This window comes from Zalophus californianus, chromosome 17 (assembly GCF_009762305.2).
Source record: "Zalophus californianus isolate mZalCal1 chromosome 17, mZalCal1.pri.v2, whole genome shotgun sequence".
Classification (NCBI taxonomy): Eukaryota; Metazoa; Chordata; class Mammalia; order Carnivora; family Otariidae; genus Zalophus; species Zalophus californianus.
This window is the reverse complement of record NC_045611.1, coordinates 16,588,322-16,858,012: the sequence shown is the minus strand read 5'-3', so window position 1 is coordinate 16,858,012 and position 269,691 is coordinate 16,588,322. Positions and strand designations below refer to the sequence as shown.

Below are 269,691 nucleotides of genomic sequence, written 5' to 3'. Positions count from 1 at the left end.
GTTACTCTTACTGGAGGAATCCCAAACCACTTTTCTCTTCCCAGTCTCAGAAAACCTGCTTTTGGTGTTATGGTACTCCAGATATGTTTCTCTAACCCTTCCCTTTGTTGAGTTCTTCTATACTACCATCTTAGGGTCTTTAAAAACACTGTTGGACTCAGTTTCCTAAAGGTGGAAATAGTAAAGGAAATGCTCTGTAATTTCACTAATTTATTGTATGAGAGATAAAGACATATATGCTTCAGAAAAAGTTCAGGGTTTCCCAAAGTTATCCACAAATCACTTGCATCAGTCATCAGAAATACTTGCTAAAGGGCGCCTGGGTGGCTCAGTTGGTTAAGCAACTGCCTTCGGCTCAGGTCATGATCCCGGAGTCCCGGGATTGAGTCCCGCATCGGGCTCCCTGCTCGGCAGAGAGTCTGCTTCTCCCTTTGACCCTCCCCCTTCTCATGCTCTCTCTCTCTCATTCTCGCTGTCAAATAAATAAATAAATAAAGTCTTAAAAAAAGAAAAAAGAAAAGAAATACTTGCTAAAAATGTTCGTTTCTGGTTTTATATCCAGACCCACTGGGCCTAAATCTCTGGAGGTGGGGCTGGGAATCTGCATTTTTTTTTTTTTACTGTGTTAAAACAATGTTTTATTATTTCTCACAATTCTGTGGGTTGACTTGGCAGTTCTGCTGAGTAAGCGTGGGCTCACTCAGTGTTCACGCTCAGCTGACAAGTCGATGAAGGGGTGGGCTCAGCTGAGAGTTTAAATGGCTGGTCTTTAATCCCAGGCTTCTTCACAGCATCTTGATCTCTGTCGGGGTAGTGTTCCTACGTGGTGAAGATGGAAACTTAAAGGCCTCTTGAAGTCTGAACTTCATAACTTGCACAACATCACTTCTGCCACAATCTATTGGTCAGGGTAAGTAATAAGGCAAGCCAGGATTCAAGGTGAGGAGGAGAATCCCCTGTTTGGACAGGAAGGAATCTGTATGTTTAAAGATTTTTATTTATTTATTTGAGAGAGAGAGAGCACAAGCAGTGGGGAGGGGCAGAGGGAGAGAGAGAAGCATCCCCCCCCGCCACCCCCAGCCAGGACCCTGGGATCATGACCTGAGCCAAAGGCAGCCGCTTAACTGACTGAGTCCCCCAGACACCCCAGAATCTGTATTTTTAGAACAGCCTCCTCAGATGACACATGCACACTGGGGTTAAGCGTGAAGTATTCATTTAACAAATATGTGTTCAGAGCTGTGTCCCATTACATTTGGAACAAATCTATATTTCTAGAATTTAAATTTATATATATATGTAAATGTTTTTTAGAAGGCTTTTTTCTTTTTTAAAAAAAATTTTATTTATTTGAGAGAGAGACAGAGCACAAGCAGGGGGAGGGGCAGGAGAGGGATAAGCAGGGTCCCCACTGAGCAGGGACCCTGGGATCATGACCTGAGCTGAAGGCAGATGCCTAACCGACTGAGGTACCCTCAGAACACTTATTTCTGGGCGCCTGGGTGGCTCAGTTGGTTAAGGGACTGCCTTCGGCTCAGGTCATGATCCTGGAGTCCGGGGATCGAGTCCCGCATCGGGCTCCCTGCTCAGCAGGGAGTCTGCTTCTCCCTCTGACCCTCTTCCCTCTCGTGCTCTCTATCTCTCATTCTCTCTCTCTCAAATAAATAAATAAAATCTTTAAAAAAAAAAAAGAACACTTATTTCTTATGTTACTTTTCGATCACAGAGCCTATCACAGTACTTGTGACACAGTAAATGTTCAGTAAATGAACATAAGTATTTGAATCCAGTTTGTGGAATATCCTAAGAATCATATGGAATTTCGCCCATAATTTCAGTCTCATTTGGGAGGTAAGATATGGGAAGTTAAGATTTACAGACACAGGGGGTTTCCTGAAATAGTAATATGCTTTGGTGCTGTAGGAGATGGGACCACTGGAGGCTGGAATGTCAGGGGAGTTTGTGAAAAAGAATTTCAGGAGGAGCTTGAAAATGAGTAGGCATTGGAAGGAAGAGGGTCGGTGCACTTCCTATGATCACAGAAGTGGTTTTATTACTAGCAGGTTTAGGAGTCAGTGGCTGGTACACAAGTCTTATAAAAGGAATGGTGGAACATATTAGTAAAAGGGGTTGGGGATGGATTGTGGAGAGTCTGGGAGTGTGACAGGATGAAAAGGACATTACATGTCAATCTGTCAGTTGTAATGGCAGTTAAAACTGAGGAGCTTACAACACTGCTCATCAACCAAGCTTGGAATTCCAAAATGCTGGGCTCTCTAGCTGGGAATAGTTGAGGTGAATTTTATCTTAGAGCACATAGAAACGAAAATAGCATAGTATGTTCTGATCACCAAATAATTCGTTTAAAAATCAGATTCCCCTTTCCCAACTTCAAGATATAATTGACGTATAACAAAATCAGATTCTCAGTAGTGGCAGAAACTTGCGATAGTACCTGTCCATGGCCTTAGGCGAATTACGGCCCCGCCCCGCCCCCCTTTTTTTACCACCGCTGTCGTTCATGCCTTGATTACTATGTGCCAAGCGCTGTGCAGATACACTCTCATTTAATAGACCAAAGTTATCTCGCCCAGTAAAAACTGGTGAGGAAAATGAGACAGTCGTGATTCGTGATTCGTCCCGTCACAGCCCGATGGTTGCAAAAAAAGATGTAAATCTGGGCTGGAATACAGGCCGCACAGGAGGTGGAGGGAAAGAAGCTTCGCGTGGAGAGGTCATGGCGAAGGGAAGGGAAACGGGAAAAAAGAGACTCGGCCCCCTCTTCCAGGACTCCGCAGGTCGCTACACTAAGTGAAGGGGAAACCTCTCTTGCGTAACACCTGTCAAACCGTCTCCATTAGGCGTCTTTCCAAAATCACGGTACCTGGTTGGCGAGATTGGAGGGATAGACGATCCTGATTGGTTAGTTGGACCTCGAACCAGGCCTACGTTCCAAGGATCGGGCGAGAGGTGGGCGGGACTTGAAACTGAATCCGTTGTTTCATTGGTAAGAAGAAAAAAGGAACCAGGAACTATTCGGGAGCGTGATTGGCTGTTGCCAGGATCCCTCCGACGGCCGTAGGGGCCTGAGTTACGGAAGCCGGGGAGGGCTGAGCACAAGGTCTACTTCGAGGAAGTTAACCTCGGAAGCCGGGATAGTGGTAGAGAAGAACTATTTCAGGCCCAATGGCGACTGTGGAAGCAAGCGACAGCGATGGGAAAGGGCAAGGGGTCGAGACCTCCGTCACATATTATCGATTGGAGGAGGTGGCGAAGCGCAACTCCATGAAGGAGATATGGCTGGTGATCCACGGGCGAGTCTACGATATTACCCGTTTCCTTAACGAGGTGGGGCCCGGGAGGTGGGCGGCCCCTGCGAGCTGCACGGGTGAGGGGTGGTCCGGACCGGAAAAGTTGCAGGGTGTGTGTAGGAGGGAAATGAAGCCTGGCTGAGGGCGATAAGGCGTACGAAAGGGATCACAACTCCCCTAGACGGAAACTGAAGGGCCTGTTCTGCATGCATTTCTAACCAGCGCTAAATTCCGGAGTCTTCAATAATGTGAATTGCATATCATACATTGGGTACTTAACTGTACGCTAGGCCAAACTTTTAAGCCATCATTATCCCCATTTTACAGAAAGGGAAACTGAGCTTCAGGGACTGAGGATTCTCAAGGTCACACGCTAAACAGCCTGTAACCCTTCCAATCTAGGTTTGAAGGGCTCTCAACCTGTGCTCTTTCCACGGCGCTCTCTGAAGTAATTCATTTCCGGTTTTCTTGAGAAGAAACTGAGATTTTTTTTACCCCCTGATTATGCTTCCTTTGTTTTCTATTAATTTGAGTTAACCTTGAGGCCGGAAGGTAATGAGTTAACTTTTCTGGTCATTGACTCATCTTCTTTGTTAAATCTTCAGACCTGTTGCATTAGATCTCATTATGCAAGTTCTTGAGGCCGTGGTGCAACCGGGTGATTTTTTTTTTTTTTTTTAAGGAAACAGGACAGACTTTTGTCTAAACAAACATATTGGGGTGTACTTTACATACAGAAATTGTGCCCATTTAAAATGTACAGTTAATGAGTTTTGACAAATATGTTTATCCATGTAATCACACTCCCAATTAAGACAGCATTTCCATCACCCTAAAAAGTTCCCTTTTGCTCCTTGACAGTCCACCCACCCCAGTCCCTGAGGCTTTGAGGTATTTATATATATATACACATATTAACATATATATTTTTTAGGTGTGTGTCATTTTGAGTAATGAATCTTGTGGTGAATTCCTTGGAAATTCCTGCACAATATAACCTTGTTGTAACTGAAAAAAAAACTTAATTTCTGTTCTTCCTGTGAATCAAGTATACTAGTAAAATACTTTTTCTACATTCTGATTCATAAATCTATAAAAAGCTTTGAAATGTAAAGGTTCCCAAAAGGACTTTTTTTTTTTAAGATTTTATTTATCTGACAGAGAGAGAGACAGCGAGAGAGGGAACACAAGCAGGGGGAGTGGGAGATGGAGAAGCAGGCTTCCTGCGGAGCAGGGAGCCTGATACAGGGCTCCATCCCGAGACCCTGGGATCATGACCTGAGCTGAAGGCAGACGCTTAACGACTGAGCCACCAAGGCACCCCAAGGACATTGTTTTTATTAAATCTTCCTAATGGTCAGTAAGTTAACATCTTAGAATTTAGTAACTTGTATTTGGATGGGGTATGGCCTTTTATGCTTTTAAAAGGTACTTTAGGGTGCCTGGGTAGCTCAGTTGGTTAAGCGACTGCCTTCGGACAGATCATCGGACAGGTCGGATCCCGGAGTCCCGGGATCGAGTCCCACATCTTGCTCCCTGCTGAGCAGGGAGTCTACTTCTCCTTCTGACCCTACCCCCCTCTTGGGCTCTCTCTGTCTCTCAAATAAATAAAATCTTTTTTAAAAAGTACTTTAAAAGTACTTTCCCATTATTTCATCCTTGAATTACTAGTTGAGGGTACATCTGATTTGGATGTAGTGATCCCTATGTTAACAGGATGAGAAACAGATTCACAGAGATTTTGGTTGTACGGTTGATGAGTGGCAGAATCTGATTTAGATAGATCCCTTGATTTCTCTTGTGTACATAGCATTACTTCAGAATTCTAGCCTTAGCTTAGTCCTTTGGTGCATATGTGCGTCATTGTAAGTTAAAGTTGTGGGTTGTAGCCTGTTAAAGCTTAGTTCATAATGGTAGGTAATAATGTTTTTCGTTTGTGGTTTCATTTCCCCCGAATTTCTATTTGATTGATTTAGAATACATAATGAACTTGGAAGGAACACTCAGTGCTTGTAGTGGACCTTCGTTCAGTCTTTTTTTTTTCGTTCAATCTTGAGTAGTGGTTGCTAACCTGGTTCACACATGTTGGTAGAGCCAGAGACATCACAGGTATGCCAGAGCTGCCCATGAAGCTTGAGCCACAGCTCTTTACCTGCAGCTCTTTACCTAAGCTCTTCTTACTTAACCTGTTCTGTCATCTCAGTTCCTATTTTCTTGTTCATTCCAAGCCTGTTCATTCATTCACTTGCTCATTCAAATATTTATCAAGTGTCTATTATGTGTCACATACTGTTCTAGGTGCTTAGGATCCAGCAGTGGATATGCTGTATTTATGCCTTCATGAAGATTAATCTATGGGGAGTGGACAATAAGAGTGAATGCTGTAATATATGCTATGTTAGGTAGTGGTAGGTTCTAAGAAGAAAAATAAAGCAGAGAAGGGGACTGTAGACGTATATGGGATGAGGGTGTAAGGGTAAGGGGTTGAAATTTTAGGTATGATGGCCGGCCAGAGTTGGTTTTATTAAGAACATGACTAGAGTAAAGGCCAGAAGGAAGTTAAAGGAGCTAGCCATGTGGATATCTGCAGGAAGAGCATTCCTGTCAGAGGGAGCAAGTTTGAAGGCCTTGAGGTGGGAGTTTGTCTGATGTTGTTTGAGGCCAAGTGAGGCCATAGTGGCCAGATAGTAGTAGATGAGGTGAGCATGATTAGGTGAGGGCAGATCAAATACACTTCTGCAGGCTTTAGGAAGGGTTTTGACTTTGTGTAGGCTAGGAACCCACACTGGAGCAGGGGAGTGTCATGATGTGACTTAATGATTTAATAGTATCACTCTGACTGCATGGTTTAAAAGAGACTGGAGGAGGGCAAAGGGAGAATTGAGCCCAGTTACAGGAGGCTGTTGTAATTTGGGCAACAGGTGGTGGTGGCTTGGACCAGGCTGGTAGCAGTGAGAGGTGGTGAGAAGTATCATATTTTGGATATGTGTTTTGTTTTTTTTCCCCAAGATTTATTTATTTTGGCAGTGGGGGAGAGAAGGGATGGCAGGGGGAGAGGGCAAAAGAGTCTTAAGCAAAGCACGATGTGGGATTTGAACTTGCAACCCTGAAATCATGACCTGAGCTGAAACCAAGAGTTCATCCCTTAACCACCCAACCAGGAGGTGCCCCTGGGTGTGTTTTGATGGTAGAGCCAATAGGATTTAATCTTTTTTTTTTTTAAGATTTTATTTATTTATTTATTTGACAGAGAGATAGAGAGAGCACAAGTAGGCAGAGAGGCGGCAGAGGGAGAGGGAGAAGCAGACGCTCCACTGAGCAGGGAGCCTGACGCGGGGCTCGATCCCAGGACCCTGGGATCATGACCTGAGCCGAAGGCAGCCGCTTAACCGACTGAGCCACCCAGGCGCCCTGAGCCAATAGGATTTAATAATGCATTGGATTTGAGGAGTGAGAGAAATAAAAAATGGCACCAAGGTTTTTGTCCTATAGGTCAGGAGGAATAGAATTGCTATTAGATGAGATGGGAAGACCTACGCCGGTTCTCATTCTTCTCTTTACAATTTGAGATCACTTTGGGATTCCTCCTTAGAAAGGAGTTCCTAATCTGAAAATCCTGTGTCTGTAGGTTGCTTTTTTTTTTTAATGAATATGGTTATAATGTTATTCTAGAGTTTGAATGTGATAATTTTGAATTGGTAAGGTAATTGAATTACCTTTCCCCTAACATTAATTTTGCATTTTTGAATTAGTGGTATTGGTTTAATTTATTGAAATCATGAATGAAAAACCAAAACCTTGCAGCAGTACACATCATTCATCATTGTCTTTCCACTTTAATAGTTTAGAAAAAGCACATAAAAATGGTTATACTGTCTTACGACATGAACTAGAAAATATCAAAGTACAGCTCCCTTAGCAAGGGTAAGTATGATTTTGTGAACCTTTGTTTCAGTTACTATTGTAATTTTCTTACTGTTGAGAGAAATTTGGAAGCCATTATCTTATGTTTAATAACTATTTCTGAAAAGAATAACTTAAAATAACACATTGTGATATTTTAAAGTTTTCTAGGTACTTTTTAGTGACTATGGGCATAAGTGGGAATATTACTATAGGGCTTGCCTCACAAATGGGATAGCATTCAACAGGTATTTGCTAGGTGCTGTCTAGTGCTGTGGTACTAGACCCTGGTGGCAAATAAAAACGTGGTCCTGTCTTTTTTTTTTTTCTGTATTTTTCCTTTGTAGCATTTAATACAATTTTACTTATGTAATGATATTAGTCTTTCCCACAAGCCTGAAAGTTCCATGAGGTAGGGACTGTTTTTTCTTCCTAACCATGATATTATTAGGGCCCAGCAGGTACTCACTCAGTACTCTCTTAACAGGTAGATACTTTTCCCACAAATCTATCTTAGTAGATACTCTCCAAGGGTATGTGGAGAGGTACATGAAGTTTGTGAGCTTGTTGGTGGAGACAGTGGTTGAACAGCCAGAGGGATGGAAGAGTTCAGGGCTGGTGTAGTGGGGAAGCAAGAAGGGATCCTGGGGAGACTAAAGGATGCTCATTTAAGTTCCCCATGTCCCCAACATCCCATTCCCATATCAAGTGAGTCATTCTTCAATCACCTATGCATTCATTTCTTTAGAGAAAGAGGTAAACATCAGAGTATGAAACCAAGGCCAAAATAACTTTGCAGAATTAGACTGTGTCCAGGAAACCAGTCACAATTCAACTGGATTGGACTTCAACACAGAAATGATTGTGTTTCTCCAAATAATCTTCAATTTCGGAAGCTTACATTCCTTGAATATGTGGAAAGATAAATACACCTTCTTCTGCTGTCAGTTGCTGAGAAAGAGCTTTGTTCTCCTGATGGACCAGCACTCTTTCTTTCTTGCTGCTCTTTTCCCTTCTCCTTTCTTTGGTTTCCCCTTGCCACGAAGCTTCTTTAGACGCAACTGCTCATCCCTGAAGTCCTGGTGCTCGTCTCTATAGAGGCCAAGAAAACGTAGAGTCCCCATGAGCGCAAAATAAGTGTTGTGATTTGGATACCAGTCATAAGTCTCCTTCCTCTTGGCCAGAGGCTGCTCACTGAACAGTTTCACCACTTTCATGGATTTGGAATCAGTAGGCCTTGCCACTTCACCGAACAGCCGGGCACTCAGACGAGTCATGTGCAAGGCATATTCTGAAAGTGAAGACATTTCTTGAGCAGCAAGGACCAAGAGTCCATGTCAATTCGATTTTTATTGTACAAAATAGTCACCTAAAAACTTCATTTTTCCTTAAAGGTGATATACTCGCGACCTTCCTCTCCCCAGCGCTAGTCTCCTGGAAGCGGTCCTGTCTTTTTGAACCTACTCTTTGAGGGAAGACAATAGAAAACAAAAGTAGAAAAATGTTCAGTGATGGTGCTGTCTGCGAAGGAAACAAAAGTAGAGAAAGAAAAATGAGGGTTTTGATTTTTTTTATTTATCTTTTTAGGATTTTATTTATTTCACAGAGAGAGACAGGGAGAGAGGGAACACAAGCAGGGGGAGTGAGAGAGGGAGAAGCAGGCTTCCCGTGGAGCAGGGAGCCCGATGTGGGGCTCGATCCCAGGACCCTGGGATCATGACCTGAGCCGAAGGCAGATGCTTAACGACTGAGCCACCCAGGCACCCCAATTTTTTTTTAAAGATTTTTTATATTTATTCATTCGAGGCAGAGAGAGAGAGAACATGAGCAGGGGGAGAAGCAGAGGGAGGGGGAGAAGCAGGCCCCCCGCTGAGCAGGGAGCCTAATGCGGGCTCGATCCCAGGGTCCTGGGATCGTGACCTGAGCCGAAGGCAGACGCTTAACCATCTGAGCCACCCAGGCGCCCCCCATTTTTTTTTAAATAAAAATTTGGGGCTTGATCTCACAACCCTGAGTTCGAGTCGCATGCTCTGCCGACTAAGCCAAGATCTACTTTAATAAAGAGTGATCTGGAAAGCTTCTGTGAGATGAGTTTTATTTGAGCTGAGAAGGAACTAGCTTCAGGAAGACTAGAGAAAAGCGCATACCGACGGCATTTGCAGAGTCAAGCAAGAGTTTGGCCCATCAGTGGGACTGAAAGCAGCTGTGGCTGTGGTATAGTCAGTGAAGGTCAAGAATGGCCAGAGAGCTTGGTGGAAGCCAGGCCTGGGAAGGCAGGGTAGGTAGTATGTATTTGATCCTAAATGTATTAGAGAACCACTGAAGCCTTTTAAGGTGGGAGTGATGTTAAAGCACTTTGCTTTTCTAGTAGATTACTTTGGCCTAGAAGTCGGCAATTAGGTCAGAGGGAAAAGCAATACAGAGTGGAAGAAAGTAAAACTCTATCCCAAGGATTTGTTTGAATCTTTCTACATCTTTCATGTATATACCAATATATACAAATGTGTACAAATAAATATGGAAATAGAATTGTAGTATTCCTTTTTTTTTTCAGTAATCACACAATATGGGGCTTGAGCTCCCAACTCTTGAGATCACAAGTTGTAGGCTCCTCTGACTGAGCCAGCCAGGCACCCCGATCATAGTATTCCTTAATTGAATTCTAGTATCTGTTCATTGATTTGTTTTAGTAGTACAAATAGTATTTACTGGGTGCTTATTATTCTGAGTGCTTTACCTGTAATTTTCTTTTAACTTCTAACAACCCATCCCTTTTCTTTTTAAGATTTATTTATTTATTTCATGGGGTAGGGGGGGTAGAGGGAGAGGGAGAGAATCTCAAGCAGACTCTTCGATGAGCAGGGAGCCCGTCTCAGGGATTGATCCTGCGACCCTGAGATCATGACCTGAGCAGAAATCAAGAGTCACATGCTCAACAGACTGAGCTACCCAAGCACCCTTATTTCTGACACTGTAGAACAATGGTATCACTTTTTTGTGTCTAATGTCTTTGGCTTCACATGTCTGAGACTTATCTTTGTTTTTTTCCTATGTATCAGCAGTTTGTTCCTGTTGCTTTTTATTTATTTTCTTTTACTTATTTTAATTTTATGTATTTATTTCATTGTATGATTGAATTGAAATTTATCTGTTCACCTATTGATCGACATTTACATTGTTTTCCATTTTTTGGCTATTATGAATAAAACTGCTGTGAATGTTCGTGTACAAATCTGTGTGTGGACATATGTTTTCATTCCTCTTGGTTAAATACCTAGGAGTGAGATTTCTGGGTCATACTTTTTTTTTTTTCCTTAACTTTTTAAGCACTCTCAGGCCTTTTCTCAAAGTGTATCATTTTATATTCCCACCAGCAATATATGGTTTTCCGGTTTCTCCACACCCTCCTTGACACACAGTATCTGTCATTGTATTTTTAACCATTCTAATGTGTGTGCTGGTATATAAATTATGGTTTTAACTTATTTTCCTTGATGACTAATGATACTGAGTATCATCATGGTATGCCTGGCCATTTGTATGGATTTTTGTAAAGTGTCTGTTTTATCTTGGCCATTTATAATTGAATTGTTTTCTTATTGACTTGAAAACATTTCTTCATGTATTCTAGATGCAAGTCCTTTCAGATATAGTTGACCCTTGAATAGCAGGTTTGAACTGCACAGGTCCATTTACACGTGGATTTTTTTTTCAATATAGTATTTTTTCTTCCTTATGATCTTCTTACTTTTTTTTCTTTAAGTAGGCTCCACGCCCAACGTAGGGCTTGAATTCATGACCGTGAGATCAAGAGTCACATGCTCTACCAACTGAGCCAGCCAGGCACCCCATGATCTTCTTAATGACATTTTCTGTTTTCTAGCTTACTTTATTCTAAGAACAAAGTATAATACATATAACCTACAAAATATGTGTTAATTGACTATTTTATTGGTAAGGCTTCCGGTGAAGAGGAGGCTAATAGTAGTTAGATATTTGGGGAGTCTAAAATTATATACACATTTTCAGCTGTGTGTAGAGGATGGGGTTCAATGGCACCCCAATCCCCACATTGTTTAAGGGTCAATCTTATATGTATTGTGACTTTATTCTCCCAGTCTGTATTTTGCCTTTTCATTTTCTTAATAGTGGGATTTTGTTTGTTTGTTTGTTGTTAAAATTTTGTATACTGGGTGCCTGGGTGGTTCTTTCGGTTAAGTGTCTGCCTTCCGCTCAGGTAATGATCCCAGAGTCCTGGGATAGAGTCCCGAGATGGGCTCCCTGCTCCGCAGGGAGTCTTCTTCTCTCTTTGCCCTTCCTCCTACTTGTTCTCTCAGTCTCTCTCTCTCTCTCAAATAAATAAATGAAAATCTTTATTTCGGGGAAGAGAGAGCGTGCTCATGAATGGGGGGAGGGGCAGAGGGAGAGATAATCCCAAGCAGACTGCAGGGAGCCTGAGGCGGGGCACAATCCCATGACCTGAGATCAGGACCTGAGCCAAAATCCATGAGTTGGCTGCTTAACTGACAGTCACACAGGAGCCCCAGTTAGTAGTGTTTTTTAAAGAAAATTTGGTCCCTTGTATAGATGAAATACAATTCTAATGTCTGGGTGCTGGCTTTGGGGTCCAAATGTCTGGTTCAGGTTACCACTTTACCACCTAATAGTTGTATAACCTTGGGCAAATAGCTCTGTAAAGGCCCTTTCCCATCTATAAAATAGAGATAATTGTACCTACTCCACAGAGTTGTTATGACAATTAATATAGGTAATGCATATAAAGTCTTATGGTACCTGCAATAAAGAGCTCGGTGTTAGGGGCCATTGAATGATTGATTGAAGTTATTTTTATTAATAATAAAATTTACTTGTTCCCTGCAGCATATTTTGAGTGCTTAAGTGACAGATGCTCTGAACATGTAAAGGTGAGTTAGATGTCTTGGACTTGTGAGTGAGATTGAGATCTGTGCACAAGTAATTGTCATGCAAGAAAGACAACACAGGCTCTGTTTGATATCAGGGTACTGACGGTACCCCTAAAAGCTTCAGAGCCTGACTAATAACAATTCTTACTGGATTTCTCTAAGGCTGGTGAAAATAAAGTGTAATTTGATTGTCATCTAGCTTGTGAAATTAACAAATCTATAGGAAGAATATTTTTTTTTTAAGATTTTATTTATTAGAGAGAGCATACCAGCGTGAGCAAGGAGAGGCAGAGGGAGAAACAGACTCCCTGCTGAGCAGGGAACGTGACAGCGTGGGGCTCCAGGGCTCTGAGATCATGAGCTGAGCCGAAGGCAGATGCTTAACCAACTGAGCCACCCACGTGCCCCAAGAATACTTTCTTTCCTTGAGTAGTTACAAGTGGTTAGTCCTAGGGAAAGCTAGAAATAAAATGAGGCAAAATTTAACCTTCAGTACTGTCCAGGTGAGATGCTCTGATGAACAAACTGACTTTCATTTATTTGTTTTGCATGTGGGCATGAGAGGTAGGCAGCAAACAGGAGGGAAGGAGGGCAGAGTGAGCTCTCTTAGATCTCACTATGTTCCAGGCATGCTATGTTCTGGAATACAGCCATGAAAAAGACAACCACGGTCGCTGTTCTTACGGAGTTCATAGTCTAGCAGGTGAACAAAGACGTCAAATAAATAATGGTAGTTGTCATAAGTGAATACTATGAAGGTACCTAAGGAATTGTGAAAATCTGTGGTAGTGGGATTTAATCTGGTGGGGATAAGTTATGTTTGGAACTGAAGACCTGAGATTTGACCCCTGGGCAGTGGTGACTGCCAAGGTTACAGCCTTTCTGGCAGCGATCAAGTTAGCCTCTCCTAAATGACCCTTTCTTTATTTCGCTTTTTCTAATCTAAATGCGAACGAATACCTGTGGACCTACACCATTTCCTCCTGTTCACCCCTCAGGTCTGTCATCTTTTTCTGCCTTGTCAGACTGTTTTTTAAAAAGTGGGTTTTGTCCTGTCCAGAATTTCAATCTCCATATCTCATTTTGATGAGGTATTCTGCCCATCTGTTTGGCTAGAGTTTCTTCTTTTCATCACCCAGCTTAATTTTGCAGCTTCCAAAATCTTAATGTTCTAGATTTTATTTTCTAAGTCTAGTGGTCTCTAGCATATCCCTATTGTTACATTTTTATTACATCATTATGGGATTTCCACTCACAGAGAATTTGTGTAATGTTTTCCCCTGCTCAATCGCTGGGCGTCTACCTTCGGCTCGGGTCGTGATTCCAGGGTCTTGGGATTGAGCCCTGCAACAGGCTCCCTGCTCAGCGGGAGGCCTGCTTCTCCCTCTCCCCTTGCTTGTATTCCCTCTCTCTCTGTCTCTCTCTGTCAAATAAATACTGTTAAATAAATAAAATCTTAAAAAAAAAAGATTTTTATTCCCTGTCATTCTTCGCATTCTCTTCTTTTCTGCCATCTGACCCCTGTCCTTTGCATGGTATTAGTAATCTGGAAGTTTATTTTCTGTTACTAATTTGTCTGCTCTCTTTTCTGTATTAAAACATAAATTTTCTGTCTTCTTTGCAGTAATACTTAGTAAATGAACTTAAGGAAGAACCAAAAGGCTTCCTCCCTACCACATATGCTTTGGACAGATGAACTACTGAAATCTTTCACCAGGGGACATTACAAAATTTCCTTTGTATCTTTGAAGTATTTCACTTGATTACTACCGGACTGAGAGAGAAATGAATGGATCACAGTCATTGTTTCATCCCTTTTGAAAGTTTATGATCTTGGTTACAGTGTCGTTTATTTAAGACATTTTCTTTGTAACATTGTGTAACTGCTTACATAATAAAAGCCGGGACAAGGTCCATTAGTCTTAAAACACAAAGGCTATCCAAGTCAAAATAAATTTTTGGTAAATTTATACGAGATTTAAAAGCACAGCAAGTCCTAGGAAAAGTGGGAAATATGCATTGCCTTATATTAGATTTACTGAATAAAAATCGGGAGAGGGGCGCCTGGGTGGCTCAATCGGTTAAGTGGCTGCCTTCGGCTCAGGTCATAATCCCAGGGTCCTGGGATCGAGGCCCGCATTGGGCTCCCTGCTCGGTGGGGAGCCTGCTTCTCCCTCTCCCTCTCCCTCTCCCTCTCCCTCTGCCTCCCTCTCTAACTACTTGCTCTCTCTGTATCTCTCTGCCAAATAAATAAATAAAAATCTTTAAAAAAAAATCGGGAGAAATTTACAGTTTTCCAATAGATTTGAATAGTGTAGGCCCCCAACTTAGATTATTCAGGTTAACCCCTGAAACTCTTATGGTCTCATTTGTTTTATTTTGCTCTAATTCAGACAAAAGTAAGTTTTTGGCTAATATTAATTACAGGTATATATACCTAGCTTTATTTTTTATTGTGGTGATATAGATATATAACAGAATTTGCCATTTAATCAGTTGTACAATTTAGTGGCATTAATTTCATTCACACCGTTGTACAACAAACCAACAATGATAACTGTTTCTAAAACTTTTTCATCACCTCAAGCAGAACTCTTGTAGCCACTAGGCAATAACTACCCCTTCATCACTCTTCCTCTAATAACTTCTAATCTACTTTGTCTCTCTAGAATTGCTTAATTCTAGGTACCTCAAGTAGATGGAAACATACAATATTTGTCCTTTGGTGTCTGATTACTTTCACTTAACATAATGTTTTGGTTTTTAAAATTTTTATTGTAAAATATGCATAACATAAATTTGATTAACCATATTTAATTGTACAGTTCAGTGGCATTAAGTACATTCACATCATTGTATAACTCTCACCACCATTTATCTCCAGAACTTTTTCGTCATCCCAAAGTGAAACTCTATCCATTAAATAATAACTCCATTGCCCTTCCTCCCAGCCCCTAGTAATCACTGTTGGATTTTTGTGTCTCTATGAATTTGACTATTCTAGGTACCACATATAAATTGAATAATTTGATATTTGCCCTTTTGTACTTGTTTCACTTAGTATAATGTGTTCAAGGTTCATTCATGTTGTAGCATGTGTCAGAATTTCCTTCCTTTTAAGGCTGAATAATATTCCATTATATGTATATATACCGCATTTTGTTTGTCCATTCAACCATTCATCAATGGACACTTGGATTGTTTCCATCTTTTGGCTATTTGTGAACAATACTGCAGTGATCATTGGTATACAAGTATTTATCAGAGTGCTTGTTTTCGGTTCATTTGGATATGTACTGTGGAGTGGAATTGCTAAGTCATATGGCTCTTCTGTCCTTTTTGTGGAACTCTAGACTGTTTTCCACAGCAGCATTTTACATTTCCACCAGCAGTGAATGAGGGTTCCAGTTTTCCCACAGTGTCTTCAACACTTTATTTTTTTCACTTCTAGTCATCCTAGCCAGGTGTAAAGTGGTATCTCATTGTGGTTTGATTTGCATTTCCCTGATGACTAACGGTGTTCATGTATTTACTGGTCCTCTGTGTATCTTGGAGAAATATCTAATCAAGTTCTTTGCCTATTTTTCAATTGAATTGTTTGTCTTTTTGCTGTTGGATTTCTTTATATATTCTGGATATCAATCCTTTATTAGATATTTGATTTGCAAATATTTTCTCCCCTTCTGTAGCTTGTCATTTCACTTTCTTGATAATGTCCTTTGATCTATGGCCCTACCACCTTGAATGTGCCCGATCTTGTCTGATAATGTCCTTTGATATACAAAAGTTTTTAATTTTGGGGTGCCTGGGTGGCTCAGTTGGTTGAGCGACTGCCTTCGGCTCAGGTCATGATCCTGGGGTCCCGGGATCGAGTCCCGCATCGGGCTCCCTGCTCAGCAGGGAGTCTGCTTCTCCCTCTGACCTTCCTCCATCTCATGCTCTCTCTCTACCATTCTCTCTCTCTCTCTCAATAAATAAATAAAAATCTTTAAAAAAAAAAAGAAAAAAAAAAAGTTTTTAATTTTGAGAGAGTTAAGTCCCTCCTCATCAGTAATTACTTTATTTTATTTTATTTTTTTTAAGATTTTATTTATTATTTGAGAGAGAGAGAGAATGAGAGATAGAGAGCACGAGAGGGAAGAGGGTCAGAGGGAGAAGCAGACTCCCCGCTGAGCAGGGAGCCCGATGCGGGACTCGATCCTGGGACTCCAGGATCATGACCTGAGCCGAAGGCAGTTGCCCAACCAACTGAGCCACCCAGGCGCCCTCATCAGTAATTACTTTAAATGTAAATGGATTAAATTCCTTTTAAAAAAATGGTTGTTTATTAGAGCAGGCATGCTCATGCATGTGTGCCAGTGGGGGGAGGGGCACAGGGTAAGGGAGGGAGAAAATCTGAAGCAAACTCCCAACTGAGCACAGAGCCCAATGTGGGGCTCCATCTCAGGACTCTGAGATCACAACCTGATCCAAAACCAGGAGCCACACTTTGAGCCAACTGAGCCATCCAGGAGCCCCTAAATGGATTAAATTCCTAAATCTAAAGACAGAGGTTGACAGAATGGATAAAAATAGAGGATCCAACAAGATACTGTCTATAGGAGACTCACTTTAGGTTTGGTTTTTTTTTTAAGATTTTATTTATTTGACAGAGAGAGTACGAGCAGGGGGAGTGGCAGGCAGAGGGAGAGGGAGAAGCAGACTCTCCTCCCCCCCCCCCAACTGAGCATTTTTTCATGTGCCTGTTGGCCATTTGTACATCTTTGGGGAAATGTCTGTTCATGTTTTCTGCCCATTTTTTACTGGATTATTTGTTTTTGGGGTGTTGAGTTTGATAAGTTCTTTATAGATCTTGGATACTTGCCCTTTATCTGATATGTCATTTGCAAATATCTTCTCCCATTCTGTACGTTGTCTTTTAGTTTTGTTGACTGCTTTGTTTGCTGTGCAGAGGCTTTTTATCTTGATGAAGTCCCAATAGTTCATTTTTGCTTTTGTTTCCCTTGCGTTTGGAGACATGTCTAGCAGGAAGTTGCTGCAGCTGAGGTCAAAGAGGGTGCTGCCTGTGTTCTCCTCTAGGATTTTGATGGATTCCTGTCTCACATTTAGGTCTTTCATCCATTTTGAGTTTATTTTTGTGTATGGTGTAAGGAAATGGTCCAGTTTCATTCTTCTGCATGTGGCCTCATTTTGGTTTTGACTTGCATTTCCCCAGTGACTACCGATGTTGAGCATCTTTTCATGTACTTGCTGGCCATCTGTAGATCATCTTCAGTGAAATGTCTCCTTAAGTCCTTTGCCTATTTTCTAATCACATTATTTGATGTTTTTGTTGTTGAATTTTAGGTGTTCTTTATATATTCTGGATAGCAACCCCTTATGATTTACATATCTTTTCTCTCATTCTGTAGGTTGTTTTTTCAATTTGGTGATTGTGTCCTTTGGTACATAAAAAATTTTAAGTTTGATGTACTCCCATTTGTCAGTCTTTACTTTTGTTGCTTTACTTTTGTTGCCTATGCTTTTGGTGTCATATTCAAGAAAGCATTATCAAATCCAATGTCCTAAAGCTTTTCTTCTATATTTTCTTCTACGAGTTTTATAGTTCTGGGTCTTATGTTTAGATTTTTAATCCATTTTCAGCTAATTTTTGTCTTATGATACAAGATAAGGGTCCATCTTCATTCTTCTGTATGTGGATATCCAGTTTTGCCAACATTATTTGTTGAAGAGACTGCCTTTTCCCTATTGTGAGTGGTCCTGGCATCCCTTGTCGAAGATCATTTGACTATATATACAAGGATAGTTATGTATGTGTTATTTTGGAAATTATTTTCCCGTTAATTATAAATCCCTGAAATTTAGTCATATGGCATCACTCACATTTGGATAACCACTGTCTAGAACTTTACAGCATGCAGGGCGCCTGGGTGGCTCAGTCAGTTAAGTATCTGTCTTTAGCTCAGGTCATGATCCCTTGAGCCCTGTGCTGGGCTCTCTGCTCAGTGGGGAGTCTGCTTCTCCCTCTGCCCGCCCCTCCCCCCATGTGCTCTCCTTCTCTCTCTCAAATAAATAAATAAAATCTTTAAAAAAAAAAAACTTTATAGCATGCTGGAACCTTTCCTTGTGCCTCCTCCTAATCACTGCTTTCTTCTTCATCCCTGGAGGTACCCAGTCTATTTATTGACTAATCCTGTAGATTTGTTTTGTTTTTAAACTTTTTACAAATGAGAGAGTCACAGTTTTTTTGTTTGTTTTGTTTTTTAAGATTTTATTTTTTTATTAGAGAGCAAGCCAGAGTGAGAGCATGAGCAGCAGGGAGGGGCAGAGGGAGAGGGAGAGGCAGACTCCACCTGAGCAGGGAGCTGGACTTGGGGCTCGATCCCAGGACCCTGAGATCATGACCTGAGCGAAAGGCAGATGCTTAACTGACTGTGCCACCAGGTGCCCCGAGAGTGTCACAGTTTATATTGTTTTATGTCTGGTGTCTGTTTTTTTTTTTTAAAGATTTTATTTATTTGTTTGAGAGAGAGAGAATGAGAGATAGCACGAGAGGGAAGAGGGTCAGAGGGAGAAGCAGACTCCCTGCTGAGCAGGGAGCCCGATGCGGGACTCGATCCCCGGACTCCAGGATCATGACCTGAGCCGAAGGCAGTCGCTTAACCAACTGAGCCACCCAGGCGCCCTGTCTGGTGTCTTTTGTTCACCATTTATATTCTTTCGTGTTGTGGATATTGCAGTGGTTCTTTTCATTATTGATTAGGATTCTACTGTAGGATTATATCATAATTTATTCATACTCTGCTTATGGTCATTGGGTTTTCTTTTTTTTTCCTTTTTTTTTTTTAAGATTTTATTTATTTATTTGACAGAGAGAGACACAGCGAGAGCAGGAACACAAGCAGGGGGAGTGGTAGAGGGAGAAGCAGGCCTCCCGCGGAGCGGAGAGCCCGATGCGGGGCTCGATCCCAGGACCCTTGGATCATGACCTGAGCCGAAGGCAGATGCTTAACCGACTGAGCCACCCAGGCGCCCCTTTCCTTTTTTTTTTTTATAAGATTTTATTTATTTTAGAGAGAGCACTCAGGGGAGTGGAGCAGAGGGAGAGGGACAGAGAGAATCTCAAGCGGACTCCCACTGAGTGCAGAGCCCCATGTGGGGCTCCATCTCACGACCTTGAGATCATGACCTGAGCTGAAATCAAGAGTCCAACACTTAATGGACTGTGCCACCCAGGCGGCCCAGGCACTGGGTTTTCAAGTGTAGGGTCATAACAAATAACGCTGCTCTGATTATTTGTGTGTATATAAGTTCATGTATCTATACACATTTCTTTGGGTCTATACTAGGGAATTGAGTTTGATTTTTTAATTGAAAAATTTATTGAAATGATTGTAGATTCATATGTACTTGTAAAAAAGTAATAGATCCCTTGTATCTTTTACCCATTTCCCCCAATGGTAACATTTTGTAAAATGTTACCTGACTTCCTGACTCATGGGCATGCATGCTCTCTCTCTTTCTCTCAAATAAGTAAATAAGGTCTTTAAAAAAACAACTGTAGTACAATACCACAACCCGGATATTGACATTAATTGCATCCACAGATCTTATTCTGACCTTCCCAGTTTTACCTCTATAAAACTGATTTCCCTTTTAAAGAGAAAACAAGGTGGTTTAATTTGTAGAGTCAAGAGTCATTCACTTTTGATTACAGTACTCAACATGCAAATTACATTTGCCTCTTGATAAAGAAATGGCACCTTGCCACTTCCCTAGGACATTTAATCCAGACAGTTAATCCTCGGCAACTTTTCTCTGTGTATCTTCCGGCACTTGCCATCTCTACCTTCTTATAATGATAAGTAAACTCTTAGCCAGACTAACTGGGTCTTTAGTTCAGTCGAGTCACTGTAGTACAGTACAGAGCCATTGATTTTTTCAGCTGATTTGATGTATTGACTGCACATGAAAAATATCCTATTTGACCTATAGGTAATCATTCCTTAAGGTGCTTGAGATTTCCGCAGTGTCTTAGGGTCACCAGTTTTCTCTGGACAGTTTTAAGAGACATAGAAGGTTTGTTAAGTCTTCGCCCTGAGTATTCACTCTGAAAAATAATTTATTTGAATAAAGTTTTGATACATTTGTTCTTTATGTCATTCTGTAGGCTCAAAATGAATAATACAGTGATATTTGTTTTGCTTATACATAGTGAATTTTCATTAATAAAAGTTATTACTTTTGTAAAAGAAGTTACTAAAATACGAGCACGTAAATTAGATGTAAAAATTCAGGGTATTTGAATCCCAAGAAAACAGGAGTTTACTGTGGTTTAGATGTCAGGCTAATTGTACATGATAATTATAATTGGCATTGTTTCTTCCAAAGATTGAATTTTTGCTAAATTTTCATATATATATTATCACTAGCTTGAGTTTCCCCTTTCTCTGCCTTTCATTTCTGTTGTCACCAGAAGGGAATTTTTAAACATTTTAAAAATAGTTCTTTCCCTGTAAGTCACCCCGAACACAATCATTTCCTCCAGTTTCAAACATAAGGGATCCTCCCTCTCAGACAAGAATGATCCTTGTACGTCCACGGGCTCATGTGTTCTTTTTATTCTGAGAGGCCCCAGCTCAAACAGCTTACAAGGTTAAGGGTTACTCTGTTTGTTCCCAACAGAGCTAATCCCTGCTTTAATAAATAGAGGTCTACAATTCTTCTTTTTTTTTTTAAGATTTTATTTATTTATTCATGAGAGACAGAGAGAGAGAGAAAGAGAGAGAAGCAGAGGGAGAAGCAGGCTCCCCGCCAAGCAGGGAGCCCGATGCAGGACTCGATCCCAGGACCCTGGGATCATGACCTGAGCCGAAGGCAGACGCTTAACCATCTGAGCCACCCAGGCGCCCCTCTACAATTCTTTTTTGAACATGCCTTCAAAGTGGAGATCTTTGGCCATGAGCTCTTCTTTGACATCATCAAGTGTGCACTGGCAATCTGTTAGCTCTAGAACTTTCCACTTTGCCTTGAAAGCTTTGTTGCTGTCTGTGGGCATGGCCATGGCTGCTCCAGTCATCTTTGCCTGGATTGTTTTTTTTGTTTGTTTGTTTTTTAGATTTCATTTATTTACTTGACAGAGAGCACAAGCAGGGGGAGCAGCAGAGGGAGAGAGAGGAGGGAGATTGAGAGCCTGATTCGGGGCTCAGCCCCAGGACTCTGGGATCATGAGCTGAGCCAAAGGCAGACGCTCAACTGACTGAGCCACTTAGGCGCCCCTGCTTGGATAATTCTTGACTGGTTATTGGCTTTATTTTGGCTCAGAATGAGAGAATAAATGCTCTGAATCCCAAATACATAGAAGTACCAGGATGTAGCATTTACCCAGATGCAGCTAATGTGAATAGTTGAATTCCTTGCGATAGCATAGCCTTAAAACAGGGTCATTGGAAATAGGACTTTGGTTGTAACAAAGCCCGAGCATGTCATGTTATCCAATCACTAGTAAGAATAATTGGAGGACATGTGTTAAATTCCCTTTCACCATGTTGGTGAGCATAATGATATCAGTCATAAGAGAAGGTAGTACTGTTTTCCCTTTAGTTTTTTGAAAAATCCATCGTTTGAGGTGTTGGAAGTAATATTTTCACGTCAAGAAGGACTGTTTGGGAATATTATTTCCATTTTCCCTGAGGACTCTGCTTTGTACTAGGACTTCAACTGTCAAATACTTGCTCCTGGGTGAGTTTCTTGTTACTCTGCAGCAGGATGGTGGATCATGCCCACAGAGAGGGTGATGATAAACATGGGCAGGAACACCCAGAAGCTCACATTGGAGTCAAGCAGCAGCTCCTGCCATCTTTTTTTTTTTTTTTTAAGATTTTATTTTATTATATTTTTTTTAGAGAGGTGTGGAGGGACAGAGGGAGAGGGAGGGAGAATATTAAGCAAACTCCATGCTCAGTGTGGAGCCAGACTTGGGGCTTGATCTCACAGCCCTGAGATCATGACCTGAGCTGAAATTAAGAGTCAGACACTTAACTGAGTCATCCATGCACTGCTAAAGATTTTATTTTTATGTAATCTCCACACCCAGCGTGCCACCCTATTGCAGAGTTACATGCTCTACTGACTGAGCCAGCCAGGCGCCCTTCCCGCCATCTTAATTTATAGGGGCGCCTGGGTGGCTCAGATGGTTGGGCGTCTGCTTTCGGCTCAGGTCATGATCCCAGGGTCCTGGGATCAAGTCCCGCGTCAGGCTCCCTGCTCCTTGGGAGCCTGTTTCTCTCTCTCTCTCTGTCTCTCTCTGTCTTTCATGAATAAATAGATAAAATCTTTAAAAAAAAAATTTATTGAGAGCCAGCCTAGTCAGGATTGCAGGTCAGGCCCTCAGCCTGGGCATTACCCTGTTCCAGAACTGACCCTGGCTGTGCTGTAGCCTCAGGCCTAGTGTGCTGCCTTCAGCTGGGCTGCCATTTTATTTTATTTTATTTTATTATTTTTAAAATATTTATTTGAGAGAGAGAACGAGTGTGGGGGAGGGCAGAGGGAGAGAATCTCAAGCAGACTCCTTGCTCACACAGGGCTCGAACTCATGACCCCGAGACCATGACCTGAGCCAAAAGAGTTGGATGCTCAACGAACTGAGCCGCCAAGGTGCCCCTGCCATTTGATTTTAAATAGTTTCTGAAGTTTATAGAGTTCTAAAACAGTCATCAAGGTTCCCTGAACTCTTGCTTGTTCTAAACCATCTGTATTAAAACCACATATTGAGGTGAGAGGTACTAAACCTAGGTTTTTTTTGACCACTCCAACCTTCCTTGCCTCAGTGAAAAAAAAAATCAGGCTATAAGATAGTGTATACCATATGAATTCATTTTTATAAAAACACGAAAACTTATTTATCACTGCCTACCATATCAAATAAGTACTCAATAAAAATTATAGCATAATGATTGAAATGATTGAATATGCACTAAAAACAATGGATATATATTATATAATTGTTTAAGAGTAGCACTTTTTTTTTTTTTTTTTTTTAGAGAGCACGTGGGTGTGCACACATGCATGTGGTGGTGGGGGAAAGGGGCAGAAGGAGAGGGAGAGAGAATCTAAAGCAGGCTCCATGGCCAGCATGGGGCGACAGGGAGCTTGATCTCACCACCCTGAGATCACCACCAGAGCCCCCACAAACCCCAAGTGTTGCATTTTATTTATTTATATGTGGTGAGAGAGTGGTGAAAATGAAAATACTTTGTAGCTATAGATAGAGCCATGCAGGAAGTCATAAATTAAGCCATTTCCTGAAATAATCTCATGCTGCTAAGAGATTTTATTATCCTTTTGCTCTGAAAGGCAACATAATAGTTGGGATGTATCATAAGGAAAAACTGTCTTCCGTAGTTGAGGTACATAGAGCACAATGGGGGGGTGCGCCTGGGTGGCTCAGTTGGTTGGGTGCCTGCCTTCAGCTCAGGTCGTGATCTCAGGGTCCTGGGATCAAGCCCCACATGGGGCTCCTTGCTCAGCGGGAAGCCTGCTTCTCCCTCTCTCTCTGCCCCTCCCCACCACTTGTGTTCTCTCTCTCCCCTTTTCTATCTCAAATAAATAAATAAAATCTTATAGAGCGCATTGGGACACAATTCCAAAGCAAATGGCTCACCACAGCTGATAGAGCTCAGCTGTAATGACAGATGAGTGATGGCTCTCTTACTCTTGCTTGAAAACAGCCTGCTTAAGTACTGGAATGGGAGATACACTCACTGGACAGAGACCTTTTAGGTGAGAAATAGAGAAGTTATCCTTGTCCTAGGGAGCTCATAGGCAAGTGACTTTGGGAGGTTACACTTAGAGTTCTTGTGCTTCAGTTGAATTCATCTTTAAAATAAGGATGAGGGCACCTGGGTGGCTCAGTCGGTTAAGCGTTTACCTTTCTGCTCAGGTCATGATCTCAGGGTCCTGGGATAAAGTCCCACATTGGGCTCCTTGCTCAGTGGGGAGTCTGCTTCTCCCTCTGCCTCCTCTTCCCCCTGCTTGTGCTCTCTCTCTCTCTTTCTGACAAATAAACAAAATCTTAAAAAAAAAAAAAAAGGATGGGGGTGCCTCGATGGCTCAGTCAGTTAAGCTTCTGACTCTTGGTTTCAGCTCAGGTCGTGATCTCTTAGTTGTTGAGATCGAATCCCCCCCCCCCCCAAGTTGGGCTTAGCAGGGTGTCTGCTTCAGATGCTCTCTCCCTTTCCCTCTCCTTCCCCCTCTGCCTCTTCCCCTGGTTGCCCCCCCAATAAAGAAATAAAAGCTACCTAAAATAAGGATGATAATATTATTCCTGCTTAAAAGGTTGTTATAATAAAAACTACTTAAAAGCATCACTTGATATTTTAAAAATACAGATTTAGATATGTCATATAATGTAAATTCTAAATTTGCTCATTGTAAGTAAATACTTATTGAATGTTTAAGTCAAGGACTGTGCTAAATGTAATTTTTAAATATGTATTTTCTCAACAGGTGGTACTTTATTTGGTAAAACAATTTCAAAAGGGTCTACAGTGAAAAATCTTCCTTCTGCCTTTTCTCCTGGCCCCCAGGTTCTTTTCATTGTTTTCAGAGAGATTTTATGCATGTATATATATACACACATTAGATACATTGTACTGTGATACTATGTATCTGCTTTTTAAAGTCACAGAAGGTAGCCTATTATATAAACTATACCTCTCTCTTTCTGAGTACAAAGTATTTCTTATCTTTATGTCATTTGATATAATAGTAGTTAAGATAGGTACTCCTGTTACCTCCATTTTATAAACTAGAAAGCAAAGACCTCTCCGTTTCTTAGTACCTTGTCCAGGGACACATAGCTTGTCAGTCATAGACAGGATCTACTTCCTAGGTATAGAGGGAGTTATTTTGGTACCACTGATTTGACTTTTTATCTTGAAACCATTTCAGACTTACAGAAGAGTTGCAAGAATAGAATAAAGAATTCCATATACTCCTTGACCAGATTCTCCATTCGGGTTTCTGCGGCCGTCTGGATAATGTTGGCAAAAAGAGTCAAGCTGGGAGCACATGTTGTTTCAGTTGCACTGTCTTGTTAGCCTCCTTCAGTCTGGAACTGCTCTTAGGCTTTCCGTAGCTCTTGTGACCTTGATGTTTTTGGTGATCACAGGCTGGTCGTTTTGTAGACTCTCTCTCAATTTGCTGTTGTCCTAGATTTCTTCCCAGTTAGGCCAGTATTATACACTTTTGGTGTGAGTATCACCAGTTATGTTGTGTTCTTCCCAGTGCATCCCGTCAGCTGGCATACGGTGGCGATTCATCCCACGACTCCCGTTAAGGAAGAAAAAAAAAAAAAGCAGAAGAGGGGAAAGTAACATAAATTAATTTTCATTTCCGCGGGCCCAACGTTCAAATATCTTTTCTTTGTAGCATCCTGGGGGAGAAGAGGTTCTGCTGGAACAAGCTGGTGCAGATGCAAGTGAGAGCTTTGAAGATGTCGGCCACTCCGCTGATGCCAGAGAAATGCTAAAGCAGTACTATATTGGTGATGTGCATCCGGTAAGAACGAGCTGAGCTAGGAGTGCTTACAGAGACGAAGCTGCTGAACAGCCACAGAACACAAGGAGGGGAATGAATCATTAAAACGGAAACTCATTGAACCCAGCCATCAGGCTACATATTCTCCCAAATCCTTTTGCCTGCTGTGCCGAGATACAGCTTCTTGTATGTAAAGCAACACCAGTAGTTATCTGAAAAGTTAAGGGAAGTGATTTTGGAATTTTTTTTAATTGATTTTTGTGATGCAATTACATCTCTACCTAAAAGAATGATTTGGTTGTTCTTGGAAATTCCTTGCTAAAGGTGGTAACTGTGGACGTTCTAACAAGGGACCCTGATAGGCCCAGAGTTGGGGCAGGGAGAGCATCTGCCTTTCTACAGACCTTGACGTCTTTCAGAGAATTCTCTATTACCAGAATGTATTCTCATGGTCTAAGGTTAGAAACAAGCACTTAGTGCCCAGGGTGAGAATTCATTTGGATATGACTTAAAATATTATTTGTTTTCCTTTCTTAACAGAATGACCTTAAACCTGAAAGTGGTAGCAAGGTAAGAAGTCATCTTTCTCTTATGTGTTTCAAGTGTTTATATTTCTATTTACTCAAATAGAATGTCTTTTGAAAAAATTAACAAGAGAAGTGTTTACTTTCCCCCCAAGCAAAAATCCCATTTTTTCAGGAATTTGGATTCAATGCCATCTCAGGAAAAAAGAATAACTGAGTCTTAAACAGTAGGAAACATTTTGTTCATGCTTCTGTTTGCTTTAAAAAAAAAAAAAAAAGGAAATTCTAAAGCCAGTATGGTTTTGAAAGAAATTAGTTGATAGGTTCAGTTGTAGAAAAGTATTTCTTATTCTTTCATTAAATAATACAGGTGATAACAATTCTGTGTTGGAAAAAAATCATTGGAAAATTGATTTTCGCTTAAAAGTCTGAGGAGTTACAGATTGAAGTAATTGACCGGAATGGGCCTTTCTGTCCCTGTTACCCAGATTTAATCCTTTTATCGTATAGGCTCAAATAGGCCTATACCCATTTCATTTACTCAGTGATACAGCAAAAACGAAAGAGTAAATATTTGAAAAACTTAATGTGCACTGCATAACATACCAGGCACAAAATATGAAAGCCTTTTAGCTTCCCACAACCGGGGCTCTTCATTTCCCTTACTACTTCAGGCTTTTTCTTGACTTCCTCCTTCAGACAGCTATCAGGTTACCCTTTCACTTAAAGGGACAGCAGTTTAGTTGCAACCAGAACGTCATTTCATAATGTCTGCAATCTGTTGCTGTGCAATCCAGAGTGTTTGTGGAAATCAACTCTTTCGTCTTGCTACACTCCGGTATTCTGAATTGTTGAACTGTTTATGAAGGGGGGTGAAATGATTGTTTTAAATGCTTCCGGAGCACTGTTGGTTGGTCTTTTTTCCCCTTCCTAGCACATGTGATGAAGGACAAGTTCGAGCTGTGCGTGGCCTTGCTGAATATATTGGACTTGTCTAGAAAACCACTGGTCTTGGTTAAAGTAAACATTTAATTCAAGGGATATTCCCATTTGTGCCAGAGATACACGTTGTATCTAGGAGCCATAACCCACTTTCACACATCAATCATGAGAGTGCCTTTACTAAAACAATAGAAAATATTTTGGGAATTACAATTGTCTAAAAGTCTACAAATTGCTTCTTGTTGCTATTTTTCTTCCTTGGTGATTCAGTGTGTGGTGAGGACCATTCTTGGGAATGGAGAGTGGTATTTTTCAGATTCTGTCCCTTGGACCACCTGTCTTGGAATCCCTGGGCATGTTTCTGAAGTGTCTATTTTCTGCTTCCACTACTACTGATTCGTAGTCTTTGGAGATGGGACTTGGGAATTTGCATTTGAAGTAACCCAGGTAGCCAAGCACCAGGCTTTTTGCTAAATGATGTGCCAATCTTTTCATTTGGAAACTTGGGGAACTTTAATTCTCTTCTGTAGAAAGCACTGTCCACCTGGTATAGGCCAAAGAATGAATTAGAGATGTCTCAGCTAAATTAAATCTGTTGAGCCTTGGAATTTTGTAAGAAATACAGAAAAAGAAACCCTTTCAACTCACTGAATTCTGTATTAATTTAGAAGTTTCCAAATATAGTTTGGCCCCTGCCTGGTATAACAGTGGCTAAAGGCAGTATATTCATAGCTGTTTTCCTTGGGTCTGTTGTACCCAAAGGACAGTCTCCATTAAGTAGAGAGTAGGTTATAGAGTGTTTCCAGTCACGCTGCTGTATTTTAGGCAGATCAGGCAAGGAAAACCTTTGGCAAAAATTTCAAGGCCATCTACATAGTTTTTACAGAGCTATAGTCCAACCTGATTTCAGTTCCAGGAAGAAAGTCCTGATTTCTTAACAAAGATTTTAAATAAGCACTTCTGTATCTAGGATGTAGATGTCTCCTCTCTTAATTTTTCTTCACTCACCATGGAGTAAAGGATATAAAATTCATTTCATTAATACTTTCTTTTGGTTACAGGTTCCTAAACCTCTACAAAGAAGTGATTTTTTTCTTTTTTAAGCCTAATTAAGAGGTGACTTCTGCCTCGGTACAGAGTTTTCATTTCCCTTCTCTTTCTTTTCCCTTCCTTCATTTCTCCACTTCTCTCCTCCCCCCACAGCTTCCCATCTCTTCCCTGCCAGAACTACTCCCCCCCCAGCCCCACCCCCCCAAAATTAAAAAAAAAAAAAAAAAGCCACTGAGAATGTGCTGTTCCAGAGTAGAAATCAGAAACCTTTCCCCAGTTTTTTGGCAACTACCTTTCCCACTCCTTTTGCTACAACAGAGGTAAATAATTGATGGTCACCATTGTTTTCTTGTTAGATTGATAATGTCTGAGGTCCAGCGCCTTGAAATAGTACAAAACTAAAATGTAAAAGCTTAGAAACTACAGATCTGGCAGCAGATGTTTTTCTCACCTGCTTCAGTCGTAGATAATGGACTAGAATTACAAACCTTTTTGTCTCTGTGAATCTCTTCCTCCCTGGAATAGTCCCCATGCTGAGAGCCATCAGTCTTCTATTCCTACTTGAGTGAACATTTGTTTGGTCTGCTTTGGATTATGGAAACTCACCTTAGAAACACTTGGTGTTGGGGCGCCTGGGTGGCTCAGTCATTAAGCCTCTGCCTTCAGCTCAGGTCATGATCCCAGGGTCCTGGGATCGAGCCCCGCATTGGGCTCCCTGCTTAGTGGAAAGCCTGCTTCTCCCTCTCCCACTCCCCCTGCCTGTGTTCCTGCTCTAGCTGTCTCTCTCTCTGTCAAATAAAATCTTAAAAAAAAATTTTTTTAAAAAAAAAGAAAAGAAACACTTGGTGTTTTCTGTGCCATTTTGCCTGCCTGTCTACTGTAGGGCGAGTAAGCTAGACACATTTGTGGTCCATGATGTCTCTCTTTGGATGATGCGTTCACTTGTGGGTTCGCTGTTTGAGCTGCCGGCAGTTGAGGAGATGAGGTACATACACATGCTAACCTGGCAGAAATAGTCAGTATCATTTCATTCGTTTATTCAGCAGATACTATCTAGGTGACAGTTCAGTTGCTCCAAGTATCATTACAATGAGCAGACTCAGTAACCTGACCATTTTCCCATTTAAATTTTTGGATGGGTAGTACACGATGTACATGGCAAAAAATTGAAATAGTGCAAAAAAGTGTACTTTTATATATATGTTTTATATATAAATAATACCTATCCTTTATATATAATTATGTTAATTGTATATAATACATAAATAATATATTTATATATATATTTTACACACACACACACACATATATATAAAATGACTTCCTTCCATCTCCAACTCTCAGTCTCTCGGTTCCCCTTCCTCAGAGGTAGCCAGCTACCATTTTCTTGTTTTCTCTTCCCAAGAGATTCTATGCATTCATAAATAAAAATGGGTGGACAGACAGATCGATCCATTGATCAATAAGTTGATAAGCAGACTAACATCCCTTCCTTAAAAAAAAAAAAATCACATACTGTTCTATACTTTGTTTCTTTACTTAAAATTTTTATCTTAGTGATTGTTCTTTTTTTTCCTACAAGAAACCCACTTTTTCTTTTCAGATTTTTATTTAAATTTTAGTTATTTAACATACAGTGCAGTTAGTGATTATTGTTTAACAGTATCCCATAGACAAGAATTTTGATGAAATGGCATTTGCCGTACATAACAGGATTTGATGTGTTTTTTAAAAACAAGAGGGGCGCCTGTGTGGCTCAGTTGTTAAAAAATAAGCATCTGCCTTTGGCTCAGGTCATGATCTCAGGGTCCTGGGATCGAGCCCCGCATCAGGCTCCCTGCTCAGCGGGAAGCCTGCTTCTCCCTTCCCACTCCCCCTGCTTGTGTTCCCTCTCTCGCTGTCTCTGTCTGTCAAGTAAATAAATAAAATCTTTTAAAAAACCAAAAAAACACAAAAAAACAAATAAGATTGTGGGGCGCCTGGGTGGCTCAGTTGGTTGAGCGATTGAGCGTCTGCCTTCAGCTCAAGTTGTGGTCCCAGGGTCCTGGGATTGAGGCCTGCATCGGCTCCCTTCTCAGTGGGCAGTCTGCTGCTCCTGTTCCCTCTGCCTCCCCCCTCATGCTCTTTTTCTCGTTCTCTCTCTCAAGTAAATAAATAAAAATCTTCTTAAATAAATAAATAAAAACAAATAAGATTGTCTCCATAAAGGCTTAATGTGTTATTTAAACTTCATTTTTTTAAGTTAAGAACTAACTTTTGAAATCAAGTAAATTCCATGTATGTTAGAAGCAATCTGTAAGTTCATTTAAAAGCAGATAGATATTTTTCTTCCTAATGCTACTCACTTTTGTTATACAACAGTTTTCTAGAACACATAAATAATAACCAGTTTATCTTCTCTTTTATGGGAGAGAAACTAAAAAGAATACATTGTTTGTAATTATGTAATGTAGTTACTTGGTTGCATCATACCAAAATTTTCCTTCAAAGAATTGTTTAATATTCCTGTCATACATAAAACCTAGTTCATTAATGTTTGGAATGGTTATGCAGGTGCCCTGTAGATGAGCGGTGATTGCTCTTTCCCAAATAATTTTGCATGGTTGATTCATTGTTCCTGATTTTGTCTGACATTTCTTTTTTGAAACATAATATTTTCAAATAAAGCATAGGATGTAATGGCAAAATCCCTCTTGTAAAACAAAATATCCATTGCTGAGGCATCGCAAGGATTAATGTCTTCTCATAACGCTTTATTTAGAGATAGTGTGTAGTTTTGCAAAAGAAGGTGTTAGAAGGATAAGGTAACATCTTTTTCAAATTAGTCCTCCAGGGTTAGAACAAGGTTTTCACTTCTTTGGTCCCAGTAGAAATTACTCTGTGAACGTTGGAATTTTTCCTTCAGTGATATCTTATATATGTTATCACAGTGGGTTCTTGAGAGAGTTGTACAGAAATTTGTCTTAAAGGGTGTTTTTCATCTTTGAATTTTGTCCTTACATGCAGGGAGATATTTTTTACTTGACTGGGCTGACTCTAGGGATGACACATACTTTACAAGACAGTAATTATTAATACACTGGAGCTTCTTGAGAAGGCTGTCCTCAAGATCCACACATGGCCATGCCATAGTCGGAACTATAAAATGTTGAAGTCATGTATTTTAATAGTCAAACTTTTCAGATTTTAAGAAATTAATACTGAAATTCATACTGTGACAGTTCATGCTATAAAGTCCATTGTATTATGGGGGGAAAATCCTTTCCGATGGTGTTTGAAACCAAAAGTTCCAAAGTTGTTTTTTCATAAGTTACCGGCCACATAGAAACCACAGTGTTCTAAATAAAAAGCTGCAAAAACTATCGGACCACCCAGATACTCATGAGCTGCACTGAAGGTGTCATGTGGCTAAAAATCCACTTTTTCCAATTTTAAATACTTGGAATCCTCTTGCAATAGCAAGCATCTAATTTAGGAATTGAAACATAAGCTCATTTAAAAAAAAAAAAGGTCCTTATACACTAGCAGTAGGTTTGCCTTCTATTTAAATATCTGAAAGTCTAAACTGTTTAGGCTGAAGGTTCACTTTATAAATGCCCTATCTATATACTTTAATGCATCATAATCATAATTCTGGTGCATCATTTCCTATGTTTATGTTCTGTTGACAGAGTACACTATGCCTTAAGCATGTGTTTTCCCACGTTTTTTCAAAAATGGTTTTCATAGTGAAACCATGCCCACTGACCCCCAAATCCTTTCCTGTATGTTTGCCGATTACTACATTTCTTTGTCATTCTCTTAACCATATCAAAGAGAGTCTGTACTTATGGTCCAGTGCCACTTGGAATCATAGTATCTAGAAGAGCATATCTCTGTATACCAGGTATAAGATAAAAAAATCTACATGTGGGGAGTGTTCCTTCAGTCTTTCCAGACATGGAAGAATAGTGTTTCCTTCTCTCTAACCTTTAGAAGGCTGCTATTGTAGATTTTGCTGAAATGCCCTTGGGCCAGAAAACTGTGTTGAGTTAATTAAATATGGCTTTAGAATTAGAGTTTATCTGGTCTGAGCCTTTCATTTTATAAGTGAGGAAACTGATTTAGCTTTGAACTTGAAGACTGTAGATAGTTTCAGTTATGAGCAGCTTAATAAAAAGGCTACTCAGATATTAGGAAATATTTCCTTTTACCCTACAGAGTCCGTGTTTATTTATTTGTTTTATGAGGGAATTAACGCCTTAATGAACCTCGAACTTAAGAAACCAGTTTATTCGAACAGTTCATTTCTGTTAATTTTGAACTAAAATCAGAGTAGGCTTAAAACAGTTTAGTAGTTCAGAAGTGTATTCCAGAAACATGCATATTAATTACTTGGTAAGGCTTTTGGTAGAAGAACTCTGGATTTGATCTGCTGTCTTGTAACTGAAATCATATAGTATTGCAATTACAGCCTTCCATGCCAAAGATTGCGCAGTCACTGTTCTCCTGACCAAAAATCTTGCATGTAAATTACGATGTGGGCAAGGACAAAACCAGCCAGATATGCCTGAACACACAAAGGGGTAAGTTAAAGTCAATCATAAACTAGGAATTTCACTTAGGCATCCATTAGACTGAGCACAGAGCTTTGGAGTGGAAATGGGAATTGGGGAGCTGTGCATAGAAAGAATGGCAGGGTGGGGGTGAAGGAAGGTTTTGTGTGAACAAAACCTTTTCTTTTTGATTTTGTTAAATTAAAAATAATGTACTTGGCTTCTTTCCAACCTTGGCTGAGGTACTTGGCTTCTAAGAGCAGTGCCTTAAACAACTCTTTCATTATAGTTCACTAAAAGTGGAGTCACTATAGTCTGGCATTTACTTGGCTGTCAGTGTCTTAAAGAGAGGGTCCACTTTTTTTTTTTTTTAAGATTTTATTTATTTATTTGAGAGAGAGAGAATGAGAGATAGAACGAGAGGAAAGAGGGTCAGAGGGAGAAGCAGACTCCCTGCTGAGCAGGGAGCCCGACGTGGGACTCGATCCCGGGACTCCAGGATCATGACCTGAGCCGAAAGGCAGTCGCTTAACCACCTGAGCCACCCAGGCGCCCCTCCACTTCTTTCTCTTCTCTTTCCTCCAGTGGTAGGGAAGTTGATCTTTTTGCCTCCAGGGATGGAATTATCTTAAAACAGGAATTGAGGTACTTAGTTTTGTTTTGTTTCTTAAGTGTTTTTAAAATTTTTTATTGCTTATTAGAAACTGTTACAGTTGGTGCATATTATAATCTTCTCTCTGGTCTTTCTCTTTCTTTTCTCAGTTGCTTTCTGCATTGTTTGAGGTTCACTCCAGTTAGCACACATCCCAGGCTTTTAGTTGTAAAAGAGGCTAAAAGTTTGAAATCTAGAGAATCCAGTAATATGAACTTTGGCTTTTACTATGATTACAGATTAAACATAACACACACATTGCTCTATAATGCCTTCATGTAAGCCTTTCAAATTGTCCTAGTTTTTTTAATACTGACTGTACATTTTTTGTTCCAAAATCATTGGTATATATGTGGATAAAGCATAAAAGACCATGGACATTTTCTTGATGAAATTCAATTATTTCATGGCTACTGGAGTGGAATCTTTTTTTTTTTTTTTTAAAGATTTTATTTATTATTTATTTGACAGAGACACAGCGAGAGAGGGATCACAAGCAGGGGGAGTGGGAGAGGGAGCAGCAGGCTTCCCGCAGAGCAGGGAGCCCGATGCGGGGCTCGATCCCAGGACCCTGGGACCATGACCCGAGCCGAAGGCAGACGCCTAACGACTGAGCCACCAGGCGCCCTGTAGTGGAATCTTTTAAAAGGCAACATTATAAGTTAATCTGACACACACACTACCATAACTACTACAGCCACCACCTTCCAGATGTATAAAACATTTGCTGTATTTCTCAAAGATCAACTAGTAATATGTTTTAATTAACCTGACTCTTGATAGTCTAGTAGAAATGTCCCAGATAGCAGTAATCATCAAGGTCTCAAAGAAGTATAGTAGTTTATTTATGTGCTTTATCTGAAACTTCTTATTAAAAGTTTTACTTGCCTGTAGGCTAATTTCTTTCAGGTTTGGGGCATGTATTCATTTGCATGGCAGTGTTTGGGTATATGAAATTAAAACTCATAAAATAAATAAATAAATAAATAAATAAATAAATAAAACAAACTCATTTCATGATCTGCTCTAAAGTATCTAGACCAGCATGTAGGGTTTTTGGAAATTCTTGGTGATTACTGAAAATTGTGGTTAAATAGAGTTAATATTCTGTGTTCACACCCTAGCATACTTCGACATATTAGCAAAGAGGATATTTTGGGCAGCAGTAATCTATACTAATGGGTTTGTCCTCTGACATTAAGTTAGCAGGCCTTTTGTATATACAGCTAATTAATGGACTCAAGAACTTCATTTGATATTTACTTAAATTGGATTTAAAAGTTTTAATAACAGCTTTGTAAAATATAATTCACATACCATCCAATTTACCTCTTGAAGATGTACCAGTCAGGGGATTTTTGTATATTCATAGAACTGTGCCACCATAATCACAATAATTTTGGAACATTTTCATCATTCCAGAAAGAAACCTCATACCATTAACAGTCATTCCCGTTCCCCTCCAACTCCCCTTCTCCTGCTGCCCCCCTCCCCAAGCCTTAGGGAACCACAGATCTACTTTCTGCCTCTAGATTTGCCTATGCTGAACCTCTCCTACAAATGGATTTCTGTAATATTTGTATAATATGTCGTGTTTTGTATCCAGCTCCTTTCACTTAGCATAATGTTTTCAAGGTTCATCCATGTTGAAGCATGGCTCAGTACTTTATTACTTTTTATTGCCAAAATTTTGCTTTTAAGGTTATTTTGATATTCCACCCGCTTAATTCCATTCTTCCCATTTCACTGTTAAATAAACCCTAGGGTTTCTATCATAATTATTATGATTTCAGAGAGTAACCAGTTCATTTCTGTAAGCCACAAAGCAATCATCTGCATGCTCTAGAGCATTTCACATTTGATCTATTTGACACAAGTTTTGATTTTTTAAAATACGTTTTCAGAAAATATGGTCTTTGCTACTGCCAGTGACAAGCCCAGCTGAACTAGGCATATCCTTGTGATGCAGCTAGTTCATTTCAATATAGTTTGTATCAATAGCATTTTTTTTATATATATCTAAGAAAGTTCAGGCCATTTTTCTATGCTTTCCTTACTTGTTCTTCACTAGGGAGTACCAGTATGTTATCAGAAATAGAATTCTTGGTCCTCCCAGTGCCTTAGGTTTATAAACATCAAATTGCATGAAAGATGAAGTTCTGTTATTAGCTGCAAAGTTTATACAGATATTCAGGAAGATTTACATACTTATTAATCTTCTTTGTTTCTCTTGGTAACTTTTGAATATGCATCTTCTTCAGGACCCTTCGAAAGATGCCCCGTGCAAAAGGTTAGTATACCCTTAATGGACTTCCTTATGTTCAACATAATGTCTGGCCAGAGGTTTTTCTGTAAATATACGTGTATAACATAACTTAAGAATACAGTTTGACTTGGGAAGAAAAGTGGGGAATATAGTTAAGGGTGTTGTGAAAGTATTGTATAGTGACAGATGGTAGCTACACTTGTGGTGAGCACCGCCTAAGTATCAACTTGTCAAATCACTGTGTTGTACACCTTAAACTAATGTAATATTGTATTACTATATTTCAAGTATATGTTAACTACATTTCAATTTTTTAAAATTACAGTTTAACAACTAACTCTTTTTTGGCCAAAATTACTGCAAATTCAGTAGTTCCTTACCATTAGCAAAATTAATTTTGACAGTTTTCAATCGTTTTGAGTAATCTCAAAAGTTCATGCTTTGAGTAATTTTTAAGTTATGTTGTGACATAATTTGGAATCACATTTGGTGAGAGGCCAGTGCATGGACAGCTAACTACTGTTAAGTCAAGCCAACAGTTTCTGCAGCTCAGCCCCGCTATGCAACTTCCACTTAAAACTTAATCTCATTTAATCCTCACAACCACTCTGTAAGGTGTGTGCTATTATTATTGTATTTTATAGAAGGAAAAAATATACATTGCATGTGTATTCAGGGATTTGGGTTTTTTTTCCCAAAGGTTTACTTCAAATAATCCCTTGCTGTGGTTTTAGGAATACAATAGTATGAGTTCTGGAAGGTATACATTTGCCTCTATTTAATCTGAGGTGAAGGACAGAGAATTCAAAAAATTTAAACTTAAAGGAAACTTAATAAATTCGCCTTCTTTAATATTAAGATCTTATGCTCAGCCAAGTACTCTGGAAAGAATTTGAAAACACAAGCCATAAACTTGCAGCAGACTTAGGCTACATATAACACTTGTTAAGAATTATTATGCAGGGACGCCTGGGTGGCTCAGTCGGTTAAGGGACGGACTCTTGATTTCAGCTCGGGTCATGATCTCGTGTAGTGAGATTGAGAGCCCAGTGTCGGGCTCCTCGCTTAGTGGGAAGTCTGCTTGAGATTCCTTCCCTCTCCCTCTGCCCCTCCCCCTGCTTGCTCATGTGCGCTCTTTCTCACTCTCAAATAAATAAATAAAATCTTTTAAAAATAATAAAATCATAAGATATATTTTACAACTACCAGGTTAGCAAAAATTGAAAATTCTACAGATAAGAGAAGTTGTTGAGGAAGTGGATCGCCAAGGTTTGTAGGCCCTCTTAGGGGAGCGTAAATAGGTACAGTCACTTTGGAAAAGAATTTGGCATTATCTAGTAAATTTGGCAATATGAATAACTTTTGACCCAGAAATTCCATTTCTAGGGATATATTTGAGAGAAATGCGTGCACAAGTATGCCAGGAAACACATACATAGAATGTTCATAACAGCATTATTCAAGCTAGCAAACTACTGGAAACAACCCAAATAACCATTCCTTAATAAAATGAATCCAAAAAATAATAAAATAAAATGAATGAATCCATTCTGGTATATTCATAAAGTGTAATACTACAAAGCAATAAAAATGAATGAGTCACAACTACATGCAATAACCTGAGCAAATCTCCAAAACAGAGTTCTGTCTTATGGCCGGGGAAATTACTGTTGCACCTAAAACTCTTCTGGTGCAGCATAAATCCATTTCCTCTGCTTCTATCCCCAATGACAGCTAAGTATTACAAAGGATTGCATGAGGATTGGTGGTCAACCATTCTCAGTCTTTTGCATGGAAGAATTTCTCCTCATTGTTTTCTCAAGGACCCTACTTTTGTCTCTTGTGGTTCTCCAAGATACCTGAATTGATTACCTTTCTGGGGACGTTGTACTTCAAAGTTCCCATGTGCCATAGTGATGTTGTACATGCCAGTTGGCTTGCTTGCTTTTTTTACACTAAGCTCCTTGGTTGACATTCTAAACTCTGGGGCAGCTTTCTGCCATACTTAAATGTACAAAGTACCAGGCATGTTTAGGCAAGGAGAATCATTTTTGTTATTGAAACTGGGCTGGTTTTATTGGCTTCAAAACCTTTTAATACCAAGGATGCGTATGTCTTAGTAGAGGGGCATGCAGGTCATTTGGATCATGGAAAAATTACACTTTAAAATGAGCAGTGCTAATGAGCTGAATAGAGAAGAATTATTTTAAAGAGAGTGATGACAATCCTGAAGTTCCTAAGAAAAGTCTCTTAGAGGACTTCTCAAGCCAACTGCGATTTATTTAACTTTATTCGACCTTCTTTTTCCCCCTAAAAATGTATTTATTTATTTTAGAGAGAGAGCAGGAGGGAGAGGGAGAAAGAGAATCTCAAGCAGGCTCGATCAGGGCTCGGTCCCATGACCCTGAGATCACGACCTGAGCTAAAACCAAGGGTTGGTTGCTTAACTGACTGAGCCACCCAGGCGCCCCAACTTTTTTTTAAGCCAACTGCCATTTATTTATTTAACTTTTTGATATGTTCTATGTGGGTGTGTATCCTCGTTAGTGTCCAAACTTAACTGGAGACTAAGAGGATGGGTCTGGAATCAGATGGGTTGACTCAGTTCGCTTTGTGATTTTAGGTACAAGGCTCGTGTTCTCTATGTATACGAGAGTAATAGTAGTACCTATTTCATAGGGTGGTTATGAGGATTAAATTTAGAAAATACATGTGAGACAGATAAAACATTGCCAATAGTTGTATCAGATGGTATTGCTTTTAAATTTGTAATTATATCTATAAAATGGTGGCTTTTTTCCTGTTTAAAAATGTTAATTCTAAAATATGTAAAAAACAAAGCACAAAGAAGAAAACTTTCAGCCATCCATAATCCAGAAATAACCACTACTTGTCTTTGTAAAAACATATAAAGAAGCGTGTATGTACGTATATATTTTTTCATATCATACTATGCATTCTGTTTTTAATCTTTTAAAAATTACTGTTTAATATTATCATACCAATCCAAATGTTTTTCCTGCTACTTGGGTGCTAAAAAAAGTTAAACTTCCCAAAGTAAATAAAAACTCTTTGCTCATAAAAATATTAAAATGTGGGTGTTGAAAGATAGCAAACGTTTGGTGTCAGGTGTTCACGGCTTCATTGCTTTCCCCCCACTTCTAGTTGCTGGTCGTACTGGATTTTGCCCATCCTAGGCGCTATTGTCTTAGGTTTCCTGTACCGTTACTACACGGCGGAAAGCAAATCCTCCTGAGGAGACCGTGTGGAAGTTGGAAAGCATATCCATTGGGAGTGCGAGCTAGAGACTTGTTTGGAGGCCAAGCGATGCCCTCTTCTCGAATCCTGCTGGGTGTGTGCTTCCCCCTTGGAGGCCAGATGGTTGGCCAGACGCCCACCCCAGACCTGGGGCCAGTGTCCTTCATTTCCCAGAGCCTTACTCCCAAAGCACCTGCTCATTGTTCTGTGTCCCTGCCAGTGCCCCTGTCTCCACTGGCTTCCACCAGCCCCTTTGTGTTTCTGAACTTGGTTTTATAATTACAATCCAAATGTCCCAGTGACATTGTCCTTTGGTGAAAATGCCTGCTTTCCAGTTCCTTGATGTACATCAGACGTTCTTAACAGGGCAACACACTGGTTCTGAAGCTTTCCTTTTTCCATTTTTCTTCTGGCTTCATTCTATTATTTATCATAAGGGGTTTAGTTAGTGAAGTAAAGTTGCACACCTATGACTTAAAACACAACTGCCAGATGATCTCGTTCCTTGTTTGTATTTGTTCAAACTCTGAAGGACCGTGAAATCCTGTCCTCCCTCCGGAGCTAGGGTAGCAGGTAGCTCTTGCCACCCCCCATGTCTGCCAAGTGCTGGACAGAACTGTGCTTCCATCGTATGTCTTGGGAACGGAGACGAAGAGGGAAGGGGAGAGATGAACTGGGGTGAGTGATAGGGTGAATTCCTAGTCCTCTTTGTTTCGCAAAATATTGAGACACTACTTAGGATGGGAGTTTAGGAAAAGCACCAAAGACTGCATTCTTTTCTTTTTTTTTCCCCCAAAGACTTCATGCTCTACTTTGGTGTGGCATCACTTTCTAGCCATCTTCTTTCTTTTCCCCCCAACTGTCTTATTGCTGAGATACAAATTTATAATTCTATTTGTAGAACTTTACCAAAATTTTTTTATTGATTGATTAGTGAATTTTTTCACTCCCCGTTTTACAAAAACAAGAGAGTCCAACTTGATCAAAGCTACAGTAGCTGATTTTCTGTTAGCCCCAGTAAAAGAACTTCCATAGTAAAGTGACCTTCGAAAGGGGGAGACTGTGACAAGAGAATGCTTTCCATTTCATCCGGATTTTACCTCCATGGCTCCAATTTGTGGTTTTGTTGTTTTTCCATTGATGGGGAAAAGAAAAAAACAACCAGCTAGTTTTATTCCTTTTATTCCTTTAATTGAAGAGTAGGTTATTTAGAATTATGTGAGTGTTTCTTCTTGGTTCAGGAATTTCTCTGGCTTATTTGACTTTACTTTTTTTTTCCCTGTGGAAGCACCTGAGGAGACAGTGTACGGGCTGTTTTCTGCCAACAATTGTTTGTGGTGATTTTTCTCCCCATCTTTTAAGCATTACCAGTTTGCTTCTGAGCCATTGTCCTGTGCAGCAAGGAGTGGCTTGGTTCCAGAAGGACCATGGACACTACTCAGTATCTCCCCCCGCCCTGCCTTCACTTCCAACTTGCCACAGACTTGACAAGACAGGAAAGGCCCCCGCAAAGCAGTGTCTGCTCCTGCAGACTATTTAAGAAAAGGTTCAACCCAGGTCCTGTAATGAATTCAGAATTCATCAAAATAATATTAACCTTGTATTTGCACACTTGGATATGATATTAGGAAGAAATTTTAGGGGATTTTTGGCATACTTTTATATATCAGTGGTGTGGGAATAGTCAAACTTTTATCTTTAGAAAATATTGTATAAGATGCCACTTTTAGACAATTTATTGAAAAAAAACCTTTGGTGATTATGTAACATAAGTGGTGTGACTGTTGATGCTCCTCCCATTTGAAGGCATAAGGAAGGGCTGCCTTGAATAAGAATTTGTATATAATTGCTGTAATAATTAAGCTGCATGATTACATGGGCCACATTGGGGGTAGAAATGACGAACAAAGGACTATTGAGGAACTGGAAGGGGAACATTGAGGCTGAAACTAAGCCAGCAGATAACTTGGATCAATTAAAATATATTGGCAGTCTCCAAAATTAAATGAAAAACATCTGGCTTATAAGAAATGTTAAAGAGTTATAGTCTTAAGTAAAATTGGTGGGTTTTTTTTTTTAATATATTTTTAGGGTGAATACTAACACAAAAGGTATGCTTTTCTATTTCATACTGGTTTTCTTTTCTCGTTTATATATGGACTTGTTTTTCCTCGGAGCCAGAGGAAAAGATTTTCAGACTTTGTCTCTCTACTGTCCATGAAATCCATCCAACACCCAGGGCTTCTTTTGATCTACTCCTGATGTCACTTTGTATTAGAAAAACCACGTTTGGGTCCATTCACTGTTATTCTGCTGAGCCAGGCGAAAGGTAGAGCTAGCGTGCAAATTTGCAGAGGTTTTTCTAAACAGTAGAATAATACAGTATGTTAGCCAAATCCATCAAAAAGGACTTGTTTTAAGAGGTAAACTCAAATTCTCGTAACAGTCTCAACATTGGTAGGTCGCGAAAACCCTTCTGGAGAGTAAGTGGAGCCAGTCTCTGTTGGCTGACGGGGCCCCCGAGGGCTGGTCTCTGGGGTGGTGGGTTGTTCGTTCCCGAGGAGGACCAGCTGTGGCCTCACACATGATGGCTGGAGGTCACAAAAGGAGGAGATGAGGGACAACGTGTGCCACCCACATGGGTATGTGAGTGCCAGGTCTCCAAAATTTCCTAGCCCCTGTCCCTTAGTAATTGGTTTCGGTTTCTAAACAACTCCACATTTGTAAAGACAATAAAGTGGTGGGGACAAAGTTGATGCTGTGTTTAGTTTTTTGGCGACCTCTTAAGCAGAAACAAAAATCCATTGGAACCTATAATTTGAGCCTGTTAAGTTCTTTTAGCAGTTGCCATAAATGCATATGTTGTGAGATAAGAGCATTGTTGAGTTTATACTCATTGAGTTCCGATGTGGAGCAATGAGAAATGCTTTATATTTATAGGCCAGGTATATCATTACTTATGGTATCTCATGCTTCAAATCTCAAGTGATACCTATCTGGTTAAATTCCATTTTAGGAGATTGAAATGCAGAACATTAACGTTCATTACTTCCTTTCCTGAGAGAAATGGATTCAGACATGTCTTGTCTCAACATGAGATTGTTTGTTTTTTTTTAAACCATCTTATTCTGTTGCCAGATGTCACAAAAGTAATGGGGAGTTTAGTTCACATTTGGCTGTTGTTCTCTGAAAGGGCCTGGTTTGGAATTTGTGGGGGTGATTTCAGAGGGAGGTTCCAGAAAGCAGAGAGGTATTTGTCAAGTTACCTACCCAATATCTAGCATCTTACTCATAAGTTTTAGGAGCTGCTTTTTTCCTGTACCTGTATTCTACATGTGCTCGTTGGGCAAAATATTATGATTATTTAACTTCCTTTCTTTTTACTTCACCCTCAACTGTGAACGAGTGATATTAACATTCCTTTTGTGTATTCAGTAATGGAGTTTGTTTACCTATTTTATTTCAGCATATTTTGAACAAAGATCTTTGTCTCTTTCTGCTGGAATGTGCACACAGTGAATGTTTGTTAGAACTACACACAATAAAGATACTGTTTTCCTTTTCTTGCCCTGACTACAGTTATTAATTTTTTTTTTTTTTTTAAAGCAGAAGTGTTGGCTCTGTAATCCTAAGGTGTTCTGGAAGAAAGGAATTTGAGAAGCACGAAAGTTACCTGTATCTGTGCTAATACTGTGTTTAGTGTAACTTGGTGGACAGTTCTGTGGTTCTTCAGTATTCCTTCTGCTGCTTTTTCTTTGAAGTTAGTTGCTCGGTTGATAATCACAAGAGGCAAAAATCAAGACTTTTGCTGTATTAATGGACATGAAGTGGCAACCAAGTAGACCAGTTGGGAGTTCTGTTTTTACTGAAACGATCTGGTAAAGAGAAGCCAGTACAAGGTAATAATATTTTGTTATCTGCAATTCCAGTCTTCAAATGATTGTTTTTCTTGGAAATAGCTAAACTGTTGGGGAAAATTAAACACTGAGATTGAAGCTCTAGCGACTGTGTTAATTAAACAAGGGAAATAAACAATTTTTATAATTACCTTTAAAACATACTGATAGCTTTCTAACATTACTAATGAGACATCGTTCATTAGGGCTTGGTTATTTCACTGTCACATGAATTACCAACAGGAAAGGATAGGCCCATTCTTACTACTAGTGTTTGAATCTAATGTTTAATCCCCAGTCCTAATAATTCATATGACTGCACTCTTCATGATACTGAGTATTTGGCAGGTGCTTGACAAATCCTGGTTTATTCCTGAAAGCCTGAGGTGGAAGATGGTGATTCCAGTTACGTAAATTTAAGGTAAGAAATACCCACACGGTCTACTGAACTGCTGGCAATTGTAGGTATTTTTGGTAACCTAACATTAATTAGCTTAATAGATATCTGTAGTGTATATTGAAAGGACCACTCAGCTTAATCACATTATATTCTGGCATTTAAAAAACTTAATTTTTTTAAGACTTTTTTTTTTTAAGTACTCTCCACCCAATGTGGGGCTTGAACTCATAACCCCAAGACCGAAAGTTATATGCTCCACCAACTGAGCCAGCCAGGTGCCCCTAAAAACCTTAATTCTTTTATAAAGCATCCAGGAAAGACTGGAGTTGCTGTCAAATGAAACATGAGGATACAGCTGTAGTACTCTTTATCACTTATGTGCCACCTGCTACGTGCCATGCAGTACCTCTGACAGCATTTCTGGTCCTTACCCTTACGGCATCCTTACACAGTAGGTGGGGATTTCTGAACTTCACCAACAACTTGCCTGAGGCCACACAGCTAAGATGAAAGCCAGAGTTTAGATCCAAATATAGCCCCAAACTCTCCACTTCCTGTTGATGGTTCTCATATAAGAACTGTTTAAACTTCATAAGAATTAATAGTGTGCTTGGTATATCTACTATTAATTCTCATATATAGGTGTTTCTGTGTACGGTCAATGATATGGGATCAATAATAATCATTTTCTCTGAATTAGTAGATTACTAAAAAAATAGGTGCTTAGGAGTCCCTGAAAAATCTTGGTTGTTGAAGAGATCCTGTATCACTGGAAACAACTTAGTTAAAATGTTCCTTGTAGGGGTGCCTGGGTGGCTCAGTCAGTTAAATGTCTGCCTTTGGCTCAGGTCATGATCCGAGGGTCCTGGGATCTAGCCCCGCATCAGGCTCCCTGCTCAGCGGGGAGCCTGCTTCTCCCTCTCCCACTCCCCCTGCTTGTGCTCTCTCTCACTCTGTCAAATAAATAAATAAAATCTTAAAATAAGATGATCTTTGCATCCCTTGTAAAAACAGTCTCTTAAAAACAGTTAATGAGAATTTAGATTTGAACTATGTTGTTAGAAACAACTTTTTTTTTTTTTAAAGATTCGTTTATTTGAGAGAGAGAGCGTGCGCGCGCATGTGCATACGAGCAGAGGGGTGGGGCAGAGGGAGAGAGAATCCTGAAGCTGACTCCATGCTGAGTGTGGAGCCCGATGTGGGGCTTAGTCTCACGACCCCGAGATCATGACCTGAGTTGAAACCAAGAGTCAGATGCCCAACTGACTGAGCCATCCAGATGCCCCTAAATTTATAGTTTTTAAATGGGAAGTAATTGATAATTGGTTTGCTTGAACTTAAGCCTTTTCTGAACCTTCTCTACAAATCATGTGGACTTCTGAGAAGTGGAAATCCTGTACTTCGCACCATGTACAAAAGATTTGAAAACTCATTTCCAGCTTTTGAGATTGTTACATCATGAAAAGATGTTTCTCATTGAAGTGTGATTAAAGGAAGCACCACGTAACACAAGTAACAGATGCTGTTTGTTACAAGTGTGACATGGCATTTTTTGTTTTTTGTTGCTGGTTTTTGCCAGCCTCAAAGCAGTTTCCTCTCGTTTGCTCCTGGTCCTAATCTCTGTCATTGAAACACTGATGTTAACTTTAGAACCACAGGGACCAGGAAAGAGAAAAATGAAAAAAACCCAGGTGCTTAAATTTCACTTTTCCTTACAGAAGCTTTCTTCTGAGATTTTTTTTCCCCCTAGCTTCCTCATCTGAGTTTTTCAGAAAGGGGAGGTGGTGTTACCTTACAGAACAACAGGATGGTGTCCACAGTAAAAATGAAGCTTCTCACAAATCTGCCCACTGACGCAACTACCCAAAAAGTCTGATAATCAGGAACAAATAGAGAAATGGGGGAAGCTACACCCTGAACAGCACAGGAAGATGAGCTTTCCAAGACTCCCAATCGGACCCCCTTTTTTCTCTGAATTCTTTAAAAAATCTTTTTTGAGTTTTTCCTTAGTTCTTATCCTAACCCCTGCCCTGCTCTTCATTGAACGACTTTGCCTTATGTTTTACTAATAATTACAAGATAGCACCTCAGCTATGCTTCTCTTCCATTTTAAAGTATTGTGGTACAAAAATGTACCCGTTAGTCTGTCCTAGAAAACATTTGGAAGAAATAAAGCCGATTTGTTTATGATTTGGACCATCCATGTAAACTAGTGCACTTCTGTTTGAACATCTTTGTTGACCTTCGTTTAAGGCTAAATTCTACCTCTGGACCTTTCATGTATGAGTCAGTAAATTTGTTTTTTGTCTTTTTTTTTTTTTTAAGATTTATTTATTTGAGAGAGCGAGTACATGAGAGGGGGGAGGGTGAGGGAGAAGCAGGCTCCTTGCTGAGCAGGGAGCCCGATGCGGGACTCGATCCTGGGACTCCGGGATCATGACCTGAGCCGAAGGCAGTCGCTTAACCAACTGAGCCACCCAGGCGCCCCTGTTTTTTGTCTTAAGCTCATTCACATTTGGTTTCTGAGACCCATATACTGACCACTATGGTCTCTGCAATTTATCTGACCTTAAATGCCTGCCTTGGTAATGATGTCTTTGTAAGGATTTTGCCTCTCTGAAGTATACCCTAGCTCTCATAGGGCAGAAGCTCATTTTCTGTTCTGTGCTAAGTCTTAACTATCTTTGGAAAGAAGAAATACTCTTCACTTAAAAAAGATACCCAGATTCTTTTTTCTTTTTTTTTTCCCAAGGATTCAATTTATTTATTTGCGAAAGAGAGTGAGAGAGCTGAACAGAGGGAGGAGCAGAGGGAGAGGGAGAAGCAGACTCCCTGCTGAGTGGGGAGCCACATGGGGCTCAGTCCTGGGCCCCTGAGATCACAACTTGAGCCAAAGTCAGAGGCCTCACCGACTGAGCCACCCAGGTTCTCTCTCTCTCTCTTTTTTTTTTTTAAAGGTAGGCTCCATGCCCACTGTAGAGCCCAGTGTCAGGCTTGAACTCACAACCCTGAGATCAAGACCTGAGCTGAGATCAAGAGTCGGATGCTTAATGGACTGAGCAACTGAGGTGCCCCAATTATTTTTTTTCATAGATTAAGATAAAGAAAGCTATTTAAGATACTATAGGTAGAAGGGAACCTACTTGTTATGACTCAGTTATGAATAGCTGATGGAACTCAAGGGTAGGAAGCATAGCTGGACTTCAGGACAAACTAGGACTAGAAATCAGAAGATCAATAGCAATCAAAGTGGCTACATTAATTTCCAGTCCAAATGCCTAGGAAGTTAATTCCTAGAAATGAGAATGTAGTAAGCCAGGTAGTATCCCAGTGTCTACTTCTGGTCTCATCAAGGGCATGGGGATCCAGGTTTGAATGGGAGGGGGATCATAAGGGAAGCAGTGACCTAAGGCAGATACTATAGTCACACACACACACACACACACACACACACACACACACACACTCACACTGTGTGTGTGTGTGTATTCAAGTGTCTTCAGTTATGGACTATGACCTCTGAAGGAAGGGTCTTCTGCATCTCTCAGGGTACTCTGCATGGCTAGGCCATAGGGAGGGCTAAGTAGATTCAGTATGACTTATCACACTGTGTCTGAATAAACAACCATAGCCAAATTTGCTGAAGACCTATCTAGGACTCCCAAGTAGAATTTTGAGATGAATCCCAGTGTTGCCCACATCACTAACAACCATAACCCCCTTCACTCCTGCATGCTCACAAACCATCCTGTTTTCTCTGTAAATAGATTCGGCTGTCAGTATTTATTGGTTTCATATAAATTGTTTTAAGTTTTATTTTTTAGAACGGTTTTAAGTTTACAGAAAAATTATGCAGATAGTATAGAGGGTTCTCATGAAGTGGGCACCTGTTTTCCCCTATGAACAGCTTCTATTAGTATGATACATTTTTTTTTTAAGATTTTATTTATTTATTTGAGAGAGACAGAGAGCATGAGAGGGAAGAGGGTCAAAGGGAGAAGCAGACCCCCGGCTGAGCAGGGAGCCCGATGTGGGACTCGATCCTGGGATTCCAGGATCATGACCTGAGCTGAAGGCAGTCGCTTAACCAACTGAGCCACCTAAGAGCCCAGTATGATACATTTTTATAATTAATTAACTAATATCAATTTATTAAAGTCCATACGTCATATTTCCTCATTTTTTACATAATGCCTTTAAAAAAAAAAAAACTTCAGAATAGCACATCACATTTAGTCATCATGTTTTCCTTGGCTCCTCTTGACTGTGACAGTTTCTCCGACTCTTGTTTTTGATGACTTTGACAATTTTGATGAGTTCCGGTTAGGTACATAGTAGAATGACCTCTACTGGAACTTGATATTTTTCTTTATAATAAACTGGGTTGTAGGGTTGGGGGGAGGGGGTGGGAGGTAGAAGGAAGACTACAGAGGTAAATTATCATTTTTTTTTTAAAGATTTTATTTTATTTATTTGACAGGGAGAGAGTGAGCACAAGCAAGGGGAATGGCAGGCAGAGGCAGAGGGAGAAGCAGGCTCCCTGCAGAGCAGTGGGAGCCCAATGTGGGACTCGATCACAGGACCCCGGGATCATGACCTGAGCTGAAGGCAGTTGCTTAACCAACTGAGCCACCCAAGCGCCCCGGTAAAATTGCCATTTTGATCACATCAAGGGATATACTATCAATAGGACTTCTGACTGTTGATGTTGACCTTCATCAATGGTCTGAGGTAGTGTTTCTTAGGTTTCTTTACTCTCAAGTTATTCGTTGGAAGAACTTTTCATACTGCTGCATATTGGAAGTTAGTCACTATGGGCAGCCCACACTTCAGGAACGGGGAGTTTCGTTCCACCCCTTGAGGGTGGAGTATCTACATAAATTACTTGTAGTTCGGGGCACCTGGGTGGCTCAGTCATTAAGCCTCTGCTTTGGCTCAGGTCATGATCCCAGGGTCCTGGGATCGAGCCCCGCATTGGGCTCCTTGCTCTGCAAGGACTCTGCTTCTCCCTCTCCCACTCCCCCTGCTTGTGTTCCACTGTCTCTCTCTCTGTCAAATAAATAAATAATATAAAAAAAAATTATTTATAGTTCTGCATGGAAGCTTGGTTCACAGAGTTTTATACTTGATTCATCTTTAGATTCTTTTTTTTAAAGATTTATTAGAGACAGCATGAGCCGTGAGAGGGGCAGAGGGAGAGAATCTCAAGCAGACTCCCTGCTGAGCACAGAGCCCAGCACACAGGGCTCAATCTCACAACCCTGAGATCTTGACCTCAGTCAAAATCAAGAGTCTGATGCTTAACTGCACAACCCAGATACCCCTAGATTTTTTTTTTAAGTTTATTTAAGTAATCTCTATACCTAAAGTGGGGCTCAAACTCACAACCCCAAGATCAGGAATCGCATGCTCTAATGACTGAGCCAGCCAGGCGCCCCTTTAGATTATTTTTTGATCACCCTAAAAAAAGATAACGGGGTTCTGATTGAACATAATAGTTTGAATAAATTTGTTTATCCCTGCTCCCTTCCAAAAGCCACACAAATAATGAGAATAAAGAATAAAGATAAAAATCCACAGAGACAAAGTGAATAAGAGTACACTGCAGTTGATGAAAGATCTCAAGACATTTTTCAAAGATGGAAGACCAATAAACTTAGAAGAGTATAGAAGGAGGAAGAAAAGCCAACAAGAGTGAAGTCACACCACAGATCCCTAAAACACTCATAAATGGGAAGCACTGTTGACCTGTGAGGGTAGAAGTTGTGTAGCAGCCTTGAAAACTGAGTTAAACTTGCCCTCCCCCCCTCCCCCCTACACACACCCTCTGCCAAACCTAGCCTGCACAGCTAGGCAGCTGTTCCTCTCCTGTGAGGTTTAATCCTGGGCAAAGTTGAACCTGAATGGAACCTGATGGGATATTACAAGACAAAGCCGAGGACAGTGGTGAGTATGGAGCGCAAAGTGGGGATTAAGTGGAAGTTCATCCAAATGGCTGAGACCCCCTCCACCTGCACCCCTTGGCTCCTAGAATAAAATAAGAAGATCCCTCTGTGGAGAAACTCACCAGTCCAAGAGAAGATCTACAGAGAGTGTAGACATTTGGTGGCTTCCCCATGTTCACCCTGCAGTGAAATCCTTCAATCAAAAGCATCCAAAAAGATTTATAGTGCCTTGCTTAACAGTTGAATATGAGTGGGTAGCCAAGGACCATCAGCCATTTTTGGAAAGCCTTAACAGGATAGAGACCAAAACAAATAGGAAAAAATTAAGAGGAAGAGATAAGGCAGAAGAAAAGCAACAACAACAACAACAACAAAAAACCCAAAAAACAAAACCCTGATAACTTCAGAGAGATGGTACTATATCCATGAAGATAAACATGGGATGCTATTTAAAAAGGAACATTAAGAGAATAAGAATTCTAAAAATTACAAATGTGGGGCTACCAAAGAATGCTAAAATCAGTGGGCAGTAGTTTAAGAAACGTGATATTTACATACCCTCAAAGTATCTCCCTCAAAGCATTTACTAATCAAAGAGAAAAGCAGTAATTTTACAATGAAGAAAGCTGGCAGACACCACTTTAACCAGGTGATCAAATTTAACATCACCAGCAACATGTACCCTTGAAATGATGCATTGAAAGGGGCATATCACCTCTGCTGGATTCCCCAAAATTTATAACCTCAATCTAAACATGAGAAATTATCAGACCCAAATTGGTGGACATTCTACCAAACCACTTTCTTCAAAAGTTGTCAAAGTTATAAAAGATGAGGAAAAACTGAAGAACTGTCACAGATTGGCAGGGGGTGAGTGGGGGGTGGTGTCAAAGGAGGAATGACAACTAAATGCAATGTGGGATCCTGGAACAGAAAAAAGAAATGTCCTTTTTCCTTGTCACCAGTGGAAAAACTGGTGACATTCGAATGAAGTCTGTACCAAACAGCACTTTTGCAATGTTAATTCTTTAGTTTTGATAATTGTACTTTGGTTATGCAAGATGTTAACATTAGAGGAAGCTGGGTAAAGAGTATATGGGAACTCTGTACTATCTTTGCAAGTCTCTGTAAATTATTTCAAAATAAAAGTTTTTTGGATGGGTTCTTTTTTTGTTTAGTTTTTTTAATGGGAAAAGAAATAAGGGAAGCAATTGTAGGGTTGTAAAAATAAAAATGAAGAAATCCTCCCATAAGATAGAACAATAAGGAAAAGATGGAAAGTGAGAGGTTTCTAGAAAGAGATACCCTATCTCAATAGGAGATCTGGAAGTGAAGAAAGAAGGAATTATCACAAAAATAATACAAGAAAACATTCCAGAACTCATGATTATGATTTTTGAGCTGGACGGGACCCCTGAATGCTCAGCGGAATAATGAAAACGGACTCTCCTATCATTGTGGAATTTCAGAACAGAAGGGATGAGAATAAAGCCCAGATCATGGCAACACTTTGGATCACCTTGAAGTCACTGTGAAATGTTACGAAATGCCAGTATCTGGCCCTGCCACAGCTCAATGAAAACAGAATCTCTGTTTCAGAGACAACAAACTGATTCATGATGACAGTTGAGACAGTTGAGAGTGCTCCCAAAAGCTTCCAAAGAGAAAAAATAGATCACTTACAAAGAATCAGGAAATCAGTATCAGTGAATAGCAGCACCATAGACAAGAACACAGTGCAATAATGCCTTCCAAAGGAATATGTCTTCTAACCTACAATTCAGGACACTTCTGAAATCTTTTGTTCATAAGAATTATCACCCTGAAGTCTACTCAGAAGTGTGGGCTTCTTCTCAAGACTTTTTTAAAAAGTGGGTGCAGGGGCGCCTGGGTGGCATTAGTTAAGCATGTGCCTTCGGCTCAGGTCATGATCCTAGAGCCCTGGGGTCAAGCCTCACATCCACAGGGAGCCTGCTTCTCTCTCTCTCCTCCCTGCTGGTGTTCCCTTTTGCTATCTCTCTCTCTCAAATAAATAAATAAAATAAAATCTTTTTTAAAAAAATGGGTGCAGCCATTTTCTGTATTTGCTATGCATATTCCTTCCAAGCCATCCTTTCTTAAACACATTCTTTATTCAAGAACTGCTAAGTTTTCAATATCTTCTATGATTAGACCCAAAACTACCTGTCAGATTTTATTACCTACATAGTCTGCTCTCAGTCAGCCACTCCCTTTACTGTCTCCTCCTTCCACCTGCCCTTCTTTACCTTTTGTATCCTTGAAAGTTCTTTCCCATGAGCCAGAATATCCACCTCCCACCCCATTCCTGATGCCAGATGGGTTTTGTCATGAGTTTTGATTCCTGTTCCTGGTCTGGGCTGCTGGTAGCACTGTGTTTGGTCTGTGCTCAGTGGGAAGGGGAGCCACGCTGGCGTTCATTAGCAATGCCTGCCATGGGCACAAAGAGTGGCGGTGGAGGGGTGCTATATTTACCGCATGGGCTGGGTGTATCATACCCAGACTGCAGTCAGATGCTAGGTCTCACTCTCTATGAAACCTCACATTACTCCCCACCATTGAATTCTCCCCCTTCTGAATGCCTATCACATGCATGGCCATTTTTATTCTTTAGTGCCAGACTAGTTCCTGTGTTGTCTCAGCTGGACTGGAGTGTCCTTGAGGGTGGGGATTGGGCAGTAGACTTACTTTATTACTTTCCTCCTTGGTGCAGTGTTCTACACAGAGTAGGTGCTCAGAATACATTTGCTTGGTTGGAGTAGTTAATAGCTGTCCCCACCCCCGCCCCCTTCTCTGTGGTTTCCCTTTTTGCGGTTTCAGTTACCCACGGTCAACTGCGGTCAGGAAGCAGATGATCCTGCTTCTGAGGTAGGGTCAGAAGGTCCGTTGTAACCTAACCTATGTCACCATGACTGTGTCATCCACCTCACTTCATCTCATCATGTAGGCATTTTATCATCATATCACAAGAAGAAGGGTGTGTAAAGTACAGTAAGATATTTTGAGAGAGACCCCATTCCCATAATTTTTTTACAGTTGATTGTTTAAATTGCTTTTTTTATTATTAGCTATTGTTAATTTCTTGCTGTGCCTAATTCATAAATTATAGGTACGTAGTATAGGAAGAAACACGTAGGGTTTGTTATTATCTGCAGTTTCAGGCATCCTCTGGGGATCTTGAAACTTACTTGCCAAGAAGGGGGAACTGCTGTCTGGGGAAATAGAAAATGTGCCCTCTGCTGGTGTGCAGAAAAGAGCATTCTTAAAATCTACAGCCTTGATCTGACCTTTGTGGAACAAACTAACAGTCTTCTTTATATCATTTGGGATCCTCATTAGATGACTCTTTTGGATCTTGGCATCGTGGAATACTCAACTTCTTTCCAAAAGGCCTAACCTAGGGGCGCTTGGGTGGCTAAGTCGGTTAAGCTTTGGACTCTTGGTTTTGGCTCAGGTCACGATCTAAGAGTCATCAGATCGAACCCTGCCTCCAGCTCTGTGCTTAATGGGGAGTCTGCTTGGGATTTTCTTCCTCTCCCTTTGACCCTCCCCCACTTGGGTGAGCACGCCTGTGTTCTCTCTCTCTCTCTTTCTCTAAAATAAATAAATCGTAAAAAAAAAAAAAAAGAGGCCAAAAATCAAACTGGGGTGGTTTGGAATTATAAATAAAAGACACAGGGGCGCCTGGGTGAGTCAGTCGGTTAAGTGTTTGCCTTTGGCTCAGGTCATGATCTCTAGGCCCTGGGATCAAGCCCCATGTGTCGGACTCCTTGCTCAGTGGGGAGTTTGCTTCTCCCTCTCCCCCTCCCCCCCATGCTCACGATCTCTCTCTCTTTCTCAAATAAATAAAATTTTAAAAAAGACACATTCCCAGTTGACATACAAAGGAATAGTAAAATATATATGCCTCATATGTTATTCTTGAGAAAGAACTGGAATTCTAACAAGAACGAACATTGGAACATCCAGGGGTTATTGGAAGGCTGTTGGATATAAAACACATTTAAAGTGACTGATGATCACAGGATATTCTATTTCTATTTTAGTGAGAAAGAATACATTTTCTGAAATGGGGAGGGGGAGGTTAGGCCCATTAGGGCCCAGTGTTTGATGTACTTTCCCAAATTAGAATGTACATTTAGATATTACAATATTTGTGCTGGTATGTTGCCTTATAAATACAGTAGCAGATAAAATTAGAAACATTTATGAAAAAATGTCTTCAAGTCTATTAGTTTTGTGGTATGTATTTTTCTGAAGGATATGCTGGATTTTGTACTTTTCAATTGGAATTGCCCTTGTATTCATTCTTCCTTGGTGCTGAGAATAATATCAGTTGTGTATTTATCCACTATGAATGATTATTTAGAGACCCTTTTTTCTTTACAAAATGTAAAATTATTGGTGTACATATACTTACTTATGTAAAATGTACATACATATCCAGTGTAATACCTTATCTTTGAAATCTATCTACTGTTTGTCATACCACCCACAGACATACACATTTTACCATTTAACAAAAAATATGACTATTGTACATCATTATTATGATTGTTTTTCACTGATGCATATGGCTTGCCTACCCAGATCTTTGGTGATGGATTCCGGCACAGGTATTCACCGGTGTTCTAATAATATGTGACTAGCACAGTGTTAAAGGGGATGTCAAAATGTTACATTTCCAACTACTTTATGCAAATGAATACTGAGACATATATACGTATGACTCATTTATAGTATTTATTTTAAAATTGGGATTTTAACATAGAGAATATTCAAACTTCTAGGAGGACTGAATGGCTGTTGGGTATTGTCAAGGTAACTGAAGGAGTCCTTTGAGGAGCCGTGACTCACACACCTGGTAGCATTTAAATAGCACGCCCCATGTTTGTACTGCTCGCCATCATGTGATTTATAATGAAGTGGGATTTGTCCTAAGTGTATACTGAAACATTATGTCTTATGATTAACATAACTGGTAACAGACACCATCCCAGTGACTTTTTAAATGATGTTTATGACTCAGTGCCCAAGCAGGCAATTCAGAGAGGAAGGATCACTGACGCTCAGAGGAGAGAGAGGGCAAGAGCTGCTGTGTTTATTTTGCCACGGTCAATTTATTCTTTCCTCACAGAGAGTTACTTACCTGTAACCTTGAATCTTTACCAGTACGTCCAGCCACAAACCTCCACTTTTTATAACCCTTGTTACCATTTAGCATTATAAAGCATGTTTATAGATGAGTCGGGCCCGACATTTTCCATGAGTACTACGTGGTGTTCCATGGGAGCATTGGAGTAGACTTCTCAACCTCCATCTCATGCCATATAAATCTAAGGCAACTGGGCAATCCTGTCTCCTGGTCTGATTGGTTGCACATGTGACCAAATCCTTACCAGTAGGTTGAGACTCTGGAAGAAGTTCCTCTCCAAAGAGAGAGTCACAGAAAGAAGTGCTGCGTTGTCCTGTTACCAGCCTGAGAATGAGGCAAACACCAAGACGGCTGAGAGATGGGAAGAACACGGGACTTTGTTGATTGAAAGCGCTGATTCAATTAACCCTGAAGCTCACTCTACAGCAGGACTCCCATTTATGTGGAGATCATAAATTTCCTTATTGTGTAAGCGGTTTGAGTTGAAGTTTCTATTACTTGCAGCTGGAAGCATCCTCACTGATGAACTATTCTTAAGAAGAATGACTCATGGGGAAACAATCCTCCCAGCTTCTGATTAACCTTGGCCTCCAGAGATAATTATCTGGGCCATCAGACACATAAAAAATATGGAGGTCATAAGATTAAAATTATAGTGGTTACATTTAGGGAGAGGGTTGGGATAGTGACCGGAAGAGGATTCTGAGGGGGCTTCTGGAATGCTAGTGCTTTCTTGACCTGGGTGGTGGTTATATGGGTGTGTGTGCTTTAAGATAAATTCATCAGACTATGTATTTGTGATTTGTGTGCCTTTCTGCATGTAAGTTGTACTTCAACTTAAAAAGTTTACTAAAAAATATTACATTGTAACCCGGCCTCCAAACAAGCTATATCTTGACTGGATGGATATGAATGACATATTGTGGTCATTTTAGGAGGAGCCAAATTAAGCTAGGGACATGCTTTCTTTCATAAACTTCCAGAAGCTCACCGTAAAGACCTGCTGTCGCTAGTGTGTGGCCAACCTCCTCTAATCTCAGCCAAAATGTTTTCCTTTTTGGTTCGGATGGGAGAGCCTCAAAGCCTTGCAAATGAAAGACTTCATCATTTTTAGAATTCAGTCACAAGGAATATGAGAAACCTGAATAAAAACTAACAGATTAGTCAGTCAATGAAGCGCTTTGTCAAGTCACATTCTCAGAGAGGCCTTTGAGTTACCAGGGGTCCACTCCAAGGAAACCACTGGGTTTGAAAGAATGCACTTACAGACCTCATGCACCTGAGGTTATTGAGATCTCCAGTTCATGGAGGAAGAGATGTAACATGCTTCGTCAGGGTTTTTTGTTTTTGTTTTTGGTGGAAGAAGAATATATGGGCCTTGGGGACCAATTATCTGGAGAAGGACTTGACTCTTCTAGAAAACTAGCTAAGGAAAGTTATCACAAATCATAGGTTGGATAGAGAGTGGAATTGACCATGTGACAAGCAAGACTCTGAGAATACCAGTCTACAGGAAGGAGAGGATTTGAAGAGGAATTCCATCATGAAACTAAATGGGGAGTATGGTTGGTTAATGGTCAGGCCCTTGGAATTCAAGTTCCTGAGAAATGTAGAGTCCTGTGCTGTTTGAGCAGCCACATCGATCCACAGAACTGGAAGCACAAAAAGAATGCGGAGACAATACGTTCCACCTAACTTCAGGGTGCTCTCTCATCATATCCTCATTACCACTTTGTGAGGGAGGTAAGTTAGATCTGATCCTTGGAGAGACAGTGACTAAGGGAAGGCTCTCAAGTTATTGAGACCTGGGTTTGATTCCTGCCTCTGTCTTACTAGTGAAGGGCTGCTGTGCAATCTAGTTAGCCTGTGTTGGTCGTTCTCCATTTCAGGGGACATTTTGCAATCTAGAGATTTTTTAAAAAAGATTTTATTTACTTGAAAGAGAAAGAGAGCTAGAGCGCAGAGGGAAAGGGAGAGGCAGACTCCCCGCTGAGCAGGGAGCCTGACTCGGAGCTCGATCCTGGGACCCTGAGATCATGACCTGAGCCGAAGCAAGATGCTTAACTGACTGAGCCACCCAGGTGCCCCCCATGGAGATATTTTTGCTCGTCACCACTGGAGGAGTGCCATTAGCATCAAGTGGGTGGAGGCCAGGATTACTACTAAACATCCTGCAATGCACAGGACATCCCACCACAAAGAATTGTTCAGTCCAAAATGTGAGTGGTGTCTTGAGAAACCCTGGGTCCTATCTGATTCTCAGTCTCTTTATCTTTAAAATGGGGATATCAACATTATCTCATTGGGTTGTTATAAAGAGTAGATTAAATAACAGTTGACATCGGGATTGTCTGTTCTTCCACTATCTCTTCCCTCTCTGAGAAACTGACACCCTTACAGAATTAGATTTCCATGGGCCGACTGCCAACAACCCATAGTCCCGTTTAGTTTCATGATGGTTGTCCCTAGCAGGCATTTTGCATAGTGTGACTCTGCCCCTTTGCCACAGGTGACTGGGTCAGGGGTGGGCACTGCATCCAAGCTAAAGCAGTAAGAATTCTCTCTCCAGGGAACTTGTAATTTGCACTGAGAGTCGGGTCTGGCCGGTGTCTTGAACGGAGAAGATAAAAACCTGAGAGTTGTGGGTGGTCGTTTCCTCACAGGTGGGCTGCGATGCAGTTTAAAGCAAAAGAGAAGAGGGGCGCCTGGGTGGCTCAGTCGGTTAAGCGACTGCTTTCGGCTCAGGTCATGATCCTGAGGTCCTGGGATCGAGCCCCGCATCGGGCTCCTTGCTCTGCAGGGAGCCTGCTTCTCCCTCTCCTCCCCACTTGTGCTGTCTCTCACTATCTCTGTCTCTCTCTCTCTCTCTCAAATAAATAAATAAAATCTAAAAAGAAAAAAAATTTTAAAGCAAAAGAGAAGAATGCAATAATTACGGAGAGAAAGGCAGCCATGAGAGACCGAGTTGCCAGAGTCTCCCCTGGCTGCGCCCTGCCCGCAGCTTCTGTAGGTGATTTCTGCACCCTTGTAAGACTTTCAGCTTAGCCTGGCTTCGGGCCAAGGGACACATAATAACCACTGATAACATATGTAACAGCACTTAGCATGGTGCCTAGGAATAGGAAGCCCTGAGTAAGTGGCAGTTATTATCATCCCATATTAGACAAAAGTTGAGGCAGAGAGATGAGATCATTTGTCTCGTGTCACACAGCTCTCGCACTGTCGAGCTGATCTGGAATCCGGGTCTCCTGACATCTAGACTGAGGCTCTGTTCTGTCTATGCTTTAAATGGTGAAATAAAACCTTCAGAATAGTGCATGGGTCAGTCAGTACCTACGTACAGTTAAAAATAATTCCACGTGAAAAAAAAAAAATAACTCCACGTGAACCTTGATGTATCTCACCCAGGACAGGAACCACACAACGGGCTGCCGCTCAGACCTTCCTGAGCCTCTCCCCACCGCGTCTCCCTGCCAAGGGCAACCAATATCCTGTTTGCCGTTGAAACGGTTTTTAATAGTTTTTCCACCTACATATGCATCCCTAAACTACATGATTTAGTTTTACTTGTTTTGGAACTTCTTGTAAGTGAAACTGTTCATATTCTTTTGTAACTTGTGTTTTTTTTTCCTCCACTGTGTTTGTGAGGTTCCTCTATGCTGTTACATATAGCCGTAATCCATTTATTTTCTTTCTCCCACAATGTATTGTCCATGCTACTGGTAATGAGCATTAGGTTATCCCCGATGTTCGGCCAGTGATGTTGCTTTGAGCATCCTTGTTTGAATATCCTGGTGCAGGTGTGCAAGAACGTCTCGTGGGTGCATACCTGCCATGGACCTACGGTGTTTGAGACCCCCTTTGCTCCACATCCTTGTCAGTTTGGGTTCTCCAGGCTGATGCCAATACCTGGGGCCACAGGCTGAAGAGATTGCTGTGCAGTGCTGGGGGCCGTGGGGAGATTTAAAACAAAGTGTCTTTCCTCAAAAACTTCAACATAGGGTTACCACGTGACCAAGAAATTCCACTCCGAGGTTTCTACCCAAGAGAACTGAAAACATATATTCACACAAAAACTTGTACATGAATGTTTATAGCAGCATTATTCATAATAGCCAAAAGCCAGAAACCGCCTTCAACTGATGAGTGAGTGCATAAGATGTGGTCTCTCCAGACAACAGGATAGATTATTCAGCATAAAGAGGAATGAAATATTGCTACATGTGGCAACATGATGCTAAGTGAAAGAAGCAGGCACAGAAAGCCACATAACTACATAATTCCGCTTATAGGAAGTGTCCAGAATGGACAAATGTATACAGAAAGTAGATGGTGGTTGCCAGGGGCGGGGTGGGGGGAGGGGGAAACAGGGAGAGACCCTGATGGGTGCAGGGTTTCTTTTTGAAGTGATGAGAAAATGTTTTGGAATTAGTGATGATGGTCTCACAAGCTTGTGAATAAACTAAAAACCACTGAGTTAGAGACATTAGAAGGGTGTTTTATGGTATATGAATTCTATCTTAATAAAAATGTAAATAAAAACGTAGTATCCTTATGCATTCATTTATTCAAAAGCCATGTATTAAGTATCAGGTATGCCAGACATCCCTTAGCCCACTGGTGGGAGACACTGGTCAGTGAGTTAGACATGGCCCCTGTATTGGTCAGAACCATTGTCAGGTATCAGGTGGCACATTTAAGATGGGTCACTGAGGAGAGTTTCATGAATGGGCTGTTCGCAGCATGTCAGGGTTGGCAACAGATGACAGCCATCCCCCGCCTCCGACCCGGGGCCTGGGAGGGCAAGGGGGGAAAGTCGTTGCTGGAACCCAGCAAGAGCCGTAGGAGAAGGCTGCTTCGTAGGAGCTCTGGCAGGGAGGGGCCGCCTACCCACCGTCCCTTCACCTGGCTGCTGCTGGTGACTTCTGGGAGCTTGGGCAACGCAGGGCCCACCGTCAGCCTCCTCAGGCCTAGAGGACAGGGGAGAAGGCTGGAGAGTGACTCTGGAGAAGCCAATAAAGACCCTTGGTCCTCATGGACTTGACATTTTGAGTGGAGAGACATACAGAAAAATAAAAGTTACAGAATGTAACTTTTACATGTCAGCAAACAGGCTGACATGAAAGAGAGCATCTTGGTGTGTGGGTGTGTGTGGGGGGTGGGGGGAATGACGACACTAGATTCGGCGCCTGGGAAGGTCTTTGCAAGGAGGAGGAGGAGGTGCTGTTTAGCTGGGACCCGAAGGAGGAGCTGCTGGGTGGTGAAGGGGCTATGTATTGCAATGGTGAAGCTTGGAGGAGAATCAGATTTAGGGAAGGACATCAAGAATCCCCTCTGGGATATATTAAAGATAGAACACATACAAACATCAAAAAATTACAACGCCAGTCTGAATGTGAGTCCATGGGACTCCTGGAGAGGCCAGGGCTGCGGGCTGCCACCCAGGGCCTGCCCCTCGGAAGCTGGGACGTGTGTGGACTGCGCCCTCCCTGGAGGTTACACCGAGGGCTGGCACAGCACACTGGCTCGGGGCCTGCTGCCTGCTCACAGCTCTCCTCCCAGCATTTATTGGGACTTCTGCCATGTCCCAGGTTCTCCCTTCACAAAAGCAAGAAGGGCCAGGGGAAGGGAGTGTTCTTTCTGAACACCAGATGTGACACATCGCCTCGAACAGGCAGGAGCTCCAGTCGGATAGCTGGGGTGGCCGCAGGTAGGCCTGCCAACCGTGAGGAGTCCAAAACTGACTCGGAAAAGCACCCAGGCCTGTGACTAATACGGTCGTGCCTCGGGGCACCCAGAGGGCAAAGCAAGCCCAGCATCCTCCCTGGAGCCAAATCGAGACATCAGGAGTCTGTAACTAGCACCTTCTTCCTCACTCCGTGGGCCTTGGGGCATCAGTCAGAGTCCACCTCCGGGTGCTTCTAGGCCGCACAGCTTGGCACATCTCTGTATTTTCTTCCATCGAGGTCTCTCCCCTCTGGCTTCTTGCCTAGCCAGTTGCCCACAGACTGGAAAACAAAGGCTCACTGCCTTCCCCAGAGACCTGGGCTTAAGGGATGGGCCTTGAGCAGGCTGGGCGGATGCTCTGTTGATTTTTTTTCCAAGTTCAGAGAATGTGACAGCCAATTCCTGTTGGAAATGGCTGTTGTTTTCTTTGGAGCACAAAGCACTTTTCCTTTCTCGTGATTGTTCCAGTTCAGGTCATGTTTAGGATGGAGATGATTCTTTAACCTAATTGCATGCCTTCTTGATCTGCGCCTCTTAAACTTTTGGGGCACAGATCCTACTGCAACCCTGATAAAAAGCATAGACCCTCTCCCTAAAACGCACATGTGCATGCATGCACGCACCTGTCCCCAATTTAACATTTAGTATCAATTCTAGCAGGTTAAGATCCCTTGGATTAAGGAGGGTGAGTCCTTCCTACTCCCCCCACCAGCCCCTCCACTCCCGCTTTCTTTTCAGTCTGGATCTTAAAATTCCCTTTCTTTAGCATTCTCAGGGGCCAGTATTTCTTGCCTGGGTTCTGCTTGAATTAATCCCATGTGTCCAGCCACGGAGGAGCGGGGGCCTTCTCTAGCTTCAAGCTCCCTCTGGCTTGAAGCTCCAGTCCAGTTTTTCAGGCAGCTGAATATTCCAGCGGGATTTGTCAAACTTCTGTCTCATCTGTGCCTAGTTATTACGGAGGGGCCAGACTGCAAGAGTCTCTGCAGATTCTGGACGAGGTGGCACAGCTTTGGATGAGACTAGGGAGACAGGCGTTGTCTGGTTTTGTTAAATTCCAGAAGCAAGTCACTTTGCCAAAATTGCCAAAAATAAAAGGACTGTCTAGACACTTACATATTAGGAGCTCTCCTCTGAAGAGAGACCATCCTGAAGATCATTGATTCATGCCTCGATGGTGAGACAAAAGGGTTCATTTATGTAACAAAGGCGGGTGGCGCACCTGCCGTGTGCCAGGCGGTGTTCTAGGCCGCCGGGCCCGGGCGGGGTGGGTGGGCATGGTGAACAGGACTTAGACAAGGGACCAGAGAATTCTAGGTAGTGACAAGTGCAAGGATGAAAATAAGTAGCGCGAAGTGATAGATGTGCCGGCGGCGCCTCCAGGATCAGAGATCTCTCTGAGCAGGTGGCCCTGAATCTGAAGCCTGATTATTGAAAAGGAAGCATCCATCCATCAGGACGTTCCGAGGGCCAGGTGGAGGGCAGACCTGCTGCAAGGCCTTGAGGCTGGAACAGACTGGCGCGCGGGGCGGGGGCGGGGGGGTGGTAAGAGAAGCGCTGGTGGAAGGCGCAGGCAGTCCGGCGTGGGGAGGGAGGAGGAGGGGAGAGGCCGGCGGGGGGCCGACCGCGGTGGGCTCTGTGGGGAAAGAGCACGGCGGGGCCCAGAGCTGGCGTCTGGTGTCCTCTCGTTTGCGGTTTTAGAACTGGCCTCCTGGAGAGAAGCATATTTTGAGGAGCAAGAGCGGAAGTGGAGGCCACGCCGATGAGGGGTCCAGGGGAGTGGGGCGATGGTGGCTCGCACCTCTTGGGGGCGCTGCAGACGGAGCGAGGAGGACTGTTTTCCAGGTGAGCACGCGTGGTGCGTAGTACGTTATAACGCACGGCGGTTAAGACCCCGTGGAAACGTCCCCTTAATACCCTTGAGAAGGGCCAAGCCTATGGTGTTCTTGCCAGTCCAAGTTTCCTGTTCATCCCCTTCCAGGAAAAACAATAACAAAGATACAAATCCTCCTTAAGAGAAAGTTGCTTGGCTGTTCTTGTCTCTGCAGAATGTTAATCTCCTTGGCAGGCGGACGAAAGGAACGAAAAGGAGAGCTGATACGTATTAAGTGCCAACTGCATACCTCAGTCTCAGGTAATCCCACAATAACCCAGCAAGGCTTTGGATGTTAGCCTCATTTCTTTTTCTTTCTTTTTTTTTTTTTTTTGAGATGAGGAAACCAAAGTTCAGAGAGGTTAGGTAAATTGCCGAAGGTCACACAGTTAAAAAGGGACAGAGCTGGGATCCAAACTCAGGTCTGACTCCAATTCTTTCCACATCAGCCCTGGCCAACGAGACCAGGTGAGGGCACTGAGGAAGCTTAATGACCACGAGACTCGCGGGGTTTTTAGCTACACCTGGGATGAAAACTGGTCTCTGATGGGGGTCTGCTGACTTTTCCAGACCATAGGGGTGTGTTGAGTGCAGTGATGTTTAAGAATAGTGTTTTAAGACAGTCCCTGATGGTCGGAAGATTTAATGATGCCAGAGAATCTAATAAAAAAGAAGTTTGGGTCTTGAGACAAACAGGCTCATTAGCAGTAAATCAATTTGGGTGAAATCAATTAGGGCTAACTGGGAGGTAGAACCTGTGCTATCAGTCTTGACCCTTTTGCAATGAGAGACTGATGGCGGTTACCCCTGTATCACGGAGGTACCCTCAGGAACAAAGACCCTAATGACAGAGGAATTCTGTGCTGTAAATCCTGCCCTGGCTGCTCTGTGGCCAGTTGCTTGGTAGAAGGACTCTGGAGGGTTCTGGAAGGCTCCAAGATTTCCAGCAAGGGCCTGGGCTTGGGCCTGGGCCTCCAGCAGCCTCAGGACTGTGTGTCTCACCTAAGACCCCCGCCTCAGGCCTTTCAGAGCAACCTCGAATGGATTGGGCCTGGCAGGTTCCACCTGGCCTAGCTGTCCAGGATTGTGCCAGAGAAAGGCCGGGGTGACGTTCCGAGGGCCTGCGCGTAGGAAGAGCCAGCCCATCACACCCTGGGTCACACCCAGGGTGACAAAGAGGAACACGATACTGTGGCCTTCTCTTTGGTGCTTTTAGCTGTCTGGTAGATGCTCCCTACTGGGCTGCAAGCTCCATGGAGGGAGGACTGTGTCTTTTTAACTCTCAGTACTTTGTGCTCGAGTGAATTAACTGAGGCTGACTGACGGATACTGCCTGTATCCTCCAGGCTTTGACATTTCAGCGGGCGTCATAAGCCCATCAAGAGGAAACGAGGGCATTAAGGACAGTATGTTTTGGAATCAGATAGAACCAGCTCCCAGCGCAGGTAGTGAAGCCTTGGTTTCCTCATCTGTGGAATGAGGTGATGAGACACAGGTAGATGGTGGTTGGAAGGATTAAATGAGATGATGCCTGCTAAGTGCTTGGCAGAATTCTCAGCACGTAGTGACCGTCAGAGCGAGTACTTAGCACCTTCTACCACCACCACCAAGCGTTGCATGGTACTTCATGTTTCTGTGGGAACTTTTACATTTTTTTTGACGGTGGCCCACATCACAACCTTATGCGTGTGTATGTATCTTTAAATGAGCGGAAACGTCCATTTTCTGAAATAATACCCTTACTGTGTGTGATGAATTCTGATAGTCTGTACTCTATTCATCTTTGTTGAAAAAAATCCTGAAGGGGCAAAGGGGAACGTTTTAGGGTGATGGACAGGTTCTATATTTTGATGAGAGTGATGGTGGCACAGTGTCTTTGCCAAAAATCATTGAACTCTACCGTGAAATGCTTGCGTTTTATTGCATGTCAATTGGATCTCAGTAGATTTGCAAACCCCTAAATTGATTTTTTATCGAGAACACCGAATCCTAACCACCAGACCACCAGGGATGAATCAATTTTTTATTGAGATACAATTCACATTTCATAAAATTCACGCTTTTAAAGTGTATACTTCAGTGATTTTTAGTATATTCACAGAGCAACTGCCACCACAGTCCCAATTCCAGAACATTTTCATCACTCCAAAAAGAAGCCCCATACCCATTAAGAGTCACTTCCCATCCGCCCAACCCTAGTCCCTGGCAACCACTAATCTACTTTCTGTCTCTACGGATTTGCTGGTTTCAGTCTTGTGTGGTCAGGAGAACAGCCTTTGAAGCTAGACCAGTTACTGGGCCTCTCAGGGAGGGGGCATACCACTCACCACAACTGGGATTTCTCTATTTGGTCCTGGTACCGGGCGGTGAATTCCAGGAGCATCAGAGACACTGTGGATGACTCACACCATATGTCCCCACCTCCTTCCTACACTGACTCCAGGCCCATTCAGTCCTCCGGAAATGTCCCTTACTCACTCACTCCCCAACCTAGCAAAGATAGGGACCATGATGCACCCAGGGAAGGAGTGGAGAATGGACTCTCCAGGGTCAATGTGGCAAACCCATCACAGAAATGCAAAGACATAAGAAAGGTTCAGAAATGTGTCCAGCAAGGTGGGGGTTGGGAGTGGATATGGAACTGGGGTTGGACAAGAGCAGTAGGTTAACGGACTGTTACCAGTCTCCTGGAGGACAGGGGACCTGGGGGTGACTCGTGCCCCATGTCCCTGCCTCTTTCATACACCAGGGCTCCACCCGGTACTGTGGAAACACTCTTCACTCCCTTCACCCACAGTGCCTTGGAAAGGTGTGCACAAAGAGACACCTGAGGAAGGGAGAGGGCGAGAAGCAAAGGGTCTGAGTCTGTAAGGTCAGTGGGGCAAACCCACCTGGAAACCTCCACAGCTGGCTAATGCCTGGCAGCAGCTCTGCAATCACCTGGAAACGGGTCTGACACAAGGGCTTTCAAGAGAGACATCGAGTGTTAGCAAGGGCCACCTGGAGAGGTGAGGGGGCGGTGGGAAGTCCTGGAGCTTCAGAAGCCCTTTTTCTAGCTCTTATTACCAGGAAGGGAGGTAGGACTCTGGTGGTTTCTAAGGAATGAGAACACACCAGCCATTTATACAATAAAGCTATCATATGTGATTGTCTATAACAGACCCAAGTCTGGAAGGATTCTTATTAACCTGCCAATAACCTTCAGGGAAAGGAATTTCACTGCCTACCATATTTTTTACAATTGCGTGCTATTAAAAGGATGTATCTTAAATTTATTTTTAATCTATTTTTAAATAGGTGATACATTCACACAGGAAATTTTCCCATTCTTGTCCTCATCTGCAGAGACACCCACTCCCCATGCTATAGGTAAGTAATGTTTCTAATTTTTTAGGTATCCTTCCAGAATTTCTTTATGCATATATACGTAAATTTATATATTCTTTTTTAGAAAGAGAGAGTACATGTGAGCAGGGGCGGGGAGGGGCACAGAGGGAGAGGAAGAGAGAGAGAATCTTAAACAGGCTTCAGGCTGAGCTTAACCGACTAAGCCACTCAGGCGCCCCTATATAAAGATTCTTAATACACCTTTTTTGAGCTCCATCTCCAGGAAGGAATTTTGAATTCAAACCAGTGACCCAACATAAGGGCTCTGGAGATTTCCCATAATCAAACATCCACAGGTGGCTAGTGGAAATGAGGTATAGCCCTCCAAAGGGAAGAAGCTTTTAAACATAATAAATATAGAAGAATCATTGATAAATGCTCTATATTGGGGCCAAGAAATACAATAAGAAGGAAAATTCCCCCAAATCTCTCCACCCGAAAATAATAACGGTTCAATTGAACATTGTTCTGGACCAGTGATGTCCAATAGCACTTTGTGTGATGATGGAAATGTTTTCTGAACTATTGCAGTAACCATTAGTTACATATGTCTGTTGAGTGCTTGCAATGTGGCTCGTGCAGTTGAGGACCTGAATCGTTTATATTATTTTAATTAATTTTAACTTAAATCTACATGGCCACACGTATCTAGTGCCTGCTCTAAGGGACAGCACAGTTGTAACCCTGTTCACTGTGTACGTGTGAGGGGAAGGACATAAGGAAAGCCTGGGGACACAGGCCACTTGGCATTGCCCAGACACATAAGCGTGATTACTAATTGATTTAGTAATTCCACCTCTAGGAATTGTCTTAAAAAAATGGTTATGACTTGGGGCGCCTGGGTGGCTCAGTCTTTAAAAAACGTCTGCCTTCGGCTCAGGTCATGATCCCGGGGTCCTGGGATCGAGCCCCGCATCGCGCTCCCTGCTCGGTGGGAAGCCTGCTTCTCCCTCTCCCACTCCCCCGGCTTCTGTTCCCTCTCTTGCTATGTCTCTCTCTGTCAAATAAATAAAATCTTAAAAAAAAAAATGGTTATGACTTTGTTCAAAATCTAGCTCTGAGCGTGTTTACTAATGAAAACCTGAAACGTTGTAGGAAAATATATACAGACATGGCAGTATGTTCACAACTGTCTGTTGAGGGAAAGGCAGGTTACAAAGCAGGATGATCTCATTAAAACATAAATATAAATAGCCTAGATAGGTGTATTTCAAACTGCTCAGTACATGGCAGGCACTCAACACATATTTTCATATGCATGAGTGTGTGTTAATAAGAGTAGCACTGGGTGCTGAAATTATGAGTGATCTTATATGTTCTTCTGCTCCCTTATTATATTTTCTAACTTTCTATGGTGAACACATATACCTCTGTAATAAGAAAAAAGTATTTACTTAAGAGGGGCATCTGGCTGGCTCAGTCTGAAGAGCATGCGACTCTTGATCTCAGGGTGATGAGTTTGAGCCCTACATTGGGTGTAGCGATTACTAAAAAAAAATAATAAATAAAATACTTACTGAAGAAAAAAATATAGTTGCTAAGTCGTAATATTTGAGAGCTGGAAGGAACTTTGGAGACAAGGGCACACACAGCGAGTTAAAGGCAGAAACTCAGGTTTCCCGACTGCACACACAGCGTGTTAAAGGCAGAAACTCAGGTTTCCCGACTGCAGACAAACATCTTCTAGAGCCAAGGAGAAAAGTTTGCTGGATTGTGCCCTGTTCTGGGCTATCCTAGCCAGGGCAAAGTATCTCAGTATGGCACTTCAGGAGTGGATTTAGAGCGGAAAAAGCAAAGACTATTAATGTTCCTCAGCAACATCTAAAACATCACAAGAAAATCTCTCTAACAAACTATGGGGCATCATAATCTTTGCTCTGGCTGGGCCTGCCTCCCCCGTGTTGAGCTCTCTGTTGTGACTCCAGCAAGACACCCTCCAGGACTCCCTGGCCAGTCAGCGTGGGGGAGAGAAGGCTCTGTCCCTTGCAGGAAGAAGTTTCCTGATTGTCCCCATGTTTTGGCTCTTCTTCAAAGCCAATCCTTTTTCAAAATTCTTAATAGAATCACTGAGTCTCTACCTCAGATGTCCTTTCTTTTTATTCAGCCTCTACAATTGACATTCATGCTCACCTTTGAAACTTTGTTATAGGAAATGCACTTTGTTACATGAAATGATTATTACTACCTCAGAGCTCTTAGGTCTGTGACTCAGTCCACTTTACCTCAGGCCACTTTTTTTGAGTACCAAATAGGGCCAAAGTACTGGTAGATACAGAAATGTACAAAAGTACAAAAAGTATTTATCTAAAAGAAATGAGAACATATACCCACAAAAGACTTCTACAGCAGCTTTATGTGCAATAGCCAAGACCAGTAACAACCCAAAGGCCCATCTCCAGGGGAACGGATGAATAAACTGTGACATATGCATTGATTGCTCAGCAATAAAAATAGGGACAAAGGACTTAAGTAGACATTTCTCCAAAGAAGATGTGTAAATGGCCAATAGCACACGAAAGATGCTCAACATCACAATCATCGGGGAAAAGAAAGTCAAACCACAGTAAGATACCACCTCAGCTCCATTAAGACGGCCACTGTCAAAAAGCCCTGGAGAATTACAAGTGTTGGTAGGAAGGCAAAATGGTACAGCTGCTACGGAAAACAATATGGCGGTTTCTTTTTTTTTTTTTTAAAGATTTTATTTATTTGAGAGAGAGAGAGAATGAGAGATAGAAAGCACGAGAGGGAAGAGGGTCAGAGGGAGAAGCAGACTCTGCCCGATGCGGGACTCGATCCTGGGACTCCAGGATCATGACCTGAGCCGAAGGCAGTCGCTTAACCAACTGAGCCACCCAGGCGCCCAATATGGCGGTTTCTTGATTCCTTATGTTCACAACAGACAAAAGGCGGAAACAATCCAACTGTCTGTTGGTGGATGAACATATAAATAAAATGTGGGACGTACATACATACAATGGGATATTATTCAGCCTTGGAAAGGCTGACATGTGCTACAACATGGATGAAACTTGACATTATGATGAGTGAAATAAGCCGGTCACAAAAAGGTAAATACTGTATGATTCCGGATCTAAATGAAGTATCTCAAGTAGTCAGAGGGCGCCTGGCTGGTTTAGTTGGTAGAGCGTGTGACTCTTGATCTTGGGGTTGTGAGTTCAAGCCCCATGTAGGGGGGTAGAGATTACTTAAAAAAAAAAAAAAAAACTTAAAAAAATAAAGTAGTCAAATTCATAGAAACACAAAGTAGAATGGTGGTTACCCGGGGCTGGGGATTGGAAAAAAAGTTGTTTATGAGTATAGAGTTTCAGTTTTGCAAGATGAAGACATTCTGGAGATCTATTGCACAACAGTGTGAATGTACTTAATATTACTGACTGTACACTCAAGGATGGTTAAGATGGTAAATTTTATGTGTTGCTTTTTAACCACAATTTAAAAAGCTGTTGAGGTCATCAAAAACAGGGAAAGTCTAAGAAACTGTGACAGCCAAGAGGAGCCTAAGAAGACATGATGGCTAAATGTAATATAGTGTCCTGGATGGGATCCTGGGACACAAAAAGATAGTAGGTAGGCTGAGGAAATTGGCATCAACTATGGACTTTAGTGAATAATGACATATCAACACTGGTGCATTAATTGTGACAAATATACCCCACTAATGTAAGAGGTTAACAGTAAGGGAAACTGGGCCTGGCGTGTATGGAAATTTTTCTTTTCTTTTCTTCTTTTTTTTTTTTAAACTACCTTTTGACCACCCATTTTGCCAACCCCACCTCTGGCAACCACCAATCTGTTTTCTGGATTGATGAGTTTGGTTTATTGTTGGTTTGCTTGTGTGTTTTATTTTTTATGTATTTTGAAAGTGATCTCCACACTCAACTTTTTTATGTATTTTGAAAGTAATCTCCAAACTCACAATCCCAAGATCAAGAGTTGCATGCTCTACCAACTGAGCCAGCCAGGCGCCCCTGTTTCTTTCATTTTTTAGATTCCACATATGAGTGAGATCATTATTTGTCTTTATTTCTTGAAGAAATAGAAAATCTGAAAGACCAATTATTAGTCAAGAGATTGGATCCATAATCGAAAACCTCCAACAAACAAAAGTCTAGGGCTAGAAGTCTTCACTGGTGAATACTCCCAAGCATTTAAAGAATTAATTAAAGAGTTAATACCAGTTCTTCTCAGACTCCTCCAAAAAACAGAAGAGGAGAGAGCACTTCCAAACTCATTTTATGAGGCCAACATTACCCTGATACCAAAACCAGACAAGACTGCCACAAGAAGAGAAAAATCGTCAACAAAATATTAACAAACCACATTGAACAATACATGAAAAGGATCCTACGTTGTGGGTCAAGTGGGATTTATTCCACGGATGCATATTCCGTATGTAAATCCATCGGTATGATACACCATACTAACAAGATGAAGGATGAAAGTTATAGGATCCCCTAAATAAGTGCAGAAAAAGCATTTGATAAAATTCAACATCATTTATGATAAAAACTCTCAACAAAGCAGGTATAGAGGGACCGTGCCTTAACATAATAAAGGCCATGTGTTTATGCAGCCATCAAAGAGAATGAAATCTTGCCATTTGCAACGACATGGATGGAGCTAGGGGGTATTATGCCAAGTGAAATAAGTCAGTCAGAGAAAGACAGCTACCATATGATTTCACTCACACGTGGAATGTAAGGAACAAAACAAACAAGCAAAGGAAGAAAAGAGACAAACCAAGAAAAAGACTCTTAACTCTAACTGTAGAGAATAAACTGATGGTTACCAGAGGAGAGGTGGGTGGAAGGATGGGGAAAATAGAGATGGGGAATAAGGAGTGTGCTTGTCGTGGTGAGCCCGTGATTAAAATGAAAACTTAAGGGGCGCCTAGATGGCTCAGTTGGCTAAGCATCTGCCTTTGGCTCAGGTCATGATCCCATCGAGTCATGTGTCCGGCTCCTTGCTCAGCGGGGAGCCTGCTTCTCCCTCTGCTGCTCCCCCCCACTTGTGTTCAATCCCCCCCCACAAATAAAGAAATAAAAAATCTTAAAAAAAAACTTAAAAAAAATAAATAAAGGCTATCTGTGACAAGCCGACAGCTAACATCGTACTCAACAGTGAAAGCTGAGAGCTTTTCTTCTAAGATCAGGAACAAGACAGGGATTCCCACTCTCGCCACTTTTATTCAGCATGGTATTGAAAAGTCCTAGCCAGAGTATTTAGGAAACTCTTTGAATTATCCTCATAATTTTTCTGTAAATCTAAAACCCTTCTACAAAATAAGATCTGTTAAAAAAAAAAAGATAATTTAGGCTCTGCTCTGGAGGAATGTCTTGGCTGGAGGCATGAACTTGGAGTTGGTCTCCTGGGTTCAAACCCTGGCTGCACCATGACCTGGCTGTGGGCCCTGGAGAGAGTGATGTCACCCTCTTGGTGGGACAGTGTCTTCTTGAAAGTACCGGGAAATACTAGGACCTACCTCAGGGGGGTGCTGTGAAGGCTCCGTCCAAAGTGCTCAGCACTACCCTTGACCCGTTGTAGATGCTGCTGTAACCATTGGAGTTAGAAATCACAGTGGATAAACCAGTGCTCGAGAGAGTGCATTTCGGAGCCTGGCAGTCTGGATTCAAATTCTGGTTCCTTCGGTGTCTATTTATAAATTTGTGGGCCAGGCACTTGGACTGAGCCTCACTTTCCTTAGCTATAAAAAGGGCTGAATAACGCCCACCCACAGGGTGGTTGGGAGGATCGAACGAGCTCGTGCGCAGGGCAAGCGCCGGATCCGTGGGAGCTGCTCGAGTCAAGTAGATGCGCAGTAAGAACCCAGAGGAGGAGCAAATAAAACCACTTGGGCCTCCAAGAGGCTGCAGAAATGGGCCTGCTCTGGCTTCTGGGCTGAGGCTGCTGATGGGGCTGCATTGCAGTGCTCCAAGGTCCCATGTGACCTTCTCCCCCGCCCTGCGGGGTCCTCCCAGGTCCCCAGCGTTGGAACAAAGCCTCCACCTGCCATTCTGCCTCTGTTCTCTGTCTGAACTCTGATTAGGCCCTTATCTCTGCGGCTCTGCCCTGCTTGGCTGCCTGTCACATTCAATTCCATTCCAGGCCTTTCATCCTGCTCCGCCGGAGTGTCCCTGAGTGTGAGGTTCTGGGACATGGGGTCTGGTCTCGGTTGTCCTTGATTCCCACAATCCCGAGTTCCGGACGGCTGAGGAGAGTAAAATGAGACGCAAACTCCTAGGCAGGCCTTGACGTAGTTGGATTTCAAGGCACTGAGAAACACTGGCACCCTTCCCCCCTCAAAAATACCTTCTCTCTCTCTCTGGGCTCCGTCCAGTCCCCCATTCTACTGTTAGAGCTTCATTGCTTTGGCTTAAACCAAACTGGGACCCTGTGCTTGGTAAAAAATGCACCTTTCTGTTTGGTCAGAATCCTAGCAAGAAAACAGAAGGCAGACTCAAAAGGGTTTAACTGCAAATTAAAATAAAAGAAGACGGTGACAGGACTGTTGACAGTGAAGTGGGCAGGATGGAAGGAGCCAGCAGGGATGGTGAGGCGCCCCGGGATGTTTGGCGGCAGGCAGTGGGTAGCACCCTAGGGTGGAAGGGCCAAAGGGAGCCTGGTAGAGATGAGCTGTGGAGGGCTGAGGCCGTGGGGAGACAGCCACTGGCCGGTGATGTGTACCTCCCCTGCCCTCAGCTCTCCCCGCAGTGCCCCCCACCGGCCAGCCCCTCCCCCACCCCGCCCTGGAAGCCGGAGGGTCACGGAGGCCCCGAGGGGCCAGAGTCCCAGGGACAGAGAGGGATAGGAAATGGATGTAGGCTGAGGGTAGAGGAGCAAAGCAGGAACAACAAGCTTTGAGCAGTGGTATGTCGGGGTCTTATCGATCACGTACGGTTCCGCATATATGATGGCATCAGACCCTTTAATAGACCGAGGGGTAAGAGACCAGGGTCCTGAAGATGTCGGGGGGGAGAAAAAAAGAGCATCACTGGCAAGGAAAGGGTACCTGCCCCTCCACCCAAGAAGACACACCTTGCCTTTTCCCTATGGTAGTTCTATCATTTCCCTATGTCCTTAAGCGGCTCCTGAGGATGGCAATCTGGACGGACGGGACGCCACTGTTTCCGGGTCTGAGTGGGTAGGGGTGGTGCTGAGGAGGATTGTGGGCCATTGAGTCCCTCCCCGTCTCAGCCATCCTGTTAGCTCCTGAACAAACCTTCGTCATCGCGGGACTGCGGGGAGCCTCAGAGAGGCCCAGGTGAGCAGTGATCCTGTGATCCTGTGATCACCTGGGGGGGGGTGATCTGGGAGATATCCTTGACCGTAGGAACGCCCTCACCGGGCCCACCCTGGGACCCATGGGCCACACTGTGGGAACTGCCGCTATTTGGATAGGTGGTCTTCAAATCTGGATCTGGGCCGGAAGGCAAACGGGATCAGTGGCTAAGGCTGTGTGGGGGCAGCAGAGGGGGCACGGGGGCAGAGGAAGGGGGCCCGAGCACGGAATGAGGCTCCTTTGGGGCTGAGAAGGACCAGGGATCATCAGGGGCCTCAGCATTCCAAGTAGGATCCAGGGAGCAGGAGTAGGGGCATCACCAGCGAGCTTGCTGGGAATAAAAAAGCTCAGGGCACACCCCACGCCTACTGAATCAGGATTTGCATTTTCACAGATCCCTATGTGCTTCTCATGTTTCCTCTAGTTTGAGAAACCCTGCTGCAGCCCTCCCTGCTCAGGTGAGCCTGCTGCTCATTTCCCCTTAGTGCATCTGAGCTCTTTTCCCTCAGTAAATCATTCAACAAACACTGAATGACTAGTCCGTGCCTAGCACTGGAGATACAGAAATTAGTAGTGGGCAGAGAAGCAACTAGGAAACGGCAACGCATTGTGGAAAATGCTACAATAAGGTTGCTGTGTGGCGGGTGGAGGAGTACCCCCAACGTGTGTGTGTGTGTGTGTGTGTGTGTGTGTGTGTGTGTGTGTGTGTGTGTGTGTGTGTGTGTGTGTGTGTGTGTGTGTGTGTGTGTGTGTGTGTGTGTGTGTGTGTGTGTGTGTGTGTGTGTGTGTGTGTGTGTGTGTGTGTGTGTGTGTGTGTGTGTGTGTGTGTGTGTGTGGCCAAGGAATGCTGCTGGGAGCTGTGGCCCTCCACCCTGCTCCAGACCTCAGCACGACTCACTCGGCCCCAGATCCTCCTCCTTTCTCTCTTTCACTGTTTGTGTGTTCCGTTTCAATTCATTATCTAAGTTGTGCTCCTCTTGTTTCCTCCCGTTCTAACCCTGAGAACGCCCTAAATTCGAAATGTGAGAGGATGAACGAATGGGTGGATGAGATGGTACCGATTATAAGTACCCTAGGTAACAGTGAGACCCACTCCACTTTCCTATCGTCCACATACCTCCTCTGCAGACCCCCTTATCCATCTCGTCCTGTCTGTATATGGTTTTTGAAATGTGTTCATTTCCTCAATTGCATAGACAGTGGTTAAAAGCACAGATGTAAGCCAGGGTTCAAATCCTGGCTTCATTATTTACTAGGTGAGTGACTTTGGGCATGTTTCTTTATCTCTCTTGCCTCAGTTTCCCTACCTGCCACGTGGAGATAACAGGAGCACTACCCTCATAGGGTTACCAGGGGGCGAGTGTCGCATGAGTTACCCGTAAAGCGCCTAGGACAGTGCCTGGCACTTGATAAGTGCCATGAAAGTGTTTGCTCTTCATGAGAACTGGCTGTGTGCTGGGCCTGTGACTCCTTTGCCTGGTCTCAGGTAATTAGGGAAGCCAAGAGCGTCCTCCGTGAATGGCACACAGTGGGAGGCTGGTCTTTCCCCCCCACAACACACATCAGAGAGTCAGAGCTGGAGGAGAAAGGTCTTTGTCCACAGCAGGTGGTGGCTGGGCTTTGGGCTTGCCTGGAGCCATCACAGTCTGGTCCCTGCTTTCATGGCAAGTAGCAAGACCTTCTTCTGTCGTTCTCATCAGGGCTCTGTGATTGATTCTGTTGTCAGGGATCTCCCCGACCTCCTCCTCTTTGAAGCCCCTGAGGCTGGTGGCCTTTTCACTTGCTCTCACTGCTAACTGGAAGTCAGTCAGCTGGCCCTGGCAGGCAGATGGTGATACCCAGGCTCGGCTGGCATCGAAGCTAATTCGTAGAGTTCATATGTTCATATTTAGTGAACTCTGAAGGCCAGAGGGCTCATGTTTTTAACGTGGGCATCCTCTGGGCCTTGATTGGATCTGTTTCTTCTAAGTCAGTGGCGCTCCCAGCTGCTTCCTGCTCATCCAGTGGACTAGGAATCAGAACATGCCCCTTGACATCTGAGCCTGAGCTGTGCTATGTGGAGGAGCTTCTTACTCTGGGCCAGTTCAAAGACACTGATTCTGCGGCTCTGAGATGTTCTTGGAAATGTGGGGGGCTTTTGTGCCATGGATTTCTGGCCACACTGCCCCCGATATGCAGGGAACAGGACAGGTTTCTGCCTTCCCGCCTAGAGCCCAAGTGAGCAGAAGGATACACTCCATTTCGGGGAGCAGGAGGGCAAGCGGTGCCCTTGCCCAACCCGGGAGCTCCCGGCTGAGCTGTTGAAACGGCTGCCCATCCGGAAGTCGGGGGTGGAGCAAGCTGAGACTGTCACTTTCAGGGGCTGACTGTGGGATCGCAGGACAATGTAAAGTTTTGGTAATGCTGGTGTTTTGGTGTTTTTTTTTTTAAGATTTTATTTTTGAGTAATCTCTACACCCAATGTGGGGCTTGAACTCATAACCCCGAGATCAAGAGTTGAATGCTCCACCCACTAAGCCAGCCAGGAACCCCTGGACTTTTTAGTAACTGCCAGGAGATGTTGTCTACTGAGACAGTTGTCACCTTCAGCACCCGACACGCAGCTTTGACTTAGTCATGTGGGTAATCGGCACCCGGCTGACCTTGACTCCTTTGATATACCATTCCATGAAGGAGCAGTAATACCGCAGCCTATACTGTCCTTTACAGAAGACTCTTGGGAGTTTCCTTTTCTCTTTATTTTTTTTAATTAAAGATTTTATTTATTTGACAGAGAGAGAGACAGCGAGAGAGGGAACACAAGCAGGGGGAGCGGGAGAGGGAGAAGCAGGCTCCCCGCGGAGCAGGGAGCCCGATGCGGGACTCGATCCCAGGACCCCGGGATCATGACCTGAGCCGAAGGCAGACGCTTGACGGCTGAGCCACCCAGGCACCCCTCTAGAATGGTTCCTTGATCTTTCTTTGTGTTTCACGTCCTCGGGAATTTTCTAAATGAAAACCATCCTGAAAGCATTCTTTGGGCAGTACCGTCTCTAAATGCTAGCTCAAAAAAAAAGTCCTTTTCAGTTCTTGCCTTTGAAGCCTCAAGACAGGTGGGTTTGACAACAATCTCTTTTGGTCATGCCTGGCCATTTTTGGCGTATCCATCTACACTGGTCTCAAATGATCCTAAGATTTGCTCTTGGGTACACAGTAGATGCTTAATAAGTACTTGCTGATTTGCCAGGAGAGAACGTGGATTTTACTACTGGATCAAATCACGCAAATGACATTCCAGGAAGATTTTGCTGGTGCAGATAGGGAGACAAAGCGTTGGCCCTTCCAGAGGTGAATACCAGGGGCAATAATCCAAGGACAGCAGGCAGGCTTGGAGCTCTTTATCTTTCTATTACCTAGTGCACTTAGATTCTCCTTCTCCTCAAATTCCCCAGCGCGAGAGTCAGGAAGCTCCAGTGCAGGTTGTTAAATCCACCCACTGGAGGGAGTGAGACACGGTGCTGTCACCATCCTCCAGACTATGACCCGTATTTTTTGACCTCTTGCCTGGGATCTGTCACTTTGGATCCTCTCTGCAGGAACGACAGAGGACAGAGCTTTGAAGTCAACCTGTTGCAGCAGCCAGCCTCCAAGATGTCTCCAGCCTTCCTCCCTCGGCGTCTTCCCTCTTCCCCTTTGTTGCTCCCCTTCCACAGGAATCAGGGCTGGCCTATGTGAACAGTAGAATTTGGTGAAAACGACAGTGTCTGACTTCTGAGGCTAAGTCATAAAAGACAGTGCAGCTTCCACCTTGGTCTCTCGGTTGGCTGGTGTTAGAGGAAGACTGCTACTTGGAGGACGCTCAGGTCCTGTGGGGGAGCCCACGTGGGGAGGGACTGAGGCCCCAGCCAAGAACCAGCACTACCGTGTCAGATGCGAGTGAGCCATCCTAAAAATGGGTCCCCAGCTCCAGCCAAGCCTTCAGAGGATTTCCACATTGACCAGCATCTGACTGCAGCCTCGTGAAAGACCTGGACCCAGGTCCTCCTATTCAAGTTACTCCCAAGTTCCGGACCCACAGCAACTATGAGAGGTAGTAAATGATTACTGTTGTTTGAAACCCTGAAGCTTTGGGATAATTTTGTATGCAGGAAGAGATAGGTCATTGTCACATTATTCCATTGAAAACTATAAAGGTGCATAGGACTTGGCAATTCCATTTCTAGATATATACCCAAGGGAATTGAAAACATATATCCAACAAAAACTTGTATAGCGTGTTCAGTGCAGCATGATTCACAATAGCCAAAAAGTGGAAAGAACCCAAATGGTCACCATCTGATGCATGGATAAATGAAATGTATATCCACATGACGGAGTATTATTCGACCATAAAAAGAGATGAGGTACAGATACATGCTACACCATGGATGAACCTTGAAAACGTCAGGCTAAATGAAAGAAGCCCCTCCCAAAAGACCACGTAATGATTCATTTATATGAAGTGTCCACGACAGACAAGTCGCTAGAGACGGAGAATGAATTAGTGGTTGCTGGGCTGGGGAGGGGGGTACGAGAGAACGAGAGGTAACCGTTACTGGGTACAAGGTTTCTTTTCGGGGTGATGAAAATGTCCGAAACTGATTGTGGCGATGGTCGCACAACTCTGTGAACATACTCAGAGCCATTGAATTGTACACTTCAAATGGGTGGATTGTATGGTGTGTGAATTATAAGTGGCAGTATCATAGCCAATGAGGTTTATCGCAGGTGCGATGACTGCTAATTAAAGAGACAGACTATACAGGGGACCTCATAGGAGTTTTGTTCCTGTTCTTTCTAAGATATTAGTGTCTCTTTATTGGGCTCTTGGCAAAGGTCTTAAGAGAATCACCTGGCTAGAAGATGGGAAAGAACAGCTGGAACTGAGGGACGCCTGGGTGGCTCAGTTGTTAAGTGTCTGCCTTCAGCTCAGGTCATGATCCCAGGGTCATGGGATCGAGCCCCGCATCAGGCTCCCTGCTCGGCAGGAAGCCTACTTCTCCCTCTCCCACTCCCCCTGCTTATGTTTCCTCTCTCCTGTCTCTCTCTCTCTGTCAAATAAATAAATTTAAAAAAAAAAGATTTTTTTTTTAAAGATTTTATTTATTTGACAGAGACACAGTGAGAGAGGGAACACATGCAGGGGGTTGGAGGAGGGAGAAGCAAGCAGGCTTCCCGCCGAGCAGGGAGCCCGATGTGGGGCTCCATCCCAGGACCCTGGGACCATGACCTGAGCCGAAGGCAACGCTTAACGACGGAGCCACCCAGGCGCCCATAAATAAAATCTTAAAAAAAAAAAAAAAAGAGCTGGAACTGAAAATGAGGAGCAAAGGGAATGGTCTGCTAAAATAATTAAAGAATAATTCTAAACTTCCAAATGCTCTATAGTCAGAATCACAAATTGTAATCCTGACAAGATTAGACTTTGGGGAGGAAATTAATAATAGAACCTGGATTCTTCATTAAGTCCTGGTGGGAATGTGATGTTTCCACCCCCGAAAAATGACAGTCAACCATTGTCAAGTGCAGTGTTCCTCCTCCATCTGCTGGAGCTTTAGCTGAGATGTTAAGCCCAGTTTTTTGTTTTGTTTTGTTTTGTTTTGTTTTTAATCAACCCAGCTCACTGATGTTTTAACCCAGTGAGCTAAAAAAAAAAAATTCTGAGCTTTTTTTTTTTTTAAGTAATCTCTACACCCAATGTGGGGCTCCAACTCATGACCCTGAGATCAAGTGTCACGTGCTCTACCGACTCAGCCGGCCAGGTGCCCCTCAGAATGTCTATTCTGAGCTCTGTTAAGTTACAGATTAGAAGTGGTCACTGCCTCTCCCATTTGGCATATGCCTACCAATTTGTTGGACTCCAGAAAGTTTTGTGATCATTATTCTTTTAAAACAAAATTTGGCTATACTTATTCCTGTCTCTATTTTCAAAATGTTCTTCAGAAATAATTCTTTATTTTTCAAAATTAGCTTTTATGGTTTTAGACACCAAGGATAATGAGGAGGACCTGTAATTATTTACTGTAAATAAAGAAGCACGCGGGGCGCCTGAGTGGCTCAGTCAGTTAAGCCTCTGCCTTTTTTTTTTTAAAGATTTTATTTATTTATTGAGAGAGAGAGAGAGAGAGAATGGTAGAGAGCATGAGAGAGAGGAAGGTCAGAGGGAGAAGCAGACCCCCCGCTGAGCAGGGAGCCCGACACGGGACCCGATCCCGGGACTCCAGGATCATGACCCGAGCCGAAGGCAGTCACTTAACCAACTGAGCCACCCAGGCGCCCCTAAGCCTCTGCCTTTGGCTCAGGTCATGATCTCAGGTCACTGGGAAGGAGCCCTGCATCGGGCTCCCTGTTCAGCGGGGAGTCTGTTTCTCCCTCTTCCTTTGCCCCTCCCCCCACCTGTTCTTGCTGGAGGGTGCACTCTCTCTCTCTCAAATATAAAAAAATCTTTTAAAAAAAATAAAGGAGCAAGCAATTAAGTTTTTTTTTTTAAAGACATGGTATTTAAGCTAAATTTGTAGCCCCCTTTTACAGATGAGGAAAGTGAGACCTAGAGACATTTCATGACTTGCTCAAGTTGTTATGGGTAATACATATCTTAACTGGGATTCACAATCTAGCGTTCTCACCGCTATTCCATTTTGCCTCTACTGACATGCATTGGGACTAAGTAAAAGGGAGTCAGTATTTTATGAATGGCACCCATGCTGACCACACTCCACCATGAAGTATCAGAGCTGAGATTTAATTATTCCATCCAACTGAAACCATGAATACATAATCCATTTACTGTACATTATAACCCATGTAACAAAATATACTCAAATTCTTGTCTCTTTCAGCCTCCTTAGTTCTTAGTCTCTTATGTTCAAGTGAAGAAATGTAAGATCATTTTAGTTGATGAATTTTTTTTACCCTGGGATCTAGAAGTTTGTAGAACTCCTGTTTATAAAACTGCTCAATGGGTGTGCCAGGAGTTTAGGCAAATCCCTCCTTTGGCTCTTATTACTGTTGCCAGTAAGCTTTTTACATTTATATATGAAAAAATGCCTTCTCATCATCAAAGTATGTTGGGGGATTTCTTTTGATGGGCTGGAGGGGTGGCCAGGGAGATTTTAAAGAGGTTCTTAAAGATGTTCAAGGCTGATACTAGGGTAAGGCGAGTGCAAAATTTAAGGGAGCGCCAAAAACCACAGTAATCAAGATAAATGCCATTTTAATGGAATGGTTTTTTAAAATCAAGAGTAAGGCAAAAAGATCCATGACGAATGAAACACCAACATTTTAAGTAAAGACGGGGCCCAGCGAGGGTGGGGCCAGACCGGAGATGGAAAGTGATGTGAATTACACAAGAGCAGAGTCACACAGTCTTATTTGGAATTTTAATGCTTTGTTCATCATAGAGCTTATTCACGTTAATTTTTCTTAAAAGAAAAATATTGCAGTCAAATGTTCTTTATCTTGATTTCTGAGACTTTTTGCGCCCTCTTCAATTTGGCACTTGAGGCTAGTGCCCCTCCTGCCTTGCCCCAGCCCTAGCCCTGCACGCGTGCATGACTCTTTCCCAGGGAAAGCTAGAAAGAAGTTCCCACACCATGCGCCGCAGACATGCCCGGCTTTGGTGAGCCGAGCAACACGTGTCTCAGGAAAAGTTCTTTCCCAAGGATCACTGGTGGTGAGAGGAAGCTTTGCTCTGCTCTCTCTGTTTTGACATGTTTACCTGTGTATGGGGCACATCTGGCAGCCTCTGGCTGGTGAGCAACTTCCCACGTGGAGTCATGGAGTCAGCTGACTCCACGGACCAATGGGAAGGGAACCTTTCTGCTGAGTCTGCACATTCCCTAGCTGAAAAGTAAGATTTCTGAAAAGTCTTAATGAAGGCCCAGAGGACTGAAAGTACACATTACACACTAATAATACTGGTCAAGTTGAATTAAACTTGTCTTTTGTGTAACCTGAATGCCCGCAAATGCTCCATGTTTCTGAGGTTACTTTCCCTCTAACATCCAAATGAGAGGCTTGGAGGTGTGTGCATCATTGCAGAAACTTTGGGGTGCTCCCATGTTGAAAGAGGGACAGTTTGTATCATCTCTGTTCTCAATTTCTGCTGCCATGATTCTCCATCTCTGCTGGACTTCTTGCCCCTCTTGCTGTGGTCCTCTCTGGGTGAAGCTTTTTGCCCCAACAGATGCTTTTCTCCCCATGCTCCCCAAGGCACCAGTAACCAGGCTTTCTGTGAAGCAGACTTTTCCTGAAGTCTTGTGGGAAACAGAGAAGGGCACAACAGCATAGTCCTGGACAGGAAACCATTTAAAAATAAATAAAGACATTTATGGATAAGCAAGATCTAAGAGAACTCATGGACAATGGATCTGCACTATAAGAAATGCTAAAGGAAGTTTTTGTCAGAGCAAAAAGAAATGATACCAGGTAGAAATTTGGATCTTCAGGAAGAATGAAGAACACCAGAAATAGTACATATAAGAATAAATATAAGAAACCAGTTTTCTCTCCATTTCTTCAAATACTTATGAATGTTTAAAGCAAATATTTTAACATTGTATTGTGAGGTTTATAACTTATGTAAATGTAATACTTAATACATATTTTGCATGAAGTGGCACAATATTAATTTTAAATAGACTGTGAAGTGTTAAGGAGCTATAATTTCTACGGTGACCACTTCTTAAAAATGCAAAGAAGATAACAAAAAAGCTAATTGATAGATTAGAGTAGACTTCTAAAACATATTCAGCTAACCCAAAAAGAAGGCAAGAGAGGAGGAACAGAGAAACAAAAAAACAGGAGATAAAAAGAAAAAATAGTAAAATGGTAGACCAACATTCAACCATATCAGTAATTACATTAAAGGTTACTAGTCTAAAGTACTTCAATTAAAAAGCAGAATCTGTCAGAATAGATTAAAAAAAACAAAACAAAACATGGTCCAACAGTACTGTCTTTGAGAGAGAGGTTGCAGGAAGTGGATGGGAAAAGATGTAGTATGCAGACAATAAATATAAGAAAGTTGAAGTGGCTAAATTATATCAAATGAAGTAGATTTTAAGATGGAGACTGTCGTCGGAGATAAAAATAGAAGCCTCACAATAATAAATATCACCAGGAAGGTATGATAAGCATACATAACAGTTTCAAAATACATGAAGGAAAAACTAACAGAATGACAGAATTAAAGGGAGAAATACACAAATTCACTATCATAGTTGGACATTTTAACATCACTCTCTCAGCAATTATAAGAAACAACTAGACTGGGTGCCTGGGTGGCTCAGTCGTTAAGCGTCTGCCTTCGGCTCAGGTCATGGTCCCAGGGTCCTGGGATCGAGCCCCGCATCAGGCTCCCTGCTCGATGGGAAGCCTGCTTCTCCCTCTCCCACTCCCCCGGCTTGTGTTCCCTCTCTCGCTGTGTCTCTGTCAAATAAATAAATAAAATCTTAAAACAAAATAAACAACTAGACAAAAATCAGTAAAGACAGAAAAGATTTAAACACTTTCAGCTACCTTGATCTGATTAATATTTACAGAACAAAGCACCAACCAGAATACACATTACTTTCAAGTTCAAGTGCCCTTGATATATTTACCAAGGTAGTTCGTATTCTGGGTGATAAAACAAATCCCAATAAATTGGAAAAGGCTAAAATCATATAGAGTAAATTACCTAACCACCATGGAGTTAAATTACAAATCAATAACAACATATGTAGAACACCCCAAACACTTGGAAATTAAACAACACAGTTCTACATGACAGTCCAATAAATCTCAGAGAATATTAGGAAATATTTTGAACTGAATGATTGCAAAAATAAAACATACCAAACTTTGCAAGATGAAACAAACGCAGTTTGTTCTTAGAGACATATTTATAGCTGTAAAACCTAATATTGGAAAAAAATGGCCTATGTTTCACTTTCAGAAGCTAGAAAAAGAAGAGTAAAGTAAACCTAAAGTAAATGATAGAAAGGAAATAATAAAGAGAAGAGCAGAAATTGTAAAATAGAAAACAGATAAACAATAAATAAATTTAACAAAGCCAAAAGTTGGTTATTTGAAAAGGTAACAAAATTAATTAACCCTAAGCAGACTGACCACCTTTTCCCTGCCCCCTAGTAAAGAGAAGAGACAAACCACCAATATCAGGAACAAAAGAAGGTGTATCATTACACTAATGATATGAAAAGGCTATTAAAAGAATGTTGTAAGCCACTTTATGCTAATAAATTAGACAATGTGGATGAAATGGACAAATTCCTTGAAAATTACATCTTATCCAAACTGACATAAGATAAAATAGAAAATCTGAATGTCCCTTTTATTAGTAAGTAAATTGGATGCATTATCGGGGCTCCTGGGTGGCTCAGTTATTGAGCGTCTGCCTTTGGCTCAGGTCATGATCCCAGGGTCCTGGGATCGAGCCCCACATCGGGCTCCCTGCTCCATGGGAGGCCTGCTTTTCCCTCTCCCACTCCCCCTGCTTGTGTTCCTTCTCTCGCAGTGTCTTTCTCTGTCAAATAAATAAATAAATAATCTTAAAAAAAAAAAAAAAGGGGGAGAGAGGGAGGAAGGAAGGAAGTTAAAAATCAATCTCTTATGAACATAGATGAAAAAATTCCTAACAAAATGTTAACAAAATCGGCCATATATAAAAAGGATAATACATCATAATCTGTGGGATTTATCTCAGGAATGCAAAGCTGGTTGAACATTGGAAAATCAAGGTAATGCACCATATTAACAGAAAAAAGGGAAAAAAAAAGATAATCTCAGGTGGAATAAAAGACATTTTTGACACCTGTTCATGACAAAAGCTCTCAGCAAATTAGGAATAGAAAAGAACTTCCTCAATGTGAAAAAGGGTATCTATGAAAAATCTAGAGCTGACGTCATATTTAATGGTGAAATAATGATTGTTTTCCCCCTAAGCTTATGAGCAAGGCAAATACACTCTCACCTTTTGTATTCAACATTGTATTGGAGATTTTAGTGCAATAACACAAGAGACATAAAAATTGGAAAGTAGGAAGTAGAACTTGTATTTGAGGATGACATAATTGTTTATGTAGAAATCCTAAAAGGGGCACCTGGTTGGCTCAGTCAGTAAAACTACGTGACTCTTGATCTTAGGGTTTAAGTTTGAGCCCCACTTTGGGTGTAGTGATTACTTAAATATTTTTTTTTAAGATTTTATTTATTTATTTGACAGAGACACAGCGAGAGAGGGAACACAAGCAGGGGGAGTGGGAGAGGGAGAAGCAGGCTTCCCGCGGAGCAGGGAGCCCGATGCGGGGCTCGATCCCAGGACCCTGGGATCATGGCCTGAGCTGAAGGCAGACGCTTAACGACTGAGCCACCCAGGTGCCCCTAAAAAAAAATAAAATCTTAAAAAACAATACTAAGAGATCTACAACAGAGCTAATAAATGGAGTTAGCAACTTCACAAGGTGCAGGGTTATTATTTTAAAAATCAATTGTAATTTTGTATACCAGCAGCAAACAATTGGAAAAATGAAATTAAAAAAAAAATAATTCCACTTAACAATAGTATCAAAACCCAAAATGCTCAGGGATGAGTTTAACAAAAGACAAGTTCTGTACACTGAAAACTGCCAATCGTTGCTGAGAGAAATTCAAGAAGACCTAATAAATGTAGATATATGCTGTGTCAGAGCTTGGAAGACTCAGTATTATTAGTCTGTCAATTCCACCCATATTGATGTGTAGATTCAAGAAAGTCTCCATAATCCTAGCCAACTTCTTCTTCTTCTTTTTTTTTTTTAAGATGTATTTGAGAGAGAAAGCATGGGCAGGGGGAGGGGCAGAGGGAGAGAGGAAGCAGACTCCTCGCTGAACAGGGAGCCCAACAAGACGGGGCTCGATCCCACAACCCTGAGATCGTGACCTGAGCCAAAACCAAGAGTCGGAAGCTTAACTGCCTGACCCACATAGGCACCCCTAGCTGACTTCTTTTTTAAATGACAAATTGAAAAAAAAAATGACAAATTGATTCTAAAATTTATGTGGAGGACCTAGAATATCTATCCAAAGCAATACTGAAAGAAAAACAAAACAATATTTAGGACTCATACTACTTCAAAATCTACTGTAAAGCTATAGGAATCAAGACAGTGGGATTCTATCATAAGGATTGACCAGTAGGTTAATGGAACATAGTAGAGTTCAGAAATACACTTAAATGGTCATTTAATTTTTGATAGAAGTACCGAAGCAATCTAATGGGGGAAGTCTTTGCAACAAATGATGCTGGATATCCATAAGAAGAAAAAAAACTTCAATCATTATCTTGTATTATATGCAAAAATTAATATGAGATGGATCATACAGCTAAATGTAGAAACTAAAATTATAAAACTTCTATAAGAAAACCTAGGACAACATCTTCATGACTTAATGATAAGCAAAGATTTTTTTTTTTAAGACATTCAAGAAAATGAATAGGCAGGCCATAGACTGTGAGACATTATTTTGTAAAGAAAGCAGTTATTTGACCAAGGATTGACATTTAGAACTTAGAACTCCTATAATTAAAGAGCAAAAAAGACAAACAACCCTGTAAGAAATGGCTAAAATTTGAACAGACGCTTCACAAAGGAAGATAGATGAATGGCCAAGGAGCGCTTGAAAACAGGCTCAATATCACTAATTATCAGAAAAATGCAAATTAAAATGAGGTACTGCTACATCCCCACCAGAATAGCCTCAATTAAAAAGACTGACAACAGCAAATGTGAGCAAGGGCAGTGAACAATATTAACTTTCCTATTTTGCTATTGGGAGTGTAAAATCACATAATCACTTTGAAATAAAGGTCTAGGAGTTTCGTATGAAACTAAACATACCCCTATGACCCAGCAATTTTGGTTTTAGATATTTACCCAAGAGAAATGAAAGGATGTGTCTACAAAAAGACTAGTATGAGAATGGTAGTAACATTTTTCTTTATAAAGCCCAAAACTGGAAACATCCCAGATGTCAGTCAACAGGAGGATATATAAACAAATTGTGGTATATTCACACAATGAATGGAAACAAACTACTTATTCATGCAACACCATGAATGAATTTCAGAAATATTATGCCTAGTGAAAGAAGCCTCAGACAAAAGTGTACTGTATGATACATACATACTGTATGATTACATTTACATGAAGTTCTAAAGCAAGCAGAACTCATCGATGGTGAAAAAAAATGAGAACACTGTGGTTGGGGGGATTGGCTGAAGGGGAAAAGGGAACTTTCTGGATGATAATAATACTTTATATTTTGATAGGGGTTTGGGTTATACAGATATATGCATTTCAGAAACTCATTGAATAATGCTGTTAACATGAATGCATTTCACTTTGTATAAATTTTCCTTCAAAGAATAAATAGTAAATTTTTTCAGTGATGGATATACTGAAATGTTTGGGGTGAAATGTGATGAAAGTGCACCTTACACTGAAATACATCAAAGTGGGGGGAAGATGGCTTTGTCGATGGGTGAAGGGATAGATAAGTGATAACGCAAATATAGTACAATATTACATTTTTTAGTACCATATTAATTTAGAATATAAGTGGTTCCTATATAGGATGTTCACTATACAATTATTTAAATTTTCTATGTTTGAAACATTTCCAACTAAACTTTTGGGGGATAAAAGTGAATTCTAGACAGGTCCGAATACATCTGTAGCAGCACTATTTGTAATGGCCCCCAAATGGAAACAATTTCTATGCCCATCACTAGTAGAAGGGATAAATCAATAGCATTATCATCATATAATGGAATAGTCTGTAGCCATGAGGCTGTAAGATGGACGACCCTATGCAACAGTGTGGATGACCCTCACAAAAACAATGTGAAACGAAAGAAGTCAGATGCCAAAAGGCACAACTCATTTGTATAATGTACAAAAACAGGCAAAACTAGTTCATGCTGTTCAAAGTCAGGATAGCAATTGCCCTTGGGTGGAGTCATGACCGGAAGAGAACATGACAGGGGCTCCAGGGGTGCCTGACTTGAGTGTGGGTTATATGGGTGAAAATTCATCCAGTGGTGCACATTGCCCTCCATATCTGTTATTACTTCAACAGAAGGTTCAAAGAAGTTGGTGTTAGACCTCACCGCTCTTAAAACAGGTTCAGCCAAGCCCCGCCTCTGGGAATTCTGTGCTGGCCATCTTTCTCCCATCTCTTTTCTCCCATTTCCCAGGCTCTGACATGCCTGTCTTCCTCACCTGCCAGGGAAAAACTCAGTGCAGAGGAATTTTGTTCTCAACCCCTTCCCTAGTCTAGGCTCCAGGATGGAGCCAACTGGAAAAGGCTCATTAATGACTGACTTTATCTGAATCAAGGAGCTCTGCAGCCCCAAGATAAATTCCTTTGCTTCCTGGCAACAATTGCTGGAGGCATTTTTTAAAAGCAAAATTTGTTTTCCCTCTACATTGGCATCTGCAGCTTCCCCTTCTGCCACCCTCAGTTTATCCCTTCCATCCTCTTCTCTTTATTTTTATTTTTTTGTAAAGATTTTATTTATTTGAGAGAGAGCGAGCGAGAGTGAGAGAGAGCACAAGCCAGGGTGGGGAGGGGCAAACAGAGAGGGCTAGCAGACTCCCCGCTGAGCAGGGAACCTGCTGTGGGGCTCCATCTGGGGACTCCAGGATCATGACCTGAATCGACTGAGCCACTCAGGTGCCCCCCCTTTTTATTTTCACCACCCCCCCCTTTAAAGTGGTAGTGGCAACTTACTCCCTTCGCCAAATCTGGGAAACAGTGAGTTGCCTTAAAGATTGTTCTGGTGCTTAAACTCAGGACCAATGTTCCCTTGGCTGGTGAGTCAACCCCCAGACTCCAGCAAAGTCGGGTGTAGGGGTGGGGGTGGTCGACTAGAGGAGGGGAAGGAGAGGCGTGGTGGGGGGAGGGGAGCAGGGCACAGAATAATAATGGGAACCAATCCCTGTTCTTTCCAACCTTGCCATTGATTGAGAAGTCTAGATAAATACACATCTGAACAAAACAAGAGAACTATTTTTTTTAAAGATTTTATTTGTTTATTTGAGAGAATGAGAGAGAGCACGAGAGGGAAGAGGGTCAAGGGGAGAAGCAGACTCCCCGCCGAGCAGGGAGCCCAATGCGGGACTCGATCCCGGGACTCCAGGATCATGACCTGAGCCGAAGGTAGTCGCTTAACCAACTGAGCCACCCAGGCACCCAAAACAAGAGAACTATTTAATTAAACATTTCTTCTTTTTATCTGATGGGTCAATTTTCAGTCCTCTTGTTACTTGACCAATCAGAAGCATCTGACACAGCTGATCTCTCCCTCTTCCTTGAACCACTTCTGGGTTGCTTCTTACCTCCCTGTCTGTCCCTCCTTAGTCTCCAGTTGGTTCTTCCTCATTTTTTTTTTTTTTTTTTTAGGAATTATTTACTGGGGCACCTGGGTGGCTCAGATGGTTGAGCGTCTGCCTTTGGCTCAGGTCATGATCCCGCGGTCCTGGGATCGAGCCCCACATCGGGCTCCTGGCTGGGCGGGGAGTCTGCTTCTCCCTCTCCCTCTGCCTCTCCCCCTGCTCTTGCTTTCTCTCTCTCTGTATCTCTTTGTCTCGAATGAATAAATAAAATCTTTAAAAAAATTATTTTTGAGAGAGAGCCAGAGCAAGCAGGGGGAGGGGGAGAGGGAGAGAAGCAGACTCCCCGCTGAGCAGGGAGCCCAACCAGGGGTTCCATCCCAGGACGCTGAGATCCTGACCTGAGCTAAAATCAAGAGTTGGAAGCTCAACCAACTGAGCCACCCAGGCTCCCGCCTCCTCATCTTTTTGACCTTTAAATGTTAGAGTGCCCCAGGGCATGGTCCTTAGACCTCACCTCCTTAGCTACTTTGACTCTCTGGATGATTTCATTCAATACTGTGGCTTAAAAAATACCATCCACACCCCAGTGACTTCCATATTTGTGTTTCCAGCCAGAGCTCTCCCCTGAACTCTACAAATGTTTATTGAACCACCTACTCACTCACTGAGATCTTGAATTAGGCATTTCAAACTTATCATATCCAATACTGAGCTCCTGATATCCCTCCTTCAAACCTGTCTCTCCACCCTTATCTCAATAAATCTTCCATCTTCCAGATGCTCAGGCCAAAAACTTGGGTGTCACTCCTGACTCCTCTCTTTCTCTCACTTCCCATCTTCAGCGTGTCAGGAAGTCCTACTGACGTAACTTCAAAATACATCCAGAATGTGACTGCTGACACCACTGCCCTCCGTCCAAGCCTCCATCATTTCTCACTTGGATTATTAATAGCCTCCCAACCTTGTCCCCCTTCAGCCTGCTCTCAACACAACCACCAGAGGGACACCGTTAAAATGCAAGTCTGCTCAGAACCCTCTGGTGGCTTCCCATTTCACTCCGAATGAGCGCCAACCGCTTGACCATGACCTGCAGGGCTCTGGAGTCCAGCGTCTTCTCCTTCCCTCTCTCACCTCATGTGCAGCTGCTCTTCCCTCACTTGTTCTCTAGCCACACTGGCCTCCTTGCCATTCCTTGAACATACCAAGCACACTCCTGCCTCTGTGCTTTTCCATTTCAAATGCCCTTCCCCCACATGGCTCACTCTCATCTGTAGATCTTTTTTTTTTTTTTTTAAAGATTTTATTTATTTATTTGAGAGAGAGAGAATGAGAGAGAGAGAGCACGAGAGGGAAGAGGGTCAGAGGGAGAAGCAGACCCCCTGCCGAGCAGGGAGCCCGATGTGGGACTCGATCCCGGGACTCCAGGATCACGACCTGAGCCGAAGGCAGTCGCTTCACCAACTGAGCCACCCAGGCGCCCTCTCATCTATAGATCTTAAATCTGGTACTACTTTCTCAGGGAGGCCTGCCCTTACCACCCTGCCTAAAACTGTACACTTTCTCAGATATTCTCAATCTCCTTTCTCTGCCTTATTTCTCTCTTTAGCACTTACTGTCACCTACTGTACATACACTTTCATGTATTTATATTCTTCTTTAAAGTAAGCTCCCAATGTGGGGCTCAAACACATGACCCCAAGATCAAGAGTCGCCTGCTCTAGCCACTGAGCCAGGCAGGTGACCACTATATTCTTTAGCATCTGTCCTCCCTCCCTCCGCTAGAATGTAGAGTCCACGAAGGTAGGGATTTTTTTTATCTGTTTTGTTTGCTGCTGAGTCTTCTAGAACAGGCCTGGCCTATATAGATGTTTAATATTTGCTGCATGAATGAATGATTATTTCAGAGTGGCCTGAGAGGTGCTAACAGGTAAGAGGAAGTAAGTCAGGCTAGGGAAGGCTGGAGAGGGTTGCAGGTATCTGGAAGGGGACGGAGTTTTCTTCCGTCTTTGGAGAATGGAGAGTCCTCAGAGAGGAGGAGAAAGCGAGAACTAGTGGCATAGTGCTGAAGAGCACTGGTTTTGGAGTCAGCTGGCTTGGGTCCAAGCTGGCTCGGTCACTTACTAGCTATAGACAAGCTAGTCTACTCTGGGTCCTGGTTTCTATGTCTGTAATACAGAGATTCTTCTCTGGGTCCCAGTTTCTATATTTATAAGAGATTACCATTGCACCTACCTCATAGGGTTGCTTGGGTTGTTTTAGAGTCTAAAAACATAAATAATGTTTTGCAAGGGCAGGGTACTTAGGGAGACTTTGTTCAAAAAGTGCTACTTGTCGTGTAAAGCTTAGAATACCTATGAGCTAAGACTTCATGTCAAGGCTATTGTAGAATGTCTCAAACAGACGACATAGAGATGGAACAAACTGGGCTTGAGCTTAAGGCACAAAAGGAACAGCCCCTCATGTTGTAACAGATTCTCTGTCAGAACTATCAGTCCCTGGACTCAACCAGATGGGATGAACCTAATTCCTGTCCTGCGTTAGTTAAGATGGCGCTGCTCACAAGCAGAAAGGGAATCAGAATTAGGCACAAATGCAGCATAAGGCCTCTGCTGGGGGACCAAACAGCTCCTGGCTGCCTGTCGCTGATGCAATCAGAGCAGAGAGAAGTGATTCACTCCGATCCTGTCATCGAACTCAGGATTTTGGCCAAGTGCAGGTTTTGGGGTTGGTTGGTGGATTATTTTTTCCCTTCCTGAGTTGAAAGAGTAACTTTGTGTTTCAAAAAGGCACTTTATGCAGAGAAATTCTGTGGTGAGAGCTTGCCGGGCTCGATGTGGGATGAACCACCTTTGCTTATGTCTGGGGAGAGAATGAAATCTAGTGCCCCTCTTTTTTTTCCCTCCCACCCAGTAAAGAAGCAGAGCTGAAAGGTGTCTTTCAGAAGGGCTGGAGACAAGGGAGTTGACTTGTAGGTAAGAGGACGCTGTACACAAGGCCAAAGAAGTAGCTTCTTGTTTGTTAGCATAGGTTTGTGGCACGGAGGTCTGTGAAGCCCTCCCCCAGAGTACCCGGGATTAAACAGAACAAGTAAAACCTCTATTTGTTCATCTCTACCCTGGATTTAGACGATGCTTTATGGCCAGGGATATTGGGATCAGCTGAAACCCAGGCTAATGTTTATTCCCGGGATTGCAAAGAGAGACAAATACCTCTCTGTCCTTCCTTTTTCCAGGCCAAGAGGGCAGGAGACACTTTCAATCAAGCAGGCAGGCAGTGAAGAATTATTTTTTAGGTGCCCACTGTGTCCCCAGTGCGGAGCCACCTAAATATAAATAGAAAGAGTACAAAATTCCAGCTCCAGCCCTCAAGACACATAAAATCCAGCTTGCAGCAGGAGGCCTGGTGGGCAAAACAAATTCAAGAGAAGCTGTTAACAAACGGCAGTGTGAGGTAGTAAGAATTAACGTTACAAGACGTGAGAGAGGAGGGAGATGAGTGGGAGCTGGGGGCTCTTGGATAAAGTTCATAAGACAGTAAGCAACATGGCGACAGAAAGCTTATGGGTTTTGTTGTCTGCTGTAGCCTGGCACTTAGCACGCTGCCTGACACAGAGTGGGCATTCAGTAAGTATTTGAGGAATGACTGCAGAAGGAGGGGGATGATATTAAGGATAAATAGGTGAAGAGGGAGGAGGGCATTCCAGCATAAGGAAAGGCCCAGAGAAATGGTCGGTTGTCTTGGTGAGACTGGTTTAACCACAGTGAAGGGTGTGTAGTGAGGAGTAGCGGGAAATTAGGTTAGATATGGGGCCAGATGGGGGAGGCTGGAAAACCAGGCAGAGAAATTTGGAGATGACTGTTCTTTCATTCCTTCATCAAGCTCTTACTGAGCGTGGCCCATGTGCTAGGCAAGTGAAAGTGGGGGGGGGGGGGGGTGTAAAGATGAATGAAAAGGTAGTCCATCTGTTGGGATAGGTGGAATGTCTGCACTTTATTATTTTAACTGTGATAGTCATGGAATGGATGAAATATTTGGACAGTCTAGTCACAGTTTGTTTGCAAGAAATCCAGGCCATGTCAATCTTGCTCAATTCAACTGAGACTCTGTTAAAAGGTGTATTAGACATCCAAGGCTGGAAAGTGGACTTCAAAAAGGACAGGAAGGGGCTCAAGCTGGTAGACGGTGCTGGTTCTCCTCCCTTCCTGTCTCCCTCCGCATTGCCTCATGGATGGTCTCTCACCTCTGCCCCTTTATGTATGCTCCATTCCCATGCTTCCCTCTCTTACTAGAATTTTACTTGGTACAAGCTTGACACCCTCATACCACAAGACCCTCCTGCTCCAGGGCCAGCCATCTTCATCTCCTCTTTGAGCCCATTAGGTCAAACTTTGGAGGAAACAGAAGCTGATTGGCTTAGTTCAGTCTATGGATGGGTACTCCTGGGTCACGTGATCACTCAGAGCCAATCAGCTGTGGTCAGAAGGCAAATCATGTGATTAAAACATGGCAGCCTAAGACTACCAGGAACTGCAGATAAAGGACAATGTCAAAGTAGGGGTACAGTTGGGAGGGCAGTGACAGACAAGCCTAGTTCTTGCTAGTTAGCCATGTAGGGAGTAAATCAATTAGCTGGTGGAGGTGGTAAAGGGAGAAGGCTATGAGACATAAGCAGAGCCTGATTTAAAGGTCTGACTAGTCCTTGGTGGTTGGGGGTGGGGGTGGGGGATGGAAAAGACTTCCCAGTTAGGGAGGAAAGCAGTTTTAAAGCAGTTAGACTGGGGCGCCTGCGTGGGTCAGTAGGTTAAGCGTCTGCCTTCAGCTCAGGTCATGATCCCAGGCACCTGGTGTCTGGTCTCGCATCGGCTCCCTGCTCAGTGGGGAGTCTGCTTCTCTCTTGCCCCTCCCCCCCCACTCGTGATCTCTCACTCTCTCTCAAATAGATAAATAAAATCTTAAACAGAAATTAAAAAATAAAGCAGTTAGACTGGCTGCGATCCATAGGAAGAATTGGAAAAGTCAGAAACTGAAGGGACCCAGACCATCAAGAAAACTTTTGCCTGAGGGCACCTGGTGGCTCAATCAGTTAAGCATCCAACTCTTAGTCTCTGCTCAGGCCTTGATCTCAGGGTTGTGAGTTCAAGCCCCACATTGGGCTCCATGCTCGGTGTGGAGCCTATTTTAAAGAAAAGAACAGAAAAGAAAACTTGCCTGATCTGGAATGGAGCAGTTTAGAGATAAGGATTTTTTTTTTTTTAAGTAGCCTAATTTTTTTTTTTTTTTTTAGGGCAGAGTCTCCTTCTCATTTATTGCCATAACCCTGTCCTCATAGCTAGGCTCAGAGAAGAAATGCACGACACATTTGTGAGAATGAATTGAATTCCCCTAAAATCCAGACAAACCACTGAATGTACTGCTATTTGTATTCTGTTAGAGACAGAACCAGGACCAGGAACACACAACAACAACAACAAAAATAAAAATATGACTTTTCTGATTCCTGATGCAGGGCTCGGGTCACCGAATGCAGGCTTGGGGAGAAACCAAAATGCAGCAGAAGGAGTCTGGGCCACGCTGGCTGCAGAGGGCTAGATGAACAGATAGCACTGTGCCCAGTGGCTCAGAGGCAGATCAAAGCCGGCTTCCCCATAACAGGCAGCAAGCGTGGTAGGAATCTGGGGGACCTGTCGCCCAGTCCCCCACCCATGCTCACAGGTGGAATGCCACGCCATTAGTGGTCACACCTTTGAGCACCGCCAGCGTACAGGCATTTGTGACCGATCTTTTATAGTCTAGTGTGTAGCTCTCTCCAGAGAGGCGCAGCTGTGATACCAGTGAGCCATAGGATTTCTGGCCAGACCACCAGGATGCACAGCCCAGGTCTGCCGCTTGGACAAGTTGCCTAACTACTTAACTACTTTGTGTCTCGGTTTCCTCATTTGTAAAACAGGAATAATAAACTCTCTTAGAGGGTCGATGAGAGGATTCAACGAGATAATATCTGCAAAGCAATTAAAACAGTGCCCGGTGCATTGCAAGCAATCACAATTACTGTAATTGGTACAAAAAAACAAAAACAAAAAAACAAAAAAAAAACCCACTAGACTGCAGAGAAGAGCTTTCCAGCCTGGAGGGCCCTGGAGCTCATTTCAACCCACATAACCCACCTATTAGTGCTATTAGTGGCTATGACTTGGACCTGCCTAACATCCGTCCCTCCTTTCTTCTGGGACCAGATCCCTGATTGGTCTAGGAACAGCCATGGAAACTAAGCCAGGCCAATCAGAACTCTTCCCTAGGAATTTTCTGACTGCGTCTTCCAATGGGTAGAAAAGAGATTAACCACCACTGCTCACCACCCATCCTTTCCCCCCTCTTTTGGGGTTCAGACAGTAAAACTGTGAGCCCAGAGTTGCCTTTGCTCCTTTTTTCCTCCATGTGCAGAAGCTGAGAATAAAGGTGATTTGCAAAGAGAAGCTGGAACAGAGTCCTGGCTGGGGCAGAGCCCAAGTCTCTCTGAATCCAATTGACCCTGGATCCAGGCCTCCACTCCTACTGGTCTGCGTTAGGTTCCAGAACCTTTTAAATCAGTCAGTTCTCTCTCTCCCCGCCCCCCACTCCCCCCTCCACTGTCTCCCTCTCTTGCACTCTCATTCGGTCTTCCTCCTTAAACTGCTTTAGATTATATTTCTGTTACTTGCAACTAGAATTTGTGCTTGAGGGTCAGTTCAGGAGGAAAACATTTTCTTTTACATAAAAAAAAAATGACAGCCCTTTTAAGTTTATGTCAAAATAATGTAGATTCTTACTGTCTACATTACTTTGTTTTTTAATGAAGAACATCAGTGAAGGGCTGCCTGGGTGGCTCAGCCAGTTAAGCTCCCTCTCCCTCTGCCCCTCCCCCCAACTTGTGCCTTCTCGCTCTCTCTCTCTCTCTCTCGCGCGCGCTGTTTCTTTCTCAAATAAATAAAATCTTAAAAAAAAAAGAACATTAGTGAGAAAATTGATGGTGCTTTATAGCCATTAAAATGTTCCTGTCTTGGACCATTTGAAAAAGAGCAACCTAGGGGCAAATTTATTTTTTTATTTAAAAAATATTTTATCTATTATTTGAGAGAGAGCAAGAGAGCATGTAGGAGCAGGGGTGGAGTGGGGAGAGAGGGAGAGGGAGAAACAGACTCCCCACTGAGATCAGGGCCCCATGTGGGGCTGATCCCAGGACCCTGAGATCATGACCTGAGCCAGTCAGATGCCTAACCGACTGAGCCACCCAGGCGCCCCTAGAGGCAACTTTTTGAAAGTTTCGTCATAAATTTTTATTTTTATTTTTATTTTTATTTTTATTTATTTTTTTTTTTTTTAAGATTTTATTTATTTATTTGAGAGAGAGAGAATGAGAGACAGCATGAGAGGGAGGAGAGTCAGAGGGAGAAGCAGACTCCCTGCTGAGCAGGGAGCCCGATGCGGGACTCGATCCCGGGACTCCAGGATCATGACCTGAGCCGAAGGCAGTCGCTTAACCAACTGAGCCACCCAGGCGCCCTCGTCATAAATTTTTAAACTCTTCAGATGTTCGAGTGAATTTGCACCAAGGGTGGCAAACTCCAGTGCTGTAAGCTAATATCAATGAGTGAAGTCGATGGATGTGTATAAGACAGGAGGAAGTGATGGGGACCGTGGCAAAGTGGCAAGTGCTTGGCCCCTCTAAGGGAAGCTGCTACCACTCAGCCCCAGCCCATTGTTTCCATGTGTGCATGTGGGCACAGAGTTGCCAGATGCTACGGTGTTTAAGGGATTCCAGACATTTGGAATGTTTAATGTGAAATTCTAAACTTTGAACATTGGCTATGAGTTTGATTAAGAAAAAAAAAAGGGGGTGTGTAGGTCGGGTGAATAGCTGTCCTGGTTTGCCTGGGACTAAGGAGTTTTCTGGGAGGTGGGACTTCTATTGCAAATCAGGACAAGTTGGTCACCCTCTGTGGTGGCCACAGGAAACTCGTGTGAGATTTCTGGCTCACACACTCTCACTTCACCTGCCAACAATCCAGTGAGGTAGCTAAGCAAGGAACATATGTCCTCCAGATCCCCAGCCCCACAATCCAAGGAGGAAGATGCACTGTTATTCCCACTCTAGAGAGACTCACAAGCCCCTACAACGAGTGTGATGCAGAGAGTCCATCTCTGAGGCATTCCCTCAGCTCTGTGGGTGGGCCTGGCTTTATGTGGTCAGTAAGATTCAGGCTTCTCCCTGCTACATCCAGCAGCCTCTCCACGGCTGTCAAGACCTTCTCTCTGCTTGGAGAGGGCAAGGCCTTCTAGGCAGCCAGGAGATATAGGGGTTTTTTCCCTTAATTCCTCTTCTTTAGGCTGAAAGGCTACATTTACAATTACATTCCATACAGTGAACTTGGGCCTGGTCTACTTTTCTGAATGTGGAAACTAAACGCACAGTGTAGGGAGGTGACTTGCCTAAAGCACACAGCACTCCGGCGATAGAGACTCACCTCCAGTGGCTTGCTTGCTAGCTCGGTACCTGTCTCTCTTTCTCAGGAAAAGGGAAGGGGACCAATGTTTGCCGACTGCCTCCCCGGTGCTGGGACCCAGGCTGGGCACTCAGCAGCCTTCCTAAGGCCCCCAAAAAAATCCTAAGGGAAGGACTGGAGTCCTGGGCCCGAGCCCTTTCCAGGCCACCACCCTGCCAATCCAGGCGTGCCAGGAGGGCGTTTGGAATTGCCAGCTTGTCATTGCACAAAGGGAGGGGTGTACAGCTCAGAAGAGAGTGAAATAATAAGGGTCATAAATAGGCTCCCTCCACACAGTGCTCAGCAGGTGTCGGTGGCTCTGTGGGTGGGTTACAGGGAGAGACAGGTCCACCCCCTCATGAAATCGTTCTCTGATGAGATGATGCATGTTAAGTGAACTATAAACTTTTAAGAGCACATTCCTTACCCACTCATAAACATTAGGAATCGTTCCCTTTGGGAAAGCTAATATTCTTGAGGCAACAGAGTGTACTACTAGCCTAGAGGGGGCCCCACTAGGATTTCCTTGCAACGAGAGGACTGAATTCTCATAAGAGAGCCAAAAGTAGAAAGAAAGTGAGGTTTGGATTCCATCTGTGACTTTAGCTCTTCCACCTGGATGTCACAGACCCCTTTTAACAGTGGCAAAAAGCCAGTGTTACCTCAAAGTTAGAAGCAGGAAGTTGGTGTTTTGTTAGATGTGAGTTCAAATCCCACCTCTGCTGCTTATCTGATGGATGATGTGGGAGACAGGCTACTAAAACACGCTTGCCCTCAGATTTCCCCACTGAGAGTAAGCTGGCAAGACCAGATCACGGGGCTATTGTAAGGATTAAAAAGGAGATGTTAGCCACTCTCCATATGACCCCGTAATACCACTCCTATGTATCGATCAATGAGAAATGAAAATGTAGGTTCACACAAAAACCTGTATATGAAAGTCTATGGAAATTCTACTGATAATTGCCCCTAACTGCAAACAACCCTAATGCCCTTCAGCCGATGAATGGATAGGCAAACTGTGGTACATCCATACAGTGGAACACAAGTCTGCTAAGTGAAAGGAGTTAGACACAAAAAATTACATATGGCATGATCCATTTACATGACATTCTGGAAAAAGCAAGACTATCAGGACAGAGAACATAGCAGTGGTTGCTAGGGGCTGGAGATGGGGGTGGAGGATGGCCAGAGGGGCATGAGAGAATTTGTTCCGTATCTTGATTGTGGCAGTGGCTACACGACTGCGTGCATTTGTCCTGTCTCATGAAAGCTGACTTTTTAAAAATGTGAAAACAAAGGAAAAGGGCCCACGTCATCCAGTTCCTCCCCAGAAGAAAACACCTATGGACTCCTTTTCACTGAAGCGTTGGTAACGATGTGTTCTCTCCAGCATTTTTACTTTTGTGGGAAGAGCCTGCAGATTCTGTAGAGAAGGAAGGGTGGCAGCGTGTGTGTGTCTGTGTGTGTTTGTATTTATTTGTCTATGTAGAAAGAAACTCTGAAAAGATACACAGGAAGCTAATAACAACAGTCAGTATGGGGGTGCGGGAGGAACTGGGAGATGGGGACCCCGTAGGAGGAAGACTTTTAAAAATAACTTCTCTGTGTGTTTGTGTGTGTAATACATTCACATGGCTCAGAAATTATATAATAATATTATATATAATGTTTATTATAACCCTTATATAATTTTTGAACCATGTGAATGTATTACATATACACACATTACATTATTTTTAAAAATCAAAAAGATTTACAAGGCAGAGAGATGCTTACTGCCTGGGCATGACTCTCCCCTGGTGGAATCTGTGAGGGGGTGGTATTCTGTGGCAGCCACATCACATGAGCATTGCGTACTTGGCCCTGCCCCACCTGCCCTGCTAATAACCCCAAGGCCAGACTTGGCTCCCTGAGTAGGTGGGCTCCTGTTCTCTTCGGGGAGCAGAACCGTGAACACCCTCCTCCTCCTCCAGGTATCGCCCTCACGTGCCTCCCCCTGGCTTAAATTCCTTTTAGTCTTTCACCCTTTCGACTGGGATAGGCTTTCACCTAGAGTTGCTCCCCAAAGGTGTCCCTATAGGCCTAAAGTCATACACTTTGGTGTAAATGTCTGATATCCAACTCCGACTCTGTCCCAGGCACAGATTTTGGAAGAGGGCAAGCAGACCACCTATATTTTGGGTGTGCAGCCCACATCAGGACCCGGGCACCTGAAGTAGAGGGCAGCAGAAAGGCACCACTTAGATACTTCTCAGTCTTGCCTGGTGTGGACCTAGGTGCGCGCTGTGGGAAAGACAGAGCGCTGGGGACCCGCCACGGTTCAGGGAACAAGCTCTGGAGTCCAGCTGGAACTTGAAGCTCACCTCTCCCTCTTCCTAGCGGTGAGCCCTTGGTCAAGTCGTTAGCCCCCCTGTGCCTCAGTTTCCTCATTTTTGAAATGAGAATACTGCTCCCACCTGCGTTGAATGGGTAGCTATGAAGGTGTGACCACAGGTGGCACTGGGAAAGACACACCTTAGATACTCAGCACCCAGGAGCCCTTCTCAGCCAGGGCTGCCTGGGCCAACTCAAGGCCACACATGCGGTTCAGGGGAAAGGGTGACAGACACAGGGGCAGCGACATGGAACAATACCGAGAATGAAAGCAGGGTGGTGGGGCTGACTCACCGGATGACTCATTTCCTTGCCCAGGGATGTTCTGAGCATCCACGGGGAACCGCTCCTCACCCTCTTCACACCCTCTGTTCCCTTTTTGCGGGAAAGGCCCAGAGAGATTGCCCTGCCCCTAGGGAGAGCGGGGAGCAGAATGGTCAGACCTTCCCCTTCTACCCAGGACCAAAGGAGAGGGCGGCCAGCTAGAAAATCCTTTTTCAACCTACAAAGTAACAGTCCCAACACGATGCATTTTGAGAAAGAACAGTTTTTGCCCTGGAATACAGGAGAGAATCTAAACTCATTTTGCCCTTTTCCAGATTATCACAGGGATCCGTGCTCCCCATAGAACATTAGGGAAACACAGAAAAGTGTAAGGAAGCTGAGAAAGTCACCCATAATCCTGCCATTTAGGTTCAGTCATAGCGATGAGTTTGGTATTTTTCCATTCTGTTTTTTTTTTCTCTCTGCATTTTTTTTCATCATACAGTCAAGTTTATATTGTTTACATCAGCACTACCAAAAAGGAATATGTGAACCACAAATGTGAGCCACACGTGTCATTTTAAATGTTTTGGTAGACTCGTTAAAGAAAAATGAACACAGGTAAAATTACTTTTAACAGTATATTTTATTTCACACAGTAGACCCAAGCTATAATCGTTTCCTCATGTACTCACTATTAAAATTATTTTTTTCAGTTTATTTATTTTTTTTTAGTAATTTCCACCCCATGTGGGGCTTGAAATCATGACCCTGAGATCAAGAGTTGCACACTCCTGACTGAGCCAGCCAGGTGCCCCTCACTACTAAAATTATTAATGAGATACTTTACAATTTCTTTGAGTCTTTGAAATCTTTCTTTTTCTACACTGTAGCATATCTCAATTCAGACTAGCCACATGGGGCTTGTGGCTACTGTACTGGACAGCACAGCTCTTTACAATTTCTACTTTGCTTTTGTTCTTGTTTAAATTGTATCTTAGGGGCGCCTGGGTGGCTCAGTCAGGCGTCTGCCTTCGGCTCAGGTCATGATCCTGGAGTCTTGGGATCAAGTCCCAGGTCAGGCTCTTTGCTCAGTGGGGAGCCTGCTTCTCCCTCTCCCTCTGCTTGCTGCTCTGCCCACTTGTGCACTCTCTCTCTGTCAAATAAATAAATCTTAAACTTAAAAAAAATAAATTATATCCTAGGTATTTCCTCACATCATAAAATATCTTTTTTCCCCATAAAATATCTTTTGACAAAAATAACTTTCAAGAGTTGAAATAACATGTATTTACTACCTAATTCCAAAGGTAATATATTTATTTCTGTTTTGCTTTTGTTTTGGTCTCCTCACTCAATTTGTGTTAGCCATCTGATATAATTACCTCTAGACTGTTTTCTTGGCAGATATTCAGAATTGAGCAAAGATTGGATGCATACAGTATGTTCTGTTGCACAAACCACTCTTTTCTCATGATGACACATTGTGAACATACAAACAGTGAAAAAGTATCACCTTTGAGCCTCTGCAGAGAGCCAGGCATGTTCAAACACCTGCTCTCATCTCCGTGGTGGGAGGGGGAGCATTTCCATCCCCAGTTCTCAAAAGTGGAAATGGGGGCTCAGAAAAGTAAGGTGGCTTTCACTATTACAAAGTTGGGGTTTCACCCAGATCTTCCGATTTCATCTCCAGAGCCTTTCATTTCACCATATGGACTCCTTCTGGACGGAGGCAGGCAGGGGACCCAAGACATGCCCAAGAAGCAATTTACAAATTAACTTTTGGAGTAGGAGTCTCAGTAACTTGGGACTGTCCTCTCGACATAGGTTTGTCTTATCACCTTCATAATCACCCAGGCACATCCTCTTTCCCTGAGCACACATGCCCACGGACCTGCCACTTTCTTGGGGACACCCTTCCCCCCCCCTCCAGGTTTCTCGTTCTCTGTAACTTCTAAGAGAGAATCCCGAGAGTCTCTGTGAGTCGTTTCTCATCATCAGTACTACTGACATGGGGTGGGGGGCTGTTCTGTGCCTTTTAGGTGGTTGGCAGTGTCCCTGACCTGTGCCCATAGATGCCAGTGGCACCACCCCCACCCCCACTGCAGAAGTGTCTGCAGATCTTGCCAAACGTCCCTGGGGGTGAGGGGTCGCGAAGACTGCCCCTGTTTGAGAACCATTGCTCTGAGTATTAACAGATGGAAGAGTCTTTCCTAAGCCAGTCATTTGATGTGACCCAGAGTACGGGTAAGATGCTTACTTCCCCTACGGCCCTGCCGTGCTCACCAGAGAAAGGAATCCTTTCTCTCCCCAGTGAGTCTCCAGTATCTGCATCTAATGAGCACTCAGCAGATGTGTGCACCATGAAGGATGCTGCTGTCTGTTGTGCGGTACCTTACGTTAGGCTTTTCAGGACTGAGCTCAATGCACCTAATACGTGTCCCAGATGATAGTGCCCTTTGCAAATCCTTTCCTCCTGGAGTTCTACGCCTTTCTGATCCTGATACTCAATCTCTTACTTTCCTAGGCCAGAGAGAATGATATGCAATCTTAGCCTTTACGTTCCTGACTATCATGATTACATTTGGATTGTGTGCATATGTCCCATGCTCGATTGACAAATATTTCTATTTTTTTTCTGTTTTTTAAAAATGATTTTATTTATTTATTACAGGGAGAGAGAGCATGCACAAGCAGGGGGAGGGGCAGAGGGACCAGCAGACTCCCGCTGAGCGAGGATCCCGATGTGGGGCTCAGTCCCAGGACCCTGAGATCATGACCGGAACTGAAGGCAGATGTTTAACCAACTGAGCCACCCAGGTGCCCCGGGATTGACAAGTATTTCTATTAGGCAAATAAACAAGTTTTAACATTTGCATCAGATGCCGTCTTTTGAGCATACCATAGTCAGCTGTTTTTCTAATTTGGGGCATTTAGATTGTTTCCAATTTTCTCATTTTAAATAACACTGTAGTGAACATCTTTGGGTCTCTATCTCTGCTTTACATTTTTTTTAATAAAAAAAAAAATCAATACCCCAACTATGAAATACAAAAGAACAAATCCCTTCTGTTCAGCATATAGACTCCTTTTGTTGAGTTTTACATCTGGAAACTCCTTCTCTGTTTCAGAAAACAAATTTCCAACATTAACTGAGCTAATAAAATTCCATTAAATTCAGCTCAGGTTGGCCTCCATCTTTGTGAGTATAACTAGAGTAGTTGGTTTTGTAGACAAACTTGTCTGCCACTTTAACTTTTTTTTTTTAAGATTTTATTCATTTATTTGACAGAGAGAGACACAGCGAGAGAGGGAACACAAGCAGGGGGAGTGGGAGAGGGAGAAGCAGGCTCCCTGCTGAGCAAGGAGCCCAATGTGGGGCTCGATCCCAGGAGCCTGGGATCATGACCTGGGCCCAAGGCAGATGCTTAACCAACTGAGCCACCCAGGTACCCCTCACTTCAACTTTTGAGCCTTAATTTCCTCCTCCATTAAACAGGATTAGCAATAGGAGCTTCAGAGAGTTTTTCATGGATTAAGTGAGATAATGCATGCAGAGTTCTTGGCACCTATTAAAAACAATTTAAAAATTTATAGTAAAATGTTAATGGTAGAATCTAGCTGGTGGGTATATGAGTGTTCCCTGTGAAATCCTTTCAACTCATGTATATGTTTGAAAGTTTTTATCATAAGGTGTTAGGAAAGACAACTTCATAAATAAATGTTAGTTGGTCTTACAATTATTTACTAAAGAGAAAATGGGGCAAACCTTAGCGAAAGTCAGGTCCAATGGAAACACATACTGAGCTTGAAATGTGGAATCTGCTCCTTGGGTACCACATCATATGTGTTTAGCTCTGCCTTGAGTGTAGAAGAGTATGACCAGAACTTGAGTGAGTGCTGGAAAGGACTGTTGGTTTTTATTTTACCATCTGGTCTCAGAATATAAACCACAGTGTGGGGATAGCATATGCTATAGGAGTGATTTTTTTTTCAAGTTTAAGAGATTAAAATATATATAGTTTGTTTTGCAAAGTGACTTTGAGACATTTAAAAAACATCTGTTTCAGAGTCAAACACATCTGGATTAGAATCTTCTGTCAGGTGCTTTGTAGTTGTATGACATTTAGGTAAGGTACCTCTCCTCGTTGGGCTCTGTCTCCTCACCTGTGGCCCGGGCACGTTGACAGGACATCCCTCACAGGAGTGAGGAGTGAGTGAGAGCACGTTAAAGGGCTCATGCTGGCCTTGGCCCAGAGTTAGGCGACTACCCAGTGTCATTTCCTCCTTTCTAAGGGGCAACACAGTTTGTTTTGCCGGTGAATTATTCAGAACGCGGCTTTGCTAATTTAACCCAAGGTGATTTTTCTGTTAGGAAGGTCACCCAGGGCTCAGGATCCTGAGCTGCCCACAGGCCAGTGTTTGAAAAACTCAGCATATTGTTGTTGCAGTTTCCTCCTATTCAGAGCCGCTGCACGTGGTGACTAGCTTTATGATTCACTGAGATCCCTCCCAGAAATTTCACTTTGACCTTAAATGTGTGAAAATTCCATTCCTGGCAAGTGAAGCGTGTTGCTTTGGGGAAGAGAGCTGAACATATTTTGTGTTTTGAATCCTGCTATTGGTTAACATGAGAGGACCCCAAATCTGTGCCATCATTGGCAGGCGACGGGCTTGCTATAACGAATTATGAAATGCTCTGCCCGTGTGTTTCCTGAGGTTTCAGAATACACCTGTTTTCCCATCCTTCACGGGCAACGCAAACCACATCCCAAATCACACTCACTATATTCTGCAGCGATGTGGCCATGACCAGCATCACCATCCTGTTGGCATAGGAGAGAAAGAGAGAGGAGGGTTGGTGCTGGTCCCTCTGGAGCCTCAGTGCCAAGGAAAGGAGTCCCCACCCTCCCACCAGCTGCGGCCCTTGTCAGAGCGTGTGACCTGGAAGCACAGAGGAGGCCCGGACTCTCCTCCGGAGCTGAGTGCTCTTGTGCGGGGCACAGCCTTGTGGACTCCGGGGACAACATGGAGTTCAGAGTTAGGTGGTCTCCTGTGGATCTAGTCCCAGACACCTACCAGTGACCCTGAGCCAATGTTTGCTCATTTGACTGTAATGCCAATTTCATGTGATTGTTTGAAAGGTTTAATGAGAGAGGCTATTTTAATTTTTTTTTAAGATTTTATTTATTTATTTGACACAGAGAGAGAAAGGGCACAAGCAGGGAGAGCGCCAGGCAGAGGGAGAGGCAGGCTCCCCGCGGAGCAGGGAGCCCGATGCGGGGCTCGATCCCAGGACCCCGGGACCATGACCTGAGCCGGAGGCAGATGTTTAACCGACTGAGCCACCCAGGCGCCCCAGAGATAGAATATTTTTAAAAAACTGTGTGTGTTTGAATAAACATAAAAGAAAATGCCTGGAAAGGCATTGAACTATTAAAAGTGGTTAGAATTTAGGGGCAGAATTACAAGGCCCCCTTTTTTGTATTTATTTATTTATTGTTTAATTTTTTTTTTTAAGTAAGCTCCATGCGCAGCACGGAGCTCAACACAGGGCTTAAACTCACAACCCTGAGATCAGGACCTGAGCTGAGATCAAGAGTCAGCCACGTGCCCCTGTTTATTAGTTTATTACTTTTTACGTAGCAATATTATTTGGGAATGATTTAAGATTTACAGAAGACATGCAAAATAGCACAGAGTTTTCTTATAATCCTTACCCTGTTTCCACTCTTGTTAACGTCTTGCATGACCATGGAACATGTATCAGAACTAAGAAACCTATGTTGGCACATTACTACTATTAAACTGCGGACTTTATTCAGACTTCACCGGTTTTTCCATTAATATCATTTTTCCGTTTTGGGATCTGGCACCCACTTTGCATTTACCTGTATCACTTTTGAATTTATATATAATATATTTATATACTTACATAACAAATATGTATTTCCCTATATTTGAGCATAACAAAAGACTATACATATTATTATCTATTTTATATATTAATTACATATTATAGTGTAAAATATTCTTTAGTTGTTTCTGAATGTAAGGAAAAAAGGAGATCAAGAGATTGGAGAATGGGGACGTCTGGGTGGCTCAGTCCATTAAACATCTGCCTTCGATCAGGGTCACGATCCTAGGGTCCTGGGATCGAGCCCCACATCGGGCTCCCTGCTCAGCGGGGAGCCTGCTTCTCCCTCTACTGCTCCCCCTGCGTGTGCTCTCTCTCTCTCTCTCAAATAAATAAAATCTTTAAAAACAAAAGAGAGCAATTGGAGAATGACTGCAATGAATATCTATGTAACTTTGAGCGAGGCGCTCCCCCTCTAGACCTTCAGTTTTCTCATCTATCAAATGTGAACGGGTAGGGTAAGTGATTGCCAAGCCCCCTCTCTCACAGTCCAGGCCCACTGTTTTCTCCATTTCTAAAATGAAGAAGTTAAAGTAAACACAATTCCCCAAATATTAAAATAGATGTCTTAGCTCCAAGGAGTCCCTTTTGGCCTCATTAAGGAAAGGAACAGTTAAAGACCTGACTACATCTTCCAACGGAGGACTCCCAACTACCATGGCCCCTGGGGAGGGAGGTACTTGGTGATCTAACAAGTCCCTTCCATTTCTCTTTACTAGGATTTATTTTTGTTGTAATGGAGTAGAGCAGAGGGAGATTTTGTCCAAATTCTAGGACAGAGGAGAAATGTAAATCCTGATTCTCATTTTGCTTTGTTACTTATGACCTCCAGATCTCTGATGAAGAAGACAGGACCTGTAGCTGGTCTCCATTTTTTTTTTTTTTTTTTTAACCAGCTGGTTTAGTCTTAAATTCATGGCCATCTGCCCACGCTGGGCCAGTTGAGTGAGCTTTAGATAGTAGGTACTGAAATGGATAATTATGCATCAAAACCCATCTTACCTCACCTCTCCTAGAGAAACCTGACATCTGTGGACTTGAACATCTGACTTCCTTTGCCCCAGACCATTGACATGGACTTATTTATTCAGAACTGTGTCCCCTGCAGGCAAGTTCTGTCCATGTTTGGCTAACAGAACAGACAACATTGTCACATCGCAGGGAAGCACTCCTCATCTAGCCCTTAAAGATTAGGTCAGGCTCCTAATAAAGACTTTCAAAGCACCCCCACATGTTCCCAGCACAGCAGTCAGCACACTTACTACATTTAAATACTTGTTATAATTTGATCAATGTGTCTCTTTCTCTGTTGCTCAATGGGGGCAGTTTTGTTCCCCAGGGGACATTTGGCAATGTCTGAGGACATTTCTGTTTTCACCCTGGAGGGTCAGTACTGCTAGTCTTTAGTAAGCAGAGGCCAGGGATGCTATTAGAAATCCTATAATACAGGGGACAGCTCCCACGACAAAGAATTACCCGTCAAAATGTCCATAGTGTTGAGAACTCTGCTGTGGATTATGAGTTCCATGAGGAGAACAGGTACTTTGTCTTGTTCGCCACTGACCCTAGGCTTCATGCAGGGTCTGTCACAGAAGAGGCATTCAGTGGAAAGCTGATGACTGACACTTGTCCTCCGGGGCTCAGGTGGCATCCAGTTGAACTTTGTTTCCCAATGGCTTAACCCAGGGCTTAATATGTGTAATTAAATTATTATGAATGAATGAATGAATCCATCCGTCTGTCCATCCATTCATCCATTCATGAATGATCCAAAGGAGCCCTCATGCCAAGAACCTTTCAGTAGTGGTCTTTTGACATGTTTTGGTTGTACCACTACCCAGCTATGGAACTTATGAATTTGGCATGTATTTTTTTTTATTTTTTTATTTTTTAAAAAGATTTTATTTATTTGTCAGAGAGAGAGAGCACGCACAAGCGGGGGGACCGGCAGGCAGAGGGAGAAGCAGGCTCCCCGCTGAGCAGGGAGCCCGATGCGGGACTCGATCCCAGGACCCTGGGATCATGACCTGAGCCGAAGGGAGACGCTTAACTGACTGAGCCACCCAGGCGCCCCAGCATGCATTTTTTTTAGACCAGCATTGTCCAGTAGAATTTCTGCACTTATGGAAATTGTATATATCTGTGCAGTCCAATACAGAAGGCACCAGCCAAATGCGGCTACTGAACCCTTGAAATGTGGCTAGGGCTATTTTACTTAATTTAAATTACTAGCTACTGTATTGAATGGCAGAGTTCTAAACATTCTAGAAGATTTTTAGAATCAGTATCATATCACATATCACGTATTTTGTACCCCTATAAAAATAGTATTGCTAAATGGATTTTTACATAAATACATTTTTCGGAGGTTTTTGCAACTTGGCCCTTTGAGTCACTCTGTTTTTTACCTCTATCCGGTTAGATCTAGCTCAATCCTTTTATCTACTGCATAATGCTTCATGGTATGACTATTTTAGGTTTATTAGCCATTTTCCTACTAATTCGTCCGTCCGTCCTTCCTTCCTTCCTTCCTTCCTTCCTTCCTTCCTTCCTTCCTTCCTTCCTTCCTTCCTTCCTTCCTTCCTTCCTTCCCTCCCTCCCTCCCTCCCTCCCTCCCTCCCTCCCTCCCTCCTTCCCTCCTTCCTCTGTTACAAACAATGCTGCAATGAACATCTTTGAATGTCTCCTCAGGCCTCTCCTTGGTAGCTCTCAAGAGTGGAATTGCTGGGTCGTAGTGTATTCGTAAGTGTAATTTTATTACTTCCTGCTAAAATTATGCCCCAGTTTTTTCACCTGTAAAATGAGAGGGATTCAGTGATTTCAGTGATTTCAGCTCTAGAACCCAATCATTCTGAGCCAATAGAGGTGAGAGGCAGACTTGAAACTTTTGGCAGTGATTCTAGTATATACTGTGCTCAGTCAGATGCAGCGGAAACAGATAATATTCAGGGTCATATGTTCCCAGTTGTTCGCTCTCTGGGTCCCTGGGAAGAGAAAGCTCCATAAAACACCAGATCATATTTTCTTCTAATCCTCTAAGTAATGAAGTGGATAAAAGTTTCTGACAGTGGAAAACTCCGATCATTCAATTACATTAAAATAAATCTGTCACTAGATTTGGAAACTCAAGCTTTGCTTGCTTAGATAGCTACAAAAGTAAAAAAGGTTTCCATGCTACACACAATTTTTCTAACTTCCCCCATGTGACTGTGATTTACAGTCATTTTACCCACTCACACCTGCTATTACCCAACTGCTAATATCAATGCAATGAATGATAAAACAGATCAGAAGAGGAACCCACGCTAATCTCAGTAAATACCTCATTTCTACTAATTTTGAATGTGTCCATTGTCTCTGAGCAGTAACCACAATTCAGGATATCAGAATACACACACATGCATGCACATATATATTCTATTCCTTTGAAATTAAGGAAACAATACTACTGACATCTTGTCCGTGACTCATGTCTGCATGATTCCAAGCTCATGAGAGGGATTTAAGCCACTTATCTGAGTGGGGGTTATTTTTAGGACAATATGGGCTTTTCCATCACCTATTTAGTTGTAGATGTTTGGTAGAAGGGACTATATTCATAAGAATATATATAAAAATGCTTAAGATAGCTGTGTAGAGTCTAAAGTGGCACTAACTACCCCCCAATGTTAGCATTAAGTTTGCTAAAACAAAACTTCAGAACAAAAAATGACTTGGTGGTTTCCCTCCCATTATAGATTTGCTTATTACAAGAACTTTGGAAATTATAGAAAAGCAGAAGGAAGAATAAAAGCATGCATCACTATTACTTTTCTTCCCATTTTTCCTTAGAAATTCTTTTATAGTTTGAAAGGTTTTTAAAATACAGAAAAGTACAAAGAATAACAACAACCAAACACCCATATTCTCACCATTAACTCAGAAATAACCATTTCTTTCAACTGTCCTTGGGGGTTCTGTATGACTAACACCATAAGCCAAGGCAAAGACAAGCAATTGATAGGGAGGAGATATTTGCCACACATATAAACAACAACGGATTTGTATCCAGGATATATAAAAGACTAACAAAAGGCAAACAACCCAAACGAAAAAGTGACGAAAGGAAATAAACAGAAGAGGAACTTGAATGGCCAATAAATAACCGAAAAAGTGTTCAACCTCACTAGTAATAGGAAAATGCAAATCCAAACAATGATATTCATATATGTAGTAAAAGTGTAAAAACAAGCATGGGATGATACGCTCCAACTTTAGAACAGCGGTTACTATGGGGAAGGAGAAGGAAAAAGGATGGTTAATGAGACTACAGTGTTACGTATAATGCCTTGTGTCTTTCTAAGAAATATGAACAAATATAGGGAAATGTTGAATGTGTTCTCTGGGTGATGGATATATGGCATCTATTTCCTGTATATTTGAAATATTTCCTATTTTAAGATTAAAAAAAGAAACTTCATCTTGAGCTGATTTATGTGAATGTGAAACTTTGTAAGACATCACTTTATGAAATTCTTTTCATTGATTTCATGTACTATGTTTATTTTGTTTATTGATTTTGTGCTTTGATCAAGAATACCTAGAATAGTTTGTATACTATAAACCTTAGAGATGTGGCCACTGTGGCTTAATTATCCTCTGAGGTCTAGAGTCTAGGCTTTTAGGCTTTGCTTAATAGATGTTGACTTTTCCGGGGCGCCTGGGTGGCTCAGTCGGTTAAGCGTCTGCCTTCGGCTCAGGTCATGATCCCAGGGTCCTGGGATCGAGCCCTGCTTTGGGCTCCCTGCTCTGCGGGAAGCCTGCTCCTCCCTCTCCCACTCCCCCTGCTTGTGTTCCTGCTCTCTCTCTCTGTCAAATAAATAAATAAAATCTTAAAAAAAAACATGTTGATTTTTCCTTTAGGAAAAAAAACTGGGTGTGGATTTAGATGAACTTGACGTTAATATCTTGGTGTATCAATTAGAACTCAGTAAGGTTACAAATGACAGAAAAATCATCTCAAGCAGGCTTAACATGGAATATTATTTGGTCATGTAACTGAAGAGCTCTTGGTTGCATGGGAGCTGGTCAGGCTTAAGGTACCAATGGATTCAGGGTCTTCAAGGATTCCCACTTTCTAGTTTTTCAGTATTACACATAAAATTGTAATAAACATGTCATTGCATGCTTATATATGTGAGTGAGAAGTTTTCAAATCTAGAAGTGGAATTGCTAGTTCAAGAGTATAGGCACTTCCTGGGGTGTCTGGGTGGCTCAGTCACTTAAGCATCTGCCTTCAGCTCAGGTCATGATCTCAGGGTCCTGGGATCAAGCCTCATATCAAGTCCGTGTTGGGCTCTCTGCTCAGCTGGGAGTCTGCTTCTTTCTCTCACTCTGTGCTCTCTCTCCCTCACTTTCTCCCTTTCTCTCTCAAATAAATAAATAAAATCTAAAAAAAAAAACAAGAGTATAGACACTTCCAACTTCACCAGATACTGCCAAATTTCTACCCAAAGTGAGGGTTTTTTTTTGTTTGTTTGTTTTTTGTTTTGTCACTTTATACTTCCATAAGCACCAGCAGTGTATGAAAGTTCTCATTTCCTTTCCTTGTGTCCTTATTACACTTAAAATTTTAAAATCTTAAAATTTTTCTGCTCTTCACCCAGATGATCAAGGTCATTAACAGTCATAAATCATCTTGATATGATGTGATAAAAATGGCACTTTAACCCTATGTTCTTCCTCCCAAAATCCTATTGCCCCAGTCTAGTTACAAAAAACAAACAAACAGACAAAAACTAAAACAAAACTCCTAGAAGGGTATCTTACAATATACTTATCCAGTACTCCTCAAACCTGTCAAGGTCATCAAAACCAAGGACAATCTGAGAAACTGTCATAGCCAAGAGGAGCCTAAGGAGCATATCTGATGGCTAAATGTAAAGTAGTACCCCAAATGGGATCCTGGAATATAAAAATGACAGTAAGTAAACTAAGGAAACTGGGATAAACTGTGGACTTTATTTTTTTTTTAAGATTTTATTTATTTGAGAGAGAGAGAATGAGAGATAGAGAGCCCAAGAGGGAAGAGGGTCAGAGGGAGAAGCAGACTCCCTGCCAAGCAGGGAGCCCGATGCAGAACTCGATCCCGGGACTCCAGGATCATGACCTGAGCCGAAGGCAGTCGCTTAACCAACTGAGCCACCCAGGCGCCCAAACTGTGGACTTTAATAATGATGTGTCAATATCCGTACATTAATTGTAACAAATGTACCACACTAATATAAGATATGAACATTCAGAGAACCTGGGCATGAGGTATATGGAAACAATATTTTCTCAAATTTTCTGTAAATCTGAAACTGTTCTAAAATATAAGGTCTACTATTAAATTATTTTTCTACTCCTAATTGTATCTCCTTGTTTTAATTTTCATTACCCCAATTACTGGTGAGGTTGAACATTTTTTTCATGTTTATTAACCATCCAGAATTCTCTCTGATGAATTTCTGGTTCACCTTTGCTTAAGAATTGTGGTTTTTAAAAATGGTTTGTCAGAATTTATAGATACTTGGTGTATTACTCTTTTGCTGGGTAACCTATTAATCCTTTAGTTGTGTTGAGTTGCAAACATCTTCAGTTTGTAGGTATCCTTTGGTATTTTCTATAGTATATTATGATATTAATATGGTCTGGCAGATATTTTTCAATTTTAATATAGTCAAATGCTTTTTTTTTCTCTTTGTACTTTTGAGTCTTGTTTAGAAAATCTTTCCCTATTCTGATGTCATAAAACTGTTTTTTCTTCTAACAATTTTCCGTGTTACTTTTTACTTTTAACATTTTTTAATCCACTCTGAATTTATTTTTATCTGGTATAAGGTAAGGAGCTAATTTATTTTACTTTTTTGTATAAGTGGCTAATTGTTCCAGCACCATTTATTAAGCTTTTCCATTTTTTCCCACTGATTTATACTGTAATTTCTATTTTATGCCAAGTTTCCATATGTATTTAATCTGTTTGCCTATTTCTAAACAAATGTTTTTAAATTTTGCATTGTTTTTAAAAATATGGCTTTATGATAAATTTTTCTTAACTGACCTCGTAGGTCAAGTCAGGTCTGGTAGGTCCTCCTTATTTTTTCCTCAAAATTATCTTTGTTATTTTTGGGCTATTTGTTCTTTTGTATGAAATTTAGGATTGGTTTATGAAGATCAACACAATGTTCTTTTGGAATTTTGATTGGTATTACAATGAGTTTATACATTAACTGACATAGATTAATAAATTTATAGACCAATTATAGATCTTGACTCCTTCTGTCCATGAACATAGTATAGCTTCCATTTATGAAAGTGGCCTTTTATATCCTTCAATGTTTTATAAATTTCTCCTTAAAAGTCTTGTCCATCTTTTGTCTGTTTATTCATGGGTATCTCATAGTTTTTGTTGCTCTTGTAATTATATTTTTTATCATTAGCCACACTATTGATTTTTGGATGTTGTCTTTACCAGTGAGTTGCTAAACTATTTTAATGTTTTTCTTGCATTTCTTATGTAGACAATCATTTCAAGTGGAAGTAACAAAGATTTTTCCTTCTTATTTTCCAATCCTTATCCCTCTTATTTATTTTTTCTAATTGCATTGGTTGGGATCTCTAGGACAATGTTTAATAGCATAGAGAGGAAAGCATCCTTCTTTTGTTTCTTATTTTAATGAAATGCTTCTATTTTTTTCACTATTAACTATGATGTTTCTTGTAGATTTACTATCATTTTTTGGTAGCTAGCTGCCTCACATTAACTCTTCTATTCTTATTGTAATAGAACCTCAGATTTGTAGCTGATCATATACTGCATACTACATTTCTCAGCATCCATTGCACTTAGTAGATGTGGTTGTCTTTAAGCTTTGGCTACTAAGACAAAATTAGAGGTGGTCCATGTCTTTTTTTTTTTTTTTTAATTTACTTATTTGAGAGAGAGAGAGAGCAAGTGGGAAGGAGGGGCAGAGGGAGAGGGTGAGAGACACCCAGTCACAATCCACACTGAGTGTAGAACCTGACACGGAGCTTGATCTCATGCCCTGAGATCAAGACTTGAGCAGAAACCAAGAGTTGGGCACTTAACCAACTCTGCCACCCAGGTGCCCCTAGAGGTGGTCCATGTCTTAAAGGGAAGAGGAATGTTCTGCCCTCTCCTTTTCCTATTCCTTTCTGTTAATGGTATACATTGTAGTTAGCTGAGGTGGAAGAGCCATCTTGAATAACAACATGACCAATTGAGATGACTGTAATTCTGTCTCCCATACAAGGTTCTTTCCACTTCACTTATAACATTTCTTTTTTTTTTTTTAAGATTTTATTTATTTATTTGACAGAGAGACACAGTGAGAGAGGGAACACAAGCTGGGGGAGTGGGAGAGGGAGGAGAAGGCTTCCCGCTGAGCAGGGAGCCCGATGTGGGGCTCGATCCCAGGACCCTGGGATCATGACCTGAGCCGAAGGCAGACATGTAACGACTGAGCCACCCAGGCGCCCTATAACATTTCTTCATTTTATGATTTGTTTCATTTTTTTAAAATTTTTATTTTAAGTAGGCTCTGCACCCAACATGGGGCCAAACTCATGACCCTGAAATCAAGAGTTGCACACTCAGTCAACTGAACCAGCCAGGAACCCCTCTTAGGACTTGTTTCTAACCAGGAGAGGAAGATTGATTTTATTTTTCTAAAACATAGATTTGAATGATATGTTTTCTGCCTAATTACAAATATTTTGAAAGCTGGGTGAGAATAAACTGATTATGGGACACAGAACCCTAAGTACTCTCAACTTAGGATGAATTTCTTTAAATTGATTTGCCCATGTAATTATAAACTAAAGAAATAAAAAGAAAAAATAAGACAAAGAAGAAAGTCTATTCTTTATACATTAAAACATTTATCTGAAGTGATGTATTATGGATAGGGAAAATTTTTTAAAGAAAATCTATAAAGTAAAGCTGCCATCTAAGTGCGAGTATTCTTACTGTTACCTAGTTTTTCAGTCCTTGTTCATATACTATTTTTGCAGTTATGATCATAACTTAAAAAAAAAGTATAGACACACGTTTTGCACTTAAAAAAATACTTATTTTTAAAGTTGAGGTCCTTTAAGTTTCCATGTAAGAATAAGCTATCAAACAATAAGAATGACAGTATGTAGAATAAGTGTCTCTTCCCCCTGAGTCACAGGGTAAAAGAGCTCTTAGAACTGAAGGGAATTTTTTAATCTCACCTTTTGAAGGTTGATGGTAGTATTTTTTTCTATAAGATGATTATTTGGTGATTGGTTTGATCGAATGCTGTCATATCATGAAATTCTTATATTTAGGATTGCATTTATGCTGTCCAGTCTTTGTGAAGAACTCAGTTCTAGTAAAGTCTGAATCAATCTGTCCTTCCTTCCTTCCTTCCTTCCTTCCTTCCTTCCTTCCTTCCTTCCTTCCTTCCTTCCTTTCTTTCCTTTCTTTCTTTCTTTTCTTTCGACAGAGTGCGGGGGGATGGCACAGAGGGAGAGCGAGAAAGAATCTTAAGCAGGCTCCACACCCCACATGGAGCCCAATTCGATGTTTGATCTTACAACTCCAAGATCATGACCTGAGCCGAAATCAAGAGTTGGACACTTAACTAAGCCACCCAGCAACCTCTCCCACCAAGTCTGGATTTTTCCATCAATTACAGTAACAATTACCAGTAACATTTGTGTTACAGTATTACACTTTACAAAGCAATTTCTCACAATTTAGCTCAATTTCTCCCTAAGATACATCAAAGGGGTATATCTTTGTCATTCACAGATATATCTCTGTGAATGACAAAGGTACCATTATAAAGCCATTTTGCTGAGGAGGAGACTGAGGTTTCAGAGTGATTAAGAGTTTTAAGCATTTCATAAGTGGCAGGGAGGAGATTCAGAATGAAATATTCTGCTTTTTTCACTTGCGCTAGTACTTTTTGAGCACCACCAATCAGATAACAGTAGCCTTTTACCAGTTTAGGTAGAAAATTCATTAATTAATGTGCCAAATTTTCTCAATTCAATTTTTCCCTGATGTGTTTTTCTGAAATAGATACTAGATGCTGGAATAGGATGGTATCTGATGTAGCATGAGGTTATATGTTTTGTGCTTTTAAGTTTCCCTTACCGGAGTTTCTGCAGCGTTCTGCAGAGAGCTCAGATTCCCAGGTGTTGTGCCACAGGAATATATTTTAAAATTGTTGTATTATGTTGTGCTGAATAAGCCCTGGAACCTGCAAGCCAAACACATTTTCAGTCCTAAAACAAGAGTAAAGAGCCACTATGGCCTTGCTTCCAGTCTCCTCCATTTCCTACATCATTTCTCCTTATTGCTCATCAGAAGTAAAACTTACTAAGGGTATATCCAAAGGAAATAATTAAGAAAGGCTAAAAGCACAGATTAGCTTCAAGGATGTTCATCTCGGTGGTATTTACAAAGGTTTTCAAAAAAGGAAACAAATTAGGCGCGCCTGGGTGGCTCAAACGTTAAGCGTCTGCCTTCAGCTCGGGTCATGATCCCGGGGTCCTGGGATCGAGCCCCGCATCGGGCTCCCCGCTCCGTGGGAAGCCTGCTTCTCCCTCTCCCTCTCCCACTCCCCCTGCTTGTGTTCCCTCTCGCTGTCTCTGTCAAATAAATAACATCTTAAAAAAAAAAAAAAAGGAAACAAATTAAATGCCAAAACTAGCGGACTGGCTAGTAAGTTAAGATATATTCTATAATGGAATACTCCTCTGCCATCACACATTATTAAGAATATTTACTGATGTGGGGGCGCCTGGGTGGCTCAGTGGGTTAAGTGGCTGCCTTGGCTCAGGTCATGATCTCAGGGTCCTGGGATCGAGCCCCCGGGGTCTGGGCTCCGTGCTCAGCAGGGAGTAGGCTTCTCCCTCTCCCTCTGCCCCTCCCCCCACTCATGGTCTCAGTCTCTCTCTCATTCAAATAAATAGGTAAAATCTTCAAAAAAGAAAAAGAATATTTGCTGATGTGTATTGATGGTCATAGTTACATCAGCAACGCAAGATAACAGTATACATAGTGTAGCCAATTTTTGTGTATGTAAGGTAAATACACATTTAAAAAATTCCAGAAAGATAGATACTAAACGATCTTCTCTATGTGGTGGTTTATGGTTTTTGAATAATTTTTTTAAGTTTATTTAAGTCATCTCTATACCAGATGTGGGGCTCAAACTCAGAACCCTGACAAGAGTTGTGCGTTCTTCTGACTCAGCCAGCCAGGCACCCCGAGTTTTTGAATAATTCTTATTTATTACCTTCTTACTTATATTTTCAGCTATTATTTTTAGTTTCTACAAAGAATGCATTGCTTTGGCAGTATAGAACAGCCACATAAATTTTATTAAAAAAGAAAACCCACTCAGGACTTTATAAAACATTGATAAACATGTTACTTGCTGTGTTCTGTCAACTTAGAGAGCAAAAGAAGAGGAAATGGCTTGCACAGAATTTAATTTAAACGTAAGAATTTCCTGAAGGTAAGACCTTTAGTTAGTTAAAATGGGAGGGGGCCTAGGTGAAGCAGTTAGGTGAAGGGAGGTGGTTGGGTGCTCACTCCTGCTGTGAGCTGAATAAGCAAGGGTGGAATGGATTTAGAGGTAGAAAATAAAAGGCTTTCTAAACCTGGCTTCCTAGGATACAAATTGCCTTGGCAATGACTCTGAGGTGCAGTTAGTTAGCAAGCATGCACTGAGGATAGAGTTCTGAAGAGAGAAAAATAGAAATTCAGTTATCAGTTTTCAATTATTCATCCATCCTTCCACCCACTCACCCACCCACCCATCCACCTACCCACTCACCCACCCATCCACCCGTCCATCCATCCATCCACCCACCCACCCATCCATCCATCCATCCATCCACCCACCCACCCACCCATCCACCCATCCATCCATCCATCCACCCACCCACCCACCCACCCATCCATCCATCCATCCATCCATCCATCCATCCATCCAATTGTTCAACCATTCGTGATTGCTCACTACAAATCTAGCATTGTGCTAAGTGTCAGGCTCTGCTCTTTACTAGTTTACAGTTTATTTGGAGAGATAAAAGATGAGGATATGAAATCATCTGAGAAGCACTGAAAATGAGAAAGAAAAAACAGGTGATTTAGTTCATGAAAGAAGGGATAAGTATAGTTGGAATTAGTGAGAAGAGGCTTCCTGAAGATTGGAATTTTCAAGTTTAAGAAAATTTCAGGAAGGAGATAATAAATGTGAAGCACTTTTGATTAATAACTTGATATCTCATATGTACCTATTGTTTCATTTATGAGATATACCTCTACTTCTTCAAAATTTGAGATTTTAAAAATGTGCTTACTTTCCAGAAAACACTTAGCTCTTTTCCATTAAGAAAAAGATTAGGTAAGGGGCGCCTGGGTGGCTCAGTTGGTTAAGCGACTGCCTTCGGCTCAGGTCATGATCCTGGAGTCTCGGGATCGAGTCCCACATTGGGCTCCCTGCTCGGCGAGGAGTCTGCTTCTCCCTCTGACCCTCTTCCCTCTCGTGCTCTCTATCTCTCATTCTCTCTCTCTCAAATAAATAAATAAAATCCTTTTTTTTAAAAGATTTTATTTATTTGACAGAGAGACACAGCGAGAGCGGGAACACAAGCAGGGGGAGTGGGAGAGGGAGAAGCAGGCTTCCTGTGGAGCAGGGAGCCCGATGAGGGGCTCGATCCCAGGACTCTGGGATCATGACCCGAGCCGAAGGCAGACGCTTAACTACTGAGCCACTCAGGCGCCCCTAAATAAATAAAATCTTAAAAAAAAAAGAAAAAGATTAGGTAAAACAACATAGAAAAAAGATTAGAAAGACAGAATTTCAGAGAGGGAGGTTACCTTTTGCTATTATGTAGTCTGCAGCAGATACTGTAATTGTCTACCCAACATCTGTTCTTCCCTTCTTCCGTGCCAACTGACCCCCAATTGTGTTCAGAGTGTCAATGTACACATCTAAAAAAACCCACACATTTCCCAGCCTTTCAGATGGAGTGACCATGTGACATAGTCCTGGCCAGTGACATGTAAATAGAACCCACTGTGTGGATCTTACAGGGACTGCAGTTGACCCTTTGCCTTCTACTCTTCCTTCTTTTTCTTTTGAAAGATTTTATTCATTTATTCATTTGAGAGAGAGAGCAGAAGTGCGGCAGGGGTAAGGGCAGAGGGAGAGGGAGAAGCAGGCTCCCTGGTGAGCAGGGGAGCCTGACACGCACGGGGCTTGATCCAGAACCCTGAGATCTTGCCCTGAGCTGAAGGCAGACACTCAACCAACTGAGCCACCCAGGCACCCCTTTACTCTTCTTTCTTCCTCTCACCTAGAATGCAGACAGGATGCTTAGAGGGGACATCTTGTAAGCATGAGAACGAGGGCCACCTTGAAAGCTTGTGAGCCTGATGGCATTGTGAGACTGTGGGATTAGCCTGGATTGCCTAATCCAGGCTTCTCGTATGAGAAAACTAAAACCTCTAAGCCACTGGTGTTTGTTGCTAGCAGCCAAACACAATGCCTGCCTGATAAATAATCTAACCCACTTATTTCACAGAGAGGAGACAAACGTCCAAGAAAGTTCCATAAGCCCGGGCAGGTTGTATCAAGTTATGATTTTCTTACTTTGAAGGGACTGACAACCCAGTCCCAAACCTCTTAAGCAAGAAAAAGAAACGATCATTTCAGATCATTGAAGTCAGGTGTGGCCTCCTCCAGTGACTCCAGTGATTTTTTTTTCAGATTCTGGGTTTTCCTCTCTCTCCAACTTTTGGCAGTGCTTCCTCTGCTCCCTCCACTCCAGACAGGCTCTTACCCTCTTTGTGACAAGGGGAAGCCAGCAGCTCCTGCCTTACCCCGCTCCCCACCCCCAGGATTAAGTCCAGAGGGAAAGCACAAACTATTCCCTGAAGAAAAGTCACAGTACTCAGGAGAGGTAGGACTACCTGCTGGGCACTCCAAAAGTGGACATCCTAGTTGCCTCATTGCCTACATGTAGAACTTAGGACTCCTGTTTTCAAGTCTGTTAACTTCCTACTTCATCAAGTAGCCTCTGATTTAACAAAAATAGGTATATGTAACATCCATGAGAAATACAGATCTATCAGATATTTCCTTGGATCATATAAATGATTATATACTCCTTTGGTAGCTGTTGACCACCAAGGTATGTATATACGATAGAGAAAATACCATAACTATCAAGAAGAAATTAGAATTCACTGGGCGTCGTATTTAAAGATGGCCCTCTGCACTGTGGACCAAGTTGGATTTGGGGCTGGGGATTGAGCTGCTCATGAGCCATGACATAGATTACATTTTCCACTTTGCTTCTGGAGGGAAGCCTACTGGAATGACTCTGCATCAGCTCTTTTCTTGTGTTTTTCTTTTGCTAAATGTTTCTTTCTGGATTTCCCTTTTTCATATTCCTCCTACACCCCAAAACGGTATTTATTTAATAACTACAAAGGGCAGGGGTGCCTGGCTGGCTCAGTCAGAAGAGCATGCAGCTCTTGATCTCGGGGTGGTGAGTTTGAGCCCCACATTGGGTGTAGAGATTGCTTAAATAAATAAACTAAAATAACTAATTAACTAACTACAAAGGGCAGACCACTTACTTGTTTTTTGTGATTCCAGTTCAGGGGGAGTTCAGAGTTCCCTCAGTCGGTTTTGTGCCTGGTTTTTAAATGCTTTGGTCCTCAGTCCAGGCCTTATAGAGTAAACCTCTGGTCCGTTATTACCCAAAACTTCCACGAATGGAAGGTTTGCAAATTGATCCTCTTTAAAGACATTATGGCTGCTTTTTATCTCTATGGGCCTTTTTTCTTTTTTCGGAAGAATTGTTGGCCTTTAGGATTCTTGAAATTCTTCCATATTTAGTTACTACGAAAATAAGCATTTAAAGGCTTATATGTTAATACTCGAGTATATTTGGAGGGAACACTGGGAACGCATGCTCATGTACATTTGTTTCTTATCAATTTACTCTTTCCCTGAGTTTCAGCAAGTTATGTTTACTTGGATTTCCTACTGGTAAAAACTAAATCTAGGATAATTCCTTTTCTGGTTAGAGATTTTGCTGCTCCATGTAAAAAAAAGTATAAAGTCTCTTGGGTGATTGATGTTTAAGTGGTGTTTGCTTCTCTGTTAGGTACTTTTTTAGCATGTTAAGCTATTGGACTCCCAACAATGAAGAACCTGTTGGTGGATGTTTCAAACTTCTCTCTCTCCTTTTCTTGAACATTCTCATACTTTTCTCTCTCACTCTCAACATTTAAGCAATTTCTGAGTTCTTTTAATTCTAGTTCCACAATGTCTTGCATAAACAGCTCCTCCTTTTCAGCCTTTACCCTTCAGGGCCTCATTGGCCTTTGCTGGGCTCTCTTTCTAGGCTTTCAGCTGCCAATTTACTCTCCTCACTCCTGTCTCTGTTACTTTCTTAAAATACAGCTCTGGTCCTGTCATCCCCCTCCTCCAAAACCTTCAATAGCTCCCCAGTGCCTATAGGATAAAGAACAAAATCCTCGTTTGTGGCCTTTCACCTCTAACCTTGTCTTAACTTTCCAGTTTCTTCTTTGATTCTATTAATCTCTATACTAGACGTCAAATTCCTAGTACAATATCAAGAAATGGCATCTTAGAACTGTGGGTGCTAAAGTTATGTGCTCAAAATCAATTAGAAGTTATTTAAGGCAAGGATGTGTTTTATTTTTTTTTGACCTTTTCAGAGACTATACAACCAAGTGTTCACAATATATTACAGAGAGACCCATGAACTAGAATTCATTGTTGTGATTGCTCTACCAACATTTTGGATGAAATGCTATGGGAACCCAGAAAACAATTAATGTTGCTTGGAAGGGTTCAGGATGAATTCACAGAGGTAAGTTCTGAGCTGGACTTTGAAGGATAAACAGGATTCTTTGCGGGTAGAGAAACTGAATGAATACCTAAATGAATATTGTTTCTAAGCCTTGTGTTTTATAATTAGATTCTGACAGATGTGGGCAGATCCCTTGCATGCCTCTTCCCATGTTTGGAGCAGTCCCCATTTCCTTATTCAGCTGAAACAAATGCTTCTCAGGTAGAATATGTTATTTCTAAAGTCAGTCTAGTTTATCCAGTAACTTCAACTTAGCCCTTCAGTTCTGGGCTCAGTTGTGGATGACCAATTCAACTATTTTATCATTGCATCCTTAACCTAAGTATTTAGCCATAATCCTCAGCAAAGCTGAAAAAAGACACTCAGTGTTTCTTTGACAATCCACTGACAAAGTCCAATGAAGCCCAGGTATTTCTTGGACTATTTGTATCAACAATAATAGCTGTGATGCTTCACAATGTAAACGTTTGTATGTGAGGACTTTGCCCTGCAACTGTCTAGCCTCTCTTAACCACTGTAGGAAATTGTGGTTAGAGTGAAGAGAAATCAGCTGTTGGGGGGTAGTGAGCAGAGAAGAAAGTGATGTGTGTTAGACGGCATTCCTTCCTCTTGCCCTCTATCAGCTTACTAATAAAGCAAAAGATAACTGATTTCTAGTACCTGTACAAAACTCTAGCAGAGCACCTGTCACACGGCATCCTGTGCCAGTTTAAAGGGTGTCTCCCACATCAGGCTGAGGGTTGACTTCTTCATCTTTGTAAAATCTTTGTATTTCCTGCACCTAGCATAGTTCCTAGAGCTCATTTGTGGAAAGAGGGAAGAATGGATGTGCTTCATATAGAGGAATGCTTTTTCATCTTCTCTGGGTTATGGATTTTTTTTCAGAAATCTTATGAAAGTTAAAGACTTCCATCCTTTGTGGTTTTTTAAAATAATTTTTTAAGGGCGCCTGGGTGGCTCAGTCATTAAGCGTCTGCCTTCGGCTCAGGTCATGATCCCAGGGTCCTGGGATCGAGTCCCACATCGGGCTCCCTGCTCAGCGGGAAGCCTGTTTCTCCCTCTCCTCCCCACTGGTGCTCTCTCTTACTATCTCTGTCTCTCTCTCTAAAATAAATTAATTAAATCTTTATTTATTTATTTTAGAGAGAGAGAGAGCACGGAGTGAGGGGCAGAGGGAGAGGGACAGAGAGAACCTCAAGCAGACTCCCTGCTGAGCATGGAGCCTTGACACAGGGCTCGATCCCGTGACCCCAAGATCACAACCTGAGCCAAAACCAAGAGTCAGACTGGATGCTTAACCAACAGAGCCACCCAGGTAGCCCTGTAAAACCATTTCTAATTCATACTCTTGGTCAAACTAATTATCACAGCTGAAGTGGGGCTACTAGACGATTCATGTTATGATCAGATGTGGAAAGAGCATCTTAGCAAACATGGTGGTGTCAAAGCCAGTATGAATAAGGACTGAATTGAATGCAGTTTACATAAGTCCAACCTGACTACCGTTGGGATGACCTAGAGACATTCTCCTTCCTTTCTTGGTTTAATGGGCTCAGAGGTTTCTAAAGATTTTTTTTTTTTTTTGACAGAGAGAGACAGCAAGAGAGGGAACACAAGCAGGGGGAGTGGGAGAGGGAGAAGCAGGCCTCCCACGGAGCAGGGAGCCCGATGAGGGGCTCGATCCCAGGACCCTGGGATCATAACCTGAGCTGAAGGCAGACGCTTAACGACTGAGCCACCCAGGCGCTCTGCGCTCAGAGGTTTCTATTTTCCCATTAAAATTTCTCCCCCCTAATCCACCCCTTGGGTTTCTCTGGCATGTCTCTCCTTTCTCCACTGTTCACCAAGTTCTCCCAATTCAAGCTGATTGCTCTGTATCTCAGGACTTCCAACTATTCTAGATCTGGAGAGACTGAACTGGCCTCTGTAAGACTTCAGATGACAACTCTGACTCAGACGCAGTCATAAAGTACAGAAGTACTTCATCAAAGTGAATCAGATGCCTGATTATCAGATTTAGGCAGTGAGAGATATAAGGAGTGAGAATGTTCTAAATCCAGTGGCAAAACTATCAAAACTAATTTCGCCTTTGGAAATATTTGCTAGAACATGTTCTAAGGGTGAAAATTGACACATAGTCATAATCAAATAAGACTTTGTTTACAATTTCAGCACAAATGCAGTCATTGCTATTTCCCACCACTATCAATTCTCCATTATTATTAAGGAGTGCTCCCAAGGTGGAGCAAAGATAATTTTCGGTCTGAACTTTTTTTGTCCATGACTTGAACTGCTCTGGAAATTTTCCTTTCAGATCTTGTGTTTGTTTAGCAGGTTCTTTACAATATACATGTGACCAAAATTATTTTAACAGCCTTAATTGTATTTCAATGACTAAGATTATCTTGTGACAACACATTCCTCTGTTCTGTGTGAGTTTATTTAATTCCTTTTCAGTGGTTGATATTTGAACCTCTTTCATTTAGAGTAGATCCAGCAACACAATTCACTGAGTGCCTAAACAGGTCCAGGAGGGGTTAAAGAACACACCACCAGTATAAAAACTGCCATTCTATTGCATAATCTATACAACCTTGTAGTTGAATCTGGGTTCTTGTGAAATTTTAATCAAGTAACTTGGGAATGTGATATGATGATTGGGAAGGGATATAAAGGAATTCTACAAACTACTAAATCTGCTTTATGTTTTGTTCCATAATCCTATTGTAATTTTCAATGAGAGGAAATTTCCAAATTTTATTTTTTATTTTTATTTTTTTTAAAGATCTGTTTATTTATTTGACAGAGAGGGACACAGCGAGAGAGGGAACACAAGCAGGGGGAGTGGGAGAGGTAGAAGCAGGCTTCCCATGGAGCAGGGAGCCCGATGCGGGGCTCGATCCCAGGGCCCTGGGATCATGACCTGAGCCGAAGGCAGACGCTTAACGGCTGAGCCACCCAGGCGCCCCAATTTCCAAATTTTAAAAAGCTTTACTTTTTATTGTGCACAAAGTTTTATGAAGGTGTATATTTGAGTGGTGGGTGGTTTTTGAAATATAATATGAGATTCTTTCAAAGACTGAATAAAAGGGGAAGCAAGGAGATATTAATGACTACAGAGGGAATATCCTTGGAACTGGGGGTAGCATGTAATTTACTAAAGACACAATGATCAGATAGTTATTTTTGGTAACCCTGAATATCATGCGGGTCATATATTTTGTGATCAGAGCAGAGCAAACATGCTTACTAATGAATTTGTGTTTTTAGTCACTGAAATTTTAAGGATAACATGAAATCTAGGTCTCCGTGCTGTTGCAAAGCTCGGCCATGAAAACTATCTATCTAAACAGTTTTTCAAAAAATGTATTTCTGTAAAAGGAAATGAGAAAGACACTGAATTTTCAAATACCCTTTGAGATATAATCACTGCTTGATGCAAGGCCTGATGGGGTGGGGCCTGAGCCTAAAGAATCCATCTAGGAGAATTTAGTCTAGGTCAAGTCACACTTGCCCCCCTCCCCCCTTTACTTGGTTTTGCCAAGCCAAGGGAAATCTGATTAACATAAACAACAAAGCACTCATACTAGGGGAAAAAAGGCACAAAAGGGCAGAGAAGTGTTGAGGGAAAGGGGAAGGAAGAGGCCTTGCCAATTCTTGACTTGTTAATTAGGGTCAGAACAGTATTGGGGATTTCCTATACCCTAAGTTTGTTGAATGATTAACGGGTTTGGGGGAAAAGGATATGCTCAGAGTGATACATCCAACTTTTTAGTATTCGGGTTCTGCCTGGTAAATTGCAATTTCCTCTCCTCACATTTTGTATTGACTGATGGCTGGGGTGTGTGTGTGGGGGGGTCTCCAACAGGTATTTGCTCCAATTTAAAAGGCTTTGGCCAAGGCCTTGGCCTGTTGGGCAATTTGAGTTTAAAATCTTCTCAAATGAGTGGGGCTCTTACCAGTTATGAAGGGACTTCCCTTGGGACTTGTTGCAACAGCAAACAGTGGCAATGAGATTTGAGAGTAGTTTCCTGTTCTGCTTTGCCATCTTGGGATGGCTCTGAAAAGCTTTGTTACCTCTGACAGGAAGAAAATGTTCACAGGGTTGATTCATTACTGCACAGAATGCAGTGAAGATAATTGGGCAACCTGAATCAGATGTTCAGATGGAAAGATAGGGAGACTCTGATGACACAAGTTTAAATTCTAGGTCTGCAGGTAAAGCTTTGCAAAGAGCCCCACCCCAGAGACACCTGCACTGGGGCCTCTTTTGCTGAGTTTCTTCCCCACCTCCAGGACTCCAAGTCCAGATGAATTGCCCAGCTTCCTGGGGAAAAGGCTCTTGTGTATGTATATATGTATGATATATATATATATATATAGATATATACACACACGGATACACACGAGTGATTTTTATGATCTCTATAGATAAAATAACAAAACCAAAACCAAATCTAATAGCTTAAAAACGTTGCCCAGTGATTGCTGGCATCAGTATTCCACACAAGATTAAAATTATTTCCCAAGATGCATACCCTGCGCTCCAATTGATATTTTAATAACTTGATTAAAAATTTCTCAGAAGTCTATTAGAGTCAGGAAACGGTCTGCGGTGTAGGTGAGGATTTTCAGTTTTTGCAACGGAAACTTTTGGCCCCATGAACAGAATAGCAAAAACTCAATTAAATGTGTTTTTCCTCCATCCTTGCCTAATCCAAAGGTAAAAAATGAAAAAGGGTTTGGAAGAGTGGTGTTTAGCTGTGCTTTTTTCCTTTTTCCTTTAGAACAGCCAGGTGGATTCATAGGATCCAATTTTTAAGTAGTCTTTTATCTTCTACTCCAATAAACCCGGCCACCCAGCACAATCAGAAAGTTGTTTTTATGTTTTGTTTTGTTTTGTTTCGAATTTTCAGCCTCTAAAGAATGGGGGAGGGGAGACAAAAAGGGGGAGGGCAAAAGACGAAGAAGGTACTTGAATTAAAAAAAAAAAAAACATGCAGTAACTCGAGGTTTTTACATATGGTCTGTCATTTCCTAATTAAGAAATGAGTTTGCTTGTCCTTTGGCCAACTCAAGCTAGACACTCCTACGAAAACCCTAAGCGGCTGGTGGCTGTCCAAGGGACGAAACTCCATTCCCCTGTGAGACCCCAAGCCAGCCCGCCCAGGCCGGCCGGACCCAGCTCTGGGGTCCTTTTTCTCGTCCCGCAGTCACCTCGGCTCCCTCAGGTCTGTCTCCTCCTGAGCTCAGCTCGGCGCTGGGCCGGCCGCCTCGGGCTCGCCGCCACCAGGTCGGCGCAAATACCTTTTCCCTCCCCGGGGCCCCAGGCGCGGACACCTCCCTGCCTCCCTCCCTGCTGGCGGGGCCCTTTCCCGGCTGGGAAACAGCAGCCGCGGCAGGAAGCGAAGCCCTTGTTGATGCTGTTCCTTGGCGCGTCTCCCCGCCCTCCGGCGGCCGCCCTAGCTCTTCCAGGCTCTGGGGCGCCCCCCCTCCGCGCCTGCGCAGTGCCCCGCGGGGGGCGGGGCTCAGATTCCTGTCAGCGGCGGCGGCGGTGGCGGCGACCGTCAGTTTTCGCTGAGGAGAAGCACGAAACGGACCCGTTGGCTCTCCCCCCTCCCTTTCCCCGCCCTGAACCCCCCTCCTGGCTCGCCGGGAATTAGTCCCCGTGGAGTTTCCCCTCCGCCTTGCTGCCGTTTTCTCGGTCCTCGGCCCGGTGGAAGTCACTGCCCTCGAGGAGGAGGCAGCAGCAGCCGCCCTCGCCTCGCCGCCCCCGGTTCGGTGCCCGCGGTCCCGGAGAGGAGGTGCCGCCGCCACCGCCGCTCCCCCCCTCCCGCTGCCCTCGGGCCGGGCTGGGTCGAGCTGCGATGCCCTCGGACTTCATCTCATTGCTCAGCGCGGACCTAGACCTGGAATCGCCCAAGTCCCTGTACTCGCGAGGTGAGTCAGGCTGGGGGCTGGGGCGTGGGGGCGGGGAGGCCCAGCCCGGGGGGGACCGGAGGGGTTCCCGTCGGGGGTGGGGGCAAGCCTGGGCCGGTCGGGCCTGTTTTGGGGGGGTGGGGAGAGGCCGATGGGGTCGGGTGATGGTGGAAGGGGCAGGGGAGGAGTGGCGGCCCCTCCCCCGCAGAGCCGCCGGCCGCACGGGGCCCAATTGCCGTCGGCCCCCGGTCTCTGCGGCACCAGTCGTTCTGAGAGTCCCTCGGCGTGTCCGGCCCCGCCACACTCCTCGAGCTGCCGGTCCCGGCCTCCCCGGCTCAGGGATTCCCCCCTCCCCGACTGGGCCCCGCGCTGGGGCTGTTGCGATCGTGCGCCGCGGCCCCTCTTACCAGGACCATCCTCCCGCAAAGTTGCCCCCAAACGGGCGGTGTGGCTTGGAGCCGGTTCTGGGTGCAGGGGCACCATTTTTCTCCCCCTCCAGGTTGTTTGTGCGCCGTCGTTCTACCCCCCCTCCCTCCGGCCTAGTCCACTCCCTCCCCTTGTTGGGACGGCCCCCCTCGACCAGGCGTTCTTCCTTTCCTCGTCATCTTATTGCTGGAAAGGGCCCGAATTTTCTTTTTCTCTCTTTCCACCTCTGTGGCATTCTAATGACTTACATCTCCCTCTCTTTTTACAAAGGTAGGGGTGCTCTCTCTGGATTAGTTTTATTCCTCTCCTGTCCCAGGGGTACCAGCTCAGGCACTGACGCTGTCCTTTGAGAATTTTCTCTTTCGTTGCCGTTCAAGGGCTCGTTGCAGGGAGGGGGCATTGGACAGAGATTCTCATTTTTAAACTCTTTTGGCAAAGGCCTAAAGGGGATTCCCGGGATCTATGATACTAACACTTGAGTTGATCTCTACGGGGTTTAAATTCCTATACTGGGCTCCACAAGAATGTGTTAGAACAGGTTCCCTGTGCAAGGGGCATCAAACCAGCATGCTACCCCTACACTCTTCACTTTTTAAACCACTGGGAGGGGCAAAAAGACATAACTGGGTTATTAGCTATTCATTTCACCATATTAAAAAAAAAATATGTGCCGTTGTGAACCTCCTTGCTGAGAAATCCAGCACTTCTTCAGTTTTGGTGTGATGTATCCATCCACTGAGTCTACCCCCTCCAGAAAGGGGGACTTCAGCTTCACATTATGTAAATTTACATTGTTTAAGCGAATCAGTGAGATAGCTTACTCTGGAAGGTACTGGACTTTACAGACTGACGATTGGGTTTGTACACAGAGTCCTACTTAGTAACTGTAGCCATTGTCTGTTGCTCTGATGACTTTAGTTGGCAGTCACCATCCTGTAGGATGTTTTTCAGGCAGCCTACCTGAAGTAGTTTGGAAATATTGTAGTTTTGAGTGTCAGAAGAAAAAGAGTATATCAAGAGATGATTCTTAGAAGAGGGCTAATGGGGTACAATTGGGTGCTAAAAATAGTCAAGACATTAACACCATTTGTGCAGTAATCATCAGATAATTTTCCGTGAAACAAATGCTTTATGAAAATCGAAGTTTAGCATAAAGACCAATGTAGAGGCAATTCAGTCTTCTTTTGCAGAGTATATTCACAAATACGGGCTTTAGTTCTTAAAAATACATGGCAGTTATGTAAGAGATGTATGCCACCCTTGCCTTTTTTTTTCTTAAGTCATTCAGCATAAAAAGTACTTAATGCTTTTTGTGTTTTTCAGATTCTCTGAAGTTACACCCATCACAGAATTTTCATAGAGCTGGACTATTGGAAGGTCAGCAAAGTGCCATTTTAAAGCATATTGTGTGAGTATGCAAAGGCTTTCTCTGAAATGGAGTTTAAATGAGAAAGTGTGAAACTTTGCAAACTCATACAATGTAGTTTTCTCCTAAAGAGCCTGATCCTTCTTTTAGAGCAGCTGAGTATTTCAGTGGATTTTGTTACTGTGTTTGATGTGCTTGTTAGCTTATTGTATCTGCTTTGAGAAGCCTTGAGAAAAGCCCCACAAAATTACTAAAAATTATGTTGGGTGTTCTACTTTGGAATTCCAGATCTTAATTCTAGCTTTTTATAAATAAACTGAATATGAAAAGGCTCAAACATTATGATCATCAGTATAACTAAGAGTGACACCAAACACTATTTCGTTTAAAAATTCAGAATTTAGAACTTTTATATATTGAGCATTTCCAAACAGCATTGTTAATTATTTATTACAAAAGCATTGGTATCATTACTGTTGCATTTTTTTTTTTTTTAAGATTTTATTTATTTGTGTGTGAGAGAGAGAGAAAGCACAAGCAGGGGGAGCCTCAGGCAAGAGGGAGAGGGAGAAGAAGCAGGCTCCCTGTGCAGGGAGCCGGGTGTAAGACTGGAGCCCCATGTGGGACTCTATCCCAGGACCTAGGGATCATGACCTGAGCTGAAGGCAGACGCATAACCGACTGAACCACGCAGGGTCCCACTGTTGCATTATTTTTAAGGATAAGGAAAGCCAAGTGATAGAGACGATGATTGAACTATGCTTAGAAAAAAGTTTGAGAAAGTTCTGGAAATGTTAATAGGTGTAGAATTTTAACAGCTGACAATTACTTTAGAAAGCCTTATATTGAAAAAAAGAAACTTTGTTGTTCTTAGCATTTTAAGACAAAAAAAGACTCTTTGTGTTTTGTAGGGTTTTTAACATAATTTTTTTTAAAGTTTATTTATTTTTTTTAGTAATCTCTCCACCCAGTGTGGGACTCAAACTCACAATCCCCTAGATCAAGAGTCACATGCTTTTCTGCCTGAGCCAGCCAGGAGCCCCTGTATTTTGTAGTTTTTGAAGTGGTTTTACATATCCTCTTTGAATTTTGTAATCCTGCAGTTGGACAGCAAGGGTATTAATTTCCCCATTATAGAGATGAGTAACCTGAGGCTGAAATTAAGAGACTTGTGGGAAAAGAGTCACACAAGAGCAGACATAATGCTTTTTGTGTTTAGCTGGAGTTCTTTACCCAAAGCCAAGCTGCCACTGTAAAATATATATGTAACCAGTAACTTAAACATTTTGTGGTCCACTTAAAAAAGGCCATAAATATTTAAGTTTGATTTGAGTTTAGATGCTTGCCTCCCATATGGTAGTCTGATATAGTGGGGGGAAGAGTGCGTTTTGTAATTGAGCTTGAGTTTGAATGCCAATTTAGTTGCTAATAAACTCTGTGGCCTTGGGCCTCTGAACTTTAATATTCTTTCTATAAAAATGTATATAATGTCTTAAATTTACTGAGGGGTAGTGTGTATGAAAATGCCTAGAATAGTGTCTGGCTTAATAAATGTTGGTTTTTTTCCTTTAGTATCAGCTACCTTGTTTTAACTATAATTTAGAGCATATAAAGTGTTCTTTAATTATTGATTATATTTATATTTATCAGAAGCCCATTGGTATACATTAGTATAAAAATCGACTACAATTTGAGGCAAGAAATTTTATGTGTTTCTTGGTGAAGCAGGTTTCTGTTTTTTATTCACATTGTTCAATTTGTGACCATGTTGTAGATTCATATTTGTACAAACCCATCCATTTTCTGGGCAACAGACCAGAGAGTATCATAATCATAGAGATTATCAGGCAGGAGAAAGATGAAAAAAAAAGTGTTAATTATTCCGGCAAATATTTTTAACAAGTCGATGGAAATGCAGACAGCCATTTAATATGTATATTTACATGTATGTGCTTAAATACTTTTATTAAATATTTATTTTGGCTGAGAAGATCCTCAGTTTTTTGAAGTGAGACCATCGTTTCATAGATTACATATACATTGTAAAATGTATAAATATCAAGTATCCTTTTATGTCTTTGATACAGGGAATCATAAGAAAGTTGTTTGCCTGCGTCATGAACGTATTTAATCTGTGCACCCTACTTCTATTTTAACCTTTTATTATGGACATTTTAAAGAACTTACAGAAGTAGAGAGAATAAAATAATGAGCCCCCATGTGCCTATCAGCAAGTTTTTAACCATTATCAATGCATGTCTGATCTTTTTTCTTTTATCTTCTCCCTTCCCCCAAGCTGTATTATTTTAAAACAAATATCAGACATCATGTTATTTCATATATACATACTTTAGTATTATAGTGATCTTTATTAATTTTTAAAATACCCTACTTTATTCCAGAAAATACATATTCAGATTTATTTCAGTAAAATCTGTCCTCTGCCCTCTTTTTAAGATAAAGTACAGCTGGAGGCTACTGCTTCTAGTGTCTAGTGTGTGTGTACCTTGTAATCTATGTTAAAATTGTAGGTCATGCGTCAGATTTGGGTTCAAATCCTTGTTTCAGCATTTGTGTTTGACCTTGTCTTAGTCATTTAATCTTTTTGTGCTTCAATTTTCTCATCTTTAAATGGGGACAATCATAGTATCTTCATCATGGACTGCTGTGAAGATTATTTGAGGCAAATTCATGTCCAAAGCATTTAACCTAGCACATAGTAAGTGCTCAATAAATGTTAGCTATATTAAAAATTCTAAGCGGTAACCACTTACATGGCATTTACTGTGTGCCAAGACCTTTATAAATATGAACTCACTGAATTCTCTTAACAACCCTTTGAGATGGTTATTATTATCCCATTTTACAGATGAGGGTGCTAGGCATGGGGAGGTTCAGCAACTTACCCATAGTCACATAGCTGATAAGTTGTAGCCAAGATTTCAACACAGGTAGCCTCACTGTAGACTATGCTCATAGCTATTATTATAGTGTACTGACTCCCTGTGTTATATAATAAGTATTTTCTAGTAATATGTATGCATACTTTCTGTCAGTTCTAGATTTCCATTTAATAGTAAACTCAACCCAGAGTAAGGGGAATTTAATTACTATCATATATAATTTGTTAAATTTTCGGTAGAACATTTTTTTTCCAAATTTAAATTCTCTCTTTAGGAAAACAAGGTTGGAAAACTTGCAGTTGAGTGCTACTGAGCTTTAAAAATAGATTCAAAATCTCTTTACCATTCAGTTAAGTTTGCTTTTACCTACATATCAATCTGGTCCTTCCTGCTACTATATGTATGTTTTTTTTTTTTAAAGAATAGGAAATTTGTTTTTTTAATTGAGATATATTTGACATAAAACATTATATTTATTTCAGTTTCACAATGTAATGATTATTTGTATATATTGGGAAGTGACCACTACAATAAGTCTAATTAACATCTGTCACCATATGTAGTTTTGCTACTACCTTTTTATTTAATGTGGTGATTGCCTGACAGTGGGAAAAGGGTCTAGTTATTTAATGCAGTAATACATAGCCATAAAATAATGTTTCTGATGATCCCATAATTACATGTGAAACTCTTAATGGAATAAGTAAATAAAAGAGGTAGTGTTGCAATTATATTAAAAATAACTCGCATAGGGGCGCCTGGGTGGCTCAATTGTTAAGCGTCTGCCTTCGGCTCAGGTCATGATCCCAGGGTCCTGGGTTTGAGCCCCACATCGGGTTCCCTGCTCTCTGGGAAGCCTGCTTCTCCCTCTCCTGCTCCCGCTCCCCCTGCTTGTGTTCCCTCTCTCACTGTCTCTGTCAAATAAATAAAATCTTTAAAAAAAAAAAGCCTCGCATAGAAAAAGCCCTGTACAAATGTATATACTATAAGATTTTACTTTTTGATTCTATTTTTGCATTTTCCCTGCCTTCTTTAAAGAAGATAGTTTATATATATTGAAAAAAATAAAATGGTTTACAGTTAGTGTGTTCAAATTTGAAGGCTAGGAATCTTCAGAGTGCCTAGAGAAAAAGTTGAACTACAGAGAAAAAGTTGTCATTTCTTACACTTTCTGTATTGAAAAATATTGATTTTGGCATATATTATTTGCCATATAAAAAACTGAGATAAAAATTAAATTAAAAGTAAATGAATATGAGTAAGAGGTCATTCTGGAAATATAGAGATGGAAGATAAGATGGTAGAAAATCAGATACAACAGGAAAAATAAACAAATTGGAAAAAATAGAATAATAAAAACAATGGATTAAAACTTTAAATAAAATGTTTTTTAAAAAGCAGGAGTTAAGAGATTAAATGATGGATTAAATTAAATAACTGGTTAAATAAGAGCTAAATACCATTGTGAGGCAGTCTTAATATTAAATATTTGAAACCGGAAGATTTTTAAAGGAAAATATGAAATAGTATAATGAGTTAGGAACAATAAACTACTTTTTTTCTTACTGCTGTCAAACTATTTGATATGGTACTACGTATAATTATACTTTATAGTTCTCCAAATGAAAATCCTAAAAATAGTAACAGTGTTTTACTGACTTGATGGAATATTTCTGAATTGCCATTAAGCCTGATTTATTTCTCTTCCTAAAGCTGATGTTAGTAAGGTAGTTAAGCCATTAACTCTTAAATGATGAAATGTATGAAGGTATCTTAATGGAAAGGAGTTTTTGAAAATATTTAATATTAATCTGTTGGATTCTTTTCTTGTTTAGTATCTATTAATATCTATAGATCCATATCTAGTAAACTAAAAATGTCATTATGGAAATAATTATGGAAATGAAGTTCAAACATTATAGAAGTCATACCTACCTAGTTCATCCTCACTTCTTGGTTCTAGGATCCGTTTCTCTGATTTCCTACCATTTGTTCTTGTGTCTCTTCCTAAACTCTGTTTTTGTTATTTTCATTCAGTACTAGAATTCTTTTGCCTATTACAGTAAGAGGATAGAAATACATATTTAATCAGATGGTTCTTGGCTTGCTCTTAACTCCTCTTGACTACTGTAATTATTCCAGGAGTCCCCTAAAACTTGAAAGTGATAGTATAGAAAAACATTTCTTATTGTGATTAATATTATATATAAAAAATAGCCACTTTATATTAGAAAAAGTTGACTCATTATATTGTCCATGGGGCGCCTGGGTGGCTCAGTTGGGTGGGTGGCTCAGTCAGGTAGGTGTCTACCTTCTGCTTAGGTCATGATCCCGGGGGCCTGGGATCGAGCCTTGGGGTGGTGGGCTCCCTGCTCAGCGGGGAGTCTGCTTCTCCCTCTGCCCCTTCCCCTGCTCATGCTCTTTCTCCCTCTCTCTCAGATAAATAAAATCTTAAAAAAAAAAGATTAGGGGCGCCTGGGTGGCTCAGTCATTGGGTGTCTGCCTTCCGCTCAGGTCATGATTGGGATCAAGCCCTGCATCGGGCTCCCTGCTCCATGGGAAGCCTGCTTCTTCCTCTCCCACTCCCCCTGCTTGTGTTCCCTCTCTCGCTGTATCTCTCTCTGTCAAATAAAGAAAGAAAATCTTTAAAAAAAAAAAAAAAACATTATATTGTCCATAAAGAATAATAGGTAATTAGAAAAAAAACAAAAGATCAAATTAATCTGAGACATCGTTTGGGCCTGGTTGTGTAGTGAGAGAAGATAGTCCTGTTAGCTCTAAGGTATAAGACATTCTTCAATAGAAATGTTGCTTATTAACTTATTTTATTGTCTTGTTGCAAAGATTTTATTTCAAGTTACATGAAAGAGATTCATGTGTCTTTTATTTCCTGTTGTCTTAATAAAAATCAAGGTTAAAAAAACTACCAAAATATATAATACACTAATTATAAACCTGTACTTGAGTGAAAAGGTAGAAATTTTCTTTATGGATTAAATACAGATAATGATTTTAGCTTCCAAATATAAATAAAACCTGGTGTTGTGATAAAGGATCTATATTTTTGATGATTTGAAACTAAAGATGTGCTACGTGGACATTTTCAGTTACTTATTCTTAACTACTGAAAAATAAAATTTTTTCTCTTTTCTTTTTAATATTTACTTGACAAATAGGTGATGATAATTACTGCTGGCCAGCCATAAATGTTTTTATTTTTTCCCCATCCAGAAATGTTACAATTAGTCTTTTAATAAGTTTGGTGTTGGTTGTTTTTTTGTTTTTTTGGGGTTTTTTTGGTATCTTTTTTTGAAGGTGAGACAAGAACAGAAAAGTTTCTAAGAGTGACCTAAGTTGTTGATTACTCTTATCTTTATAAATTTAGTTTTAGTTTAGTGTTTTTTCTTTTTAGTTGTAGTTTTAAGACATCTACCTAAAATAACATTTGTAGGACATGATTAAAGAAACAGTGTTGGTAAAAAGGAATAATAAATTCAGTGCTAGTAATTAAAAACATTTTTTTGAGCAATTTATGTGCCGGAATTGTACAGATATTTTTCACGTTTAGTCCTCAGAAAAATCCTCTGAGATAGTGTCAGGATCCGTATTTCATAAATGAGCAAACTGAGGTATAAAGGGATTCACTGATTTTCCCAAGGTCACATAGCTAATCAAGGAGGCTGGAATTTGAAACTTCACTATTTTACCACAGATTATTGAGCTTATCCTGACTCTCTTTAGTATAAACATTTGATAATTGGTATTTATACCTTAGGCCCTACTAAAATTACACCACTGTTCAGATGATGTAAAAAGAGAGCTTTGTGTAGGATTCTTCAGCTAAACAGCTTCCATAAAGTAAGAGAGAAACTGTATAAGCCACACATAAAAATCAGTAAAGAATATGATGATGACCCATTTGGGGAATATTTTAACACTCAAAATTAGCAAATCATTGCCTTGCTTTAGTGAGTGTCTTTAAGATTGAACCACCTCTGTATTGACAGATGATGGTACTCAGAATTGAAGAGTAGGGGAAGGGTAAGCAGACCATCACCTAAGGAGAATGACTTGAGAAATGGAGGATGCCATGGGACTCATGATTTCTTTGGCACTAGTTTTATGGAAGCACAGAATCCTTGCACCTTATTTCTGCTGATGTATTTTGGAGCCTAACTAAATTTGAAAGATGAGCAACAGAAAAAATAGTACTAATAGAGCTTCAGGAGTTAGTTCTATTCTTGCTATGGTGGGTCATTGTTAATGAACTTCCTGAAAATTCTGTGTTAGGCATTAGAAAATAATGGATTTTAATTCTAGTTTGGGTTTGAGACCCTGTGGAAAATCATGCAAGCATTCCTTTTCTTCAGTAGAGACATTAATAGCAGTTTTGCTTACCTGAGAGTTGAGAGGAAGAACAACTGATACAATGTTAGGACCAAACTATAAAATGTCTGTATGAGTAATGATACTTTGCATAGGGCCCTATTAATTTACTTTGGTTCTTTGCACTGTCTCTTTTTAAAAAATCTCGTTCTATTCATGTCTCCCATTTTCTCATGGTACTTTCTATATTTTGCTTGTTGGTTGTGTGGTTACTTCTTGTATCCTTTCTCTCTTTCCCTTCTTATTTTTATTTTTTTTTAAAGATTTTATTTATTAGAGAGAGCAAGCATGTGTGCACAAGTAGGCAGAGCAGCAGACGGAGAGGGAGAAGCCGACTCCTGCTCAGCAAGGAGCCCAATATGGGGCTTGATCCCAGGAACCTGGGATCATGACCTGAGCCAAAGGCAGAGGCTTAACCAACTGAACCACCCAGGCGCCCCCCTCCCTTTTTAAATAACAGTCTATATATAGAGGTACAGAGGTTCACCAATTTAGGGTGTTCCATGAATTTTTAACAAGTGTATACATTTGTGTTATCACCATAGATAAGATACAGAACCTTTCAGTCACCCTGTTAGATGGGCTACCTTTTGCTCTTTTGTAGTCAGTTCTGCCCATGGTAGCCCCTCAGGCAACTACTTGCCTGTTTTTCCTTAAAATAGATTAGTTTTGTCTTTTTTAGAATTTCATATAAATGGATTTATACAATGTATACTCTTTTCTCTTTAACTTTTGTTTGTTCAACCACCATAATGTTCTAAAATGGAAAACTGGTTTTTTAAAGGACCTAAAAGTAATGAGACTTTTTATTCTGTTATACATTCCTATATTCTATAATGTAGCCAAATGTAGTTTTCTAGGGATGACTTTTCATGTTTATGTGCAAGTTTAGGTTACTTACTCATAATATTTATTCATTCACTCAAAATGAATTTGCACATGGATCCTGGCCACATACAGTTTATAGCTCAGTAGAAGAGATTGTATGTGAATAAACAATGATAACTGTTTTAAAGGGTTTCATAATTCAGTCTAGATTAGAAAATGAAATTAATATGGCTTCTAATTTTTATTTGCTAATAGGAAAATACTTTTGTGCACCTTATACCAAAGCATATAGTTTGCACCTATACTAGATCATTATAAATCGAAGTTTAGAACTTTAAAATTTCTTTGTAGTTTAGGTCTAGAGAGGGTTGTATAGTTGAAGAGTACGTAGAGGGTATGTAGTACTGTAGATTAAGTGTAAAGGTCAAAACAGAATATGAGCTTTCTGTCACATATAAAGTGAGTACTATCTTGTGCTTAACTCTATTATAAATACTAATGCTGAATAAAATTCAAGTTTGTCCAGTAATCATTTTTACTATATACCATACTGCTAGTTTGGACCTTAGACACTAAAATACTTTTGTTAGCAACATAATGGAACAATTAAATGTTTGTTGATGGGGGCCTGATTACACAAATTTAAGTATTTGTTTGAATTAAAGTTTTCATTATAATCGTTTAGGTAAGTCACTAAAATGCCTGTGTTTAAAAGTGTGTAATAGCAATGAAGCATCCAAACATAGGTTTAAGCTAACAAGTAGCTATTCTTCACAATTAAGTTGTGATTAGAAGTCTTAAAGATTTTGTACTGTCTTTTTTTTCCAGTTTTTTTAAGTAGCGACTTGCTTGTTGGGGTTTCAGTCTGAAATGATGATTTTACTAGAAAAAATATTACTGTAAAGTAGAATTAATAATAATAAGTTAATGTTCACAGGTTAAATATTCAATTTATAAGCACTGTGGTAATAGGCAGTTATAAGGACTTTAGAAATTATAAATTAAAATTTTACTTGAGTAAATTTTTATAAAATTGTATTGTGAACTCTATTTCTATATCCTTTTTAATTTTTATTGTTAAACCATATTCTCTAGAATATTAGGCTAAAGTAGAGTGAATGAATGGAAAATATAAACATAGCTTGAATTTTCTAATTATTATTATTAAATATTTAATTTATTTATTTGAAAGAGAGCAAGAGAGAGTAAGCACGAGCAGGGGAGGGGCAGAGGAGAGAGGGAGGAAGCAGGCTCCCCACAGAGCAGGAGCCCGATGCGGGCTCAATCCAGGACTCTGGGATCATGACCTGAGTGAGCCGAAGGCAGACGCTCAACCGACTAAGCCACCCAGGCGCCACTATAATTATTTTTGAAGAACATTTCATTTTCTTACTTTATTTTTACCTGAATAACAGATGCTTTGGATAAAATGACTACTTAATTCCTTTAATAAGCTCATTGTTGCTTTTTTTGTTTTTTAAACTGGGTGGTGAAGTAGTTGAAGAACAAACAGAATGTCACTAGTTAGCTAAATTACTGCTCTATTACAGTAAATACAAATGGCACATTTATAGTGTAAAATATAGTAAGTAAAAACTAAAAAATAACTTTCTTGAAAATGTTTTTCAATGAACTTAATAAGAATGTACAGAATCAATACTAAAAATTCTACACAGAAAAAAATTCAGTGCATACTTTTGAGAACAGATGAACAGAGAGTTGGAAGTTGAATTTGAAGAAGTGCTTTCTTGGCAATTAAAAATGGTAGAGATAGGGACATCTCGGTGCCTCAGTTGGTTAATCAGCTGCCTTCAGCTCAAGTCATGATCCCAGGGTCCCGGGATCGAGTCCTGCCTTGGGCTCCTTGCTCAGTGGGGAGCCTGCTTCTCCCTCTGCCTGCTTGCCACTCCCCCTGCTTGTGCTCTCTGACAAATAACTAAAATCCTAAAGAAAATGGTAAAGATAATGATTAGAAAAATCAGAGTTCCACATGTTTATCAGGCTTGTGAATAAAAACCCAATTTCAGAAGCATGCATTACTTAATAGCTGTGTCATTTTAGGCAAGTTACTTAACCTTTCTGTTGACTCAGTTCTATAAAATGGGGATAATAGACTCAGATTTCTAATGAAGATTAGATTAGTTAAATTTCTCAAGCACTTGTAATATATTTGGCACATAGTAAGCACTATATAAATATTTGTTTAAATAAACAAGTAAAATAAAAATTCATATCTAGAAATAAAATTACTTGACAAACATATTTACCCAAAATGTAGCAAGGAACCAGGAGTTTATTAGCATAAGCTCTGAACACCCAATCAGATGTTGCTAAATTTACATACTAAGGTGTAGGCATTCATAGCACTATGTGGTACAGGATTTATCTTCTTAAAATACAAATCTAATCATATTGCTTGCTTTAAAATCCTTTAAATAAAGATGTAAAATTCTTAAAGATCTGGCTCCTGATTATCTTTTTTTAAAAAATTGAGAGAATTAATATAACAAAGTTTGTCATTTTAACCATTTTAAAGTGTATAATTCAGTGGTTTTAGTGCATTCAAAATGTTGTACAACTAGCACCTAGTATATAATTCTGGAACATTTTCATTCCCCCGAAAAGAAACACTTTATTCATTACCATTCACTCCTCAGTTCCCCCTCTTCCAGCCCCTGGCAGCCCTCTTCTGCTTTTTGTCTCTGAATTTGTCTATACTAGACATTTCATATAAAAGGAATCATCTGTGGTCTTTTGTGACTTCTTTGTGTCACTTAGCTTTGTTTTCAAGGTTCATCCATTTTATAGCATGTATCAGTAGTTCATTCCTTTTTATGGAAGAATATTTTTGACTCTTCATCCATTCATTAGTTCATGGACATTTGGGTTGTTTTAGCTATTATGAACAATGTTGCTATGAACATTTGTGTATAAGTTTTTATGTGTGCGGATTTTTTTTTCTTTTGGGTATATACCCAAGAGTGGAATTGCTGGGTCATACAGTAACTATTTTTAACTTTTTGAGGAATTGCCAAACTACTTTCCACAGTGGCTGTATCATTTTATATTTTCAGCAGCAGTGTATGAGGGTTCTGATTTCTCCATATCCTTGTCAACACTTGTTCTTTTCTCTTTTTGATTATAGATGTCATAGTGGGTATGAAGTTTCTTGTGGTTTTGATTTATATTTCTCTAATGACTAATACTATTGAGCATCTTTTCATGTGTTTATTGGCCATTAGTATGTCTTCCTTGGAAAAATGTTTACTCAAGGCTTTTGCCCATTTTTAAATTGAATTATTTGTCTTCTTATTGTTGAGTTGTAGGACTTCTTTGTATATTATGTATACAAGTCCTTTATCAGACCGGTGATTTGCAGAAATTTTCTCCCATTCTGTGGGTTGTCTTTTCACTTTTTTTTTAAGATTTTTTTTATTTTATTTTAGAGAGAGACAGAGAAAGAGAGAGCAAGCTCGGGTGGGGGAGGGGCAGAGGGAGAGGGAGAAGCAGACTCCCCACTGAGCAGGGAGCCCTGCACGGGGCTCAATCCCAGGACCCCAAGATCATGACCTCAGTGGAAGGCAGACACTTAAATGACTGAGCCACCCAGGCATCCCTTCACTTTCCTTTTTTTTTTTTTCATTTTATTCATTTATTCATGAGAGACAGAGAGAGAGAGAGAAAGAGGCAGAGGGGGAAGTAGGCTCCCAAGGAGCAGGGAGCCCGATGCGGGACCCGATCCCAGGACCCCGGGACCATGACCTGAGCCGAAGGCAGACGTCCAACCATCTGAGCCACCCAGGCGCCCCCTTCACTTTCTTGAGAGTTTCTTTCGATGCACAAGCATTTTAAATTTTGTTTAAGTCTACTTTTATCTGTTTTTGTTGTTACTCTTGGTTTGTGTCATATTTAAGGAACTGTTGCCTAGCTTAGGGTTACAAAGATTTACACCTGTTTTCTTCTGAGAATGTTATAGTTTTGGTTCTGACATTTTGATCTTTGATTCATTTTGAGTTAATTTGTTTCTGGAGTCTCAGTTCTTTTCCAGTCATCTTTCTGTCTGTCCTTATGTCAGTACCATACTGTCTTGATTACTGTAACTTTGAAATTGAGAAGGATGAGTCTTCCAATTTTGTTCTTCTTTTACAAGATTGTTTTGGCTATTCAAAGTCCCTTGAATTTCCATTTTAATTTTTTGAAAGATTTTGTTTATTCATTTGAGAAAGAGACAGAGAGCACACAAGCAGGGGGAGAGGGAGAGGGAGGAGCAGACTCTCCGCTGAGCCAGCCGGGAGCCCGATGTGGAGCTCGATCCCAGGACCTGGAGACCCGAGCTGAAGGCAGACGCTCAACCATCTGAGCCACCCAGGCGCCCCTCCATTTTAATTTTTTTAAAAAAATATATTTATTTGAGAGAGAGAGAACAGGAGCAGGGAGGAGGGGCAGAGGGAAAGGGAAAAGCAGACTTCGGAACCGGAAGTGGGGCTAAATCCCAGGACCCGGAGATCATGACGTAAGCTGAAGGTAGGCGCTTAACTGACTGAGCCACACAGGTGCCCCTCCATTTGAATTTTGAGATAAGCTTCTCAACTTCTGCAAAAAGTGAGCTGTGATTTTAATAGGGATTGCAGTGAATCTTTTTTTGAGGAGAATTGTTTGTGGAATATTGACATCTTAATAATATTAAACCTACCTGTCAATAAACATGGAATATCTCCTTTTATTTAGATCTCACTTTAATTTCTTTCAACAGTGTTTTGTAGTTTTCAGGGTATAAGTTTTACACATCTTTTTAAACATTTATTTTTAAGTATTTTTTTTTTTTTAACCATGGTTTTAAGTGTTAGTAAAATTATGGAAGTGATTTGAGGAATGGTCTCTTAAAACTTAGGAGAGCTTTAGTATTGAAGTACTTGATTCTATATCTATTCAGAAAAAGAAACCCAAACCATGATAAAATAAGTGACTGTAAAATACTAGTCAGCCATAGAATTAAAGCTGTAGTAAACCATAAACAACATATAGTAAAGTCCAGTTTTGTTTAAAAAGTTGTACTGGGTGGTAATTTTCTCAAGGGCAGCAACTATACCTTGAATTCTCATAGCATCTGACACAAGTGCTTTATAATCTGAGAGATACTTGATAAATATTGAATGAATGAGTACCATATCCAGAAAGAAGGAAGGAGCGTTGGTGGTATAGTGGTGAGCATAGCTGCCTTCCAGAAAGAAGGAAGGAATGATACTGGAAACCTGAGAGGATTGTGTTCTAGTTATATACAACCATGTAGAAAGCTTTAATTGGAATAACAATTGCATTAAAATTACAGCAGTTGGAAAACTAGGCCTTTATAGAATTGGAGTTATTTAATCTGTAAAGACAAAAACTTAGATAATAAAGATGAAAATGGAGGTAAATTTGTTCTCTAAACCTAGAATACCCGAATAAGAAAGCTCTCTTGATGCTTGAATGGAACAGGGTTAGGGCAAAATGTATGAATATGTAATATATATATGAGTAAAAGTTTTCTTAGGGGACCTTTTACATGTTACAACTGAAAAAAATAGAATCTAGAATGGTTAGTTAAATTAAAAGAAAATACGATGACCATCATGGATAATTGAGAAAACTAGAGATATGATCTTAATTTTATGGCATAGAAAATGTCTGGTGTCTTTATCAGAAAATGTAATTTTTCCCAACAATACTTTTTCTTGTATGTTTGGGAGAGTTATTTTATTTTAAAATTCTGTGCCCCACAGAACAGAATAACCAGTTAATATGAGGTGATTTTGTAGAATTGGAAGTAGACCTTTTTATTCAATATCAGCTCTACATAGCCTAGCTTTCTCAACTCGTATTGGCATGGATTTCCTGGGATTTTTTTAAAAAGATTTTATTTATTTATTTTAGAGAGAGAGAATGTGTGAGTGGGGAGGGGCAGAGGGGTAGGGAGAAGGAGAAGGAATCTGAACCAGACTGCACTGAGGACGAAGCCCAACGTGGGGCTCCATCCCACAACCATGAGATCACGTCCTGAGCTGAAACCAAGAGTCGGACACTCAACCGACTGAGCCACCCAGGTGCCCCAGTTTTCCTGGGATTTTAGTAGAGTGAAATGGGGTATATATATATATATGGGCATGTGTGAAATCAATTCTGTCAAACCCTGGTCCTTAGCAACTATTAAATTAATCTTGTAATTGTTAACTGTCATATTCTAGCAGCAAACTTCACTTTAAATATAAGTGAAGGAGAAGTAAGACTTAGCAATATTATTTATAGACAGATTTTTAAAAATATGTGTATATCTTTCACGTGCAGAAACACTGCTTAGGAATTTTTTTAGTCTTTAATTTCTGCTGGGTCCTAGGAGTGATACAGCATCTAAAACACTAATTTGGGACTACCATACTTGTATTATTGATTTCGTTGGTATAATACTACTACTTTGCAATAATTGTGTCAAGAGTTAAGGATACTTTTTAAACCTTTTTTTTTTTCTGCTAGGAATTAATCTTTGCATTATGAGATTCTTAAATCCAGAAGACTTTGTTTTGTTTGTTTGGGTTTTTTGGCCATTTCACTCCTATGATATTTTTTTTTAATTGAGATATAATTGACCTATAACATTGTATTAGTTTTAGGTGTATAGCATAATGATTTGATATATGTGTATATTGAGAATGATTATGACAATAAGTTTATTTAACATCTGTCACCACACATAGTTACAAGTTTTTTTCTTGTGCTGAGAACTTTTAATCTTACTCTCTTAGTGTAACTTTCATATGTACAATGCAGTACTGGTAACTGTAGTCACTATGCTGTACCTCATATCCTTAGAACTTATTTATCTTATAAACTGGAATTTTGTACCATTGACTACCTTTACCTATTCCACCCACCACCTGCCACTTCTGGCAACCATCAGTCTGTTTTCTGTAGTTCTCTGAGTTCAGGGTTTTTGTTTTATATTATTTTCTTTTGTTTTAGATAACATGTATAAGTGAGATCATACAGTATTTGTCTTTCTCTGTCTTATTTCACTTGGTATAATGTTCTCAAGTTCCATTCACGTTGTCACATATGGCAGGATTTCCTTTTTTTTTATGGCTGAATAATACTCCTGTTTGCACGTGTGTGTGTGTGTGTGTGTGTGTGTGTGTGTGTGTGTGTGTCACATTTTCTTTAGCCATTCATCCATAGATGGACACTTAAGTTGTTTCCAGTCTTGACTATTGTTTCAGTGAATGTGGGGGTGCAGGTATCTTTTCAAGGTAGGGATTTCATTTTCTTTGGATAAATACCCAGAAATGAAATTTCTGGATCACATGGTATTTCTATTATAATTTTTTGAGGAACAATCATACTGTTTTCCATAATGGCTGTACCTGATTGACATTTTGAGCACAGGAATTTATTCTATCTAAATAAAAATTTGTTCTTTAAATGAGAGGAACACTTAGGTGATTGGCTATAAACAAACATATGAAGAGAGTCTACTCCCATTTTACTGATTGGAACAACTATTCCTCTATATTTACTTTAATAGAATACTGTTTGTGCTATTAAACATATTTAAGTTATATATTTTTTAAAGATTTTATTTATTTATTTATTTGAGAGAGAGCACGAGAGGGGGGAGGGTCAGAGGGAGAAGCAGACTCCCTGCTGAGCAAGGAGCCCGATGTGGGACTCGATCCCGGGACTCCAGGATCATGACCTGAGCCGAAGGCAGTCACTTAACCAACTGAGCCACCCGGGTGCCTTATTTAAGTTATACTTAAGAACATACTGACTTTAATGTCTTTTCCATAAATACTGCTAAATGTATAAATGTCTTAATATAAAGGCACTGATACAATACAAATATATACTATACCAATAAACACATGAAAAGATTTTCAGCATCATTAGTTATTAGGGAAATGCAAATTTAAACCACAATGAGATACTACTTTATATCCATTAGGATAGCTATAATCAAAAAGACAGATAATAACAGGTGTGGCAAGGATGTGGACAAATCACCTCATATACTGCTGGTGGAAATGTAAAATGCTGCAGCTACTTTAGAAAATAATCTGGTAATTCCTCAAAAAGTTAAATGTAGAGTTACCATATAATCCAGCATCTCACTTCTAGATGTATACCCAACAGAAATGAAAACATCTGTACACACAAAAACTTGTACACAAATGTCCATAGCAGTATTACTCTAAATAGCCAAAATGTGGAAGCAACCCAGATGTCCATCAACTGATCAATGGATGGATAAACAAAACATATATCCATTTAATGGAATAATATTTGGCATAAAAAGGAATGCATTACTGATACATGCTGCAACATGGATGAATCTTGAAAACATTAAGTGAAAGAAGCCAGTCACAAAACACCGCATATTGTATGATTCCATTTATAGAAAATGTACAGAATAGCCAGATCTATAGGGACAGAAGGTAGATTAGCGGTTCCTAGGGGTGGGAATTGAGGATAGGGGATGATAGTTAAAGGATTGGGGTTTCTTTTGGAAGGGTGTTAAAAATGTTATAAAATTGATTGTGATGACGGTTGCACAACTTTGTGAATATACTAAAGTGCCCATTAACAGATGAATGGATAAAGTGTGGTATTGTACAGATAATGGAATATTATTCACCCTTAAAAAGGAATAAAATTTTGGTACATCGTACAGCATGAATGAATTTCGAAAACGTGTTAAGTGAAATAAGCCAGATACAAGAGGACAAATATTGTATGATTTCATGAAGTATCTAGAATAGAGACAGAAAATAGAATAGTGGTCACTAAGGACTATGGTGAGAGGACAATGGTGAGTTACTGTTTAATGGGTACAGAGTTTATATTTGTGATGATGAAAAAGTTCTGGAAATGGGTAGTGGTGTTGTTGCACAACATTGTGAGTGAACTTAATAGCATTGAATTGTACACTTAAAAAATGCAGTGGTAAGGGGCGTCTGGGTGGCTCAGTCAGTTAAACGTCCAACTTTTGATTTCTGCTCAGGTCATGATCTCAGTTATGGGATCACGCCCCACATTGGGCTCAATGCTCAGTGGAGAGTGCTTCTCTCCCTCTCCCTTTCCTTCTTGCCCTCCCACCTGCTCACATTCACATGGGCTCTCTGTCTCTGTTTCTCACTCTCTAAAATAAATAAATCTTTTTTTAAAAAAGCAATGGTAAATTTTATGTTATATGTATTTTACCACAAAAATATATTTGTTAAAAAAGTAGAAAAAATAATTTTAAGAGTCTGAGATATACTAACTTTTTTGGTGAAGTTACTGAGACAGAAGTAATTGTGTGGTGGCACATGGAAAAAAGACTGTTTTTCCCATTTAACAGAGTATATTTTGGTTGTTTAAATCATTTATGGTTTTCTTCCTCCTGTTTTCGTCAAATGTGAATTTCTCTTGCTTTCTATATGGGACCCAAAATCTTTAGCTTAAAATGTGAATGGGATGACCTAGACATCACTGATTGTGCTATATCTTAAATGATCAAAAACAGAATTTTGATGAGCCAGTCTAGACTACAGTTGACTGTGAAAAATGCATGAAGTAGACACAATCATTTAGATCGAAAAAAATTTTTTACTATTAATATGCATGGTTGATTCATTTTGTTGATTTCTGGAAAGCAAATATTTATATTTAATAGTAGCAAATGGATTGCAGTTTTCCAATAAATGTCACAGAATTGTGGCAGAGAGCCAGGAAGAAGAAAAGCTGCATTAGTGAAGTGAGACACAGTTCTGTAGCTATGGAAACTATAAACCCTACTAAGTCTCAAAAAGGTATTCTCTTTGTATTTGTACTATTAATTAGACATTAGTAGAGGTTAATGAGGACCCTAGATGACTGCTAGATTAAATATAGGTATAATTGTATTTATCAGAGGCCTGGGTAAGAGGCATTGTTGAGTAGTTTAGTATTTATTTTGTGTGAAAATTGAAGTACTTAATTTCCTTTTCATTAATTTGATTTATTATTTGTCCTTAACTATGAAAATACTTTCTATTTTAAAATATTTTCTTAGATTACTGCTGTAGTTCAGGTTTTAATTTGAGAATAGATAAGAGAATATGAACATCAGTCAGTTTAGTAAATTAATCTTGACCAGTATTTGTGTTTACTGATAAACGTGTATTAATAAGTGCATAAGTAGATTTTATGAAAAAATGTTTTAGGTGTAAATTAGGTCCTTTGGTAATTCATAATAATTTTTGTAAAATGGTGTTTTTACCAGTAAAAACTTGATTGATACTGTGACTGACCTAGAAGCTTAATATTTCCCCCTAATTATAAAAACAAACTTACTCTGAAGAAAATTTATGATTAGGTCTGTAATCAGGGTTGGCTGCCTATACCCAGTTGACAGAATTATAATGGGCTGCTTGTGGTAGCAAGCTTCTGGAGGGAGACGGTGTCAAATTCTAAAAATAGGAAGGCAAACTAGAACTGAAAGATAGTTAACTGAGTAGTTGTGTTCTCACCATACTTGTTTGCTTTTTTGTGTATAAATCCAAAATTATGTTTTCCCTTAAGTTTACATGTGTTTTGTTTTGTTTTGTTTTGTTTTTTTACACCCAACATCACCAAATAATTTATTTGGAATCAGAATTAAAAGACCACTTGACAGCTGAGAAATGTATGTTTATTCTGATACAGTTGTACAACTAATCTAGGACAAGTTACCACATAAATTTTACATTCTTTCTTCAGGACTGGGGTTTTTCGATGACTTCAAATTTAGGATCTTCAAATTTGAAGTCCGGGAACGTATTCATGTCTGCTTTACCATACATTTGCTTAAGCTTAAAAAGCTCCCTCTCTAGGTCTTGCTGGTACTCTGGGCCAATATCAACGGGTCCTCCAGATGCCTGTCGCTTAGTTCTGTATTCTCTAATCTTGTCCATGAAGAGTTTCTGTACAGGATCAAGTTCCCTATTAAATGCCACTGCTGTAACACCAATGTTCCTCCTCAAATGAACTGAGACTGCAGACCGAATGAGAGAGGAGAACCTGAAGAGCCTCTGAAGAATCAATCATGGTGATTCTGTTACTTGCGCTCAGTCCCCCATGTGTTTTGTTTTCTTACACATTTATACTAGGAAGTCTTTCTTCAACCTCTTAGACCTTTGCAGAAACATCAGCTGTCAATCAGCATGGAAGCCAATTGTGTTTTGGAATATCCCAAGTCTAAGCCGACTTAGAAGTGAAATTTAGCTGTCCTTTATTGTATAAGCAAAATGAAACAGAAAAAGTGAACTATGAGAAGTAAACTCTTTTGGAAAAATCATTTTAGGTTGGACCCTAAATATTGCCCAGAAAAGAGAACCCATCCATTTGGAAATGCCAAATTAGAGGGAAATTGGTAGAGAAAAAATACTAGACCTTCTTCTATTAAGAACTATTTGAATATTCACCACTACCTAGTTCTTGAACAAAGATAGACCAGAGCATTATATGGAGGGTCCTTCTCAGTGTGTTGGACCTCTCCTTTTCCTCTTTCCTTTTTAGTAGGACTGTGTCCATCTACTTGACTTTGATTGTATTTTGCAGTGATAATGGATTGTAGTAAGCATAGCTCTTTATGAAGGGACTGGATGGTGTGTCCTGGGAGAAAAATACCGTATTAGTGATCCACATGTGGATATGCTTATCTGTCCTAGTGGCACATCCACATTTGGATTGCTAAAATCCTTAAACATAGACAAAATTCAGTTGAGAAATTCAGAGGATAACATTTAATAAAAATAAGAGTAAACAAGGGGCTCCTGGGTGGCTCAGTTGGTTGAATATCTGACTGTTGGTTTCAGCTCAGGTCTGATCTCATGGATCTTGGATCTTGGGATTGAGCTCCGTGGTGAGCTCCACAGTCACCAGGGAGTCTGCTTGAAGATTGTCTCCCTCTGCCTCTCTTGCACGTATGCACACACTCTCTCAAATAAATAAATAAATAAATAAATAAATAAATAAATAAATAAATATTTTTTTAATGAGATTGCATGTTAAGATTTTATTGATTTATTTGAGAGAGAGAGACAGAGATAGAACAAGTCGGGAGGAGAGAGAGCAGCAGACTCCCACTGAGTGGGGACCTGGATTTGGGGCTCATCCCAGGACCCTGGGATGGATGTGGGGCTCGACCCCAGGACCCTGGGGTCATGACCTGGACTGAAGGCAGATGCTTAACTGACTGAGCCACCCAGGTACCCCTCAAATAAATCTTTGAAAAATATAAGAGTAAAAAAGTTTTTATCAGTTAAAATAGCTAGGGATAGACAGTAAAAAGCAATATCCCTAATTTTGGTATTTAAGATTGAATAGAAATGCAGGTTGCAGAGTCTGTATCAGGATGAGTCAGATCACGTCTTTGAGTCTTGGGGTAAGGCTCTTGAATTCTCCATTTCCAGGAATTAAAAGAGAACTCTCTCTCTCTCTCTCTCTCTCAGCAGCAGGAAGTTATTTTCCTTGATACTTTGTTTTGTTACTTTGTGTTCTCTGTGTATTTTGTCTTCCACCATAGGTGATTCTTGGGTACTCTAGGTATCTAAAAAGCTCCTTCTTTGGCTTTTGTACATCTTCTCAGTACAGATTTAAATGAGTGGTAAGTGTCAGGTGACTAGACACGACCATTCTGAATGAACCAATAAACTGACAAATCTTGTTTGTGGCAATTAGGCTATGGTATACAAAGGAAACAAAATGGTGTCCTAATAATTTCAGGTTTGAGCATTTATTTAAAAAACTGTTAGGAAAAGTTCAGGATTTTTCAGGGAGAGGTATTTTACAATACAGAACAGTGCTCTTTCTTTGTATCGTTAAAATAAAAGTCAGTTGAATTTCAATTTGTAAATTTTGGAAAATTGTGATTCACAGTTACTTTGTCTCAGGTTAGAAAATTATAAGAAGAGGGCGCCTGGGTGGCTCAGTTGGTTAAGCGACTGCCGTCGGCTCGGGTCATGATCCTGGAGTCCCGGGATAGAGTCCCGCATCGGGCTCCCTGCTCAGCGAGGAACCTACTTCTCCCTCTGGCCCTCCCCCCTCTCATGTGCTCTCTCTGTCTCTGTCTCTCTCATTCTCGCTTTCTCAAAATAAATAAATCTTTAAAAAAAATTATAAGAAGAAAATAAATTCTAAAGTTGTTTAGACAAATTCATATTTTAAGTTTAATGTTCTGTAAGTTGTGTTCTATATCTTTTCCTGGCTTTTTTTTCTCCCTTAGCCTGGCAGGATAAGAAGGTTTGTCCCATGTAATTGTTTTTTCAGTTTGTTAAACATATTTTTTATGTTTATGGCTACCTTTGAGCTAAGGGTAAAAAGACATTGAGTCTCTCATTGCCTCAAAGGTGAGTTTTTTGGTTTTTTTTTTTTTAACATATAATGTATTGATGAGTTGTTTTCTAACAACTTACCTAAGTAACTGCAGGCTTTTTGCCTTACTCAATTTTTCTATTGAAACAAGGGTCACATAGAAATGTTGTGGGACCCTATTCGCTGCTTTACAGCAGATCCAATTCCAAGATCTAATGTCCAACTTACAGGAATGTTTACTATCTCACTTCATGGGGCCAGTGTTCTTGTTTAAAAGCAACATTCTTATGCTCTGGCCATACAGAATTTTAAAACATTAAGGCAATTTGAAAAAACTTTTCTTACATGTTTATCATATTCTCTCCCATGATAATATATTAATAACATGGAGAGGGCAGTGGGTGTAGTGGTTAAAGATGTGGGCCTTGGAACAGGACTGTGTGGGTTCAGGTTCTGGTTATATTGTTCACTAGGTGTGTGACAGCTTGGACAAGTTCATTGACCTCTCTCCCTCAGTTTTCTCATCTGTAAAATGCTGTTGATAACAGAGCTTTCATCATAGAGTTGCAAGAATTAAATGAGCTGATGTAAGTAAAGTGCTTAGAGTAGTGTCTAGCATAAGCTACATAAGTTACTATTATTATTATTATTATTATTGGAATACCCTTGCTACATTGTCTTTTTTTGAAAAGGATAAAAACCATACCTTTATTATAAGGTCATTATTAGTGTCAAAGAAAAGATAGAAAGCAACACGTTTTAAGTAAAGCAGAATAAACATCAGTTTTGGTCATTTTCGCATTCTGTATTTGTGGCCATTTTCTTTTGGGTGGTTTCTTGATTTATCTGATTATAAGGAATAATAACAGTGCACAAGTTTCTTTGAGTTTGAAAACAAGAATTTGTGCCAGTATAAGAGCAACTAATACTGCCAGCCATCTCTTCTTTATTAACGGTTGTACTATTTAGGATGTCTGGCTTTTAAGGCTTAGTTTTCTTATTTTGAGTGAATTAGATGAAGTGGAAAAGCTTTAGATGGTTGGTTCCAGGCTGACCACCACGGAAAAATCACTTACTGTTCTTTTTTTTTTTTTTTAAGATTTTATTTATTTATTTGACAGAGAGAGTGAGAGAGCACAAGCAGGGGGAGCAGCAGAAGGAGAGGGAGAAACGGGCTTCCCGCTGAGCAAGGAGCCTGATGCGGGACTTGATCCCAGGACCCTGGGATCATGACCTGAGTCGAAGGCAGACGCTTAAACACTGAGCAACCCAGGTGTCCCTGGAAACGTATTTAAATATCAGTTTTACATTTTGCTAGTCATATTTCATTTCATCCTTTCATCCTCATTTCCTCTTTATCTAACAGAGTTATTATGAAGTTTATATAAAATAATGTTTTTCATTATGCTGGTGCTTTTAAACATTTGAATGTGAATCTAGGTATTTGCTCTAGATATTTTGAGAAATCAAATATTCAAATCAAATTGAGAAAAAATCAGGTATATGTATTTGAAGGAAAGTTATTTTTTTTTAAGATTTTATTTATTTGACAGAGAGAGACACAGAGAAAGAAGGAACACAAGCAGGGGGAGTGGCAGAGGGAGAAGCAGGCGCGGGGAGCCCGATGCAGGGCTTGATCCCATGACCGTGACCTGAGCCGAAGGCAGTTGCTTAACAATTGAGCCACTGGGTGGCTTAGTTGGTTAAGCGACTGCCTTCGGCTCAGGTCATGATCCTGGAGTCTCGGGATCGAGTCCCGCGTCGGTCTCCCTGCTCGGCAGGGAGTCTGCTTCTCCCTCTGACCCAACCCCCTCTCATGCTCTCTCTCTCTCTCTCTCTCTCTCTCTCTCTCTCTCTCTCTCTCTCATTCTCTCAAATAAATAAAATTAAAAAAAACAAACAAACAATTGAGCCACCCAGGCGCCCCAGAAAGTTAATTTTTAAGGATAAGTCATTCTTTTTGGGTGTTTAAGATATTTTTATTAGAAAATTTTCAAAAATTGAAAGCTTATTTTTTCAAATTATAATGAAATTGTACTTTTTAATTCTTATTACAAAAAGTTAGGCTCCTGTGAAAAATATAAAATATATAAAGTAGAAAAGAAAAATAATATGTAATCCTACCACACAGAGATAACACTGTTCACATTTAATATATAGTATGTTATTCTGTACTTATCTGTCTTTTCTGTATGTATATAGGATATTTTATGTTTGTCTTTTCTAAAATAGGATCAGGGGCACCTGGGTGGCTCAGTTGGTTGAGCGTCAGACTTTTGGTTTCGTCTCAGGTGGTGATCTCAGGATCCTAGGATTGAGTCCTGCATGGGGCTCTGCGCTCAGTTTGGAGTCTGTTTGGCATTCTCTCTCCCTCTTCCTCAGCCCTTCCCACTTGTGCTCTCTCTCTCTCTCTCTCTCAAATAAATAAATCCTTAAAAAAAAATAGGATCATATTATGAATTTTGTAACCTGTTTTTATTTCTTAGTATATTTTGAACACCACTCTAAGTTAATAAATGGAGAATAACGTACATACCTTATTTTTTATTGCAAAACTTTTTAAATAATATAAAAACATAAAGTAAAAATCACAAAAATTCTCATCTCTCCTAGATAACTACTATTATATTTCAATACATATATATTTTTTATGTAAGTGAGATTATTTTCATTTGGTTTTATACTACTTATAGCCTGCTTCCTTCACTCACAATATATTTTCTATGGTCCGAGTAGATCTTTATCTCTATTTTTATTGGCCACATTGTATTTCTTGGTATGGATATGATGATTGCCATCAATTACTTAACCCCTCTCCTATTGATGAGATTTAGACTTTCTAGTTTTTGCTTTTACAACCAGTGCTGTAGAGAGCAATCATATATATATATCTTTGCATACTTAACTATATTTTTTCTTAATTTAAATTTACAGAACTATAATTATTGGGAAAAAGCATATACACATTTGAAAGGATCTTGATATCTCTTGTCTCCAAAAGGTTTTGCCTATTTATATCCTTTAGCATTATCAATTTCCCTAATCCTTTGCCAGCACCAAGTGTTATCTTTATTATTTATTTTGAGAGAGTGTGTGCGCACACTTGTGGGGGAGGGGGGCAAGAGGAGAGCGAGAGAGAATGCAAGCAGGCTCCATGTGCATGGCTCGATCTCATGACCCTGAGATCATGACCTGAGCCAAAATCAAGAGTCGGACACCTAATGGACTGAGCCACTCAGGAGCCCCGCCAAGTATTATCTTTAAAAAATTATTGCAATTTCATATGCTATGCTATCTTATTCTTTTAATTTGCTGTTAAAATTGGATATTTTTGAGATGCCTGGGGGCTCAGTCAGTTAAGCATCTGCCTTCAGCTCAGGTCATGATCCCTGGGTCATGTTTATAAAAAATCCCAGGAAATCCATGCCAATACAAGTTGATAAAGTGAGGTTATATAGAACTGATGTTGAGTAAAAAGGTCTACTTCCAATTCAGAGTTTAATTATATGCTTCTAACTTTTTTATGCTGTACATTGATATAAATAAATTTTCTTTTAGTTGTCAGTGATTTCATAAATTGTGATAGATTACCTTTTTGTTGGCCTTTTGTTAGGTGCTTGCTATTTCTGTAGTATACTAAGGTACTTGTAAAATATTAAGCATCTCCTCAGTAGTACTGTGTGTCATAATTTCAATGTAGTACATGATGAGTTAGTGTAAACCCTAAAGCTTAATTGACTTTGATTATCTGAGTATACTATTCAGTTATTGATTTCTTTGGAATAGTCATTTAGGTTTGTCTCTGAATGGAGTCTTTTGAATGGAATAATTTGCTTTTGGAATATAGTAGTGTTTATACTTGGGATTTTGAAGCTGGGCAGAAAGGCATGGATATGGGAATGGATTCACATCCTTTTCCTGCCTGGGTAATTTAGAAATCCTTTTTAAAGTTCAAAATTAATGGCAATTTTATTTTTTGTGAAGATTCATGAAAATGCCAGGTTTTGTTTGTTTTTTAAGATTTTATTTATTTATTTGACAGAGAGAGAGAGCACAAGCAGCAAGAGCTGCAGGCAGAGGGGAAAGGAGAAACTGAGCAAGGATCCTGATTTGGGGCTCGATCCCAGGACCCTGCATTCATGACCTGAGCCAAAAGCACACGCTTAACTGACTGAGCCACCCAGGTGCCCCAAAATGCCAGGTTTATTTATTTATATTTTTAAAGATTTTATTTATTTCTTTATTTGAGAAAGAGCGCAAGCAGGGAGAGCTGCAGAGAGAGAGAGAAGCAGGCTCCCTCCTGAGCGTGGAGCCTTGATGCAGGGCTATATCCCAGGACCCTGGGATCATGACCTAAGCTGAAGGCAAATCCTTAACCAACTGAGCCACCCGGGTGCCCCAAAATGCCAGGTTTAACAACACATTTTTTCTAGTTATCTTAGTGCCCCAAATGAATAAACTAGTTTTAGGTTTCCATTGTGTTTTGAATACTGTAGGCCTGTAATACTCCTACTACATATAAATAAATGAATTAAACAAGAGTCTTAGAATTTTATTTTAACTGATCAAATTTATAAAATGTGACTTTTAGTGAGTTCTTGTATCTATCTTTCCAGAAGATGTTATAGTGAAACATCTAAGAAGCAAATTGGCAATGGCATTTGCTATTGGAATAACTTTAATTCACCTCTAGTACTGTAGCATGGTGGCATTTTTAACAAAGTGATTTTGGAAATATAGATAAAAAGGGTGTAATCCCCAAACTGGTGGGTATGTAGAATAGGGTGAGAAAGGGAAGCAAATTAAAGGAAGGAAATGGTAAATTGAATTTTTAAGTTTATTATTATAAGAAACTATGTCATTGTATAGTATAAGCATGAAAGATTATCAAAAAATTTTTTAAACATGAAAACTTGTATTTTAACCTGTTTTCATGTTAGAACTTTTTTTTCCAGATGCTGTTTTCAACTGTAGTTGTTAGTGGGCTGAATGTATCCCAGTCTTCCTAGTTCTTCATTAACCTGTTAGCACTTGACTACTTTAATAGGTTCAGGAAAATCTGCTGTTTGTTAGTTGAAATTGTTAAGACCTGCAACTGGAACTATTCTGTTTTTAGTATATCTTCCAAATTTGAATTCATTTTGAGAAAAGTTTAATAAACTGACCTTACAACGTGATAAATAAAAGTAGGATTATTTACATTATAGGAGAGTGGTCAAGTAGATAGCTTACACTAGTGTTATTTCTTACTTTGCACGTAACTTTGTAGAGCGCTTTGATATATAGTATTTTATTTAATCTTTTTGACAACCAGTAGGTGTTGTTATCATCCCCATCTTAACTATAATAAAACCAGGGGTGCCTTGGCTGGGTCGGTTGGTGGAACATGCAACTCTTGATCTTGGGGTGGTTAATTTGAGCCTCACGTTGGGTGTAGAGTTTTCTTAAAAAATAAAATCTTTAAAAATAAAATAAAACCAAAACCCCAAATGACAGAGACTTGTCCAAGTTGACACTGTTCATCATTAGAAGAGCTAGGTTAAAAAAAAAAAAAAGGGCATTCTGACTTCTGATCCATTCCTTTTCTCTATAATCTCAGCCATGATCATTCATTTACTGACTGCAGATATAATGGTAAAAGACAAAAATGTGATTCCTATCCTGATTGAGCTTATCTTCTAATTTGGGGAGACAGACTAGTAAATAATCACTTAAAAATAATATTCTGAGGGGCACCTGGGTGGCTCAGTCGGTTGAGCTTCTGACTCTTGGTTTCCCTGGGGTCATGACTTGGGGGGGCTGCGGGCGGTGGGGAGATCAGGCTCTGTGCTCAGCAGGGAGTCTGATTGGGATTCTCTGTCCCTCTCCCTCTGCCCCTCCCCCCACTGCACACACACTCCCTTTCTCTCTCAAATAAATAAATAAACCTTTTAAAAAAGTAGAATTCTGAGTGCTCTGAAAAGGGAGGTGCAGATTGATGAAGTGGGGCAGGGGAAGGTGCTGATATGCCAGAGAATCAATCAGGGAGGGCTTTTGATTGAAGGTGACATCCAAACTCAGTACTGAAATCATAAAAATTAGTAAGGTAAAGGTGATGGGGCTGTGCTGGAGGAAATTGTTCTAGGCAGCAGGAGAATATCATGTTGAAAGATTAGTATGTTAGACAATTGAAAGAAATTCAGTATGGCTGGATCATATAGCTAGAGATTGGGGAAGGGAATGGTAAGGGAGGGAAAAGGTGTAGCTGTGAAAGATGTGGTAAACCAAGGCTGGTTATGATAACATTCTGAATTAGTAGCAGCAGGGACGTAGAGAAGAGGCTCACAGGCACCATGAACACCTGAATATATGTGATAGAAATATTATAGTCAAATAATGTATACAGTTATTACATATGTCTTTTCTTTGTGTAGTAAGGGGCACATGATCTTAATAGTTGGGAACTGATGACTGCACTATTCACTCTCGTTAACCCTGGAGATAAGCTTTGGCTGTCAAATTTTTTTTTTTTTAAGATTTTATTTATTTGAGGGCGCCTGGGTGGCTCCGTTGGTTAAGCGACTGCCTTCGGCTCAGGTCATGATCCTGGAGTCCCGGGATTGAGTCCCGCCTCCTCCCCTCTCATGTGCTTTCTCTCTCTCTCATTCTCTCTCTCTCAAATAAATAAAATCTTTAAAAAAAAGAGATCTTATTTATTTGAGAGAGAGAGAGCACAGACAGGGGGAGGGGCAGAGGGAGAGGGAGAAGCAGACCCCTCCCCCCCAAGCAGGGAGCCCTATGCAGGGCCAGATCCCAGGACCCTGTGATCACAATTCAAGCCAAAGGCGGCCGTTCAACTGACTGAGCCACCCAGGTGCCCCTGAATTAGGTTTTAAATAGATTATTCAGGCCGTGGTGTAGATAATAAGCTGAGTAAAAGAAATAATAAATGAGTTCGGAGGTAGTTAGTCTAAGTGAGATAGTTAAGACCAGGATAGTAGTAGAAGAGGTAGCAAGAAGTGGTAGAATTCTGGATGTATTTTTTTTTTTAATTTTATTTATTTGAGAGAGAGAGAGAATGAGCAGTGAGAAGGGGTAGAGGGAGAGAAAGAGAGAAGCAGACTCCCTGCTGGGCAGGAAGCCCGATGCAGGGCTCTGTCCCAGGACCCTGAGATCATGACCTGAGCCGAAGGCAGATGCTTAACCGACTGACCACCCAGGCACCCCCTGGATGTATTTAATAGAAAGAGCAAACAGGATTTGCTTATGGATTGGATGTTGAGTGTGAGAGAAAAAGATGAGTGGAAGATGTTACCAGAATTTTTTAACTGAACAACTAGAAGGATGGAGTTCTCATTTAATGAGATGCAAAGACTCTGGTGGATGGGTAGGTGAGGGGAAGTAAATCATGAGATTGGTTTTAGATATATTTATAATGAAAAGTCTACGTAAGTGTCCAAATGGAGATACTGACTAGGTATTTATATCTATAAATCTCAAACTGGAGGCAAACGTTGATAGTCACCACGTTATGGGTATCATTGCAGTTATTGTTGAAGTTGAAATGAATAATTAGAGAAAGAATGAGAAAGAAGAATGCTGAGGGTTCATTTCCCTGGGTACAAAACACAAAATATTTAAGGGGCATGGAAAGAGTATACTAAAGAGGATTAAATGAGGGAAGAAAACAGGAGATAGTGGAGAGAGGAGTTTCCAGAAAGCAGAAGTAGTCTTAGTGTCAGAAGTTACAGATAAGGGAGCACCTGGGTGGTCCAGTCGGTTAAATATCTGCCTTTGGCTCAGGTCATGATCCTGGAGTCCAGGGATCGAGCTCCACATTGGACTCCCTGCTCAGCGGGGAGTCTGCTTCTCCATCTGCCCCTCACCTCATTTGTGCTCTCTCTCTCAAATAAATATTAAAAAAATTCATGTCCTGTGGCCTATTTTCTCTCTGGAGAAATAAACAGTCATTTGCTAAGAATGATAGATAATAGGGTGGTGGCTTTAAGAGAATTATTGTAAGGAATGGAGGCGAAAACTGGGGAGGAATACTAAGGGGGAGAAAAAAACGTTTCCCTGAGCTACTTTGAGGAAGATCATGAATTCATAGTGGTACTAGTCTATGTGTTTTCATTTTTTCCATCAAAACTTAGAAACTATGGTTCAGGAATATTGAAGATGAGTGGTTAGGGTCAATATGATAGAAAAACTCTGAGGACAGGGTAAAGGAATTTTTCTTCAAGACACAATCTCATGTTTTCCTTGAAGTTGTACCCCATTGGCCTTTTTCTTTTTCATTTTGTACAGGGAAAACCTGCTAATGCTGCCTTAAGTTTCATCTGTTAGAATTAAAATACACACACACATACACGTCTTGAATTTTTAGATATGCAAAAGTACAGAATAAGGACAAATCACATGAAAGCTTGCTGAATCTAGATATAATCACTATTAATATGTTGGTGATTAGTCTTTCAGACATCTCTATGTATACATATCTATTAATATATTTCTGCATAATGGAATTATACAGTACATTCTGTTTTCTTATCTGCTTACAGATATTAGTAAATATAAATCTGTTTTGCTTTTACTGCAGAATATTCCAGGTTTAAATAACAAAATATACTTAAATTAGCCAGTCCTTTGATCATGGGCCATTATTTTAACTGTTAGAAACATCACTGTAATGAACACAGTACATACATTTTTTTTCTGTACTATTATGGATATTTCCTGTGAGTAATAATAGCTAATACTTATGTAGTATTTTCTTTATGGTGAGCAGTGTTCTAAGCACTTAAATTTGTATTTTATTTCTAAATTTGCTGTTAAATTTCAAAGTGAATCCTTCAGACTTGCATCTTTTAATTTTATCTTGAGAATGCTGTAACTAAATAAGACTACCTGTATGTAGTTGGATAAGACCACACTCAAACCATCCTGTAATATATAGTGTAGTGGTTAAATAGTGTAGGCTTTGGAGCCACAACAGATCTAGATTCAAAAATCCTGCTCAGTGGACGCTTGGGCGGCTCAGTTGGTTAAGCGACTGCCTTCGGCTCAGGTCATGATCCTGGAGTCCCTGGATCGAGCCCCCCATCGGTCTCCCTGCTCAGTGGGGAGTCTGCTTCTCCCTCTGACTCTCCCCCATCTCATGCTCTCTCTCTCTGTCAAATAAATAAAATCTTAAAAAAAAAATCCTGTTCTGCTACTTACTTCAGTTGTAGGACTCTGAACTTCAGCTTTCCAGTTTTTTAAATGAAGGGCAGAGGCATAAGACCCATTTTTTCACTAGGAGGATTTTTAAGCTAAGATGAAATAAAAATTATTCAAAAATTTTTTAAGTAATTAAAATCCTTTAGGGTACAATTTAATGTTACTTTCCTTTTCTAGGTTAAGGAAAGGTAGAGAAATCTTGTTTATCTTTTGTTTAATAAGTGTTCATTAATGAAATTTATGCTATTATTATAAATCATGTACTCAAAAGAATAGTTAATGCTAGAAGAAAATGCCCATGATGGATGTTAAATTTAAAAAAAAAGACATAAAATAATGATCCCAGTTTTATTTAAAAACAGTAAGACTAGTAGGAAATAAATTAAAATGTTAGAAAAAAAATTAAAATGTTAGAATGGTCATCTCTGAGAATTAGGATTTGAAGTGACTTTATTTTTTCTTTTATACTTTAAAAAAATGCTTTCAATTTTCCAATGATGATATATCCTTTATATATCCTTTTCGTTTATCACTTTTGTGCCTTAATAAAACATAAAAATGTTTGGGTCTCCTGGGTGGCTCAGTCAGTTAAGCATCTGCCTTAGGCTCAGGTCATGACCTCAGAGTCCTGAGCCCTAAGCCAGGCTCCATGTGCAGCGGGAAGCAGGAGCCTGCTTCTCCTTCTTCCTCTTCCCTTCCTTCCCCGCCCCCAGCCATTCTCTCTCTCTCTCTCAAATAAATAAAATCTTAAAAACATAAAAATGTTAAACTAAGAATCTTCATGTATTGGAACATTGTAACTAACTCTGAAACTTTTATTTTTTTAAAAGATTTTATTTATTGGTGAGAGAGAGAGAGGGAGGAAAGGGAGAAGCAGGTTCCCCACTGAGCAGGGAGCCCATTGTGAGTATCAATCCCAGGACACAGGTTGGGGGAACAGCTGCAGTACTGTGTTGTTAATATGTGTTTAGCTCTTGTTTATCTTAGAATCTGTATTTTTTTAGCCTTACTAGGAAAATAGTAATTGTTCCTATATTTTTTACTTTGTTTCCCTTACCTGAACTACGTGAATAAGTTGAACTTCATTGTTTTTACTTTTGTTTTTTAAAAATGCAGGCCGGGGGCGCCTGGGTGGCTCCATTGGCTGGGTGTCTGACTCTTGATTTGGGCTCAGGTCATGATCTCAGGGTTTTGAGCTCGAGCCCCCAGTCTGCACTAGGTGTGGAACCTGCTTGAGATTCTCTTTCTCCCTCTCCCTCTGGTAGCTTGTGCACTTTCTCTCTCTCTAAAATACATAAAATTTTTAAAGATGCTGACCATATCATTAGATATTCTTCTCTTTTGAGTCTTTTTTTAAGATTTATTTATTTATTTGGGAGACAGTGTGTGCACGGAGGCGGGGAGGGGCAGAGGGAGAGAGAGTCTTTAAGCAGACTCCATGCTGAGCCGGAGCCAGACCCAGGGCTCAATCCCAGGACCTTGAGATCACGACCTGAGCTAAAACCAAGAGTCAGACACTCAACCGACGGCACCACCCAGGCGCCCCTCTTCTGAGTCTTTTTGTATGAACTTTGAATTCTGTTTCATGCATGCATCTATCTATCCATCCATTCAATAAACATTATCTTGACCTTATCAAAAATGCTAAGGCCCTGCATGATCTGTGCTCTACCCTACCCACTAATCTTATCTCAGGCCAGCAGGGGAATCTCTTGATTACTGTATTCTAGCAACATTGTGTACCTTTCAGTTACTCAGACATGCTGTGTCTTTTCCTGCCTAAAGACTTTTGCACATGCTGTTGCCTTAGATGTCTTGCTTCTCTTTCTGCTCTTTTGAATTGCTGCTTCTTTCTTATCCTCAGGAACTGCTCAGAGAGGCCTTCCTGACTATCTTCTCTTAAAGTAGTCCCTACGTTATTCTTCCTTACAGATTCCTGTTTGTTTTCTTCATAGCATTCATTCTACTTTGTATTTTAAAAATTATATCCTTGTTCCAGATTTTTTTCTGCTTCTCATTACAGAAAAACTCCTTAAAGACAGGGACCTTTTTTGTCATACTCAATTTTGTATCCTTGACTCACAGTAAATTACTTTTGATTTAATTAGTCATCAGTATAATAATAACATTGTATGCCTGTACTGTGCTGGACAGTGCTTCTTATGTATATTGTATGCATCATTGCTAGTGCTCATAAGTCCAAAAGGTAGATAGATATTTCTGCCATATTGTAATTGAGACAAGTAACTTGTCTACAAACACACAGAAAATAATAGAGATATAATGAAAGCCCAATTCTCACTACCTTTGTTCTTTCATTATGGCATGCTACCTACCTCTTATTTATTGTAAATAATATTGGTATCTTAACACAGGGATCATACTGCTTTTTATAGTGATTGTAGACATTTCTAAGGAAACTTGTGGCTTTCTCCTTCCTCCCTTATCCCCCCCCATGCAAAAAAGTTTACAATAATGTTTAAAATGCCTACTAATAGTATCTAATGATTCTGACTTTCTGATCAAGCCAAATGAAAATTCATATATATTTTATTTAATAATATTGATACTCTTCTTGTATTAGAACTTTTTTCCCGAGTTTTAACATCTTAATTCTTCTACATGATATAATTAGCCATTTAAACATTAATAGGTATAGAAGGATTTGTTACATGTCTCTTAAGCATCTGCTTCTATAGGACAGCCACTGGCAAATAGAAATAATTGAATTCTCTTCTACAGCATTTTGAAACCATGCCACTGAAGTCCCTCAAATTTTTACCTCTTCATCTCAAAAATTTTGGGGTGTCTTCTCATGTTCTGTTTTATTTTTCTCTCATGTCAGTGGAAGAAATGTCCAGTCTTTTTCTAAGGTGCCCCCAACCTCTTGGACTTGATTCCATGACAGTTACTTCATTTTAATATTTTCCATTTCTTCTTTTTCATTATTTTTTTCCATGTTTTTTTTACTTGTGGCAGTAGTTGTCAAACTTTTAAACTATGATTTCTATGGAGGTACCTCTGCACATGATAAAATTTTAAAAAATTGTACTTACAAAAGAAAATGAATTCCTTATGGTAGTATAATCCTATAAAAATGCCCTGGAAAAAAGTTTTATTTAGTCATTTTATACTAATCTCAATTTCTTCACCATCCAGTTGTTCCTTAACCCATTGTTAGCATGTAAGCATTCTCTAGGAAATTCAGTTATGATTTTACAATTGTCAAACCTGATGTCGTTTTTCTTAATTAAATCTCTTCTATATGTCCTCTCTTGGATCTTCAAGCCTTTCCTTATTCCTGGCTATTTCCCTTTCACCACCAAACATACACAATTTCTTCTTCCACACTATAAAATAAACCCTGTATTTGGTCCTGTCTCCTTAAGTATTTTTTTCCTTGTCTTTGGAAGGACTTTGTGAAATAATAGTCTATATTTCAGCTTACACTGCATTTACTTCCTCACTTCCATTTGGTCTTCAACTCTTTTGCCTTCTGGCTTCTCTCCCCATCACTCCCTTGATACTTCTTTGGCAGAAGTATCAAGAAATACCTTTTGCCACACCAAATAAATGCATTCTTCCGAGTTTTTCCTTACTTGAACTGAATGAGGCATTTTCATTTTTGGCAGTCCACTCCCAAGACTGTTCTTTTTTTGACACTGTACTCTTCAGGCTCTTCTCTGACTGTAGCTTCTTGCCTGGCTTCTTTTCTTACTCTTATCCTTCTGCCTTTTCATTCTTTTTATGGTTTGTAATTAATTTTATGTATTCCCACAGCTTCTCTTTTCTTGCTCATTCATGCGCTCATCAAATGATGCCTGTTTGTGCCATGCACTGTGCTACTGCTGAGAGTGAGAAGGACTGACAGAGTCACTGTCCTCATTATGTGAATAGTCTAATATGAAATACATGTAGATTAACTGGCAGTTGTGGAACAGTGTAGGATAAATATTCTAGTAAAGGAATTACATAGAAGGGATACTTAACTAAGACTGGAGTGGTCAGGAAAAGCTTTTTGGGAAGAAGTAACAGTTGAAAGGGGCTTTGGGAAGGTCAGTGTCTCAGGCAGAAGCAATAGCATTTGCAAAGAAAAAGGGAGTGTTTGGTTGAAGAATTGAAGATCATTGTATCTTGAGAGTGTAGAGGGAGAGAGGAGAATGAGGAGGGATAAGGTTGAAGGGTTATAAAATAGGCACTCGTTACTATTCATTCAACAAATATTTAGTGCTCTGGTGTCTTACTTTATAGCTATACTTTCACATAAGTATACATTTTTTAAAAGATTTTATTTTTAAGTAATCTCTACACACAACATGAGGTTCAGATTTACAACCCCAATATCAAAAGTTCACCAACTGAGTCAGCCAGGCACCACAACATGAGTATACATTTTAATAGCCTAGTTTTCACTCCTGTTGCTATGAACAATCAAAACTAGGTTTTAGACGCTGAGTCTGTGATAATTGATTACTGCTATAGACTGGTGTTATCATGGGTTTGTATTGGTTATATTACTAGATCTGACTCAGAATGTTCCAAGACTCTTTTATTCAAGATTTTGGCCTTCTGTCTCTGATTTTAAATTATAATCATTGCCATTAATGTGTAATCAATTCTTTTTTTTTTTAAGATTTTATTTATTTGAGAGAGAGAGAGAATGAGAGATAGAGAGCAGGAGAGGGAAGAGGGTCAGAGGGAGAAGCAGACTCCCCGCTGAGCAGGGAGCCCGATGTGGGACTCCATCCCAGGACTCCAGGATCATGACCTGAGCCGAAGGCAGTCGCTTAACCGACTGAGCCACCCAGGCGCCCCAATGTGTAATCAATTCTTATTCTCTAAACATTTAATATATATGGCCTTATTCTAACTAGATTTTCAGTTCTTTGAGGGCATAGACTACTGTGTCTAATTTCTTTTACATCTTCATTTGTTAGAGTACAAAGAGTATATTTATGTGTGTCTATATGTGCAGAGTTTATGTTTACAAGATTAAGACTTATTTTTTTTTAAACCTCAAAGGGCTTAACTCAGTTTTACATAGGGCACATACCTTTTTTGTAAAATATTTACTTAAGTAAGCTGAAACATCTTCAAATTTATTGAAGGTTGTCAAGTAGAACATGGTGATATTAGTTCTTCTTCTCTGAGCAAAAAACATTGATATGGGTTAAAATTACAATAGCATCACTTCTTTTAGCCAAGATAGAGTAATAGGGGCTAGATTTACCCTCCTGCCTGAAGCAGCTAAAAAGAGAGATAAACTATATGAAACATTGGTTCTCTTTACATTTACTATCAGACAGTGAAAGACAGTGACAATGAAAGAGGGGTGAAGGGCAAATGAGATGAGCCCTACAAGTGCCCTGGCTTACTTCTTGAAGATAGTTTCTAGGCTGTGGTGGTGTAGAAAGGGGCAATCCATGTAGAGCCCAGAGGTCTCCTTGAGTTGAGGGAAAGCTAGGAGACTGGGAAAGCCAAGGTATCTACAGTTCTCAGGGCATAGTACTGGAAAGGAGGGAAATGCACATAGGATTCTGAAGATCAGCAGAGGGTCTCCTTTGAGTATTCATTTGAATAGTGATCATTTGAATAGTGATCATTACAGGCATTTGAGAAAACTACCCAAGAGTGAGGAAAAAACTGAAAGGATTAGAGAGAGAGAACAGTGCTCAGAACTCAGAAAGGGCTGGATATAATGCCCATTTGTACTAATGAGAGTAGAAAACTTTTTAATTCAGGGGACATTAGGTATTGTTAAGAAGGGCCTTGCTTCAGTAGTAAAGAAAAGTGAACCCTGGACTAAACGTTCTGGTCATGTCTAACAGAGCTTTAAAAAGCAAGAACTGAAAGGTTCAAACTATTTCCAAGTAACTTAATCATATCCCCCCAAAAGCTCAAGAATATTTATAAGAATGTCAAAACATCCAGCACACCAGCAAGGTAAAGTTCTCAACATCTGGCATCTAATCAGAAATCACCACGGTACTCTAAAAGTTTGTTTTATTTATTTATTTATTTTTAAAGATTTTATTTCTTTATTTGACAGAGAGGTAGCAAGAGCAGGAACACAAGCAGGGGGAGTGGGAGAGGGAGAAGCAGGCTTCCCGCTGAGCAGGGAGCCTGATGTAGGGCTCGATCCCAGGACCCTGGGATCATGACCTGAGCCGAAGGCAGACACTTAACGACTGAGCCACCCAGGTGCCCCTGAAAGTTTGTTTTATTTTATAGAAAATCGCTAGTAATGGAAAGAAGCAGAAAATTATAATACATAGTGAGAAAAATCACTAAGTCAAAACTGATCCAGAAATGACTGGTGGTCTCTGTTGTTTGCACCCATTGTCATTGTACCCATTGTTTGCACCCAGGTTATTGGCCTCTCCCAACACCCATGAGACAAAAAGAAAACCCAGGGACCCACTGCTATATTGTTCCTGGGTCCCACCATCCATAGCTGGTCTGTCTTCTTTTCTCCATTTTTCAGTCTTCCTATGTGTGTTCTTTAAAAATGTATGTAACAGGGGCGGCTGAGTGGCTCAGTTGTTAAGCATCTGCCTTCGGCTCAGGTCATGATCCCAGGATCCTGGAATCGAGCCCCACATTGGGCTCCCTGCTCAGCAGGAAGCCTGCTTCTCCCTCTCCCACTCCCCCTGCTTGTGTTCCCTCCCTCGCTGTGTCTCTCTCTGTCAAATAAATAAAATCTTTAAAAATGTATGTAACATCCAGGGTTTTTGGCTGAACTTGGAGGAATGGGGAAAACTCTGTCTACTCGAGTCATCTTTCCAATAGAGAATGTCTCTAAGACTTTCATTTTTGGAGTGAAAACAAACGTTCTTGCTGAATCAATTGGATGTCCATATGGAAAACAATGAACTTTGACTTCAACCTCATAATACAGTAAAACCAATTCTGGTTGGGGCACCTGGGTGGCTCAGTTGGTTAAGCGACTGCCTTCGGCTCAGGTCATGATCCCAGAGTCCTGGGATCGAGTCCCACATCGGGCTCCCGGCACAGCGGGGAGCCTGCTACTCCCTCTGACCTTCTCCCCTCTCATGCTGTTTCTCTCTCTCTCTCTCAAATAAATAAATAAAATCTTAAAAAAAAAAAAAACAAACCAATTCTGGTTGGATATAAATACGAAAGGCAAAGCAAAAAGACTTCTAGAAGAACACATAGTAGAATATCTTCATGTTCTTGGGATATATGCAAAGGTTTCTTGAATAAAACATAAAAATCATTAACCATAAGTGAAAAAATTGGTAGACTGAACTTCATTAAAATTAAGAATTTCTGTTTATTAAAGATACCATTAAGAGGGTGGAAAGGCAAGGCACATATGGGAGAAGCTATTTACAATATGTATATTTGACATAGGATCTGTATCTAGAATATATAACATACTCCTATAAATTAAATTTTTTTTTTTAAAGGACAGCCCAGGGGCCCCTGGGTGGCTCAGTCGGTTGGGTGTCTGACTCTTGATTGGGTCGTCTTGGGCTCTGCACTCAGCAAGGAGTCTGCTTGAATTTCTCTCTCTCCCTCTACACCCCCCTCCTCCGCTCATGCTTGGGCTCTCTCTCTCACTCTCTCAAAAAACAAAACAAAACAAAACAAGGGCAACCCAATTAAAATATGTGTAAGAGACGTGGACTTGAACAGCTGTTTCAAGAAAGAAGATAACCATATGTCCAATAAGCATTTGTAAAGATGCTCAAAAACATTAGTTATCAGATTAAAGCCAGAGTGTGATATCACTCCATCTCCATGAGATGGCTTATAAAAAAATTATAAAAACATTTTTTTTATGACTGAGCTTGTGGAGTAGCCAGAACTTCATGTATTGATGATGAGAATATATTGACACAACCTCTTGGGGAAACTATAGCAGTATCTACTAAAAGTTGAGTGTACACATACCTTATGACCCAGCAATTTTATCTCTAAGTATATATCCAAAGGAAGTACATATATGTGCATGTGAGAATGTTCATGGCAGTATTTTTGTAATAGGTAGAAACTATAAACAATCATTTAACAGCAGAATGGATTAATTGTAGAATATTCAAAAGACAGAATAATATATAGCAGTGCAAAAGAATGAACTGCTGTAAGCATATCAATAAACTGAACAGACAATGCTGAGTGAAAGAAGCTAAGCACAAAAGGATATATCCTTTATGATTCTTTTATTATATAAAGTTCAAAAATAGGCAAAACTATAATCTATGGTAATAGAAGTTAGAAGATTGGTTAGTTCTAGGTAATAGAAGTTAGAAGATTGGTTAGTTCTAGAAGAAGCATGAAGGATGCTTAAGTAGCTGGGTGGTAATTATGTGTGTGTTCACTTTTTAAAATTCTTCAAACTCAAGACTTAAGTTATGTATACTTCACTGTATGTATATACTGTGTTTTAATAAAAAGTTGAAACACTGAAAAACAGTCTATTCTGAAATTTTGACCTATAAGATAGTAATAATTATGTTTTATTTATATATACTTTATGGTCAAGGCACTTTTCACATATATCAATACTATTATAAATATAAAAGTACTTTGTAATTTCTAAATTATAATGTTATCAGATATAATTTATTTTTAGAACAATTTTCCATTTTCTAGAGCTCTTTCTCTGCTTGTTTCTATTTATGGACCACATACATCATGGCATAAAAGATTGCATAAGCTACCCTTTCATTTGCTGTTGTAAAATGACAACCAAAAATCATTATCAGAATTAATAAAAAGAGTGGCTTTGTGGATCAGTAAAGTGACATCTAGTTACTATATCAAAATCAAGCTATTCTTTTTTTGTAAGAAACAAAGTATTAAACTTTCATGTTATAACAAATGTTATTTGTATTTAGAGAATAACCAGGAGGTAGATGATCTGGAAGACTACCATATGCTGTCAGAATGTTACTCATTGGGGGGCGCCTGGGTGGCTCAGTCGTTAAGCGTCTGCCTTCGGCTCAGGTCATGATCCCAGGGTCCTGGGATCGAGCCCCGCATCGGGCTCCCTGCAATACGGGAAGCCTGCTTCTCCCTCTCCCACTCCCCCCCTGCTTGTGTTCCCTCTCTCGCTGTGTCTCGCTGTCAAATAAATATATAAAATATTTTAAAAAGAAATGTTATTCATTGAGAATCTTTGGGTTTTACTCATAAGAGCTAGTTCTAGATAATATCTCTCAAGTTCAAAATAATAAGAACTGTGTTAATTTGCTTTATTATTTTATGTATTGTTCAGGTCTGCCTGTATCAAGTATAAGTATCAAATATCTAAAATTATCTACTGCCATGTGAAATAACAATTGTCATTTTAGTCAGGAATGATAGACAACACTCCTTTCCTTTTCTTGATATGTAAATGTAATTGTTTTCTCTTCACAGTTTAAAATTTAATCTGAGAGGATGTTTCAGCTCTTTGTTACTGTTCTTTTCTACTGTTTAGAGAAAAAAAATAAATAGCAAAACTCATGCTAAATTTGAGGCTAAATTTCATGCTTTAAAGTAATAAAGTAAAGGCTCTTGGGTGCCTGGGTGGCTCCGTTGTTAAGCATCTGCCTTCGGCTCAGGTCATGGTCCCAGGGTCCTGGGATCGAGCCCCACATCGGGCTCCCTGCTCTGTGGGAAGCCTGCTTCTCCCTCTCCCACTCCCCCTGCTTGTGTTCCTTCTCTCGCTGTGTCTCTGTCTGTCAAATAAATAAATAAAATCTTTAAAAAAAAAAAGTAATGGCTCTTTTTTTGTGGAACTCTATAGAAATGTGCATTCTGTGATCCTGCCTACTGTAAACCCTTATTCAGTAAGTCTGTGATGGAATCCCGGTGCATCTTCATTCAGGAAAAAAAAATACATATTTCCAAATGCAATTCTGATATTCCTTATTGATTACCACTGTCTTAAATAAAGAGGCAGAAGTAATGAACTTGCTCATTTGTTTATTGCCACTAATGATAGACAAATATTTTTGATCTCTAAACAATCAGCTTACTTCTAAAAGTATGAGGTTTGCATATTCTGTTTGTTGATAATCCTTGTGTGGAGTAGAGAGGAAAAAGTGAGCCTTGTTGATTTATTTAGTATTGGCTTGAGGGAGGAAAAAAATTCATGTTACATGAATAGAAAAGGAGAAACTTGATAGGAAATAACTTTTTTAAATCACTGAAAATGAAAACCCTAAAATATGAAAAGTAATTTTTATCTGTTCATTAAGAAAATGGTAGTTTAGGGGCGCCTGGGTGGCTTAGTCATTAAGCATCTGCTTTCGGCTCAGGTCGTGATCCCAGGGTCCTGGGATTGAGCCCCACATCGGGCTCCCTGCTCCACGGGAAGCCTTTTTCTCCCTCTCCCACTCCCCCTGCTTGTGTTCCCTCTCTGACTGTGTCTCTGTCAAATAAATAAATAAATAATTCCTTAAAAAAAAAAGAGAGAAAATGGTAGTTTAGGTAATCATAGGGTGGAAGCTAGAAGATGGAATATGGGGAAAACTGCAGAAAAATGACATTTAGTTAAAGTGATAGAACATTTTGGTAGTGATAGCAATGAAAATAAGATAGATTTTTGTTTGTTTTGTTTTTCCTCACTGAGATTTTGGGGATAGAAACAAGAATTAATGTCTTATAATTGTTTGGGTAGAATCAATCATGATAGATGATTTGCTCATTCATTGATAATATTCATTCCTTCATTCTAATTGCATAGACAGGAATGCTGGGGAAAGGATTTCTCTTTCTTCTGTTCAGGATCTAGCTTTAACCAATCTTGGCTATGCTAATCAAGTCATAACTTAATAGGAATATAATTTCTTCTCTGTAAAAACTGAGGGTTATGCTGAGTACTTTCACTGCTTCTACCTCTAAAATTCTATGCTTTTTATGTGAATTTTAGGTTAATCTCATAAAACTACATTCATTCCATTCATACCATTCTTGCCTAGCCCTCTTTGTATTTAATCTCTCCTTTCTTTTTTCACACATAACATCTATGTCTTGGTACTGATTCCATTGGTTATTTATATACTTGCAGTCTAGTTCACTGGACTGCAAGCTGTTTGAAAACAGAGACACAGGTCACTTTAGTGTCTGCACCAGTGAACACAAAATGGATTAGTGATGACAAAATTAGGTTTTTCTTCTTCTAAAAAATAAACTTCTGGCTCAGAGTTGCCGCCACCATGGCCAGCCAGTCGCAGGGCATCCAGCAGCTACTGCAGGCCGAGAAGGTGTCAGAGGCCTGCAAGCAAAAGAACCGGAGGCTGAAGCAGGCAAAAGAAGCTCAGGCTGAAATTGAACAATACTGCCTGCGAAGAGAGAAGGAGTTCAAGGCCAAGGAAGCTGCGGCTCTGGGATCCCATGGCAGCTGCAGCACCAAAGTGAAGAAGGAGACCCAGGAGAAGATGACCATGCTCCAGGCCTACTTCCAGCAGAACAGGGTTGAAGTCCTGGATAACCTGCTGGCCTTTGTCTGTGACATCCGGCCAGAAATCCATGAAAACTACCGCATAAATGGAAAGGGGAGGAAGAGCAGCTCTGCATGCAGATTGACATGTTAGATGCCTTCATGGAATACGAAGCTTCAGCAAAGCTTGAGTAGTTACATCCTTGTGAAAAGGCATTAAATTATTTCTGTATATTATGTAATAGGTCCCTTCACTTCTTGGAGAATAGCAAATCTAGCTTCTTTGTACAAACGTAGAGCTTATCCAAAGATTTTCTCCTTTTACCTCATATTTCTTAGAAATTTAATGTGTATATGTTGTCTGTTTTCCTATGCCTTTTAGCTCAAGCAACATATGTATCAGTACTTTTTCTTTCTTAGATGTAGTAAAAAAAAAAAAAAAAAAAAACTGTTTAAAGAAAGAAAGGGATTAAATTTTTTTTTCCCCTAAAGCTTTCTTGAAGGTCAGGGGCTTTCTCTATGAAAAAGTAGTAAATAGGTACTGTAACTTGTGTGAAGCAGCAGCCGGCCTTAAGTCGTCCTTTCGGCTAAGGGTGGAACAGGGAATACTAGTATATATTGTTTGGGCTGCTCTTAGTTTCTCTTAATCAAAATTATTAGATGATAGAATTCAAGAACTTGTATACATGTTCTTACTTGGTATACTGATAATCATTTGAAAGTAAAGACTTTGTCATGCAAAAAATAAATAATAAACTTCTGAACTACCTTGTAATGCAAGGTCTATGCAGTTAGAAATAACACTGAAGTTAGGAACTCTATTTACTGTTTTATCATGCCTGACACATAATTAGCATTTCAATACCGTGCTTAATTAAAAAAATACTGTGCTTAATAAATAAGTATATGAATGAATGAGCAAATCATTATTTATTAACTGTCTTTTCAAGATAAAAAATATATATAGGGGCGCCTGGGTGGCTCAGTTGTTAAGCATCTGCCTTCGGCTCAGGTCATGACCCCAGGGTCCTGGGATCGAGCCCCACATTGGGCTCCCTGCTCTACAGGAAGCCTGCTTCTCCCTCTTTCACTCCCCCTGCTTGTGTTCCCTCTCTCACTGTGTCTCTCTCTGTCAAAAAAATAAAATCTTTAAAAAAAAAAAGAAAAGAATTGTAAAGTTTTTAGGTGAAAAGTAATACCTACTAGAAAAAATATGTGTTATATTAAAATGAGCGTGGAATTCAATTTAGTTTTCTTATTTCCCAATTGATATAATTTATGCTGCTGCATATTATTTAAAATACCTTAGAACACTAGATTGTTTTAGGAAAACAACAATAAAGTATACACAGGAAGAAGTGATACGATTAAGTAAATATGTGACAGCAAACTATTAATTGACTTAGATGAGAAAAGTTCGTTAAAAAGAGCATCACCTACTAGTTATTCTTGGACTTCATAATCTTTTAGAAACCAAATATTCAGTAGACCTGCAGCCAGTACATTTTTCCAGTGGAGATGCCAAGTATGATGACTGTCAAGCCTGAAGTGTTTTTAACAGAATGAATGCTGTCTCTCTTCAATGCAGAACTATGTTGGCACAGTGGATGTGCCAGGCATTTTGTTTTAGAATGTCTGACATGAAACCATAACCATGGGATTCACTGGCTTATTGAGATAATTCATAGAGAGATGGAAGGGTAAGGCAATTAGTTCCCAAACCATTTGCAAGGACTTTTTGAAAGTCTTTTAATTCCAAGGTGCTATGCTAGCTTCATATTTAGACTGTAAAAAAATAAGTAAAACCCCATTTTTTAAATAAGGTACAAATGTTTGTAAATGGATTTTTCAGTATTATAGTATTTGCATCTGATATCAGGGAGCATTCATTATTTGAATAACTAATATCTGTGCTGTATCATTAGTTTACTTTTTGTTAAATTTTAAAACATTCCCAGAACAAAGTAACATCCTTTTTACCACAGATATTTCTCTTTATGGCTGCTTGCTTGATAGTTAAACAGAAGCAATTTATTTCCAGAGCTTCTCCCCCACCCCGTCTTTTTATCATTCATCTCTGCATGCAGTTAACTCTGTAGTATTAGTTGTGTACAACTTTTATTTATTTTGTTACCTGTAAGTAAGAAAGTCTTCAGAAAAGTCATAACATGGGCTCTCTGACAACTTTGGTCTTTACTTTCTGACCCTAAGGCAGTTAAACATTGAATGCTAGCTATCAGGTCAAGAAGGGTGAGGTAAGGATACAGATTCCAACAAAAGAATGATTAAGTTGCAGAGTTCTTTTTAGCAAGTCATCTTATAACAACTCTGTGAGGCTATACACTATCCATGCATAATCTAATTTTTTTGTATTTACTGATTTCTTATATATTTTCATAAAAGAACATCTGTGAGCCCACTGTCCAGCCCAACTTATTTCTGTTCCTCCTTTGTCCTGTCTCTTTCTCCCCATCAAAGGAAACCATTGTCCTAATAAACTTTATATTTATCATTCCTTTCTTTTGTTGTATCACATATGTTTTTCATTTTTTGCTCTTGCACAGTGTTCAAAGTCTTTATTGGTAAAACCAATAAAGGTTTTGAAATTCAGTTAAAATTGTTTTTATTTTAATTATTGTTTTGAAATTAAGTTAAAAATGTATATAATGAGCTTTGCATAGTGCCTGAACCATCCCCAAAAGCTTAACAAATGATAGTTGTATTATTAATGTTTTGCTGAGAGAGAACAAGAAAAGCATGCCTTTTCTTAGCTGTTTCCTGTGTTTTATCTCCCTGGACACTTTCAGGGGAAAGTGAGAGAGTATGGGGATTTGAAGTCTTTTCACCTTTTCCTGAGACTGAGCAACTTGCAGAATGAAGCAGTAGAGAATAGGATTTGGATTATCAGAGGTTAGGGAACATTGCCAATTGAGCAAATGAAAAAAAAAAGCTGCATTATTAAGTTACCAACTTTTCTCTTCTCTTTCACTGCATTGTGCCCTCAGGATAGCATTTCTGTCTACTTTGAGTTTGATGCAGTATAGTGAAACAACTCATAGCCAGTGTTGAAGAATAAAAGATCAAATTGACCCAGAAAATAATTAGTGACATAAGTGGATCAATTAGAGTTTACTGAATGACCAAGCAAACAAACCAGCCAGTTAGCCCATTTTTTACATTGTTCACCTTCCCACCCAACACTGGGAAGCATTGGTTTGGTTTCAGAATCTGAAAATAATTTAATTCCTCCATTTCTTCCTTCCCTCTAATGGCCCTAGACTCTACAGTATTGCGCCAACATAAGACAAATTCTTGATCTTGGGAGCTTGTTTCTTTTTCTGCCTAATTTCCTTTTTCATATACTTATGTTAATAATTTCTATTAACAAAGTTATTTGGTACAAATAACAAAGTTATTTATTTATTTATTTATGAAGTTATTTTACACCTGCCCTAATTCTATGCTTAAATTCTATTTAAGCAGTGCACTTACATGGGATTTTGGCCAACTAAAATTCATAGTAAACCATTAGTGAGTTGATTAAACATTACTGCATAAATTATTAGCAACATTAATAGAAAAAATAGGTAAGACAATAGTCACTTCAATCCTGGCCGACCAGGGAAAGAATTTCTTAGAAATCAGTGCCTGGCTGGCTTAGTTGGTGGAGCATGCGACTCTTGATCTTGGGGTTGTGAGTTCAAGCCCCATGTTGGGCATAGACCTTACTTAAAATAAAGGGGAGTCTGGGTGGCTCAATGGGTTGAGCGTCCAAATCTTGATCTCAGTTCAGGTCTTGATCTCATGGTTGTGAGTTCGAGCCCCACATTGGGCTCCACACCCAGTGTGGAGCCTATTTAAAATAATAAAAAGAAAAAACAAAACAAAAGTAAAATTATTTCTCAATTAAAAAAAAAGTGCCTTTCAGTACATTGTACAAGAACAATTTTTACCAGCTGTTAAATTAGTCCTAACTAAATTTCACTTTATTCCTCTGGGCAGATATTCCAGCATTGCATGATCTGTGATGAATCATGACACGCAATATATTCCTCTTAAGGGCTCCTGGGTGGCTCAGTTGTTAAGTGTCTGCCTTCGGCTCAGGTCATGATCCCAGGGTCCTGGGATCGAGCCCCACATCAGGCTCCCTGCTCTGCAGGAAGCCTGCTTCTCTCTCTCCCACTCCCCCTGCTTGTATTCCCTCTTTCACTGTGTCTCTCTCTGTCAAATAAATAAATAAAATCTTTATATATACATATTCTTTCTACATTTCTTCATCGTGGTTATGAGAAGTTTTTAAGATTTTCCTCAGATATTTTACCGCATTTAGGATAACTATACCTGTGGCATTTTCCTGATCCTCTAATAGAAGAGCCTTAAAAAAAGCAAATTAGATTAGTGTGCAGTTTGGCCTTCATAATTTCACTTTTCACAGATAGAAGCTATGTGAAGAGATATTTTTATCCAGAGGTTTATTAGGAACAGTGAGAGACGTACCTTGCTCCTGTGCAATTTCACTTGTGCTTGTTCTATTCCGCTTGCTTGCTTTGAAAACAGCTTTACTGATGTATACTTTACATATCATAAAATTCACCCATTTAAAGGATACAAATTCAGTAGTGGTTAGTTTATTTACAGTTGTGTAACCATTACCATAATTCAATTTTAGAACATTTTTACCATCCCAAAAAGAAAACTTGTGTCCATTTTCACTTTCTTCTGTTAAAAAAAATCTAGAAGTGATTTTACTTTTGTATTCTAACAAAGTCTTTCCCCAAGAAACTGCCTTTCCATTATGGATTTCCTGTTCTCTTTCTTCATATTCTGTGTTTATAAACCTAGAAATTCATTCCTTCCTTATCAAACTAGTTTAAAAAATAACAAGAAAAATAGATATGATGTCTTAACATGAGGTGGTTAGTACCAACTTAGGACTATTTTTCAATTTCATGGATTTTAAAATACCTATGGTCTTATTCAGGAGCTCTTTCATTGGGTAGTGGATATTGTAAATGTAATTTGGATTGAATTTAGGAGTAAATGACAATAGTATTAACAGCATAATTTATATTCCTTTAATCTGTTTATGTCTTATGGGAAGCAGATTTAAGAGTAAGGCCAGTATATGTGGTTGGGTTATACAATTATAGCTCGGGGAGAGTTTCTTCAAGATCATGGGGCAAAAGAGGGGGCACCTGGGGGGCTCAGTTGGTTGAGCGACTGCCTTCGGCTCAGGTCATGATCCCAGGGTCCTGGGATCGAGCCCCACGTCGGGCTCCCTGCCCTGTGGGAAGCCTGCTTCTCCCTCTCCCACTCCCCCTTCTTGTGTTCCCTCTCTCGCTGTGTCTCTCTCTGTAAAATAAATAAATAAATCTTAAAAAAAAAAGATAATGGAATAAAAGAAAAATTTTAAATGAGGATTTAAGTCTTACAGAGATTGTTTGAAGTAGCAGAGCCAACCCAGTTATGTCTAAAATCAGAACCTATGGTGGTAATGACTGTATTAACTGCTTCTTCCCTTGGGTAGATATGATAAAACGCTGACTTCTTTAATTTCCAAACACTTCAGTCAGTTAATCAGAAAATACCTTTGATGAAGGAATGAGTCCATGCTTCCTACACCTTCTTCTTCACCTTGCATGTTACTTTGTTTTGGGGGGTAGGCTGTGTGGAGGACTAAGATATAATAAGTTCTATATTTAGTTGCTTTCTTTTTTTTTTTTTTTACTTTCCACTGTATTTTTATTAACATTGCTTTTATACCTCTAATACAGATTCAATTTTATACACTTCTTTGGGAAAGGTAGAGTGTTTCAGCCCAGACAGGTTTGATTTGTTTTGATTTATTTATTTTAATAATTAAAGAAGTGGAGAAATAGTTCCAATTAGTGAAGTGCTGTTAGTGATGGACTATTACTAGGACTTTTTTTTTTCCTTGATGGATATATTTTGGTAGATCCTTTCTCTTTTCATCTACACTATTTTTATTTTCATATTTCCTTTTGGTTTGGACAAAAAAAAAGACTTGAGTATGCTTCTCTTATGTTTAAAGAAGTCTTGTTTTCAGCATGTATTGAGAAACATTGTTTTAAAATCAATATTTGATGATACTGGCATTTCTGTTTTAATTAGGTTCTCTAAGTATTAGTAATAGAGTTTTTCAAAAGACAATTTTCAGTTGATTCTGTGCTGTGAGTGAAGATCATTTAATAGTAAAACTTATAGTTTTAGCTTTCCTTCAGGACATTCTTCCTTATCCCTATCCATGTCAAAGTTGGTGTACATAATTCAAAGATTAATTGGAAGGATCAAAGTATTTATGTATTCAGTGATCAGTTACTAAAAGTATTGTTTGTTATCAAGGATAAAATGTCTTAGAGTGCTGCCTTTGTTTTTTAATCCCTCATGCAAATGATTAATACTCTTTTTTATTTGTTGGAATGTTGGCTTTCTTGGAATACTGGGCAAGTCCCTTAAACCCTGTGTCTCAGTTCTTTTTGAAAATGGGCATATGATTCTAAGTGGTTGTTTAAAGTTCCTTCTAACATTGATTCTATTACCTTTACCAGATATTCTGAGAATTATTTGTGCCCAAAACCATAGAATAATAAATACAAAAAAAATTTTTAAATAGTAGATATAAACGTAATTTTATGGACAGTGATTATAAAGTACATTAAAAAGATATATGAACATATGGGGCGCCTGGGTGGCTCAGTTGATTGGGTGACTGCCTTCAGCTCAGGTCATGATCCCAGGGTCCTGGGATCGAGCCCCGCATCGGGCTCCCTGCTCTGCGGGAAGCCTGCTTCTCCCTCTCCCACTCCCCCTGCTTGTGTACCTTCTCGTGCGCTCTCTCTCTCTCTCTCTCTCAATTAAATAAATAAAATCTTTAAAAAAAAAAAGATATATGAACATAATAAAAAAAAGATAGGGATGCGTGGGTGGCTTAGTCGGTTAAGCGTCTGCCTTCAGCTCAAGTCACGAGCCCAGGGTCCTGGGATCGAGCCCCACATCGGGCTCCCTGCTCAGCAGGAAGCCTGCTTCTCCCTCTCCCACTCGCCCTGTTTGTGTTCCCTCTCTTGCTGTCTCTCTCTCTCTCTGTCAAATAAATAAAATCTTTTTTTAAAAAAAAAGAGTATCCAAACTTGTGCCTTTCTAGAGTTTGGAGATAGCTCAGAATAAAGAGTACAATATTTCCTTGAGCTATGACATTCCTTGTTTAGCTTTTTTTGGGAGGGAAAAAATGCGTTATGATAGAGAATTAAAATATTTGCTATACGGTGCTGGGTAGAAGAGCAAGGCTAGACTAATGGTCTCATTGGAGAAGCCATTTTAAAGCTGGTAAGAGTATGGTAAGTTACACTCTTATTATTATAGAGGAAGATATTGGATCATTTTGGCTTATTTGATGTTTCTTATATTTTGTCTGAGTTTATCCAGTTCTAAAATTTAATAACTTTAGAGAGCATCTTAAATATAAAGAAAAAAGCCAAGAAGAAAACGGGACAGAACTAATGGAAATTCATTCTTCAGTAAAATTGCATAATAAAAGAAAAATATTTGCTAATAATTCTTTACAACAGTAATTATATGGAAGTTTTTTTGTGTATGTGAATAATATAGTTCTCCTCCTGAGTAAAAAGACATATTAATTTCATATATTAATACATGTTCATGTATTAGGCTATTGACTTTCACTCTCTTAAAATTTTTTTCTCCTTCCTTCTACAGAATCTGTCTATGATCTTCTCCCAAAGGAGTTACAGTTACCTCCATCTAGAGAAACGTCTGTAGCATCAATGAGTCAGACAAGTGGTGGTGAGGCAGGCTCGCCTCCTCCAGCTGTAGTTGCTGCTGGTATGCATTTCATTTTATTTTATTAAAGAAAACTAGTGTATTATCTGGCCAACATGAACAGTGCTGGCAAAGTTCATATCAAAAAAGAGTGTGATTTGAGGGTTTGTTTTAAGAGGTTTAAAAATAAATACTTTTAACCTTAAAATATTTCAGTATACATTTCTTGATATAATTCTTATTTCTTAAAATTTCACATTGGCACATCTGTTAGTGCCATTTCTTTTCTAGGAGCTTATCTTCAGATGTGAAAACAAGCTTGAAGCTCTTTTGTTGACTGCACATAAAAAAGTTACATACCAGGCTATGGATAGAAAATTACATTCGAGTCTCTATTTAACAATTCTTTTTTAAAATTTACTGAAAGAGAAAAATATTTTGTATAATCTGAAAAAGAACTCAAGCACTCAAGTCTCTTTTCTGTTTGTAGCATGTTTATTATAACCTTTTCCCTACATTTAAAAACATGTGACTTTAGACTTCTTTTAAATTTAAAGTAATGGAAGATTTGAATGTAATATTTATGTGAAAGCATTTTGTAATATCAATGAAAAAGTATGGAAAGTAATGTTTGAAATTTATCAAATTTATTTTTATTCTGCTCTCAAATCATACACTTTATATAAAATTGGTTCCATTTTTTAATGAACCAGAATAAAAGATTGATGGATAAGCTAATAGAAAAAAGTCTTAGTTATTGATAAATTAGTGAGTGCTTTCAATAATATTAGATTGCCCAACTGTATTTCTTTTTTTAGTTGGGTTTTATACACTGCTAAGTGTGTTCGGTTTAAAAAAAGGTGAAAAGTTATGTATATATGTATGTACACACACACACACACACACACACACACACACACACACACACACACACACACACACACACACACACACACGCTCTGATGTTTTATCCTTCTAAATAGAGGTTTCTTATCCAATGATACCTCTCATCTTTTAAATGGTACTTAAATCCATCACAGCATTGTTTTCAGTAAATTCATTTCATTTCAAAAAGAACAGTGAAGTGGAAGGTTGTGGTTTAAATAAGGATTTGGTACTGTAAAGGAACTTCATATATTTTTCTTGTATGCATTAACCAATGTACCGTTAATCTTGTGTACGAATCTTTTCCCTGAGCTGTATACTGCAGCGTGCAGCCTTCCTGATTGAGGGCAGGAAAACTTTAAACAGAACAAAGAAACTTATCAGCCCTGCTCACTGTTCATGTGTTGCCAGACATTTTCTAACAGATTCTGTGGATTTAACTGTGATCTTTTTAGTAATCAAATTGGTAAGATGACCTGGTTTTACTTTATATCCAATGGGTTCTAAAATGTCCCTGAATATTTTTTCTGGAATTTAAAATTTTTAATATTGCTTAAAAATTGTATCAGATGATAAAATATGAAAAAAAATATTTTAATGAAATATTTCACTTTAAATCCACAAGTAGAAATTGACTAACTGATTTCTTTTGTATCTTTTGAGATTATTTTTTATAGACTTGTTGACTCTATATAGAACTAAAAGTCTGTTTCTTCTGTGCTTTTTAACATCTGTTGACAGTAGATCCAGTTCCTTTTAAAAGCTGAAAAAATGTCAGCTAGGTTTGGAAAAGAACACTTCCTCTTAAGTAATACCAAACTCAATTTCAAGTTTTTTTATATATAGATATTGAAGGTTCTTGAATTTGAGTCACTAATAGAATGTTGATCCTCCCTCCTTCCCTCTCCTTATTTGAGAAAATCCTCTCCAGATAAATTAGATTGAAAGACATGAGTTGAAAATCATGAAAATAAGAGAATTAACCAAAGGAAGTATTCTGAAGTAATAAATTCTTATTAGATCAAGAAGTTATTGAAATTCCAAAGAAGGTGAAGAGAGTAAGGAGGTAACATTAACAGCTTTCTTATTCACATATAGAAAGTTTCTATGATCTAAAACCAAGTCATTGTAATTTTTTTTACATAAATTTACTTTTAGTAACCAATATAATCTTATTCTAGGATTCTGTCTTATTAGTAGAATAGACTTTGTCTTGTAACATTATAGGTAAGAGAGTTTAAATTACAGAATAATTACTGTAGGGAAATCAGTTAGTAGGTATCAATATGGAGTTGCTTTTTTATTTGACATATGAGTATCTTTAGTGACATAACTGTCGAAGAGAAGGATTTGAAGTAAATTAACAGTTATTCAGTGTTTCCTGGCCAAAAGACTTGATGTCTAGGGAAAGGCACATTAATTTAGACTTCTGTGAATTTTATTTTTAATCTATACATTTGCTGTTTAAATATGAAATGTATAAAAATGATGACTCTTGATGTAGTTAATTCTTCAGAGTTTTGAAGGAGCCGGATTGGCTGCTATCAGGTATGAGGGCCTGGTGGGAACAGACTTCTAGTTCTGCTATAAAGGTTTGTGTTTCACAAGTTCTAAATCAATTTAAATTTTAAAATTTAGAGGCTGGGCATATAGGTGTTCATGTACATTCTTTATTACTTAATTATTTAAAATGTGTTTCTCAGATTCGCCAATCTAGATTTTTTTCCCTTTACATATTACTGAGGGAATGCGTAAACGTGATGCTGCTAATCCACAATCCAGAATATTGGATAAAAGAATATCTCTCAAGCCTTTTTCTGCCTCTGTACTATTCACACTTTTATATAACATCTTTTTATCGGGTAAGTTCCAGGTTTGGGGCTGGGAGAAAGAGGGCTTACTTCTATACAACTCCTCCCCTCTCCGTGGGCCAAGTGTCAAAAGCTGGGAGATATAGTTCAGAATCACCAGTCTGAAATTTGTACTCCTTCTCATTTTTTGCAGACCTTTGCTTTTGTCCGACTGGAAAGGTAGTTAAGAATTTGAGGTTCAATATGTGAATGAATAAGTTTCAGAAATACAGACTTTCTGAACAGTATTGTAGGTTCTCAGTAGTTAAGACAGGGGCCATTTTCCTAACACAAGAAAGTTATCCAAATGAATTGATGGCATTTTTGGCAAAATGAGTTGCTCAGGAAATGCATACTGTGAAAGAATTCTTTTTGTTTGTTTTTTTTAGGGGGGAATCCTATAGTATAGGTTATAAAGAGCTAAAATGCAAGTATTATTTAAAAGAACTAACACAGTTACACCAGGGTTTGGGGAGTTTTTGCGAAGAGATATGGCAGACATTTTTCTTAAATAACAGCTTTATTGATAAATAACTCATATACCAATCAAGTATTTTTTAAAATCTACTTATATGTTTATAGTTTTTAATCCTAGATTTGCTTCATTTAATTAAAATAGGAAGTCTTTCACAGAAGTGAACAATAAATTTTAATCTTCATTTTAAGAAATCAGTTCATTTTCTTATTCTATCCTAGACTCTGTCTTCATTTTGGGATATGGCATTATGTTTATTAGTTTGTTTCAAAATATGACTTTGCTAAGGTAACTGTTTCAAGTTTCTTTAAAATTTTTATTCTAATTCTTGAGATAAACAGTGAACTAAACAAACGATAAGTTTTATAATTCAGCCAGAGAATCTTAAGAATAACTAGTTAGTGATTCTTTTGTTAGTTGTTTTCATAAAATTGCTGTTTTACTTTCAGTAATTATATATTAATACTTTTTTAAGAAGTAATACAGTCTCAGGATACTGACACTTTGTAGCGCTTTTTAACATGTATAGGTGTACACACAGATTTAGCATGTATAATAGAAATACCTGTTGAGTATCTCCACTAGTTAGATCACTGGAGGTTTTTAAAGGCTGTAATTTTAGTTAATAACTTTACATGAAATGATCCATATAATAAACTTTTCTGTTGGAAGAGAGAGACTTACTCAATAGTGCTTTGAATTTTATGCCACAGCAGTTAATAAATCGCAAGTACCTAACAGGTATTTTCTATACTGAAAGAACTTAATTGAGTGCTATTTATATTGGAGAAGAGGACGCTAGAGAGCTAAATTAATGTCCTGTTATCAGAGAACAGCTATGCTTTAATGTGTTGTAGACATCTTAATCATCTAATAAAATTATAGGAATTTCTAAACCATCCATAACAACAGAACAGTACAAAAAATGAGTTGAAGAAAATGTAAGTTACCATTTTTGAGTTCCGGCTGTGTAATAGAAATTGTGCTAGACAGTTTGCATATCATCATATCTCAATTCTTTCAGGCACAAGATACCTCTCTTCTTTCCTGCTGGGGTCCAAGTTCTTTTCTTCTTGTCATTGTCCTCAGGGAATTGTGTGCTACTATTTCACTTAGAAAACAGTAGTTCCTGGACTAAGCATTGTGTAGGATATTGACTTGGAAAAGCCATATACCCCTTTAATTTTGCAAGTTTCAGGGTCTATGAAATTGGAATAGATTTCTAGGAGAACATTAAGTTTTAATAACAGTGATTCACAGCAACAGAATTACATAGTCCATTGAATTTATTATAATTTATTTACTAGTGTTAGAAAGTATTTACAGATATGTAATTTGTATTTTCTTGAGTTGAATAAATTTTGAGGAGCAAATTTGCCTTTGATTGCTGTCCTAAGTTAATGAGGTGAACATATTTCAGAATTTTGGCCATTTATGTAGTATAGTATTCCTAAAATTTAAACCCAAAGCTCATTAGCAGGAAGGGTGATTCACCTCTGTAACCTATGTATTGATGTTGTGAGTTGATCTTTTTTATTCCATATGGCCATTTCTACTTTTTCTAGAAAACTGGACCACTTCCAGAAGGAAGTCAGATTCTAGTTACAAAAATGTTGCAAATAGGTTTAAAAACTCTACTCCTCATTCTGTCTTTTTACTGAAATTGTATTGTAAATCTAAATGTATATACATTAAACATATAGAAATATGTATGTATGTATATATAGATTTATGTTAACATCTGCATTATTAAAATAAAAAGCATAAGCAAATTTGGGACATAATGATTAATTCAGAAACAAGTAAGAGCTTAGGGAGCCTGGGTGGCTCAGTCTTTGGCTCAGGTCATGATCCCAGGGTCCTGGGATCGAGCCCCGCATCGGGCTCCCTGCTCAGCGGTAAGCCTTCTCCCTCTCCTTCCGCTCCCCCCACTTGTGTTCCCTCTCCCTCTGTGTCTTTCTCTGTGAAATAAATAAATAAAATCTTAAAAAACAAACAAGTAAGAATTCAGTACCTGTATTATAAATTATCATTGACAAAAAGTACACATGCCTGTTGTTGATTTATTCCTTAAATATTTACTTTCTATTGTCCTCTTGATAATTTTTAGCAACAACTTTATAAATATTGTGATTTATTCTGTTTCTCATGGAAAAAGCACATTTTTATATTAGCTGAGCCTGTAAATTAGCATTTTAAAACTGCTCACTGATTCTCAACCTTCAATAGCCAAAATACATGCATAAAATAGTTTCTATTTTTATATATTTTGTACAATTTCACATTAATAAATTAATGGACAGGGACACCTGGGTGGCTCAGTCGTTAAGCGTCTGCCTTCGGCTCAGGTCATGATCTCAGGGTCCTGGGATCGAGCCCTGCATCAGGCTCCCGGCTTAGCCGGGAGCCTGCCTCTCCCTCTCCCACTCCCCCTGCTTGTGTTCCCTCTCTCGCTGTGTCTCTCTCTGTCAAATAAATAAATAAAATCTTTTTTAAAAAATTAATTAATTAATTAATGGACAGAAGTGGTCTTACTTTCTTGTATCACCAATAAGATTGATAATATCATAAGTAAAAGGTGTTGCCATACCAATCGCCGTAAGTAATTATTTTATAATAATTAGTTGTATAGGGGTGCCTGGGTGGCTCATTTGGTTAAGGTTAAGCTTCTGTCCTCAACTCAGGTCCTGATCCCAGGGTCCTAGGATTGAGCCCCTGCTCAGCAGGGAGCCTGCTTCTCCCTTTCCCTCTGCTGTTCCCCCCTGCTTGTGCTTTCTCACTCTGTCAAATAAATAAAATCTTAAAAAATAAAATAAAATCAGGGCGCCTGGGTGGCTCAGTCGTTAAGCGTCTGCCTTCGGCTCAGGTCATGATCCCAGGGTCCTGGGATCGAGCCCCACATCGGGCTCCCTGCTCGGCGGGAAGCCTGCTTCTCCCTCTCCCCCTCCCCCTGCTTGTGTTCCCTCTCTCGCTGTGTCTCTCTCTGTCAAATAAATAAAATCTATAATAAATAAATAAAAAATAAAATCATATGTAGTAAAATGTTAGCATTTGTTAAAATATGAGCAGAGGAAACATGGGTGTTCATTTTAAATATTTCATAATTTTAAAAATACCATGTGGCAGATGATTAAAATAAGTCAAAATATTAAATGAACTGTGCTTTTAAAAAGTAATAAAGACATGAGATATATTAGATACAAGATGAATTTATTTTTGGCATAAGTGAGGGTACATTACCTTTTCATCAATAAATGCAAGTAGATGTCCATCAGTAGTATTTATTTAGCCCACTGAGGTAAAATTCATTTCCCGTGTGTCCTTCCTTCATGAAAAGGTGTTATTGACGATGAAATTAAATAGAAAATAACTGAGAGGGCGCCTGGGGTGGCTCAGATGGTTAAGCATCTGCCTTCGGCTCAGGTCATTATCCCAGGGTCCTGGGGTCGAGTCCTGCATCGGGCTCCCTGCTCCTTGGGAGCCCGCTTCTCCCTCTGCCTCTCTCTCTCTCTCTCTCTCTCTCTCTGTCTGTCTCTCATGAATAAATAAAATCTTTTTAAAAAATTAAAAAAAAAAAGAAAATAACTGAGAAAGCACCTCAAAGTGCCAGGCCTGTACGGGCATAATCTAGATATAATACACACACACGTATTATAGTTTTATTTCTATTTATTTTTCCCACATATAAAATATAATAAAATTAGTATGGGTTTTGGTATCATAAGGATCTAACTTGAATCTGATTGCTGTCATATCATTTCTATCATATAGATAGAATTTTGTGGAGGTTAAATAAATGTATAATATTACCCCTGTTACTAGACACTAATACCAACTTTTTCTTAAGGTTATTATAAAGATAGATATGTAAAATACTTAACATTACCTGACAATTAGTGATCATTCAGTAAACATTGACTTTCCTCCCACATGAGTTTCTCCTTTCATTTGTAAGTTTTTAAAAAGTTGGTCTTATTTTTATAAAAATAAACTTTTTAACCTTACTATTTTGCTTCTCTTTCCATTCCCACCCAGTCTGTTTTTTACCTTTGAAATTTTGCCTGTCAGCCAAGATAGAGCTGCACATGGGCCATTGTATTTACATTCTGACTTATTCTTTCATGTTGACACACTCTTAATAGGAGCCCTTGTATATAAAAGAGACATTGATAGAAGATGATGAGTCATGGGGAGAATAGACATTTCCCAAAGGGATGATTCTAAAAGGTGACTATTAAAGAGTTCTAGTTCCTAGAATTCTCTTCCCACTTTTTTTTTTTTAATGAAGTGATACATTTGCACGATTAGGTATCAAAACTCCTGGGAAAGCAATATATGACCTACCTTCTGTTTTTTTTCTTAGACACTGTTTTGTCTACAGTTGGATCTAATATCCACTCTAATCCAGACCCAGGTGTAAAACCCAAGTAATTAAATAACAAGATTTTAATGATACAAATAGTATTTTCTTTCCCCTTTTTTGGTCTCCTCTAAAAAAATGTGAAGACATTGGACTAGAGTTGACAGGAGTACCTTTATTATTTAATCTAAATATATTAAAATGTATTGCATGATAAAGCATTGAGGTGACCTTCATATAGCATTGTTCAGAACTGTTTTTCTCTAATTCTTATCTAAGTTAATATAGTGATAATCTGGGGCGCCTGGTGGCTCAGATGGTTAAGCGTCTGCCTTCGGCTCAGGTCATGATCCCAGGGTCATGGAATCAAGCCCCACATTGGGCTCCTGGCTCAGTGAGGAGCCTGCTTCTCCCTCTGCCTCTCTCCCTGCTCATGCTTTCTCTCTCTGTATCTCTGTGTCTCAAATGAATAAATAAAAAATCTTTAAAAAAAAAATAGTGATAATCTCTGTTTTTGTCTTAACGTAATGTTCCCTTTCAAGTAGTAAAATAGTTGAATAATTGTCTTTTTTTTTTCCTTCAGCCTGTACTTCTTGGGGTCTTTGACAATGTAATAAATATAGTTATCGGCTAGTATAATTATTCCCTTTTATCTTTAATTGCTTTGAGGTAAAGGATTCTTTCTGGGCTTTAGTCCCTTCACCCAGTATTGACCAGTGATGCTATCCAGTAGTACTTAAATCACTGGATGTTAGAAAGCATCTTTTTTTTCCAACAGGAAAGGATTTAAAAACCAAATTGCATAATATATACCTAGTACATATTTTACACTGTGCTTAGATACTTAGGATTGAATAAGACAAAAGATATGTTTAAAGCATTGCTATAAATGTCAGGACACTTATAAATTTTGTGAGCATTTTATTTTTCAGTTAACATTCTTTAATAAACATCCTGTGAATAGGGGCACCTGGGTGGCTCATTCGGTTAAGCATCTGACTCTTGATTTTGGCTCAGGTCATGATCTCAGGGTAGTGAGATTGAGCCCTGCATCAGGCTCTGTGCTGGGCATGGAGCCTGCTTAAGATTATCTCTCTCCCTTTCCTTCTTCCCCTCCACGTACTCTGACAAGGTAAAAATAATTATTTTAGGAGAATTTAGATTAAAAATGGGAGAATAATTATTGTGTAGTATTAGAACGCTGATTGGCAATTTGATGGACTGGGGAAGAAAAAGATGGTTTCCAATAAATCAGTAACAAGTCTTTCAGCTTCAACAACAGTGCTAATTATTTTTTAAAATAGAGCCTCTAGGATCAGATGTTTTATGTACAATAGCATATCTAATTTAAAAGTGAAAATTGTTAACTTTTTTTCAGGGGTATGAGGACGTATGTGGAAGTTGGCCTGAGAAATGAAAAGATTCTTTTGCTGTTAAAATACAGAAATTTCTGGGGCACCTGGGTGGCTCAGTCAGTTAAGCAGCTCCCTTGGGCACAGGTCATGATCCCAGGGTTCTGGGATTGAGCCCTGAGTAGGCCTCCCTGCTCAGCAGAGTCAGCTTCTTCCTCTGCCCCTCCCCGCTGCTCATGCTCTCTTGCACTAGATTGCTCTCTCTCTCCCTCTCTCTTTCCAATAAATAAAATCTTGAAAAAAATAAAATAAAATACAGATATTTCTTTCTGCTTGAGTGTTTTGATCAGAGCATATTCTCTTCTACTCTTTAAAGGAATTTGGGTAAAGGCACAACCTAAAAACACCTGAGAGAGGGCATTCTGGCTTATGGATTAGATTGCATTAGTATACAGGAGAACACATTGGTGAATATGAGTTAACAAAAATTTTGGATAAGAAATTTTTCCACATGCATTTATTTGGATGTTGATAATTTAATTTTTTTTAAGTTTGTTTTAAAACATTGCTTATTGTGGCATGTAAGCTTATGTTGGGTGGGAAAAGTACAAATGGAAATTGAAATTGTTAAACATGTAAATTAAATGATCAACCCTACAATTTTGTTTTTTGTTTTTGTTTTTGGTAAAGTAATCTGGATTGCTTATTTTATATGCTGGGATGCTAGTTGTTTTTTCTATTAATACACTTAACTTGCATTCTAGCTTCGCCATTCAGAGACAGGCATCGTGTGGTGGGTTGTGTGACAGTGTCTGTCAATAGTGAAGACAAATAGTGCCAGAGACACTTAACCCATCCAATCTCACCCAGGGTATAGGTCGGTCTCGTTTTCAGACTTCTTCATAAGTCTTTTTTTCTTTCTTTCTTTCTTCCTTCCTTCCTTTCTTTTTTTGTTTCTAAATAGTGGATTGATACTGATTGAAACTAAAAACTTTTTGTAAAGTTTTAAACTTTACATTAATACTATAAGAAGAAGAAGAAGAAAAGTAGAAAACGAAGGTTGGCATGTAAGGTGTTGACAAAGCAGGTTTGCAGCCACTTTGTGTATTCTAGATTTTTCAATCACTTAGCAACATGAATGTTGGCCTTATAATTTTTTTCTCTCAATATCTTTCTCCTTTGATCTAAAATTATATCCTTGTATCTGGTGACTTTTATCAGGCAAGATGTTTAGATTTGAAGTCATTGTTACCAGAAAGAAAATGAAATACTTAAAAAGGATAACTAAGTTTCAACAATAAGTGTTTTAGACCAGAAATGTTTCCAAATGTCTGGATTGTTTTTTAAGATTATTTTCTGAACAGTCAATGGTTTACTCCTTCTCCGTTCCACTATTGGTTCACTTAAGCACACTTGCAAAATTTTATGGCTTTTAATGACTTTGTTAGGAAGCTCAACTGATTTTGCCCTGATGTTGAAAAGTTACAAAATATATGTGCATATTTAAATGCTAGGGATCACATTTTTATCTTGGAAGCTCAGTTAAATGCCATTGCTGTCACATATTTTAAATTAGTGAAAGGTATTTGTTTCTTTTGAGGACTTTAAAGAATATTTCCAATTTCAAAGCTTTCCATAAAAAGTTTAGTTAGTTCCATATAAAGTGTTATCCTTTTTTTTTTTTATGGTATTTTAAGCACTAAAATGATAATGGTAATTAATTTCTGGTTCACAAAACTAGAACTATAATAGTTCTTAATTTTAAAATATAGTTTAAGCAAGGAGTATATAAAATCTACACAAGTGTCTATATGTGGTAGCATTTAAAAGTCCATTTTCATCTTTGTCATCAAATTAATAATACTTAGAAATTCTAGGATACCTATGTAGGCATTATCTGCTGTTCTCATGATTCCATCAGTTCTTAAAAGCATATAATATACAACTTATATTCACCATCATTACTGGCATTTGGTCTAGTAATTGGCTACTGCTAATAATAGAATTATTAGACTTAGACATAGAACACTATAGATGTAATACTTCCTTTCACTTACACATTTTAGAATTACTGTATTCTTTTAAAATTGTAAATTTTCATTAGTAAATGTAGAAACGGTTTTCCCTTTGGTTCATCGTGCTCTCTAGTCACAAAAAAGTTTATGGAAAAATAAAATTCTTCTAGGTTCAAAGATAATTTTTTCATAAAAGAAAAAAATGAAAAATTTATTCATGTGTTACTTAGGTAAGAGAATAATTTTAAGAAAAACTGACAACTTTGCAAAGGATTGATGAGGGATTTAAAAGAACAAATAAACTGATGAATCACAGACCTATACCCCTGAAACAAATAATACATTATATGTTAAGTAAATGAATTTGAATAAAAAATAAAAGAACAAATAAAGTTATAAAGGTATAAAATAGAAATACATTATGACTACTTTGCTTAGAAAATAAAAGCAATTATTAAAAAAATTTTTTTGGAGTTTTTGTACTTTTAATATGCAGCAGTGAAACATAGTCTATACATTCCTAACAGAAAGAGACTCAAAACCAAAAAAGGGGGGAAGGGTTAGTTAGCATATTTTGTTTATAACAATTTAAAAATAAAAAAGAATATATAGATGAGGCAGGATTACATTAGCATTTTAGTTCTGTACAAAGTCAGTTAAGCTGTTTCTTGATATTTAATTATATAGTGACTGAAAGGTCTTTGTAGATATTTTAAGTACACTTATATTCCCAGTCATGTTCTTGAGTGCTTTTCTGGGACTGCTTGGGAATGAGAAATTTGTGTTTAGAAACCTAAAATGTTTTTGATATAATTTAATGTATTTTTAATAGATAATATTAAGGATTTTTTATTCTTAGTAAATTTATGGATTAATACACAAGTAGATAATTTGGTTTATATATAGTTTAAAGAAAGAAAGTTTTTAGCACACTCTGTAGAAATAGCAAATAGTTATCTCTAAACTCATAAGTTACTTCTAAACCCTTCCCTGTATCAGATAATGCTATTACAGTAAGATATATTTTTAAGCACTTTGGGTAGTAAATCCTTTTTTTTTTAAACCTGATGTGTTCATCATGGGCCAATATATTGGCCAATATAACTTTAATATAATTCAACATAGTTCTCAAATATTGGCTTCCAATTAATCAATTTAATAAAAAATTTAAATTTTTACTACATGCAAGGTACTGTGTTAGGTTTTGGGAGGGTCTAAGAAAGATCTAAGAAAGGACCCATAGTTTTTATTCTACACTTCACCACCTCATTTGGCATTATTATTACACTTAGGTGATGTCTTGCTAACCAAAATGTAAAACATCTTTATGTGAAGGATTTTATACACCCTTATCATCATTTTCAACGTAACGGTGATATTGTTGTAAAGAGTTTTATAGTTTTAAAAATTTGTCTTACTTGTTATAGTCTTAAAATGAATAGAATCTTTTGTAATTTAGGCTCAAACTGAGATAGGCTTTAAAAAGTAATAATATTTTTTAATTAAAGGATGCTTACTGCTGTCTTCTGACAGTTTATGTTTTCAATTTCATAGTTTTGTGCTAATGAACTTTTTTATTTAATAAGTATATCCAGGAAACTGCAGGTAAAATATAAAAATTGTATGTTAGGTGTCTAGGGAAAATGTATAGAATATTTTAATTTATGTAGGGTATGAGATCACAGCTTGGCATACCTGTCCCAGAACAGACATTTATGTATGATTATATCAATTGGGTTTTATAACCATGATTGCTTTGATAAGATTTGCAAGATAAAATCATATATACCTTTAAGAGCAATGCTAGGCTATGTCTTGCATATTAAATTCATGAATATCACATAACTTGCTTTTGAGTTCATGATTACTTTTCACCACTACTTTCCATCTGTCATGGACAGGGATCCCTGAGATGTTCATATTCTGCATTCTCATGTGCATGATACTTAGATTTAAAAAAGGTGGGTGGGGGAAAGCCGCTTCATAGAAATACACGTTCACAGCATTCATGCTGCATGTTTTGTGTGTTCCACTGCAAATCCTGCATGCTGCGTACTTTTATTTCTCTGAAGATGAAGAACATAGGCTTATACACACACACACAAATTTAGTTTCACTTTTGCCAATAGTTGGAACAGATGGAGGAATGTTATACATAATGCCTTCTCTATTTTAAAAATGATTTTTATCGTATTTTTCAAAAAACAAGGAAAAAACTTGTTGTTTAAACCCAAAGTGGCTACAAATCAGCTCCTAAACTGTCACTGACATTAGCATCTAGATTTTGTAGTTTTTACAAATCTTTTTAAAATATTTATTTACTAAGAAAACATTGCATTAATGCATGATACGAAATTGATAAATTTTTCTTTAAATTGGAATGCAGTTTAAAGTGACTGAATTTTCCAATTTCAGCTACTGCATTTGACAAAGATACAAACTGGAAAATGGAACTGGTATCATCTAATTGCCCTAGGTTCTTCGACTCCTGGTAGTTGGGAAAAATATTTCCATGTGACATTATGTAGATCACATCATTAATGGTTAATATTAATTATTATGCTCTTCAGCCTTGACAGCAGTGAGAAATTATGGGTGAATTTAGCTCTTTCAAATGACTTAAGTGTTCTGGTACATGTTTTTAATTTAAAAATAGATCTTTGGCACTTGGCTTTTGATTATCTGAACACTGGCATTCTTACATTCACTGTTTAGATTATAATTGATAAGAATGTTGCAATTCCAATGACTGCACATCAGTTTTAAATTTTATCCTACCACTGTAACACAGTGGCACACTTGGCTATAGATAAAAACTGATTTTAGATTTAAACATATCTTTTAGCTCTCTGTCCCATGTTACCTATTTTTAGTTTTATGTGTGTATGATTATGAACCTTTCCATGTCTTATACAAGATCAAATGGTATTTCTAAAATTTTAAGAACTGACAACTTCCAACCTTAACATTATTAGTGTGCCTTTGAGGTTGTGCTGTTAAGGCTTAAAGTAGTAGTATTTTTCAACAAGCTGTTCTGCCAGTTGCCACGTGTTTTGAAAAGATCTACTTAAATCTTTCTTGCTAGGTATAATAAATAAATGGCTTTGTAAAAGACCTTTTTATAGAAACTAATTTTAGTGCTTCCCCAGCACTAGAATTTCTTGTTTAACTCTTTTTCTGTTAGGCTTCACTCAATAAAAGTTACTGTTACTTATATTAAGAAATTCCCTTAATGGTTAAAATCAAGCAGGCCCTTTAAAGAGAGAGGAAATCAATAGTGGTAAACACTTGCTGAGTGTGTAATCAAGTACTTTGTAAGAGAAATCCATCCAGTAATCAATCCTTACTCTACTTATTAATTCTCCCATAAAGGATGGATTTATTTATTTTAGAGATTATGGTTTTGAACTGCCATTTCCAACTTCTGGATACCCTTAGTGGTTAACTTCCTTATCTTCCACAGCCCAGCATATTCCAAATCAAACTTTTTTCACTTTTATTCTAGATTTTACAACAATCATAGTGACGGTACCAGTTCCATTTTGCCTCCAATTCAGTTGATTATATATTTTTCTATTTATTTCTCATTTTATAATTGATATCTGGAATAATCAGCAGCTCTTTTCTCATTTATTTTCTCATATTTTTATTCCAGGATTTGCCTCTGAAGCAGGGAGTGTCTGCATTAAAAATGACCTGTAGTTCTCTGCTTCATAGGTTAGAAACTTATTTTAATATTTTGTGGCTAAGCACAGTCCCACTTTTCAAATTCTATAATGGATTATTTAATTGGCATTGAATGTGGACCACAAGCATATATTTCATATTGGGGTTTTCTTTATTATTTTAAATGATTAAAATTCAACAGAACATCCAGCTGAGGCAATAAAAGCTTTATTCTTGCTTTACAGCTTAAAACATTAAATTAGATTTTTAAAAATCTATCAATTATAACACAAGTAAAATATTGCTATTTGGGCATTTTTTAAAATTGCATTTTTTTAGGCCTTGTATTGCTTGAAGCATTTATATTCTAAAACTTAACCAAATTCCAACTATTCATTTTGGGGAAAAACAATCAGTTCACGAATCACATTTTCAATGGGACTGCTAGCCAGCATAGGTGAAAATATGTATAGTGTATTTACTCTTAAATTGTACACCGCAGATGCTTCTTCAGCTCCCTCCTCTTCCTCCATGGGCGGTGCTTGCAGCTCCTTTACCACCTCTTCCAGCCCTACCATTTATTCTACCTCAGTCACCGACAGCAAGGCTATGCAAGTGGAGAGCTGCTCCTCAGCCTTGGGGGTAAGTAACAGAGGGGTAAGTGAAAAGCAGTTAACCAGTAACACAGTTCAGCAGCATCCATCAACACCGAAGAGGCACACAGTCTTGTACATCTCACCACCACCTGAGGACTTGCTGGATAACAGTCGGATGTCCTGCCAGGATGAGGGGTGTGGATTGGAATCAGAGCAGAGCTGCAGTATGTGGATGGAGGATTCCCCCTCCAACTTCAGTAACATGAGCACCAGTTCCTACAATGATAACACTGAGGTACCTCGTAAATCACGAAAACGAAATCCAAAGCAGAGGCCGGGGGTCAAACGACGAGATTGTGAAGAATCTAATATGGATATATTTGATGCCGACAGTGCCAAAGCACCTCACTATGTGCTTTCTCAGCTTACCACGGACAACAAAGGCAACTCAAAAGCAGGAAATGGGTTGGTATTCACATTTTTTAAAGTTCTATCACCATTGTGCAAAACAAAACAAAAAATAAATAAATAAATCATTCCCCAGTTTTTGTAATTGCTCAATTCAAGTGTGCATATAAAGCAAAGATACTGATTTTATCATTGAGATACATGAAAATTCGAACTTAAAATTACCAAGTTTCACTACAGAAAAACATTAATAGATTTTAGCAATAGGTATCTTATTATGAGTATGATTAGTAGAAAATAATCTGTTTTGAAATAACTTAAATTTCAAATGGATTTGTATTTTAAAAGGATTTAAAAATATTTTTACTCAGAGAAATAACTAGATTGTAATGGCCGTAGTTAACTCAAAACATTTGAAAAGGGCTAGTTTGTGTTCTTTCATGTTGTCTCCCCATATGGTTCAACCCATTTCCATTTCTGAGGATTTTAGACTTTTTTCTTTTGATGAAAACAAGAAAAAACTAAATTGATGGTTTGATTCTCATCATTTAGATTCATGTATCTATTTTAAGCTTTTTCTTTGATACATTGTGCTGACATTTTTTAAAAAAATATATCACTGATTCTTTTTCCTGTGAGTCTGGGTTTATGTATTGGAAGGGTGATAGAACAGGTCATGGTACATGTTTGAGTTTTCATTCATCTCTGCCAGTTCACAACACTCACTATAAATATATCTGCATATAAATATATTTCAGTGGCTGTAGTACAGAATATTTATTGCTATAGTATAGAATACTATGACTTATTTTTAACTTCTGAATTCCTTTAGTACTTTTATTATATTTAATTGCTAGACTTTTTAAATTAGATTTTCCTATCGTACATTCAACATAATTTGATAAAATTTAACTCAGTGGATTTTGAGAGATTACTCTTTGGGAGGCAGAATATGGTCTTTAGTTGATCCAGAACCTCCTACAATTTCAGGTGGTTACAGAGAATGATGGAGAAGCGTTAGGTTGGTTTATTACTTGATGACATCATTCATATCTTTTAAGTTAGAGATCTGGTTGAATATTATAGAGAATATTTTTTAATGTACATTTAACTTGTTCTTAAATATTCTGTCAGTACATTTTTTAAGTAATAGCTACCATTTATCTACCATTTAAGTATAATTATTCTATACTGTTTTCTTTTCTCCTCTCACTTAGAACTTCTTTGGGGTGATGTAGTTAAATAAAAGTAAACATTGAAATGTTTTTTCTTTTTAGAAAGTCCAGATTAGGAAATTATCTTAAAAAAAAAAAACAAGATATAGCCTTTCCTAAAATGTTGCCATTAGCAGAGTCAATTCTACAACATATTTGTAGAACTAGTACCTGTAGAATAATGCTCTGAAACATAGTTGCACAGATGTAAAAGGCTCATGTGTATCTGTCACGAAATATGGGTGTTTATTTGGGCTTCAATGCAAAAAAAATTTTTTTTTAAGTTCCAGAAGAGAGATTTTCATTTTGATATTGAAATAAATGTTAAAGATCCAAATGAACAAATAAAATTTTGACATAGGGTTAGTCAACACATATGATTTGCAGTTCCTATTAAAGAGATATCTTGACCTACATCTTTTCTGCTTCTGCTTTTGTATGATAGATATATCTTAGAAATGATTTGAGGTTACCCAGGGAAAGTATAATAACATTTGTCAAGACAAAAATCTCTCATGAAATAATTCATGGAACAGAAACTCATCAAGCAGCAGAAGAAATGTCCAGCTTCTTAGGTAATGGAAAAATATTTGGCACTAGCAAATAGAAATGATGGAAGAAGTTTTCATTTTGAATTTATAAGAACTATATCAAGGAGAGGATAAAAGTTTATGTAAATATATAGAAAAATAGGCTTTTCAAAGCAGTTATTAAGAGGATCTCAAACTAATGTCCTATATTCTTCAACAAGAAAGTTTCTAGAAACATGAAAGAAATTTAGAAATCTTTTAAGGGATAAGGTATATATAGCCTTAGATCTAATGTGCCATATATTTACAACTTATGTAATGCTAAATTATAGGAAATATACTCTCAAATATGTTATATATAGCAGTTTTATTGATCAAGATGAAAATAGTACTTTTGTATAATTAAAATATTATATATAAAAGAGTTTATGAAGAAAACAGAATCATTTGAAAAGGAACTACTTAGTATTTAAACATTCCTAGCCATGTCATTCTTAAATTCTTCAACTAAATGTCCTGAGAATCAGTAGCCCTCTGTCTCTTCTAGATATTTCTAGAAATTAAGACATGATGTCATCTGGATGTGAAATGCTTTTTAGGCATTTTGTAGTAGAAGTTATTTTTTTGTGACATAGACAACCAAAAGGATTTGTAACCCAAAGAAATTAGAATGTCATCTTAAGACTTCTGAAGAGTATGCCAAACTGGATTTACCTTTTAGATTTCATTTAAAAGTAAAATCCCATCCAATTAACTGCTACTTTCTTGTTTGTTCTTAAGCCATCATGCCTTAAAAATTAGTAATTTAATTGACTACTTTTCCAAGGATTAGTTGACATTTTCATTGTTTTACATGTCTAAAGATCTAAATATATATATGTATTCCATCTTTACATTTAAGCTTTAGAGAATAAAGATAGTTTTGAGGGCTTTAAAAGTATCATTTTAGAAGTCGTTTAGTTACATGGACTCTTCTTCTTTAAGAATATGTATACTTGTCAACCACTTAGCAGCCTTCATCCCAAATGAAATACTTGGTTTTACTGAAATAGTAAAACTCATATTCATCTGTTTATCCTCATAAATATTAGCTTGGCTAGCATAAGTGAATATAAAAACTGTATCTTGCCAAATTCATTGACATATGCTAAATTTTCCTTATATTTCAAACGAAGTGTTCCCTTTTCTTATTATAAAATGAATACATATTAATTACAAACATTTGGAAAAATAGAAGAAAAGAAATAACCCATAATCTAGTCACTCAGTACAACTGCTTTTAGCATTTTGCTGTATTTTCTTTTCAGTGAATATTTGGGGGGTGTTTTTACATAGTTTCTGTAAGTGAATATTTTTGCTTTGGTTTTAAAATAAGTAAAAAATGATACCATTGTAGGTTTTCATAGGTAAGAGCAAATGTATTGAGAGCACATTGTATTGAAAGCAAATGTTTGAATTTCTGCCCAGAAAGATGAAAAGGAAAATAGGATTTGTTGCCCATTATTCCAGTTTCAACTCTTTGATTCGTAGAATTTATTCTTCTAGGGCCTTTTAAATGAGTTACACAGGTAATCTTTGACTTAACGTATGTCAAACTTACATGAATGGCGTTCCTTGGCCAGTTAGGATCCAGTCTTTCTCATCTTACTATTAAAATAGGTGCTCTTTTTTTCTTCTTTCCTTATTTGTTCCTTTCTTTTTCCTATTTGCCTTCAACAAGGACTATTTTCTCAGCACCTTTGGTTTCAGGAATTATGCAGGGTTCAGGGAATATGAAGATGATAGAGCACAGTGCTAGCCCTCAGAACTCTCCCACGTACCTTGTCAGTCTTCGCCCGTTCCTTTGCATTCCTTCTTCATTCTTCTGTCCCTTTCCTAGCCATGAGCTTCAACCCAGTGCCTGGTTCCACTGAGAAAACAATATTTCCTTCTTTTTTTTTTTTTTTAAGATTTCATTTATTTATTTTGACAGAGAGGGACACAGCGAGAGAGGGAACACAAGCAGGGGGAGTGGGAGAGGGAGAAGCAGGCTCCCCCATGATCAGGGAGCTCGATGCGGGGCTCAATCCCAGGACCCTGGGATCATGACCTGAGCTGAAGGCAGACGCTTAACAACTGAGCCACCCAGGCGCCCCAATATTTCTTCTTTTTGTTATTGATAATAGAGGCAACAACTTGGTTAGAGATGGAGGGTTAAACCTTAGGGCCATTTTTAAGGCTTCATAGCCACCATTGTTCTTCCTTGTTTGAATTCATAATGTTCCTCCTGGGACCTGTTTGCTTTTGGAGATTTTTCCACAGTCATCTCTTGGCTCCTGTATTTTCAGTGTGAGTCATACAGAAAGCAATATAGGCCATGACATTTTATTTTATTTTTAAGATTTATCTATTCATTTGAGGGGGGAGGGGCAGAGGGAGATGGAGAGAATCTCAAGCAGACTCCCCGCTGAGCACAGAGCCCCATGCAGGGCTGATCTCATGAACCTGAGAGCATGACCTGAGCCGAAACCAAGAGTCCAACCTTAACTGACTGAGCCACCCAGGACCCCCTCTGACTCTATTTTAAAGTGTACATGGGTAGCGGCACCTGGGTGGCTCAGTCACCTAAGTGTCTGCTTTTGGCCCAGGTCATCATTCCAAGGTCGTGGGATCGAGAACTGTCTTGGGCTTCCCGCTCCTCTCTCAGCCAGGAGTTTGCTTCTCTCTCTCTCCCTCTGTCCCTCCCTCTGCTCATGCTCTCTCTCTGTCTCACTCACTTTCTCTCAAATGAATAACATCTTTAAAAAAAATGTACGTGGATAATTTTATTTTTTTTAAATTTTTTAAAAAGATTATTTATTTGACAGAGAGACAGCGAGAGAGGGAACACAAGCAAGGGGAATGGGAGAGGGAGAAGCAGGCTTCCCACAGAGCAGGGAGCCCAATGTGGGGCTCAGTCCCAGGACCCTGGGACCACGACCTGAGCCAAAGGCAGACACTTAAAAACTGAGCCACCCAGGCACCCCTTACATGGATAATTTTAAGTCTATTTAAAAAAAAAACTAATAGTATTATTTTGTATTTGTCACATTTGCAGTGCTTCAGATTAAATGTATTGACGTAAAGTCCTAATCACCATTTGAAGTATTTTTCTTTGAACATACATTCCACATAGCAAATGCATGATAAACAAATACTAGAAATACAAATTTTAAAAAGAAAAAAAATTTAAAAAGAAATACAATTAAAAAACAGATTTCCTATCTGTAAAGCCCAGCTTATAAAGATTTTATATGCTAAGGTCTTTAATTATTTAATCACAAATAAAAATACTCTGAAAAATTAACACTAAGAAAGATTTTTAGAGTAAATCTAATTTCCCAATAAAAATTGGATCACTGATTTTTTTATTACAATTTTTTCAGAAAAATTATACTGAAAAAGATATCCAAAAGAATACATATGCTACATGTCCTTTGAATTGTTTTATTAAGGCCTTTTGTTTATTTATTTATTTATTTATTTTTTGGCTACTCCCACTTTTCTTTTGCTTTACAAGTCTGGTTAGAAGATAATGGTAGTTAATCTTGTAGCTTTAAAATTTGTTTTGACTGAAGTACAGTGTGAAAGGTTATAATGACATCAGCTCTTATCCGTTACTCCTGGCTTATTGCGTTTGGTCTTCCTCCCCTCCTCCTACCACACATATGCATTTTTTATTTTTGCACTGTACAGTTCAGTTTTACTGCAAAGTTTTGAGATACTTTGCTTATGGAGTGTATCTTCGCTTAGGCTCTAGGTTGTCAGTAAGATAATCAGTTGTTTTTAATGTACTCCCTATCCTATTTCTTCCTCTATCTTAGATGACTTTTGTAGAAAAAAACTCTTTTTGATACTTTTTCCATGTTGTGCTTTGACTTCTCAGAACATTGGAAAACCCAAAAGGAAGTGGAGTAAAGAAGAGCCCTATGTTGTGTGGACAGTATCCTGTTAAAAGTGAGGGAAAAGAGTTGAAGATAGTTGTACAGCCTGAGACCCAGCATAGAGCTCGGTACCTGACTGAGGGTAGCCGTGGCTCAGTAAAGGATAGAACACAGCAAGGCTTTCCTACAGTAAAGGTACTTAATTTATTTAGCAATATACAAAGAATTTCTTCCGTTTTGTTTTTAACCAGCAAAAGCTGTCTACAATAGAATGGTAGAATTGCTAGGTGTATATAATGGAAATTAAAGCAAAACTGAATCCTAAGCCCGATATTGTTACTTTGATGTCATTTGAATTTTAGCTTAGATGAAAGAGGAGGTGAGAATGTATTCTGATAAATATCTGGAAATCATGAATTATGTTCTCCTTATATTTGACATAGGTAGCAACTGTATTTCTTCCCAAACTTAATATTTAAGAGGAAATTTTAAAGTGAATTAAAAAAAATATTGTAGAAATTACTATGAACTTGGAAAGTAAGGTTTTTGAGATGGCCAAAGAAATCAGGATTGTTCATCTCAGAAAAGAATTGGTTGATAAATAATTTAAGTCTTCAGTTTAAGAAATAGGATATCAACTGAATCTTCATCTTTTCAGAATTTAGACCAAATGAAAAAAGGGGGCTTAAATTTCAGTACCTGGGAAACTGTTAGAGTATTTCTCTTTGAAGACAAACCAAAATAGAATTGGGTTGGGGATATTTAATAAGTGTTTCTGCCCCTTATAAAACATTAAACAGGGAGGAATTTTGGCTAGTCACATGGTAAATTCTTGTTAAATACAGTTTGTGAAAATGTGTTAGTTGAGTAGTATTCAATTGGACTGCCTTTCATTTTAAATTTTAATGAAATAATGGTAGAATCTTGGGATCAGGAAACCTATCCGGGGCTATTTATAAGGTTGGTTAATAGTCAACAACATCATTCCTTATCCCTCTGCTACTCATCACACCAACCCATCCTCAATCCCCCAAACTCAAGACAAATAATAGGTAAATAAGAAATTTCAGTTTTGCTCTTTGTAAATATTTGTCTAACCATACATGTTGATAATTTGGTCAGTATTTTTTAACCCAGTTGCTCTAACTTTAAGTTATGCTTTGTTTAAGTACTCTTTGGTCAGAAGTATTATTAGATTGTCTAACTATGATAGGGAGTGAATTGACTGACCTCAAAAGTTTATTTATTCATTCATTCAACAAATATGCACCCCTTTATGTACCAGACACTGTTCTAGGTACTGCTAATGGTTTCTGTAGATTGTTTATTTATCTGCTTATTTCCCTCATTTTGATATCTTTTCACAGAGATATAGCTATACTGGGTTAGAAAAGATGTATGAATTTTGTAAAGCCCTTTGGTATACATTGTACAAGTTATTTTGTGATTTTACGCATTCTATATTAGCAGCTTCAGGGTTTAACTATAAACCTGAACAAAAATCTGCATTGGAAACATTTGTTCCCAAATGCTGTTTTAAATATTTATTCATTCTTCAGCATACGAATTATAACTTATGAAGGCTTATTAGAGACCTGTAAGGACCCATAGATCCTGGTCTGAACTAACAGTTTTCAAACCATGTTTTGGCCCAGGATTTCATGATGTTGTGTGTGTGTGTATGCAAAGAGCTCCATTTCCCTTTTATTTATATAGGTGCACTTCACTTTCCTATTTAAATAGCTTTAAAGAGTAAAAAATTCACTATGTGTATTCATTTGATGATGATGATGATAATGATGCCACTAACACAATTTAGTGACTTTTCCATTAGTGGTGGTGGTAACTTTTGAATAACCCATATGCTTTGGCAGTCCATAAATTTATAAATACCTAAAGGACTGTGTATTCATTTGCATCTGGTTGTACAAATTAATTATAAATGGTAATTTATCATTATACATACAAAATTATAATCAAAGTGTGATTATTACAGAATTAAAACATTTCGTACAGAAACTTAGGCATCTGTCCTTTTTATGAAAATATTGTACTTTTGTTTATCTTGAGGACTTAAATGATTTCTTTATTGTTATCCAGTTATAAATATAGGACTTGGTCTTAAGTGTTTGATTTGACAATCAGATTATTTGAAAGGCTAATTAGTGTTTATGTTCCATGTTATCTCACTCCAGCTGGAAGGCCATAATGAGCCAGTAGTGTTGCAAGTGTTTGTGGGTAATGACTCTGGTCGAGTGAAACCACATGGATTTTATCAGGCCTGCAGGGTAACTGGGCGAAATACAACTCCCTGTAAAGAAGTGGACATTGAAGGCACTACCGTTATAGAAGTTGGTCTTGATCCAAGCAACAACATGACACTGGCGTAAGTACTTAGTATAAAAAATTTTTCAGTATACATTGCACTTTTGCAGTGGACTCAAAAAAATTTTGGTTTCTAATGTAAAAAAAGAAGATTTTGAGTATTTTATTTAAATGTTTTAAACATTACAAATAGCAGAATGGTGTAATGGATTAAAATGAACTCTTTTGCCCTTTGCCATGGAATTCCCATGATGAAAGGCAAGGAAATAAAAGCCAGGTGGAATGCTGGCTTTTTTGAAAATAATATGGATTTACTTGTTGGAATTAATAAAAGTAATGTTAAAAAATAAAAATTACAAACAATTTGATTTGCTGTCCTAAATTCTGCTTTTCTTTTTTTTTCTAAATTCTGCTTTCTTAGTGTTTGCGTTAGAAACTCTTTGATGGAGGCCATTCATGCTACCTTGACCCATTTTAATGTGAAAAAGCATATTGTTGTTCTAAATTCACCTTCTGTTTCTATTTTCCTATATTAAAAAAGAGTATGTTCTGGGACTATGTTTTTTTCATCTTAGCATTTTCATTGCCCAAAATGTATTAGAAGTATTAATGATTTAAATTTAAAAATTTTTCCCCTTAAACCTTTTGTTAAGGTCCTTTAATCCTAAAGTTAAACCATAACAGCAGCAAACATATTGAAAAGGGGTAGACTTATGTTGTAATTATTTATATTGGATAGCTAATGGCATTTCTCTATTTAGTTTTCAGTGTCCTTTTGAAAACTATTTTGAATAGGTTAGTAAGAGGTTAATTGGAAGGGGAAATTTAGAAAAATATTTAGTAAAGACTTATTTTTTAACTTTTGAAAATTATAAAAATAAATGTATATAGTGGAAGAAAGGAAGGGAGTTACTGATTATAAAAATAGTGCTTATTCATTGTAAGTTGAAAATACAGAACAATGAAGAGTAATAATAAAAAACTAAAAACATATCTCTCAAAAGACAACTTCCCAGAAATAACGGCTATTTTTTTTTTTTTTTTTTGAGAGAGAGAGAGCACACAAACTGGAGGAGAGGCTGCGGGACAGGGAGAAGTAGGTTTCACTCTGAGCAGAGAGACCCATGCAGGGCTCGATCCCAGGGTCCTGGGATCATGACCTGAGCTGAAGGCAGATGCTTAACCAACTGAGCCACCCAGGCGCCCAATAACTACTATTTTGATATATATCTTTCCATCTTTTTTTCTGATAACATTGAAATAATACTGTACCCACTGTTTTGTAACCCTGCTTTCACTTACCAATCAGTATTTTCCTTATAGTAAATCTTATTTTATAGCATATATTTTAATGGCCATATAATGTTCCGTTCTTTTGGAGACAGTTGCTAGTTTTGTAAGTAAAATTAATTCCCGCTATTTTAATATATGAATTAGCTGCAAAAATAGAGGATACATTTATTTTTTTAAAAATGGCAATTGGGGTGCCTGACTGGCTCTTGATCTCAGCGTTGTGAGTTTGAGCCCCACGTTGGGTATAGAGCATACTTTAAAAAAAAATAAATTAAGGGGCACCTGGGTGGCTCAGCCCATTAAGTGTCTGCCTTCGGCTCAGGTCATGATCTCAGGGTCCAGGGATTGAGCCCCGCATTGGGCTTCCTGCTCAGTGGGGAGTCTGCTTCTCCCTCTCCCTCTACCTCTCCCCTGCTCGTTCTCTCTCTCTCTCTCTCTCCAATAAGTAAATAAAATCTTTAAAAGAAAATAAAACAGAAAAAATAAATTAAAATTTAAAAATGTCAAAAGTATCTCTTGTAAACCATTACTTATGTTCAGATTTTGAAATAGCAATTTTACTTTACTATTTTTCCACTATTATTATAAATGAAAAATTGACAAGATTAAGAATTATGAATATTCAGAATTCACCCTTCTGTACTTTTTGAATTTCGAACCTTATGATTGTATTACATTTTCAAAAAATTAATAATTAGCAAAAACATTTTTAAAAGAAACTTATTTGGGGCACCTGGGTGGTTCAGTCAGTTAAGCGTACAACTCTTGATTTCAGCTCAGGTGCTGATCTCAGGGTTGTAAGGTCGAGCCCGTGTCAGGCTCCACACTGCGCATGAAACTTGCTTAAGAAGATTCTCTCTTTCTCCCTCTGCCCCTCCCCCCCTAAAAAAAAGAGACTTATTTGGTTAAGAATATTGTACTATTTATATAACAGAAAATAACCGTTAATGTCTTTTTTTGTGTGTGTTAGGGTGGACTGCGTAGGGATATTGAAATTGAGGAATGCTGATGTTGAAGCCAGAATAGGAATTGCTGGTTCCAAGAAAAAAAGCACTCGTGCCAGATTGGTTTTTAGAGTTAATATCACAAGGAAAGATGGCTCCACTTTGACACTGCAAACACCCTCTTCTCCGATTTTATGTAGTAAGTAAGAAAATATATATTGGATTTTTTTCATCTTCTGTTAATTTGCAGACATCTCTAAATTTCAGATGTATCATATGCTCTAGTTTGTGATCTTGCAAAACTTGAAACATTTTAAAAAGCTGTAGTCAAATTTTCTAGACTAAAAGGTGGATAATATCAAATAATTTTCTAAAGATGTATAGCATTTTGTAGTTCCCTATTATCATCACATACTAATTTTAAAAGTAATTTGAGGGGGCGCCTGGCTGGCTCAGTTGCTCGAGAATGCTACCCTTGATCTCAGGGTCGTGAATTCAAGCCCCCCACATTGGGTGTGGAGCCTACTTAAAAATTTTTTTTTAATTTTGGAAAAAGTACTTTAGGGGCACCTGGGTGTCACAGTTGCTTAAGCTTTCAACTCTTGAAAATCAGCTCAGGTCTTGATCCTCAGGGTCATGAGTTCAAGCCCCACTCTTGGGCTCCATGCTTAAAAAAAAAAAAAAAAGAAAATGTACTCTGAATGGTTTACCTGAAGTAAATTGAAAAGCCAAAGGATTTTTTTGCTGCATCTTTATTGTGTGATAAATTGCTGTGATCCTAAGTCTATTTTCTATTAGAACAGAAGAAACACTAAGGTAAGCAGAACTTTGTAAATATACAGCTGTTGGAGTTCTGATTACAAATTATGGCATTAAATTATAGTGTTGGGAAGTGGGAAATGAAATTTTTATTTTGCTAATCTTGGCATAGAAAGTAAATGTGTGTGTGTGTGCGCGCGTGTGTGTTTAGATTCAATCATGTTGTTGTATGTGCCTCACCATATATTCTGGTTTCCCTGTAAGAAGTATTATTACAAGTAATAAATAGGAAAAATTTTTCCTTTATATGTCACTTAAGAAGATTTTCATTGAGTGTAATTTTCTTTGGCATTGTGTTTTTGTAATTTGTACCTGAATTCAGAAGAGCAGAAGAGACGTAATTCCATTCAGTTGAATTTCCTTTGGGTTGTTTTCTGTATTCTGACCTTGCTACCCCTACAGAACCTTTGTTACTGTATTTTAGTTTTGTCAAATTGTTCATCCTTTGTAAATCTTATTTTTCCCTTTCTTTTGATTCATCTTTGAAATGATTATATAGCCATACTCTAGCTTAGCAAACACCCTAATTTTTTTTTTTAAGTACTAAAATATCTTTCTGATGTCAAGCGAGCTCAGTTGGATTTCTCTGTTTTTCATTATTATGACAAATTTGTGTTGATACTAGTATTTCCTTGGGCTATTTCTGGGTGATGTGCAATTATAAATAGACTGCTTTTACAAATCATAGATTCCATGTCCATTCTATTGCATTTAGATAGGGACAAAATAAACAATCTGTAGATGGTTTATTGAGTTTTAAAGCTTTTCTAATTGGGGTGCTCCAATTCTGGATTTACTAATTCACGGTATGTTCCAACTTGACTCTTAAAGGATGAATTTCCAATTTTAATGGTGTATTTGCAGTTCTTTTTTTAAGTGATCTAATACTTTGAGCATGACCATAGCCACTCTCTGAAGGCCAGAGCCAGGAGATGCTAGATAATTGAGATCATACTGCTTCAGCAGAGACTGCGAATTGGTTGCCAACTTTAATTATTTGTTCTTTCTTTCATTAGTGTGTTCAATCATTTCTTCATTTTCTTTTTCATTAAGCTATTGTTAAAGTATAAATATAACTGGCTAAAGATGGTAGAAAATACAAAAGAACTGGAAAACATAATTTTCTGAAATTTTTCATCTGTAATTATTATCATTTGTTAATTATCACTGTTAATGATAATATTGTCCACATTGCAAAAAAGTGTATCTCTCTGGGAGGTGATGTGTGGGGTAGATTTGATGGCCCTAAGAAGCAATGGAAAGGATATATGGCCAGTGATAAGAGTTAACATGCTTTGAACTCTGACTATGTGCCAGGGATTTTGTTAAACACTATAAGCATTGTATCATTTAGTCCTCTCTGTTACCTCATATGGATTCCATTCTACAGTTGATGAAACTGAGACTTAGAGTTATTTACTCCCTCAAGGTCACATAGCTGGCAAATAGTAAGACCAGGATTCAGAGCCTCTGCTTTTAGCCACTATGCTATATTGTCATTATAATCACTTAAAATTGCAGTGCTAAAACCAAGTTTAAACAATTCATTTCATCCTAGCCAAAGCCTCTGGATGGTTAGGACTATGGTTACAGCAAGAGATTGTTAGTGAACTGTTTCCTCTACCTAGGAGATTTATTTGTGTCATTTAGACTTTTTATGAATTGAGAAAATAGATCTCTGTTCATATTGGGGGATTTTACTTGAATACCTGTATTGTCCCTTCCATTTCCTTTTGTAGAAGTCATTTATTATGGAGGTGTAGGTTATTTATTTTTATTTTTATTTTTATTTTTTTTAAAGATTTTATTTATTTATTTATTTGAGAGAGCGAAAATGAGAGAGAGAGAGAGCACATGAGAGGGGGGAGGGTCAGAGGGAGAAGCAGACTCCCCGCTGAGCAGGGAGCCCGATGCGGGACTCGATCCCGGGACTCCAGGATCATGACCTGAGCCGAAGGCAGTCGCTTAACCAACTGAGCCACCCAGGCGCCCTGGTTATTTATTTTTATTCCTTTAGTTGACTATTTGTCACTTTTCATCTGCTTAGAGAAACTGGATTAGATAAACATGATCAGTACTTTCTTTGAAAGAAAGGGGTACCAAAAATGATGTGGTTTTGCCATTTGTGACAACATAGGTAAATCTACAAGGTTTTATACTAAGTGAAACAAGTCAGAGAAAGACAAATGCTGTATGATTTCACTTATATGTAGCATCTAAAAAAGACAAATGTGAATAAACAAAAAGTAGAATAAGACCTATAAATACAGAGAACAAACTAATGGTAGCCAGGTTGCTGGGGGATGAGCAAAATGGGTGAAGGGGAGTGGAAGATACAGGCTTCCAGTTATGGAATGAAAGAGAATAAAAGGTGCAACACAGGGAATATAGTCAGTGGTATTGTAGTAGCATGGTGACAGATGGTAGCTCTACTCCTGGTGAGCATAGCATAAGGTATAGAGTTGTTGAATCACTATATTGTACACCTGTAACGTAACATTGTGTGTATGTCAGTTATACTCAAAAAAATTATTTTTGAAAGAAGAAAAAATAAAAAAATAAAGGGGTACCTTGACAGTAATAGTTCCCATACTTTTTAAAAAAAAATTTATTGTTATGTTAATCACCATACATTACATCATTAGTTTTTGATGTAGTGTTCCATGATTCATTGTTTGTGCTCCATGCAGAACGTGCCCTCACCAGGCTAACCCGTCCTCCCACCCCCTCCCCTCTAGAACCCTCAGTTTGCCTTTCAGAGTCCATCGTCTCTCATGGTTCGTCTTCCCATACTTCTTTTAATTTGCAAATTATGCAAACTATGATAGTTTTCATAGTTATTTCTTTTTTTAAGATTTTTTATTTATTTATTTGACAGAGCACAAGCAGTTGGAGTAGCAGGGAGAGGGAGAAACAGGCTCCCTGCTGAGCAGGGAGCCCAATGCGGGGCTCCATCCCAGGACCCTGGGATCATGACCTGAGCCGAAGGCAGTTGCTTAACCAACTGAGCCACCTAGGTGTCCCTTTATTTCTTATTAATGTTATTTTTATGGACTTTGATACAAACAGGTTTTTTTCCTTTAAAAAAAACTAGCTTAAAATATTTCTAATAGTAATTTCTATGAATATCAATTACATCTAATCATTTAGGCAAGAATCTAAGCTTCCGTTTTTAAAAATATTTACTTATTTAAGTAATTTCTACCCCCCAACTTGGGGCTTAAAGTTATGACCCTTGAGATCAAGAGTCGCATGCTCTTCTCCCTGAGTCAGCCAACCACCCCTAAGCCTCCTGATCTGTACATTGCTAGTGGATCAGTGATTTGATTTTTTGAAAACCCTATCATTCATTGTATGTAATGAATGTCATCATTCTTTGTTCAGAATATAATTTTAATTTGATCTTCATGGGTTTTCATTAAATATACTACCTAGCAGTCTGTAGATTGATCAATCTTCTGACAACAAGATGAAATCTTTTTAAATTTTTATTACTTTTTAGGGGCATCTGGTGGCTCAGTTGTTAAGCATCTGCATTCGGCTCAGGTCATGATCCCAGCGTCCTGGGATCGAGCCCCACATCAGGCTCACTGCTCCGCGGGAAGCCTGCTTCTCCCTCTCCCACTTCCCCTGCTTGTGTTCCCTCTCTCGCTGGTCTCTCTCTGTCAGATAAATAAATAAAATCTTTTTTTTTTAAATGTTATTACTTTTTAATTACTTTTGTTTAAATATTAAACTAGATGTACAGGAAAAGACATTAACTTCAATATTACTTTTCATAGTATTATTTTATCTATGTCTTATACTCTGTGGTTTATAAAGCACTTTCATGTATGCTGAGGTCTTAGGAAGTTAATAAATGTTTCCCTTGTGATTGGAGTTAGACACATAGGAGTTAGAGAAATTGAGATGATACTGCCAACTTGACTACTGATAAAACTGTTAGAAGGAGGACTTTTTCATCCTAGAGTAGGATACATCCGTCCACCCAGTCAGAGCAGCCTTCTACAATTGCAGGCCTCTTATCAACAGGCACAAACCATCTAAAACGTATGCTTTGTGCATGTAGGCAGTTGCAGAAGAGGGAGGAAGGAAGACTGGGCTAATCATGCCCAAGCCCTGGTTCCAAATCCTCTGTAGTTAAGTCATTCCTCCTCTCTAGTATTAATTGAAAGGAGTTTCCTATTAATAGTAGTACTACATTATCCCATTTGATCTTGACAACAAGTCTGTTATTAATAAAGTAGAAATGATTAGTTTCACTTTAATAAAATAGGGACAAACTGTTGAGAGTAGGAAATGATAGATAAGAGATAATCTGATTTTTTTGTTCATTGTTTTGAGCTGATATCTACTATAAAATATAGGAAAGAATTAATTTTTATCAACTTTAATAGTGTTTATACTTTTTAAGTTGTATAGCTTATAATTAGGGTTTTGGCATATAGGCATTTAATTATCTTAAATTCACATAAAATTATGGTCATGCTTTCTGTCCCATAATAGACAGGTGCTTTTTTTCTTTTGTAATAGTTTACTGAGCTATAATTTGCAAACCATGCAAATGAGCCTTTTAACGTGCACAGTTTTATCATATTCACAAAGTTGTATGACCATCACCATTACCTAATTTTAGAACATTTTTATTGCCACCAAAAAAAGAAACCCTGTACTTCTTAGCAGTCACTCTCCATTCCCCTGTTATCCGAGACCCTGGAAACCACTATTCTATTTTCTGTCTCTATGCATTTGCCTATTCTGGACATTTCGTATAAATGAGATCATACAATAGGGGCACCTGGGTGGCTCAGTTGGTTGAGCAGCTGCCTTCAGCTCAGGTCATGATCTCAGGGTCCTGGTCTCCTTGCTCAGCGGGAAATCTTCTTCTCCCGCTCCCTCTTCCCCTCCCTCTCTCTCTAAATGTGTGTGTGTGTGTGTGTGTGTGTGTGTGTGTGTGTGTGTGTATAGAAGAAGTGGTAAGATTTGAAGTTAGTAGAGCTAGGCAAGATCTGTTTTATAGGAACTTGTGTGTTGAGCTAAAGAATTTGAATTTTAACCTGACCACTTCAGGAAGCGTGAGTCTTGCACTTAGGCTTTAGAGTGTGGGGATATGAGGGAAGAGGAAAAGTAAACATATAAATAATACACAGTGAAACAAAGGGCCCAAAAAATCTTTTTATTTAAAAAATTTAAAATAAGGGCGCCTGGGTGGCTCAGTCGTTAAGCGTCTGCCTTCGGCTCAGGTCATGATCCCGGGTTTCTGGGATCGGGTCCCGCATCGGGCTCCCTGCTCCGCGGGAAGCCTGCTTCTCCCTCTCCCTCTCCCCCTGCTTGTGTTCCTGCTCTCGCTATCTCTCTCTGTCAAATAAATAAATAAAATCTTAAAAATAAATAAATAAATAAATAATTTAAAATAAGAATGTTTGTTCCATTATGGGTTCCTGGTTTATGTTTATTTCCATGAATATAACCTTTATGACAGGTTTGAGTAATTGGAATAGAAAGAGAAGTAAAAAGGAAATAGGTTAGTAAGAAGGGTTAGAATTGGAATGGGAGGTAGAAGGAAACAGGAAGATGAGAGGGAGGTAGAAGAGGAAGAGGGGCCAAAAGGTGATAGAGGTGGAAGGGAGGAGAGGAAACAGACACTTGATCTTCCAACTAGAGACACTCAGTGGAAAGAAGGCCTATTGCCAGAATTCATGTTGTGCTTTATGACATTGAAAAAGAAGGTCTGCTTTTACTTGCTGGTTTAACAATGACCATTGGATCCATTATCTGTTTTTGTTTGTTTGTTTTTGAGGGGATGGAAGAATTTTCCCCTTTTATATTCTTGACCTATTTCTATTTCTCCAGACAATACAGGTATACGTGTTTTGTTTTGGTATATTGTATATATTATTTGGTGATACAATATCAAATTAAGAATATCAATTTTCATACTTTTTTAGTATCTACCCTCCTATGCTAATTTTTAAAATATAACAAAATTAATTACAGCTTTCTTCACAATAATGTATATTGGATTAAATCTGACTGAATTTAACAAGTGTCTACTTCCCTTATTTCTCTGTATCCCACAACTTCAGGAAAAGGATAATATCATTGAACAAACTTCCCTTCTCTTCACAGACATTATTAAAAAGCTTTACTAATTCTTTTGACATGCTGTTATTTTTCAGTATTCAGATATTCATTAATTTTTTTCAACTTTATTTTTGAGCTGCTATTTGAAAAGCATCTAGAAGCACATTGTTTTTATAATACCAGAAAAGTGGCTGCTTTTTTTGTGTTAAAAATTTTAAAACAGTGTGATCACTTTCAAGAGCTGGCTTACTAATTACTTAAGATAAAAATAAAATAGTTAATGCTTAAATAATACTGACTTTAGTTCTGTTTAGTATGGTGTCTGGGCTGTTAGGTAACCATTAAACTTTTTAATAGAAAAGACCTTTTAAGGTCAAAAGTTAAAAGTTCAATTATCTTGAACAGTAACAGACTAGTTCTTTGTGTAATGTAAGTACAGATATATAGAAGATATATACACGTACCTTCAGAGGATCCTCATTTGGCCATCATATGCCCTTAATACATAAAGGGAAAAAATGAGATAGAGAAAAAAAAAAGTTTTGATAAGCATCAGTGGAATGGAATTTCCACATAGTATTTGGAAATGGGGGGAAAGTTTTTATACTTTCCATTCATTTCATTAATACAATATATCCATATAATTTTCACCTCTTATTGTTTTCTAATCAAAATAATATTTACTGGGGCTCCTGGCTGGCTCAGTTAATGGAGCATACAACTCTTGATCTTGGGGTTTTGAGTTCGAGCCCCATGTTGAGTGTAGAGATTACTTAAAAAATCTTTTAAAAAAATTTACTGTGTTTTTCTTGAATATCCTTTAAAAACAGCTATCTAGTTCCAGTGTTACTCTAAAAAGCTATAAATAAGTTCAGTTAATTCTTCATTTAAAAAGGGCATATAAGGGGGCACTTGGGTGGCTCAGTCATTAAGCATCTGCCTTCGGCTCAGGTCATGATCCCAGGGTCCTGGGATCGAGCCCCGCATCGGGCTCCCTGCTCCGTGGGAAGCCTGCTTCTGCCTCTCCCACTCCCCCTGCTTGTGTTCCTTCTCTTGCTGTGTCTCTCTCTGTCAAATAAATAAATAAAATCTTAAAAAAAAAAAAGACCAATTATCTATGAAGTATATGTTAAAAAAAAAGGGGGGGCATATAGGGCACCTGGGTGGCTCAGTTGGTTAAGCGACTGCCTTCAGCTCAGGTCATGATCCTGGAGTCCTGGGATCGAGTCCCGCATCGGGCTCCCTGCTCAGCAGGGAGTCTGCTTCTCCCTCTGACCCTCCCCCCTCTCATGCTCTCTCTCTGTCTCTCATTCTCTCTCTCAAATAAATAAAATCTTTAAAAAAAAAAAAGGACATATAATTGCCAGTATTTGACGACTAACAGTTTCCATTCTCTTCATACTTTAACCCTGTTAATGGGTTCTAACCAGTGTATATGGGTATACATTCACAATTTCTTTTAAACTCTTAGACATTGCTAAAAGTGTCATTTGCCATTTAAATATTTAATAAGGACAGGATACTTGTTTATATCAGTAAGTGAGGCTAAATGCTGCAGTAACAAAAATACTCAGTGGCACTCAACAACAGTTCTATTTGTCCCTCACTTTATGATAATATTGGCTGTGGTTTGGAAGCAGGTCCATTCTCTTTACTCTAGGATCCAGGCTGAAGAAGCTGCCCTTACCTAGGACATTGCCATTTTTGTAGTAGAGGGGAAAAAAGGAAATAGTGGAACCATGTGAGGTTATAAAAGCTTTTCCTTGGAACTGGCATATTATTTCAGTTGACATTTCATTATACAAACAAGTCACATGGCCAGTCCTGATGTGAGTGGAGCAATAATTATAGCCTTTCCACAAGGAAGGACCTAGGAAAAGAGAGGCAGTGAATATTTTGACAATAAAAATTTCCTATATGGTATTACTATAAAGATAAAATTAACTATTTAAATATATAAGTGTCTACGGAGAAAAAAGTTAAACTTTTCCTAAAGTTTAGTGGACTCTTTTATTAATTTAGAAGTTGGTGAGTTATACAGCCAAATTTAAGTTTACCTTTGCAGTGCTTATGTTGTGAGGGTTTACTAAAACAACGGATAGTGTAATCTATGTCAAAGTGCTTAACCTCTTGGGGAGCAGTTTTTTGAGTACTTAAAAGGTATTTATTTGCACCAGCATCTCAGAGAGTATTTTGGTGGAAAACTAGTCCTTAAGTGTCAATAAGGAAGAATGTTTTTGGAGTCAAATATATTGGGGAACCTATATACTGTATTCACTTCTTGGATATTTATAGTGTTTATCAGAATATTAAATACTTGGTGAAATCCTTTTGTTCATTTAGCTTTGCTTTAATCCATTATTTCCCAGATTTACTTGACTTAGGAATCTGTTTTGCTAAGCAATACCTATTAAATTTTCTTAAGGAAATCCTGGCATGAGAAAGTTGGTAGGCTAATTATAATTTATTCATTAGATGTGTGCCCTTGGTATTTACAACTTCTTTGTTTATTTTAGTAGTGGTCACTTAGTCTTTATGCACTAGTTTTTCAGTTATTTTATTTTTTAACCTCATGTTATCCTAGTTCAGGGAGATCCTCTGATAGAAAAAACTATTCTGAATTGGATTCAGTCTGTTTTTAGGTGTTCTTTTGGTAAGGAGCCTCTGAGTCCTGGGTGTAGATCCTTAAAGAAGCCCTCAGTACCACCCAGAGGAGATAGTGCCTCAGAAGTCTAGTAATTGCAAAAGCATAGCTGACATTTTTGAGGTTAGGATTGTGGGACAAGCTTGTTTTTAAACAGAATTTTTTTTAAATATGATTAAGACAGAATTTTTTAAAAAATTATTAAAACTAAATGCACATTTTAAAACTCGTCTATTATTCACATAACAATAAAACAAAGATGGCATATAATAAATTAAAACCCCATCTTAGACATTAATCCATCCCTACAAAATCTTATCAGAGTTATTAAAAATTAATAGGATTTTCCTGGATTTTTCTCTGTTAGGGTGAAAGTTAAGTTGCAGAGTAAAGGAAGTCAAATTTAGGGGTCAAAAAAGACAACTTCTAGAACTGATTTTAGAAAAAAAATAAGTGTTGGTGGTTCTTTTTATGGAATGCTTATGTGTACCCACAGCTCAGCCAGCAGGAGTGCCAGAAATCTTAAAGAAAAGCTTGCATAGCTGTTCGGTGAAAGGAGAGGAAGAAGTATTTTTAATCGGCAAGAACTTTCTGAAAGGAACTAAAGTTATTTTCCAAGAAAATGTTTCTGGTAAGTAGGCATAATATTGGTATGGAGATTGTCACATGTTCTGCTTTGTTATAAAGATATAATAGCTACAGAGTAAAAAAAAAAAGTTTCAAAATTTTAGTAAATTATTGTTTTTATTTCAATCAGATGAAAACTCTTGGAAGTCAGAAGCTGAAATTGACATGGAATTATTTCATCAGGTATAATTTAAGCCTTTTTGTAGTTTAATTATTTACTCTCTGAGAAATTCAGTTTTGTTCTGAAATTTTCCTGAATCAACAGATTAAATTTCTTCTTTATGTGGGATTCATATAAATCATTTAAGTTTCTTTCTTGAATTTCTGTAACTGAAAATTCCACTGATACTAGAAATGACAGTTTTCTATTTTTAAAAGTTAGAAGCATTAGTAAATTATCATTGTTAATAAATGAGACATTTATTTCCTAATATTTGTTTTTTCTGAGGATTTGGATTATCCTAGCCTACTATTTAGTTAAATCAAAGGGAAACTTATTTATTGAGTACCTGCTGTGTCAGGTGTTTTATGTTTGTTACCTTTTCACAGAGGCACTGTTTGTTAAACTTATATTAAAGAGTCTGTATTTGTAGGACCTCACCATAAATTGTTTTCAAAATGACAAGGAAAAAGAGGTTGAAAACAAGTATAAAAAACTGGCTTAAGAATTAGAATGTAGAAAAAAAAATAATTAGAATGTAGAACAAATAGTACCAAATTTACAGAAGTTGAGACTAGCAGGAAAGAAGGACAGATTTATGAACAAATCAGATAGAAGGCATATGCAGAAGAATAGCATATATAGGTATAGATCGTGGAGAAAGAACAGCTTGCAGCAAAGCAGGGACAAACTAATGTGTAAAATACCCAAAGCCTAAAATTTACCATTAAATGCTGATGGGAGTAGAAAAGAGCACATGAAAACAAGCAGAGAGATGGAAGAGGCAAAAATTAGAGACTCGCCAATTTATCAAAAAAGTTTATAATTTTTAGTTTTTAAATTTTTTTATTCCTTTTTATTTTTTAAAAAATAAAATTTAAAATATGTATCCAATAAAATACATTGCCAAACTCAAAGCTGAGGGCACAGTGTTCGCTCATTTCAGATAGAAGCCACAAGTTCAGGTATCTCCTGACCACTCTCAGTTTTGAACAGTTGGCTTCAAATTTAGGGTTTCCCACTCCCCACTTAGATCTGCTAGAATAACTCACAGGACTGAGGAAACACTATATTTAATTTCAGTTTTATTATAGCAAAAGGCCACAAATCAGAACCAGCCAAAAGGAAAGACAGACACATAGAGCAAGGTCTGGGAGGTCCCAAAGGTGAAGCTTCTGTTGTCCTCAGGATGCCTTACATCTCAGCACATCTGTGTGTGACAATATGCAAAGTATTATCAATCAGGAAACTCACCCAAGCCATTGGTGTCCAGAGTTTTTGTTGGGGCTCAGTCACATACTGCTCATGCAGCTCACCTGTAGTCTCCAGTTCCATCAGAGGTTGAAACTGATGGGACATTTGAAAGTCCCCTTCATAAATCACATGTTAGACTGTCCAGTGGCCAAAGCCCCCAGTCAGAGATATTCCTATCAGGCAGGAATTTCTAGGGTCTTAAGAGATTACCTTTCAGGAGCCAAGGACAAAACTAGACCTTAGGGTAAAGTTAATTCTTCACAAAATAGTATCCTATGAAGTGGAGCTTCTTACATACCTAGACAAATGCTATATAGAAAGTTTTCCTCTGGCTTTATGCTACTACATGCTGTGAAAAAGAGATACTAGGACATAACAGTCATTCCTTTGTCACATATACTGTTGGACAATCTCTGTCTTAACTGAAGTTATAGCACTTAATTTGTTACTAACAGTCTTTGTTACCTAAATAAGACAAGTCACTTTTGTGCCCCAGTTTTCTAATCTATAAATTTTTACTAAATTATTTGAGAGGTTCCTTCCAACTCTGACATTTTATGATTTCTTGTATAACTTAATTGATCAGACCATTCCCATTCCCCATGAATCAACAGTGGCTTCCTCTCGAGGACTCCCAGAGGTTAGGGGCAATGTATTATGACTCTTCTGTGTTCCTCATAATATTAAGCACTTAACAGATGTTAGTTCATTTTATTCACTTGGAAGAAAATGAGGACTCTGGGGTCTGAGGTTCCTTATTCTTTTTGAAGGCACTTCAAACCCTGATTTCAACCAGGCTCTCACATGCCTATAGTTTTGGTCCTGACTGAAGCTTAATTTATCCGTGTAATACTTCTATATGTGCCACAAACATGTTTTGTTTTCTGATGAGTTGGTTACATTAATGTAAACTCCTTTGCTAGTAATATTCTGTTACAATTTCTCTTCCTTACCTTATCCTATGACTAGTTCTGGAGACTGAGAAACTTGCCCTGTACATTATATAAAATATTAATTAAGATAGCCCCAACAAATCATAGTCTTAACTTGCTGTTTCATGTAGAACTTAATGTTAAGAAGTCTTTGTTTCTTCTCCTCCTCTTCCTCTTCATCATCTGCCTCCTTCTTCCTCCTCCCCTTCTTCCTCCTCCTCTTCTTCCTCTAACTTTTCCTCTCCCTCTTCCTCTCTCGTTCTTTCCTTCCTTTTTTCCTTCCTTCTTTACCTTTGAGGCATGGGGTAGTTAATATTCTTAAAACACTTTTTTTCAGGGTAGTTATGCCAGCTACAATAGATTAAAGAAGATTAATCATAAAAATAAGACATGGTGGAATGGAAAGGAATTAATGTCCTTATTTGGTGGCTATATCTAGAGGTCCTGGGGTTTTTGCAAGCAAGTATGTATAACAAACTAAAACATAATATGATCTTTCATTAAGTCTGTGGTTCTGCTGTTCATTTTTAAATTTTAATCTTTTTCAGAGAGCTTTCTGTCTTTTTTTTCCTAAGGGACTTTCTGGGAAGTATTTTAAAATGGGATCACAGTGGAGATATAAAGAATCGATCCAACAGATTATATTAAAGGAAAAAAACCAAAAATTAAACATTTAGCGGTGCCTGGCTGGCTCAGTTGGTGGAGCATGTGACTCTTGATCTAAGGATTGTGGGTTTAGCCTCTGTGTGGAGATTACTTAAAAAAATAAAATCTATTTAAAAAAAAATTTAGAGGGAAGGGTACTCAGAAAACAAAAGAAAAGAAATTGTAGTCCATAAAGAAATATCAGGACTATACAGAAAAGCTGAAAGGACCTCTACAATATTAAAAAATGACCAAAAGATGGTGTAGTAGAAAACACCATTTAAAGATAACTTTGCGAATTGCCATTTTCTTACTGTGATAACTATTCATTTCCAACCCCAAAATCAACTCCTCAGGTATTAAAGTTTTTTATTATTTAAAAATTTAAAAGTTGAGGGGTGCCTGGCTGGGTCAGTCAGAGGGGCATGTGAATCTTGATCTTGGGTTTGTGAGTTCAAGCCCCATGTTGTGTGTAAAGATTAAGAATGAATAAAACTTTAAAAACAGACTTAAAAATTGAGATTAATGAAGTCTGAGAAAACAGTTCTTTGTTTAATATCTGTCTCTTCTATTCAAAGCCATAATATGTCTCAGGCACATGTATACCAAATGTGGTAAGCACAGGGTCATTATATCTATTACCATTTTAACAATTTCAGATAAATTCTGTAGGAATTACCTATTAAATATATACAAAAGATATAGATCTTAAAGATCAATCTCTAAGATCTCTTTTACATATATATAGATAATATATAGTCTCTTTCTCTCTATGAATATGTGTATATATACATATAGTCTTAAAGATAAGTTGGTTTTGAAAGCAAGAGTTTTACAACTTGAAATATGGAGGTGATTTAAAAGGAACTAAGAGCTAAAAATGGGTATATTAGATACTAAGAAGCATACAATTTGATTTGAGAATAACTTGTTTTATAAAACATAAAATAGGTATTAGGTATCAAAAATACAGTTGTGTAGATTGTTATTTCTCAATCTTTAGTCTTCTGGGTTCTTTCTATTATATTCTTTAGAGGGAAAGAATAAAAAAATAAGGAGAAGCTTTGGAGTTTTGGAGAAGATGGAATTTTTAGTATAAATATGGAAAGAAAGTTCTTGAAAGAAATGCCAAAAGAGATCCTCAGAATTTTTGGGAACATCTAGACTAAACAAAGGCTTGAGAGTTTAGAGGTTATATATTTTCAAATGATTTTATTAGGAATTTTGTTTTGTTATGTGTCTCTAATTATTTATATGTATATATATCCCCAACTGAAAAATGAATGTGGCAGTGATAAATTATCGTTTAGGAGAATGAAAAATATCTAGCACCATTCCTTATAAGTTCTAAAAAAGATTATCTGCTGAGAAGAAGAAAATTGTTATTTTGATTCCAAGCAGATTTTTCTAAGAAATTAAAATTAAGATTGCTTCTATTTTTACCCTAGAGAACATTGAACCTGCTCCAAGGACCTCCCAGCCCTTTGTATATTTTACCTGTATTGTGCTCCTAGCTTAATGGTAGTTAATTTCTCTTAATTTATTAAAATAGTATATAAAAACAACTTTGTATCACTATTCATAATTTACTTAGTTTTTAATTCAAATCACTTATAGAATTTCTAGATTCAGATTGAGGGAGTACAAAGTAGTATCAAAATAGGTTCATTTGGTTTTTTAAAGGTTTCATATTAGGTTTATTTAACTATGCTCTCCAATGCAAGTGGAATAAAAGCTTTTAAATAAAATATGCATCAGACTTTTAGATACTAAATCTGTTGCTGATTACCAAGAAACAAGATTTTATTCAGAAGAATAATTTCAATTACAGAATTTGCCAAATAATTTTAAGACTGGGAGGATACTTCACAAGTCTATCCATTCAGCTGTCTCTTTAACTGTAGGTAGGACTGCTTTGTGACATGGTTACAGTGCTTAAACAAAAGAGTAATGTTAAGAGTAGACAGGATTTTAAAACTGTTTATTAGAAGTTGGATCAGTGCAAATGCATTTTTTGATGACTTCATGTGCATTTGAATATGTGCTTTCAGATTTTTGTTCCCCAATATCTATGAATATACATATGTATACATGTTTTTTCATCTGCCTTAAAAAGTGATTTTTTTTTTTTTTGAGATGGCTAACTTGCCTTAGGAGGCATAATGCCATAAATCAGAAGCTGTTTCTTTATTTATAATGTGACTATTTCAGAGAGTGTTTTAAACCGGCTTAGAAACAAATTTAAGTTCACAAAAATTGAAACCTTGACCTTGGTCCCACTTGTCACTTGTTCTGTCAGCTGAGTCCACCAACTGTAGTCTAGCTAAATAAAAAATGTCATCAGACTCATGCCATCCTCGTTTGTCAACATTGGCCTCCTGCTTGTCGCATCCTCAGTAGAAAAACATAATCACTGCCCCTTAATATTCCTTCCCATTACTGTAATATACTAGGGAAGAAGAGCAAAACTCATATGTGGTTCATGGTATCCTCCAAGAAGATGGAGTCCCCTTGAGTGAGTGCTGATGAAGCATTTATGAACTTTTTGCTTATGAGGATGATTCTGCCACTATCCCGACAAAAAAATAACTTTGCTAGAGTTCGGGTATACTGAACTCTATTTGACTTTAAATGAGAATTAAAGTGGTTAGGAAGCAGTTGTGAACTGCATTGCGAAGTACATCTCACAATTAATGTTTTACAAAACATATAACTGACATTGTGCTTGGTGGACATATTTTTTTTTCTCAAAATTTATTCATTCTTTTATTCAACAAGTACATTTGAGTGTATTTGGTGTAAGGTGCTTAAGAGTGGATATAGAACAAAGAACAAAACATCCTAGGTTCTTATGGAGCTTAAATTCTTGTGATTGGAGAGAGACAAAAAACAAATACAGTAATTTCAAGTGGTGATAAATGCTATTTTAAAAATAAACAAGATTATGTGACCAGGTTGGGAAGGGGTGCTACTTTAAATAGGATGGTCATAGAAGGCCTCTCTGTGGAGGTTAACATTTTGAATAAGACCTGAAAATGGGTTAGAAACTAGCCATTTGAAGAGATGAAAGAAGAATATTCCAGGGGGAGAAACCAGCAAGTAATAATGACTGTGAGATAAAAAATGAATTTAGTGTGTTCAAAGAATGGAGTGAGAAGGTCATTGTGGCCAGAGTATAACAAGCCTGGGGGGAATGGAAAAGAGATACAGTTGACAGGAGAAGCACCTTGTAAGCCACTGTAAAACATTAAAAGCAATTTTAAGATTAATGTCCTGATGCCTATGAAACCTGATCTTTAAACTGCATTTTTTTTTCTAGTCAGACTTTTTAGGCTTTACAGCTAACAGAAAATGTACTTAATTATAATTATTTCAAATTTTTAATTTAAATATTGCTCCTTTTTTAACTCTTGTTATTTCCTTTAAATTTAGAATCATCTTATTGTGAAGGTTCCCCCATATCACGACCAACATATAACTTTGCCAGTATCAGTGGGAATATATGTAGTGACCAATGCTGGAAGATCTCATGATGTTCAGCCATTCACTTACACTCCAGACCCAGGTATGTCAAAATAAAAAATTCTGAACTAAAATCATTAATCAATTTCTAGTTCTTTGGAAGCATATTGAAGACCAGCCAACCAAGAAGAAAAAGTTGTGTGCTAAGATGAATTGATACTAAGGACATTATTTCCTAAGAAGATGGCCACCTGTTTTTACTCTTGCGTTAAGGGTATTATTTCTGCCTATGCTCTAATAGTAAAAAGAAAAACTAGGAATGCTCTGAAGTCCTACTCTTCAGAATTATATCATGCAGATTACTTCTTAGTAAGAATTACCATTCATTAAGTACCTCTTATGTGTGGAAAGGTCAAAGCGACAACCTTGGGAAACTTAATAGTTTAGTCTGTGTCTGGCTTATAGGATGCATTTTGGGAGAGGTGAGAGATAAGCTTGGATTGATAAATGATAAAATCACAAATAGAGTTACATGCATGTAACAGATCCTAATTCATGTAGTAGTCAAAAATATCAAAAGACTACTGGATTTTAATAAATATTTTAAATATAATTTCAAGCATCTAGGTAAAGTAGTTACTTCAGAAACCAAAGCAATAAGAACACTTGAAATGTTTATAAGTTTAAAACATCTCTGGGTAAGAAGTATCTTAAGAATTTTTTGCCTAGGGCGCCTGGGTGGCTCAGTTGGTTAAGCAACTGCCTTTGGCTCAGGTCATGATCCTGGAGTCCTAGGATTAAGTCCCACATCAGGCTTCTGGCTCAGCGGGGAGCCTGCTTCTCCCTCTGACCCTCTCCCCTCTCATGCTGCTTCTCTCTCTCTCTCTCTCTCTCTCTCTCTCTCTCTCTCTCAAATAAATAAATAAAGTCTTTAAATTAAAAAAAAAAATCTGTTAAAAAAAAAAGAGGGGCGCCTGGGTGGCTCAGTCGTTAAGCGTCTGCCTTCGGTTCAGGTCATGATCCCAGAGTCCTGGGATCGAGCCCCGCAGGAAGCCTGCTTCTCCCTCTCCCACTCCCCCTGCTTGTGTTCCCTCTCTCGCTGTGTCTCTCTCTGTCAAATAAATAAATAAATTCTTAAAAAAAAAAAAAGATTCTCTCTTTCCCTCTCCATCTGCCCTTCCCCACATCCCCGCTCACACACTCTTTCTCTCTCTCTCTCTCTGAAAAAAAAAAAAAAAAGGAAAAAAAAGAATTTTTTGCCTACATTCATTTAGTTGCCTGGAGAAGAAAAGCCTTTTCCTAGCAAAAGTAGGGAGAACATTTTGGAAAATGAAATTCTTCACCTATTCCATTGACCTAGGCTTAGTTTCTGCCATGTTTACCATTGGTTCAGTTCATTCCGGTCTCAGGCACACTTCAGAACTAGCAGTACTTCCATGTTTTTAAGCTTATCATTTATGTTATTCCCAAATAGTTCAGGATTCAGTGAGGTACAAAGTGAATAATGGTGGCCAGGAAAAAAAAGCCCTGGCAAGAAAAAGCGATGGAAACAGTAGCTAAGACAGAGTTATATCTAGTCCTGATAATTACTTTCTATCACTTAATGTATCTCTCCCCTTTTTAATTTTTTCTTTTTTTTTGTTTTTTAAAGATTTTATTTATTTATTTGACAGAGAGAGAGAGACAGCGAGAGAGGGAACACAAGCAGGGGGAGTGGGAGAGGGAGAAGCAGGCTTCCCGCCAAGCAGGGAGCCTGATGCGGGGCTGGATCCCAGGACCCTGGGATCATGACCCGAGCCGAAGGCAGACGCTTAACGGCTGAGCCACCCAGGTGCCCCCTCCCCTTTTTTAAAAAATTATGTCTGAATTTCACAGCATTTGTTCATTATCCACCAGTTTGCTACAAAAGTATGCCATAGTATATAGCATTAATGAAATTAATATTTGTTTCAGAATAAAAGATCAGCAGTAAAATTTTCAGGCAGGAAAAGGCAAAGTTTAGAAATGATATACTGGTTTCAACAAAAATAGGAAAGAGAAGATACTCAAAGACCAAATATTTGATTGTTTTCTTTCTAGAAAGGTCTCAAAAATCCAAGAAAGTTTGACTTAAAACTAATGATAGTTAAAGCATTTTAGTAACTGCTAATTACTTAAATAGTGGCATTTAATATTTTTTGTGAAGAGGAGCTTACTCATGTGGGGAGAAAGCTGGCATAATTGATACAGAAGAACATTTTTCCTAATGAGCTTCTCTATTATCTGTGTGGGAAGGGACGAGAGAAGTGTATGTGTGTGGTCAGGGAATAGCCTTAAAGATTTTGCAGTCCTGAAAATACTATTTTGTGGTTGTTTGTTTTTATTGATTAATTACGAAGAGCATCAGGACTTTGAAGTACTTAGCATTAGCACTAAGAATCCTCATTTCTAGTGATACATGCTGATGATTAGAAATCTCCCTTTGAAAAATTGCCGGATAAAACAGCTTTTAAGTCTTCTGCATATACTAATTGGCTATCTTTGGCCACATTTAGGCAATCATTAACATATGTTTATTCTTTTAAGTTTTTCCTTTCATGTTTTGTATTCAGTAGATAGCAATCGCTCTCAGAAACTCTTAATAAAATAAATACATAGTATGCAAGTTGTAATAGGACCTCATGCTTCAGTTTCTGCCTTTATGTTATAGCTAATTAAAGAATCTTCTTATAATTTCACTTTTTTGTGTTTTATAAAATATAATATTTTCAGGTGTACATGAGAGAGAATATGATTTTAGGAGAACTTGGTTATAGAAAATTTGCACTATCTCATTATGATAAACCAGTTGCTGTTGTGATTCATCTGGGGACTGTGGTTAAACATTTGAATATTCATGATGCATAATTATAACAGCAAAAACTAGGCCTACCCTAATATTCGCAAGTCAGCGTAAAAATGGCAATATTATACTATTTGTCTAAATATTTAAAAGTTATAATTAAACTAGCAACTTAAATATATCCTGTCCTCCTAATTTGACTAAGATACTTTCATATCAATCTGGAAGACGAGATGAATTTAGGATTGTCAGAATGCTTGGGAGTTCCAAGCCGAATATGGTAAAATGAGGAAAGAGGATTCCCCACCCTGCCAGCCTTCTTTTCCCTTTCTTTTTTTTTAAGATTTTATTTATTTGAGAGAGAAAGCATGAGGGGGGCAGGGTCAGAGGGAGAAGCAGACTCCCTGCTGAGCAGGGAGCCTGATTTGGCCTCAATCCCTGTACACCAGGATCATAACCTGAGCCAAAGGCAGTCGCCCAACCAACTGAGCGACCCAGGCACTCCTTTCTTTTCCCTTTTTCAACTTCATTCTATACCTAGGGAGTGCACCAACAAGTGCTTCCAAGCTCTGTTCGCTCTGTAGGCCTAAGACTATACACATAGTCTAAAATAGTTATGCAGAAAATTTGGAGATCTTGGGTACTTGGTACATGGTCTAAAAGTAGGATTGGGGCAAGGGTTCAACATAAATTGGCTCTGCACACTTTGCCAGACAAGAGCCCCTCTAAAGCCCTCTGAGTCTAGTACTGCTAAAAAATACATTGCATCTGTATGTTCTCAAGAATTTAGATACTTTGCAAGGCCATAAAACTTTGTTTCATTGCTAGTTAGTCCCCAAAGCTTTTACTTCAGTCTATTAAGGCACATAAATCACATTAGCTGTTTTTTGTGGTGACTCAGCATTGGTGATTTCTGTAAGAAATGAAGGATATAATATTTATTCATTTCTTTGTTGCTCTAACAACAACTGACTAAACCTTGATTTTAAAAAGTCAAAATTTAGGGGCGCCTGGGGGCTCAATCTGTTGGGCATCTGCCTTCAGCTTGGGTCATGATCTCAGGGTCCTGGGATCGAGCCCCACGTCTGGCTCCTAGCTCAGTGGGGAGCCTGTTTCTCCCTCTCTGCCTGCCGCTTTCCCTGCTTGTTCTCTCTCTCCCTGTCAAATAAATAAATAAAATATTTTATAAAAAGAGTCAAAATTTAAAGTGTTTTCAAAGATTAGTTTCTATTTTAAAATCTGTAATTGTTGGAGCACCTGGTGGCTCAGGTGGTTAAGCATCCAACTCTTGATTTCAGCTCAAGTTATGATCTCAGGGTCATGAGATCAAGCCTGAGTCATGCTCCATACTGGGCGTGGAGCCTGCTTAAGATTCTCTTTCCCCTCTGCCCCTCCCCACCCCACTCACACAGGCACTTTAAATAAATAAATAGGGCGCCTGGGTGGCTCAGTTGGTTAAGCCACTGCCTTCGGCTCAGGTCATGATCCTGGAGTCCTAGGATCGAGTCCCGCATCAGGCTCCCTGCTCAGCAGGGAGTCTGCTTCTCCTCTGACTCTCCCCCCTCTCATGTACTCTCTCTCTCTCTCATTCTCACTCTCTCAAAATAAATAATAAATAAATCTTTAAAATAAATAAATAAATAAAATCTGTAATTGCTGGAATTAATGTTATGCTTTAAAATTGTGGATTTCTTTTCCATTCAGTTCCCTATATTTGTTGGACCTCCTATGTAGCACACTAAGATAAATTATTTAACTTCATTCTTAGATGTGTATATTTTGTCTTTTTATTCACAATTAACTAGCTCTTTATAGTCTCTTTATCATTTCACATTGTCATGTCAAAAATAAGAAATAAGGTGGGGCTCCTGGCTGGTTTAGTCGGTAGAGCCTAACACACTTGATTTTGGGGTTGTTAGTTTAAGGCCCACATTGGGTATACAATTTACTTAAAAATGAATAAATAATTAATAAAATTTTAAAAGAAATTGCAAGTAAGGTGACTCAGTTCCTATTCTGAATAAGTTAGGGAATATAAAATAAATACATTGAAAAATAGAAATTAAAATATTTAAATAAATTATTGTATAGGCATTTTAAGCAAAAACGTGGAATTTATTTAACTTTATCATTTCAGAACTGAACCCTATTCTTAGGCCCATTAAATTTTAAGTTGCCATAGTAGCTGTAGTTGATATGACTAGATGTAATAGTCCAGCAATTCTCCATTAATAATATACAAAGATTACTTTTTCCAAATCTTTACAAAAGGAATAATCATAATGTTATAGATTCTGTATGTTCATCACAGCTTTTTTAAAATTTAGCTCAATTAATTGACCAATGTTTCTCAATCAGTATTTTTTAATAAATCATTTATGTAGATGAATGGTGAATTTTTGTTATCTGGTATTACAGTATATTTGATAATTTTTAAAAAGTTTCATGTCTCTTTTGGGCACCTGGGTGGCTCATTCAGTTAAACCGGCATCCAACTCTTGATCTCAGCTCAGGTCATGATCCTCAGGGTCGTGAGTTGAAGCCCTGCATTGGGCTCCATGCTAACATGGAGCCTACTTAAGGAAGAAAAAAAAAGTTTCATATCAGTCTTCTACTCATATCATCAGTGTGAATACTGTTACAAGAAGGATTTTTTTAAGTTGCTGTTGCTTTTGTTTTCATAAGTGAGCATGTACTACTGCCCATTTGGTTGATGAATTTTAGGGCATAAATTGGTGGTTCTAAAAACTCATTCCTGGGGCACCTGGGTGGCTCATTCGGTTAACATCTGCTTTCAGCTCAGGTCATGATCCTGGGGTCCTGGGATTGAGCCCCACATCGGGCTCCTTGCTCAGCGGGGAGCCTGCTTCCACCTCTGCCTGCTGCTCCCCCTGCTTGTGCTCTCTCTCTCTCTCTCTCTCTCTCACAAATAAATAAAATCTGTTAAAAAAACAAAACAACCCCTCATTTCTGCTTAGATTTTTCTGCTAAACAAATAATTTAATATGTTTTATGGGAAATATTTCAATTAAAGATTTTTAAGATACACTTTTTTTTTAGGAAAAGTTTAAATACATCCATCTTTCTATTTTGTTTTGCTTCTATAGCAGCAGCTGGTGCTTTGAATGTAAATGTGAAGAAAGAGATATCTAGTCCTTCAAGACCTTGCTCTTTTGAAGAGGCCATGAAAGGTACCAAGTCGATTCTTTCCAAAAATTATAAATAGGTGATCCTATTTATTTTGTCTAGCGACTCTTACTTATTATGTTTTCTCTTATGTACTTGGAATACTTAGCAAGATATCTTCCATATCACAAAATAAATATTTGTTTAACTTTATTGAATGCGGAAACTTGTTTCCCAACTTGATATTTCCCTTTATTCACCATATGAAAAAACTGTTTTAAAGCATAAGTTGGAGTAGAGGAGATTTTTTTTTTATGTTTTTCATTCCCCAATGTTAGAAATGTTAAAAGTATAAAATATAAAGTTTTTGTAAAATAGAGTCTATAAAGCTTCTTGCTACCAAAATTAGTACTTGACATTGAAATTTTGAAACTGAAGAGACCAAAATTTGAACTATTTTGAAAAAGTTCAACATTTGAAAAGTTTCTTTAGGTTTTTTAGTTATCATTCTTCCTTCTGACATCTTTATTTACTCCCTGCCAATCCCAAGAAACAATGAAGATATCTTCAGGATGTTATAATGTAACACAGATTAGATCTTCCTTCCTTCCTCCTTCCTTCCTTCCTTCCTTCCTTCCTTCCTTCCTCTCTCTTTCTTTTTCTCTCTCTTCCTCTCTTTCCTTTTTTTTTTTTCCAGCTTACAAACTTTACTCTGTGCCCAGCCTCCAATACCTTGGGCGGTGGGGAGGCCAGAATGGAGTATATTTTTTTCTTAAGAGATTTCTAACACAACTAGATAGTCAGTGGTGATGCTTTTTTGCCATTACATATGAAGATGTCAATTACATAATGGCCATTGATGTATTATAATTCTAGTCTTTATATTTTTCTGCCATGAAATTCATGAGTTAAATCAAATTAAATTTTAAAATTAAAAATACTTAATGAAATACAATGGATTTTTTTATATTGTCAGTAGTAAAATTCAGCATTCATATACATAGCATAGAATAGTTAGTATAATAGTATAGTTTGTCATTTAATTTCTGAACATGAACACTTCTAGAGTAGATTAGTGAGGAATTATGCAATAGTAAGTAAACTGCCAAATTTATCTGATTGAACTACAGGAAAATTTACAAATCTGTATAATGGATAACCATAGCTTTCATTTATCGAATGTATATTAAGTGCTAGGCAATATGCCATACTCTTTACTGGCACTGTCTCATTTAATTTTCCAAACTCTATGAGGTAGGTAATTATTATTCTCATTTCACAGATGAAGAAACCAGCGTTCCAGAGAGGTTAAATAATTTGCCAAATGTCACTTAGCTAGTGTTAAAAAAGGATAGGTTGTGGGATGCCTGGGTGGCTCGGTTGAGCGGCTGCTTTCGGCTCGAGTCACGATCCTGGGGTCCTGGGATCGAGTCCCACGTTTGGGCTCCTTGCTCGGTGGGGAGCCTGCTTCTCCCTCTGCCTGCTGCTCCCCCTGCTTGTACTCTCACTCTCTCTCCCTTTAGCGAATAAATAAAATCTTTTTTAAAAAAAGGATAGGTTGAGCTCTAGTGCGTAAGGTAACACATCTAAGCAAAAATAATTTAAACCATGTTTATTAAATGAATAAATCCATAATTAATCATTAAAGAAAGGGATATCTGTGGTCTGTTTTTGCCAACTTTGCCATCCATGCTTTTCTCCAAAACTTTTTTTTTTAAGATTTTATTTATTTATTTGAGAGAGAGAGAATGAGAGATAGAGAGCACGAGAGGGAAGAGGGTCAGAGGGAGAAGCAGACTCCCTGCCGAGCAGGGATCCCGATGTGGGACTCGATCCCAGGACTCCAGGATCATGACCTGAGCCGAAAGCAGTTGCCTCACCAACTGAGCCACCCAGGCGCCCCTCTCCAAAACTTTTTGATGGTACTTTCATAGAGTATCAGACTGATGGGACACTAATCTAATCCAGTGTGAAATTTCTCATACAGGATAATGAGTTGAAGGTTAAAAAGTTTTAGCTGTCACATTTAAGTTTTAGTAATAAATGATTTAGTCATTTGATCAAAATCTTAAAAGGCTAAAACAAATGGATAAGAAACAAACACACACATGTTATTTTTCACAATTCAAACCTTATCTTGACAGTTTTATCAAGTGAAACGATGGTAGAATTTTTTTTGATGATAGAAAATGAAATTGAATACTCATTGATTTAAATTTTTCACTTGTCAGGGACTCCTGGGTGGCTCAGTCGGTTAAGCGGCTGCCTTTGGCTTGGGTCATGATCCTAGGGTTCAGGGATGGAGTCCCACATCAGGCTCCTTGCTCAGTGAGGAGCCTGCTTCTCTGTCTGCCTGATCTGCCTGCTGCTCACTCTGCTTGTGCCCTCTCTGTCTCTCTGGCAAATAAATAAATAAAATCTTTAAAAAAAGAAAAAAAGATTTAAATTTTTCACTTGTCATTTTTTTTTTAAAGATTTTATTTATTTATTTATTTGACAGAGATAGCGAGAGCAGGAACACAAGAAGGGGGAGTGGGAGAGGGAGAAGCAGGCTTCCCGCTGATCAGGGAGCCCGATACAAAGCTTGATCCCAGGACCCTGGGATCATGACCTGAGCCGAAGGCAGATGCTTAACAACTGAGCCACCTAGGTGCCCCTTTCACTTGTCATTTTAAATGGAATATCATTATTTGGAGATTCCTGATCAATGAAGAAAAAATTGTACCTTTCAGAACCAGCGGCTTTCCTTGACATATGGCTTATTCTTATGATCCCTTGAAATCAGAGCTTTAGTATAATGCCAAGGTGTCATCTGAGAGATTTAATTAAGTATACTTTAATGAGGAAGACTGAGCAACATAAATGACTTTTAAATTTGTGTTCTGGCAGGAATCTTCCAAGTAACATTCTTATAAATAGCCATCAATTACATTAAGATTTAGAACTTGATAACAAAATAATGATATTATTGAAAGATACTGAAAGCTTTTACTTTAAAGTAAGTTTCTAATTCTTTAGAGAGGGTTTGTAGGGAGTGGGTGGAGCGTAAGGAGGATAACTGCTCAGCTCACTCAGTGAGATATTAAATCTAGAGCCAGAATATCATGGTTCATTTTTGGTTTTACTCAACTGTGTATATATTCTTAACACAAAAGTAATACAAGTTAAATAATATCAAGTGTATAGTGTAAATTACTGTTAACAGTGTCTTGAGCATATTTCCGGGAAGTTTTCTGTATCTATGTAGGGACAGGTAGACATGAGGGGACACTCTAGAAATATGGCTCAAAGACTTTGTGATACAGGTTTAGGACCCAGGGATAAAGTATAGTTGACCCTCGAATAACACAGGTTTCAACTGCGCAGGTCCACTTATATGCAGGTTTTTTTCAATAAATATAGTGTGTTTTCCTATGATTTTGTTAATAGCCTTCTTTCTCTAGCCTACTTTATTGTAAGAAAACAGTATATAGTACATATAACATATAAAATATGTGGTAATCAACTCTTTATGTTACTGGTTAGGCTTCTGGTTAACAGTAGGCTATCAGTAGTTAAGTTTTGAGAGAGTCAAAAGTTCTATGTGGATTTTCAACTGTGTGTCATGATGAGTGCCTCAACCCCCACATTGTTCAAGGGTCAACTTGTATTGATGTGCATTCTCTTAGTTTCGGCTTTGTAAGGAGTGGATGAGTATGTAATAATTGAGAGCATATACTTTTCTCTAACTGGTTTTAGCTATGTGGAAAGGTTTAGGAGTGTGGAGGAACCGTATCTCAATCTCATTTTACAGGTGAATATACCAAAGCTTAGAGAAGTGCTCAAGGTGGCACAGCTAGTAACTGACAGAGCTTGGAACTTAGATTTTTCCCACACCTCTGTTTTTTTTACTCTATCATTTCTTCCCTTATAAATCTTAATCGATATTTTAAACAAGGATATTTGTACTTGACCTAAATGCTGCTTGCTGTTAACAAACCTGTAGTAAAGATTGTTCTAAGTTTCAAAGATTATTTGGCATGGGTGGAAGTGAACACTGTTTAAAAGTTGTTTGGCATAAATGGTCAATACCATTTTCCACAAATTCAAATTGATATTTGGATGGTTAAATATGTCTATCTTACTTACCTTGTGAATTTTCTGAATTGGCTTAAAAGTTCTCCCCTAGCCCTTACATAATACACAGACTTCACATGTTTGATTTTTTTTTTCCCCCTCCTTCACTAAAATGTAATTTCTGGGCAGTAGGACTTTATCCATCTTAATCATCACTGGAACCTGAAACGGTGCCTGAAACTTTGTAAAGGATCATAAATATATAATGAGAATGTAGGAAGGAAAGATAGGATGACCTCTCTCAAGCCATTTAATATGGTTTACAGGTCCATTAAAGATAATAGTTGTGGGGTCTGGGACATAATATTATAGACTTACTTTTCCCTGTCCCTCCCGTCTAAATCTACCAGATTACCTTGGAAATAATTGAATAATCATAAAAGCACTTTGAAATACAGAGAGAAGAAAGTAGACTGGCTAGGGACCTTAGAACTTGAAGATTGACACCAAGTGAGTTTCCTGGGTTTTCTTTTATCTACCTGAATTGGGCACCAGAGAAGTCTGTGACTCAGAACTGGCAACAGGCACAGAGAGAGAAAGAATAAGTCAGTAAGCATGAATAGCCTGCTTGCAAAGACTAGGAAAGGCAAAGACTAGCAGCGTCTTGGTGGGATGACTTATACTTAGTGACAGCAGCTGATCCACTAGCAAAATTTGGGGGCTAACTCATCCTCCACCCACATGTATAATAGCAACAGCAGAACTTGATATGGTCAACCCACCCCATGCCTCACAGTTGCCAAGTAGCAGTGGGCCCGATGTACTAACAGTAAAACCAAAGAGGGCCCAAATACAGGCCTCACATAAACCAGAAGCAGCAGGTCTGTCTGTCCTGTGTCACAGGATCAAAGTAGGACACTAGCAATGGTCTTTCAAATTGTCATGTGAGATGGGTCTAAAATACTTTTAAATGCCTGACTTGTGCATGATCTGAAGTTTTGTCTCAGTCAAAATTGGATTGTGAGTTGCATTGAATCTGGGTGAAAATAGGTCTGAGAACTCAAGAGGAAATGATCCATTTTTCAAAGTAATAAAGTATAGAATATCAAAAGTTAAATGAGCACTTTCCCCTCCCTCAAGATAATCAATTCCCACAGGAGTTGTTTTTCGCAGTTAGCTGTGAGACAAGTTGAAGTAAGACCAGAAAATTTTACATATTTTTAAATCAAATTATTACAAAGGTAGCTATCCTGTTAATACACCATATGCCATTTTTTAAATTAAGATTTGGTTTATTTATTTGACAGAGAGAGAGGGAACACAAGCAGGGGGAGTGGGAGAGGGAGAAGCAGCCTTCCCGCAGAGCAGGGAGCCCGATGCGGGGCTCAATCCCAGGACCCTGGAATCATGACCTGAGGTGAAGGCAGGCGCTTAACGACTGAACCACCCAGGCGCCCCAACCATAAGCCATTTTAAAGTCCTCTTTGTAGCCAGTATTTCTTCTCAGTATCAAATTAAGAAGTTTAACAGCTATGCCTTCTGGGGAATTTGTATTTCTCTCCACAGGGTTTCAAAGTAATGGTAAGCTCTTAGATCAGAATTTGGCTAGGTGTTCAGTTCAGAAGACTATCATTAGTGATATCAGTAGGCTCCACTAAGTGCCAGTAGCACAGACGTTAGAAAAGTCAAAGAAAAGGAATCAAGGAGAAAAAAGTAGATGAAATGGTAGAACCTACCTTATCTGCTATGTATTATTACCTCTCCTTCGTGTAAATCCGTAACTATTCCTGCAAACTGGAATAGAAGAGAGTGGAAAATATTTGCTGGTTTTGCTTTGGAAATTTAATTGGTAAACCTAAAATAGTGTTTAAATTTCTGAAAAGAAAAAAATTTAAGTCCTGTCAAAAAGAGAAATGTGCGGGCACCTGGGTGGCTCAGTTGGTTAAGCGACTGACTTCGGCTCAGGTCATGATCCTGGCGTCCCGGGATCGAGTCCCACATCGGGCTCCCTGCTCGGTGGGGAGTCTCCTTCTCCCTCTGACTCTCCCCCCTTTCATGTGCTCTCTCTCTGTCTCTCTGTCTCTCTCTCATTCTCTCTCCCTCAAATAAAATCTTTAAAAAATAATAATAATAAATACAAATAAAAGAGAAATGTGCTGGGGCATCTGGGTAGCTCAGGAGGTTAATCATCTGCCTTTGACTCAGGTCGTGATCCCAGGGTCCTGGGGTCCAGCCCCACATCGGGCTCCCTGCTCAGTGAGGAGTGTGCTTCTCCCTGTCCCACTGCCCCTCCCTCCACCTCCCCCTGCTCATGCTCTCTCTCTCTCCTCTTTCGCTTGTGCTTTCTCTCTCTCAAATAAATTAATAAAATCTTTTTAAAAAAATGAAAGAGAAATGCGCTCATCTGTCAGCTTAGCATATACAAGTTTTCTAAGACATTAAGTTAGAAAAGCAAAGTTTATCTGGCTACTTGGTGGCATATTCTAATGAGACACTTGAGTTTTGTTGAGGAGAGAAATGTTCAAACAATCCTATAGCCCTTAAAATGTTTTGACTTTATGCAGCCAGGCAACCATATGCTAAGGGGAGAGTTGTAATTGAGTAGCTTTAACCTGGATATTTCTAAGCTATATCCTATAATATATTGTGGTCGTGTCGATTAGTGTAATTCATGGTACCTTGAAAGGGTCCTGAAGGATACAGCTTGATAATTGAACTACGTAACCTTGTTGTTATTTAACCCAGTCTCAGGCTCCTATCAGAAGTCCTCAAGCCACTACTACTTCAAAAAAGGGAGGACACATTTTGATAACACCAGTTTTATATCTCATGCTGCCAGTATAGAATGAAAAAATAGACATTTAAATCATGATTAAGAGCATATTGTAAAATGAAATAGTTGATGATGTTAGTGATTTTAAACTTTTCTTTCTTTTTGTGTGTGTGTGTATGTGTGTATACAGCAATGAAAACTACTGGTTGTAACTTAGATAAGGTAAATATTCTTCCTAATGCTCTGATCACTCCACTCATATCAAGCAGTATGATTAAGAGTGAAGATGTTACTCCAATGGAAGTAACAGCAGAAAAAAGATCTTCCCCTATTTTTAAGGTGAGTTACATTGATTAGTGCCCCACATCTTCATCTCAGTTATAAAAATTGCTAGTTTGATTTCTTTTCCCTGTGTTTGTGCTTTTTACTTTTCCTGTTTCTTTCACATGTGTTTCTCTGTAGATGCAGTTAATGAGTTTTGCTTTTCAGAGTGATTTAACATGCTGATAAAATAGCCTGCAAAGTGACTTCCAACGTACCTTGATAAGGGAAGAATAAACATTAGCTAGACCTGTGGGATGTGGGGTATTAATGAAAGTACAGGTTTAGTATTTTCAGAATTGGAGACATTTTTATTTCCTTTTTCCCGCCAGTCTTTTTCTATAACTCCCTTTCCCTTTTTTACTTATTCTTTTCCCTCCAAAATGTTACCAGTGATCCACAAGATGGAGGTATTTTTAAGTTTACTATTACTTCATGAACTGTAGAATTAATGTGTTCTTCCTGTCCTAAGCATATCAGTAACTGATTATTAAAGTTTTTTGTTTGACTGTCTTTGCTTTTAGAACATTTATTTAAAAAATATCCTAATGACCAATATCATGGTATCACTGAGAATGCTAGTCTTACCCATTTCCCAAAAAAATAATGTAGAGTGGAAAATTGGTCCTGCATATACATGTGTTTTTAGAATAATAGTTTTTGAAGTACCATATGAGTGAATTTAATGTTTATATAGACATATTATTTGGGGATTTTTATTTTTTAGACTGCAAAGACAGTTGGATCAACTCAACAAACGTTAGAAAGTATGTCTAACATGGCAGGAAATGGGTCTTTTTCATCATCATCCTCTTCCCACTTACCTTCTGAAAATGAAAAGCAGCAGCAGATTCAGCCCAAGACATACAGCCCAGAGACCCTGACAACTATCCAGACACAGGACATTTCACAGCCTGGTCCCTTTCCAGCAGTTTCTGCTTCTAGTCAGCTACCCAACAGTGATGCACTACTGCAGCAGGCTCCCCAGTTTCAGACCAGAGAAACTCAGTCTCGAGAAGTGCTACAGTCAGATGGGACAGTGGTTAACTTGTCACACCTGACTGAATCATCCCAGCAACAGCAGCAGTCACCACTACAAGAACAAGCACAGACTTTACAGCAGCAGATTTCGTCCAATATTTTCCCATCACCAAGTAGCGTGAGTCAGCTACAGAGCACGATTCAGCATTTGCAAGCCGGAAGTTTTACAGGCAGTACTGCTAGTGGCAGCAGCGGAAATGTTGACTTGGTCCAACAGGTTTTAGAGGCACAACAACAGTTATCTTCAGTTTTATTTTCTGCTCCAGATGGTAATGAGAATGTTCAAGAACAGCTTAGTGCAGACATTTTTCAACAAGTCAGTCAAATTCAAAATAGCGTAAGCCCTGGAATGTTTTCCTCAACAGAGCCAGCAGTCCATACTAGACCAGATAATTTAATAGCCGGAAGAGCCGAAAGTGTTCACCCACCGCCTGAAAACACATTATCCGGTCAACAGCAGCAACAGCAACAGCAGCAAGTGATGGAATCATCAGCTGCGATGGTGATGGAGATGCAGCAGAGTATCTGCCAGGCGGCTGCCCAGATCCAATCTGAGTTATTCCCTTCACCTGCGTCAGCAAATGGGAACCTTCAGCAATCTCCAGTTTACCAGCAGGCTTCGCACATGATGAGCGCGTTATCTACCAATGAGGACATGCAAATGCAATGTGAATTGTTTTCTTCTCCACCTGCGGTTTCTGGAAACGAAACTACTACAACCACCACACAACAGGTTGCAACCCCTGGCACAACCATGTTTCAGACATCGAGTTCAGGAGATGGAGAAGAAACTGGAGCACAAGCAAAGCAGATTCAGAACAGTGTCTTTCAGACCATGGTCCAAATGCAACATAGTGGGGACAGTCAAGCTCAAGTTAACCTTTTTTCATCTACGAAAAGTATGATGAGTGTGCAGAGTAATGGTACTCAGCAACAAGGTAACGGTTTATTCCAGCAAGGTAATGAGATGATGTCACTCCAGTCTGGGAATTTTCTGCAGCAGTCTTCTCATTCACAGGCTCCACTTTTTCACCCTCCGAATCCTATTGCTGATGCTCAGAACCTTTCCCAAGACGCTCAAGGTTCTATTTTCCACAGCCCAAGTCCCATCGTCCACAGTCAGACTTCTACGACGTCCTCTGAACAAATGCAGCCTCCAATGTTTCATTCCCAGAGTACCATGGCTGTGCTCCAGGGCTCTTCTGTTCCTCAAGACCAGCAGTCGGCCAACCTATTTCTGTCCCAGAGTCCAATGAATAATCTTCAGAGTAACACAGCAGCCCAGGAAGAACAGATTTCATTTTTTGCCGCTCAGAACTCAATTTCTCCACTGCAGTCAACATCTAACACTGAGCAGCAGGCTGCTTTCCAGCAGCAGGCTCCAATATCACACATCCAGACCCCTATGCTCTCCCAGGAACAGGCGCAGCCCTCCCAGCAAGGTATGTTCCAGCCTCAAGTGTCGCTGGGCTCCCTGCCTCCTAATCCAATGCCTCAGAACCAACAAGGAACGATCTTCCAGGCTCCGCGCTCGATAGTCGCCCTGCAGAGTAACTCCCCGTCGCAGGAGCAGCAGCAGCAGCAGCAGCAGCAGCAGAGCATTTTGTTTAGTAGCCAGAATACCATGGCCACAATGGCCTCCCAGAAGCAGCCACCACCAAACATGATGTTCAGCCCGGGTCAGAATCCAATGGCTAATCAGGAGCAGCAGAACCAGGCCATCTTTCACCAACAAAATAACATGGCCCCGATGAATCAAGAGCAGCAGCCCATGCAATTTCAGAACCAGCCTACAGTTTCCTCTCTTCAGAACCCAGGCCCTGCCCAGTCTGAGTCGCCACAAACCTCCTTGTTCCATAGCTCTCCTCAGATTCAGTTGGTCCAAGGGTCACCCAGTTCTCAAGAGCAGCAAGTAACCCTGTTCCTCTCTCCAGCATCCATGTCTGCTTTGCAGACCAGTATGAACCAACAAGACATGCAGCAGTCTCCTCTTTATTCCCCTCAGAACAACATGCCCGGAATCCAGGGAACCGCATCTTCCCCTCAGGCACAGGCAACTTTATTTCACAACACCACTGGAGGCACAATGAACCAACTACAGAATTCTCCTGGCTCATCTCAACAGACTTCTGGAATGTTCTTGTTTGGCATTCAGAATAGTAAGAAATTCTTTCTAATTTCTTATTTCTTAAATGTTATTGGTTGAAGTGGTCAGATTATTACTATTTTTATTAAAAGGAAGCAAAACACGGGTCTTTTTTTTTTTTTTAAGATTTATTTATTTGACAGAGAAAGACACAGCGAGAGAGGGAACACAAGCAGGGGGAGCTGCGGGCAGAGGGAGAAGCAGGCTCTCCGAAGAGCAGGGAGCCTGATGCGGGACTTGATCCCAGGACCCTGGGATCATGACCTGAGCCCAAGGCAGTTGCTTAACCAGCTGAGCCACCCAGGCGCCCCAAAACACAGGGGTCTTAAGAGCACAGATTATACTTGGAACTGAGTTCAAGTCCCAGCTATACCATTTATATACCATGAGATCGTGGACAAGTTATGTGACCTGCAAAAGCTTCAGTTTCCACATCTTTAAATGGTGGTAATATTATGTACTTACTCGAAAAGGATATTGGGAGGACTAAATGCAGTCATGAATATAAATGAATGTGTTTGCCATTTTAATCTATAAACTTGAAAGGAAAATGAAGTAAGAATGACAGAAAATATCTCTGCCAATTAAAGCAAGTAGTTTCCAAGGAAGTAGAAACTCGTCTTTAATATTTATATACCAAGGAAAATGTGTAGGACTTAACGATTAACGAAGCAAAGTTGTATTTGTATACCACTTAGAGGAGACCTGGGATGAATTCCAGTACCATTTGGTGAAAACCCTTTTGGGGGCTCTCAGGTGCCCCCCTTCTAGTTCTCTTTTGAATAAGTACAATAATGAATTTCCCCCAGCAACTAATAAATATCTTCTTATGAATCTTAACAGAAAGTAACTAATCAGGTAGCTTCTCTATTTTAAATGTCTCTGCAGACTGTAGTCAGCTTTTAACTTCTGGACCAGCTACATTGCCAGATCAGTTGATGGCCATAAGTCAGCCAGGCCAACCCCAGAATGAGGGCCAGCCACCTGTGACAACACTTCTTTCTCAGCAAATGCCGGAGAATTCTTCACTAGCATCCTCTATAAATGCCAACCAGAACATTGAAAAGATTGATTTGCTTGTTTCATTGCAAAACCAAGGGAACAACTTGACTGGCACTTTTTAACTGGATGAGTAAGTATTGCATTTTGGCTTCTTTTTTTATTGAAAAGCATCGATAAATTGTGTTATTCTTACAAGATTTGTGTTTAAGTAATAACACCTTTTAGACCCTACTCTTTTGAAATACGGCTTTCTCACAAGATGATGCTTTTTCGAGCTGCACAAATTACTCTGAATGATAGCTTGTAGTTGTATTGTTAGTACTAGGCAATCCTTCTGGCTCTAAGTTTCTTTGCCGTGGAACGATAGAACATCCAGTGAATGTACTGTATATTGGATATAATTATATCTCATTTCACCCTTCCTCAAGAAATAAATACTGAGTCAGAAAAGTCTGTGGAAGTATAAATATGGTGAAGTATCATTTATAATACTGTAATATACTTTGGGGTTATTCAGGGTAACAGGAAATTTCTAAATGCTTTCACTCCCTAGTGAGTTATATTCAACTTCTCCTTCTTTTATAGAAATTCCATGAAGAAAATTCTGATTCCAAGATGTCCTGAGATCATGTGATTCCATGAGGATTTTTGAACTGTTACTTTAAAAACAAAACAAAGTATGAAAAACTGTGATTGAGTAAATGGATAGATTTTACTCTTACTGCAAAAGAGCACATCTATGCTGCCTGTTGCAGTGATTAGCCACCATTGTTAACATCTTCATATTTTATATTCCTAATAACAGTGATGACTGAGAATCCTTTTGAGTTTCCAGCTGACAGAATTAATTGTTGCTATTTTCCTAGGCGCTGTTTCTTTAAAAGTACAGTTTAAATCCAAAAGCTGGACTGCTCAGTTATTATTGCTATTAGAAAGTAATTCAAAATGTCATGTTTACTTTTGTTCTTTATTCATATTTTCTTTCCTGCATTGTTTTAGTCAAGTAATGGCTATTGAAAAAGGAAAGTTCAAATAGCAACTAAAACTAAGGCTGTGATTTTTCAATATAAAAAGCACAGTTATTGGCCATAGTGAAGGAATCTTTTTTTCAGTTTTTATGGAGAAGCTGAAGGGGTAACATTCTGACAAGTAAGCTGTATTAAGAGCTCTGCACATGTAAGAGGCCTCTTTATTTATCAGAAAGGCAGACAACACACAAACTAGGAACACTTGAAATGCTATTGATTTTATTTTTTGGAGAGTTGTTAATTCTCTGTGTTTCTTTTAAGGGGTTTAGCCATAACTGTGCATAGAAGAATAATTATCTTGCTCTATCAAAAAAATGAAGGGGCTAAAAAATGGTAAATTATGTTCTGATATCCTCCTACGGCAGTTTAAAACTGACACAGCAATTTGAGTCTGCTTTCTTCTTATCCCAGTCGTGGACCGATGTTTCCTTTTTATATTCATTTATATTCTTCTCCCCCTCTTCTTCACTTTATTTTAGACAATTAGTAATCTACTAGCTTTGTGACCCTGTAGCAACTTAAAGGAAAAGGCCACTTTGGTCTGGGGTAACCCAGCAACTCCTGCAGCACAGGCAGGGCAGGGGGCTACCCTTTCAGGAATGAGGGGAGCAGATTCCTGAGACACAAGAAACAATGCATTCATTTTTTTCCATGAACGGTGCTGTTCTGAAGTCTTCAAATTTTCCCTCTAATAGGAAACAGTGTACATTTTAATTTAAAAAAAAAAAGGCAAACTAAAATTTCCTGAAACATCACTTCTCCCTGAACTGCAGTGAGTGTAATTCACTTGTCACCTCAGTGCTTTACAGTTTGAAGTGGTCACTTATCTGATGGTTCCCACAAGCCTTAGGCTTTACAGGGTCATATCATTGACTTAAAATGAAGAATTAACTTGTGTTACATCTATAGAGAGCAAAATTATACACTCCAGAATTTGCAGTTGTAGCATTAGTTATACAGTTCTGGGTGTTCTTGCCACCCATGGGATGCCTGCTTCTCACTCCAACCTGTTGTCTGGACACATGCTTATGTCTTATTTTCCTTTTGGCATGTAGAAAGCTGTTAATACAGTTTAAGGCCAAATTGTGTGTGGCTTCTATATGTAGATAAGATGTTTTGGTATTCATGTCCCTTTCATTTTTTTTAAGTGTACAAGAAAATAGCCTGTTAAATGATTGTTGTAGGCTACTTTTCTGTTTGTTTGTTTGTTTGTTTTTAATTTTTTTCTATCCTATACATTTAGTTGAACTTTGTGGAATTGTGGTGTTGCTTTTGTTTATATAGCCAGATTTTTTCCCCCTTTTTGTGGTCTTCCTTGGTTCTTTGAACGTGCTCTTCTTCTAATTTGTTTTTTCTCTTTGTTCTTATATATTCATTCCTCCACCCCCAACCCTTTCTTTCTTTCTCTCTCTGATTGAGAGGCATTGAATTACGTTTTCAGTAGTACAGGCTTCTTGCCGATATGAAGGGAACTTTTCAGAAAGAGACCTACTCTGGGTCATTTACTTTTGAATACAGTTTTCAATCGTTCAAGTTTTGGATGGTTTATATCTAATGTGTGTTTCATTTTTTTGGAAAGCTATATTTTGTATTTAGGAAATGGTATACTATTTTGCTATTTGTACTGAGTGAGTACATTGGCATAAATATAGAAATTTATATATATACATATATATAAACTATTCTTTTTTTGCCACACATTTTTGTGGTAAATTTGTGAGTTTGTCTGATGTTCTACCACAACGTGGCGTCTGATAACAGTGAGGGGGGGTTTGTTATGTCTTTATTGAGTATTTAAGTATCTTTTGAAACAAATGACCTGTTCATCTGTGGCCATTCCATCGGGCAGTTCCTTGATGTTATTAGTGGGCTAAAGGCAGCTTACTGTGTGTTTGCTGGATCTTTCACTCAGAAAAATGTTAGAGTAAGGAAACCCATCTAGGCAGTTGTGTCCAATGGTGTTTCACAAGAATGAGCCATTCAGTCCTTGCTCACTATATATTTAATATTTTATTGTTGTTATTGTTATTATTAATTGGCTTTCTGTATTCTATGCCTTTTATTTATAATGACACTAAAAAAAAAATCCCATGTTTGTAATTTTAATAACATTTTCCCCATCTTGTAATATCCAGAGCTACTTTATAAATTCTCTGAACCAAAAGCATTTTCCTCAATATATCATCTCTCCCCACCCCATCAGGAAAAATTATCCAATATAGTTCAGGTTATAAGAAGGACCAGCCACACAATCCAGTGCTTCAGTTTTAAAATGTAAAACTAACTGCAGAGGTATAAAGAGGTGGCTTACCCAGCAGGTATAAAAATAAGAAGTAGAAATAAAATACTGTAAGTTTATTTCTGAGTTTTCTGACTTTTTTCCTAAGAGATTACACAGGAGACTCAGGAAGTCTATTTGTTCACCAAGTTCCAATTAGAATGTTTGTTAACACTGCTCTGTGGATGAAGTGGTGGCAAGAAGACTGGCTTGTGTGCTGACTTCTGTTCTGTCATTTAGCAAGAGGCTTATCATAAAATGCTGATTGCCAATGCCAAGTCACCAGGGACCAATTTTCTGTTTTATAGTATCTAAGTTTAGAACAGAACACACACCTGAACTGTAGTGGCTTGATTGGATGGAGGCAGAAAACCCAATTTTCGTTTTCATAAATTTTGGTTATTTATACAAGGGCTGTGCTATGCTACCATATTATTCAATAATGATGAATTTTTTTTAACATTGTTTAATGTTCCTTACACCTAAAGGTCAATGTTAAGTACAACATTCTGAATATTTGGTTACAAAAAGCATTTGTCTTCTTATGAAGAGTTAGCTCAGTGGTCAGTGGTTGATACTTGTGCTAATAATACAATTTCCAGATTACTGTTATAACTTATAACTACATATGGGAGAGACTCCATGAGCCAGCGAAGGCCTTGGAAGCAACAATTAAATTTATTTATGGCAGAAGGACCTAAATAAACTATGAACCTTTTTTATTCCTTTATATTGTTACATTCAGTTGCTCTTGCTTTTAGCAGCTCACCTTAATGCTTGGAGCTTATCTGTGTGTGTGTGTGTGTGTGTGTGTGTGTGTGTGTGTTATTCATTATTGTCATTCCATTATATATCCACGCCAACATGGGAGAAGATAACTAGAAGTCATATTGGCTTCTGAGCTTTATCATGGTAATTACCTTTGTAATTAGAGTATTGTGCTGTTATTTAGTCAGTACAAGTCTGTTTTGCCAGTCTCCCTAGAACAGGTTTTTAAAGGGCTTTGTTTAATATAAAAGCAGAATTAACGAAAGATCTCCCTTCCTTCCTTTCTTTTCTTTTTTGGTAATATTGTGTATGCTATAGTTGAAACTTCCATTATATTGCATTTCCTGTCCATCACAACTTCAGTTAATCTGCCTAGGAAAAATAATGTCAAAGGAAATGAGAAAGAAATTATATCTGAGTCCCTCTAGAACTAAGATAATTCCTTTTGACCATTTAAACTGTTTTGGACACTTGTTTTGGAAAAGTGAAATCTGTTTAGACAGATCAGTAATTAAAGATCAGAATTAAATGTGATAATAATTGAAGTCTCAAAACAAACATGACATAAATACTCACAAGGAGTAATTTGAGAATTTTTCATTGTTCTCATGACAGTTTCTGTTCTAATACCTGTTTCCTAGTTAATTTTTTTTCTAATTAATTGAAAATTATATGAGGCCTGTTAGGTTTGTGCTGCTTCATGACCACAGGCTTCATCCCTACCCAGTGCAACCATGTTATATCTGCACACCTTTGGTTATAAGGAGGGACTCAGTGAAGACAGAAACTGTATAGTTCAGCAGCTTTATTAGAAAAATAACTCAGAGTACATGCCTTAGTAAGTTAGGTTAGTAGAATCTCATAACATATTAAGAGGTTTTCTCCTCTGCTTATTTGTGTCACTAGAACTAAATCATGGACATAATGTTCATAATGCAGTAAATATCAGCGTAACATAGTGTCACTTGTGAATTGTCCCAGTGCTCTAAGTACTTCTTTAATCCCCATTTGTTTTCATGCCATTCTAGCCTCATTCATTAATAAAATTCTATTTTTACTCCACTTTCAGGAAATTTTTTTAAATTAATATTTTATATCAAGATCAAATACTTATGGAAAAGTGCCTTTTTACCATGATAGTGCCCCTTTCTTGTAATTTCATTTTTCACTATTGCCAAAAACAAATACACAAATGATTTCACTAGGCCCCAACTTTAGCTTTTTCATTTAGCCATTCTTTTCTCCATTTTTCGATCACGGTAGAAAACAACTTCATAAATTTCTCCCTTTGGCGTAAGAGTAACAGAGAAGATACATTGCTAGAATTGTTCCTTTGAGCGACGGTAAGGAATAGATTATAGAATTACACTGTTTCAGCTTTATATAAATTATCTAAATTTGTCTTCATCTTGACCAACTAATGATAGGTCTTATCTGAATGCTAATGAAAATTTTACTATCTGTGAGACTCCATGTACACAAATGTTTGTAGTTAAATTTCAGGAAGGAAGGATTTAAAGCATCTTCTCTGATCTTTCTTATTAGATGGATGAAAACCACATAGTTCAGGTAAAAGCTGGTAATGTCAACTTTTCTAACTAGACAAGGCCATGTAATTCATTGTAGTGCACCGCTCACCTGTCAGAACCTTCGTAATCTTTACGAAAAATAGTGTCAAAGGAAATAAGGAAGTTATTTTGGAATCCCACTAGAACAAAGATAATGATTCCTTTCAACAGGATGCAGTTGGATTGAGTGTCCCTCTGTTTTTTTGTTAATTTTGCCTCTTTTGTAGCTCCTTATCGCAGTGGTGGTGCCTATCGAGAGAGCAGGATAGCAGTAGCTTGGGGATAGAGCTGCTTTCCCCCTGTGAGTATTTCTTTGACTTAGTGGCTCTGAAGAATACAAAGCTTTATGCAATATTCTTAATACCCTCATGATATTATGCACTTTAATCATTCCAAAGAAGTCAAGAATGCTCTGTGGTGATGATTCCTTCTTAATGAATACATTTAACTCTTTATGTCCCTTTTTACTTTGGATAGCCAGCTGGGTGTAAGTGTTACGTGAATATTTTCTAAAATGACTGTGTAGTAGGACTTAAGACTTTGAAATGTAATTGACTATATGAGGAAATTATTACACTTCAGCAAATCATTTTAGAAATATTAAATGTTCAGCTTGCTAATCTATATGTTTGAGACTTAATTAAAACCAGCTCTCTTCCAGTATATTTTGTGTCATGTTTATAAGACCCTTGTAGTATATAGTTTTCTACATAAACAGTATAAACCAGTGGTTTTCAAAGTATGGTCCTCAGCCCACCAGCCAACGTCAGTATCACTTGGGAACTAGTTAGAAATGCAGATTTTGGGCCCTATCATAGACATACTGAATCAGAAACTCCGGCATGGGGCCTAGCAGTCTGTGTTTTAACAAGCCGTTCAGGTGATTCTGATGTACGCTCTTTTGAAAACCACTGCAGTAAGTGTTATACAGTTAATATCTAGAAAGGTCCCCTCCCCAGTCATACAAACAGTTATTATGTATATTGTTCTTTATGTAAATTCAGCTTAACCTGGTTATCCATAATCATTTATTGGCAATGATAATTTATTCTCAGTACTGCCTATAGAAATATAGTATGTTTTATATACATAAACAGTTTAGTTACTGATAATTCAGTTAACTTAGTTTGGCATTTTACTACCATGCACTAAAAAGTTTACATTAAATGACTGATTTAAATATATAGGTGCAATCTTCTATATTTCTTTTAATTGTTATGATATTTAAGTAGCTAAAACAATTGACGGGTGCTAAAGTCTCCTGTTTATCCATGAAATGGGTACATTATGGGCAGTGATATTACAAGCTTTCTTTTCATTGCCTCTTACTTTACCAGCAGACCACAATTTTGGTCTGGCTAGACCAACCCTCAGAACAGCATTCCTTGTATTCATATTTGTATCTGAGATATTAAACAAGATGGCTGGCCAGGTCCACAAAGCACCTTATTTAATTTCTTTTTTAAATAGGTGAAACTTATTTAAAAGTAGCTTGGTTTGTATGAGAACTGATACAGTTAGCTATTCTTGGAACTTATGCTTCAGACAAGCATTATTTACTAAAATAGATATTGGACAAGACAGTGCATTATATAATCTGGGCACTTCTCCCTTCCCAACTGTAAGCCTCATGGTGAATATAAACTAACAAGATAAGTAGATTTATCGATTCACTTTAATCTCCATGTGTAATTCAGTACCTCCATAATTGCTGTAATCTTCCTTCCACTGTTTACAAATCACCCAATTAACTCATGGAAGAAAAATGCACATTCAAAATAAAAATAATTGTATACTCTATAAAAATCACCACTGCTGTCTTTGCTTAATACTAGCAGTGGAAATGTAAGTGGCTTACTCTACAAACCTTGGTGCTGGCAATACATAGGCAAACTGTGGGGAGATGCTCTAGGTACATTCCTCCTTTCTTGTTCCCTTTCCCCTCTTCCCCACTTTATTGCATAATATATTCCTGTATCCAAAGCATTCTACCACAATTCTATTTGACTCCAACTTGTAATATCTCTTTTAAAAGACCCGTGTTTAACCGTATCATCCTTGCTCTCTTTTTTCCCCAGAAGGAATTTGGTTTGAAATAGTCTATAGGGGTTGCTTCTTATTTTAGCTGATGAACCTCAGGACCACACACACACACACACACACACAGACACACACACAGACACACACACACACACACAGACACACACACACGCACAGACACACACACAGGCACAGACACACACACACAGACACAGACACACACAGACACACACACACACACACAGACACAGACACACACACACACAGACACAGACACACACAGACACACACACACACACACACACACACACACACACACCATCTCAGATGTTTGAGAGTGGCTTTGGAATCAGACTAATGCGTTCAATAAAGAACTGTCCTGCACTGAAGTGTTTATGACTTTAGTAACTACAAACTGATTCCAATGACATTGAGCTAATTTCATTTGAGCTAATGAATGTATCTGCTCACCTTGTTCCCTTCTAATTGATAAGCTCCAAGTAGTAGCTACTTTTTTGGGTCAACTTTTACTGAGTTTTATTCACTTCTTTTACCTAGTCTTTTAATTAACATACTGCAAATATTTCATTAACAAGTGCTTTAGCTACCATTCTGCCATTTAAATTTTTTAATTTAATTTTATTTTGCTTGAGCACACTGGTCAACCACTGAACTGCCTTCTTCCATTGTCCTGCAATGATATAAGGATTACATTTTTGTGTATATGGCTTTCATAGTTGGGATTTCAGAGCACTGACACCAGATATTTTCAGTTTGTTCTGTGGGGGAATTTCATTTGCATCTATGTTTTTAGCTATCTGTGATAACTTGTTAAATATTAAAAAGATATTTTGCTTCTATTGGAACATTTGTATACTCGCAACTATATTTCTGTAAACAGCTGCAGTCAAAAATAAAACATTGAAAGTTTTCATTTTGCAGTAGGTAACTGTCTTTTTTCCTCAAACTTTGTGAATGAATCCATATCCATGAATGTCAGTTTTGAGCAACATGAGTATGTGGCTGAAATTATAAAATCATTTGGAAAAGGTACGAAAATACAGATCTATTTTTGAGCATTTACTTTGTGCGTAGTAGTTTCGCCGGGCAGCGTACAAAGTGACTCAGTGTGGTAGCAAATCATGTAGCACAGAGGTGATTTTGCTAAAAACCACATCTCCCCAGCTCTCAGTCAAACATCCAGAGGCAATAATCTCTTTTTGTTGTTGTTCTGTCAGTTATTTTCACATACATAAATTGGGGTTTACCAGTATGTGGTATCTATATAACATATCACTAGCAGTATTCAAAATGAGACATGAGCAAACATCTATATGTCTATGTGCCTTAGAAAAAAAATCTCTGTCCACCTACTAGACTCTGGGGAAATATAAGTGATATTCAAAACAAATATAGATGATACAGAGATACCATGAATTTGATATATAAATAACTGAAACTTCAGAAGCAGTGCTTTGAACCGTATGCTCTTATACCTTCTTATCACATATAGTCTGTGTCTTTTGACTCTGAAAGTGACTGAATTTTCAACATACCCAAATGTATACACACATGAGTTGTCGTTTTAGGAGGCTATATATATTTCAACGATGCTGCCATTGTTCTAAATGTGTTTAAAAGTTGTTTTTTGGCCTTTATTGACTCCAGCAGCACTGGAAAGGAGTGATAATGAAATGAAATTCAGTAAGTATAAGTATCAAAAAGGGTGGCGGATGGGTTACATGGGTGATGGGTATTAAGGAGGGCACCTGTTATGATGGGCACTGGGTGTAGTAAGTTAGGAATCACTGAATTCGGGCGCCTGGGTGGCTCAGATGGTTGGGCGTCTGCCTTCGGCTCAGGTCATGATCCCAGAGTCCTGAGATCGAGTCCCGCATCGGGCTCCCTGCTCCTTGGGAGCCTGCTTCTCCCTCTGCCTCTCTCTCGCTCTCTCTCTCTCTGTGTCTCTCATGAATAAATAAGTAAAATCTTTAAAAAAAAAAAAAAAAGGAATCACTGAATTCTACTCCAGAAACCAATACCGCAGTGTATGTTAATGACCTAAAATTTTAATTTAAAAAAAATTTTTAAATAACAGTAATAAAAGGGTAAAAAAAAATTAAAAAATACTTGGGTCCAAAAAACAGCCTGTATGAGCAAAAGATTGATCTGAAGTTGAGACTCTTAAGTGGCTGCCAGAAAAGCTGATGCAATCCTGGGTTACATAATTAAAGTTACAGTGTCCAGAACAAGGGAGGTGGTTGTCCGGCTTTACTCCAGGCTGGTCAGAGTACTCCTCTGTCATGTTGTAAGGAGCAAACACATTCTCAGCAGCCATGGAATCGGGCCTGTAAGAGAATCAGAGCATCACTTATGCCTGCTCGGGACACAACAAGGACTCTAGAAGTATAAAAGTAGCTACAGTTTCTCAACAGCAACACTTAATGGTCTTGCTCTCAAGAAGAGTTGTTGATTGCTGCTCTTGTGCCCTCTTTCATGGTGCTGTTGTCCCTGCTTCTACTGAGGCGATACACTGTAGTATTTAAAAACATAGGCTCTTGAGTTTGCCCACCTCAGTGGAGTTCTGGCTTCTGCACGTGCTGTTAAACTCTGCATTCCTCCATCTCCTTACTTACAAAGTAGAAACAAAAATAAAACCCTCCTCTTAAGGTTATTGCAAAAATTAAGTAAAGGGGCTCCTGGGTGGCTCAGTCGGTTAAGCGGCTGCCTTCAGCTCGGGTCGTGATTCCGGGGTCCTGGGATCGAGCCCCACGTCCGGCTCCCTGCTCAGCGGGGAGCCTGCTTCTCCCTCTCCCTCTGCCTGCCACTCTGCCTGCTTGTGCTCTCTGTCTCTCTGTCAAATAAATAAAATCTTTAAAAAAAAAAATAATCCATGTAAAATTACTTGGTTCCTGGCACACAGTGCCTAGTAGGTGTCACCTTGTTTTAGTATTACTAGTCCTGACGCTGCTTAGCTATTCGGTCCCTCGTGCACTAGATCCCATATCCTTTTGTGCTTTTTTTTTTTTTTTTCAAAGACATGTTCCTGTAATTGTCTTCTTTCTCCAGTATCAAAACCTTTTCTCTCTGAGTCATTCCTACTGGCATATAAATTTGCTGTAATGTCCCTTATCTCTTAAAAAAAATCAAATAACTTTCTTTGACCACACAAGTCTGTACACAAAGTTTCCACTTCCTCTCCTTCCATTCTTTCTTGAACCCATTCCAACCAGGCTTTCATGAAACCACTCCCCCGAAATATCTCTTGTCAAAATTACCAGGGGCCTCCACGTGACTGTATGCAAAGGTCAATTCTCAGACCTATCCTACTTGGCTTATGAGTACCATTTGACATGCTCGATCACTCCCTCTTTGAAACACTCTCTTCTCTTAGCTTTCAGGACCCCACGCTCAGCTCTCCTCCTCTGCTGGGCACTTTTTTTCATTCTCATCTTCTTGACCTAACACCGGAGAGCCCTAGAGGTCAATCATCAGATCTCTTCTCTTTCACAGTTTATTTCCTAGGTAATCTCATCCGTGACATTGCATCATATACTGTCTCTTTGGCGAAGATTTCCATATGTATGCCTCTAGTCATAACTTCTCCTCTAAGTCCAGGTTCCTATTACCCTGAATAGACATCCATCTCAAATATAAAATGTCTGAAGTCAAATTTTGATTTCACCCTTCCCGACCCCAACTTCTGCCCCCAATATGCTTTCCTGATTCTTGATTATCTTAGCAAATGGAGTCTCCATTCTTCCAGCTGCTTAAGCCAAAATACCTTCGAGTTATTTTATTTGACCCAGATCCAGTCCTTTACCAAATACTGTTAGGCCAACCTTTGAAATATATTCAACCTTATAAAAACATCCACTTCTTGACACCTCTGTTGTTCAAAGCATTTAACTAGATTGTCACACTTTCCCACAAGCATAAGCCGTGCTTCCATCGTTTTATACTTGATTCCTCACCTACCAGCCAGAATTAAACATGAGTCATATTATACCTCTGCCCAAAACTCTCCAGCCACTTCCCATCTTTATTTTCTTACAGCGCTTGTAAGGCTCTGTGTAATCTGACCCCAGCTATGTGACCTAGCCCTCTCTTCCTTTCTCTGCTTTAGTCACACAAATGTCTTCTCTCTTCCTCACACTGCATGTTCCTGCCTCAGATATTTGCCCTCTGCCATCACTGCTGCCCAGAGTGCCTTCTCTCACGCATCTACAGCTCGCTCTCACTTTATCAGGTCTTTGCTCAAACGTCGCCTTATCGGGCAGATCCTTCTTGATCACCCTATGTAAAACAAAACTACGTACATTCCGTCTCTCTCTTACCCTGCTCTTTCTTCTAGCACGAAGTACTTGGTTTTGTTCATTGCTGTGGTCCCAGTGCCTAGCTGGGTACCTAGCCCACTGACTGGGTAAATCGGAATACATCGGGCAAATCACAATAAATACTGCTGCCCCTCGGCATTTATTTAATGAATTCTAGGTTTTTCTTGATTTCTGTAACACTCTTACCTGGATCTCTAAATGTCCTGTAGATTCCCTGAGGATCTTAATAGGTTGTTCCTTTACCATTCAATATGAAGCAGCCCTGTTGGGAGAGCTCTTAAGTCTTACAGGGATCTGGCCATTTGTTTTTAAAGATTTTATTTTTTTTTAAAGATTTTATTTATTTATTTGAGAGAGAGAGATGAGAGATAGCACGAGAGGGAAGAGGGTCAGAGGGAGAAGCAGACTCCCTGCTGAGCAAGGAGCCTGATGCGGGACTCGATCCGGGGACTCCAGGATCATGACCTGAGCCGAAGGCAGTCACCCAACCAACTGAGCCACCCAGGCGCCCCTAAAGATTTTATTTTTAAGGAATGCTCTCCACCCAACATGGGGCTAGAACTCACAACTCTGAGATTAAGAGTTGCATGCTCCACGAGCCAGCCAGGTGCCCAGGTCCATAATTTATTATTGCACGCTCTGATCCCGTCTTTCCTAGTAGATTCCACTTTTACCTGTTCCCAGTTTCAGGCAACCTTGCTTTGCCTAATAGCTCATTTCCTTACAATGCACCACAAGAGGGCGGCCTTTCATCATATTCTACTTGAGTTATGAGGACAGTGAGCCACACTTCAATAATTGAAATTGGAAGTATGTCAGAATTGTTCAGTTAATGAAACTCTAGGATTACAATTTCATCCCCAAAATTGTGGGACCAAAACGCATCCAGAAGGAAAGTCATCAGTTTAGCTATGGTAGAGAAGAAAACCTTCCAGAGTGTTCTATAGCTCAGAAATAAAATACTATTTGTAGAAGGCTGTTGTTAAGTATTGGGAGTAACTATTTCTTGAATTCATTCATTGCAGCAGATGTGTACAGATGTGTTGGCTTATTTCTGCAGACATTAAATTAGAAGACTGAGACAAAGAAGAGACTTTTATTATCTTCATTTGAAGGTATCTGCAGGTACTGTATACAAACAACAAAAGTTGAAGAGTAACACGTTAAGCGTATTATTAGTCACTGTGCAGTAATTAAAACCAGTATCATAAACAAACACAGATTAGTAACTACCAAACAAGTCCCTTGGGTCAGACAGATTCAGTCATTTCTTTCTTTGAGCAATTCCCTTCTGCCGTAAGCCACAGAGAGGTAATTAAAAGAAAAATACATCATTGAAGAGTTGGATGCTGTCTTGCCAGATTTAGCCCTAAAAATTTGTCCCTAACGAGAGGAATTAAATTGTGTAGAGGACCTTAAAGATTATTGTCTGGCATCTTTCTACTTCTTTCCCTGCTTTATATCCTAAGTGGCCTCTTGAGCCTAATCAGATTTTGCCATGATAGCAATCATAAGAATCAGTTACAATTAATAGAAGTATCCAAAAATACATGAATAGAGTCTATTCTGTCTCCTAGTCATTCCTTGTGGAAAAAGAAAAAAAAACACATCTTAAAAAAACACAAATCTTAAAGACTAAAGCAAGTCAAGGAAGTCTGAAAAAGAAATCTCGATTTGGCTACACTTTAGAAGGAAACCGAGTCTTGTGAGTCTCATTTTCTGGCTTTGATCTGGTTGTCAGTTGGGATGGACTTGCCCAAATGATGGCCCACAGAAAGGCCAAATTTCTTGTTTTTCCACTCATCCTGCACTTCCTTTTTCATTAAGAATCCTGCCTGGAAGTTTAAGTCAAAGAGGCTACTTGGAGCAAAATACAGTGGCGTCTCATCCCAGATATTCTCCAGGCGTTTCTTCCATCCTTCCAGTATCTGAATTCGGGCCTCCGTGGGAGTGTGGCCAATGCTATATGTCAGCTGAGGTTCCAAGACTTGGAAGCCACAGAAATGCAGAGTGCCGCTCTGGGGATACACAAAAGCACAGAGATGAGTCACAGAACAAACCCTACACAGCTTGTACCATATACAAACAGCAAAAGTTAATCTAGGTTTTCCAAAAAGACACTCCGATATGGGGGCCTGAGGCCTCCCCCTGGAGAATCAATTCATAGCTATTTTCTCTCACCCGGTCTCTATTCCTAGCCGTTACCTATTTTAGCCTATTCAGCCGAGCTCTTTTTTAAATGAATAAAACCCTGAAACCCTGCCAGCCTTGGGATCCTCTGCCAAAAATGCTGGAAGCTCTATTACATAAGGGAGTTTCAGCCTCTTGGCAGCTGACTCTTGCCAAGGCATGCGGATGTGCCTTTTTCTGCCTCTCCGTTTAACCAGATGAGTCTCAAGAAATGATTCTTACAATTTATTCTCCAGTATTAGTGGTCCGCTCTTACGGGTGGCCACCTCATTTGCTCTTCTCTCCAACCCTCTTCCTTAGAAGAGATTATCTTGATAGTCCAGTGGCCAGCCCCCAAAAAGCCTCCCTCAGACACTTCACTCTCGTTAGCTGGACTAAATCATTTCTTACAATTTTCTAGTCGTTTGTGAGGCTGTAGCAGCAACTTGGAGAAGGCCAGGAAGCTGAGAGAGAGGTATCGGTCATCTGAAGAGGACCGGGGCGCATGGCTATACAAATCTAGGGGTTACCTGCACTAGCCCTTGGTTAGGAGGTGGCCATGCTTGCACGTGGGCATACTCGGGTTATCCTTGCAGTGCAGGCGCTGGGGAAGACAAGCCCTAAAAGGGAGCTCCCTGGAGTTCCGAATTATTATGTGGCTCTCATCCTCACACCTCAGGTCTGTTTTCAGCTGCGATCTTGAGGATCTGGACCCCACAGAAAGCTCATCTGATTAACGCCCCCTCCCCGAAGAGTCATTGAAAACAAGTAACCTGAATTGGCCAGAGAACGATATTCATGTCTCCGTGGATACCCTGCAGGGAATACATGGAGCCACTGCCACCAGTGGTGATGGAAAGCACAGTCTTCTTCTTCTGTAAAAGGCAAGTGGTTGTTACCCTCCACCTCGCCACGGTGATAGGAAGTTAACGAAACAGCCCCAGGGAAAGGCACACACAAGCGCGTCCACCTGCCACGGACATCACTTCCAGCACGGGCTCCTCTAAGCCACTCAGTGGGACTCCAGAAGTCACACCCAGGGTGACTCCGCACTGCTGGTGGCAAATCAGGGGACTATATAAAACCAGTGCGCAACTGCTGGTGCCTAAGCGGGGCTCTGTCGCTTCTACCTGTCTCTCCACAGGGCTACGCGCGTATCCGGGAGGCCTCAAAATGTTTCTTGCGTAGCAGCTGGGTCTCTAAAAAACTAAGATAGACTTTCTTTTTTTTTTTTTTATTTTTATTTTTATCATGGAAAATGTCAAACATACATAGAGAAAATAGTATAATGACGCTTCCACCACCACCCCACCCCCCCCAGCTTCAACACTCAGTATTCGCTTTAGCTCCTACCCTTGCCCCTTAGGTTCCTGGGCTATTCTAAAGCAAGTCCTAAAGTCCTATCTAAATATCTACTAAAAACTTCATTATCCATCTCTCCCAGGAGCCTGACCTGAGTTTCTAGTTGTGTTCAAAACTCTGCCTCAGGACACAATCTACCCAGAATCTAGCTGATAAGAGAAAAGCAGAACCATCCACCTACCCGGAAAGGTCCCTTGTCATACATGGCAGCATACGAATAAGCAAACTCCCCTATGAGCACTCGCTCGAACCAGCCTTTCAGGATGGCAGGGACTCCAAACCACTGCAGCGGGAACTTTGGGACAGAGGGACAGAGAAGTCAGATCAGGAGCACCACCGGTCCAGAAGGTGGCTCAGGTGCTTAGCAGCTGCCTGGGACGTCACAGAAGGGCAGACCTTTCTTGGGGCCCTTGTCATTTCTTCTGGAGGAGTTAGCACATTAAAATTATTGTCCTTGGTCAGTCAACTTGACACTCCTATTTCTGCCTAAAGAAAGAGCTACCGGTAGGTCTGAAGAGAGCCACGTGCAATTAAGATTTGTTTCTATGAGGGGTGCCTGGGTGGCTCAGTTGGTTAAGCATCCAACCCTTGATTTCAGCTCAGGTCGTGCTCTCAGGGTCGTGAGATCAAACCCTGCATCGGGCTCCACCCTCAGCAGGGCATCAGCTTGACATTCTCTCCCTCTCCGCCTGCCCCTCCCCCCCAACTCTCCCTCTCAGATAAACACATCTTTAAAAACAATAAAAGGTTTGTTTCTTTGAAACCACATTTAGCAGCAAAGTGTAAACAGCAAGGATTGCAGACAAAGTTTGTTTCAATGTGTGATGCCTAAATCAATATTTTCTGAAGAGCTCACTTTAGTAGGAGTGGTATCAACAAATGAAACAGTGGGACCTTGTATTCACAGATGTAAAATCCTATCATTTAGAATAAACAGTGCATGAGGATGAACTCATGCAGGCAAACAAATGACCCGTGTGACTAAGGTTTATCAGGGAATTCCCATGAGAAAGTCTCGTGGGGTCTCTTGTCCTGATAAAAGCAGAACAGGGGGGCGCCTGGGTGGCTCAGTTGGTTAAGCGACTGCCTTCTGCTCAGGTCATGATCCTGGAGTCCTGGGATCGAGTCCCGCATCGGGCTTCCTGCTCAGCAGGGAGTCTGCTTCTCCCTCTGACCCTCTTCCCTCTCGTGCTTTCTATCTCTCATTCTCTCTCTCTCTCAAATAAATAAAATCTTTAAAAAAAAAAAAAAAAGCAGAACAGGGACTATACCAGTATTTCTTCTTCTCCTTGACAGGATTTAAAGACAATGACAAATGGAATATGCCCACATGAGAAAAATTAGGACAGAGAAGGAATTTGGAGGACTTGATATCTTTCTCTGATATGTGAATGGTTATTGACCTATAGGAGAGGGGCAAAGGGGCAGGGTTTTCGAACAGAAAGAACACGAGACCGAAAACAAGATTGTGTTCTCACCCTGATTCTGCCATTGACGTGATGCAAGACCTCTGCCCCATAAGCCCCTTACTTTCCCTAAGTTTCATGTGCCTGAGCTGTGGAAAGAGGGGCTTGAGTAATCTCTAGAGGCTTCTTTATCTTTATGACCCTGCAACTGTGAGGGGCCAGACCGCAGCTTTTAAGAGAAATGTGTAGGTTGTTTAGACAAGTAGATTTGGTCCCTGTGAGTGTCCTGCAGTCAGAGCTGAAAATAGGATTGCTTGGCTTGCAGGATATTAAGAGTTTATTCTTCCTCTGGTTGTTCTTGGAGAAGTGAGGAAAGCGAGCAGGGGGGCTAGCCCACATGGCATCTCCGTATAAATCAAAATGCTCCTCCTCAGGACACTTAATTTGCATGTTGAAAGACTATCACAGGGGCACCTGGGTGGCTCAGTCGTTAAGCGTCTGCCTTCGGCTCAGGTCACGGTCCTAGGGTCCTGGGATTGAGCCCCACACCAGCTCCCTGCTCGGCGGGAAGCCTGCTTCTCCCTCTCCCACTCCCCCTGCTTGTGTTCCCTCTCTCGCTGTGTCTCTATCAAAATAAATAAATTCTTGGGCGCCTGGGTGGCTCGGATGGTTAAGTGTCTGCCTTCGGCTCAGGTCACGATCCTGGGGTCCTGGGATCGAGTCCTGCATCGGGCTCCCTGCTCCTTGGGAGCCTGCTTCTCCCTCTGCTTCTCTCTCTCTCTCTCTCTTCCTCTGTCTCTCATGAATAAATAAATAAAATCTTAAAAAAAAAATAAAAACAAAATAAATAAATTCTTTAAAAAAAAGAAAAAAAACTATCATACATAGTACACTGATTCTTCTATAGTAAGACTTTTCCTGTCATCCTTTGGTAACATGTTATAGTAAGTCTACAAATCTGCAGTGTATACATTGCCCTTTGATGTTGCTATTTCACACAGCTGTACTGATAGTAAATTAAACTTAGGCATCGGATAGAAACTAAATTAAAAGACCACCAAGGTCTGTTCCAATTCTAAAATATGAGATGCAGACTTGAAAGCTACTCCTGCCGCTGCCTTGGCTGCATGAGGATAAGCCGCAGCAAAAAACGGGCTCCAAGAAGGCATCCTATGGGGCGCTGGCTAATGGCGTGTGGCTTTGATCTACAGCAGCAGGCCTGAGGGTCTAGATCTAAAAGTTTAGATTCTTTGCAGCTGATTGAATAATTGCAAAAACCACAGCTGGCGTCACCCTCCTTGTGCAGTTTCCAGGGTCCTAGACATCCCACGTTCAATATCAAAAAGCTGGTGAGAACTGGGAGAAGCAAAGTCACTGAGTCCAGTCTGGCATTTTCAGGAGAGAGGCCTGACAAGAAGCATATGCATGTCCAGGACTGCCTGCCCAGCAGGGAGACAGCTTCCAGGAGAAGAAAGGCCCCGCTCTGCGGCTGGAACACATTAAGCAGGGCCGCGGGCCCTTCAGCTGGGAGGCTCCAACTGCAGAGGTCAGTCTCCCACGCTTCACTCCACAGACCAGTCGGGGTGCTGAGGCAGAGAAGGGGGGGGAACGGCAAACTACGAGAGATCCCACAAGGAATCACTCAGGGAAGAAAAGCGCCAGGCTCACGTGTCATCTTTGTAGTCCCCTATTTTCAAAGAGTAGTACGGCCAAGGGCACCGGGTCTATAAAATCTGTGTAAGAGCGCACCTTTGAAGTCATCACCCTTCTTTACAGAGAATGCGCTCAAGTGGGTAACTGACTTTTCTAAGATCACATAGCTGATGAGGGGACTGGGCTCGGGCAGTGAGAACTCAAGGGTCCTGACACCCCTTCTGATGTCCGACCACACCTGAAAAATCACAAGGTCTGCGGCTTCTAGCTTCTTTTGTTCGGCCACAATATCCGGGCTCAGGCGGCCTTCTTTATAAGCCAGCACAGACTCCACGGGATACTGGAAGGTCCCAGGGTCCTTCAGTGGGCCTGCCAGGAGGAAAACGACAGGCTGAAGCCGGAAGGGCCAAGGCTGGGCCAGAGAACCCACCGGTGAGACGTGCCACGGAGACCTCATCAAGGGGGGCGGTGGCTGGTCCTACCTGTGATGTCCTTTCTGGAGATGACAGGATTGAAGTTCATGGCGTAGAGGTCCGACACGGTGACCTCCCATCCTTTCCCCTTCAAGGCCTCTACCGCTGCCTCCTTCATGGCATAGTTGAAGGATGTCTTCTCTGGGTGGGCCAGGACGATCAGTACTCTTCTAGCTGCGCAGGCACACACAAGGCAGACAGAGAAAAGCAGTTACCGCGCAGCAAAACTTCAGCTCCAGGGCGGCCAAGTCAGGATCCACAATGCAAGAGTCGACTTCAGGGGCGCCTGGCTGGCTCACGTTGGAAAAGCCTGTGACTCTCGATTTCGGGGTCATGAGTTCAAGCCTCACGGTGGGCATAGAGATTACTAAATAAATAAATAAACTTAAAAAAAAAAAAGGGAGAGTTGACTTTGTTAGGCATTGGGGGATGCGCTCCCCCCACTGAGGCCAGAAACTTACTTTCTCCTTAAAAGTACCCACGAATAAAGGAGGCATCTTAACTAATTTTGTTGGCATATTTAATTGGCCACCTGCATGAAAATGGAATTATCCCCTTAGACAACTAATACAAGGTGTTAGGAGTCAGGACAGTGGTTCCCCTTGTCAAGGGGTAGTGACTAGAAGGTCAGAGAAGGGGCTTTGGGGGTACCCGCAATGTTCTGTTTCTTGATCTGGGTGCTGATCACACAAGTCTGTGACAAGTCACTTTGAATTTGTGCACTTTTCGGTGCATCTATTGTATTCAATATGTATTTTGAGGTTTTTTTTTTTTCCACTATCCCACAAACACACCACCTAGAGCAATAAATTCCTGGCAGAGTAAAGATCTAAAGGGAGAATTTGTATAACCTCAAGACAGAGAATACTTTTTAAGAAAGACTAGAGATTCAGAAACCATGGAGGAAAAGCTTGCCAGATAAAGCCACATAAAAATTAAAAAATTTGTGTGTACCAGAAGGCATCATAAACAAAGTCAAAAGACAATCAACAAAGAGATGATATCTGCAACTCTTACCACAAAGGGTTAAAATCCCAAAGAATGCCTACAAACAGAAAAAGACCATGCAATAGAAAAACAACTCAAGGTCATGAGCACACTATTCACAGAGGAAGAAATGCCCCACCCAGCACATTAAGGAAGTGCCCTCAGGAAAAGCACATTTAAATGAAATATTTACCCATCGGATTAGCAAAGCAGCTCTGTCCGTGGAGGGTGACTCTTGATCTTGGGGTTGCGATTTCGGGCTCCACGTTGGGTGTAGATTACTTATAAATAAAATCTTAAAAAAAAAAGGAATGGCAAAACAATTTTAAGACAAGCAACACTGAGGGCTATGAAGATTGCAGGAAGACTGGCACCTTGCTGGTGGGACTATGAACTGCCTCCACCTTTGGGGACAGTAAACAGGCTGAATCTCTTTAAATTTTAAAGACACATAAATCTTAGGGGCGCCTGAGTGGCCCAGTTGGTTAAATACCTGACTCTTGAGCTCAGCTCAAGTCACAATCTCAGGGTTGCCTGAGATCGAGCCCTGTGTCGGGCATGGAGTCTGCTTAGGAGTCTCTCTCTCCGTCTCCACCCTCCCTCCCTGATGATTCTCTCTCAAAAAACAAAAACAAAAAAACAAAATCCCACACATAAATCTTTGACCTAGCTCTCCAACTTTGGGGAATCTGTTCTATAGACTGAAAGCATGGGAACTCAAAGCTACATGAACAAGGATGCATCCTGTATTACTCTTTTCACTGGCAAAAATGGGATACAACAAAGTTCAGTATCTGGAATATATTGACTCCTGGAATCAAGGCAGTAGGAAAATGGTCAAGGGTTGTGCACAGACCACAGAACATTCATTTGCAGTCAACAGAGCAGGCTTGCTGCTTTGCCCGAGGGAAAGGGTAAAGGGGAGATTCACTACCCAACACACCACCAAGTCACTCGTCGCCAGGTCCTTCTTCATGGACAAACCCGCAGTCTTTGGACTTGAAGGGTTCAGTGGCCCTTCCTGACACTTAACTAGCTACATGGCAAGTTTGAGTTCAAGTCCCACACTGGGTGTAGAGAGTACTAAAAAAAAAAAATGCGTATATATAGAGAGAGAGATTGAGAGAGAGAGAAATCCACACAACCATGTGCAGGCAGCAGGGGGGGGAAGGACCAGAGAATGGCAGAGAGTGGCATATCCCACCACCACTGCTCCTAGTAACTGGCATCACTACCTCGTTTCTTACTACTCCTAACAGTTGTGTCCACGGGTGGAGCTCCAGTGGGAGCAGCTGCTTCGGGTTAAATTCAGCCAGGTGTCGGCTTCCCACCCCAGCCTGCCCGAGAGGAGCGTTGCCGAACTTGCTCGTGGCGTTTCAGGCTCTATAAACTCAGAGGCAGGGGAATCTAAGTTTGATAAGGGATTTAAATGCTATGAAAGTGATTTATCTGCTTTGGACACCTGGGGAAAAGGGAAAGGAGCCCCTGAAGCTGCCTCAACAAATTCCTACCCCCGTTTTTCTTCTTATCAACCCAGGACTTCCCACTCTCGGGAGAAATGTGAGTATATTAAGTTCTGATGAGCATTTTCTCTGTGACTTACCTTTGCATTAGTTATATCAATGTTTACTGAGTACTGCTTTGTCAGTTTTTATTTTCTTGGCTTTCCTACCTATATATAGATATAAAGTTTTGTGTTTGGTTTTTTTTTTTTACTTATCAGTATAAACAAGCATTTCCTAAGTAGTAAAATATAAAGGCACTTCACATAAAATGAGAAAATCAGGATATCGGTCCCTTGCTTTCAAGGAGCTCATCAGCTACTAGCTATATAAGATGTCTGATACCCTCAAACATAAGCCATGTGAGTCAAGACACAAACAGGAAGGACATATTTGCAAGAAATATAACTAACAAAGTTCAGTATCTGGAATATATTGACTCCTGGAATCAAGGCAGTAGGAAAATGGTCAAGGGTTGTGCACAGACCACAGAACATTCATTTGCAGTCAACAGAGCAGGCTTGCCGCTTTGCCCGAGGGAAAGGGTAAAGGGGAGATTCACTACCCAACACACCACCAAGTCACTCGTCGCCAGGTCCTTCTTCATGGACAAACCCACAGTCTTTGGACTTGAAGGGTTCAGTGGCCCTTCCTGACACTTAACTAGCTACATGGCAAGTTTGACTTTCTCAGGATTTACCCTGAGGAAGGCAGTAAGACACGCACACAAAAAACTAACAGCGTTAGCCTGACAGGGGAGGCAGGGGACAAAATTCCTGAGGAAAACCGTTCACTTAAGGGCTGGCCGATGAGGAACGGCTTCAGAAGGCACTGCCACTGAAGGAGAGAGGTTTGAAAGACCAATGGGGTTATCATCAGTCCTTCTAATTTAACATTCATTTCTGCTTGCCGGGCACATCGTTGACCTCACAGAAGCCATTGTATGTCCCACAGCTGAGCCTGCCCTTGATAATGCAACTCTCTTCAGATTTCAGTCCGTCCCTACGTGAAATATGCTCCCTGTTCATCCGCCCTTCTCTGTGTCCTGCAATCTGGTGTATCCACCCTCAGCCAACTTCTTCTCTCCCTGTGCACTGCTCGTGTTCTCACTAACCCAAGCCTCTGAGCCTCTCCACCGGGCTTGAGTGAGCACCTCCTACCCACCAGGCACTGCTCTAGGCATTTGGGATACACCAGTGTGCAAAAACACACAATTTTTTTTTTCCCCATAGAGCATACATTCTGGTGGCCAAAGCATCCCGACTGTTTCGGGGGACCTGACCTCTGTCCTCATTCTAAGGCTCCAATGTTCCTATGATTCTCTGCCTTCTAACTCAGGCCAATCTGAAACCAAGTTTTCACGAACATTCCAGACTGGGTGGCTCAGTTGGTTGAGCGTCTGCCTTCGGCTCAGGTCATGATCCCGGGGTCTTGGGATTGAGCCCCACGTCTGGGCTCCTTGCTCAGCGGGGAGCCTGCTTCTCCCTCTGCCGCTCCCCCTACTTGTGCTCACTCTGTCTCTCTCTCTCTGTCAAATAATTAAAATCTTTAAAAAAATTTTTTTAAAAATTTAAAAAAGATAAAGCTGGCAGAGAGAGAGAGAGGGGTCTTGGCACCTTGTTTTAATGTAAAGCACATCTAGATGTCTTTACCAGTGACAGATATATTACCCACGCGATCATTCTGGCAGGAAGAATAAGCAGTCAAGGAAAACCTATCACATATAGAATAAGGGCAGGCCCTCCTATCCGTTTTGTGCATTCTGTTTCTGCTAGTGCATTCACAATCGCTAGTCAGAGGCACCTTGTGGTTGCAAACAAATGCTTTGGAGGCACAGGATATTGTGTAAGATTGTAAAATCAGGAACTAGCTCTTGCCCTATACTGGAGGAGTGCCAGTGCCCTCAGGACAGCTAAGAATGAAGTAGAGAGAACCCACCCCTTAAGGTGCAGGCAGGAATCCTGGTCAGTTGCCCTGCGGGCTCTCCCAGATGCTTCTCCTCTAGGTTTCTAGAAATTCTGGGTGGGCTGCAGCCTTTTTCACAGAGATTCTAACTCTAGTTTGTCAACTGCAACAGAAGCTCATCCCTCCCTTAACTTTTGGCAAGATGAGATTCTCTGCATGTGTGTTTTCAGAAACAGAACTAGGTTCAGAGGGAAGGAAATTGAAGGTAGAATTCTGTCCCAATTGAGGACCATGGCTTTCTAAATGGTAGCACTGACCCATCTGGAAATGAGGCTCTCTGGGAAAGAGCTCCCTGTGCCTGCAGGCCTTGCAGCTGGGGTGTCTTAGAGGCCATGCGTACATCAGATACACTTGTGACCCGTAAGGTCCCCTGGGGTGAATGGTGGAGAGGGGAGGCTCTGTCACTCCAAGTGGACCTGATACAGGGATCCGGTTTGCCCGATCCAAGGGTCGCGATCAAAACTGTCTCCTGGCCAGGCAGCCTGGGGCTGGTCTCTATCAAACTAAAGGGAACAACTTCCCAGCTCCAGTCATCACCGGATCTTTTAATTTCCCTCCCACAGCAGAGAATTCACCTTTTTAAACGAAATCACCTATCTTTATTGTAAATACTAGCAACTTATACCAAAATGTTTTAAATTCTGTAAGGCCAAACAAGGTGTGCCAGTGGACCAGATATGGCCTCGGACGACCGGTTTCCGACCTGTTTTGGAGGGAATTTTTTTGCTACCGAGATCAAGTCTCTTTCAAACCCCCACCCCGGTTCGTGGGGTTGGGGTAGAAAAAGGAGCTCCCCTTCCCGCAGTGTCTCGTCAAGGGCTCCTCCCGGGATCCTAATGCCTTTGCTTTTTCAGTTTGGAGTCACGGAGGAAAACTGAGAGCTAAACCCCTCGGGGCTCCCGCAGACAAACGAGGGCTGGGGGCGCCTCCGCTGGAGGGCTGGCGGGGGGAGCACTGCTCTGGAGCGCGGCGGCGCGGCACTCACCAGCCAGGCCTCCGGCGGTGCGTTGATTGGCTGCGCTGCTGGTTGTCAGGGCGACACTGGCTGCGGCAGAGTCCTCTCGGGGGTGGGGGACAGGGCCGTCGGGCAGAGGCTGGGGTCCGGGGTGCCGCCTGCCGAGCGCCCGCCACTTTATAGCTCCCCGCGCCCGGCCCACTGGAGCGGGGCCCGCCGGGGCGGAGCCAACCGCTGGGACCCTGGGGCGCAGGGAGGGGCGCGCCGGGGCTGCGGTTCTGGGAAGGGGAGTCTGGGAGCTGGAGTAGGGACCCCGAACGTGGAAGAAGGGGTCCCTAAGGACGCAGGGGGCGGGGGAGTTGGGCGCGGCTAAAGGGTCTGGGTGCGGGTGGGAGGCATGCCCATCTGGACTCTGTCCAGAAACCACCTGGGGCCAGCAGGGGGAAATTTCCGGGGGAGTCACGGCGCGCCCTGGCGCCTCCCTCAGCCTCGGGAAAGCGGCTTCGCACGGAATGGGGCAGACCCGGGGGAGGGTGTACAGGGTTGTGGTCCTTAAGCCTCAGATTCGCTGAGTCACTGTGACTTGGAGCTAGCCGGCCTGTTCCAGGGAAAGGAAATTCGTTTCTTTGGCAAGGTTCAGATTCGGCCCTCGGGGGTCCTGTAGGATGTATTTCCCTTGGTGTCGGGAATCGAATTGGTTTTGTACCCCAGGAGCTAGTCCAGGCCTGGTGGGGGAAATAGCAGTAACAGGGAAGCATTTAAGAATAACCAAGACGAATGGACGTGGAGTGTGGCTTGACACACAGCCCTACTTGGGGCAACTGAACAGAGCGAAGAGAAAAGTTCTAAATCTCTACCAGTGAAAGTTGAAGTCTTTATACTACAGGTTTTATTGTGCTTGTTTTAGTGTGCTTTGCAGATTCTGCATTTTTATCTTTTTTTTTTTTACTATAAATTGAAAGTATGTGGCAACCTCGCATTGAACAAATCTGGCACCCTTTTTCCAACATTTGCTCATTTTCTGTGTCACATTTTGGTAATTCTTGGAAAATTCAAACCTTTTCATTATATTTGGTGTGGTGATCTGTGATCAGGGAGGATAACTCACTGAAAGCTCAGATGATAAGCATTTTTTAACAATGAAGTATTTTTAAATTAAGGTATGTACATTGTTAGACATAATGCTATTGCACACTTAATAGACTATGGGGTAAACATAATTTTTTTTTTTTAAGATTTCATTTATTTATTTGAAAGAGAGCACGCAAGTGGGCTAAAGGGCAGAGGGAGAAGCAGACTCCCCACTGAGCAAGGAGCCGGATGTGGGGATTGATCCTGGGACTCAGGGATCATTATCTGAGCCAAAGGCAGCTGCTTAACCAACTGAGCCACCCATATAATTTTTATATGCACGGGGAAACCAAAAAAATCATGTGCCTTTGTTGGCGGTTGCCTGCAACCAAACCTGCAATATCTCAGAGGTACGCCTTTGCTCTCAAAGGGGAAGGAAAAAGAAATAGAACTTGAAAGTTATGAAAGATTAGAAATGAAAACTAAGAAAATTCAGAGGGAAGGGAGATGGGAGGGGCACCCTTAGGGTAGGGTTTGCAAAATTTAACGGTGTGCTAAAAAACTCGGTAATCAAGGTAAATAACTATTTTTTAAGTCTTTTTTTTAAGATTTTATTTTTTAAGTAATTTGTATACCCAACATGGGTCGCGAACTCATGACCCCAAGATGGAGAGTTGCGTGTGCCACCGACTGGGGCAGTCAGGCACCCTGATAAATAACTCTTTACCTCAAATGTTTTTTTTTGAAAATCAATTTGCAGAAAAGAAAGTCATGATGGACAAAATATAAAAATTGTAAATAAAGATTCGTAACAATGCCAAGCCAAGCCATGTTGAGCCTAGAGAAAAATGAGGATTCACTTAACACTGATTCATTCTTTATTTTGGTAAAGAATAAAATTCAACTGAGTACGTTTGGAGGGTCTTACTGGTTTTATTCAATGATTCATGAATCAGGCAGGCAGCATACAGTCTAGAGGGTAGAATGGGGGTCTGAGGAGCTGTACAAAATGAAAGACTTCTATAGGCAGAAAGGAGCGAGAACAAGGAAGTTACACTTTGTGAAAAGGGGATTGGTGTTTTTTTTGAGGTTACTTTTCCTTTAGGAGATGGTGGGGGTCTATCAGGTAGATTACCTAACTAGTGCTGATCAGGCCATTCCTGACTGATATAAGATTCCAGTTCAGGGTGAGCTGATTCTGTTTGGTGACATGGGGCTAAGTGTAAGTGATGTTCTAATCTTAGGGAGATCATTTGCTTGGTGCTGGATGGCCAAAAATATGCATTTAAAGCTTTTGAGAGAATACAGCACACTGAGGAGACTATGGTTATTAAAAGCAAGATAATACCCAATGTCTGGAGTGCACTTATGAGTCATGGTCCCCAAGACCCAAGCCAATCAGAATTAAATAGGTCAAAGTAAGACCCAGTTGAAGGAGTCACTTTTTTTTTTTTTTAAAGATTTTACTTATTTATTTGACAGAGACACAGCGAGAGAGGGAACACAAGCAGGGGGAGCGGGAGAGGGAGAAGCAGGCTTCCTGCCGAGCAGGGAGCCTGATGTGGGGCTCAATCCCAGGAGCCTGGGATCATGATCTGAACCGAAGGCAGATGCTTAACGACTGAGCCACCCAGGCGCCCCTAAAGGAGTCACTTTTTATTTATTTATTTTTATTTATTTATTTATTTATTAAAGATTTTACTTACTTATTTGACAGAGAGAGGGAGAGACAGCGAGAGAGGGAACACAAGCAGGGGGAGTGGGAGAGGGAGAAGCAGGCTTCCTGCCGAGCAGGGAACCCGATGCGGGGCTCGATCCCAGGACCCTGGGATCATGACCTGAGCCGAAGGCCGTCGCTTAACCAACTGAGCCACCCAGGCGCCCGAAGGAGTCACTTTTTAAAGCCAGCTGGCTTACTCAGTGATCTTACGCAGCTGCCGAGTCTCAACTTGGCCAGAAGTGTGAGCCCAAGTGCAGCAAGTGGTGGTGGCCACTGAGCAAAGACCTCTTGCTCAGCCAAAAGATCATCAAGGGCTCTCCTCTTGTTCCTCAGGAACAAGAATGGCGAGAGATTAGGGATTTTTATTGGGCAGGTAATGCTTTAGCCACAGTTTCTGCAGTATCTTCGAGTTAAGGAGAAATTCCAAGCGTAGCCTCAGTGGCATTTACCCTTAACCAGGACAGTACGGATCCGCCACAGGAAATGAATTTTGAATCATGAATGACTCTTGGTAATTCCCATTTGAATCTGTGACTGGGGACTAGAAAGGTGACAGTCAGTAAAACTGAAGGGTCTCTAGACTACACAGGTGGTTTATTCTGGTTACCCTTGCCTTGTGTCCCTTTCTTTGAACAGAGACACAGTTTCCCCTGGTTTGGGGTTGTTAACCAGAGTCCAGGAAAGAGACCCCCAGGATGGAAAGTGGCTGAGTTTGTTTCATAGAAACTGAGGCATTGGGAATCAGGGAGAAGTTTGGGACAGGCAAATGATCTACCAGATCACCAGCATGGTGGCAAATCTAACAGTTACTTGGAGGTTGCATTACCACCCCCATGCCCCACCTTGCAGTGGCCTAAGCTAGGAGAACAATGGCATTATGTGTCCAGGCCAGGGTAAGGCAAAAGGTGAACAAAAGAATCATCAGGACTTTCGTGGTGTAAGAATGAGGAAAGGGATGGTCAGAGAGGGAAGGAGGAACAGAAACAATGTCAGAGCAATGTTTGTTACTTCTCTTTCTCAATTTGATTTTTCTTTTTTTCTTTTTTTTTTTTGTGGTCTCTGGCCTTTTTCCAGGGCCAGATAGCTGTCAGATGTGTGCCCCAGGTTTGACACTTTGCAATTGGGTGGCAGGGTCAGTGGTCAAGAGTACTTGGTAGGGTCCTTTCTGTGAATCTTCATTTTGCAGAAGCATCAGAGTGAAAACGAACTGTCTGTAAATGACAAAAGACTTTAAAATGCCCATGGTTAAAGATCTGATGAGAGTTCATTATAATAGAATTGACAAGGACATGGGGTTATTCCTGTGATACCCGATATTTTAAGATCATAACTGGAATTATGACTGATAACATTGTTCTAGGACATAACAGATTTCTAGGAATTTCCTACAATCTCTATAACCCCTATATAAATAGGCATCCGTACAAATACCATCTAAGAAGAATTAGCCTCACTTCTTACTTGATAATGCTTGCCATGTAATTTAGCACACCAAAGAAACCTAATTGTTTTTTAACATCTTACTAGGTGAGAGATAAGTCCTTCAGATTTTCCAGGGAACTACTGGTAAACCTCAAAGTTATTTTGAGGTCAAAAGATCCCATTTAGAATTTGATTTGGAGAAAATGTCAAACAGTTTGAACATTGGATTAAATAGATCAGGGACTTCTGGGTGGCTCAGTCAGTTAAATTTCCGACTCGATTTCAGCTCAGGTTGTGATCTCAGGGTCCTGGGATTGAGCCTGGTGTCAGGCTCTGCGATGAGCATGGAGCCTGCTTGAGATTCTTTCTCTCTCTCTCCCCTGGCTTGCACTTGCTCTCTATCAAATAAATGAATGAATGAATGATCATTATGAAATAAGACAGAATTATCTACTTAACCAAAGTGATAGTGGATGTTAAAGGCAAGTACAGAAGTTTAGTTGTGAAAGAAACTTAGCTCTGAGAAGACTAGGTTTTCTTAAGTAATCAAAGACCTGATAAAAACAGTGTAAATTATTTTGGTAAGACCCAAAATCTTTGCTGTCCAGGCAAATTACCTAACAGGTAAGGAAACTTTTTTTTTTTTTAGATTTTTTATTTGATAGAGAGAGATACAGCAATAGAGGGAACACAAGCAGGGGGAGTGGGAGAAGGAGAAGCAGGCTTCCCACTGAGCAGGGAGCCCGATGTGGGGCTCGATCCCAGGACCCTGGGATCATGACCTGAGCAGAAGGCAGACGCTTAACAACTGAGCCACCCAGGTGCCCTGGTAAGGAAACTTTTATAATCACTTAAAAAAGCAGACCAGAAATCTAAGAAAACCTGTCCTTTTCAGAGAGAGAGAAACCAAATCTAATTTTGTACCAGTGTACTTCTCATATTAAAACTCATTAAAGGGGCACCTGGGTGGCTCAGTAGGTTAAGCATCTGCCTTCGGCTCAGGTCATGATCCCAGGGTCCTGGGATTGAGCCCACGTCGGGCTACCTGCTCACCGGGGAGCCTGCTTCTCCCTTTCCCTCTGTCTGCTTCTCCCCCTGCTTGTACTCTCTGTCAAATGAATAAAATTTTTATAAAGAAACTCACTAAAGGGGTGCCTGGGTGGCTCAGTCAGTTAAGCATCTGCCTTCAGCTCAGGTCAGGATCCCAGGGTCCTGGGATGGAGCCCCATGTTGGGTTCCCTGCTCCACGTGGTCTGCTGCTCCCTCTAGCCCTCCCCCTGTTCATGTGTTCTCTCTCTCTCTCTCAAATAAATAAATAAATAAATAAATCTCGTTTAAAAACAAAACACCCTTAAATCCCTTCCAATCTTAGCTAGCTGGACAAAACATAGAATTCCTTTCCCAACATGCCTTTTTCACAAATCTTCTACAGTGTTTTTTATATCCATTCAGATTTTATCCTATGTTTTATTCCCTCTTTTTCTCATTCTGGAACAACCAGTCATTTTATTTGCTTACCTAGGTTTCATACACAGTTGTTCCCTTTCACCCTTACTACTACTACTTTTTTTTTCTTTTTTAACTAAGCTCTGCACCCAGCATGGGGCTTGAACTCATAACCCAGAGGTCAAGAGTCACCTGCTTTAGCAACTGAGCCAGCCTGGTGCCCCAAGTTGTTTTTGTGGGGTTTTTTTGTTTTTTGGTTTTTTTTAAATTGAGATACAATTGACATCTAACATTGTGTCAGTTTATGGTATACAGTGTGTTTGATACATTATATGATTGCTACAGTATTAGCTAACACCTTTCTCAAGTCACATATTTATCTTTTCCTTTTTGTGTTGTGAACAGTTAAGATTTAGTATCTTAGTAACTTTGAAGTTTGCAATACAGTATTGTTGACTTCAGTTACCATGTTGTCCTTAGATTTCCTACAATATTGACTTTAATCACCATGTTGTCCTTAGATTTCCAGAACTTATTTATCTTCTACTTATAAGTTTGTACCCTTAAATAACATCTCCCCAACTCCCCACCCCCAACCCCTGCTAACCACCATTCTACTCTGGTTTTTACAAGTTCTTTTTTTTTTTTTTAGATTCCACACATAAGTGATACCATATAGCATTTGTCCTTCTCTCTCGGATTTACTTTCCCTAGCATAATGCCTTCAGTGTCCATCCAGCTTGTCAAAAATGGAAGGATCTCCTTTCTCCTGTCTGAATACCACTCGGTTGTGTATGTATGTCTTCTTTATCCATTCATCTATTAACAGACTCATTGTTTCCATACCTTGGCTGTTGTGAATAATGCTGCAATGAACGTGGGTGTGCAGAGATCCCTTTGAGATACTCATTTCAATTCCCTCAGATATATACCTGGAAGTGGGATTGCTGGATCATATAGTGGTTCAATTTTTAATTCTTTGAGGAATCACCATACTGTTTGCCATAATAGCTATAGTAAAAGTTTCTAATTATATAAATCAATTAGAATCCTTTATTCCTAAGGAAAACTAAAAAGGAAGCAACTATGGACTGTTGGTTTTACTAGCATTCTGTGGATTGGTAGATTTATGAACACATTTTACAATTTCTAGAAGTATATTCTTCCTTACAGGAAAGTATTCAATGTGGCACAAAATGTATCTATTAATAGATCTAAATATCTTTGGTTCATCT

General features: G+C 39.7%; 6 protein-coding genes, 1 non-coding gene and 1 pseudogene across 16 annotated transcripts; 4 read left to right on the top strand and 4 right to left on the bottom strand.

Moving 5' to 3' along the window:
• The first annotated feature begins 3,080 nt into the window (after positions 1 to 3,080).
• Positions 3,081 to 42,471, top strand: LOC113935298 (cytochrome b5 type B). Of its 2 annotated transcripts, XR_003524003.2 has the most exons (6): positions 3,081 to 3,348; positions 25,571 to 25,699; positions 26,219 to 26,248; positions 32,648 to 32,759; positions 35,643 to 35,671; positions 38,813 to 38,915. XR_003524003.2 is itself a non-coding variant. In XM_027617081.2 (5 exons), exons 1-5 carry the CDS (start codon positions 3,187 to 3,189, stop codon positions 38,901 to 38,903), a joined length of 441 nt encoding a protein of 146 aa, XP_027472882.1. In that variant the 5' UTR covers positions 3,083 to 3,186; the 3' UTR covers positions 38,904 to 42,471. The 2 variants fall into 2 exon arrangements, 1 of the variants encoding a protein (XP_027472882.1); XM_027617081.2 differs by lacking the exon at positions 32,648 to 32,759 and having other exon boundaries at positions 3,083 to 3,348; positions 38,813 to 42,471.
• LOC113935301 (28S ribosomal protein S33, mitochondrial-like) lies at positions 6,744 to 8,823 on the bottom strand. Its single transcript, XM_035724980.1, has one exon. It carries the CDS (start codon positions 8,519 to 8,521, stop codon positions 8,159 to 8,161), a length of 363 nt encoding a protein of 120 aa, XP_035580873.1. The 5' UTR covers positions 8,522 to 8,823; the 3' UTR covers positions 6,744 to 8,158.
• Positions 12,192 to 12,274, top strand: LOC113936784. The gene has a single exon (XR_003524359.1). It is a non-coding gene; the product is annotated as a small nucleolar RNA SNORA17 (small nucleolar RNA).
• Positions 21,054 to 25,212, bottom strand: LOC113936224 (annotated as a pseudogene).
• Positions 42,472 to 126,609: 84,138 nt separating the features above from the next.
• NFAT5 (nuclear factor of activated T cells 5) lies at positions 126,610 to 241,511 on the top strand. 8 transcript variants are annotated; one of them, XM_027617072.2, is made up of 15 exons: positions 126,610 to 126,956; positions 128,685 to 128,738; positions 178,516 to 178,641; positions 193,684 to 194,242; positions 199,834 to 200,026; positions 202,027 to 202,217; positions 204,420 to 204,592; positions 214,437 to 214,571; positions 214,698 to 214,750; positions 220,991 to 221,123; positions 226,952 to 227,032; positions 233,987 to 234,135; positions 234,845 to 237,317; positions 238,193 to 238,436; positions 238,892 to 241,511. In XM_027617072.2, the coding sequence occupies exons 1-14, from the start codon at positions 126,884 to 126,886 to the stop codon at positions 238,426 to 238,428; spliced, it is 4,629 nt and encodes a 1,542-aa protein (XP_027472873.2). In that variant the 5' UTR covers positions 126,610 to 126,883; the 3' UTR covers positions 238,429 to 238,436; positions 238,892 to 241,511. The 8 variants fall into 8 exon arrangements, with proteins under 8 accessions (XP_027472873.2, XP_027472872.2, XP_027472875.2 ...); XM_027617071.2 differs by having other exon boundaries at positions 226,949 to 227,032; XM_027617074.2 differs by lacking the exon at positions 128,685 to 128,738.
• Positions 147,460 to 147,913, bottom strand: LOC113936225 (ATP synthase-coupling factor 6, mitochondrial-like; the record flags this gene model as incomplete). Its single annotated transcript, XM_027619279.2, has 1 exon — positions 147,460 to 147,913. A coding segment is annotated over one exon (324 nt), but the record flags the coding sequence as incomplete, so codon positions are not given.
• Positions 170,558 to 171,016, top strand: LOC113935299 (V-type proton ATPase subunit G 1-like). 2 transcript variants are annotated; one of them, XM_027617083.1, is made up of 2 exons: positions 170,558 to 170,662; positions 170,780 to 171,016. In XM_027617083.1, exons 1-2 carry the CDS (start codon positions 170,558 to 170,560, stop codon positions 170,933 to 170,935), a joined length of 261 nt encoding a protein of 86 aa, XP_027472884.1. In that variant the 3' UTR covers positions 170,936 to 171,016. The 2 variants fall into 2 exon arrangements, with proteins under 2 accessions (XP_027472884.1, XP_027472883.1); XM_027617082.1 differs by having other exon boundaries at positions 170,558 to 171,016.
• Positions 241,512 to 251,402: 9,891 nt separating the features above from the next.
• NQO1 (NAD(P)H quinone dehydrogenase 1) lies at positions 251,403 to 263,015 on the bottom strand. The gene is made up of 7 exons (XM_027619580.2): positions 262,828 to 263,015; positions 258,569 to 258,670; positions 257,398 to 257,562; positions 257,154 to 257,284; positions 254,038 to 254,151; positions 253,268 to 253,369; positions 251,403 to 252,343 (listed from the first exon to the last, which is right to left on the bottom strand). Exons 2-7 carry the CDS (start codon positions 258,570 to 258,572, stop codon positions 252,038 to 252,040), a joined length of 822 nt encoding a protein of 273 aa, XP_027475381.1. The 5' UTR covers positions 258,573 to 258,670; positions 262,828 to 263,015; the 3' UTR covers positions 251,403 to 252,037.
• Between the last annotated feature and the right edge of the window lie 6,676 nt (positions 263,016 to 269,691).

Coding starts and splice junctions, on each gene's coding strand:
- NQO1 (XM_027619580.2), bottom strand. Junction 253,370..254,037: donor ATGACAAGGGACCTTTCCGG/GTAGGTGGATGG, acceptor TGCCTTTTACAG/AAGAAGAAGACTGTGCTTTC. Junction 252,344..253,267: donor TCGTTCTCTGGCCAATTCAG/GTTACTTGTTTT, acceptor GTGTATCCCCAG/AGCGGCACTCTGCATTTCTG.
- LOC113935299 (XM_027617082.1), top strand. CDS start 170,558: ATGGCCAGCCAGTCGCAGGGCATCCAGCAGCTACTGCAGGCCGAGAAG.
- NFAT5 (XM_027617071.2), top strand. CDS start 126,884: ATGCCCTCGGACTTCATCTCATTGCTCAGCGCGGACCTAGACCTGGAA. Junction 214,751..220,990: donor ACATGGAATTATTTCATCAG/GTATAATTTAAG, acceptor CTTTAAATTTAG/AATCATCTTATTGTGAAGGT. Junction 221,124..226,948: donor CACTTACACTCCAGACCCAG/GTATGTCAAAAT, acceptor TTGCTTCTATAG/CAGCAGCTGGTGCTTTGAAT.
- LOC113935301 (XM_035724980.1), bottom strand. CDS start 8,521: ATGTCTTCACTTTCAGAATATGCCTTGCACATGACTCGTCTGAGTGCC.
- LOC113935298 (XM_027617081.2), top strand. CDS start 3,187: ATGGCGACTGTGGAAGCAAGCGACAGCGATGGGAAAGGGCAAGGGGTC. Junction 26,249..35,642: donor AACCTGAAAGTGGTAGCAAG/GTAAGAAGTCAT, acceptor CATCTTCTTCAG/GACCCTTCGAAAGATGCCCC. Junction 35,672..38,812: donor AAAGATGCCCCGTGCAAAAG/GTTAGTATACCC, acceptor CCCCACTTCTAG/TTGCTGGTCGTACTGGATTT.